Raw genomic sequence first — 237,930 nt, forward strand, 5'->3', positions numbered from 1 at the left:
ATAAAAGCAGTGGAAATCAATTATGAGGAGCAGTTGTATAGAGGAGTGTTGTAGAAGACTTTTTCAGTCTTGTAGGTTTTTCTGTGTCCCTGAAAGTTTTCCAGTGGTACTGTACCCTCTATAGCAAGTGGAAGTTGACTGGTTATGAGGTTTGGTTTTCCTGGGTGCCTTCTGCAGCCATTCTGCTGCCATACACCTTGAGGGGTCCATAGAGCCAGACTCCAAAACCCCTTTGCCTAAGGTGGGAATACAGTTGCTGTGGAAATACAGATTTCACAGAGTTATAAGACTGCTGTAGCACAACATTTAAGCAAACTCCTCCAAAGATTCCAGAAGACAGCTGCGTTTAAAGGAAATTCGACAGCGTGTGAAGGAAATCTGAAGACCTTCAAAAATGACCGGTCCAAACCGAACGTGGACTGGTGAGAGCGGGATCTCCTTGGCACTGTCAGTGCCCAAAAATGCAGGAAGGCATTTTTCTTCCAAGCTGCCCACCGTGGCAGCAATCTGGCAGGAAGGTGGAGGAGCCCCGGCGTTCACGTGAGTGAGGCTGGGGCGTTCTGCGAGCGCGGCTGCTCCCGCGGGATGCGGCGCAGCCCTTCCCCAGCGCAGCCCTTCCCTTCCCCAGCGCAGCCCTTCCCCAGCGCAGCCCTTTCCCGGCGCGGCCGCTCCTCCGAGCGCTCCGCTGCGGGCCAGCCACGCTGCAGCGGGAGAGAAGTTCGGAGCGCTCCTGCTGCCACCAACACTCCCGCTCCGGCTGTCCCCGCCTCGGCCAGGCTCTGCCAGCAGGGAACGTGGGCTCCTGCCTCCCTTTGTGCCGAGGGGAGCCGTGCGGAGCGATTGAAATGCAGGGCTGCGAAGCGCTGCTGTAGCGGGCTGGTTTGGGGATTTTTCCCCCCCTGCCACCTTTAATCCTTGAGCGGTGGGGGGGGCATGCTTGCTGTGGATTCTTTTTGTTTTATCTGAGAATGAGATGCTGGCTGAAAATTGAAGAAATGGCCCTAGAAGAATTGATGCAAAGATTAAATGCGGTTTCCCATTGCGCTGGTAGGAGGAGCTGCTGGTCTTAAATGTGTTGTGTGGATGCTGTTAGTGATTTTGTGGGATTTACAGAAAATCCTGGCAATCCGACTAGCTTTCTTTATGCATGCTCTCATTAATAGGAAAGAGAACATTAAGAGCTTTTGTCAGCAGGTTAAACTTTCATTGATATTAACGCTAATTAACATTTTTTAGTGCTTGGTTATTCCTGAAGCATGCTTTAGAACATCATTTTGAGTAGCTGATAGCCCAGTCATGTACTCTAAATGGGTCTTGATTCCATTTTTATTTGACTCGGCTGTACCTAAATTGGGGGAATTACAGATTTGTCTTGTGAAATGGGTCTTGATATGAAGCAGTGAAAAGCTGAGCTAACTGTTAGCCCTGCAAGTCAGTATTTTGGGTGGCTCTTAATTGCACTTCCATGAGAATGAAGAGTTGCATGAATTAATTGTGATAAATATAGTTTTACATTTGTATAGATTAAAAATTAGAGCAGATCTAAAATGGTTTTAGCACTAAAAAAATACTATGAAAATTTCTGAGATTGTTTTATTTGTTGGAAATGTAAATGCTTGTGTGTTCAAAACTAGAATGAAGAAGCAGTGCACGATGAGGTGATCTTTGAATAGATCTGGAAGTGTTATCCTGGCTATTGCTCATGCAGAGATGTGAACGTATTTCAGAATAAAAAGTTACCTGGAAAGACAAGAGAGGTGGTTTTTGCATCCTTTGAAACTGTTTGGTTTGCCCTTTATTCTTGGTTGACAGATTATAGAAGTGTTACATCTTCTTGTCATGTGAGGCAAAACCGTGATTTGAAAGTACAGAATATTATAACGGTTTATTCATTGCAGTATCAAAACTTGGAATTTATCTTCCCATTTTCCTAGTCTGCTTTTCCTAAGGGTGACTTTTTCATCTTTTTCAATTTTCATGTGGTGGAGGCAGATAATTAGCAAGATGGCTGATGCTGTAGGTTGATGAACACATAGATTAAAAGACAAATATGGAATGAACAGATCAGCTGTCTCTGTTTTCTTGGATAGGGAAAAAAGATATTTTACCTTCTTAACAACATTTTTTATGGGGGAAACAAGATTTGATCTGACAAGAACAATCATTAAATTACCAGTAAAGGTCACATACACATTTTTTCTCCTTCCTTGTTTTCCCTGTTGATTATCTTCCTATTTTCAAAACATGTCTTTATTAAATATCTGGATTTTTGTTTCATTTCCTGTTTTGCTTTTCTGAATGCTTAAGAAGAAAGCCAGTCTGATATTTGCTAGGGCATACTGTCAGTTGCAGTTTATTTTAGTAATTTGTACATTACTTTTTCCACTCCCATGAAAATGCTGATCTAGTTTTTTTGTGGCAAGATAAATTTTAAGAACGTGTGCTGGATTTAGTTGGGAATGTGGGAGCCTTTTCTTCCTGAGCTGAAGGAGAGGGAGGCTTCAGAGTGGGAGGTTTGCCTGTGACACTGCCTGTCTCTCAGCTGTGCAGCTGCAGGTACACTGTGACCTTCATGTAAGCCAGCAGCAGCTCCAAATGCTGTTTGCATACTTGCTGGCAGCTCTGACCATGTGCTGGTTTTTAGCTTGTTAAACTTGCATATTTAAAGGAAAAAAAAAAGAGAAAAGGCAGCCTTTGTAGGCAATTTCCTACTCATGTGATTTAGCTAGTCCCTCTCCTCCCCCTTCTGTCTCTCCCTCTCTGTTATAATCCTTGTGCAGGTATTCTCAGGCCACAGGCAGTGCTTTTATACATCCACTGGTTGTATTTATGGGTGACTGTTTTGGGTTTCCTTTTTCCTTCCCCCTCCCCTCCCTCCCTTGCTGCTTGTAGGTTGCTCAGACAGTTTTGCTGTTGCTGTCTCCCATTCTTGGGCTGTACACTGTCCTTGGGTCTAATTATCCTCTGTCTGCCTTCACAGCCCTTCTGTTGGTTCAGAAACCTTTTGTAAGCAAAGATTTCCTTAACAGCCCAAGATCACGTTCAGACTTTTTCAATAGCTCTGTGCTCAGGAGTAATTGAAATGCAGAGGTTCCCCTGGTTTCCCTCTGGTACAGCTGCCCACCTTCAGGCATTCAGGGATTTTCTCCTTTGTAGGATTCTAGGGAAAAAACCCAAAAACCTGTTCTTCTTCCTTAGCTAGTTGGTGTTTTTTTCCCCTCTGAATTATGCTGCAGGCAGGCTGAGATTTATCCCAGGTAGTTCTAAGCTTTTGAGTCAGAAGAGGAATTCTAAAACCCTTGTGTGCCAAACAAGAGAGAAGGGGCATGTTAAGAAGGAAAGTCCTTCCACCTTTTGAGATGTACTGGTTGTTCCTGTGACTAGGTTGGGGGCCAGGAAGCCTGGAGCAGCTCAGCTCCCAACCTGGCATCTCCCAATGCCTGAGGTTAGGAGTGCTAAATCTGGGTGTGTCTGTAATCTTTTACTGTTCTACCAGAACAGCCTTTGTGCCTCTGGCTGCTTTCCCCTGTGTCAGTCTGGCACTCACACAACCTTTCTGGGCTACTCATCCCTCACTGCCACACCAGCACTTGCCTGAGAGATCTGCTCCCTCTGCTCTGACCAAATTCTGCTTTACTCACATTCCCAGCCCCCATGGTAAGTTACTGACCTCTCCTTACTCTCAAAGCAATGTGTGATCCTCTCAGTGAGTTCCTCGAGTGCCTTCCTGAGCCACATTTCACAAATCTGGACAGCTTTCTCTGGCAAAGCTTTGATTGATTATTTCTTGTTTTCCTCACCTTCACCTTATTCTCCAACACCTTACATTATCTTCTTCTTCTGGACACACTTAGCTGGCAGAATCATGCTCCCTGGTTTAGTATTATCATCTGCTTCATATTCTAGATCTGACTCCTGCTCCACAGTTCAAAATCACCTTGTGCCCTACACTTTCCCAACAACTGTTAAGGGTGTTCCCATGGCATCTTCTTTTATATTTTCCCAGATTTGTTCCTCAGTCTTCCCAGCCACTTTTCTTCTATCAAAGGGCCACCTGGACTTACATGGCCAGACTAACTGCTTTTGCTGTTCTGGCATAATTTCTCATTGTTTGGATGTAGTTTTTATTTTTCTTCTTATTTTTCAGTTCTGTTGCTGTGTTAAATTTAACCCTCTTCCACAAATTTCTGTTTATGGGCAGGACTTCCCCTCCCCATGGAGCAGTAGCTCAGAGGTTGAAGCCTGAGATGATAAACAGTTCTGACCTGGGACCTCATGGATTGTCCATGTCACTGACTGCTGTGGGGATTCTGCTTAGGACTCCCTTTGCTCTGACTGACACACAGACAGTGTTAAGGCACCAGCTCTCAGTGTCAGCCACTACCCTACATTTGCATCATTTGGAAGCCTTGCAGTGACGTGTTTAATTCGTGCAAACTGGCAATACAAATCTGACATTCTCAGCCTTAAGCTTGTGGAAACCCCACTATAATGGTTTCTTTCCACCTTGGAAAAGTGCCACTATAGCAGCTACCATCTGTTTCCTCTCCTCAAACACAGTTTTAATGCTCTGCAGAAAGAAGAAACATCTGCAAAGCAAAGAAGGAAAACATGTGGTTCCTCAGTAAATCTGTGTGCAGTGCTGGTATTTTAAGTGCAGGTAGTGTCCCGTTGCCATTTCAGTCACTTTTCAGTAGCTCTGCATTTTCAGTCTTAGTCACAGTTTGGGCCCAAACTTTACATTACATTTCCCTGGCTTTCTGTTCTTGACAGGCAGGCTTTTGAAGCTTTGAAGGCTGGCTCACCTGTCTTGACAAATCAGGCACAGATGTGGGAGGAAGGGACTTACATACCATCTCCAAGTACCCAGAATCACTGGGGTGAGTTAGATTATTGCAAGGACAGGAACATTCTCAGGCATACTGAAGGGACATTTTAAATTCTGGGCAGCTGGAAGGATCTCTTCTGTGTGTCCTGTCCTCCCCATTCCTACGATCTTGTAAACTTGCCTGCTGTTTTTTACCCCCTAACTTCTGTCCTTAGTTTGCCTGATTTTCAACTTTGGGAACTCTTAAAAAGTCTTTCTCCGTGTGGCAGAGTGCTCTGTATGCTTCTGTTAATTTGGCAAGCAGGCAGGTCTGAGCATGAAGACATTGATTTACTACTTGGCAACTTTGTCAGCTTTCTATGTAGCTGGTAGAGTTGGAGAGATCCGTGTGAGAGCTCTGAAATCTGCAGGTTGTGGGCACGTCCACTGCACCCAGGTGGCCTTTAGTGGTAGTGGGGAATGCCTCTGTTGGTATTAACTTGCTTTCCCTTCCTGACATGAGGTTTAAAATTTCAAAAGTAAGCGTGAAAGCTGCAGTTGAACGGACACAAGCATTTAGGAGTGGATTGCTCTTATTTTCTGTGAGGATGGCACTGTCACAGATCCTGGGAGCGCCTGCATGGCATCCGTTCCTTAGCATATTCTAGCCTAAACCAAACTCCTTATTTTACTACTGAAACAGCTGAATCTAGTGAAACTAGTGGGAGTAAAGTTCAGAGATGGTAACAGAACCGTCCTTATTAAAAGGAGCTGGCTGCCTTTTTGGGAATCTGAAAAAAAAAAAAAATTGATCAATGTTAAGGTTGATTACTTTTTTTTTTTTTTTTGCAAGTTATTATTGCTTAAATATTGTGTCCAAAAGCACTTCATCGCAATTGGGTTTCTTTTTTTTTTTTTTTTTACATACAACTTACCCCCCCCTCCAAAAAAAACCCCAGCTATCACTGACTTCATATCCAAAAATAGGTATTAAACAGTAAATGATGGCATATTTAGAATGGCTTTTCAGGGGATTGTGGGGCACATGTTTGTCTGTGTCCTCTTCAGTTTATGGACTTTGGGTATATATACTTAAACCTTGCAGAGCTGGGAGAGCCCTGCTGGGATTTAAGTACTTAGTGATATGAAAGAAGAAAAAAGTCTTTTCCTTTGATGTGTTTTTATAACCATGGTGTGTCAGAATATTTTCTTGGCAGGAGTGCCTGGCACAGCTGCCTGCCATGCTTCCAACCACAGAGAGCCAAGCTGCAAGATTACCTTGTGCATATCAAATAACAGGGAAACCTCTGCAGAGAAGGAGCAGTGCAGAGCAGGGACAGAGTGTCTGCATGTAACGCAGGCTGAGGTGTCTTCTAGGTGTTTGCTCTCAGCTGATGTGCAGGCCAAAACCTGGGAGTAGGAGGCATTTGGGTTACTCACTTTTTCAATTAATGAAGATCAAGCCAGCTACCTGAGATTTTGTTGGTTTTGTGTCAGCTCCAGAAACTTCTTAAGGTTTTCAATATGTGAAACACTGCATTTCAGCTGGAAGATTGAGCCTGCTGTTTTACAGTGTCTGGCTTAGTTCCACTGTTTCTTTTGTCTTGTCCCATTAAATAGCAGCTCTCATTTCAGACAGAAGGAATAGCTTCTTGATGCTTTTATATGGATAAATCACTTGTAGGTCTCTTGAGTTAACCCTGCAATGCTGTGTTAGCTATTTTGACCTCTCTCCAGTTCCTTTTCCCCACAACTTCATAGCTCAAGCATGAGCCCCTTGGCTCACCACACATAGGAATGCAGCTTTCTGGGGATGCAAACTGTCTGGAAGCCCAGCCCATAACATTGCCTTTAACAGTGCCATGGGTGCAGCCTCCTCATGCCTTGTGGAGCAGTCAGCCTAAGCACACAGTCCTGGGTGCAGGTGGAGATGGAATCATCATCTTGGAGGTTGACTTCCTGCACAGAGTGGGCAGTTTTGGACAAGAGATCCCCTTACTTACAGCAGTCTCAGATGTTAGTTATATCCTTAGTCTGCTTCTGCTGTTTTTTGTGGCTTTTGAGTTTTTGTAATAATGCTTAAAATTTCTCGATGACTGACAGGAAGTGCTATTTGAGTTGTGGTGTTCCAGGGGCATGGATCTGGTTGTTTGGCTTCCCTGGAGCAGCAGAGAGTGGGACACAATGAAACCCTTGATGCAATGAAGAAATGTTAAACTTGGTCACACAAAGGTGTAACTGGCTGTGAGTTTCAGCAAGGGAGAAAGCTGAAATGGAGAAGCCTTGTGATTGACATCCCCAAATGTTTCTAGCTTCATGTGAGGGTTGATGGTGTTTGAGGTTGGTAGGAGCCAGTGTGATGGTCCCTTAGGCACCTAAATCTCTTTGAGGACACAAGGCAAGGCAGACTCCTACTGAATGTGGCACTCAGATTGTGGTGAGCTGATAAAGCACAGTACTGCTAGGTTTTGAAGACTTTGGTGTGCAGTGCTGGTTGGCAGCAGTCAGCCTTTTTGAAATTGATAATCTGGGCAAACAGGTATTTGGCCAGTTGAGAACTGCACTGCTGTGCAATAAGTAAGCTCCTGTTTTTCACCTGTGCTATTACTTCAGGGCTGTGCATGCTGTCACCCTTCCTGTGCTTGAGGCATTTGCTAAGTGACAGTTTTACTAAAAGTCTTTCTGCCTTCAGCATTTCATGTGGCAGGCAGAAAATTTGCACCGAGAAATGACTGTCCTAGTTCTTTTAAAGTCTCAATTCTTGTTGAGCCAGAAATGTATCTTCCTTTTCTTTCAATTCCTCCCTTTCATCCAATGGATTTAAAGGGAGGGTGGCTTTGCATATGAAACACCAAGATAATTTATATAAATAGCAATTGATGAGAACACACATAGCTGATTTTAAAATTACTCTTCAGGCTACAACCTTCATAGTTAAAAATATCAAATTATAAATTGCAGCCTTTTTTGTAAATACTCCTGTGTCTGGCTTCTGGGATGAACAAAGTCATTTCCCTTGGTCACTATTTTGTCCTGGGCTGCTGGTTTTCTCTCCCAAGTAAACTCTATGGTTAGGTTAGCTAATCATACTGAGCTGGTCATTTGAGGTTACCCCATGTCACATGCCTTGTGTTTGAACAAGAGCTTTGTAAAACCAGTCTTGTATCAGCTTTTGGCCCATAACCACATGAACCAGTGTGTTGTGTGACTGGTTTGTTTCCTCTTTCTGTGTTTACCTTGTGTGTGTCACTGCAGGAACGATGTCTACTGAAGCAACTGCTGTGGAAAGGCCCTGCCAAACTGAAATGTTCTTTATGGCTCTGTATCCTGCTCCTGTGGAATATTTGTAATTAAATTGGTTGTTCTCTATTTCCATTATCTTAACATTTGCAATTTTCAGATGTTCACTGCAGTGAAGAGAGTCATTTGGTAATTCATGTTGGGAGGTGAAAGCTGAGTGCGTTTTTCTGATTCCCTGTCTGCCTCTGAGAAGTGCCTGAGCTCTCTCAGGCAGGTGTCTTGGGTATAGGAGGGAGAACAAAATTTACCCATCTTGTATCCTCTTGTTGATACATACATGAATTCCTCTGTCCAAACACCAGGTAATTCTTCTGCTGGCTTTTGTTTTCAGTTTCCAGCTGAGTCTGGAACTTGGTTGTTATTACCAAACGGATTTGTAAAAGGAAACTTGATGATTTCTTGGCATTTCACTTTTTTGAGACACTTTACTCAGCCTTTCAGCATGTTTGTAATGGCAAAGTACATTTATATAAAATACTCTATTCTTGTTATAATACTTAAAAAACAAAATTAAAGGTCTCACCCAAAAATTCAGTGAAATAGAGTAGATAAGAAAGGGTGTTTGTGTTTGGGAAAGCAATTTTTCCAGCTTACTTTGAGGACTGTTGACAATGGGAGAAGGGGAAAGATGGGCTAAGGAAGCAAAACAGGTGTGTTTGGTCATGCAGCTTGGATGAGAACCAAAAGCTGCAGAAATGAAATGATATAAAAAGGTTTCTCTGGGTGTTTTGCTCATAGATGGGCATTTAGTAGGACATGAAGCTGGGGCTGCATAATGCTCTGTCTGAAAAATAATAACAACTTAATCTTCAGTAGTTAGGATGGCACATGACCTACATTCACAGAATCACAAGAGTGATGAAAATTCATCATTGTTACTTTATTCATGCTTGAGTACATGCTGGGCTCTAATTATGAGATAGCTTCAGTCTGCTCAGGACCCAGACATTTACTGTGTTTCTGGCACAGGTGGTTTTGTTGAGGACAGCCACAGTCAAAAATTCTGTTTCTGGGTTCTGTGCCACAGCTGCTAAGGCTGCAAGTGACCTGTGGGATGTACATTGGAGTTCTGATATTAAAGATTTGGAGGTAAAGAGAGGCAAAGAGCATCTGAGTGCATTGGAGGGATCAAAAGGAAGTCATCAAAGTTGTTGATAGTTTTCAAAATGCTGCCAACAGCTGACAGGAAAAAAAAAAAAAGGACCTTTCCACATCAGATAAATCACTTGTGAAGTAAAGGTAAGAAAAAAATACGAACCAACACATAACTTTTTCAGCTTTCTAATTCCATACTTTCATCATTTCCTTCTGCTGAGTCTCTTCAGTGCTTCTTATTCCCAGCTCATCCTTTACTTGCCTTTCAAGGATATTGCAATGTGCATCTGACTTCAGTGCCATCATTGTTTCAAAGTCAATTCCTTTGAAAATTGTATACCTGAATTTCTTTGAGACCACAAAGCCTGGAGCAGGAGAGGGATATTAATAGAAACTGCTTCTCTCTGTTGTTGTATGAAGACAGAAGATGAACTATTTCAGTGTGGCAGTGGGAGGTGTTTTTCAAAGTAATTGTTTACATTTTTGATCTAACAGGGAATTAAAAAGGTCTGGGTGGCACAGAGAGCTGCCATAATTTTGCAGAAGGAGAGGAAAGGTACGCATTAAATGCTACATTGCTAATTTTGCAAGGTGTGCTTAGCAATTATCCAAGTTAAAGTAGTACTAACAGTTCCCACTCAGCCTTCAGGAAATCAGGAGGAAACCTTGCAGCATCCTACCACATGCCTTTTAAAACATGCAAACAGGACAATTAGCCCGAGCTTTATTTGGTACTCTTTTAAACACCCTCGAACCTGAACAGTGGTCCAGGGTTGAATTCAGTAAAGACTCTGCATGACATTCATATGACACTGCAGGGAACTCTTATTGGAGATGGTGAGAAGAGGCAGGATTTCAATTTTATCCCCAAAGGAGGGTGAGAGTTTAGAGATCCAAGAGTAGTTTGAAGGGAAATGCAGGTATTTGAGACAGGCCTGATGTGTGACTGCCAAGGCAGGAAGGGGTGTGGGTGTTACCCTTTGGCACTTGGATTGCGGAGAAGCCCCTCCTGTTCCCCCCCATTCCCTCAGGAGTTCCTCTCCCATCCTTTCCCATCAAGTAGCTCCTGACTTTCTGCACGTGGCCATTCCCTGAGCTCCAGCGTGGCTGGTGGCTCTTTGGTGTGCATCCTGCCTGAGAAGGAAAGCAGGAGCAGGCAGACAGAGGAGCCTTCCCACTCACTCAGTATCACCACCTCCCTGGACCAGCAGACTCGCTGGTTTGACAGCCAGTCTGCGAGTTTCCCTGACATGTGAGACATGTGATGCGTGGCTGGTACAGAGAGCTAGACCTGTGTCCTTAAATAGCAACAAATGTAGTTTATAATATTCAGTATTAGAGATACTCATGGAACAAAAGGCAGCAAGATGTGCACATCCACTCTCCTCTCTTTCCTAACCCTTTTCTCTGCTGCCTGGCAGCAGATCAGCTGTGGGTTAGCCTTACAGGGGGGTATTTTTGCTCATTAGGCTCTCACAAGCCTTGCCACCTGTGCTGCTCTCCTGTGCAGGGAGCAGGGCCACGCTGGGTGCTGTGCTGGGGGCGTGCAGATCTTGTTTCTCTACAGACCCTGCCCTAAAAACTGCAAGGGCCACCCTGTCCATCAGGGCCCCTTCATCCCATTGACATCAGAGTGCTTCACAAGCAGCTGCTCTGGCTACAATTTACTGGAGTCAAAAAGTACTCCAGAAAAAGTTGTTAGTGTCTGGGTTGATTTTATGGCATCATTAATGCTGGAGACCTCAGACTTTGAAAATTGGTAATTGCAGAGGGAAGAACTTAGTTTCTAACTATTTATGCCTTTAGAAAGGAATTTTGAGTTCAAAGCCTGGTTTTAAAATGTATTGCTAATAACACATTAGGCAATGAATTAGTAAGTTATTAAGCTATGAATAAATGAAACTGTGTTTGTTTTAAAGGCTGGTCATTTGCTCTGCTCCATTTTTTGTACAGCCTGCCAAGCCCTTTGCTGGTGAGCTATACTGCTCTGGACAGATCCCTGCCTCGAGTAACTTGTTATCTGTATTTGACACAGCAGAAAAGGAAACATCAGACAAGCGTGGTGGAATTGATGAGGGAGGGAGGAACATTCCCAGCAGAAATAAGGTCAGGCATATCACTGCACAGTGCTGCCAGTGGGCTTCAAGCACTGTTTTGTTTGGGAGAAGAAGGAGTGAGTGCCCCATCTATCTCTTGGCAGGTCTGGTCCTCTGCTTGCAGGGTTGAGAGTCCGGTTGTGGCTCCTGCCCAGCTCAGTCACCTGGGTTTCCTCTCCTAGAGGTGGGGTGAGGTGGGATGGGAGGGAGCAGGGCGAGGCAGAGCTTGGCACTTGTGCATCTCCTCCCTGATAAAGCCAGGGCACGGCAGGGCTGGGAGCCCAGGGAAGCAGCAGCACCCGTCTCATGCGGGTGGCAGCCTGGGAGGGTCGGCCAGTGCCGACTCTGCGTACACTCGGATATCCGGGGCTGCTGCTGGGCTTGATCTTCACCTCAGCTGCTTCTGTCAGCAAACAACCAATGCTATGTTATGAACAGTTAAGACATGAAATAGCATTTTTGCTCTAATGTTTTAGTTTCTGTCTTTATCGCTTCCCCCCCCCCCATATTTTAAAAAATTGTTTGAAAAATTATGTAAAATATCCCATTTCGCCATACTTGATGCAGTGTTGTGAGTTTGTATGGTGTAAAGGCAACACTTGGTGAGCTTATTAGGTTCTGATAGCTGTTAGATGTCCAGTCAACAGAACTGCAGTTTCCACAAAAAAAAGTTTCTAATGTCAAGCTGCTATTAATAAACCATGTTGCTGTTACCTAATAAATGAGACCATTTAAAAAAACCCAAACAAACAAAAAACCCAACAGCAATGATTTTTAATAAAGTTTTTATTTTTTAAAGTTTTTCAAAACAGTGATCCCAAACCACTTTCTAAGCACATCTCCTTTTTTCTCTCCCTTGCCTTTGGCTTCCCATCGTTTCTCTTGTATTAGGTGAGAGATGGGTACCTTGCAGTGGTTTGAACCATTAAACTGGCGGTTGATTAAACAGAAATTTGCCTTTTTCTTTTTTTCTTTTTGAGGACAGAGAAGTGTGCTCACTGTCATGTCTGCAGCCTGCCCTGCTGCATCCTGACGTTGTTCGATTTGAGCTGATACCAGGGCAAGAGAGAGAATACATGGCCATGGCTCTGGAGGAACTGGGCTGGGGCATGACTGCTCCTTCGCTAGCAGTCTGCAGTCAATTCAGAGGAGAAATGGCAAAACTCCTGTGACTATCTCCTGTAATTTGTGTTTCTGGATAACTGAATCAAGTACAGTATCTCTTTAGAAGTTTACAGTCTTGGTTAACTTCAGATCTGAAATAGGTGTTGAATGTTATGGCTGTTGGTTTGCTGCCTGGCAGAGCAGAGAAGCTGCCTGTCTGTTCGTTACCATACTGCAGGTACTTGATTTCTGCAGAGATCTGCCCATTAAGCCCAGTTTCTTAACTGAGTCTTTTCACTTCTTGGTACATGCTTCTGTCAAGATTTAATTGAATTTTGGGCTCACCAGTTATTCTGGAGTTCACTAGGTGTAGTATCAAGCTCTAAGTCTTCCATGTTGTGTGAAATAGAAACATTTCGGTTCATTCTGTCTCCTGCCTGTAACAAATTTCAAGAAGTGATATCTGCACACAATTTGTTTTCACACAAGATTTTTTAAATTTTTTTGTTGTTGTTGTTGTTGTTGATTTTTTTTTTTTGAAAGGTAGAAATAGTTTTTTTGATACTGCTTATACAAACTCTTTTTTTTTTCACACCTCTTAAATACATGATGTGTTAAGTAATATTTGAAGATCAAAACTGTAGTTACAAATTACAGGGAAATTCAGATTCTAGTATGTGTAAACCAACACCAGAATTTCTTCAAGTGCCACATTTTTTTACTCACCTTATGAGTAAATAGGATAGAGGTGCAACCAGTGACAGACTTAGACTCTGTTTCCTTTGCATTTTCATCTTGCACTATGTCTAAAGAAACAATTGTCGTGGGATGGTGATCTGGGAAGGCACAAGGCTGAAAGCTGAGTGTGCACATTGAGTCTAAAAAGTGACATTTTGTTGTGACTTTCATTTTTCTTTTTTTCTGTGGTTCAGTTTATCAGTTTACAGATTTGCCTTAGCTGAGTCTAAAATCAGAGAAAAAGGTTTGCTTAAAGTGGAGACAAAATGTACATTATATTATTAACAACTTTCAAGTATGTGTAAGCAATGATAAGAGCTAGAAGTATTTTTATTAATGAGACACCTTTTTTGATTTTTTACAAGCCATCTGTTGAGAGCTTCAAATATTGTTAAGATTTGCCATTTGTCCAAGAAAAAAAAACATTGATTGTTATTTGCTAGTTTTCTAGCCTTGAAATGAAACATACTTTTAAGATGCTTGTCTTTTCATTTAGAAGTCTATATTCATAGCAAACTTATTTTTCAGTGCTAAATTATTAATCTTAAATGTTATCTGAGAGCATTTTGGTCATTTACTGGTTATTAAATTTTATTATAAATTTATAATATTTGCAAAGTTAATATGAGAGATATGTAATTTTATACTTTGTGTCTGCTATCAATTCTTGTGTTGCAGTTTGATGAGAATATATTCAAGCTCTTAAATTTCATTTTTCATTTGGAAAAGTGCCTTAAATCATGGAATTGAGGCATGAAGTTTATTCTGAAAAGGAAACAAGATGCATCTAGGTTTGTATGACTGCCCAGTTTTTGCTCCTTTGAGGCCTTGTGGTTTTTGCTCTGTCTGCTGTAAGATCATAAAAGAGCGGGTCTCTCACCCAAGGCATTGTGTTTTATACTTTATTAAAAATTGCACCCCATAAAGCATCAAAACTTCTCAAAATGTAATGATGTTATTTCTTATTATGATGCCTTGTTTGCGCATGTACACTCCTGTTTCTCCCCCTTTATCTTTGCCTGCATGCTAGGCAGCATTTCTGTGTCAATGCAATATGAACAGGATGATCCCAAGTCTTCCTCACTTGTTTTCTCTGAGACACTACCCCAAAGCAGCTACTCCAGTGAAGGATCAGTCCCCAGCACTGCACAGGAAGTACAGGGGCATTCTGGCAAAGCCAGAAGCAGTTTCCTTTGCATGGTAGAGGTGAGGTAGAGTCCTGAGAGGTGAACCCTCATCCTGGCCTCTGCTCCTGTTACTGCTGTCCTAGGCAGGTCCCTCCTCAGGTCTCCTGCCTGAGATCCATCTGCTGCACCCAGGGTCACACCACACCTCCCCTCCAGTGCCTGTATCTCCTCTGCTCTCACTCCTTTCAGTCCCCAGCTGTCCCTCCCCAGTACCAAATTCCTTTCCTTCCACAAGCCTCCTTGTAGTGTTTCCTTTCACTGGAAGTTGACTCTGTCCAGCCTCCTTTCCCATTTTGCTGCAGTCTCACTGACCAGCTTTACCCAGGCTGTGGGCTGGTGCCCACCCTGTGCCAGCAGCCCCCGTTCTCTGCAGGGGATCCTTCTGCCTCCCACACCTGGTGGTTTTTCTGCCAGGGAAGGGAGGCAGGGGCTTGCATCAGGGAAAGGAGTGAGCTCCAGACCAGACTGAGTGTTTCTGGGGAGCTGTGGCAAGCCCCAAGGCTGCAGATGCTTTAACCCCTTCACTTGCTGTCATTCCACCAGAGCTTATGTGCTGAACACCCTATGGATAGAAAACGACCTTCTGGCTGAGGTGGAGCTGCTTGTAGGTGCTCAAAGGGGTTCCTGCTGAACCTAAAGTCAGTGACATGGTAGAAGAGTGCAAATACAGTGTGGATAAGAGATGTGTCTGCTTGTTAGGACGTGGAGGAAGCAGATCCTAGATCTTTACCGCTGATGAGCGAAGATTGCATCGCCCAGTACCTAACAATAAATGCCTCTTTCGGAGGTCGTTTGTTGGAAGGGCCCCCTTCAGAAAAGAAAGGAGATCTTGTTCTGCCAATCCTTTAATGACTATGTCTCTGTGTGCATTCAGGAGAAGGGGGGGTTTGGATAGCCAGATGAATTTTAACAGAAGGTCTTTGTGTAAAATATATGTACATTAAGAAAGAAATATATTTAAAATCAGTTTTCAAGAAGAATATGAAGTTGGGGTGGGGAGGGGGAAGTGTAGTGGTATTTTGCTCTGCTTTGCAGTTTCTTTGTAGAAAATACTCAGAGCATGGTGCTTCAAAAATATTTCCATTTTCAAGACCTATTTCTGGTTTAAGTTTTATTTGAAGGAAGTTGTTCAGCTGCGTGTATAAGGCAGCAAATACATTTAGAAAGGTTGAATTATGAGGAATTCTGTTTGCTGTCCTTGTCTTCATCATGTGTAGAGGTTATTTGGTATAAAAATTCAGCAGTTTAATATTAATTCTTTATTTCTTGAGCACCAAAATAAGAAGACATAATCTTTTATTCAAGCAAACTGAATAGGATTGGTAATTGGAGACTTGAGGATTTAGGATTTTTTTGTTGTTTAATAGCACTGTCCACCCATTACAAATGAATTTTTAATTTATTCTCCCAGTCTGTGATAACCTAATCACCTGCCAACACTTCACAGTTCTGCACACTTGTGGTTTATTCAATTCCATCTTTCTAAAACATGGAACAGGGTTTTAATTGCCTTTTGTGAAGAATTTTGCCAGCAGGGCAATGGAGCCTCATTCCTTCATTTGCAGACAGAAACTGCTTAATCTGGTAGCTCTGAAGTTTTTACAAACTGTGGATCTACCTTAGATACATTTACTTTAGCCTTTTTTTATGTCTGAAAAAATTGACACAAGCTTGAAGATTACTTTTCTCTCCTTAGACAAAGGACTTTGTCTATCATGCCTATTGTTTTTGTACTTTCTAACAACTGTTAAATATATGATGCACCATTTATCTGCCTGCATGTGTGTACAACTTGTAAATAATTTAATGTTTTACTTTACCACTTGGCCTCTTCGCATAACTCTAAAATGAGGAAGATAAAATTCTGCTAAATTATTAATTCACTAGGAAATTGAAACAACCGACATAAATTAAGCACGGAAAATGGTTCCCTTTTCCTCTGTGGGAATTAAAGCAGTGAACACAACTGGATAACAGCAAGGGAGCTAAATGGACCAGATGATTATAGAATAATTTAGATTGGAAGGGCTTCTGTGGGTATCATCTTGTCCAACCACCAGCTCAAAGCTAATCTGCTTATTAGAGACATGCTTGGTTGAGTCTTGAATGCCTCCAACAGCGGAGATGATCCAGGATGAGAGGTTCAGGAGTCTCCTGTGTCCATGGGTACATAGACAGGGCACATCAGAATCTGTTGCCTGGCTGGCTGGTGGATTTTGGTGGTATTCTGCAGTGTTAGAAGTTTTCCTGCAGGTTAAAACCTTTGCAGCAAGGTGTAGAGGTGCTACAGTGCTACTGTGGCAGAGCAGAAAATTTTGCAGCTCGCTCTAAATGGATCAAGGCACAGTGACTCTATGATGGCTTCTAGGTCATGCAACTTAAAATAATTTGTTTGTGTCAATTTTCATAGTAGCCAGTTGTTTTTTAGTTATTTACTGTGGGGTTTTTTGTTTTGCCATATTCATAGAGTATATATTGTAGTAGTCATCACAGATTGTTTTAAATGTTTAAAGATAATGAAATGATTGTATATAGGGAAATTTCGATACTATTAGTATCCAGATATTATTGGTATCCAGAACAGCAGCAAAGTCCAGGCATGTAGCTGCAAAGCAGAGTAGAGTATAATTTTTGGTTTAATAAAGAGCCTTATAAAGTAAAGTTAAACCTATGTTCTGCAAAATTTTTGCACTCAGTAACAGCCCTTTTCTCTGATACTTCTTTGGTTTTGATCTGAATTTATTTTGATTCGAGAGCAGCTGGGGAGTTCTGAAATATTTGAGTGTTGTACATATTTAACATGAACTGCAGTATCTGTGCTTTTTTTGTTTTGTTTTCTTACCTGCTTCTCACTCCTGGGATATATCTGCACTCCTGGGATATATCTGGGAATCCCATACGTTCTTCTGAAGGAGAAAGATTGTTTGCATGATGCTTTCCAGATGCCCTACTTGTATTTAAGGATACAAAATAAAAAATATCCCAGGCAGACCTGTACATAACTAATAGAGGTACCTGAGGCTGGTGGCCTACACATCACAAATCTGAGCAAAGATTACTGCTATGACCATGTCCCTGATTTGTGTTGGATTGCACAAGGAGAGGACCAATTCCCTAGATGATCCTGTCCTTGGGTTTGGCATTCCACTACTGATTCTTGAACATCTTGCTCTACTAACTTTCGTCAGCCACCCAGATGAAATTCTGGATGTTGTTTGGGAAGCAAATCACTTTTTCTGTGGGGAAGATGGGATCTGGGCAGAGACTAAAATTCATTCAGTTTAAATGCACAGGGACAGTATATATGACATGGTGGATGGAGTAATTGTCACCTGGAAGAGATGTCAGCTTTCTGGAGCAGATCACCCTCCTTAAAGATCCCTACTGCTGCACCCCTGAAACCAAGTCCTCTGTATCAGTCTTTTAGTGGGAGCACTTGTGCCCCTTTTCCTCAATAGTTCCATCTTCAGTGTCATCATCATCTTTCTCAAAAAAGCTGGGATTGATTAATTCAGCTTGGTGATGAGGAGTGAAGCAATGGGATAATGTTTTTAGTGATCAGACCTTCCAGAAACACATCTGTAATGGACAGCAGAGCATGCCCGTGTTACATTTCTTGTGCATAAAAAAGGAACACATAAAAACTGCTGTCACAGTACTGTCTTTACTGACAGCATTTAGAATGTCTGGAAAAAATTAATCTGTGAATCCAAACATAACAAAGGAGATCAGAATTTGGGAGGGAGAAGGGGACTGTTAGCTGGGATTAACTTTTGGTTTTATGGCTCTACAGCTATGGGGACTCACACTGTGTGCCCTTTGCAGGCTTTAGTCACATCAGAGAATAGGCAGGCTAAGGTACAACCTATGATTTTTTGCTAATGTCTTGACTTTTTCTTTCTCAGTAGCTTACATACTAATAATATTATTTCCCCCAGTATTTCCGTGCTGTATGACTATGTCAAGAGGAGCCTTGATTTCATCACTGCCTGTTTCTACTTCGTATTTTTAATTTAAAAAATCTTTAGCGTCTTTCAACACATTTTGATGTGGAATAATTTGTTTGGCAATTGTAACTCTGATGATGTATTTACCCATTGTGCCTTTATTTGGGCTCTAAGTGTACAGCCATAAATAGTCATTATTTATGCATTAGTGCTATTTTATTTTATTTATGCAATAGTGCTATTTTATTAAGTCATGGGAACATCTCAGCTGAAGAACACAAGCACATTTTGCAGTTCTATATTAGGAAATATTAATTTAATAATACACCCAACCTGGAATCAATGGATACTTAAAATTTCAGCAGTTTTCCACATGCCCCTTTGTGTATCATCATATTTGACTTCTTTAACCAGGAGCCACATCACGTGTCTCTGCTTGTCCTACCTGGAACTTATCCATGCATAATTCACTGTTAGGCTGCACAAATGCAAATGTCCACACAAAGGAAGCAAGAAGTCACTGGGGGCAGGAATCCTCCTTTTGGCAGCAGTATGGAGTCAGGTCAAACAAAGTGCCTGTGTGATTGTGGCTGTATTCAGTGTTGGTGCTTGTTGGTAAGATGCTATAGATGGAATGATTTTCTCAGTCTTTTTAAAGGTTACAGTGATAGTAACTGCAGATCATACAGCATTTATTTTAGGTTTTCAGAAGGAAATTGTTGATTCTTATTTCTCAGATAACTTTTCACTACTCAATTGAAGCATGGACTTGTAGTCCTTTGCAGTTCCAGATGGCATAAAGACCTTTGGTCTATCTCTCACTGTGTTTAGATATATTTATGTCTTTAATTATGACTGTGTAATTAAAATATGTCTACTAAAACTGAGTAGCTGATAAACAGAATGAGGCAAACTAACTCTGAACAAACTAAAACTTTGACTGTCCAGGAAACTGTTGAACATCCCACCAGAAATCCCTTCATCCCAGTTCAATTAAGCATGCTTATCTGTACACAGGAAAAATCCTACTTTGCTAGAGACTGACATGAGCATCATGTCAGTCATGAGCATCATGAAAATCGGCAGTTAATGACTTTTCATTAATATTATGAAAATCTCGTTCCTTCTCCAAACACTTATGTGATTTATATCTATAACCACTTCAGAAGACTTGCAGTACACAATCTGCTCTGCTGCATCCTAACAGTAACCTGAGAAAAATTGTATGAAGTTCTTACAGCTTAGGGATTTTTGCAGCATTTTTGAAAGGTCCCTGAAAGGTATTACTTACATCTGCATACAAGCTTTGTTAAGTATTAATAACACTACTTCTTCTGTGCTGAGTGGATTACTGCCTTATACATTTGTAATTGGTGTAACAGTGCATGCAGAAGAATTTCAAAGCAGCCACTCAACTGAAAACTCTCTCATTTTATTAATAGCCCATTCATGAAGAGACTAAGAGAGGATTGTGAAAAGTGTAGAAGAATTGAAGTCTGATAAGAGAAGATGTGAGAACTGAGTGCTGGATCCCTTGGGTCCCAAGCACATGGCAATAGAGAAAATTTTCCAGAGGAAGGAAGTTTAGGGTAGGAGAGACTGAAGGCTGAAAGGAAAGGGTGCTCCTGGCCTGTGGAAGCAGTAGAAGACAACATCCTCTGTTTATGTAGGTGCTCTGTACACATTAGATCATTGAGAACACCTGAAGCTGTAGCCAGGGCCCACCCTGCTGGGAGTTGTCTGGGTGCATTGATCCAGCACTGGTCTCTACAATGTTTTGTATTTCATGGTTGTCTAAGGTATCATCTGCAGGAAATGACCTTCTCAAAATCATGGGGTTTGCATTTTCCTGGCCCTCGGCAAAATCAGCCCCTCTTGAACAGTTGAGAAATGTGTTCCCAGGTGCTCTGTCTCCTTCAGAGAAACTGAGGAAGCACAGGTTTCATTAGTGAGCTGTTTGCTGATCTCAAATGCTGCAGATCCAGTTGGGGAAAGCAGCAGTGTCTGTCTAGAGTGTAAATGCATTCAAACCCCTTCTCTGCCTGATTCTGCCAGAACTCAACCTGATGGGAAAGTACTGTGTACCTGCTGTACTTGTTAAAAGATACAGCTTTTGAACTAGAATTCTCTTTTGAGCATAATCAAAGTTCCTAAATGCCAGCCAGAGTTTTCCCATGTCAGATTTTGGTTCTGTCTTCCCCAGCTCATTCTGCACAGAGCTGTTTGCTGGAGGTCAGTCAGTGTTGTTGACTGCATGCATTATTAATTTCTATACATTCATATGTGTTTGCACAGGCATGTATATGCAAATATTAGATGTAGGTGATTTTTGAACACAGCTTTCACTAGCATAACTCAATATATAAAGTCAGCTACTTGTCCTGAGTCCCTGAGTTTGATTATTAGCTGGTACATGATGGGAACGACCACTGTGCCTCAGGGTGTATGTGCAAGGAATGACTGATAAACCTGAAACAATAGTATCTTTATTAGGACATAGTCAATAAAAGCTGTATTTGATAAACCATCTTAAGCCACTTCTTTTTGCTGCCAATTGTTTTATCTGATTATCATCAGCAGCTTCCTCCTAAAGTGACTCCACAGGGTGTAGGCACCAAAAGTCTCCCATCACTTTCTTTTCTCCTTGTCTTGCTGCCAAAATCCATTCTCTACAGGCACCCACCTGCCATGGTCTCCTGCCTCCCTTGCATTGGGCTCACAGAGCAGCAGCAGTGGGTGCTGAACTGCAGTTGGGTGAAAATAGGGGTCCACATCAAGCTTAGGACTGAAATAATTCAGATTGCTCTTCACATGCTTTTACTATTGCAGGAAATCCAGGACTCCTGAACAACTGACCAATATGATCAAGAAGAAGCCGTTTATAGTTTACATTATACATGTATTTATAGATTCTACAAACTGCTAAGAACGCACTTCTTGGTTGGTGCCTTTGTCTTGTTCACTCGTTTTCTGCTGCATTTCTCAGAGTAAGTGATTGGTTACAGTCCAGGTGTTTCACAGTCCTCTGTTATCTAGTTCTTGCAGTCTTGGTATTCAGTTTCTCAGCCTCTTCTTTCTTAATTTAGCACCATTTGTGTTCCAATAGCCTTGATGAATTCCTGAAGCTTTGATAACAAACTTAGAAGCAGGCTGGCTGGTGCACACTATGGCCTAACCCTTGCAAATACTTTGCAACATTTCACTTCCAACCAAAAATGTAGACCTCCTACCTCTGACAGACCTATTCAATTCACAACCTGTAATTGCCACCTTCCAGGTAATTTTACCTGGTAGAATTTAAGTAAATGAGTGAGCTGGAGGTGGCATTTGCATAATTAGCTCCAATATCACAATGGCATTTACCTATTGCTTTGCATTGGCACTGGGTACTAATCAGGCTTTCCCCATGTTCTGACCTCCTGGTCTTTGTCAGTGTATATGTAGTTTCCTTACTCTTTCCTAGAACATCTCTGAAGTTTTGAAGTTTTGCAGGCTATTTGCCTGCAAAAGTGAAAGGACTCAAAGGACAAAGTGGAAGTGCTGTCTTGTTAGATGTTAAACCCCACTTCATGTGACTGATCATAAAAAGACATTCTCCTCTGATTATTTTTCTGATCCACTGTGATTTCCAGAGTATTTTCTATTGCTAATGGTGAAGGAACTTGTTCTTTTGGTGATGGGTCACATTTATTGCTAACTCTCAGGAGATTCAGATATGCAATATAAGATTACCTAACTTAGAGGGACAGATTTTAGTCTTTAGGAGCTTTTTATTATCTTGACGTTTAAGTGTTAAGACCCAGAATATTGAAACACTAATCTTATATATTGCAATTTTTTGTTTGTTTGTTACTGAACATTTAAATTATGAAACATTCTGTATCAGGTTTAGGATTTATTTTAGTTTAATTTTTTTTGAGAGGTCTTTCCTGTAAAGAAAGACTGGCAGAAGTGGCTCAGCAGCATAATGTGCAAGTATAAATAGAATGCAAGCTGTCCATTTATCTCAGTCCTGATCTACTTATATTCATCTGATGCTTATTACAATCGTGGTTTGTCTCTGAGCAGATACATCCAGTTAGGATTAAGCTTGGACAACTAACCTAATTCACTCTCGTAACTCCCTCATGTAGCTCAATTCAGGGCTTCTGTCTAGATTTCTTGTGATACCAAATAATTCTTTAAACACCCAGCCCTTAATAAATCAACATCAAAATATTAAGAATATTTATTGCTGTCTATTTTTTTTGAGATACTGAATTTGATTGCAGTGGGCTTTAGGTTCACCCAGATATATCTTCCTTCATACCTATTTCTGAAATTTCTTCCCACTCCACCTTCTACTACTATGTACTGGTATTTTATTAAGTATATTTTCAGAGAACAGATTCTCTAGAATACTTGCTAGGTCCCCTTTATGCTAGAATGTTCTGCTAGAGTAGTCTGAAAGTGAAATATAAGCACACCTGTCCAGTTCTAAAAAGCGTAAAAATAATAAAGGCAAATGATTGTACCTAAACTTTATATTAATCTCAGCCACATTGAAAAAGAAAGATTCAGTCTTTTCTTGTATTTCAAGAATCTAGAATATCCATGACTATACCTATGAATAAATAAATTTATTTATTTATTTATTTATTTATTTATTGGATTTTCAGACAGGTTTTCTCAGTATTTTCACTCTAAAAGAACCCTGTGGGATTTGTGGATGTAAAAATATCAACCTTTGTGTCTTTAACATCTCAGCTACATTTTCTTTTTCATTTAAAATCAGCCTCTTGTTGACTGTTGTTTTAGCCTAGTGCCTGGCATGGATTGACAACTCGTTTTCAACTTTAAAAATTAACACAACCAACTTGCCATAATTCAACACTTATATAGGGTTATAAAAAAGCTCAGGACTAAGCATAATAATAATCAGTGCTAACTTGTTATGCTGTGTGGGTGTTCAACTCTATAAAACAACTTACATTTCAGATTAGAAATAACTTGTATATTATCTTTTATTGTGTGCAAAACAATCAGTTTGTACAAGAATGTAGCATGAGTCCAATTTATCTCTCTGTTTGTATGCCTGTTCTCAACAAAATAAATAAGTATGCAGGCCATAATTGATGACACATGATTTAAAGAGAAAAATATAAACAACATTTTCACTTTTCTTCCCTCTCATTTCATTTCCACTGTTACTGCAAGTGTGCTGGAAGATTCATATGGCAAGATTTAGCTTCTATGTGCCCTTATATTTGCTTTTAGAAACTGATCCAAGAGACAATAATTTCTGAGCTCTGCAGATGTGTACGGTAGACGCAGTTCCCCGTGTATTTTCAGTCTTTTATGTTCTTCCTGTGAGACCAGTTCTGCCTCCCTCTGGGTTGTTAATGAGGGTGTGAAGGCCCTTCTGATCCTGGAGTTTCTCCTGCCTGCCAAAACTCCAGGGAAAACAGTGGGTCAGTGGAAGACGCAGGGTGCACAGGTGGGCTTGTTTGCCCTGTGTGTGCAGTGAGATCTAGAAGTGCATGAGAGGTGCCGTGTTTCTTGTCTGTGAGATGTCCTCTTTTCCCTGAAAAACATGGTCTGCAATAGAAATAGCAACACCAGGGGCATTGGCTTATCAGGAGATATGAAGAAGTGTGGAGAAATGGAATAAATTTAGAAAAAACTCTAGAACAGTGATGATTCTGCTGCCAGAGCCTGCAGTCTGTACAGTTAGGAGGGATACATGCTCCTTAGTGTGAATCTTTTAGCATCACATCAAATGTGAGAATGTAAGGAAGGGCCTGTAAATAATTGTTAGGATTTGGAGGAAAATCACAGTAGGGCATTTGAGATGCCCTGTAAAGACAAGGCATCTGTATAAACAAAAATATCAAAAGGAGCAGTAGGAACATTTAGTGGTGAAGAAAGTGATGGCATCTTAATTTAATGATTCCCAAGAAAACTTGAAGTCACTGTTCTGAAATATTCCATGGGTCCCTGGGAAAGGAGGAATCAGACAGTGTACAGCTGTAGGTCAGTGTGGCTGCTTCTTTGTCAATGTGCAACACTCTGCCTGCAGTCAGAAACAGACCTGGAAATGAAGCATGAGAAAAATAAGCCCTATTTCATTGCCACAATTGTGTTGATTCCATCAGGCTGTCTGCAGTCATTTAAAGATAATTGCAGGGGTGTTACCCACTGAATGTTACTGTTTATTTGATGTGAAAGGAGAGATAGGTGCAGTCTTGTTGGTTGTGCCAACTAATACTCAAAGAATATTGCTGTCTATAAACTCTGGGGTAATTTGCTGATGCTGTACAGAGCAGAGATGTCCTTCAAATAGGAGCTTTTGTTACAGTAATGCCAGCAGCAAGGGAAAATATTCAGATTATTTTCCTGGAGATAGAAGCTGCTGCTGTTTGGAAAACAGTGCATTACACCATCTGTTTCCTTCTGATTGCGCACTACCACAGCCATTGTTGTGATTAATTTCTTTGCTTCTAGGCACAAATTTGAGTGCTTGAAAGAAGATTAAAAGCTTGTTTGCGGACAGGGATGTAGCTAATGGCTAGATTTCAGTAGGATTGTGTGTACTTACCAACTTTACAGTTTAAGTCATCAATCTTCTGCATGCATTTGATATGTGAAGAAAGAAAGGAGAACATCCTTTTTCCTTGTAATAATGCTCTGCGTGAATTGCTGGTGAGGTTTTCACAATGTGCCACTGGTGTGTGTCATCACATGCTCAAAACACCACTGGGACAAAGGGCCACATTTCATAGAATCATAGAATCATTTAGGTTGGAAAAGACCTTTAAGATCATCAAGTCCAACTGTTAACCCAACACTGGCAGGTCCTCAGCTAAACCATATCCCTAAGTGCCACATATATATCTTTTTAAATACCTCCAGAGATGGTGACTAAACTACTTCCCTGGGCAGCTTGATCCAGTGCCTGTCAAATGTTTTTGTGAAGAAATATTTTCTAGTGTTCAATCTAAACCTCCCTGGTGCAGCCTGAGGCCATTTTTTCTTATCCTATCTGCCTCATTTTCTGGTGAGGCTTGGCTGCTGAAAGAAGATGTGTAGTTCATCCTTATCCCACTTGATTAGTCAGAACAAGTCCTTAGGCCATGAGGCCAATGTGCCCCAAGAGCCCCAAACAAGTAGTTATCCTGCCAGGTGGGAGGGAAGCCCTGCTGGCTGAAAAATGGCCACAGACATCTCCTGGCTATGTTTGGTGCCTCCACTGGGAAACTCAGCAAGGAACACCTTGTGGTGCTGTCTCTGCAGATGTTGTTGTTACCCTTGATCTGGCCAGACCCACTGCTTTGTGCCCCCAGTGACATGCAGCACAAGAAAATGCAGATTTTTGCTCAATATGGATGCTGTGTCAGTTCCTCTTTTCTTTGAACCATGAGTATACAATACAGTGGCAGTGTGTATCATGGTGGTGTTCCACCACGAGGCTGTTCCCATCCTTCCTTCCTGTCCATTTCTGGGTACTTAAATGAGTTTGAAAAGTCTTTGATCCAGAACATGGAGCACCGCTGCAACATGCAGTGGTCCATCTGCTTGATACAATGAATTCTCAAAACAAGTGATATTTGCACGAAACTCATCTGTTCTTAATTTTTTTTTCAATGTTTTTCTTGGTTGTCACATTTCAAGATTGTCACATTTGTCCATGATTTCATGTCGAAAGTTAAACCTCTTCCCACTAGGATTGTAACAATTCTCCTCTGTTAACACAGTGTATGCAACTAATACTTTGTAATAAGGTATTGAATATTTACTTCAATGTGACTTAATTAAAGTTTGTCTGTTTGAATTTGCTTTCAGAGTAATAGATAATACGCCATATTTTAAAGCTCTTCTTCAGGGTGATGTGCATAAACATATAGTTGGTGTATATTTGGTACAAATTTGGGTAGTGGCAGATCTGTGGCCATACAGGACATAGTTAAACAGAATTGAGAGGAAAATTTTGAGTGCCAAGTAAAGCAGCATTATCAATTTCCTCTCTCCTGCACTGAAAGAGACAGGGGGAGCAGACAGTGTAGGGTTTCCTGATATGTTTTAAGAAAGCCTGGGATTCATTTCCCCTCCCTTCCTTCCTACTAGCTGTTTGTTAACTCCCAGGAAGACCCAGGTTTTTCTCATAAGACCTCTCTGCTCACATACTCTGGGAACGGGCTCTGCCTTCGAGGGGCTCAGTCCTCTGTGCAAATGCAGGGAGAGCAAGAGCAGTTGTATTGATGATGGGAGTTTGACTTTGGGCAAATGAGCTGAAGAGGAGTTTCTAACTGACAGCATTGAATCCACAACGGTATTTTCTTCTAATCTGCCATGAGCATAGCACTTGTCCCTGAAGGATACCAGGTGCTTGAGACATGGTAGGAAATGCAGCAAGTGTCAGTGTGAGGTTTCTGTCTTTGGCGTGCGGAGCAAGACTGTGAAGTTAAAGGAAAGACGTTCAACTTGCCTTTCTTCAGGAGAAACCTTGTGAGTTTCTTTGCAACAGCTGGACATCCCTCGCATTAAGGAAAAGGATGTGAAGAAGGAGGTGATTGTACCAACTGCTTGGGATGAGAACTGGTGCTGGATCTCCCTGTGTGGCTGGAGTGTGTTGACAACCTGGATGTTTTGTGGGTGCTTTCCTTCATGCTAAACAGCACAGGGCTGTTAGTTTGGATATAGTTTTTTTGGATGAAACACTAAAATAGAGACAGTTTTGCACCTTTTTTTATTTGCTTAAAATGTCACTTGCTAGTCTGACCTGCTTGTGTGAGGAGCTGTGATTTTTTTATTCATACTGATCGCACTGAAAGTAGATTGAAGCTGTGGCAAGATGTCCTGTCTGCTGGGTGCAGCATGCTAGGAACTGAGAGGGTGTTGCAGCTTCATGCAGAAGGCATCTTGGTATTCTCAGTGCATTAACTGCAACCAGTCTTTCTTTTTCCTCTCTAGTGGAACTGGGTATTGGTTCCTGAAGAAAAGTATATACAGTACCAATAACTGCACTGCATGCTCTTCCAGGACTTTAAATCTGAGACCTTTTTCATCATTTTTGATATCATCTGAATCTGACAAAGTAATTTCACACTCCATTGACATTTAAAAACAAAATCAGAGTGTTTTCCAGTGTGTTAGAAGAGAGTAATTCTAAAGAGGAGATCTTTTATTTCCTTTGCTGAATAGTTTGGTGAAGATACACCCATGTCTCAACGCCGCCTTTTAAGGGAAGGACATGAAAGTCCTTTTAGGATCCTACAAAGATTCTTCCAAATCCCTCATGGCAGAAGACACTCAAGAAACAACCCACATCAAATATGCTCTGGTGAGGTGAATGTATACGTGATCTTATAGTGTGATGTGTGTGTACACAGAATGTTGCAACTAAACTGGAGCAGTGAGTGAGTTGAATATGAGCAGTAAGCAGCCTAGGATTTGTGTTACTGGTGTCTTTCAACTGATGATTCTCACAGGAACAAGTGTTTGGATTTTTTTCCTGAAAGTGTACTCAAATAGGGATCCAGCAACTGTTACAGTTAAAAAATACAAATCTTTATCAATATTAGATACTACCCGTGATAGTAATTACTCTCTGTCACCAGTCCCTACTGGAGAAAAGCGTTATACCTTGTTTTTACTTGCGTTTCCAGGTGTATGACAGTATCTAACATAGATTTGAAAGCTTTGCATCAGCCCTCCTTTTATATTTTAGAAGAACATTGCTTGAGTATTCCTCTCCTGAAAAGTATACCTATTTATGCAGAAGGAAATATTTATAACAGTACTTAAAAAATCAAGAAGCTTCTGATCACATCTGTAATGTACTAAATTTAGGACTTTGCTACCAGTTCCTGAGTCTCAAAATCTGTTTCATACAGTGTGTGTTAGCGCGACTGATACTTACATAATCTTTGTGTTTAGTAAAGCTACATTTTATTTTTTTCTTTTTCTCTGAAATGAGTTAACCCTGACTGAATAAGATAAGCAGAAGTAGATTTTTCAGTAATAAATTAAAACTTTATTGTTTTCGTTTATGCACAGTGACCTATTATCTTTAAAAAAGAGAAAAGGAACTTTTTTGTTTATTTTTCAATTATTTTGGAAATCTACATTAACATAAACTAAGCTACCTTTGTTAACTTTAAAGGCTTTTCAGTACTCCTTTATTTGATGTCAACGTTTACTCTTAGGAAAAAAAATACAAAGAGAAGAATGCCTGTCTGGTGATTTTTATTTGCTTGCACCTTTACTTGTACTATGCTCATTGAGTCTTTTTTTATCTATTGTATTTGGAATTAAAATTATAAGGGTTTTAAAAATAAACTTTATTTTAATCACTTCTGAAATGTAAAGATTTCACCTTTTCTGACTTACCAGTTCTGAGCATTTTTGAGGCCAAGATTTGGTACATTTAGGAGTGCTTGCTAGTAAATTATTAAAATCTAGCAATTAATTCTATTCAGCTGAGACTAGACCAAGTTTTGATGTAAATTGCTGGTAATAACAGTAAAGAAAAATCAGGAAAAATTTAGTAGTATTTTAACCATATGGAATACCATCTTGTAAAGCAAAACAAAACAAGGTCTCCTCAAATTTCAGTCTTACTTTCATGTAGGATTCAACTATCACTGGGTAGCACTCACACTGAAGTTAAATCCATAGTGTAGCCATTTAAGCCGCTACTTTCACCAAATATTTTACGATATTTATGTTTTTGTGAGTTTCAGGCACCTGCTGGCCATTCATTAATGGATTGGAGCTAATCCAAAGGCAAAGCATTGACTATATAGAAGAAAAACACAGATTTAATATATTGACCACATTCTAACAGATAATATTCCTAATTTTTCCCTAATTTCCTTTAGAACAAGATCCTTCATATAAATCTTATAATGCTATGCAGTCATGTCTTACATCTTCCTTTCACTATTTAGAATAGTCAGAAAATAGTATGTTTCTGTAGGAAGCTGTCTGTTCTGTCTCCCACCCATCTTTATTATTATTCCAAAACTCTTTTTGATCATGTGGCAGCCTTTTCTGTTTGAAGTCTTGAAGTATGCAAAAATTCTGCTTCCTTTCCTTCCTGTTACCCATTTTATGTTGACAGTAGGAAAGCAATTACAAGCTTTTAATGTTACCCTTGTAAATCCAGTAAGAATTACTCCATTGTTTTGGTCAAAGGTGGTTTCTGGCCTTTTGGACTGATACGAGTTTTCCCGCCTTCCTGGTAGCAAACCTCAGCTTTCAGGGGCACTTGAAGACAAATGCTGCACAGAAGGTGGATCAAAGTTTTAGACTGTGGAAAGGTAGAGGTATTCCAGCCTGAGAACATTTCTGTCCTGTAGCTACGCTGGGTGAAATCACAGTTGTGGCAGAATGTATTTCCAAAGTAAATGTGCTTGTGATTCTATGAATCCCATGATGTATGCACCTCTCTTCTCCTTGTGACAAAGTTGAGCCTCTCTGTCCTGCTGTGCCAAGTCTCACAAGGCTTGGTTCTCTCTTCATTAGCATCTCTGGAAATTGCTGAGAGCATATGTGCTTTGCTGCCACTTCATCCTTTCCCTGCATGTTAAAATATTTAATACAGCATATAGAAACTCCTAACCGAACAATAAACGTCCTAGTTCATATATTGATTTTGCATTACCTTATTTACCTTAATAAGGGAAGCTGGGCTGGCTTCCAGAGTCATCATACTTCATCAAATCCATCTCTGGTTTATTTTCATTTTAACAAAGCAGACTTTATTTACTTACAGCCTGTTGACAGTTGGCTCTGTCCTGCTTGGCCTAATCTCCATTGTGCTGTTCTCTGCAGGTGTCTTTTACTGTGTTGCCTTTATCCACTTACCTGGTTGAGCCCAGGCTCTGGTGACACTTGCTCTTTGGAATGCAGGTGTTTGGGACCAGGTGCCATGTGGCCCCTCCTGGCCGGACAGGCAGGGCCCAGGCTGGTACAGTGAGTGCTGTGAGACAGCCTTGTGTTTTCTGAATCCATCCTGACTCTGTACCTTCTGTGTGCTTCTTCATCTCTGACCGCAAGCAGGTGGGACAGCACTTGTGGGTTTGGGGAGGGTTTCAGCCCTGGGAAGCTGTGCCTCTGAGCACTGCTCTGGGGACACCTGTCTCCCATCAGCAGGGGAGATTTTCCAAGGTGCTGTCACCCTTTGTGAGGGGTGTCCCAGCACAGTGCTCACAGACTGTGCTTTGAGATTCTCCTTCTTCTCGCCTTCTCTAAGCAAATGGGAACAGTAGGTCAGCTTCACCCAGAGCTGTAGAGCAGGTCTGGCAAGGGGAGATGCCAGAGACATCTGTCTTCAGTCTGTGCTGTGCGTGGTATGGATGGGGAGTATCTTTGGAGGCATCCTGGCGTCTGCATCTTTTCGCTCTGGATTCAGGTTGGTTTTCTGACAAAGATGCTAAAGCTCTAGGGTGGGGTTTTTTGTGTGTAGTTCTAGGAGTGTGATGAATGAGTGGCTGAGGAGACTGTGTGTGTCACAGGGTCCTTCCAATCCAAAGAAGTTCTGTGCAAAGGCACAGAGAGCAGCACTGTAATGTGGGTGTCTCATAGGTTTTTGTACTGGGTCAGACAGAGCTTGGTTAATCCATAACCTGAACAATCCACCACAAAGAGTGAAGAAGAGTCTAGAGGAAGAGCACCTCTGCATCATCTGTATCAGCCAAGGGGATGCAGATGTGGTACATCTTTTCCTGAAGCTGTATGAGTATTTCTGTGGGATATTGGGCATTCTTGTAAGGGGAGAGGGAGTTAGCTTACAGGCAGGCTAAGTAATGTGTGGATGCAGGAAATGTCAGACTGACCACACAAAAATAGCAGAAATATTTAAGTACCTGAAGGCTTCAGTGCAGCCAAAGCCTGCCTGGAGTCTGTGCAAACACTAACATTTCTGGTCAGTGTTAAAGTCTGCCCCAACTTCATTACTGTTAGTCCCCACCAGGTGTGTGAGGCTGTGTTTACTGTTTGCTGAGTCCATGCCTTTGTTTGCTGGCTGCATAAAGGTGTTTAGAAGCGATTCATTTGGGATTTTGAGTTTCTGTGCTTGGGACTTTGATCGACCTGTCCTGCTTGAAATACTCTTGCACTGTTTCAATCTGAAAGATGGAGAAGAGAGTTAGGTGTGAATCCATAGCAGAGGTGATAAACTGGACCTGTGAGTGAGCAATTCAATATGACTAGTTCCAGATAGCATAGTGATTATCTGCATGAAAAACAGTTTTGCTTTGCCTTGTTAAAGCCTAACATGAACAACAATGTGCTAAGGGCTTATGCTTATATATACTGTATCAGACACTGGGTGTATCAGCAGTCTGTAAATATTCGGGGTGTGGTGATGAGGGGAAAACACTATAATTAAAGAGATAATTACAAGAACAATGGCATTAGTGGGAGAAAATATATTTGTAAAGTCATCTTGTGCCACCTGTTGTATTTATGGAACAAAGTTCAGGTAATGCAAAAGCTCTTACCTTCTCAGGGCAGTGTGTTCTGAGCAGGGGAAGGGAAAAGTGGACCTCTTTCTTCTCTGATGATGGATCAGAGAGGAATTTCAGTAGCAGAAATGAAGAGCTATTATTTTTTCTCAGAATGGTGTTCATGGCTGGACTTTGTAGCACAGGGTAAGTTGGCTTAATTTATAACTCCTAAATCTTGTAAATGTAAACAGACCTGTGTAGTCTGTTAAGTCAGGGGTGTGTAAGGTGTGTGGCTTGGGGCTGTGCTCTTTAATAAAACATTTTAAGCATGTTTTATATGTGCCAAAAAACCCCATGTATTTCAAGAGTCTTAATATAAGCTTTGCTAGCTCATTGATCCTTCAAAATACATTGTTCATAGAAAATACATCATTGGAGAGTGGTATTTGGTGGTATTTGGGTTGTACTTAAAAACCTTTTTTCCAAAGGAAATAAAACATCGGGAATTTTAGGATTTAAATTTTCATATAAGGTTTTTACAGACTTTTTTTTTTTTCAGACAGCATTCCTCAAACTTCTTACCATTTGATAACTGTGATGTACATAATTGATTTATTTGGTTCAGGCAAGTTACTTGGTGAAAAGTGAGCACATCAGCAAAACCAGTCGTAGCTGACATCCTTGTGGAGACAGAAAAGGTCCCAGGCAGGCTTGTCCATCAAAAGTGAACTGTTTCTTCCCTGAAATTATTTTCAGAGCATCATCATACAATTTAATAGAGATGTGTTCAGTATATGTTTTCTGATAAAGAGGTTATTACTATTCAGATACCAATTCAGCAACACTGGCAAATGTTTTTCTTCGTTCACTTAAGTGTCTGTATTGACCTATCCTATAAATCTGAGGGACCTTAGCTTCCTTTTTTTTTGAACCCCTTTTTCGGCTTTTAAAAAAATATTAAAATCTTTATTTTTGTGTTAAATGTAAAAGTGAAGGAAATGCATGATTTGAGAAGTGTATTTTACAATACATGAAGATGCATGCTGTGATAGAAAGTAGAAATATCTAAAAAGCATGACATTATCAGCAAATTTGTGAGATTGGTCCGACTCAAGATTCCTGAAACTGCTTATCATGTCCTATTATTTATGTGAAAGAAGTGATTTGAATACAGTTAGAACATTCTGAATTGCCTTGCTGTAAAAGTTACTATTCCCAGATTTTTGGTGCCTTAATTCAGAGTAAAGAATATTATTTCTCCAGCTGTGTGCATAATAAGGAATGTGTTTTGGGCTACTGCTATACAGACCACCACTTTTAGGCTCCTGGATGAGGATTCTTCCAAGAAAACAAAGACTTTTAAGAGTCTCTCCAATGAGCAAGAGACACACACACAGAGAGCTGGGGGCAGTACAAGACTCTGCCTCTAGGCTGCTCTTCCATAGATCCACACTGAACTCCATGAGCCTGTTCCCTTGGACCTCTTCAGCCTCTCTTTTCCCTGTTTGCTAAGATTTAAGCTGTCTTTGAGTTTTCTTACAGGGAACAGAACTATTCTAAGGGGTCGTTGTTGTGTGATGTTAAGAGTTGCATATGTGAATGGATGGAAAAAGAGTGAAAAATAATTCCATTCCTCAGAAAATGAAATCTGACTGTGCCTTTGACTCTTGAAATGGGGGGGAAATGTCTTCCATTAGTGCTATTTGAAAAGCCCATTTAATTAGAGGGAGTAGCTATATATGACGTTATACCATAATAGGCAGTGAGCTAGTAGGAATTTATATTTTTCCTGCTTTCATGGCCACTGAAGAATATATATTAAAAAAAAATACAATAGTGGAAAAAAGAACTCACAGTTGCCCTGATCAACAATCTGAGGGACTTTGCTTCAATAATTTAGAGTTAAAATGGTTGGCTTTTCTTACACTTTTGCTTTCCCACATGGAGAATTGTCAACAAGTAGATATTTACTCTCTGGGCAGAACCAGTCCTGGAGCCAGGATGTAGCTTTATTTACTCCCTTTATCTTCTTCATTGTTCTTCCAAGAAGTTGCCAATCTGATGTGCTGTTGCAATCTGTTTAGTTCTGCTGAAGTCGTGCCTAGTAGGACGGTTTGCACTACTTCCTCTTACTGTGTATGCTCGCAGTGTTTAATGAAATCCCATATGATCTTCCAATTAACCTCCGAGGTTAGGTCTACCTGAAAAGGTCGAACACACACAGCCTCGTGCTGAAGCACCTAAGCCAAAAGGATCAAAGTTTACTGTAAGATTTCCAGCACTTCCTGACTAAAGCTAGCTCTTGTGTTTACTTACTTATTTTATCTTTGTTTGGAGCCATTACATCTTCTTCCAAAGCAGGAAGCGGAGATCAGTGCAACTTTATGTTTCATTTCTTGCTCAGTGATCTAAAAAACATCCCAAAAAATATTTTATTTTAATCAGCAGTTTATCCAACAACACATTTTGTTTCTTGTACTTGGACTCGATTATGGCATGAAACCTTCTGCAGTCTTGTTGGTTGGTGTGTTTTTTTCTGAAAATAATGGCCAAGGGCTGCTGACAGCTCTGGTTTTCACATCTCCTTACTTTTCATTAGAATCTGTCAGCACTCTTTGGTGTCATTGACTGTGAGTTTGTCAACTTGCTCACAATTCAGTGTGAGGGACTAGGCTGTTGAGTAAGTTCATTCTTTCCTTTTGGAGTGAGGCCAAAGAACTAAGCGAAGGACCATCAATAGGGACTGCTTCTTCTCCCTTCTTACCCCCAGGTGGAAAAAATATGCGATTTTTCCACCTACGCTGTTGACAGCATGCAGTGAATCTTGCCTCATCTAATTATTATCAGTCTTACCCTTCTTTGTAACTTGGAAGTTTCTAGTAAACTCTGGAGCTTTTTTAAATAGAGGTCACAAAAAAGCGAGTCCAGGGATCAAGTTAGATGAAGATCCCGAAGGGCTCAGTGAGAATGGCTTGTGGTTGTCTTTTAGTAAGGAGTTTTGTCCACTTAACAAACCACAGCAGTTGGTGGAGCAGTTGGGAGGGAGTGAAGCTGTAATCTCAGGTGTGAGCAGTTAGTCAAGAGTACACTTCTAAAAACTGAGTCCAGTACAATTCTCATGAAAATTCCTCTTAGAGTTGTCCTGGATTACAACAGCTCTTGTGATGTGTGAATTGCCTACAGTAATCTAAATGTGCACAGGGCTATATTCTGAGAACCATTAGGAGTTTCAGATGGACAAGCTTAACAAAAAGCTAACAAAAACATAGATGTTTAGTTTTGTTCTCTGAATGATTCCCTCTCTTGATTTATTTCTTGAAAAATCACTTTAGAATTATGTGACGTATAGTTCATATGTTTTTGCGGCAGAGAGCTAATGGAAGAACTCATTTGTCTGTTTCTTTTGGCTTTTGGGGAAGGTGCTACTTGCTTTTCAGGATTTTATTTGAAGGGAAAATGCAATATATATTGCCTTTGTTTTTGTCTTTCATGAGTTTCACAAGCAACTTGTTTCATTCAGTGAGTCTGTGGAGCAGAATACTCTCTAATTCCTAAGACATCATGATTAAAAAAAGAAACATTTTCTCTGCTTTAGCCAAAGACTTACATGATTCTTACCATCTTTGGTGGATTCCAAAGGTGTATATGAGAAAGTGGATAGGGATTAACACATGTTTTTAAAGAGAGATAGTATGTGAAATGAAGAATTCAAGATGTTGCCTCTATCCTTTTACATTAGAGAACCTTTACCTTTCTAATGCTGTTTGTTGTAGCTGCATTTTTGAAACAAACTCGAAACATGTTTTTCTGGAGAGAACACAGTTCATCTTCAAGGTTCCTTTCAAACTCTCCAGCTTCTACCATCCAAATCTCTAGTAGTGTCTCCAGACATTTTAACTGGATTGTGCTTTTGTGTCATCTACCATGATGGCTATCAAAGACTGTTTAAGGGCTCCAGGTGCAAGTAAAGGTGTGTTTTCTACTTTCAGTGTAAACTTTTGCCCTTTTGGTTGATAGCATTTGACCTTGGTTCTGTCTCTGATTTTTTTCTTCTCACTTCCAGCTATTGAAAATTATGTTCTTTGTCTGCAAGGTAAGTTCTAATAATAGTTTTTGCAGATGTTGTCCTTTGCCTTTAGAGAGTTATTTTAGGGCTCAATTCTTTGTGAAAAAAATTCAAGATTCCAAGATTTTTGGGGTGTTCTAAGCTGGTTAGCATGCTTCCAGGTATGAGTAATGTACACCTCCAATTTAGCAGAAAACCATCTCTACTGTTACATTCACTGAAAGCATTAAAGGAGGTTTGCTGGTATCAACCTTTGATGTTAAAGCCTAAAAACATAAAAACTGTCTTAGTGGCTCCCAATAAATCCTGTTTGTTTGCCTTTGCCAAAAGAAGGATTTGGGGCTTGGGCCCAGTCCTCATAATTTCTTTCTGTGTTCAGTTGCCTAAATACAGATCAGACTCTATTCAGAATTTGGGTGTGTTGGAAAAATCTGTAATGAACTTTCGGTTTCGAGGTGTCAGGAGGTTGTTTTGGGGATCATGTGCTTGGACTCAGTTGACAGCTTTCTCCCTGAAGGTGCCCAAGACACCATTTGGCTGTGTTTCATCCCTAAACAACTGGAATTTGTCTGTCCTCTTTTTCAAAGATACAAGTCTTACAGTCACAAGGGCTATGGATTGTTCACCCAGTGTTTTCCACTCTGGCACGCTTCCAGTGTAAAAAAGAGAAAAGGTATTCCCAAGCCCATCTTATCAGATGGGGTTTCAGCCATTTGCCCAGTTTCAGGTCACCTCAGTTTATCCCCTTCAGCATTACAAAATAACCCAGCATATTTTTTGGGAACAACGAGTCATAAGCAGAGTAATAACAACTGTTTTCCACATTAGTTTGCTTCCTTCTCTGGGTTACAAAACCCTATTATTATTATTATTGTTTACATTAAACAATGAGAATGCTCTGTCCCTGCACACAGCAGCCTCAAACCCTTGTGGTCCACAGGATTTTTGTGGATGCTCTATAGCACAGTCATGGTAGCGTGCTGCTGCCCTGAAGTCTCCTCTGCAAACAATGGGCTTGTTCAATCTTGAATAGTTCAAATTTTTTAAAACTATTTCCGCTATGTGACCATGTTTATTTTAGAAAAGAAAAAACAGAGATTGGTCTTGCAACCTGCAGCAGGCATTGGTGCTTCAGGGAGAGAGAGCATGTTTTAGAGCACAGTGACAACAGTGAAGCAAGGGAGAGGAGGCAGTGTGGTATAGAACAATAATATAAAACCGGAGAAAACGTGACAAAGTAGGCTTTGGGTTGCAGTGTGCCAAACTGTGGAGTACACCAGAAATATACTGATTAGCTGCCAATCTCTGCTGTTGCATGGGAGGCAATAACTTCAGTGGAAATGCTGCCACAGATGGGAACAGGCTTACATTAGATCTATTTCTCAGCATTTAGGCTTCAGGAGAAACTTTGTTTGCCGGTTTATAGCACGGCACTTGCTCTAAATCTCTCCCTGCAAGAGGGGTGTTTGCACAAGCTCTTTATTGGCCAACTGCTGGTGGCTGCACCTGTAAACCTTTAATGCCTGTGAATTCACCCCAGTGGGGCTGGCTGAACCTAAATACCTCTGAGCTGCCAGGAGGTGTCAGGCAGATGGAAATGCTTTTGAGCAAGCTCATAATAGAGCTGAGTTTTTTCCTTCCACTCAGGTGCAATGAGAGCTTCTTTTTGCTTGCCTGAAGAAGAAAACATGAAATAAGTTCAATGAAGTCAAGGCTTTTTGTTGTTGGTTTGTGGAGACTAAGATACTTAAATGCTGATACCTGTTTGTAGCTGAGCTTCTGTTTTCTTCACTAGTTAATAAAATAAGGTTATTAAAAATAAGATCTGCATTGGATTTTTGTGCCCTAAGGAATTTCCTGCAAGTAACAGCAGGGACTTGAATATGTGTTGTATGTAAGCTCTTTCATATTTGTTCATAGCACAGGAGAAGAAATTCCATTGAATAAAAAATCTTGAGAACTGATAGACATTTCCAGAGACTCAAGATGGGGGAAAAATGGAATATTTGAGGGCCCCTTATACCTTACTCCCCTAAATGCTCTGAAAAAGTGTCTACAAGATATTTCCCAAAGAAAATTTCAATTTCTTGCCCTGAAACTTCCCTCAAAAATATAGTTCAGCAAATAAATTCTTGTTGGGAAGTGGGTGTACTTTTAATACTCTTAATATTACTTTTCTGTTGTCTCTTAATATTACTGTTCTGTTGTTCTGTTTGTCTGAGGAGTACATTTGGTTCTTTGCTGATTATTTGAACTGGGTGGGTATGCATTTGTCATCCTTGGTATTGGCATTTTGTGTCCTGGGAAGGTGTCTGTGGGTGTTGAGCATTGGCTGAAGTGCTGCAGTGTGGGGCTGAAAACAGCAGCTGTTGCAGGACGTGCTGTGTTTGAGCATGGATAGATGGGGGCTTTTGGCAATGGACATAAAACCTGTCATGTTAAAAAGACACTGTCAAACACTTCAAAGATGGGCTGTAGGCCCATGAGATGAGACCTGAACTGAAGAGGCCTCATTTGCTGCCACTGTAGGGCAGGGAACTACAAAGAGTGCCCTCACCTTTGATCCACTTGCCTTGTGCTTTTTCACTTAGTGCAAATACAGGGGTAAGAGCTCAGGTCAAATTATGTTGAACTAATCAGGTACAGACTTGGTAAGGCAGGAGCTGGTGGAAAATAAATGCATTTTTTTGCAGAGTCAACAAGAGGAAGAGCAGAAAAAAGGCTGGGAGTTGTGTCTCTGTTGTATCTTATTCTTGTGAGATTCATGGGCATTAGTTCAGCTGCTCCATGTGTCAGAACAGGTGGAATTTGCTCTTTGGCCTTTGTTTCATCTTTCTTTACATCTTCATTCTCCTTATGGAAAGGAGAAGAAACACAAAACTGTTTCAAAAGCCCCTTGGGGTTGAGGCATTTTCCCAGAGCTGCAGATGCAGGGGACCCCAGAAGCATTGCTTTCTGTTAATTGTGACATCCTAATTGGTGGAGGCTGGGAGGTTGATGTGGTGGTCTGCCAAGTTTATATAAGTTTGCATAATTACATCTCTTGCATGGCTGGTGCATCTCTTTCGGCTGTCGCTCATCTCAGAATAGTGTGAAGGTTTTTAAGGTGTGCTGAACAATCCAGCCTGATGAGAGGCTGGTGCTCCTAAACCACCCTTGGCAGAGGTGGGGTTTTGTTGTCTCACACCACAAGCCAGCCTGGGCTGTTACACCTGGGCCAAAAGCAAATACACTAACAGGGCAGGTAGTTGGCTGTAATGTGGAAAATGAAGGTAATGCTGCTGTTAAAAAGCTTGTCCTCCACACTGCTTCCCTGAATGGGCCAGGAAGCATCCCAGGAGACTGGAGAAGAAGGAGAATGTTTCTTTAGGTTGATTAAAATCGCAGGGACTGGCTGCTTTTCAATCAGGTAAGGGCATAGGCTTCCTGTTTGGATCCTGGAGACTGGAAACAGGACATGGCTACAGCTGCTGTGCTGCAGTTGTTTATGGATGTTACAACAGCTCTTTGCAGGCTTAGGGTTTTTTTAACTTATTTTATAAAGTGGCTCATTAAAGAAATCACTGCCTTTTAAAATAATATGTTAATAGTTTCTTTAAAATCCTGCATCTACAAAATAAAAAGGCCAGGTGTTATTTATGCCATGTCTTTCCACAGAAAGCTCACTCCACAAAGCTCACTCCTGTGAGCTTTGCCTCTTTTCCACTGACTAAATTCAACCAAGAAAATTATGCTGCTAAGTACAAGGGATAAGGTATTTTGTTCTCTCATTGTAGTGAGACTTCCTTTCTTTAAAGGAAGTGAATTTCTGTTGAGAACCAAAAGCAATTCTCCTGGTTGCCTCTCCAGAAGAAGTCAGTCTGTTTTCTGCTTCTTTCCTTTTTGATCAGTGGAAAATAGCCTTTTGTTTTGCTGGTATTAAGTATCTTGTATTGAGGAAAATGGGATCTTGTTGAAGCCCAGGAAGGTGAAAGAATTGGCAATGGGAGAAATTGAGATACCATTTTGGAAATATTTAAGTGGGGGGAATGGTGACCTTTGAGGATTGCTCAGTGCATTTGCTTGCATTTTTTCACACTTTTCCCATGTGTGGGGACATTGTGGGTTGCACAGCCACAGACAGCTTGCTGCAGTGTGCACGCCTAGGCCACAAAAATTCCAAATCATGAGTCAAAATCAAAACCTCCTTGGTAAGTAAGAAGACAGTGGCATTTTTATCCTATCAGTTATGTAGATTTTACCATTTTCAAGTATAATCTCACAACAGTGTGGGTCAGATTTATGCAGTGTAAGAAGGACTTCAGGTTGATGGCCCATTCTGAAGAGTTTTGCTTATATTTGCCAATCTAAGATGACAAGTAATGATATGATCTTATAACCAGATTTTTTTCTATTCCATTTGAAGCTATGAGTAATCCTTCAGTACTGAAATATCATCATTAACTTGTCCAAACCCACCCCAATTGATTATTTTAGAGATGTGAAGGAATGAATGTTTTTTTAGCTCTTGATTTTGCCTCACATCAAAAACGGGTCTCTCTTCTTGGCTCTCTGTCCTGTTTGTTCTTTATGGATTTTTGGAAATGATGATTTCTGCAAATTTTCCTTTCCTTCCTTTGTAATAGTTTTGTAGCCTTTATCTGTGCTCATCAGTATTACAGGAGCATATGATATTTTCTTTGGAACCGGTTCTTCCACAACTTTTGACCTGAAAGTTTTTCTGCTTCCCAAGTGTCTTGTTCATCTGGGGAAAAAAAAAGATTCTGTGTACTTTAAGAGTCATAAAAAGGGTTTCCTATTGCTGACAAAGTTTTATTTTATACTTTGGCTGTAAATATATTTGTGATTGTGGCACAACACTTCATTGGTTGTAGTGGTCTCTGTTGGTTTTCCTTGCCTACTGAATTAATATTCTTACTAATATATGTGTTTCAGAATACATAATAAACCTGTTTTTCCTTTTCCTGTGCTGCTTTCATAATGTGTTTCTGTTGTTATTACTCACTGTTGAGTTCTCCTTTCTGATGCCACTAAGCTCCACATCCATTTTTTTCCTACTTCATTTGCTTCTTTTATCCCACTGGTGGTATAAAAATGGATCTCATCCTCTTGATATTTCCAAATTTCAGTCCTGCCTTCTATCCAAGCTCAGTAGTGATTTGGTCTCCACCTTTAATCAGTTTTCAGTTGTCATCAGACTGCAATCTCCCACCTCTGGATTTTGAACACCACTGCAGAAACCTTGAGCTCCAAGCCAGAGGTGCTCTTCTCCTGGATAGCAGCATCTCTGTTTTGTCACTGCTGCTCTGAGTACTGCTGCTCTTTGTGGAGTTAAAATGGTCACATCCATTTCTTTGTTGGCTTTGCAGCTGTGGACAGAGGGAGCTGTCACTAAATACTGCAGGATAAAGTGCTTACTACTAACTCCTGTGTGATTAAATTAATCCTGAAAAAAGTCCAGTTTTTGTGTGTCTTTGAAACAAGAAACCTTGGTAAACCCTGCAGCCCAGCCAAGGAGAGGCCTATGATTAGGAGAGCTTGTTTAGAAAGGACATGTAAATAAAAAAGTATAAACTGATTAAAATTCAGTTCACAGAACACCAGGAAGATGTAATTTTAAAATTAGAAATTGGAACAGATGTGTAATAACTGCATTCAGTGGCCAGGCTCTGTAATGGCTTTGGGGAAAGCCCTTAAGGGTAGTCATGAGGCCAGAGAAGTACCATCCTTGGTAAGGTGTTACCCTGCCTTAAAAATTACTGACATGTTCTTTTGCCTTTCGTTTTACTTCTTGGATACCTGGTGTGAAGGATGTGTAATCTTCAAAACTTTGAAGTTTATTTTTGCCTTACAGTGCAAAGTTTACTTTTAAGATGTAATTTCTCAGCAGCTTTCCTTGTGTTTTTTCCAGGCATTATCTTTTTGGAAAGATAGTACAGGGTTCAGCTTTTTGATTGAACAACATCCTTTTATTTTAAGGTGCTCCAGCAACTATTTTTATTTTCCAGCATGCTCATTTTAAATTGAAAGAATGTATTTCTTCATGGATGGAAGTGGTAATTGGATTTTTTATTGTTGTTTCCTGACCATGATTTTTGATTGGTTGTACTTGCTTAAATTTAAGTTTGGATATCATGCAGGGACCTTTTTTGATGGCTTAGCATCCAAGCTAAAAAATTGGCAAAGCAGTTTCAAAATTAGTTTTGTTGCTGAGTGAAGATTTAACAAGATGCTTAGTGGAATGGATTTATACAAACATAGATGTGTCTGTGTGTGTGTACGTGTATAATGGATGTATAAACTAATTTTAATCCTTGGAATCTTTTGATGTAAACCAGACAGAATTATAAATCTTGAGTACTTGATGACTTCAAAAAGAAGGAAACCTCTTTTGCATCCATTCTTTGAAAAAAACATCAAGAAGAATTAGAAGAAAATTAATGGAGCTTTTAAATAGTCTAGTATGCTAAATGAGAAGCCAGCAGATTATGCATCAAATTGCTCCATACTCCACACATTTATAAATTCTGCAGCTGCAGATGTGAGGTGTATTTTGCTAGGGTTTTTTTTGAGAGAGTGTACATTTGCATTATACTAAGGATGAGCCTATGAGGATAGCTCTTGTCATGCTGAATGCCACATTATTTTATTGGTGTGCTTTTTTGCTAAGTATAGAAGGAAAAATATGTTTAATAATTGTATTTTAATTTTGAATTTGACAGACCTTAATATCCTTTACCATGAACATTTTTTTTTTTGCCACCCTTATGCTGCACACTTGCACATGCTTTATCAAACAGCTGGAACATCTTGTATATTTAAGCCACAGTCGTAGCTTCCTTCTCTGGGTTTCATAAAACAGAGTCTTTAACCTCAACTGACTTTGCATCCATCCTTTAACAGCTTCTCCCACAGTGTTTTCCTCCATTCTGCAGGCTGGAGCCTGTCACTCACATCCATGCTGAGGTGGGAGGGAGAAATAACCTGAGTGCTGAGCTTGAGTGGAGTTGAAATTAATTTCTTTGCATTTATAAATACATACTCTCATGCCCACCAGGATTTTCTCAGGAGGGCTCTTGTTTCTTTGTGCTTTATTAGAGTTTAAATTTGCCCTAAAGTCTTCTTGCTAACATGCATGCCCACATAGCACAATTTTCCTCTCTGGTTCTATTTTAAGCTGGATCATGAAAGCCAGGGAAAGGTTTTATGCTTCAATGCCTTTGTTCTTTCTTTCTGCTCTTCTCTGAAATGCACGGCAAGGAATTCAGGTATTATAACCACAGAGCAAACATTTCTCCCGTGCACACAGTCCAGAATAGAGTGCTAACACAAAGAGCTATTTGGTTATTGGCTGGAACCCTCTTTTACCAGAAGAGTGTTTCCCCAGGTGCCCACCAGCCCAGCTTTCTGTGCAGAATGGAACTGCTAGGGAAGAAAAATCACCTTTGCCTGAACACCTTTTAACCCTGCATCTGAGACCAAGTTCCATAGAGACACTCTGTGGGCTTCTGTCCCTCCAGAGAGGGGGGGCAGGTTCCAAGGCTCCTCCACAGCAAACACTGAGCTCTCTGTATGTACTTTTCCTTCACATGTGTTGCTAAATCTCGAGACACTGGTCTCTAAAAGAGGGAGGTGAAGGTGTGCCTTGTTGGTCAAGATTGAAAGATAACAGGATTGGAACGTACAGTGCTTTATTTTGGTGCTCTTAGCCACAGACATTATTACATCTTGATCAATCTGGGGAAAAACTCCCTGGAGGTGTTCAGGGCCAGGTTGAATGGAACTCTGAACAGCCTGGTTGAAAAGTGTCCCATGGCACAGGATTAGAACTAGATGATCTTTTAGGTCCCTTCCAACCCAGGCCATTCCATGATTCTATATTAAATGTAACTGTGGTGTGTGGAGATTTAAGGCTAGGAAGGAGTAATCAAGGTGGGAGCCTGGAGGGTGACTTCTAATCCAAGAAATTAAATTGTTTTTCAACTAGTATTAGGTTTTCACCTGAATGACTGATTTCCCTGTTTTCTCTGCTGTGAAATCTGAAGGCAAAAGCCTGTTAAAATGTGGCCGTCCACGTTGGGTACGACGTGAAGGGACTCTGGAGCAGTCATTGTTGATTAATACAAGGATTTGTAGTTCCTCTCTGTCTTGACAATGAGAACAAGCGCAACCAACATGTTATACATGTCATTGTTTTTTCCTCTTTTACATTCATGGAGGATTTTTTGGTTTTGTATTTCTTTTTTCTTACGGAAGTAGCCAGCTTGCCAAAGTATCAGGTTCCTGGATCTTACTGTGTCAATCAAGATGGGAGTGATTCCTATCTGGAGAAGGGTGTAGCTCCTCTTTTGCGTGATTTTAATCTCTGAAGGAAGGCTGTAAAACTTCCTCTCCCTCTCTCTGAATGTTTGGAAAGTGTTCCCGTGCCTGCTTTATCATCATTTGTTATCAATCAGATAATGAGGGTTTTATTTCCTGCATGCTGTGCTGCAGGTGACACCAAGCCCATGCCACCACTGACAGAAGTATCTGGTCAGTCAAACATATTGCAGTGGACTCTCTGTCCACTGTTTGAGACCAGCTTGGTGCTGGTAAGTAAGAAGTTAATATCAGTGTGTGTACTTGGATCAGGTATCTGAGACTGTTCTTCCTGGAGCCAAGCTGTAGCGCAGCAGCCAGAAATAAAAATGCTGTGAATTGTGATCTTTGTCTGAGGAGTACAAGTCGTGAGAGTGATCTGGGAACACGCTCCACCCAGCGGGTTAGGTGGCTGTCCTGGGAAGGAGGGAGTCTGGGCTTAGAGCCGAGACATAGATCCTGTGTCTGACAGTGCAACAGATGCTGTTACCTGATCTGAGAGAGGTCACCTGCTCCATCTCAGCTTTCACATGTGAGAGTATTTACATGACTTGTGGGAGTGGTGGGACGACTCATTCACTAATTTTTAACTCTCTGTACAATCTAATGTGCTAATCACTCTGAAATACAGAATAGTTAAGTAAAATATTTCTAAGGAGCGTCACTTTTAAATCTACCTTTATTTAAAAACATCTGATATTGCTTAAAAATTCTTGTGTTTTGGCTTACTAGAAAACGTAACGACCCCAAAATGAAACAGCAGCATTGAAAATAAATTACCATGATTATATTCTTCAGGTCACATAATAAAGTCATTAATAGATATTAATATTTAATAGAACTGTTTGTATAGATGGTAGATTTGTTAGAATACATCTCACTGGTGTGGGATTATCAACAGTTCCTGCCCCATGGCAGATGAGTGGTGGGAACACAGATGTGGGGTGCTTCAGAAAATAACCTCTGGTGTGGTCTGTGAGTGACCTGGGTTTGTTTTGGTTTGCTTTTATGGGATTGGTTGGTGGCTGGGAGTGCCGATGCAGAAATGGATCTTTTTCCCATCTGCAAATGGGATTTTGTGAACAGATGTAACCATCAATTCAAGCTTTTTATCCTCGCTGTCCTCTTTCCTTGACCTCCCTTGTTGGGAGAGGACTCTTATAACACTGTGAAGAAAAACAATCCATTTGTTTTCATATGGCTGTTGCTGTCACTCGCACTCCTTGGCTCACTCTCACTATTAGTGAGTCTGAATAGCTGATAACTAATCTCAAGTGTATTAATTAACAGGTAGTCTGCCACTGGGCAGTTACTTTAAAGGATCAGGTAAAGCAAGTCCACTCATCATTCATGTCAGAAAGAATACTTCTGTTCTAGTTTATTTTGTCATTTGTTGCCTTATTTTCCATTGTCTTATAAGATTTCAGTGTATTTCCACTTGCAAAGTCACATTAGTAGAATGCCTTTTTGTCAGCTCCTGCTCCTTAGGGTAGGCTCTTTCATAGGGAACAGGTGTTTGATGGGTTTCCCACCAAGGAAAACACCCCAGGTTGGTGCCACCAAAGACATGTGCGTGAGAATTCCCTTACCAAAAGGAAAAGCTGACTGTATTTCTGGGGAGCTTTCTAGCCAAAGGTTCATTGGGAAAAGGGCAGTTAATTTCCCTGTGTGGTGTAGGAGTGAGTGGTAGAAAAAGATGATAATACTAGATTTAGTGTACCATCGTTTGTTAGAACTGGAGCTTTTAAAGGGAGGGTTTTTTCACAAGGCACACTTAGGATTAATTTTTTAATGCATTCTTACGCTGGTAATGTTTGAACCGTGCATGTGTTCATATTTGAAGCAAACAGCTTGCATCTAATGCGTGCCAGCGCTTTATGCAGGAAGACAAGAAGTGGTAGCCAGCAGCCAGCAAGCCCTTCTGAGGACCTCTGAGCCTGCTGACAGGCACACTTACTCTGCATGTAATTTGAAGAAAGGCATTGTGCCCCCAGTGGCTTGGCTTCGAGTGAAAGATGGAGTTTTGCGCTCTCATTTTGCACTGAGGATGAGCTCACAGATAAATAGGTCACTGTCCACGGAACTATTTTGCTCTAAATCAATTAGAAGCAACATGACCTTAAGCCTGATCTCCTTGCTCTACAAAGATATTGCTGAATTGTGGCTGCTTCTGAAGAAATGCACAGGTGTGTCTAGTATTTCAAATTTTCTTAGTTGCTTGATTGCAGGTCAGGCAGAAACTTTGGCAGATAACGTTATCCTACTGAGGAAAATAGGATGTATTTTAGTACAGAGCCAAAAGTTGTAGTCTGCTTGTGTGCATTCATGTATAAATATAATTTATTGGTGTGTGTGTTCTGTCCTTGTGTAAATTTGCAGTGTATAATTTTATTTGCAGATGTATCTCTCAGTACACCATATGTATCCACAAACTCTATTCCTGTATTTTACGTGGAAGGTACTTTGCTCAGGATTCATTCATGCCGTGATTATGGTGATCGGAACAGCTGCTAAAGCTTACAGGGAGAATTTGCTGTTGCAGAGAGCTGTCCTGCTGTTTCTGGTTTACAGTGTTTTAATTTTCAACTCACTGCATTTAGTGTGACTATCAGATACATAATTTCTCCTGATCCCTATTGGAGGCAGAGAAAAACTGGATCCTTTCACAGGATACAGTTTGGCATCCCCTAGTTGTTAGTATAGGCGGGTTGATCTAAAATGAATTTTTTCTTTAATTCCTTCAGTCAGAGCTTTCTATAGAAATGTTGTTTCTGTTAAGAGATAATGAAATAGTAGAGATATTATTTGCTGTTAATAGTGCAGCCACAGTCCATTGCGAAATGAAAGCATGTTTTGTGGAACAGGGACAAGCAAAAATTGCGTCCTTATTCTGGTGCCTGAGTCTACATTCCCAGTTCTGTTTTCTGCTTTTGGTATGCATGACTATTGCAGAGGAGACAGAACTCTGAGACCATGGACTGGTGTCTAACCTTCCAATGCTTTTGAAATGTCACATTTAAATAAAACAGGTATGTAAAGGGTGGCTCTTCTAACTAAAGGGTGCATCTTCTTACTAATCTTTAGTTAGTATTATTAATTATAAACACGTGAGTCTGAGTGCTCTGCTTCTCAAACAGTGCTTGGTGCTACCAGGGGTAATACTAAAAGGCATGCTGCTTGGGAGGAATGAATGAAAGGTTTAAGAAAGATGATGATAATCAGATGGAAAGGGTAGAGTAATCAGCCTGAGTAACTTTTGTTCTTTATGTGCATCCTCATCTGCATCCCTGAGAGGGGAGGGGTGGATTTAGGAAACCACTGATTACTGTGGGAGACAGTGAACCAGTAGAACCAGAGAGTGTTTTGTGTCAAATCGTGGTGGTGCCTGTGTAACCATGCCAGGACTGTGTAACCATGTGTAAATTGCCAAGTTTAAAATCGGGTATTTTCATTTGTATTTTATCACTGAGAAATAAGTGAGCAGGGCTTTTGTTAGCAACTGCCAAGGCTTGATTCTCATCTGTTGACTGCCACCACTTCTTGTGGGCATGTTCAGTGTGACAGACATGATTCCTTTCTGGAGAGCTGTTGGAACATTCTGCTCCAAGTGGGCAGAAGGGTTGTCCCGTTCCCTGGCACTGTTCTTTCCTCTACCTCCTGAGCTTTGTATGGAGTATTTTTTGTGCCTACAGTCAGCAGAAGGGAGAAAATGTAAGTGGAGAGGTCTCAGCAGGGCTGACTGTACTGCACTAAATGATTCTGTAGCTGCCTGTGGGAGATACTGAACTGTGTCCATGTCCTGCCTCTAACTACCTGAGGTAGTTCATATTTGCTGTGCTTTAGAGAGGCATGATGTATTTAGTCTTTTTTGTGGCATTAGACAGAAAGCCACAGTGCTTCAAGAGCTCTTCATTAACAACTCTGTCATCTGTGTGGTAAGGTGGGGCAGCCAGTTGGGTTATGAATTCAGCAACCTCTTCTTTAGAAGTAATCTGTAATCAGAGTCCCAAATACTGGGAAGTTTAAAAGTAAATGTTTTAGCTGAAAACTAGTACACAGCTCTAAACAAGACTCTTAGTGAACACTTAGTCCTTCTTTCTCTCTCACACTTATATATTCCCTTTCAAAACATTATTTTATAGATGTATGCTTACATGAAAAACTGTACTTATGTATACCATAAAATAATATATTGTCTCTTGGAAGTTATTCTCACTGTCCTCTGTGTTGAACAGTCAAGAAAGACCTTACTACCAGGCTCTGCAATGACTGGACACGGAGCACCAGTTTTAAATTGAAAGAGAGTAGGCTTGGATGGGGCATAGAGAAGAAAATTACTGTTACAATGAGGATGGTGAGACGCTGCAGCAGGTTGCCCAGAGAAGTCGTGGATGCCCCACCCTGGAAGTGTTCAAGGCCAGCTTGGATGGGGCCTTGAGCAGCCTGGTCCAGTAGGGGGTCTCCCTGCCTACAGCAGTGTGGTTGGAACCAGATGATCTTTGAAGATCTTTTCCAACCCATTCTGTGCAACCTCACAATTGTTAGCCCTGCTATAATTTACCTCCAGAATAGATGTGTACAATAAGCAATAAGATTTTACCACTTTGCTGCTTTATAAAAGTGTTTGGTTTTTGTTTTTTGAACAAACAAAAATTACTCAATGTTTAAAATCTTACCATGCTTCCAAAATAGCACAGAAAAATAGCATTCTGTGTAGTAGAATTCCAGATATTTATATTTATACAGCTGGTCCTCTGTGTGTTGACTTTTCAGTTAAAGCTTTGGGGCCTGCTTTGAGATACATATTTTTTCTGAAGAGGAGGAGTTGAAAGTGGGTGGTTTTGGTGGAGACAAACCTCCAGTTTAATTCTCTGAAACATGTCCACTTCAGCATATGTGTTTAAGCTGAGTGATTGAATCATTAGTTCTTAAGGCTCACTGAAGATGGGTGCTTTAGCCTGCATGTGGCTCTTCTGCTCAGAGTTGATCTTTCCATTTTCTCTGTTTGGAAGACTTCCACTTCTTTGCAGAGCTTTAGTATTCAGAAAGCAAAATTCCGGTAATAATTTTCTCAGAGCATTAAATCTTACTAAAATGCAGTTGGCAAAACCGAATGTCTTTGTTATTCCATAGAGGCTTGCTTGCTAAAGTACTGAGTGAGACACATCTGGGTCATTTCCCTTCTTATCATCGGAGTCCTGGCTAGGGGAACATTCTCTACTGCTCAGTCTTTATCTACTATTTCTCCATTAAAAAAAAAACTTTGCTTTTTGCAAAATCTGCTGCTTGTAGGTGACTAAGTACATTTAATACATTAGACACATTTTTATTCTGTACATTCAGCATGATTTCCAGTATTGGGAAGTTAACAATGCTGCAGTTCTGGCAATATTTAAGTGTGGTTCCTAGCAGTCTGAAACTATCCTGCAAGAAAGGAAAGGGTTTACCAACAGGCTTGGCTTCCTTCAGGACATCCTGGGAAGAAGAGAGTGATACTGTTGTTGCAATAGTAAGAGCATGCTGTACGCGTGAGGTTAATTATCCATTTGGGTAGTAGCTACACCTGACACTGATGCTGCTTTATGTCTAAGCCCATTTTGTGCTTAATACAATTCTAGGCTTTAATATGCCTGTGTGGCATGATTCTAGGTTCCCCTTACTTCTCGGTTTGGAAAGAGAGTAATTGTTATGACTTGAAATAGCACAAAGAATGTGTCTTTCTCCCCAAAACAGAATGGGCATGCACGCAGCAGAAGCATGGTAAAACAGATTAGATGCTGTAATGCTTTGAGATGTCTTGCAAAATTGCAAGACACACCCCTCTCCCCTTTTGTCTTACTTTGGATTTTCTTCAAGAACAAAGAAATACTAGAGTTTGGGTTTGATCCCTGGATTGACTTTCTAATTATTACACCATTTTCTTCTGGTTACAGATAGCTAGTGTTTGGTCTCTTTTGTAAGCCATATCCAGACTTAAAGGTGATCCCTGACAAGCTGTGGACTACAGTGTAGTGTGTCAAGTAGGTGTGACTGGTGAAGCAGAGGAGGAAGAAGCTGTAGTATTTAACACTCATAGTATCCTGTGAATCCATCTATTATACATGGTAGGGAGGATGTTGTATTTCTTCTCATGTTTGTGCTTTGAGGGGATGTTATTTTGGCAAAATAAGACAAATAACTTTGTTGCCTTTCACAAAAGGGGAGGTGGAAGAAAAAAGAGAATTAAAATACTTTGGCATGTATAATAAGCAGTCAAATCCAATAATACTAGGGTTTGAAAGAAACCAAAATTTTGGTTGGCTCCTTAAGTGGAATACCTGCTTTTGAGCAGGTATTTAAAAATTCGACTCAAGAATATGGGAACTGTTACACCTCCTGTCATTTTTGGCAAAGCCAACAACATTGCATTTGCTGCATACCTCAAAACTTCTTTTTTTAATGGCAGGATCAATGTTTAATCTCCCTACCTGAAATCAAACCATCATTCTCATAGTTTTCTAGGTAGTCTTGTGCCAAATCCCCAACTCTGTGATCCCAAAGAGGAAACAGGTGGATATTGTGATTGCAGAAATTACCTGAGTAAAGCAGTGGGTTCAGTAGGTTTCTGTACAAAGATGTTGGGTTTTATTTTTTGTTCTTTAACCAATGACAAGTTCCTGCCTCTCATATTAAAATTCTGGAGTTGTAACCTTTGGGGATTAGTTTGCGTGTCTTGAAGTAGTTGTGGTGCTTTTCAGATATGATCGATGAAGCAGAATTATCTAGTTTCATTTCAGTGAAATAATTTAAATATTACCAAAATTTAGGAAGTATGAGCAGTGCTGCAGAAATATAATTTCTGGATTTTGTGAAGAATCTGTCATGTTTTCTGATGCACTAGACATTTAAAACAAGGTCCAAACAATAAGTGCCTGTGTCTGCTGTGCCTGAGCTTATAATACAGGGAATATTGTTCCAAAGAGTTTAGATTTTCTTTGGCAGTACCACTTCCAAGTCTTGACTTAAATAGATCCTTACTTAACTATCGTAGCAGAGGGCCCCTAAATGGGGAATAATTAGCATTGACTCCATAATTGCAGAAGGCTGATCAATTTCTTTATTGTACTGTACTATACTATACCATATTATACTGTTAAGAAAAAACCCATTGCCCTTGCAGACAGTCTGATACAGCTTTGACCAGACTGGTCAATCACATCCAAACACCATCACCAGTGGCCAGTTGAGAAATCACCCTTTGGCAAACAAATCTCCATAACATGTTCCACATGTGCACAACAACAGGTGCAGCAAGTGAAGATAAGAATTGTTTCTCATTCTTTTCTCTGGGCTTTTTCACAGCTTCCCAGGAAAATCCTGGGAGAGCTATATCTCTCTCTGTTTAGAGGATATGTGATTACCCCACTTAACACTGGAGATGCATGGGATTCCACCCTAGCCTGTTGGAGCACTGGGTATATAGTAGTGTTGTTCTCTGCATATTGTGACAATAGGCCAGTCAGTCTTAGAAAATGCCCAGATTTTAGCAATGCTGTGGAAATGGAACTTGTATTCCATTAACATTGATTCTCTTAAAAGTAAAGTAGAAATAAAAGTAAAGGTATCTCAGCTTAAGGATCTGCTTTACAAACCAGGGCTTTTGAGAGGAAATAGTCTTTTCTAACTAGGAGAGGAAATGGGAGATAGAGCTTAGCTGTAGTCTGTAAAGCTCTTAAAAGTCAAATTCTTATGTAACTATGTAATTAAAAATGTCTATTGGACACTTAATGCCATATGAAGCTGTTTGGAGCACTAGTCTGTTTTATATTTCTTTGTGTCAGCTACTGGGATGCTGGTAGAAGCAAAGAACTTGCATTTCTGCTTGCTTAGGATGTTTTAGTTCACCAGAAACAAACAAGTTGCAAAAGCACTGTTTTGTCCTGGTGAAAATTCCCTTCCTGACTGTACTTTAACAGACAACTGTGTTTTGCATGAAAATTTCTGAATTTATTCGCTCACTTTTCCTGGTCCATCATTTTAACAATGGTGTAGTCAAATGAAATCAAAATGAACTTTTCCTGAAGGTATTTTGAAATGGTGAGATTTGAAATCTTAGTTAATGAACACTTGCAGAAATTCCTGTCATCAGCCCAGTGTGGCTGTAAATAGCATGAGGACCTGAGGAGCCTCATCTGCAGCTGTTGTGCCTGAGCATACCAAGCACTGAGCTTGCAGGCATTGTCACTAATCAGCAGTGATTTTTAAAATTCAGTTTTAAAGCTGGAAAGCTCACTTGGCATCTTGATCAGTTCATCAGTTTTAGGTGGCTTAGAGTAGAAGAGGGCTTCTGTGCATCAGTTCTGCTGCTCTGGTTCTTCCCTGCTTGGGGGGGCTTCACAAAGGAGCTGACTGTTACTAGTGGTGGTCGGGGGGGTGAAGATGAAGAGGGAGGAATGAGGAAATGAAAGATTTGCCTTGGGGCTGAGAGAGATGAAGGGACTGCTCTGAAAGTCATTATCTTGCATTTATAATTACCAGATGGGAGGGTGGTTTAATGAAGAGATTTTTCAAATGAAGACCCCCTTCATAAAAGGCATTCAACTCTTGGGGTGGATAAGCTGTTCCAGAGGAGAAGCAAAGCAAAACTGGTTAAGGAAAATACAATATTTCTTGAAATTGAGGCATGGATTTCACAGAGAAGCTGTAGATAAGTTTTCATAAAAATTTTGCAGACTCAGAAAGAAAGAGGAGGAAGAAAAATTATTTGTCATTTGATTTCAGCTGTGCTCCTGGGATCTGTGCTGAAAGGCATAACTGTGTCCGGATGTGTACAAATAGATCAGCTTTCAAGTCAGTAAAAAGTAATGGCCATCGAATTTCCTGCAGAACTACTCAAAGGGTGGTGTAATTCCAGCTGGCTTGCTGGGAATTTTATTAAACTGGTTACAGGAGGCTCACAAGTGCCTCACAAGTTGGGAGACTTCCTTGTGTGTAATGTGGGTACAATCAGTTCAGAGTCCACTCAAATGTTGTCTTCTGTGAAAATGGTTTTACTTCAGCATATCAGACAAACTACAAATGATGATGAGTTTTAGTTTGATCAGAAAAGAAAGAGGAGCTTTTTATCAATAAGGGAAGTTCTTGACTGCAGTGGCATTGATTGTTTTCTCAGATCCCAAGTTCTTCAGGGCTTGCTGGCACCAGGTAATCCAAGCACAAGTTATCTTTGTGCCCTCGTGCTTAAATCTGCCATCCTGTTTCATCTGAAATGCAGTCAGGTGCTTCTGATGGGATGGGGTCAAGTCTCTCCAAGCCATCATCCTTTATCATTGAGACAGGACTATCAAAGCAAGATTTAAATTGAATTAGAAGATGATACATCTGCAAGATTGTGGTTCATATTTTTAGTGAGCAAGACTTTTTGTAATAAGAACCATATATTTAACTGATTCCTTTATGATAGTAAGATGACACTTCTGCCCTCTCTGACACTCATAATTTGAATACTAGATAATGTGAGGTTTTTTTTTTAAGAACCTCCAGTTGTCAGCTTAAAAAAATAATCTTTGCACATTCTCAGCTTTTTTATGTGCTAGGGTTTTAAAACTAGTAATAAAAAAGCAGTACTGACTTTAAAGAACCTTATTTTACTATTTATTTTCACCTAAAATACCAGATGCACTATTGCACTATCATTCCCAGGGGCTTTCTTTTAAGCTTCTTAAGAGAGCTCCTCAGGAAAGACAGGATAGTCAAGCATGTTTTGATATGAGCAGCTTTTTTCAGGAATTAATTTTGGGTCCAGTAAAACAGACAGACACTTAGGTCTCTGCATTGAAAATACTGTGTAAAGCAGAAAAGGTAGAACAGGGCAAATAATGGGCTGTGTGAATCTTAATCTATTCAAGTACAAGTGAAATTTGATCCTATAAAAATTTCTTACAAAACAGTGAGCAGATTTTCAGTAATTCTGTATTTTTATGTGCACTTAATTAGCTTTGGAATGGAAATGATCCCTAAAGAATGTAGCAGGTGGCAGGTTCTCTATTTAAAGAATATTTCCAAGAAAATATTTCCCCAAAGGCCTTGAAAGTAAGGAGTGTGTGCTCTCACAGTCTTATTTAGCATGTGTGCCTTTTGTTGCCTTATCCTTTTAGAGAAACAGCATTTTGAAGTAATGATGGACGACCTTGAAGTGAAATCAGATTGAACCCCAAACAAACTATGATGAGCTCTCTTTTTCCAGAGGGATGCTAAAAGTCACAGAAACGCTCCAGAGCAATGAGTCTTTACAATTGCATCTCCTCTGAAGGAAAACATACTGAAGAGGGATTTCTGGCTAAATCTCTGGGTGGTAATACTGGGTTCAAGTGTATCCTGTCGAGCTGCTGGATGTGACCAGTTTGGCAATTCCAAGAGTTGCATTTCCTTGCACTTTTTTTGTGCTGCTATTTTTTATCTTGGTTGTTTCAAATTATTGAAAGTCAGCTCTGATCTTAGTGCATACTTGGCTTTTAGAAGTATGTCTTGAAACCAAATCAGCAAGAGCAAGATGAGATGGCTTTGGTGGAAGGGAGTGCAGCAGGAAGAGCAGTTTGATGTCTGTCAGTGGACACACCATGCTGCTCCTCCAGTTGCCAACAGACAGGCTCTCACCTTTGAGTTTAAACTGAGTTTAAAACCAGGGGCAGGAAGAGACTGTCTTTTCAGTGAAGCAGTATTTGACCAGTGTTGTGGGACTGATCTGTGCAGGTGGCAAAAGCTGCTGCTCCTGTCAGAGGGAACACTGGAGCAATCAAATCTAGTCTTGGGTATTCACCTGGCACAGTAGGATTCATCACAGGGCTGCATGGGGAAATAGTGATCTTTTTGTAATGATACATAAATAGTTTCTCTTCCTTGGGAATGTCCTGCCTCCAAGAGTGTAATGTGTCATGTATTTACTTACATATGCAAAATTCAGCTATTTTACTACATGCCATGCTATGCAGCAATTAAAATGATGTCTGCCTGTGACTTGAGCCAGAATGGCAGTTTATAGACTGATGATGTTATTTTCTGATCTCCCACCAAAAAAATTGCATTAATCCAAGAGTTTATATTCAGGTTAATGGGTCCACTTGCAGGTGTTGGTTTGCAAGAATCAGGGCTGTGTAGTTTTTTAAACACTGCTGCAGGAGGGCTCCTTGTATCATAAGGCACTGACACCAAAAATAAACTCTAAAATCCTTTTTCCTTTGGGGAAGTGGGGTATTCCTCTTCTGGAAATTACTTGGCCATCTGAGATTGGAGTTTTGAAACATCTGTGTTCAGTGTTCTGTTGAGAGCATTGAAATGGTGACATAACTGAAGGTCTGGGTGAAATATGACTTGACAATTAAAGTATCCACTTATGGATTTGACAGCATGGTATGCAGAGGTCTTCTGATCAGGCAGCTGTTTGCCGGATGCAGGAAAATAGCTCTGATCAGTGTGTGACCTTGAAAGTGGTCATGGGTCTTCCTCTGCCTAACGGGACCACAGAGAACAGAGAAGTTCTGTTTCACAGCATAAGTTCTTCCACAGTTACTGTGGAAGAAGTAACTGAAAGTGGCTTTTTTGCTATTCTCAAATAATTGCAGTTCTCAGAATTTTACAGATGTGAGAATTGCTCATAGAAGTGTCTGTCTGCTCACGATCTAGCATTTGAAAGGCCTCAGTGACAGCAAGTCCTTGAGGACCAGGGCTCTACTTGATCTTGCACTTCAGTGCTGGTGACACTTATCCTTACATCAGTTTTAGGTTTTTACTTACTTTTCCTGTGCATATTCAGAGCTCTGAGTGTCAAAACCTGTCTTAATGGCATTCAATTCACATGACATTCGTTCTTTCGATGTACATTAAAACCCAAAACTTCAATGTCAGTACAATGTCAGATTAAAAGAAATGTTCATAGCCAATTAAAGAAAAAGCTATGTTGTCTCTTCTGTACTATTCCATGAGGCTAATATGTGGAAGAATTATTTTTTAGGAATTGCAAAAGAGTAAAACTTCTTGTTTCCTTGTAAAAAATGAGATCTTAGTTTATGAATGAAGCAACTAGCAACTGTGTCATGCAATCTTTGTCACAATCTGCGAAACTTGGGCTTCTGCTTGACTTCTGGGAACATGCTGTGGGAAATGCCTCTGCTGAAACACTGGGACAGAAAACCATGGGTTGGGAAAGCAGAATGGTTGTCACAAAGCTGAAGTGGAAGGGCTGAGACAAAAAGCTTAACTACTGCTTTTCAGGGTGGAGGTAGAGTGTGTTTGTGTGCTTTCAAGGGGAGGATGTACTTTCAAGCCAATTCAACCCATCTTATTTAATGCTGGTTTTTTTGGAATATTTGAATCTAGATGACAGGCTAGAGAAATCATAAGTTTCTTGGTTTTGTTTGATTGAGAAGATTTTAATAAAAATTGAATTTAATACATAAAAATCCCGCTGTTTACCATCGTTCCTGAGGAATATTAGTTCTACAGTGTTTTGTTCAGTGGCAGCTCTCTACTGCTTCTAAATGTCAGTAAATGTAAATTCCTCTTTTATATGTGTGCTATTCAAAGAAAAGTTTGCCCTTGGCAAACACGTGAAAGACTCCAGAGATTTTCACGTATTTTTCAGAAGTTAGACAGTTTTCTGAGCTTTTGTGTTGTAGGGATGTGTTTTTTAATGTGTGCTGTGAAATTTTGCATTAAATGACTTTGCAATGCAATTTTTTTTCTCTTCACAGATGAAATCATGCATCAGGATATCATTCCCCTCTATGCTGCAGATATTCAGGACCAATTAAAGAAACAATTTGCTTATCTGTCAGGTAAGACTGTGTTGTTCCCTCTTATGCACGTTGCTTAGATGCACGGTTCAGCCTGCTGTCCTTTCACAGTCTCTGAGACTTTTACATGAGAAATCTAAGAGTAACTCAAAATTCAGGCTCCTAAGACTTGTTATTTAAAGATTTATTAAAAGATTCTTTTAAAAGTATAATAGAAATTTTAAAATTACAGGTAATTTTCCAGTTAACTGGAGGTTACAGCATGGATGCACTGGTGGTTGCTATGGTCTTGCAGCTCTCAGCTCGCAGCCCCGGGTGCCACAGGCTCTGCTGTCATGTTTGGTACTGAAGCCCAAGCTGGCACTTTGGTTATGACCAAAGAGGTGGAGAAACACTCTGCTACCCTGTTCCCCCACAGCATCAGTGCTGGCCTCAGACAAGTGCAGCATCGAGTTCTGGGCAGGATTTTTGACTTGGTATCACTGACTGCCTTCTGCAAAGGAACCTGCTTTTGGGTATAAGGCTGTCTCCAAAAGCAGCACTGCCACTTGCACACAGCACAGAGAGTCTCTGCCCCTGGGCCACCTGTGCCAGCTTGGTGATGTGGTCTGTGTGTGTGCCCTGCAGTGTTTGGTGATGGGGCTGTGTGTGTGCCATGCAGTGTTTGGTGATGTGTCTGTGTCTGTGCCCTGCAATGTTTGGTGATGGGCTCTGTGTGTGTGCCATGCAGTGTTTGGTGATGGGGCTGTGTGTGTGTGTCATGCAGTGTTTGGTGATGGGGCTGTGTGTGTGCCATGCAGTGTTTGGTGATGGGGCTGTGTGTGTGTCTGTGTGTGTGCCCTGCAGTGTTTGGTGATGGGGCTGTGTGTGTGCCCTGCAGTGTTTGGTGATGGGGCTGTGTGTGTGTCATGCAGTGTTTGGTGATGGGGCTGTGTGTGTGCCATGCAGTGTTTGGTGATGGGGCTGTGTGTGTGTCTGTGTGTGTGCCATGCAGTGTTTGGTGATGGGAGCTGTGTGTGTGTCTGTGTGTGTGCCATGCAGTGTTTGGTGATGGGAGCTGTGTGTGTGTCTGTGTGTGTGCCATGCAGTGTTTGGTGATGGGGCTGTGTGTGTGCCATGCAGTGTTTGGTGATGGATCTGTGTGTGTGCCATGCAGTGTTTGGTGGTGGGGCTGTGTGTGTGCCATGCAGTGTTTGGTGATGGGGCTGTGTGTGTGCCATGCAGTGTTGGCTGCTGAGCTTGGTCCAGCTCCATGGCTGATAATAGGCAAAGGGAGATGGTGCCTCTGCTGACTGATCAGGCTGTGTGCAAAAAGGTATCTGATAAGTTTCTGAGTTTGTTCTCCTGTCTTCTGCCTGTAAAAGCTCTCGCACATATGCAGCTGTGAACTTGCTGGAGTTATGGCCCTGTTGTGCCCTCCCTCCAACACACAAAAAGGGAGAGCATCAGTGGCTTTGCAGAGCTGCCCTGCATCCTTCAGCAGAAAGGAAATTTACTTCTCTGAGGTACAGCTGGACTCTATGACTGTTCCCTCTCCCTCTGAATCCCATCCTGCACTGGATCCAGAGACATGAGGGAATGAAACAATGTAATGCTTTACTTGGCAAGAGCTCACTGAATCCTATTATACTCATAATTAACTATTAATTATGATTTATTTCTGCTACACAAGCTAAACTGTGGGTCTGTAGTAGTGACTGTGTTTTTGTGGGGTGGTGGTAGCACTTGGAAAATAAGATATTTTTTATGAAGCTGGCTGTTCATGCCTCATTTGAGATTATAGTGTTTAAGCTACAATTCTTCTCTGGAAATTTATTTTTTTGACTTTCCAAGCTCATTCTTATCCATGGGCAGAAAATGTCTTATAGGGGTGTTATGCAAGAATCAGCCTATCTATGAAACTATAAGTAGGGTTTGTATTTTGCCCCTCTGAAGTGAGGGGGAAAACTGGTGACTGTGGTAGATGAGTTGTTGAGTTCACAAATTCACAAGTGTCTTAAGCACTCAATAAATCCACCTGGCAGTGGAGCTTAGTAAGAGCAGCCATTCCTCATTCTATTTTCTTCTATCTGTTCACACTCATGTCAATTAGAATTTTGTTTTATTTGCCTCAAGGAATAGGTCGCTGCATTACTGTGACTAGATTGTTGTATTTTATTATTCTTGGGAAACTTGTGTGCTAGGCATTTTCATTTCATTTCATTTCACTTTGGAATTCAGGGGTTTTTCTATCGTAATGTTCTCCTGCAGGATGTTGATGGTTAATTCTCTGTACTGTACCAAATAGTGGTTTTACAGGTTCTGTGAATGAAGGAACAGAACCAATGTTTTGATACTTGATTTATGTATTTGTTTGTTGTTAGAGTTGACCTTAAGAGGGGCTTTTGCTCTAAGGCCACTTAAGACATTCCCAGTGTGTGAATGAGACTTTTTTGCTTATTACTGTTGCCTTGAAAATAGAATCTTAAGTACATGGCATAAAACTCATTAAAATGAAAGTCCATAGATTACTAATGCCTTTGGTAAAATGGCATGTTTGCAGGTACTGCTGAATATCTTGGATCCATTTCTGATTTTAGTTGTTGGTTTTTTAACAGCAATTCAACGTGTACTTGAGAATTGCTTTATTTTCTCTAATAGGATGTATCTAGGTCTCATGGGACACTTGCTTGAATAGAGAATGAAATCCAGTCTGCTTCTGTCCTAGGGGCTGTATGCCTTCCTGAGCTGCTTTCTGTGTTTTGGTCTACATTGGGGTCATTTCTTACTTGTGTCCCTCATTGTGCTGCATTGTAATGGAAACACTGCAGGAACATCCAAATTAGACTTGAAATGAAACAAAATTAAGTGAAAGCTTCCACTAATGCTTTGGTTTGTCAGTAAAGATATCAAAGTGCAATGAAATCAAGGTGCTCTCAACTCCTGCAGACTGGCTCTTGCTCAGCAGTCGTGTTCAGCTTAAATCTAATGGCGTGGCAAGCTGTGGATGAGGCTTCTAACAGTCATTCACACACTAAGTTTATAAACCCTGAAGTTAATATTTTACCTCAGGCACAGTTGTTTACACTTTGCCTTGGAGTTTTTTCTTTCTGTGGAACAAGGTCCTTATCTGGGCTAAAATTGTTACTTTTGTTGTTGCTAGGCTATACCAAGTGTTGCGTCTACACGGTTCAGTGTTTCACCTCTTTTACCTTGGTTTTCTTTAGTTACTATTAGTGCAACCACTTTTTCTTCCACATTTAAAAGGGTCTTCTGCCTTTGTTTTTGCTTGCTTGTTTGTTTGTTTGGTTTTTTTTTATCCCATGAAGGACAGTGTAAGAGCCATTTAAAAGTATCTGAAAAATGTATTCCTTATGTATTCCTCAGTCTCCCATTTGTGTTTTATATTTTCTTTCAGAAGTGCTTTCTCTTCCCCTGATTACTGTGTGACTTTCATACCCACCCAGCCTTGTGTCTGTCTGCCACCAGTGTGCAGATGTGTTGAAATAAATGTAGATGGAGAAGAGCATACAGACACCTGTGTATGTTGATATGCATCTTAAAGACTCTTGGCCATGAATACTGAGCCAGTTATTTAACTCCCTTTCCTTTGAATGCCTATTTATACATTGAACAACTTCAAAGTGTTTCTATTAAAGGAAATACAAATATGAGTTCATGCTATCTGCATTTTTGTCTATCAATTCCTAGTTGTTTTTCCTGCCATTGAAAAATTTAACATTGGTACTAGTTTTCAAAATGCTTATACCTTTGATTTATAAATATACACATATATGCTCATACCTTTATCATTGTAAATAGTATCTGATTTTGTCTGAGTTTATTTTCTCAGATGTGCTCTTGCTCTCCCCTGTGGGAATCACCTGACCACTCCTCACTGGTCAGACTGTTCCCATTGAAGTAGCTCTGGCTGCTGAGTCTGTAAAATTACATTTGAGAATTTCTGAGAGGATCCTGTACCACACACATTGCTAAAAATATCAGCCTTACTTTTGTTGCTGATATAATATAGGCAGTATATGTCTATTATATGTCTATGTTGTGTATGGACAGTGGAAGAGGTATTGTTTAGCAGTCCTTGCCTTGCACAGGTGTAAGCTTAACTAATTTTTTTTATTTACTGTGCTAAACCTGCTGTCTGCAGAGATTTTACAACATCAAAGCAAAACTGTAGTAAAGAAATAGATAAAGAAAAAATGTGAATCCTTGGCTAAGAGATTCCCAGTTCAAATATGTTCAGATTCAAATTTATGTATTGCAATCCAATTTTGAAGCCAGTATATTTGCTGCTGATCAGCTCGAGCAAAGCTCAGCTTGTGAAGTTATGCAAGTAAAACTTCTCATTTCAAGGAAAGAACATTTTAATAAATTCCTCTTGAATCTGTTTTTCTTTGCAAAGGATATGTAGAGAAGCTTTTATCCAGGCCCTCATTGAAGTCAACATGTAATTTCAAATACTGAATTCTCCAGTTAAGTATATTGTGCAAGCAGAAGGGAGAAACTCCTTATCAGAAATGCACAAGCATAATAGTTGAACCACTACAATAGTAAAAAAAAATCTGAAGTAAGCCCTTCTCTCAGACATGTGAGGACTTCACTTTTGACAGGAATTTTTTGCAATTCTTAAGCAGCATCTTTTGAACTGAAGGTGTAGATCTGAGCCATCCAGCAAGGCTGATGCTCTTGGATCTGGTGTGTGCACATTGATCACTTTAGAGGTCATATTTTTTCTTATATCCAAATACTATTTCATTTGCATTATAGAATCAGGCCAGAAGACTCTTTGCTCTGTCATCTAATTATATCCAGCTACTTACTTCCTTTTTGTAGGGCTGGTCAGAGTACTTTTGAGAAGACCTTTTTATTTATGCAAACAGGAGCAGACTAGTAAGGAAACATTACAAAATAATCTCTTACTCATCCTTCCTGGAAGTAAGTCTAAGCAATTTCTTTGCTGCTGTCAAACTTTGCTGTCCATACAAAACCCCAGACAACTAGCATGTCTTCTACAGGGCTGTGGGGAATTAACCTTTTCTCTGTGTTTGTGTGTGCCTGTGCACTTGTGTGTGTGGTTTTTAGGAGATGGTCAATACAGAAGTTTTGTAATTTTCCATCTCAATGCTTTTTAAAATAGAAAAGAATACTAATTATGTCTCATTTGAGATTGTTTTTAGATACCGAGTTACTAATGTGCCTCTTGATTAGAAATTCTGAAAATGCTGTTCAATTTCCTTGGGTTAGCGCTCCTCTATCGCCCAACCTGCTTAATAAAAAAGAAAACAAATGCAGAAGACATAGCAAGTGTGATGGGAAAAGTTGTATGTCACAGAATATAAAGAATAAATGGTAAATCACTGGGACTTAAGGGAAAATTTACCAGTCTGATCTCACAATAGCACAGCTAGTTTCCCAAGGTTATTTTTTCTACTATTTTCATCCACAAGACCACAATGCTCTGGGTACACACAATTTTAGCAGTTGGTGATATTGCTGGTTTTTATTGTGTTCAAAAGCTAGGAACACGAAGTGTTATTTTCTAGGCACAGTTAAGTAATTTTGCTGCCTAACCTGTGGAGCTAGCACAATTCAATGTTCTTAAAATGTGTGTTTCTCCAAAACACAGGGTTGTCACTGTTGTAAAAAAGACCTTAGACCAACACTCGTAGATCTATTTAGAAGAGCTCCACCTAGCAGGGCCTTGCTAGAATTTTTATCCACTGAAAAATTTCCATTTTATGAAGGCAATTTGTTTTGTTTGACACTTAATCTGTTAAAGAATTTTCACATGATAGGCTGTCAAAGTCATGTATAAGTCAGGTAATACAAAAGTTTTTCCATTAGTGAGTGCTCACAGAAGTAGGGTGGAAGCAGATCTGCTTAATTTGAAGTGGTGTGGTGTTTTTATTTTATTTCATTGCTGAAATATGCTTCAGTCCTCTTTACTTCTATGGTGCTTGCATTTGTAGCCTGGAAAGTAACAATCCTCTCAGCTGCAGAATGTTTCTCACAGTTTCATGTTATAAGACAAACATCAAGGAATTCTTGGGCATTGTTTTAGGTAGGATGTCTGCAGACTGATTGCACTCACTTAAGGACTCATGTGTTCTCTTCTGCTCTTTGCAATAAACAAAAAACAAAAGCTGGCACTCAAGTGGCACTTGTTTAATATTTCATAGAGAAATTATGCCAAATGTATTTCATCATTTTCATAGAATCACAGAATGGATTGGGTTGGCAGGAATCATCTAGGCTGTTCCTACCCTGCCATGGGTAAAGGCATTTTTCCCTAGATCCATTCAATCTGACATTTTCGTAGTCAGAACAGTGCTCATAATTTTTAAACAAAATTAAGGGGATTTGTTATACTTTCAGAAATTTATGTTTAAAAAAACCAAGGCTAAGATTAGACTAAGAAAATGCTCATAATGCTCTCAGGTACTTGATTGTCTTAAAAACACATAAAACTATTAAATTCCAGTTGTGTAGTGCATCCCTGTGTAAGACTAGAAATAGCAGAGCAGGCCTGTGTGTGCCTCTGTGGACAGAACTTGTAGAGCACATCAGTTAAGGGTGTTCAACAGCTGCAACTGGAATTTCAGGGCTCTGAGCTAGAGAGGAATGTGATTGAGGTGATTTTCCAGAGGTTAGGACTGAGGTAGTTAGATGTAGTCACTGTACCAACTGACCTGAATTTATTAAAACATTGCTGTTGAATTACTAATTTTTGTATGGTGATTAAATTGCAGTAACTAATTTTAAGAACTACTCTGTATGTGTTGAATTACTTGCGTGAGTTGTAGCACTCAAATTCATCTGTGTCTTTTTTCGTAATCAGGTGTATATAATTCTGAGGTGCTGGAAGATTATTATATGAATTAATTTCAATAAGATGTCTGAATTTTTTGCCTTAAACCTGTGTTTCAAAAAGGATAGGAGAAGTGAAATTGCTCAGTACTTTTCATTTCAATGCTTTCCCTCTCGCTAAAACCAAAATCAACTACAATAAAAACCCTCTTAGCTTCCTAAACTTTTTCTCTCCTCCCCCTAAGTTCTGTGGCTTGATTTATTTCTGGGTGAAGAGAAGAAAATCACATTTTACACAGCTAGTTTTATGAACTGTGTAAAAAAGCAGCACCTCTGCTGCTTTTGCAGAGGTGAAGAAAAATGAGGAAGAAAAGAATGGTTCTGAATAAAGGTAAACAATCATTTCTTGCTGCATCAGGTTCATTAAGAAATAAAGGACACTTTAAAAAGTGAGTTCACTATTTCTAATATTTAATACAAACACACTTAATATGTAGAATTTTTACTTTATTTTCCATGCCATTTTGTAAGTTTCTCTGACAAATGCTCGTTTTAAAGCAGCAGCTGCTTTGGCTAGAGTGACCTGTCTTCCCTTGCTGGCCATGTATTTAATCACAGAATCACTAGGCTGGAAGAGACCTTCAAGATCATCAAATCCAACCCATAAAGTTGCAATATAGAGAGCAGCTTCTGTAAGTCAGTGATGTTAAAGCTGAAATTTACAGAATTTCTTATGTTTAGCATTTCAGGTCACTCTGCCCTAAACTCTTTTGAGTAGCAGAGTTCTGCTAAGGGAAAGCAGTTGAGGAGCCTTTGAAGGTGTATGTGTGCTCAAGTGGCCCAGCAGGGAAACAGCAAAGCAAAATCAGTGAAGAACTGATTCTAAGAGCTCAGGGCAGAGTCGTCTCCACCCAAGATAACCACAGATGACTGTACTAGAAACTGAAAATTAATAGGCAGTCAGCAGGCAGGATGGCTGTATTTGCCCTTGACAATCAGTGCTGGTCTGGGAACTTCCTGAAAATCTAGTCCAGACTTCTGCTTTTAGGACATGTCCTGCAAGTCTATTGTTGTTGTTCTTTTATTTCATATGTCCTATTTATAGAAATTAAGTAGAACAAAAAAAGTAACCAATGAAGATACCACAAATAATGTATGAAACTAAAAATAGTTTCTTTAGAGAGAGCAGAACACTTCATAAGCAACAGAAATAATCATTATCATGCTTTTAACAACAGAGGAAAATGCTTTAGTCGTGAGAGCTTGAACAAAACCCAGTAGAGTCAAAATTGGTTTTAACTTATATTTGTGTTGTGAATACTTGTAAAGTTAAAATTAGCTCCCTTGACTCAGTGTTGCCATGTTTGGATGTGTCATAAAGGTCATATTTGCAAACTTGTGATATTTGCATAATAGTTGCATTTTGTTGTTGTTTAAATACATCCAAAGCACGTTTTTTTTTTCATGTATTTTGATTTCAAGAGCTTCACAGTGACAGCACCGTGCCATCTGTAAGCTGGTAAATGGAAATCAGATTTGCCACAAATTAACATAAAGATACTATTTCAGCTCTTCTAATTACATGTGGTTTGGAGGGAAGTTGTGATTTCTTTTATCAAATGAATCTGAGGTCAAATATTTCTCTTCTTTTTCCTGTGAGGTTAGATGCAAAGGGACTGGAAGTGGGTAATAATCTTCAGAAGTCACTGTTGCTCTCAGAATTGGTGCTATTAATTCAGTTTAATGCTGGTTTCTGCACAGTTACTGGATTTCAAGCCTGGAAAAAAAAAAATCCTTGTTATTTTATAATAGCAATTTTTGTTGTTTTTCTTCTCCTGTTGAACTATGAATCAAAGATCTTCCCAGGAGTGTATTCCTGCCACCCCAGAACAGTTAACTTCATGCAGTTGCTAGGGCTCATCAAGCCTCTTGTCCTACCTGTCTTTATGAATATATACTTGCTAAAGACATGAAACACTAATAATGCCCTTAAAAAGAAATGATTACATTTTGCATATAAGAATTCGTGTGAAGTGCATGAAGAAGCATTGTGTCTGTGAATTGTACCCAGTGGTGCAAATGCCAGGAGAGATACATGCAATGGTATCCAGCTCATCAGCAGCTCTACTGCAGTGTAGGTGTTCAGCTCTGCTTCACCTTGTGTACATAATCTGGGAATGAGAAATCTCATTTCAAACACCTGCATCCGTTTCTTTTGTTGTTCTGCCCTTTCTGTTTCACCAACCTGGAAGCAAAGCAGGCACTGGGCAGGGTAGGGGTTGTTGCATGAATGAGTTCCAGCTGGTGAGAGGGTTGAGTTCAGTTCAAGATGGAGATTCACCTACTTAATTCTGAATTAACTTTTTTGTTTCTAAGTTGGTTGCTTTCTTTCTCCAAATTGCTTCTACTTAGATGCAGTTGATGCTTATCAGAAGATGTACTGCCATCTGGTGTCAGAACTGCTCACATTTTTCCAGAAAAAATCTCATGTGGTGAATGGGGTGTAACAAATTCCTTTCTATAAAACTTCCTAAGCAACGAAGAAGAGAAAGACTGTTCAGAATAAACTGTCCACACATGAGCCCTAAAAAAAAAAAAGAGGAAAAACAGAGAAAAGATGCAGTTATTTTATTAGTGGGAAATTTCAGTCTAGTTAAAGAGACTTGCATGTAAACACATTTGCTACTTCTTTTGTAGGTGGAAGAGGGGGAGATGGCTGCCCTGTTATCACCTTTCCAGACTATCCAGCTTTCAGTGAGATTCCTGAAAAAGAGTTTCAGAATGTTCTGACCTACCTGACAAGCATTCCAAGGTGAGAACCTGTCTAGAAGAAAATAACCTTTTATCTGCTAAGGGACTTTCCACATTTGATCCCTGACATGTGGCCTAAAAGTCAGGCTTGGTATTTAATTAAAGAAAAGGAAAATTTGGCTCATGGTGCAGTGTCAGTAAGTGTTGGTTAGTGACACCTGTCTAAGGTAGTTGTTAGACAAATTACGTGCTGCTATTTATATTTCATCAGAAAATTACTTCCTGGTATGTATGGATATAGGTCCCATGATGGACACTGTCCTCCTATGTCACTATGTCTTACAATGCAATATTCAGAGTTTTAGTTGAGCACATGTATAATTTTGGCAGAGCATGCTAATTCCTGGGTGTTGCTCAGGATATTACTCAAGGAGAGAACCCTCTGTGTCTACATACAGAGGTTTGTCCTCACCACTTGAGCTGGTCCCTGGCTTAGATGAATGTATCGTGTCTGCAGACTTCCAGAGCTTTGCTTGGTGGTGCAAAGCAGGCCCAAGGATTAATTCTGATTCTCTTAGAGGGCACAATAGTGTTACCAATGGGCTCTCCAATAAATACCATGATTTTTGTTGATTGTCTGTTAATGAATTAAATAGTGGGCTGAAAATCCTGATGGAGGTGAGTGAGGCAAGCAGCAGAATAAAGTATATACCCTAGACTTCAAGAGAGGAAATTTTGGACTTATCCAGGGAACTGGTAAGTGGGATTTAAAGGAAGGCAGCTCTGAAGAGTAAATCTATGGTGGAAGGCTGCCAAGTTTTGAAGGACAGCATTCTCCAAGTACAAGAAAGGCACATCCTGGAACGTGAATGGATGTAACAGGAGGCTGACCCCACTGTCTGAAAGTGAACTTGTGACTGAGCTGAGATACAAAGGCAGTGTACAGGAGGTGAAAGCAGGGACAGGCTGCAAAGGAAGAATGTAGATACATTGTCCACATATGTCGGGATGGCGTCAGAAGAGTCAAAGCACACCTGGAGCTGAGGGACAAGAAAAAAGGGACATCACGGACCGCTCGAAAAACTTGTGGTGCTTTAGCGGTACAGGAATAAGCAAGGAAAATGTGGATCTGTGCTCAATGGACTGGGCAAATTAGCAGCAGCCAATAAAGATGAGGCTGAAACACTTGAGTTCTTCACTGCAGTCTTCTCTGACGGTGTCTCCCAGGCCTCTGTGTACGGAAAGAGAGTTCAAGGAGGAAAATGACGAGCAATGGCTGAGGACAAAATCAAGCATCTCTTGAGAAACCTTGACCCAAATCTGGAGTTTGGGATAAGATGAGCTGCTCTGAGAGTGGTGAGGATGCTGACCAGTGTCATAGTAAGCTTGCTCTTTATAATCCTTTAAAGGTTTGGCGATTAGAAGTAACCTCACTTTTATCTGTGAGAAAGTTAAGGAATGAGTCCTCTTAAATCCCACTTTTGGGCACATAAAAGAAGGCGGTGATGGGGAGTAGCCAGCATGAATTAAACAACAGTAATAGTGCTTGACCAGCCTATTTCTGTCACGACAATACTGGATGCATCAATGAAGCAAAGCTGTGCATGTTTTTTGCCTCGCCCTAAGCAAGACTTCCAGCTCAGTCTCCCCCAGCACTCTTCTATTCACCCTCAGTTCTTACATTTTGGCAGGTGGGCTCCTGAGTGGGTAACAAAGTGCTTGGATTATCTGGCTCAAAGAGAGGTGTTTATTGGCTGATGTGTTATCTGGAGACAGATTTCCTCAGGGAACTGTATGTATCCATACTGTCTGATGTCCTTGGCAAGGATCTGAAGTAGGAGATGGAGTGCACCCTCATCAAGTTGTACTTGATGTAATCAGCCCCTCCTGATTGAACTTCTTAATCCCTAGTTTGTCAGGGAGTGAAACTCTGAAGCTCACAGCCAGCTTTTGCATTTTCTTTGTTTATCCTGGTGGTGGTTAAACTGCATGGTGCTAAGCATCCCTTGATCATATCTTGGGTACAGTTTCTGCAAATAATTATATTCTAAATTCACATCTGCTTCTGCTTTTGAAAGTCCTTGGTGGTGCACTTCATGGTGGCCCACTGAACTGCTGCAGAGTGGGGTTCATGTGAGAAATTCTGATCAGAACAACCAGCATCTGGTACAGTGGGGGAGCACTGAGTGCATCCCAGCACACCACTTTGATAGGAGCAGATTTTCTGAAGGTTTGTCTGTCAACAGTTTACCTGACAACAATTACTCTGGGAGTATTGAGCCAGAAGTGGTCACTCCTCAAGTCTGGCTGTTCTTCTGATTTTCTGGTTTCTTTAATTTGTAAGTATTTAGAAAGAGAGGACTGTTCTTTGTAAACAAAGGAGATAGCCCAGCTGTTTAGATGTTAAGAGGAAGGTATTCACTATTGTGAATATAACAGTTCTCTAGGTTTAAAGTGATAGCAGTTCAATTTCAAATCTTGTAAAAACAATGCTGTTGTTAAGATACTGATAAATTTGCCACCTTTTTGTGCCTGAGAATCGATAAAATCTCAAAGGGCTTATGATGTTCCTTATGATGTTTCTTCCAACACTAGCAGTGTTGGAAGCTTATAGTGTAAAACTGTGTTTGTGAGGCTTTGTACAGGGTTATAGGAATAAAAAACTACAGAAATGACACTAGCCAGATGCCAGCATACATCCCCTTGTGAAAGATGTTTTGCTATTGATATGTTACATATATTGATACATGTATAACCCTAAGGGGCAGTGCTGCAGTTTTTCTTGAATTGGGACGTTTCTAATGCTCTTAAAGGTGGTGTAAGATAGGATTTATCCTGCTGTCTTAGAGTTCAGATAACTGTTTTAGGTGCTTTGGAAGGGGCTTTTAAAGGAAGTGGAGGCAGTTAGTTTTTAGTTTGTCAGTTGGTTAAAGAGGTGTAAGGAGTACAGATTTCCAGAAAGGATGGAAAGGCAGCCCACAGCTCTTAAGCATGGACTGCTCTCCCAGGTTATTGTCACTTAGTTTATCAGAGAGGTAACTCTGTCTTTTGGCTGTTCTGACAGACTGAGGGCAAATGGACTTTTCTAAGAGCACAGACTGCAGAGCACAGACACATCTGGAGCCACCCCAGTTTCTCAGAAAACTACTTATTCTACTTGGCCCTGTGCAAGATCACAGCAAGAGGTTGGCAGCAGTAGCTCAAACATTGTCCAACTGCCCAGAGTCACATGTTAAGGGAAACTATATTTCATGGGCATGACAGTGAGGAGCTACTAAGAGCCTCATAAGAAGATCTTTCTGTCCTCTGCAGTAGAGTTCACCCAATAGTATATTTACTGGTAGAATAAATCTTAGCAGTGACTTCAGGTTTTCAAGATCTCTTTACAAGTGAAAGAAGGCTAGCTTGGGAGTTTGTTGAAAGAGGAGAAATTGAAACCTCTCAATCTACCTTTTTATTCCTTCTAATTTTATAGATAAAAATGAGCTTGTCACCACTTACTGTGTCCTTGTTCTGTATTATCTAAGCACTGGGTTTTGCAAGGTTTTTTTGTGTGAACTTTCTCTTGTCTTTTTCATGGTAAATTTTAATCATCAAACAGAAAATATCTCATGGGGTATGTTGCATTTAGGAATAGAACTATTAAAAGTTGCATGCTATCAGCTTAGATGATCATGGAGTGGAATAGTGTAAATAGTAGAGCTATTAGCATGTGCTTAGATGTGTAAATGCCTGATATGTGAGGATGTTAAGAAAGGACACAGTGGAAAGGGAATACCTCATCTCAGTTTGAAGATACTCAGTTAACCTTGGTGCAACTGTATAACATGAAGCAGAAAGCTGAACCATATTCTTCAGGTGGGTGTTGTTAATGTTGCAAGGTAAATTCGTGCTCTGTAGATGGCTGGATAAAATATGATGTCTAACAAGGTTTGTAGTAATCTCAAAATATTCAGTACAGATTGTTGACATAATGTGTGACGACAGTCATGTACCATGTGTCCTGAAAGATTGCTGCTTTGTGAGGAAAAACAATGGATTAAGCATGACTACAATAGAACAGCAGAAGATTGCAGCTAATGCTTTTATAACTTCTGTTTTGGTATTGAAATATATGTTGTAAGGTATCTGTGTAATGCTTCTGAAGCAAGTTTTTGCTTTCAGTAAATAATTTTTTATTAATATTATTGAAATATAAGATAAAGTTTTATTAAACATTTGAGAATTCTCATAGAAAGATACATAGGCTACCCAAATAGGAAAATCCATGGCAGTACATAAGGCAGTAGTTTCTAGGAAGAGTAGTTTAACTGAAATGCTGAATGGTACAAGCAGTTGGTACAAATAGTTAACCTGTAAATATTGATCCACATTAATTAATAGTTCTTATCAATGAACTTGTAAAATACAGTAATATTTCTAGATAAAATGTCTGTAAGGGGTGACAACTTTAAATTCAACTGTATTTCAGCTGAGGTCAGACATGTCTTGCATCCTTTTGAGATTTTATAATGTCTGTGTAGTTGGTCTGATTCTATTTCTGCAGAGAATGTCTCCTGTTACTTCGCTCTGTGAGTCCTTTGGGGATGACTGGTAAGAAAAAAAGGCCCTGCAGATCATGGTTGTCTTCTCTCTTAGCTGAGTAAAAGCCCAAACACCATTATTCTTACTACATAGTGGGAGAAGCAGCTGTGCAATGTTCCTTTTACATCCCACATGCACTGAGGCTGAAGGAAGAATATTGCATTTCAGGGCATTCAGTGTTCTGTGTTTTTACAGTTTTTTTCATTTTTCTATTGATTCTGGTAAATTGACTTCTAAGATTTGCAGTGTACTTTGAAGGCAGGTGTTACTCATAATTATTTTCTCTTCATTACAGCTGTTTCCAGAAATGCATTTTATTAGCTTAAGTGTGTATGCATTGTTGGAATATGAATTTACCAAACATGGGTAGTAGCATGAGAACTTGCTCCAAAAGAAATTAATAGATAATTGCAGTGGTTAAAAAAACTTAACTACACAGTATTCTTCAACATATGGTTTTGCTTCTGGTTAATTAGCAGTTTCTACTGCAATTAGAAAACAATATACTGTTTATGAGAACAAAAGAGTATCATTTTAATGCTTTTCTTTCCTGCTCATATAGACTCATCTTTGAACAAAGAAAGCAAGCTAAGATTCTGGTCATCACAAGAGATTGGAAAGCTACTATTTTAAAAGTGTAAAGCTGAGTCTTAAACACAAAATTCCTTTCAAGAGAAATAAGTAGTGTAGATTTGAAAATTCAGAATGGTTTTTGATGGCCTGTTTGAGTCCCATGCTGTTGATTAAGTATGATACGTGGGCCTTTTTTCCTTGTATTCTGACAGAGCCTTGTACAGCTCCTCTTTGTAATGCTGTCCTGTCCTACTGCATGATCTCGAGCATAACTCAGGTTAACTTGGCGTGTTTAGCAGTTTCCTGTTTTGAAAGGTGTCCATCAGTTTCCTGGCTGGGAGAGTGTTCCCTTCTTTGAGATTCCTGAGGGTTTACAAATGCTTGAACACCATGTAGCCTTCTAAAAAATCCTGTTGTTTTTGGTACTCTGTGGTGTAGGAAACTAGGGAGCCATCCTGTCCAAGTAATGGAACAGAACGAGATGACCTCCGACAGCATTGATGTCCGACAGTTCCAAAGCTCAGTACTTAGGGTTTGCTAAGGGTTTCCTTGTTTACTATACCAGCTTCCCATTGTTTGGGATAACACTGGAAAACTGAAAGAGAAATGTGTGTGCTGAGCCTTTCAGTGGGCTCAGATCTGTGTGGGCACAGCAAAGCATGGTGAGGTGGGGTTAGGCAGGGACCAGAAGGACGGGCAGCAGCGGGGCATGGGTGTTGCTGGAGCAAACCCCGGTGTCAGGGACACAGGGGAGCTCAGGGCTCACACAGCTTGGGCCTGGCCAGTCTCCTTGGCGTAGATCCACCACTGTGCTCTGAAAGCAGAGGCAGCAGTGTTGGGGTAGTGCTGTGCTTTGAGCCTGTAAGTCCATCAGGGTCCAGCAGACCTTGCAAAGAGCCGCTGTCAGAGGGTAACTGCCTGTGTTTGCTCATTTATCTGCAAACTGAATGGGCAGCCCACCACCAGCTAAGAGTTAAGCAGTTTTGTTTTATGGAGTGCCAGGGATGAACATCACCACGTAATGGGAAAGAAGTGCCAAAAATCAGCTGCCCTGACAGTTCATACTGACGTGCTGAGCAACAGCTTTGCAGCTTCAGAGTTTATTTCTGTCAGCTGTGCTTAATTTCCCTGCTCTCCTCTTTGTTGGATTACAATCCATGCTGAAGATATGGAACCTGTACCCTGCTGTTACCTTGGCAGGCCCTCAAATTTGTCAGTGAGAATATCCCAGGACTTCCAGCAAAATCTGTCACGCTGTGTGTACCCTTCCTTTCTCAGAGCACAGCTGCCAAACAGTTGTAAATACCATATGTTGCTGTAAGCAGACAGGGAATGTAATGTCTTAGGTTTGAAGTAAGAGTGTTCTATCTTAAATTTAAATGGAAGTCCAAAGCTTTTGGTCTACCCTCATAAAATTAAGGTCAAAGCTCAAATTGTTATTTAGAGTCTGAATTTTTACTGGGTTTAAAAATACTTACACTTGTTTCAATGTCCACCTTATAAGTGCCTTAAACTTGTTTTAGAGCCCAGCCCTGTACAGGTAAAGCCTTTCCAGTCTTTAAATCCCATTTACACCTTTAGGGTTTAGAGGCTTTGGGTAGTACGTATGACACGCACCATCCGGTGGTAAATTTAGTCTGCTAATAAGACAAAGTAAATTAAGCACTGTAAATTTTGAAAGTTAATTACTAAAATACTGGACTGTCACACAAGGGTTTTGATTAGCCCAGTATTAAATTCAGAGAATTTAACACCCTATTTAAGTGTAATGGCACAGTTCTAAGATAAATTGTGCAGCATTCACTGTAAGGTTGTTCCAATACTTTGTGCAGTAGCATTAGTGATTGTTGCAGTGTCCTGGAAATATGTGTAATTCCAATATTGCAGTTCTGATTAGGTGTAAAAATGTTTTATGGAGCTGAATTTAGTAGTTCTAAAATGAGGGCCACACAGGCTTTCTGTTGCTCAATTTACTTAAGCTTAAACTGACATAGAGTTTGCCTTTATTGACCTATTTATCCTTAATTGTCCCTCCAGGATAACATGACCTACTTCAGCCATCTGTAGTTAAGTCTAAATGAGTCCTCAAAGTTGTTGTCTTTCTTCAAACAGTCCTTCTAAAAGCAGCTCTACATGACCTGAAGAAATCACACTGTGTTTTCCATTTAGAAAATTACAACTCTTGCTTAAAAAATCTTATTTTACTTAATTTCACACACTAAAAGAGGATCTGTTAAGCAACAACTTGTTAAATTAATTTTTCCTTTACCTGCAAAAATGCATTAAGGTCTATCTGATTTTAGTTCCTTGGTGGGATAAAGCTTATGAAGTTCTGGGCAGGCAGAACTAGATGATCCTTAAGGTCCCTTTCAACCCAAGTCATTCTATGAATCATAAAAGGCTGATGGGTACCATGGAGAGGCAGTGAGTGCACGTGGTACGAGCAGATGTCCAGGCCCAGGCAGATGATGATGCCTGGACACTTTAGTTGTTATTTTTAACCCTGGCTACATTCCCTCAGCTTCCCCCCCCCAACAGCATAAGCTTTTTGGAGCAGAAAGAAGGTCAGCATATATACTAGAATATAGCCAGCATTACTGTCTTCCAGTCAGTCATGGTTAAGGAGGAATTGCTGAAAGTGGAAGAGGGGCTGATTTGAGGACCTAAAGGAGCTACAGGAGATAAAGAGCAGATATAGGGACCAATCAAGGAAGATACTGATGCCCATACCTCTGAATCTGAGTGGGGAGATAAAAGAAATGTGATTTGGATGTTATATAAATTGGCATAAATATTTTAAAATAAATAAGGTGTGTACCAGTGCTGTCCGTTTGGCTGAGGAACACCAGCAATGCTTGAGACAGAATTTCCTCACATAAATATGTTGGGATTTGTATCTCACAATTTCAGGACCTGGTTCTGTGCAGGATGAAGACTTCTGGTTGCTTTTGGGCCAAGGCTGGCGGGTAGCTCTCCTGTTGGTCAGTGAGTTAACATTTGCCTTGTTGCCAGGATGTCTCTGGTGGTGGCCCATCTTCCTTGCAAGTTCTTGGTCTGTGAGCTGGCATTGCATCGAGCTGTTGTTGTCACTTTCCTGTGAGCTGCTGTTGTCACAGTCTCTGGTGACTGAGGAATTTTCAGAACAAGCATAGGGCTGCACATAACCACTTGTGTCTGTCTGACCTACAGTCATTGTGAAGTTTGGAATTGTTAATAGCCCCTTAGACAAAGCTCTTTGAAGTTGCTCTCATTATTTTTTCTCCTGTTTATCTGGCTTTTATGATCTCCTGTCACTGACATAACATCATGTGTAATTATTCTTGCCTATGCTTATAAAGTGACAAAAGGCATGCATTTTCATGGTGTCACTCTGCCTGGCTGTATGATTCTGTTCATCTCCTGCTTCATGAGCAAATTTTAACCATGTGCCTATGATGGTCTTTATTTATGCCAACTCACAACCCAACATTCATCTAAATTCTTCTTTGCCCGCTTGCTGATAGATCCTGAAATGCAATTTTGGTTATCTGATGGTTCCCCAGTCCTGAGAAAATTGCAATACAGTGTGTTTTAGAAATGCTTGAGGCATGAACTAATAACAGCTGAGACTAAAAGTAAGCATAATAGGAAAGGAAAGAGAGAAGGTTTTCATCAGTGGTACCCTGGATAAGATTTAGGCAGAGTTAGCTGGAATGCGGAGAAACAAGAAAAAAAAAAAAGGTGCCTAGTTGAGGCAGGGAAATGCATCAAATTTCTTATCTGAGCCTTGTCTAATGATGAAGTTTTAACAGGTTCAGCTCCAACACAAAAGCTCAGATTTTCTTAATTTCCTGTGCAGAGAAATCTGTTTCTGTGAAGGGAAGGCAGTAACTATCAAAACGAGAATAAAGAGATGGTGTAAATGCTTTGGGATTTTTAATGTGCATTAAAAAATATATCTATTCACAGAATTTTAGTATAGAATTATTTAGATTGTAGAATAGTATGCATGTTGTTTTTTGGGGGGTGGAGGGAGGGGAAAATGTTTTCATTTTCAAAATCAACATAAGCATCAACAACAAATGGTGCCTTCTTGCTTGCAGGTTGTGCTGCTGCTATGGAGTGTCACAGCATCAGCTATGCTGGGTGAAATGCAGCTGTTAGTGCCAAGAGCTTAAAAGATAATAATTTTTACTGGGCATTCAGTGATTTTGGACAGACCACTAGAGGCTGCACTTGTATAACAGTACTTCTGACTGTTTTATTTTGAATTTTCTTCTGCTGGAAAGAGAACTCCTCTTTCTGTATTGCTTCATGAGCAGGTGGCCAGCCTTAGTTTGAGCTGGGTGGGTTTTGCCTTCCACAGTTACAGTTCATTGAGCTGACTATGACAGGAATCAGTAATCAAACAGAATAAATTTTTTTACATCTAGAGCCTTCTTTTGTGTTGAAGCACAGTACAGGCTGCTCACTGGTTAAACACAGTAAGCTCATTGGTTAACACATCTGGCAAGCTTTTTCTCTGTCTCCAGAGATGAAGGTATGGAGAGACAGGTGCAGTGCAGAGACTTCCACACCACCAGGCACCAGCTTTAAATTCAGCACCTCAGGGAGTTTGAGGTGGGCCTGTTCCTTGGGTCTGCTTTAGATGATTTTTCAATGAGACAGAAGAGATGGAGATGCCCTTCCAGCACTTCTGCACTAGCTGACTTCTTCAGTGTTTTCAGCAGAAGAGACAGAGGTTACAAAAACTGAAGCCAAAACTATCTTAATTCTGTCTGAAATTACAGAATTAATGTATGAAGTTGTTAATCATTGCATTCCTATTTTTGCCCCGTATGCAGTGCCATGTACCATAAATAGAGCACACCTGTATTTTCGTTTTTTTCTCATAAATATTGCTGGAATAAGAACTGATTGCTTATGGACTAGTTACACACCTCAGCTAAAAGTGATTCTTGTAGGAAACTGAACTGAGATGTCACAATGAGTATCACTACAAGATGTCAGTTTTGTCACTGTTTGAGTGGGAGCCAAAATGTCATGCCAGTTTGCTTTAGGGGCTCAGGAGGTCTGCTAGGTAGCCAAAGAGCTTCATCTGGGTGTTGATAAATGCTGTCTTTGTTAGGGACAATTCTGTCCTCAGATTTGTTGAGCATACTTGACCTCAGTTAGTCATACATCTACATCTGTGGCAGAACTTGGCACCAAACTATTTTCTGTCTAAGGGACTGAATGCCATGACAGCAACATGCAGTTGTATATGCAGCCATCTTTTGGAAATACATTTTCATTGTATTTATTTTCTTGACAGATGGTTTCTTTGCCGCTGATATCTTAATTAAAATGCAAGTCTCAAATTTTCTGTTGAAAAAATAGAAAATATATTTCTAAAGTTTGCTAATTTAGAGCAAGTGTAGTTAATGGGAAGGTTATACTGTCCAGCTTTCAGAACACTTCTAACCTCTCTTAGGTATGTAATTACTTTGTGATTACATATGATATAATTTCATGAGTATCAGAAGTGATAAATTACAAGTTCAGAATATAATTTGTAACATTATGTAACTTTATAAAATGTTACATTTGTAACACATTCTAAAGGATTATAGCTTCTTTTATTTGCCAGGCTCTTCTTCAGTTAAATGCTTTTAAATACTTTAAATAATTTTACTGCAGTTTTTTAGAAAACCCATTAAGTAAGATCTGGAATAGCAGCAGCCTTACAAAGCAGCATTCAGCTTAGGTACAGTGTTAAAACCTACAGGCTTGCTCTGCAATTGGTACAAGGAAGTTCAGTGTAAATGTCCTGTGTCTGGTTTATAGAGCTTTTTCAGTTCCTGCTATCTCTAAATTGTTTCAATCAGGAACCTTCTGCAGTGAGGCTGGGTACTTTGGGCTATAAAAGCCTTGAGACTATATCTGAGGCTTTCAAACTAGAGCTTTGAGGAATGTGATGTGTATCAACCTATTTTCATCATTTACTTGAGAAAGCACAAGTCTGCTTTCTTTTCCTTAGAGATGTTGGTTTAAAATGTTAAGTCCTTAAGTTTAGTTTTACTTTGGATTGTGAGAAAGAAGCTGTCATAAGATAAAAATATTTAAAGATCAAATTTTAAAATTATTAAGCAGCTTTTAAACATTTTAAAATTAGGGGTACATGCCAAATATGATATTTTTTGTGCCTTTTTTAAATACCCAGCAGGTATTTTTTAAATACCCAGCAGGATTTCTTTTGGAATGAAGTGGATGAATTGGCCAGTTCTGAAACAAAGCAAGCTTTGCAATAACGAGGAATCAAGAATTGTAAAAAAATGAAACTGTTTTAGATCTAATTATGGTTTAGTAGCTGGGTGCTATATTTTGGATAATGTTACAGCTGAATTTTCTTTTTTTTGTGTGTGTTCATAACCCATTAAATTCTTCTGCTCTAGGAAACACTGCATCCTCTAGGATGTAGCTAGTGATCAAAGTGAAGTAGTGTGGGTCACCCTACATAAGGGGCAGGAGGAGAGTAGATGTGCAGCAAGGCTGTGCCAGGTGAATTGTTACTGCCCTTTTCCTTACCATAGTCTTCACTATATCATTTGACTGTCTTCTAGACCTTATAAAGGCCATTAAGGAGGTGGCTCTTCTCTGCTTCCATTAATTGCTTTTCTGGTTTCATTTTTTAGTGTGTGAAACTGATGATTATGAAAGAATTCTCGTCTCCCCTTCAGCCCCCAAGAAATCATTCCTAGCAGCAACAGGAGAGATGGAGCAGTAGTCTTTGAGGTGGCTCAGGTTCAGTCAGTTTGAAGTGTCTTGTCTCTGCAGATGTAGAATGTGGAGTTTCTCTTGGGAAGCAGCAACCTTGCTCATTGAGTGTCTGATTTCCAATGGGCTGTTCCTAAGCTGTGACCAATGATGAGTGGGTGAGCCAATTCCAAGTCTTTCTTACATAGGTTTACAGTTGGATGCCAAAAAGATCAGGATTTGTGAGGTGCCCCAGACCTCACATCTTTTGAAGCAGTGTGTGTGTGTCACTGTGCTGAGGGTGAGGAAGCTTTAGGGTAGGGTGGTGCCAGGGTTCTGCTTATGATACAGATTGCTGCAGACATTGCCTTGGTGCTCTGTTCAATGCAGTAATTCTTTGTGAAATGTTGTTGAAGTCCTGCTATGGAAATAGCTGTCCAGCCCTTGAGAGCAAGAATTTCTAGTCCATTTGTATCCTGAGGTAGTTGAGGTCGGGAACAGTCCTGACTGTCATGTAGGCCAACTGTTTAATAATAAAGCTCTAAGACTGAATTTCAGTTTTAAATAAATGGACTTATATAGCCTAAAATGCTGTACAGAATTTCAAACGTGCAGAGGTTTGATACTTTCAGGTCTCTGGGATGAACCCAAAGATTTGCTTTGTTTCATTTGTAGCAGAGATCAATGTATACTAGCTGCTTTCATACAGCAGTGTAGAAGCAATAGGAAATTATTGGTGTAGCAGCTGTCACCACCCATACCTTGGAGAAATGCAAGGATCTTTCAGAGGATGTTTATGTAATTTCTTCCACATACCCCAGAGGGAAGTTTCTTTCCATAGTCCTATGTACTATAAGCTTTCCCACCCTTTCCCCCAAGTGCATGAGCTAATAAGCCTTGCAAACAAGACAAAGAGGAGATATCCCCATAATCTAAGCTGAGGAGTCACTAAGTGGAAAATTCAGTTCCTGCTCTGCATGGAAAACTGGCTGCTTGCTGGGCAGGTATTTCAACCTCACTGTCACCTCCTCCTAATGGTTTTACAGCGGCTCCCCAAGACAGGGGGAGGGCCCTGAGCAGAAAGCCTACCCTCTGCTGCATTTTCTCCTTCCTCTTCCTCCACTTTCTACCTGCTCCTCTTCCTCCACTTTCTACCTTTCTAACCTGCCCTTTGTGAGTTTGCTGGATACATTTCCTGCAGAAGCAGGGATGGTTCCCTGCCTTTCTAAAAATGCTCTGTTCTTTGTTCTGGTGAATAAACAGAAGAACAGTGCTTATCCCATGATGTTTTGGGTTTTTTGTTTTGATCTGGGTTGTTTTGTGGTTTGTTTTTTTTTTTTTGTGCATGTATTAGGAGAGAAACAAAGGAAGGAAATACTAAATTTGAATTAGAAGTTTATATAAATTATGTTTCAGAAAGTACACCGGATACAACTTAATACATTAAAGACAAAAAGGGTCATATGGGAAATGTTAAGAAGCCTGAATAGACAGGTGCCTCTGCTAAGGTTTTCTAATATTTCTCACTGTAAGGGTTGCTTTCTAGTCGTTTACAACTATGCCAAATTTTCTTTCCATTTGGGAGGTGCCACCTGGTTTTATGGTGTAAAGTTCAGCCAAAATAGCTGTGTGGTTCCTAAGATGCCAGGGAACAAATCCACCATGCTCTTCAAACATTGAGACAATTGTTTGAGAAGCTCAAGTGTCTACTTCCTTTGTTCAAGGACTCAGACTTGACACTCAGAAGAATGATGGCTCTTGTGTCAAGAAAGTACCTTGAGAAAAATCTGCCTAAACCCCAGGTCACAGATGCTAAGTAACTACTCCAGCCTGTTGCCAGAAGTGTCCTGCATCATGCTGGAGCTGAGCAGGAGCTTCTCTGTGGTCACAGGATGAGCTGCTCTAGAGCCAGGTCTGCCACCAGGGCTGAGAGCAGGAAGGCTGTGGCATGGGGTGTGAGTGCCACCTCTTGAGCAGCAGGCAGTGCAGACAAGCTGCTGGACTCCAGGGGCAGGAGCACAGCTGAGGAAAGTGTCCTCCCAAGGGAAGATACTGGGAGATGGAGTGGGACATAGCATACAGTTGGAGCATGAAGGGACTGTGATATTCAGGAAGGGGTGAGAATGGATGTCATTCATCCTGACAGTCTAAGTTAAAAAAGAAAAAAAAAAAGACTTTCTGAATTGCTCTTGGGATAAGGAGTGATGAATGGGAGAGACAAATATTGGTGGTGGACACAAGTTTATTGGAGAGTGATGCAGAGGCATGAGGAGATGTGAGCTAAGCTGATGAATACAGTGCAGCTGGACCAAGGCAGAGAAAAAAGCTTGAGCTTTTCATGAGCTGTGCCTGTCAGAGCATGCTTCTGCTGAGACAGTGAGCACAAAAAAAAATGCATTCCTCTCAAGCACATGGAGGGGTAAGGGAAAATCAATATCAGGATAAAATGTAATAAATATGGCTGAGAGAAAGAGGGACAGCTGGCACTCACAGTTAAATCAGGAGCCAAAGGAAAATTGCCTATGTGCTTGTTTCCAAAGCACTGTTCCCCTATGCCCTAGAAAGGAGGAGGGTATTGCAAGGTGTCCTGCATCCCCATGTGCAGGTGCGTGTCTGGCAGCAAGGAGAGGTCAGTGGAGCAAGGGTACATTGGCAAACAGACCTGTTTTCAATATTTATTTTTCTTGAAGGCATGACTTTGTTCTCTTTGTAATGTTCTCAGCTTTGTTGTACACAATGTCTTCGTTTGGTTTGTTGCTTCCTGCCTGTGACTTGCTGGAGCTGGATCCCAGACTCCAGAGCCAGGCCTTTGCAACAAGGCACTGTTGTCAAGATAACAAATACTTTTCCCACCCTGATTGATTTGGAACAGGGCATGCAATTTTTTTTTTCCCACTGCTCTATATTAATGGAGTGTTAACAGTTTGAAGTCAGATGCTCAAGACTTTGCCACCAGGTCTCTTCTGGGCAGCAGTGGGGAATCTTGGCTTTTTATGTCTGAGCTTGCTGATTCATGCAAGCACACAACATGTTTGATCCTTCTGTTTGATCCAGTGGAAAAAGAAGGTTGGCTGAAGACGTCTTTTGGGCTATCTTAGAGATGTGCTTTTCTTTGTTAATTCTTCCACTTAAGTAAGCCTTGTCTTTTTATTTTTCTAGGATATTGATATTAAGCTCTGCTTATTGTCAGGTGTTGAGGCAGGTGATTAACTCTGTGGAGCTGCCATGTAGATAATTTCTGGGATCCCAGCTAAGCCTGTGTTTTCATATGCTTCTAGAGAGAAATCCTACTGATGCTCTTTCAGAGGCTTTAATTTTATTCATATTGCACTGAAATATCAGTATTTTCTTGAAATATTATACAGATGTTGCATTTATGTACTCTGAGGTTATGCTTCCTCTGAGGGATTTCAGGGCTCCTGGGAACTTCTACTGAGCAGGGAAAATAGACTCTTTATGAGTCTTAATACACTCCAAAATCCACACTGACTCCTGTGGGGACAGCTGTAGCACCTTTTTTACTCCATTGATCCACATTAAGTCTGTGTATCCAAGGAGTTTGTTTTGCCATTTGATTATTGTGGCACATGGTTGCTATTATAATTTTATTTTGCTCAGTCACTAAAGGTTAAAATTGTGAGACCTTTAAATGGGGAAGAGGAAGAGGCTAAAATCAGTCTGAATCTCTCTCCTCCTCTTGCTCTTTAAATGAAGAAAAAGAAGAGAGGAAACTATAGTAAATCATGGAAATTTACTGTAGTGGGAAGCATATTGCTAATATAAAGCCCTGTTTGTCTGCAAGAGTTGTCAGGCTTACAAGGCAAGTGCTCAGATGTTGTTTATCAGTGTTGTCCTAACCCAGAGGCAAGAGTTAAGTAACATGCACTGAGTGTGGGCAGTGAGGATCACTTCTAACATTCTGCTGTGCTGAAAGGATTGCTTAGCTTCTGAAAGAAAGCAAGGGCTCCTTTGCATTTTAATGATTATTCATTTTTCCTATTGAAGAGTATGTCTGTAAATTTGAGAGACGCTGCATTTTGTAAATAAGAGGGAATAAACTGTAAGTCCTTTTTAAATCTGTAATTTTGAAGAGTAGCTTAAAATGACATATCTGGGTACTTGTGTTCTTCACCCTCCTAAACATCCTCTTATCATTATGCTACTGACATAATCTTATCAAGAAAAGCTAGTGTTTCCATGATTCAGCAGTCTTGAATAAAGAATCCTGACATTCTGTTGTGTTGATTTTTATTTCTTCTTTTCAGATATTACCATAACAAATTGACGCACAATATTTCTAAAGGTCACACAATGCCACAGCAGGCCTTGCAATAAATCACCAGATGTAAAAATAAGGCACACATACTGAAAAAGGAGCAAATGTATGAGAAAACAATTAATCTGAGCCTGTCTGCCTTGCATTTGCCTGCTGTTTCCATTTTGATTGCGATTGGCTGGCAAGGGCTGCTGCTGGCATTGCACAATTGGCTTAGATGGGGAATTACAAAACAGGAGCACATCCCTTGGTCAGGGCTCGGTAGCACATGCAGCTGAGCACAGGCAAAAGAGAAAGGTCACCCGTGCAGCAGGACTGGAGCAGAATCTCTCTCACAGATGTTTCCATTCCAGAGGAGTGCCTCTGAGCTCGTTGTTCTCCTCTGTGGTTTGAAGAGCTTAAATGCCGTAAGGTTCTTTTGTTTCAGAGAATGTGAAAATGCACCTAGGAAGAAGTTTACAGCCTGGAGGCATATGAGAATTTCAGATGCATGGAGCAGTATCATGGAATGATCAGAAGGGTCTGTGGTTTTAAGGAGTTTTAAGTATCAGTGAGGAGGAAGACAATTCAAACAGAAGGTTAAAAGCAGATGCGAAACGAAAACAACTTTATTTTGATCCTGAAATTATACTGACAACATCATGAGGAAGGGATTATATCAGCACCAAACAGTGGAGAATCAGTCAGTTTCATTTTCTTCTGAAACAATCCCTGTGCAATAAATGTAAATACTATCTTCTGTGAAAAAGAAGAATTCATTATTTGAATGCATTTTGAAACTCTGCGAAATGCTGTGGGACTGCTGCATCTTTGCAATGGTGTAGAGTGTGTCTTTATTTAAGATGTTTATATGAAGAAAATTCTGCACAAAAAGGTCAAGCTACTTTTTTTTTTCATTGTTTTTTGACTGCTTTTCTGTGTGAGGGAACCAGGAGTTACATTTGTATTTTTAACTAAACTTTCCTGTTTTCTTCTTTCCTCCTCCAAACTTAGTTTACGAGATGCTGGAATTGGATTTATTCTTGTCATAGATCGCAGACAGGACAAATGGACCTCTGTGAAAGCTTCCATACTGCGGATAGCAGTGAGTACTCTCTTTAATTACTCCCTAGAAAGATTTTTCTGTGTTGAATCTGCCTCTTACCAGTGGAAAAACATAATTTTTTTTCTCTTCAACAATGTGTCAGCTAATAGATGATGCAGAAGGTATCCAGTGGGCCTTTTGTATCCCATCATGTGTCTCTGATGTGCTTTTAATGCAGTCTGCAGCTCAGGACATCTTCCCAAGTATGCACCTGGAGAGAGTGAATGTGTGAGCATGCAGCTCTCCCAGGTGGGAGCTAATATTTGCATGGACAACCCATGGGTCCCACAGAGTTTTCGCTATTCTTTTACGAAGAAGTGAAGGTGAGGGCCCTGGTTGAGTTTTCCACTTGTGAAAGGAGTTCACATGGAAAAACTGTTCTTGTGATGTTTGATTTAAAGCAAGGATTACATGTAAGCAAGAAAATCTTATGTGCCTTCAATCAACAGTACATGCTCTTAACTTTCCCAGTCTCCCTCTCAAATAATATGGAAAAGAAGCTTATTAGAGGCTTTTTTTTGGCTTTTCTTTTTTCAAAAGTAGGGAAGGACAGATTCATGTTTATCATGTGCTTATACTACTGCTGGTTTACTTGGTTTTTAAAGTTTTTCGTTCATTGGTTGCCTTTTTTTCCTTCCTTTTTATCCTTGTTTGACTTGTTAGTCAATAGTCTTTCCAGTAAGGGCTGAAAAACAAAGCTGTATCTTTTAATTTTTAATGGCTGAAAAATTTTGACTCTGTAAGATAAAAGTCAAATCAAAACAGTAAATGTCATTTTAATGTAGCCTGATTATGGCCAAAGAATCTTTTGTTTATTCTAAGTTGAAGGTAGTACATTACTTTAAAGGTAGTATATTACTCCCACTATATGATGTTTTGTGAATGAATTTATAATGATATAATATTCCCACAATACAACTTTTTACACAATAATTATGGTGGAAATGTTAGTATGTTGAAAATACATTGAAGTACCAGCAAAAATTGCTTTTGCAGCTCATCTTGAAATTTTGAGATGCAGCATTGAGTAGATTCCAGTGGAGAAAACTGAGAGCAGCATAATTTACGATGATTGAAGAAAAACGCCTCTATCTGGAGATTTGGCATCTCTCAAAAGTCAGTGCTGTAGTTTCTGTTCAAGGACAGATAAGTGTTGCACAGATTATGGTCCTTTTATTTGCATAATTGGGGTTGTGAGGGTTAGGGAGCAACTGCAGACAAGCTGCTTATAGCTGTGAAGATAACATTTGTGGTAATGTTCCTGCAGTGTGTGTTACTTTGCTTTGAAGCGCAGTGAACAGAACTGAGCACCTACTCCCCATTCTAAGGGATCTGTCACTGTTGTGATGCTGTTGGTGCCTAAGGGATTTAGGGCAGTAAGTGCAGGAGCACTGCACAGTTGCAGTACTACTGCTGATGGGCTATTTTGCTTTTTTCAGCTTTTCTCATTCTTCTGTGAGCTTTTTCTGAAAGAAGAATCTTGCTTCTTAGCTGAAGTCTAATCTGTTAAAGGCAGGATTTTTTATATTTGCTTCTCTGTTGAACAGCAGCAGTGTTGGCTTTGAATTGTATTCATGTATATATATTTATAGCAGTCCTCCTGTTGGGCTTCAGCAATAGTCACATCAGCCCTGAACACTTGAAAATTTTGCGTTCCTATTTGGAAAGAAGATGTAGTGAAGAATTGTTTGCTCTTGACCATCATCTCTTTGCTATAGTATTTGATAGAAATGAAATCTAGTGCATTTCAGCTGTCTGTTGTTTAAAAAAAAAACCAAAGCCAAATATACAAGATATGTAATTGTGCCAAATTAGCAAGGTCCTATTGATGGACAAAGATTTCTTTTGAATGGCTCAAGGGTAACTGGAGACTTCCACTTGTTTGGTTTTTCTAACAGTCAGAATTGTCTTTTTGTGGTTTTGAAGCATCTGAGTTATTTGGGCTATCCAGACTGTACTCAATGTCTGAAAGCCTGATAGCTCTGGTAGTTTCAATCACAGAATCACAGAATGGTTTGGATTGGAAGGGACCTTAAAGATCATCTAGATCCAGCACCCCTGCCATGGACAGGGACACCTCAAAGCCCCATCCAAGCCTGGTCTTGAACACTTCCAGGGATAGGAAATTCCCACTTCTCTGAGTAACCTATTCCAGTGCCTTGCCACCCCCACAGTAAATAATTTCTTCCTACTGTCCCATCTAAACCTACCTCCTTTCAATTTGAAGCTGTTTCTTTTTCTTTTTTTTTTCTTTTTATTGATTGCTGAAGCTTATTGCTGTGTGTGAAGACAGGAGTGTCATGTTATTTGAGATCAGAGTTTTGGCTGTCGGTTTATTTGTTGTCATTTCTGCCATCTTACCTGTTTTTTCTCAAATCATCCTGAGGGAGTTGACCCTCTTGATTTGTGAAATCAGAAATGCCAGCATAGGGTGCTGTGGCTGGAGCACTGCCTGACAGGAATATCCTGGCTGGAGCATCTGCCCATCACTAATACCCTGGCAGCTGTAGGACATGTATTTGTGAGCACTGAGTAGCTGTTAAACAGAAATCCATATCAGCATGGATTTGTTATTATTATTTCATGTTATTTTCAAGACTCTTCGTAGACATTTGGTTTGTACTAGTGGGTATTGGAAGTATGTTTTGAAACAAAACTAACAAAATCTTTTGTTTCAGGCTGAAATTATTATGGAAAATGTATTATTAAACATTTCTAAGCTTCATTTTTCCTTCTTTGTTGTTAGGGGTACTTTATTTTTCCTGGGGCAGAAAATGAGCAATGATGAGCTGAATCTGTGTTTCATGCCGATACTTAAAGGTTGTTGTAGTCAAGACTCTGGAGGTGAGGTTAACCTATTTTTGCAGACATAGTGGAAGGCCAGGACTGCGCTGCTCGCCCAGGGTGGCTGCTGCTGCAGCACATGCAGTGCAGTGGGGCTGAGAGCAGAGCCAGGGGCCTGGGCTGAAATCTGGCACTTCTTTTCCTGGGATGTGACAGAGATTGTGGCAAGAACATGCCCAGGCATACAGACCTTGCTATTGTTTTATTCTACTTGATGAAGTTGCAATGGGCAGGCAGCCCAGGATGTTGTTGTTAGCAAGCACAAGAATGCAGGCTCTGTGGCTTAAGAGACACTGCAAACAAAATTATTCTTTTTATTTCTCACCTGATTAAGCTGAAGCAAACTTATCGGCCTAGGAAGAATCTCATCTACTGGGATAGTCAGGCTGAGAGGGGAAATTCTGGTAGAGATTCCAAGAGCCAAGTTTAATGTTAAGTGTGAAGTCTTGATAGCAAATTGTCGTGTTATTAGAGAGACAGTAGAATTTGAATGTTCTTACATGAAAAATACTGAACTTAGTAATTGCAAATTGTTCGCTTGTAATACATTATTGTTCGAGGATACAAAATTTTTTCAGCTTTTTGCCCTGTCACCTGCGTCGATTTTTCTAAATTTGTATTAGAATGTCCTGTTTTCAGTTAAACATAGTATTCTGAGTATAAAGAGACATGCCAGACCTTGCTGAACCTTTTAGCTCCTGGGGCTGGGCAATTGCGTAGTCTTGTGGATAAGTGTGCAAGGAGGAGCAGTCATGGTGGCTGGTAAAGCAGCTCTGTATTGTCCCAGCTGAAGTTGGGTGAATGACAAATGACAAATGGTGAATGACAAATTGATCCACTTGTCCTTTCCATCCAGTCAAAAATTACTCTTTATCCTTTTTTTATCTCTCCTAATGTTATCATACAAGCAATATTCAATCCACAGTTGCAGGAGTGAAGCTTCTTACTGATTGATGCATTCTAGGATTTCACACTGCTCTCTTCACAGTTCCAGTGTATTTTCTTTAAAAAATTAAGTCTATGTCATTACATTGTATTAGTCTCTTGTTGTCCTGTCATCATTGTCTTCCTCCATCTAGAGGGAAAAGCTGCAGTGTCAACTTATTCTTTTAGACAAACAAAAAACCACACTCAACGTCATTAAAAGTTTTACCATAGCCATTCATCAACCTCAGCCCAGGGGAAATCAACTTCTTGGTGCGTAGGGAATAAAGTATCTGTGGGCCACTGCTCTTGAGTAAGCAATTAGGATGGACATTGCTTGTTTTGTTGGTGAGGAATTTTTATCCAGTTACAAAACTTTGCAGCCCTTTCTAAATGTGACAAGAGATGGGTTTTATTCTGCCTTCTGGAGAAGAAGTTTGCTTTGTGATTTTCCACCCCTAATTAAGGATACACTGCATGCAGATTTCATGCCTTCTGCTTTGGACTGCTTGTCCAGAGCACTGCTTTTCTTAGCTTTTTATAAATCAAAATGCAGTCTTCACTGTAACAGTGGCTTAGCCCATTAATTTCTTTGAAGACCATGGCCAAGACCGCTGGCTGGGAGGAAGAACCCAGAAGCCAATGGACACAGCACACCAGAATGCTTGGGTTGGACTCGATGATTGTGGAGGTGTTTTCCAATTTTAAATGATTCTTTGATTTTGTAATACCAGCCTAAACCTTGCAGGAGTCAGGCAGTCCCATTTTTGTACCCTCTGGAATCTTATTGGTTTGATATCCAAGGTAAGAAATGCTGAATTGCAGTAATCCAGCTTTGAGTTCTTTGGCCTTCTTTGTAGGTATGTTGAGTTTCCTAGTGAGTTCTTGATGTAGAAAGGGTATTTTTTTAAGTGGTGCCCCATGAAAGGCACTGGTTTATATTTATATGGGATAGGTATTTCCCATTAGCCCAGTTTCTGGTTAGCTCTTTGCATCATGTCCTGAAAAGTAGTGACACTTCACACTTTGTATGGCTTAAGTTTGAAAACACTGCTCTTCTTTCAACCCCGGTGATGTTTCTCATTTTGCTTGGATTTAAGACTAGAACTTGGCAGTATGATGAAGCTGGAAACATATTTGTGTTAATTTTGTGGCTATTGTTATGAATGAGTACAGTAAATGATAAATGAGTAAGTTTATTTTGAGATCAGTATGGTTTTGTCTGATTGCTTTGGATGTTTTGAGACTACTTCACATGCAGGCACTTCTGCAGTTATCCTTGTGTACTTAGCCATTTTTCTTTATTTTATGTATGTGTTGAATATATGAAAACAGAAGTGAGTCACTTAGAAAGCAGGATCATAATGTCACAAGCATTAAACATACATCTAATACAAAACAGTTCTATGCTTTTAAAACTAGATTTCAAGCTGCTCTTTTTATTAACTGATTTAATTCAAGATTTTTTGTGGCAAGAATTATGTGTAAGGCACTTGTTCATTCTAGCCAGGAATAAACAGTCTTAAATAGGTAAACAAGTACTTACTAGGCCCTTTATATACAGAAGTATTTTGGAAATAAATGCTTTGTGGCTTATGGCATACTAGTAAGTGCAGAAAGGAAAACACCACCACAGAGTTTGGTAATGTGGGTATTTTGAAGCTGTTCCTAAAATGAAAATTAGGTTTTTTCTAAATTATTTGAGGCAGAACTACTAAAACCGAGTCAAGCATTAGCTCTTTGATGGCTCATGTATTATACACAATATTCCTGCAAGCTGGCTTAACTTCAGGGTCAGTACTGGTGGTACACGCAGCCTCTCTGCCTTTCTAAAAATGATAGTTAGGATTATATATAACTAACATGTGGTCCAGAGGAGGCCACAAAGGTGATCAGAGATCTGGAGCATCTCTCCTATGAGAACAGGCTGAGAGAACTGAGGTTGTTCAGAAGAGAAGGCTCTGGGCCAGACCTCACTGCAGCCTTTTGGTATTTAAAGGGGGCTTATAAAATAGAGGGAGAGTGACTTTGCACAGGCAGATAGGCAGGACAAGGGGAAGGTGTTTTAAACTGAATGAGGAGAGATATTACATGTTAGGAAGAAATTCTTTACTGTAAGGGTAGAGGGGCACTGGAGCAGGTTGTCCAGGAAGTTGTGGATGCCCCAGCCCTGGAAGTGTTCAAGGCAAGGTTGGATGAGAACCTGGTCTAGCGGAAGGTGTTCATGCCCTGGTGAGGGGGAGGTTAGAAATAGGTGATCTTTAAGATCCTTTCCAATCCAATCCATTCTGTGATTCTGTGGTAATTTGATTTTACATTTTGCTCAGAGTTCAAATGGGTTCAGTCTATACATTTTCCCCTTTCCAGAAACCTGGGGGATGCAGTGAAGGGCTCACCATCCCTGAGAAGCAGATGCTTCAAAGCAGGCAGGTTAACCTGCTCCTGAGAAATTATTAACTGGTTTTCTGGAGCATAAGAGCTCAGTGTATTGGAACACTTTGGTCCTGGGGCTGTGCTGTATACCAATTCCTGGTTTGGTCAGATTTAATTTAGAGCTGATAACAATGTGCACATCTACATCTTTTTCTCTTTGGAATTGGCACTGACCTGACTGGATAAGAAAGTGAAGGAGATGAGCAGACAGAAAACTAATCCCATGACTCTCATGAAGTATCAAACAAGTGCAAGTGAGATGAATGAATATATGGGCTGGGCTCTCCTAATTTTTGGAGAGAATATGAAAAACATGACCCCAAGTCTCTTGCATTGGCATTAAATCAGATAAATTCAATATTTGAGACAAGGTGTTGGGGGTACTGTTAATATTCATTAATCTAGTTGAAAGACAGTTGGGGGAAGAAAACAAACCCAGTTTTTCAACACAAAAACCCTTCAATAAATCTGAGTAAGGTCCACTGACTTCAGTGAAACAGTCCTTGAAGGCACTTTATTTGATAGCACTGCTAAACATAACATGAATATTTTTTGGTGCTTAATATTAAGCAAAGCATTATTGAGAAGTCATTGTTTGTTGTCTGGTTAGCATACAATGGCTTTAAACAAATATGCTGCTGGACTGGAACAGAGGATTTTTGTTTTGTTCCAATGTTCAGGGTGAAGTTGACTGGTCAATGAAGTTCACAGGCATCTGTGGAGTATCTCTTACATCATAGTATTGTCTCTGCAAGTCACCAGGGCTTAGCAAAAATATGTTAGGAAAAGTAGTAGTATTTTGGCAGTGCAGATACAACCTTTGATAAACTGTAATAGCTGGCACAAGTCCAACATTGTTTACTGTAGCACAATTTCCTTTTCTTGTTTCACAAAAATTAATGTGCAGATTTTACTCTTAGCCACAAGGGAAGGAGGAATCATTTTTTAAAACATGGAGGTTTTTGGAAGAAAAACCAAATGGAGACAGATTAGTGGAGACAGGTTTATACTGTAGACAAAGTCAAAGTAATGTAGAATTTGAGCTTTTGTTCAGAGAGAAGGGAAATTTCTGACAGCTTTTGAATGGGAATTCAAGTGATACCAAGACTGTATTGACCTCAACAGCATCATTTTGGGTTGACACATTGAGATAGAAAATAATTGCAGCACATATTCTTTGTTTTCATTGAATTGAACACCACACTTAATTTCATCATGCTAGAAAAATTTACTATTAGATTGTATTTGGGTACTGCTGTCTGCTTCAGTAATAGCTTAAATGTCATAAAATCACAGATTGGGTTGGGTGGGATTTTGAAAGACCATCTTTTGTGGGGAAAGGGAGCCTCAATGGTATTATCTAGCACCCTGTCCAGGGCATTTCCCAGTGCTCCAGGTAAGGCCAAAGGGATTGCAGATATTGGCTGCCACAGACAAGGGGTCAGGACATCATGTGGTGGGGTAGATGTCTCACAAGGAGGCACCTCATTTTATTTTCAAAATGTGTTACTTAAAAAATACCTCTTCTATCATTTTTGTTCTGAAATATTTGCATTGCCACTGAATAAACTTCGCATTTTGGAAGTTAAAGGTAAAAAGTAAGTGCTCAGTTGGACTGAGCACTGCTGTTACAGGCACAAAATGGATTGACATGTCTGTTGAATGAGAGAGGTAAATACAGCTGTCCTTCTGAAAGGCTCATCCAGGAGATTTAATTAAAATAAATTTTTGTCTGTTGTTTTAATGTCTCTCAAATAAATTTGTGGGTTTGCTTTGTATGGTAATTCAGAAAAAAATAGTAAGAAAAGCATAATCTTTACTTTTTCTTCTGAATACAGTCAGAAATTTTCTATGAAAAGTTTTTCCTCTGATAACTATGGGTTAGTAACTTCACAGGCTGCACTTTTGTAAATGAATGTTGTAGTGCAAGGCTGAGGAGCTAGTGAGGGCACTCAGAATTACCTGGTTTCTATTCCCAGCCATCAGACTCCTTTGGAACTGAACCACTGTACTTTCTAGAAAATATGGACATCACTGAAATGGAGGCAGATTGAGAAGCTGAAGCCTTTAAGGTTTCTTAGTCAAATGAAATCTTGGTTGTATACTGAATATCTGAGGAACCACAATGGATCTTGAAGCTTTCCAGAAAAGTGTTAAACTAATTTTCCCTTTAAAAATCTTCATTTCTAATGCTAAGTACCTCAAACCCTTGGAAACATCAAAATTATTATTAAACCACTCTTCAACCTTCCAGTTACTAACAGTTCCAGTAGGCTTGGAACAGAGCATAGCATAACAGCTCCTTCAGTCAGTGGGGCTTTTTTGGCTGGCTTTTATTTCTTCCCTCCAGTAAACCAGTTTGCTAGAAAATTGAAATAACTTCCAACAGTATAATGAAGAAAATTGCATACTTAATCATTATAATGATCATTTCTTTAGTGAATTTCACTGCCTCCCTACAGTGGAAATACTGAATAGAGAATGTTTCCAAGAGTGGCTAAATGCCAAATATGCGAATTTCTGCCACAGCAGAGGTTGATTTTCAATAATTTAATAATTTAAGGCTATTTTTTTTGTTTCTTCTCTCTCCTGTTTTCCCTCTACCTGTCGTAGAACTGAGAAAGATCCACCAGATTGCTAATTGGAAGTTGATGAGGAAAAACAGAACTGAGAATTTTTATGCTTGATTTTTATTTTTGTCAGCCAAATTAAAGCTTATTTTTAAGTTACTGCCTGAGACATTCATCCTCTGTAGCAAAAACTTGTATAGGCTACTGGCAAGGTAGTACATGCACAAATTAGAAATTTGTTGTTAGGTTTTCACACAAAGGTGGAGGTTTCTTTGGCACCTTCTATTAAAGAGAAGATGAAGTAACCATGAGAGTCTTGCTGTTAAAAAATACTGAGCCACTGCTGTTTGTTCCTTAGCCTCCTTGGGTAGGTTGTAATCTTAGCTGAAGAGCAGTACAAGCCTGCCTTGAAAAAAAATTTATTCCAAGAGAATAGATCCCTGTTCCCAAAGACAAGTAAATGTCGTTTGAATGAAGTTCTTTGTACTAGCCATGCAACAATATGATTGGTCACCCCATTATGGGAGGCCTTTGATACAGTTAGTTTGTGGTTTATCAGGGGCTTCTCCTTGTTCAGAACTATTTTCTGGAGCTGAGACACAGAAAATAACAGGCTAAACTTGCTTTGCAGGCATCTTTCCCAGGAAACCTGCAATTAGTCCTCGTTCTGCGCCCAACAGGATTCTTTCATCGAGCTCTCTCGGACATTGCCTTCAGATTCAACAAAGATGAGCTTAAAATGAAAGTACCTGTAAGTAATCCTCTGTTTTCACTTTACTACCAGGAATCTGTAAAAGTACTTAAGGTAGCCAAGGAGGACCAAAGAAGCCCCAACAAAAAGCCATGCTTAGAGGCGGTTCTAGCAATTTTAGCTCATTCATGATGGCTTTTTCTTGAAAGAGTATGTGAATTTTGAAACAGATGCATTTCCTATGGACAAACACTATGGTTTCTGTTACTTGAGCAAATGTACAATGGATGCCTGTTGTTATATCACCAGTAAACCCACAGTATGTACTTTTCTTTGCAAGTGTACAGCATTTATATTCTAAGTTAAAATTGTTATATGAGCTGATTATATAAAATTGTATATGAGCTGATTATATAAAAGTTACTGTTCTTATCAGATGTAAATTACAAGGGGGAAAGATGGTCTTTAAGAAAATTTTCTCCCATCTTTCATTTATTTTGGGGAACCAGTGCTTATATGACAAATCCATGCAGACACTCTTGTTCTGTCCTGCAGACTCAGGATAACAAGGAAAAATGAACAAGAAATTAATGTCGCTTTTAGAAAATAGTCAAGTATGGTTTATCGAGATTAAAAAAAATCTGGAAGTGTTATGCTTTTTTTTTTAAATATGCCTAAATATGTCCATATTCAGTCATTTACATTTACATCATCTCCACCTGAAAGAACTGTGAAGTTTGTGTTTCTGTACCCACAGGAAGCATTTCCATCTCTCACTTTTATATTAAAAAGTGCATCTTCTCTGTCGGTGTCTGAAGGATGGGGCTCAGAATCATTAACAAGGGGCTTGACACCACTGATCACGTTCACTTTTTTTCTGTCCTGCTGCAGATCATAATGCTGGGCTCAGTGTCAGAACTGCAGGGTTACATTGATAAGACACAATTAACAGAAGATCTTGGTGGCACCCTGGATTACTGCCACAACAGATGGCTGTCCTGCCGCACTGTAAGTCTTAGGCTTTGTTATAACTTTTCAGCTTAATGAACCCTTCTGTTTTATACCCTGTCATTTATAAAACAGCTTCCAAGTGATGCAAGTTGACTTGCTCAGTGTGAGAAGATGTTCCCAATGGTACTTAGTCATCTTAGAGAAATAATATGAGTAATAACTTGGGAGTGGTTTTCTGAACACTTGGAGTGAAGGAACTACAGTGTGTTATTGTGTTGAGGTTTATTGGTTTTGCTACAAGAAAGAAAAAGCTCAAATTGTAAAATAACTCCAGTTTATAAAAATATGAAGAAGATACACCTGATACAAGCTTAAGAAAAATATACAATTAAGGAATTAATGGTGACGGTATCTGTTGCTTGCAAAATTCTACTTAGGCCATTTTTCATTCTTGTAATTCATCTGTTTGGGTTTGTTTTGAGAGTTATATTTTGTGTGCTTGTGTTTGTTTGTACCTTTGTGTGTGATGAACACAAAACATCTTTAATGCTTTTTATTCCAAAAGGCTATAGAAGGTTTCGCCCAAAAGGTTAAGCAAACAGCTCAGATTCTTCAGTCCTTTGGGACTGAGCTGGCTGAAACAGAACTACCAAATGATGTGCAATCAACCAGCTCCCTTCTTGCAACACATACGGAAAAGAAGGACAAAATGAAGGTATGTAATTTTTGTAGAGATGCTGTCTTCTAGTTAAACTGTCTTTTAATTTATAGCTAGCAATATTAGTGGAGAATATGGACAATGCTAATAGACAGTAGTAATGTGAACCAATGATATATTTTTGAACTTGTTTTTTTTTTTATGTTAAAAATCCTTTTTGCATTCAAAAATGACATTTCTTGAAACTAAGTTTACATATGTACAAATGCATAATGGGTTGTGTGTGAAACAGTAATTTCTTTGTAAGTAGTGGTGTGTTTAATTTGTAGTTTTGTTTGCAACAGGAAATTTGATTGTATCTGCATGCATATTAAAATATATGGCCTTTTGAAGCATGAACAAATGTTCTTTCAAAAAGGATTAAATGAAAGCTCTTTGGTGGTTTCAGAACTGTGCATCTAACATTTTTGAGATATTTGTAGCCTAAGGCTACACTGGAAGGCTGTCTACCGTGAAAATTTAACTCAGTTACACTGGGGTCTTGAGATGGTAAACATGGAAGAAGCTGACATTTATCATTTACTGTCTGTTGTCAGCCACTGCTTTTAATAAAACTGTGCTTGCTCAAATTCTATTGAAATCCTTCTTTCGATTCAGTGCCTTGTGAATTCTGCTTAAAAAAACAACATGCCACTACAGGGGGTATTTGTTTTGTTTTGTAGGAGGATATCAGGGTAGCAGTAGAACAGGGAGATGATATCCTTGGAAGTATTACAAAACCAGTTACTGAGAATCCTGATTACAAACTGAATCAAGATCAGCTAGACAATCAGACAACAGTAGAAAGGTGAGAGGTGTGAAATACTAAATATGCTGCTTTTCTGCTTTTTTGATCCGCCCCCCCCCCCCAGCTTCTTTATTTATTTCCATATTTATGCTTTTCAATAAGCAAATGTTTCAATGTGAACATTATAAATAATTTCAGAAACAACTCCTCTGTTGTCAGATCTGTCCTGAACAAAGTAACTCCCTAATGTCCACTGTGGGGTCACCTGGCTGTAGGGAAATGGGGTTGGAATTCTGATACCACACAACACTGTTCTTCTTTTCATTTTTGTCACGTTTGGACTCTATACTTGAGTATCTTTTCTTTATTTTAAAGAATATCAGTGCTTTGTTTAGAGACTGAAGTGCAATCCAAGAAATTTTGCTGCTGTACAGAGGGCATGAGGGGAAGACCTATCCCTTATTTTCAGTAGATTTGTCCATTTCCCTCAGGTCCCTTTGAAGTGGGAGGGTTTTTTTTCTTTTAAACCTGTTAACTTATCACTGTTGTTAGTAGCTTTTAAAGGCTGCTAGGGAGTTCACCACTCTTGAAGTATCTATGCACCAATTTCCTATGTGCTTCCTCTATATAAGTAATAGGACATATAAGTAATAGGTATTGTTTTCCTTTGCTCCCTGCCTGCCACATACACACCCCCTCACATTACTGCCAGGTTTGAAGACATTATATCACTGTAGCACAGATGTAAATTTTCACAAAGCTATGAAAGCATAGCTCATTTCCCCAGGCAGTATTTTGCATTCTTTTTTTGTCTGTCATTCTGCGTTTCTGTTACACTCAGGCCAGCTTTCTTTCCAAATAACTGTCCATTCCAATCCACAAAGCTTGGCAGAAGTCACTTTTTTTGGTCACTGTTGCTATCAGCTATCCAAGGACGATCAGGGTGGGGGTTGCTCATTTATCCATAACATTCCTGTTCAATACAATATCTGACGGAAGTTGGAACAAACTCTGTGAGTGCGTGTGTCACTGCCTTTCCTCTTGTTGGTTTTAACTTGTACATTCAGAGTTCATTTCTGTAGTGTTAAAGACAAAAGTTCATTAAAATTCTCATGGATTGCCTTCCCTGGATGTAGTCTAAGTGCAGAAAAGTGCAAAGTCCATGGGATATCATACTGTCAAATACAATTGTAGAAGGTAAGTTAGGAAGTGAAAGTTTTAAGTCATTTGCCAGAATTATAATCAAAGAAGGTTTTCCTCATCACAGTACAGCTGTACACTTGTCTGTGATATTTAATTAATCACTCTGGAAGAGAAGGAGCAATGGCCTTCAGGTTTATAGTGAGCTTTGCTCCAAAGAATTAAATGTAAGGGCAGCTGCCTGGTCATAGCAGTTCAAATTTTTTACCTCAACTTTTCCTGTTAGCCTAAGGCTTGGGTTCCTCTGAGTCTTAACCCACACACATTTACATATCTTATTTATGTATGTTAGCCCCAGCTCCTCATGTCCCCAGGCCAAAGCTGAGAAGGTGCTTAAAATAAGCACTTGGCCATTTTCCAGAAATTAATGTTTGTGTTGAGTTTCAGTTTTTTACATCAGCGTTATTGTAGGAAATGATACTGTGCAATACAAAAAATGTCTCCTGTATCCAGTTTATTTGTCCTGAAAAATACTGCTTTCAGGAGGCTTTTTTTCATTTACTGTGGAGGATTGCATTGCTCCTTGAAGGTTGTAGAGTATTTTTTAATGTATTTTGTTTTGATTTTTAAAGGCTATTAGCTCAATTACATGAAACAGAAACTGCCTTTGATGAGTTTTGGATGAAGCATCAGCAAAAACTAGAGCAGTGTCTGCGCCTTCGGAATTTTGAACAGAATTTCAGAGAGGTGAGAACTTCCTGGTGGCAGTCAATATTTGGTAACATAGAAATGATTCAGAAAATGCTTCCTGCTCTTGATTTTATAGTTCTTGTATGTACTTGCAAGCTTTCTCCAACCTTTTTCTTGTACTTGCCCTTACTTGACACACTGCTATCTGTACTAGTTTGGATTCATGCCTATGGAGACATCACATTTTTTTTTTTCCCTACAGTCTTAGGAAGTTCTTTTCCATGCACCCAGCAGTGCATAAGCATTCAAAAACTCCTTTGAAACCTGTTCTGTACCACAGAAACATAAAATGCTGCTGCAACACTTTCATCTTGCCAATAGGTCCTTTTATGGAACCAAGTCTCAACTAAACATTCTGGCTGAAATTTTATGAAAACTGTCTCCAACATTGTGGGTGGGAAGTTGCAACCATAGTGTTAGAAGCTGGGTGGAGGCTGCACTACAATTTTCACAGCCAGTTTCTGATCTCATGTTGTTTAACTCATGTGCTTGATGGCACCTACAGACCCTTTATCCTGGTGGAGCTGATCCCGGAGCACAGCCCCTGCGTGTCCACAAGAGCAACACTCAGAAACACTCTTGCAAGCATTTGTCTGTCTCTAAAACAATTGCTGGAGTGGGGACCTCTTCCTCATGCTCTGCTGTTAACATTAATGTCACTTTGTGTCCTTGTCATCTGGTCAAAGCCAGATCATAAATGTTTCCTTAGCTTTCTTGCATCTTTTTCACTGCCTATTTTTTTTTTGTATTTGTTTTCCTTTTTAATTGGGGGGGAAGGTAGGCTGACAAAAAAGGTGCTTTTTCTCTGTGTCCCAGTAACCACCCAATGTGAGTCACCTGACTGCAAGTAGTGGCTCTCACCTATGTATGTGGTGGGTCTCTGGAAAGGTGGAGGTCTCTTCATTCATTCATAGCTGTGTCTCATTTCAGGTCAAAGCAGCTTTGGATATTGTGTCTGAGAGACTGTCTGCTTTCACAGATGTGGGAAACAGCCGTTCACATGTGGAGCATATTTTGAAAGATCTTGCCAACTTTAAAGAAAAATCAGATGTAAGAACTCTGCAAGTTTCCTTAATTTCTACTATGACAATGCACGTGCAGAGAGGAATGGGATTTGGTTGTTGAGTGTGTGTCAGCTTAAGCTGACAAGGCAGAATCAGTGTCTCAGGTAACATATAGAAGGAATCTGAAATAAAGTCTTTAACCATTGGAGCAGAGTAATTCTTGGACATCCCTCAATACAGAGCAGAGTGACCAGACACAAAGTGTGATTGCTTCATGTAAGAATTGCATGAAGTGTCTACATAGCCAATTTTTGCATTTACTGATCAAGGGGCCACTTCTATTGCTAGTAAAGCCATGTCTTTCAATAAATCTTAGAAATAAGAAAGCTGTGTATTGAATGTACAACAGAGATGGTCAACAGAAACATACACTGAACAATACACAAAGGGAACCTTTTTCTGATCTGTGCTTCACAATAAAACAAATTGCTCTCTAAGTGAGGTTGTTGCTCTTAAGGCTGAGATAGGGTTTTTTTAAAATTTGAGTTCAGATTGTTGCTGTACCCCAAATTGCATTCATACACACACAGACCCTGCTGAATAAGGCATAGAAAGACAACAGTGGTTCCTTCACAGGGAGGCCTGTGGATAAATTCACTGTTATTTCTGGTACATGAAGGTTCTTGGGCATCTGGAAAGACAGGAAATCACTTTGATTTATTAAGCAAGGCAGATATGAACTTAAGATATATTCTTTATCAATATGTGTATTTCACTGTGTAAAAATTGTATCATTGATCTCGATCCAAGGAAAGATGTACTTTAATCAGTGCTTATTTTCTTAGGAAACTGTAAGAAAAGCCAAAATGTTAGCTTCAGAGCGTGATGCTTTTATCCAAAGCAATCATTATGCTGTGGACTCCATTATTCCAAAATGCAGTGAACTTCATCATCTCTGTGATGCCTTCACTACTGAAATAGAACGGAGGAGAAAACTTCTGAACAAATCCCTGGAACTGCATGACTTACTAGAGAAGGTAAATGTATTATGCAACAGCTGTTTCCCAAAACCTCAGTGGAACAATTGTCATAATGGTAGGTAACATTATCTCAGTGGGCTGGAAGTTTTCTCTTTAAATAGCTGAATAGATGACAAGGTTGAGTGTTTCAGACTCTTAGTGTGTGATGCTGACAGTGGTGCATTCTGAGCCTGGTTTTCTCTGTTTCTAGTCTATGAAGTGGTGTGATGAAGGAATTTACCTGCTGGCTTCCCAGCCAGTAGATAAGTGTCAGTCTCAGGATGGTGCAGAATCAGCGTTACAGGAGATTGAGAAGTTCCTGGATACTGGTGCTGGCAATAAAATCAAGGAGTTGAATAAAATTTATGAAGAGTATGCTCACATCCTCAATGAAGACCTAAAGGTACCAGAAGACATTTATGTGTGTCTGTGTGTCCATTTGTTCATTCTAGAATTGCTCTCTTGTACTACCATTGATAAAGCTAAGTAATCAGTACTAGGAATTATACCTGTGAACTGGAAAGCCAATACATTTCTCTGCCTGAGTCTCATCATATCTTTGGATAAGCACCAAGGGCTTCAGAGACTTTTCATAACTCCTTTAATTTTTCAGACAGTAAAATTGCTTAAAAAAAATTCTCCTAAGTGAGTATTTGAAATACCTTTTTCTTATGTAGCAAAAATGTGCTTTTTTTTTTTTTTAAGAACTTGAGAATATATTCCTTTTCTTCATAGTTGATCTCTTCATGTAACAGAACCTTTAGACAGTGAAAAAAAATTTTTTTTTTAATTGAAATTTGAATCCCAGATTTCTCAATAGTAAACACACAAAATATTTTTGAAGTAATGTTCCAATTCTTAAGTGTACAAAATCACAGTAGATTACACCTGGTTAAGAGTGAAGAATTAGTGTAATATTTCTATATGTGGTATAAAAGTAATTGCAATTTCTAATCAGTATGCTGTAGATGCTGTAGATGTCTATGTAGCTTGTTGGTAGGTCTCTGACAGGATTTAAAAATTATAATAAATTATTTAAATTATGTTTTTAATACAAGTTGGTTTTTATTTCCATGGCAACTGTAGGACCATGTGCAAAAGGTTTTCCAGAAGCAAGAAAGTATGGAAGAAATGTTTCAAAAGCGACAAGTAAGTCTTAAGAAGCTGGCAGCTAAGCAGACACGTCCTGTTCAGCCAGTTGCTCCAAGACCTGAAGCATTTGTAAAATCTCCTTGTACCTCTCCAGGTAAGTTATCTGTATTAGCCTTTAGTTTTCTGTGCTATGCTGAGAAACTTAAAGAAACTTCCAGCCAGAATTTGTGGTTGCACAAACATCTGTGTCAGATCTGATCCAGTTCTAACTTCTGTTTGCTTCTGGTTTACATGTTTAGGTCTCCAAAGAGAAAACGTGTCCAACTCAGAAAGCAGTGCACTTCGGAGGGTAAACTACAGAAAAGGAAAGGTATTTTTGTCACTTTGCATTTTTCACACATGCACTACTTGAAAAAGTCATAGTATAACAGAATATTCAGGAACTCTCAGTAAGTATGAGGGAATTCTGCTGAGAAAGTGATGGCGTTGTCCCAGTTGAAGTAACGCTGGTGAAACAGTCACATGGTGTAAATAGGGGCTGCTTTGTTGCTGGGCTGGTTAGGAGGGAGGGTAAAGTAAATAATTGTCAGTATTAGGAAAAATGTTAGGGGCAGCAAAATATTAAGTCTATGAACAGGAAAGATTTTTTATTTGCTAGTAGTAATTGGCTACACTTAAAACTGTTGACAGTGAAGAAGTAGTTGTCATTGGCTCCAAGACAGCTTCACCTGACCTAGTGGATTGCCATTCCCAAGTGGGGATGGTCTTCCTGCCCTGCCTGCAGCAAGGGAAGTATCCTGACAGCAGCAGCAGAAACAAGTAGTTTCTCACTGGGTTAGAGAGCTGAATCAAATCAGCAGAGGTGCAGCAAAAGACAACACCAGGAGGAAGGCTGGGCCACATGACCAGGATGGACAGCATTTGGAGAGAAAAGGGGCAGTTCAAGGAGGGCTTGAAAGCAGAACCCCTCTCTTCTTTCAGCAAGCCATAGTTAGGTTTAGGCATTACAGTAAAAGTTTTAGGAGTGAATTTCTGTATTGGTTTAAGAAGTAAACAGAAAGTCAGCACAGTAACTTACTTTTAGCTTGGAAAACAAACTAAGGCTAGTGTTGCCTACAAGATTATGCTGGTGCTCTGATGTCTTCTTGAAAAGAGTTTTGAACCACCAGCTTTTCTTAACTAGCTTTTGATGGAGAACTTTCCACATCCAAATATTCTGTGCTTCAAGACCTTCAGGGTGCCTTGAATTTTTTTCACAGCCTTCTTGCAAACTGCCTTCATTTTTAGTGGAGTACAGTCTTTCCAGTGAAAAATGATGAGCACAAAGCTCTGTATTTTAAATGGTTTTTTGCTGTGATGCTGTGATTATTTTTTTCATTGTTTATTTGTCTCCTTCTTTAGAGTGAAATGACTGAACTCCATCAAAGCAGAGGAGGATCTACAATGGATGATGAAGAAAACCTAGCTGTGTTACGACAGTAAGTGTATTTTGATAAGCAAAAAGCATGGACTTTCTCTGATTTGGTTCCAACAAAGCCTGAGTTTGGCTAAGGACTTCTAAAACAAGTATATTTCTCTGCAATAACCCTCAGTGACTTTTGAAATGCTTTGGCTATGCTCTGTGTACAGAGGAAGACATTTCAGTCTGTCTGCAGCATTATTTAGCGTTTGGGTAGTACCAGAGTCTACCTTTGCTGCAGTGAGGTGATGCTATGGCAGGACAACTACATATTTTCATTTCAGAGATTACACAGTTTTGAGTAATAAACCCCCTGTAAATCTATTGAAGGTTTTGGTCTCCATGCTTTGAGTCTTTGTCTTTATATTGGACTCTTTTTAGTCCTCTGTTTTGATATGTGTTACCAAAAAACCACTTTTATAAAAACTGAACAGAATAAAATATGTTAAAGAAATTACTTAGTACCACCTGCAATGCATTAAGCAGACCTTGCATTTTTACTTGTAGCCTGGCTACTTACATGGTCTTTTTAGTGTCATAACCTTCTGTTACATCACACAAAATCACAAGGGAAGGAGTTTGGGGGGAAAGTATAATTTAATGTTTGATCATTATGTAAATTAAACTTACAGCATCATCAAGGCATTTAAAGGGTGTCCTAAATTTAAAATTACAGGTGTAGCTTTAAGTCTGTTTGATAATCCTATGCAGCTCCCCCTCCAGCTCCTGCAGTAGTTGCAAACAAAGTATAACCAGACTTTGTACATACAATGATAAAACACTCTACTGCTTCAATTCAGTTAGTACAGCCCTGAAACTGCTAGATTTTATGTTTTCCTGCTCAAACACATTTTCAAAAGTTTTGAAATGTTTTAAAAATATGCATATCTCAATAAGGATTATAAAGTAATGACAGGAATATCCATGGAACATCACATTTTCCATTACCTGGAAACAGTTCTTTTATTGTCTGAAGTAAAGAAGAAAAACAGCCAAAATTAATGTTGCCTCATTATTTTATATAAGTGAATAGGCTCGCCTTAATTATCATTCTTTGTCCACAGGCATGTAATGAATGAACTTATTGAGACTGAACGAGCATATGTGGAAGAACTTCTCTGTGTTCTTGAGGTAAAGACTGAGTTTCTCTCTGGATGCTAGTGAATCTCTTGCATTTCATGGATTCTCTTATGTTTTCCTTACAACCATAACGCCTCTGTTTGTTCTGTCAAGCAATGCGGTCATTACATGATTCCTTTCTCATCATACTTTCACAGAGGCAGCAATATGTGATTTTTTCCTAGAAATAGCTGTACAACTAGGATTCTGTATTAGAAAACGCAAACGGAGCAGAAAATAAGATGTGCCTTAGTATTTAGGTGGAATCATAGTGAGATTTGTAATGATGATTAATTCCTGCAAAAGCTCTTTCCAGAGTTGTGGGTCAGTTCCAGGAAGGTCATGTGTCGCACAGGAACGTGAATCTGCGTCAAGGGGCTCCTGTGTCAGAGGAGAAAACTTGTTTCTTACACCTTTCTTTGCATATCTTTAAGTGATCTTCCACATGTCTTGGGTACAACTGTGGGAACAGAATGCCTTGTAATAAAATGCCCATATGAAATCATCAAGGAAGCAAAGGTGCTCCCTTTGCTCCACACTTATGGAGGCATGATTACAGCATTGCTGAGTTGCTTGTAGGAATACACTGCAGTATTCTTTTATTCAAGTCTTCAGCTATGGATGTGTCATTTCCCTGTAATCCAGTTTGATTTCAGGGAATGATGAAGTTGCAGATAACTATGGCTGAATAATTTGATCAGGATGAATTAGAGTTGAGACAAGTGGATATTCTTGGTGTCCATATCAATGTTAAGCTCCTAAATAGGAACTGTCAAATGTTATGGACCAGGACTGCTAACTTCTGAGAACATACCTTCAAGTAAGAGTAGTGTATGAGGGTTTTGGATTCTGGTCATTGTTTTCCTAGTTTGTGCTGAGCTTCCCACAGCATTTACATCATGTGTTCAGTCCAAGTGCTGGAAGTGTTGATTACAGCAGGATGGTCACATCTGACATGTGATAATAAACTAAGGTCAATTTGGAGTGGGCCTTAAAGATCACTTTGTCCTGTGCTTTTGTGTGCAATGCATCTGTGCAGGTCTATTCATAAAATCATGATTTAAATAGTTTGAGGATTTTTGGTCCTTGCTGCTGCTACTGGAGCATTTTTCTATTCCCATGGTACTATTCTTGTTTCCCATAGAGTGCAGTGCAATTCCTGTCTCGGTTTTGTGCCACTGTGAGTGACATTCCAGTGCTCTATGCCAGGCGCACCTCTCTGTCCTCCTTGCAGTTTGGTAACCCTCTAGCTTGAACTTGGGTGATTGGGAGTGCCAGCAGTGATTCTGAGTCAGGTACTTGCTGAGGTATGGCTCAGTGGCAGGCTTCCAGCTTTTGAGGAATTATAGTTATTGGTCCATAGTTCTGGCTGTTCTCCCATTCCCTTTGTTTCTCCTGTTCTATAAATATTTCAATTTTTCATGTAAAATAACCTGGTATTCCTTTGTAGAGACAGTGTCTACTCTTATTATGTCCTGTTTGTTTGCCATGCATTTTCTGTCTGCCAAGGATTCCAACAGAATAAAAGCAAGATAGTTTCCCAAGATTGATTATTTGGAAACTGCTGTAGCTTATCCAAGATCAATAATTTTTCTTTCATTAATAACCATGATCATCCCACTTCAGTCTGTGAGTGATCTTTAGTGGGAGAAGAATACTGGTCTAGTCTATTTTTAGGTATTGAATTCTACCCTTTTTTCCACTTACTTGGATGGTTTTAGAGCAGCTTTCAAACGAAAGACTAAGCAAGGCCTTAAACATTTTTAAAGTAAGATTAAATAATCTAAGTAAGATTACATAATCTCTGTGGCTGTATTTAGTAGCTTTCCCTCTCTTTTCTGAAAACACAGCTACTTCATAGGTAGTAAAACATGAAGCTTTTTATAGTAAATTTTAAAAGTATATCAGCCTAAAGTGAAAGTAAATGACAAAAACTTTTTGTCAATGTATGTATTTCATATTTTTGTTCCTTCAAAATTCGCAAGTAATGAACTCTGTTAGGCTTCCTTTCACCTGAGCTAGTTCAAAACTCCTTCTTTTTGCTAGTGCTGCCTGTGCTGCTATGTTTGATATCATCTTGACTTAAAGTGGAAATAATTTTCTTTGTGGAGTTTTTCATCTAAAGAGCTCTTCATGGTGGCTGCAGTAGTTCTTTTCCTATTAAAAAATTTAGATCCATTTAATCTACTTGTTTTTTTAATTTTTAAGGCTGTACAAATTTCCTTAATTTATTTATTCCACTCTCTTTTTTTTCGGACTCTGCATTTTCCTGCTTGGGGGCAGGAGAAAAATGAGAAAGGAGCCAATTTTTAGCTATTTATGAGCTCCTGAGCTCCACCATCTTTGCCTGTACCACTGTGATTTTTGTTGTGGGCTTTGGGTTTTTTTTTTTTTTTGGGGGGGGGGGGTGTTTGTTTGTTTGTTTGTTTGTTTGTTTTGTGGTGTTTGAGGAAAAAATACCCAGACTTTAAAAGGGCTGATTCTGGGTTCTTTTAAAAAAATAACTCTGTCCTATCCAAATGCTTGAATTCTTCTGGGTTACCTGACTTTACCAGATAGTTCTTCTACTTTTTGTAGTTTGGACCACATGTCGAAAATGTTGAAAATCTTAATTGTAGCTGCACTTTTACTTATCTTTTCTTTTAATTATTTAGTTTGCTTGTTTGGTGTTGTTTATTATAATCAATGTGACTTAATGCAAGGATCACCTTGTGTTTAAAAAATATAAAAATTGAACAAAAACAACAAACCAAAAGAGAGAGAAGTCTAATCCAAATCTAAAGAAGATAGAATCATCTTCCTTCAATGCCTGTATGCTAAGAAATTTATTTATATTAAGAAATCTGCTTATAATGCAGGTGTTAGATAATTCCTGCCATTTTTTCTGGTTGACTAGTTGGGAGTGCTTTTTTTATTTAGGGTGTTTTAGTGTTTTGAGAGAAGGCAGATGAGTGACCTCAGGGCAAAGGAGAACAGTCCTGGACTAAAGCCACTTGTGTCCTTTTCTGTGCCAGATAAACACACAAGAGAATGTGTGCTTGTATGACAAGTGGAGGATGTGGGAATCTAAAGCTACTCCTTTTGGTACTACAGCAAATGGAAGATTTTTAGCTTAATGGTGTCTGTTACCTGCAGAAATAGCTACAGTCAGCTTTTTCCTTCATAGCAATGGCTAAGACAGGCATGAAGGTTTGTGTGTGTACTGGAATTGTGACTCTAAATTCAGATGTGTAAAGTCTTAGCAAAAAAAGTATGAGCTATAATTTGTAAGCAGTACAGGAATGTAGAGCCTTTACTCGGTGAAAATGATTGCAAACTTTGTTTCATCCTCACTTATCTAGAATTGCAGGATTTACTCAAGTGTCTTTCTAAAGACTCTGTGTGTCTGAGTGGGGTGATGGGAAAACAGAATTTGTATTCTTCTTTCATGATTAATACTGAGCTCTTTCTTGTCTGTCTGTCAGCCTGAAGACACACTGCCTTGTTAGAGAGAGAAGTACTGCAAGTAAAGGGAGATAATAATAGTGCCTCTCTCCTGTGTTGCAGGGTTATGCTGCAGAGATGGACAACCCCTTAATGGCTCATCTCATTCCACCAGAACTGCAAAATAAGAAAGATATCTTGTTTGGGAATATGGAAGAAATTTATCACTTTCACAACAGGTGAGGATTTGCATTAGGTTCCAAAAACAGCATTTGGATGAGATTCTTTACTTTGTATTTTAATCTGCCTTAGATTGCTAAAAGATCCTTACAGAGTTCTACTTGTCTGTATGGCATTGTGTTGCTTAGAAGAGGAAAAGCAAAATATCTACAGAAGATGAGCAAAGCTGTGTGAAACTGCATACATGCAGTACATAGGTAGAATTTTGCATCTTTCTGAAGCAAGATATTTGGATCTGGTTACAAGAAAATTAAAGCAGGTTTTATTTGAGTTTCTTTCTTTCTTTCATTATTTTCACTATGGAGAGTAGATTATGGTTCTAAACCACAAATTCTCAACTCTTACATCTTATTGAGGGCAATGAATTTTATATTTCTATAGATGTATCAAATAATATATAAAATTAATATATAAAACTGTATGTATTTGTATATATTAAAATATATCTTGAGTGACCTCCCTGAAGTCTGCATCCTTGCTGCTAGAGAGGTGTTTCTTCATGGGATAATATTTAAATTCATAGGAAAGGGAAATTGATTTTCAAGAGAAGTTAAGCATATTAAATAGTTGTTTCTTATTCAGGCAAAACTAGAATGAATGTTTTGTCACAGATTTTTTAATTTGTGTTTTGAGAGGGTTTCTTTTCAGTTTTGGGAAGGTGGCTTTTGGCTTGTTTGTTATGTGGTGTTTGGTAGTATTTGGAAGCAAAATCCAAACACTTTAAACTGTACCAATCCTGCTGCTGAATACATAAGGAAGGGAAATGAAATCCCCCTTCCTTCTCCAACCCTGTATTTGATTTCAGTTGCAGCAACAGTAAGCTGAAAGAAATTGCTCAGAATATTTGTTTTAATTTGCTATCCTGTTTAAAGTACATGATCCAGAAGAATTATGTTTGTTCTTGTAGCATTACAACTCTCTTTCCAAAAGTTAGAAAACTAATTGCAAGACTGTGAACATTATAACAACTTTCTTTATTGTGTGCTCTAAGAAAATTTTCTTTCTCATAGGATATTCCTGAGAGAACTAGAAACCTATGTGGAATACCCAGAGCTAGTGGGACGGTGCTTTCTGGACCAGGTGTGTGGCACTTCACTGGCACTTCATTCACAAACCTCTTCAGGGCTGGAACACCTGAGAGTCATTCTCATGTAGCAGTTACCACCACATCCCCTCTGTTTGTCCTGAGCATGTAATAGGTTGAGAATGTGGATGTTATTTGAGAGTTAGAGATATTTCCCCCTGTGCAACACAATTGATTTTGTTAGAAAAAACTACTATCTTGTTAAAAGAAACCGGCTTTTTTAAAGTGGCAGTCGGGAAAGCATGAAGAGGAGTCATGCACTGCATTGTTTCACATCACTATAAATGGTTGGTTTACTTGGTTAGATTTCTTTAGTGGATTGTTGTTTTGTTCTTTTCCTTTTTCTTTAAAGAGTACACCTCAACAGAGTAAGTCCAAGACATTTTTGTTCCTAAAATAGAAGGCTATGACAAAAATAAACTTTTTAAAGTATGTACTAAATAACGAGTCTCACCTGTAGTGTACTAAGGGCTAAATAAGAATGTGTGTATGGAAATCAGCCCATTGATGCTCTAAAGTGCCTGGGAGGAGCCATCCCTCTCCCTTCTGTTTACTGCCTACATTCATGGAGATGGTGTTTCCTAAAACTGAGGGATGGAGGTACTTCTGTGCCTGCTGATTTTTTGCCTGGTCTTTCCTTTATATCTGTGGTTACTGTGACATTTCCAACAGTCTTTATTTCCTTCTGCTTTCAGCAAGAGCTGAAGTCATGCTATTTAATTTTTGAAGTAATAAGGGGGAGCAAACTGCTTGGTTTACTTTAGTGGGACTCCCAGTGAAAATCCCATTTATGAAAAGAAAATAAAGGAAAAGGACAAAGTCTTTTAAAAAAATCTACACAGTGGGTCTCATGACTGGGCACACATAGAGATATTTTTCATATTGTAGTAGAAATATATTTGTAAATATAACATATGCTTCTTCATAAGGTGTTTAACATTCAACTGAAGCAAAAATTAATAGGAATGTTTTATTTTGAAAATTAATAGCCATTACAAAATCAGTGATTTTGCAATTCCTTGAGGCATCCTAAGCAAAAAACAATGATTCAATTTTTGGTGGTGGTGGATTCTTTTATAGCATTATTGAAAAGGAAAAAAATTGTTATGAACTTTGTCTATTAAAGTCACAAGAATTCATGAACTTTTTGCTTGTCTCCCCAATTCCAGATGGAAGACTTCCAGATTTATGAGAAATACTGTCAAAATAAACCTCGATCTGAAAGTTTGTGGAGGCAGTTTTCAGACTCTGTATTTTTCCAGGTATGCTTGCTTGAATCCCTGAAATAATGGTGCCTTTGGTTTTGTTGGGGTCTGGGGTTTTTTGTTTAGTTTATTTTTACTGAACCTTCTCAAGAGCAAATAGCACAAATACTGATTAGTGTCCTGATGAAATCCAACACTGATTACAGGAATGTCAAAGGAAACTTGACCACAAGCTCAGTTTGGACTCATACTTGCTGAAACCTGTTCAAAGAATAACCAAATACCAATTATTGCTAAAGGTAAGTGTTACTAAACTATAATGCTAAGCACATTTTGTGCTTTTTTTTTTTTTTTTGAATGCTGCTTCTCTCATCCTGCTGGAGAGAAATGTAAAAGTTAGTGAGCAGATGTGTAAATGGAAACACACAAATCCCTGTTCATCAGCTTTCAGGTCAGTTCTTTTTTCTTTCAGTCAAAAAACTTCTAATAACAAACATTACACAGAGACATCTTGTGTAACTACCTTTGCCCTTAGACTGCAGCTGAAAAGAAGGTGAAAAGTTGATGAGGGGAAAACAGAAGGTCCAAGAAAACTTTGAAACAAAGATGATAGAGTATCTGAAATACTTCAGTTATAGTCACCTCGCCCATATTGCAGGAACTTGCCTTGCTGGACTCTAGGAAATGCACTTGAGAGAGAGCACTGTATGGTGTTTGTATGAAGGATGCTGTTGTGATTCACTTAAATATGCTATACTGAGAGAGCAAAATAACAGCAATATACTACCATAAATTTATTTAAAGTGTTATACAACATTTTGCATGTTTGAAATAAATATTTCTCACAAAGACATGTTACAATTCTTGTATTTAACAGTAGCTTAAAAATTCACCTCAAACCAGATTTACTCCTGAGTTAAAACTGAGCTGTTAACAGCCTTTAAAGAATTAATTACTTTAGTCTTGTGTAAAAAGAGGAGAATTATAAAAGTTTTTTACTTAAAATAACCTAACTTCCTACAGTCCATGAGTAAATCCTTATTTTCATACTGTGAAGTCAGAGGAATTCCACACGAACTTGCTGCTGTGTTTATCTGTATCAAATTAGAAGATGCTGCTTCACCAATAATCCCTTTGGAGAAGGGATTCCTTTTTAGATGTGTAAACAATACCCAGTGCAGTAAGTTTAAATCTGTTACTAGCATGCCAGGCTAAAAGAGTTGCCATAGTTAAAAGAGTAAATTAAATTTGTGGTTTTTAATTTGTTCAGAATAGTAACAAAGGAAAAGATCCTGTACTTTTGTTAGAAGATTGTTGGTTTGGGTTAGTTTTTGATTTTTTTTGCAATTGTGATGAAAAAAATGTTTGCAAAGTTAATATTTTAAAGTTCTTACATACAGCTTACAAAACTTCTGGATGAACAAAATATATTTGGCTAATGAGCAGGAGAAATGAGAAGTAAATATTTAGGATCTATTGAGTTCCAGCCACTATTGAACTGCCTAGATTATATGGTATAAAGCTTCACTTTGCTAACATTAAATTCACTGAATCATAGAATAGTTTTGGTTGGAAGGGACCTTAAAGATCATCTCATTCCAACCCCCCCTGCCTAAAAATCAGTGTTAAAATGTGAACATTCCTAGTTGCTACTGTTTCAAAAGCTAAGTGTATTGTCATTCCCTTGCACTCAGGAAATGCTGAAGTACAGTAAGAATTGTGAAGGTGCTGAAGATCTTCAGGAAGCACTAACATCTATCCTGGGCATTCTTAAAGCAGTTAATGATTCTATGCACCAGATTGCCATTACAGGCTACGATGTGAGTAGCAATATTTTTGCTTACTTTTAACTTTATTTTCATTTCTTTTTTAGATATATGTACAGCATGCCCTATACTATGTACTAATAATGAGAAGAGTGTTTCACATAACATGCCTTTCAATTTAATTGTGTAATGAAAATAATAGGAAAAGGATCTCTTTATACTCTTTTGAAGTTTTCCTGCTATGACTAATATTTTCCTCTGCCTACCTAAGTTGTTTTTTTCTTTGATCTTTCTGTAAAACTACACCCAAAACTTTCAGTTCCCAAAAAAATAACAAAACCCAAAACAATACATAAGCAGATTAGGAGCAGAGGGGAAGGGGGGAAGAACCCAACAACCAAACATGTATTTTGCTTCCCCCTCTCTGTGCATAGTTCTCTGTGCCTCTGCTACTGGTACTCTTCACTGTAAAATCCTGCCTGAACAGTGCTGGCCAGTGAAAATTATATGGAGAAATTGAACACTGATTTCATTGCATTTCCAAATCCAACATAAACACTGAGATGAGAGATTATTGGGAACAACAAACAGACTGTTTGGAGTCTGTATTGTAATCTGATGTTATCTCTGTAGTTACAAATATCACTTTTTTTTTTTTTTTTTTTTTTTTTTTTTTTTTTTTTTTTTTTTTTTTTTTTGTTCCAGGGAAACCTGAATGAGCTGGGCAAGCTTTTAATGCAGGGATCCTTCAATGTCTGGACTGATCATAAAAAGGGTCACACAAAGGTGAAAGATTTGGCACGCTTCAAGCCAATGCAGCGACACCTCTTCCTCCATGAGAAAGCAGTGCTGTTCTGTAAGAAGCGAGAAGAAAATGGAGAGGGATATGAGAAAGCACCTTCTTATAGCTACAAACACTCCTTAAATGTAAGACACTGACCAGTCCTTATGGTCAAGGTACTGAGGGCTTAGCCTGTAGTAATATTCTAGTTCTATCTGCAAACCTGTGTTGCAGCATTGTTTTGGGAACTTCACTCCTTCAGACAAAGCTGACTGGTGCTGCAGGTCTGTGTTGTTTTGTGTTGCTGTCTGTCCAGCTGAATGGCAGTTGCATTAATCACAGAAAGCATAAGGGAGGGTAATGTAAAAATCATGAAGGGTTTGTTGGTCTGGATTTTAAAAGCGACATTTTACAAGTCAGTCTCAATCTAATGCACCTAAACCCTTCTTCCCTCCAAGGTAGCCAGACTGATACAAAGCACTGAATCTCTTGTCTCCAACACACAGATCACAAATTGTTAGCTATTCTTTCCCTTGTGCAAGAAGCCAGATGGGGTTTTCCTTTTCAGAAGTAAGATACCAAAGAATACCAGTAGCTTCCCTTTTCTGTTTTTAACATAATTGCAATGCAGTAGGTCAGCTTCTGTTCTCTTTGCTTCCAGATGGCTGCAGTTGGAATAACAGAAAATGTCAAAGGTGATGCAAAAAAATTTGAAATCTGGTATAATGCAAGGGAAGAAGTTTACATTGTACAGGTAAATAACATTGCCCTATATTAAAAAAAAAAAAAAAAAAAAAAAAGAAGAAGAAAAGGGGAGAAGGAGTCTAACCCCAAGAAGATCTGGAGGGTTTTTCCTTTCTGTTATGTCACTTATAGAGTGTGATGAGGAAATGCAGAGAACAAAGAGAAAACTAAATCACATTTCAAGGGTAGAGACTTCTGGGGGAAAAAATAATTACATCTTACAATGTCCACAGAGGAAATTGTATACACCATTACTGTAGCTGTCACTGGAGCAGGGGAGGGCTTGGGAGATGGGGTTTGGCTGCAGCACATGCACAGCCTCTGCCTCAGCCCGTTCCAGTGGCTACAACCAGTTTCTGGTCACAGAAGCACTGGAGAGGGAGCTTTGTCTGTCCCTCTTGAATGATTCCTCTGAGGCTATGCTTTGGCATGTACCTATTTGTGTAATAACTGCTCTGTGCTTGATGGCTGATTTGTATTTATTTTTGGGTAGGCACCGACCCCTGAAGTTAAAGCCACTTGGGTAAATGAAATAAGAAAAGTGCTAACAAGTCAACTGCAGGCATGCAGAGGTAAAATACTTTAGAAATTCTCTTTTTTATTTGTCAATCTTTTTTAATCTATTTTCTCTTTGATCCTCAGATCCTGCCCTGTAGATTTTCCTGGTGTAGGACACAAATCGATTTTAAAAGTTCTTTTTGTTTCCTCCATTACAGAAGCTAGTCAGCACAGAACACTAGAACAAACACAGAGCTTACCTCTACCACTCCCAGCATCATCTTGTGCAAGGTAAGTATGTTGTCACATCATCTTGTGAATATACTAATACATCTGACTTGCAGCTCTTCATTGCTCCTACCCCTTAATACTGGTCCTTGTGTTTTAAGGTTTTGGTTTAGTTCTCTTCCTACTATAAAGCTGTAAAGTCTGGAGTTTATACATCTCCAGAACTGTTAAACTGAGCAGCAGTGGCATGTGTTTTGCCAGTTGATAGAGAATGCCACAGAAATGTAATTTGCTGCACCAGCCAAAATCCTAGTGGTATTCTGTGTCTGCTTGTTGAGCAGCTGATTATATTCATTATGGTCCAGATAAGAGAGTTTTATGGGACAGCTTTTTTCTTCCTTCACTGTTCTTTTCCTTTACTTTTTCTTCCTTTTCCAACATCACGTTCCCTTTTTTTTTGTCTTTTTCACAGCAGTATCTTTTCTCTGTCTCTTGTTCTTTTAGTCCATTTTTTTTTAACTGAAGTAATGTGTAATTTCTCCAGTATCCCAATTTCTGGGTGAAATTTTTTCTTTTTTCCTCTATCCTTCACCATACCAACCTATATATTCTGTTCCCATCTGTTCTGCCCTTGCCTGACACCTCTCTTTAACTCTGCTACTCAGTCTAGTTTTTAATATGTGTGTGTGTATGTACCTATCCACAAGCCCATGTGCTCATGTCCCTATGGTGTGTGCTCAAACATGTATTGGTAGCTCTCTGCCTTGCATCTTTTATGGATCTACTTATTGCTCAGAGAGAATTTCCCAGATACACTGGATTTGTGGAGTGTCTTTATCCCATTCCCAGATAGAATTGTGATGGGAGTCCACTGCAAGGTCCCTCATTTGTTCCTGTATTAAGAGCTTCTGAGAGGCAGAGTTTATTCCTTTATCTTTCTTCTTTTATTCCTAGTGCATTCAGGAGGAGCCTGTTAGCTGCAAGTGAGTGGAAGTTGTCCTGAGCCATCTTTCCAGTGACTCCCACTGCCGTGGTACATGTGATTGCAGTTAGTCAGGAGAGGGGTTTCTCATTTGTATGTTCCCATGGTCTTTAAATGCACAGTCACCAATTACTTTTTCAGTCCTGGAAGCTACAGTCTGAGAAGGAATAAAAACTTGGTTTTCAGCCTATATATCTGTATGTAAAAGCCTGATTGCTTTCATTCTCTTCTAATAAACAGTCCTTCACGAAACCACATCAGAAATACCAAAAAAATGGAGGAGAAAAAAGCGGATCTCACAAGTGTAGAAGGTTGTGGCACTACAGGAGCACCAAAGTACCCTGAGAAAGGCAAAGGTGAGTTTGCCCATACCTGTTGTGGTCTTTAAATGCAAGGAGCATGCCTGCACTGCAGATGCACAGGCAGATCCACCAGCAGAGTAGCCACGGTAGTGCAGGGGAGGCAGCAGCACTCCTGAATGAGCAGGGCTTTGCTGTTTTCAGCCCTAGGGCAGCCAACCCACAAAGTGCTGCCCACACTGCACCAGCGTGCTGGTCCCATCTGCCCTTAGCTTGGGACTGATTTCTGCATTCCAGTGTGTGGTGTAGACAGGCCCAAAGCCATCTTGAAAGGATGGTGGCCAAAGGCAGGTGGGAACTCTTTGTTCCGAGGCCAAAGTCTGCAGTAGGTCTTCTCTTAAAGCTGCCCAGGTCTCAGGGCTCTCTTCCTCTGAAAAAATTTCTTGGCATTACTTGATGTAAGAGGGAGATTTTTTGTTCTGTTCTGTTTTTTCTCTTTAATTTTTTTCCCATCATGGAAATTATTTATTGAACCACTGGTAGTACAAGCCCTTGCACAGCAAGGACAACCAGACACTTGTGTTGTACCTGGACTTTCAGTTGTCCCTTCTCATTTTAACACACAGGTTCCCTGGCATAGCTGCAAATTACTTTTTGCCTTGATCTTTTCATGGCCTTCTCCCTTTTCTTTCTGTGTCTCTCTCTTCCTTTGTAGACAACACTAGCTCTACCTCAGAATGCTCTGTACTGTCAAAAAAGCGCTTTACGCTGCAGGGCTTTACTAACCTCAAAAGTCAGAAAGGTAACTTAAAAACAAGGCTAGACTGTTCTCTGTGTAAGGCTGTAATTGAAGCATCACCTTGTGTGTGTGTGTAGTGTGATAGGTTTTCAGTGTGCACACTAGCTTGTTCTTCCAAGGTCAAGCTAGGTTCCCTAGTCGGTGCCTCTGACAGGGAGATTTCAAGGGAAGCCAGCTCCAGAGTGGGAGGGGGAGATGCAGCTAGGAAGAGTGGGGCTGTGGAGATGCAAGAGAAGGAGTGTGATTTCCAGTGCCTCCAATCTCACTGTCAAGGCCAAGGGCAGAGTTTATAGTGCCCAATTTCTGTAGAAAAGCTAGAGGAAGGAAGCTGTCTTCTGACCAGACACCTGGCCTGCTCCTAGCTTCAGTGGATCTGCCCCAAATGCACTTGTACTTGGCAAAAAGGAATCAAGGTGATTCTGTGAAGGTTTTATGGAGGATTTTTTATTGGCATCCTTGCTAACAAAATTCTCAAAGCATCAATAACTACAGCAGAACGTGTCTGACAACGTTGTTTTGCTGGATAGAAAAATAAGTAAGAATTTCCCTCTTCTTCCAGATATGGTCTTTGCCTCTTTTTTCCTAAAACAGGCAAAAATTGTTTGAGACTTTTCTTGCTTCCTCCTGCCAAGTAATCACACTGGTACAGTCACTTCTTGCTTTGAAGAGCTGTCTTTGAACAGTCTGAATTGCATTAAGATGATGGCACTTGACCAACAGCATGGTATTTTTTCTCCCTCAGAATGCCTGTTTAAAACCCAATTACCTTTGAGTTCTTTCTGGAGAGACTCTAGGGTTGTTTATCTAATGGTATTGAGGTGAGCACTAATGTCCCATGCTTGCCTTGACAGAAACTCCATCTCCTTCTGCTAAAAGCCAGACATTGCCAATGATCCTTCTTACAGGACCAGGTATTGCTGTAGCACTAGATTTACATAAAAACGGTTGCTTGATTTGGTAATGTTTGTCTGAAATTGAAGTTAATTGTATTCGGTTGATGCTTAGTCAATTTAGGAAAGTTTACATGTATTTTCATCTGTAACTGTAAAATAAATTTGTCCATTTATCTTCAAATATCTACTTGTAGATAGTTAATTCCTTCTGCTACCATGCACCAGTGACAGCTAAAAATTTATTACAGAAATCCACTTGTTTTCCAGTGTAAACTCAAAGGTATTTAGCATGCAATCCAAACCTATTCTCTTTTTTCCAGTTCTTCAATATCTCTCTTTTGTGTTTTTTACCTATTCATCCTCCTGCAGCTTCTCCTACCAGTCCTGACAAAAAAGCCAAACGGCACGAAGTAGTGAGTGACCCAACTCCTTTTGGTTTAAGAGGTACAGTGATGCCACTTGTACTCCACGAGTCCCCACAGATCCCTCATGTATTATGTTACATCAGAGTGCTGAGAATACCTGTGTGATGCTGCTGTGTGCAGGACTATTGACATCTGCTATGTTTTTCCAAGCAGATCTATATATACTGGTTTTGATAGCACAACTGTTTGAAGTTTTACCTTGGTTTAAATAAAGTAGCATATGGATAACTAGTTTTTAGAAGACAGGGGGAAAGAAATCTGTTGCTGAAGAAAGAGCCAGAATCCATGTGTTTAATGGAATTATAGGGCTGACCAGCTTGGTTTTTCAAGTGTTAGAATCCTTCTGTCACTGGGGCCCTTGTGGAGAGGATTTACCTCCTAAAAAAAAAAATTCCAAAACTCAAATCACTGTCATGAGGAATTTCAGTTTTAGATCTGCATTTTTTACTGCAGACGTGGCCCTGTTGCATCTTTCTTTGGGTGATAGTTGGCAACTTTTACCACCCTGTGAACCCCAGATGAGTGAACTGAGCCCCTTGCAGCAATTTGCCTGCCATCCTCCCAGCTCACAGCTAAGCAGAGAATAGGAAAGTACTTCAATAAACAACCCATTTCTAACCAGCAGGGCTGATGGTGAAAGTTTGAGAACAAATCCCTAGGGCTAATGAACTAGAACAGTAGAGAGTACAAGGAGAGCAGTCCCTGTCCTCCCCACTCTTTCCACCACTATGTCCTTTAGAAAATATTAGTCTAAATGTGAAACTGCTTCAGTCCCTATCATCAGCCTCTCCCCTCCAGGTTTCTGAAGTCTTTGTCTTGTCTGTGGAAATGGTGCAAGCTCAGCTGCTGTGCTGGGGAAACTGCAACACCGTTCACCTTGCTGAGCAGCAGGCAATGTGTTCCTGGGCTAGACCCTGCAGAAACACCACAAGGGTGGATATGAGAGTTACAAGGTTATTCTTCTGCAGGTCACAGGCAAAACTCAGAGATCTCCAGGTGCCATGGAAATCCTGGGGGCCCAAAAATGTCTGAAAGAAAAGTGTGTTCTCTGGCCTTTACCCCAGGTGCTGGAATTTTCCAAGGAAGAGAGTCCTAATCATGCTGATTTACAGTAAAATTATTGTGTCCTTGGAGCAGGTTTATCTGATTTGATGTTCTGTCCCATCTAGACTAAGAAGCATCTTACTTTATGAAACCCCTAAACTGAGTAAATCAATTTAAAACATCTACTGACTCCTCCTTCTGTCTTGCACCTTCCAATCTCTTTTCTGGCACTTCATCTCTTCTCCTTCCTCTCAGATAGGGATAAGCAGGGAGCTGACCCAGGCATTTCGGGATGAAACTGCACCAGGTGATGGCCACAGACAGAGTTCATGGCCCCCATTCATTTCCTTTCACTGCTGTTTTGCTCTGATTTATGCTGAGCTCAAGGAATATGAACTACTGTCAGAATTACATGTCATAGGCTGATCATAGCTCTTTGAAAAACCTGTTAGATTATTTCTGAAGAGAAGCAGTTAATGAAATCTTGGTTTCCCTGGCATTGTTATATCTAAAATAATATCTGAATAACCTTGTCATTTCTCAGGACTGCCTACCCTTTCCTGCCTTCCCTGCCTTTATAGGGAGCTCTGATGTAGTCCCACCCTGGAGAACACACACACAGATGGAATGTACATGCATAATTTCAGTCCCATAGTTTGCTAATATGAATTCTACCACAGTGACCACCCTTCCCAGCAGGAGGTGGCTTTTATATACACTTGTTAGTTGTAGAGTGCCAGCTTGTATGAGAAGAACTACCCTTGGTGTGGCAGGATCAGGCCAGTCAGCTCTGAGCACGTCAGCACAATATAAGAAAAGAAAGATGCTGAGGAACAAGAGCTGTTACCTAAAATGTGCCCAAGCTGTTACCCAGTGAGTATGAGGTTACAGGCACTTAGAGTGATTTTACTTTCTTTTTCTTTTGTGCAACCCATTGCTACTGTTTCTAATGAGAGCTTGGAACAATTAGGAGAAACCAAGTTTTCTTTTATTGCATTGTTCCTAACTTAGAAATAACAGAAATGGTTTCGGCTGTGCCCAACAAGCCAACTACAAGATGTAAGATTCCAAGGAAATTTTCATGGAATACAGCAGAAATTTATTACTCAGTTTCTTCACAGAAAGAAGTTCATTCTTAACCCTCAACAGGGCCAAATGGGTCAGTACTTCCAATCTTGTGCTGGTCACTCAGCAGCATAGGAAAGGTAAAAGTCCCACTCTGTTTGGTGTGCTCTGGGTGTGATTCCTTTCTATGATTTCTTTGGCTTTATTCTGATGCTGCTCATGTTTTTTCCTAATGCACTGGCATGACCAGCTGTGTCTCAAATGTCTCAGCAGCAGTGCAATGCAAAAATGCTGGTGCTTTCTCAATTCAACGAATAGTAACATAAAATGGAAGGTTTGTTCTTCCTTTCATTCTTTTCATTGAGTTTCACTGTTGTTACAATTTGGCTTGAAAGAAAATCTTGCTTACAAATACTTGTCGCTTTTATTATGACTTTTTTTCATTATAAGCTCAACACACTTATTAGCAGCTGCTAAACTTGGTGTAAAACATCCCACTAATAAAACCTAATGTACCTAATTTGGAAGAGGATTTTGTGCACTCTGGATAGAGAAAAAGCAGTAAATGACAGGCAGAGGAATGTTGTTGTGGTGTTTGTATCTTGGTGTAACACCAAGATAGTTCAGAGCACTTTTTTTTGTGTCAGCTCAAACACTCTTAAATGTTGGGCTGCCTTGTCAGGTGGGGTACATAGTGCTTGTAACTTGTGTGGAATTTTTTGACAGTGTGAAGGAGACAATGCTTATCTATCCCTTATTCCAGCAAGCTGGTTAGGTCGCTTTGGGTGAACAAGCCCTGTTTGTTCAACCTTTTCCCAAAAAGTGTATGTTCCTGTCTTCTGCTTCCTCCCAAGAAAACAATATTATCTATCCCTCGTTTATCTTTGTATAACATATATTTATTATACAAATATTCTTATACATCTGCTTTTCAGTTGGAAATTTGCATTCTCTCCATTAATTTCCCTTGATATAAATCCAAAGGGCTAAATTCACTGCCAGTGCATTTCCCCAACTCCACTTACTCGAATGGAAACAGGCCAACTTTCTCCAGCAGTGAATTTCACCCAGCGACTGTAATGACCTCCCTGTGTCAGTTTTTCTCCTGTCCGTGTTGAGCTTTTCAGTGGGAAGAACATTTCTTCCAGTCAGTGGCTCGGTTAACTGTTGGCTGTTCTTCCCCAAGGCTGGGCAAAACCATCCCATTCCCTTGATGCATCCGAAGAAAATGACGGCTGGTCTAGCGCTGAGGAACCGCTGAATTCATCGGATGCGGAGGAGGAAGGAGCAGGAGGGGCAGGCGAGATCAAGCTGGTAACCAGAAATGCTCTCCTATGGAGCTGAGCAGGGGCTGCCAGCACTGTGTGTGGTGGGATACAGGAGTGCTTTTGAAGCTGCAGGAGGGAAAGTGTCTGCCTTGAAATGCTCAGCTGGGCAATATTCCCAGGGCAGTGGAGAAGAATTCCTTCTCTTAAACCAGCCTTGGTGTTTGTACCTTGGGGAGGTCCCTCCGTGCCTTTGCACGCCTGCAGCCCAGCGGGTGGTGGCTGCTTGTGCCACGATGCAGCAATCAAGCGATGACAGGTTCAGTGACCACGTCAGTAGACCTCTACACAGACACCATGGCGCGGATTTGCCAGGTTTTCTGTTTCTTTTGGTTTTATTTTCTGTAGCCATATGAATTAATTGTTCTAGTGGGAACATTTCACTGAGTGTTTTCCAGGATATGAAAATTAATGTATTGAATTTGCATGTAATCTATCAGCACAATTTTAATGCCCCAGTATGTATAGTTTCACCATCTTCAGCATGTAGGTGCATGGGAAAGAAGGGAAAAGTATTATAATTACATAACAAAAGCTGCAACATACCTTAAAGTACTCAACAGAAATAATGTGTTTTCTTTCCTCTTGTGTGCATTTAGACTCCTGGTAAATATACAGTTGTGACTGATTATGACAAAGGAGTTTCTGAAGAATTTACAGTGAAAAGTGGAGATCTGGTTCAACTGATTCGTGAAGGGGAGGATGGACTTTGGTACGCACATCTGTGTTTGGAAATTTTTATATGCAGAACGGTGTTTAGAAGGCAGATGTTTAGGGCAAAACTTCCAAAGGCATCAAATGAACAAGTCTGACTTCTAATTTTTTTGTATTGTTTTTTTAGGTTTGTAAAGAACCTGAGCAGTGGTAGAGAAGGTTGGATTCCAGCAAGCAATCTGCTGACGCTCATAGGCAACTCAAAATCAGCTCAATCTTTTAGCAGCTCTGGTAGGCTATGTATTTTAAGTGAGATGATTTTCTCTTTGAATATTCCTATTATCAAAGAAAGTAATGAAAAACAACCACTGTATAATATTTTTTGTGTTGTTTTTTTACTCCCTTTCTTTTTCCAGAATCAGGCACTGCCTCCAGCAATTTGAGCACATCATCAAGTTGCAGTGATAGCTGCAATGTCAGTAGCACCAGCTTCTCTGACATTAAGAGCTAATATGACATGTTCATCCCACCTCCCTGGAAGGTAAATCTGGAGATTGTCATTTGCTGCAGAGTTCTGGACATTGGACTTCACTGGAGAACCACCAGTACTGTGTTGCCAGTTCTAAGTATTTTCAGTGGTGACTTTTACAGGTTCTCCCAGAGGATCCCAATGAAAATGGAATGTGAAGTTGTAAATAAAAGTTAAATGATTTGAAATAGGATTTTGTAGAGGTTTCTGCTCTGGAGAGCTGTTAGCATCAAGTGCGTTTTCTCCTTGACACTCGATCAGGTTTCTGCAGAACTGTATCTTTATGTAACAGCCAGAATCTGAATGTGAGCAGACAAAATGTGTTCAATGCTAAATGCTCATTGTAAACAAATAACATAGCAATCACTGTACAGGATACGCGTGAGGAAAATAAATCCAAGTTTACAATTTCTTCTCCCCAAGAAACCCTTTCTCCAAGGACATACCTCGGTCAATGCAGTGAATGGGACTCCTGTGGCAACAAGGAAGGAGGTTTGGTCCACCCTTTCCTCTTGGATTTTCAGGATATTCTTCTGCTCCCTAGAGGCAGGGATGCAGACATGACCAATTCAGTGGCCACAAGAACATCAAGAGAAACTATTACTTTTTCCCTTCCAGCATTTTAGTGACATGTGCAATAGAATAGCCCTTTTATTTGTTTGGCCTCACAACCAAATTCTTTACCAAGATCACTGTTTACATAGCCTTGGCAATTTAGGAGTATATTTTTCCTTATGCAGGTGCACAATGAAACACAGATGTTCTTATTCACTAAATGATTTTTTAGTAAGCAGTAATTGCATGGTTGCTTTCAGCTCTCACAACATGCAGTTACAGGCAGAGGAAACTATTGTAACCTCACTATGGGTCAAGAGCCTTCCTTCAAACAAACCTATGAGGGCTGGAGAAATCCAACATAGTTTTAGTCCACAGTGTTTGTTCCAGATTATTTGAACCCCCAGCTACATAATTTTTCTATAAAAGTGGAGCACAGGAGAAAAAAAAAATGAGTCAGATTTATGCTACAGATGAGTATTTTAAAGTTTTTTAAAGGAAGGATGATGCTAAATTTGCCATTTTTCAGGGTATGATTCAAGCCAATGTTGTAAATTTTCACTTTGTCAGACATTCTTTGCACACCATCCTTACAAACAGTACAAAGCTAAGTGCATATATAGAATACCGTATTCATTCCTGTCCATCTCTCAAATATTTTTGCTTATATGAAAACAGGTTTTTAATTGATTCATGCACCATATTATTTAAAACTAACGGGGACATGAAGAGCATAGCTTTTCAGAAGCACTAAGCACAGCAGATTATGTCAATGGGAACTGCTGTTAATCATCAGACTCACTGATGGCTGAGCCCTGAATTCTATCTTTATGCCAGAATTTTATGTTTTAGAGGCTTCAGATTAGAAAACTTAAATGACAAACACTCCTAGGAATGATGCAGAAGCAACCCTACCCCAGAGCAATCAAAATGCAGCTGACCACGGTCAGCACAAATTGAAGCATGTATATACACACACATAAGTGTATGCACTTATATGTGCATGTACGTGCTAGTGTGTATATACCTGCCTGTGTAGATATGTACATGTGTGTAGATATGATGTATCAATGTAAAAGATGTATTTATAGTCTTCATGCTGCTGAATGTGTCACTTTACAATTCATAAATACTTAGTTTTCTTGCAGTACTGCAATATAAATGCTGATCAGGGTTTTACTTCAGGCATCTTTTTCAACATGGAAATCCTCTGATCTTTTTTTTTATTATTCCATATAATACTGTGCTGACCAGGAATATTTAGTCTGATATTTAACAATGGAATAGCAACATGAGAATCAGCTTATCTTCATCTATGTAAGTTATTTTGTAAATTATCTGTAACATAATTTACTTATATATTGCTGTCATTGCTTGGATGAGACTTGTTTCATTTCTCACTGCAGCCTCATTTGTGTTATTTCAATGGTTTTTTTTCCCACATCATTGCACTTTAATACAACCCATTTCACCATTTCCTTTTTTATTGCTGTTGTGAATTAGATGTTCAAAGTCAGAGGTCTCTACTGTAATTAATTTGAATAAATTTCAGCGCTTCTTGCTGAATGCCTTTATATAGACAGGCTCTGGGGTTTATTTTGTCTCACAGTCTTGAGAGGTTTTTATGGGTATCATATTAAAACAGAGAGAAGTTCTAGGATTTGGAACAGAAAACCAGGTCTGTGTATTCAAATCCTCAGCTTATTCTGGCACCATCTTAGAAAAACACCATTTCACCTTTGTGGTCATGTCTCACTTAGAATCATGTGCCTGGCACTAGGGAATTGAAGCCTGTCTGCAGGCTGAGGATAAAAAATGAAAGTCAGTGCCAGGTAATTGGAATGATTCCCTTTTTCCCACAAACCCTTTTCTGAAAGAAGGCACATCGCTGTTGGGTTTTCCCAAGGAATGCCATGTATCCATGGATCCTCTGGTACTAGCAGAACAAGTTGGAGGTCTGCATCTGGTCATGACTGGGTGAGAAACAAGACACCACATTCACCTTTGCTGCATGTGAAGAGGAACATGCTTGTACATTCAGTCATTGATGATGCCAGGTGAATTTCATACTGACTGGAGTGATTTGGGCTGAGCTGTTGGCCATGTGCATTACAGGATCCAGCTATGGTGTTTTACTGATATTTGATTGCTTTTTGTTCAGTCTTGATCTTGTCATCATAACAGCTCCCTCTGTAATAGGTAGTCCTACTTTTCTGAGCAAGGGGAGGTCCAGCCTTTTTGAGTAGATCCACACTATATTTGTTAGAGCAAAAGAATAAAAGAATTCCAGCCCAAATGTACCTTAGTAAAGAGTGAAACTAAAGGGTTTTCCATATTAAAAAACCTAATAATTGGTTTCTTAGATCACTGTCTCAAAGTTGGGGCACAAACTGTTTCACAGATACAGATGCAGTTTGCTAGTTGGAATACAAAACATTTTCTCCATCCTGCACAGATGTTGTCATCGAGCAAAACTGAGGAAGTTGTACCATAACTCATTTACATCACCTAACTCAAAATGACAGGAATTCCCATTCCCCTTCTCAGTGATATGTTAGATGTTACTATGAACTCCCCTATTTCCACACAAGTCCCCAGAATTAGCAGCCTCCCTAGAAGTGTGTGGCAAGAACCAGATCTGCCTGGTATGATGAAGCAACCCAGATTCAGGGGTATTCAGGTAAAAGTAATCAAATCCCTTAATTAAGGATGCAGGAATAGAAGAGAAATTCTGTTGTTTGTGTAAACTTGTGTTTAGAGATTGTATTACCAAAATAAGGCATTTAACTACTGAAGTGCCTTCTCTAAGACTTTTAAAGTAGTTAAATTCATTTGAAAGGAAGTGAATTTTTATTTATTCCCCATCCACTGGCAGGACAATGAGGTCCCCAGCTACATTTTACAAGGTTTTTAGCAGAATTGGTATCTTTCATTACCAACTGAGATATGTGGCATTAAACAGACAAACTTTGGAGCACACTGCCTTTATTAACTTTTTCTTCCTTTATTCACACAGTGTTTTCAGATATCCTTCTCAAGCAGTAAAAGAACAGAAAGAAATAACCCACATCAAAATTTTAAAAATACAATGTTAAACTTGTATGCAGAGCTTGTCACAAAAAAAAAAATCTTCCTGTCTTCTCTTTCCTCTTTGTGAGAAAAATTGGGGTACAGAACTCTGTTAGACAGGCTGGTAGTTTTCTCCAAGAATGTAGTTCTATTTTGAAGTCTAAATCTCAAATAATTTGCTTTAAAGTTTAGCAGCATAATACTCATATATTAATAGATCAGTATAACAGAAATTACTAACTTTCTCAAAGTCTTTGCTTTTTGTCAGTCTGATAAATGACTGGTGAAAAGTTGCTATTGTAAATTCAAAAATCTAATTAATCCTAAAGCTTTCTTACCTAGATACAGTTTTGGCAGCTTACTCAAATGATGTCTGATAGCCTCTTCAAAATGGAATTAATATTGATTTGGTTTTTAAAATTGTTTCCTGATGAGAAAACTCATGTTGAAATGACCAGTGACCTGTTGGATCACATCAAACTGCCCAGTTCCCAATAGCTTCCATACATATCTTCTCTTCAACCCAAACCAGGAAACTAAAACCAACAAAATTGTAAGAGTGCTTCTAAAAATGTCAGCAGAAAACAAAGCAAATATAAAGAAGGACATGTTCTGAGATATCATCGTATCTTCAAGCTCATGTTTCTGCTTTAGATTTTATTTTGTAGAGTAAACATTTTCATGTTTAATTTTTTTACTTTCTTACTTTTTAAAATAAAAAACATTGGCATGTCAAAAAATACCCTAAATCATATTTTTAAAAGAGCTGTTCCCAGACTGAGTCTAGTAGCACCCATGAGCAGCAGAGGTACATGTTTGCATTAATATATATTAATTTTTAATTGAACAGCTGTTCATTTTTTTGGAATTGCTCAGAAAACATAAGCCAAAACTGAAGACAGCACTGGCAAGGAGATTCATAGAGCAGAACTACAGGGGAAATCTTATTAACTAGAGCACGACTGCACAAGAAGGAAAACAAAGTAACACACAGGGATCTTCTGGGTAAGAAAAGCAAACTGTTTGCTCCTCTGGCTGGTGACATGGTTCAGCCCCAAACAGGACATGACCATGCAGCTGCTCACTCCCTCCCACCCACTGGGCTGGGGAGGAGAATCAGAATGTGGGTTGAGATAAGAACACTTTAATAACTGGAAAAAGTAAAATATAATAATACTAATGATAATAAACTGATGATACTACTACTAGTAGTATCATAGTATCTCTACTCTCTACTAGTAGGAGAGAGAAAGAAAAAAAAAACCAAAACAAAACAAAAAAGGGCAAGCAATGACTATGCAATTGCTCAGCAGCTGATGACCAGTGCCCAGCCCAGACCTGAGCAGCAATCATCCCCTTCCAGTTTATATACTGGGCATGACTTCTAAGAAAGGAATGTCCCTTTGGCTAGTTTGGGTCATTGCTCCTGGCCGTACTCCCTGCAGCTCCTCACTGGCAGAGCATGAAACTCAAAGCCCCTCACTTAGGGTAAGCACTACTGAGCAACATCAATGTGTTATCATTATTCTCGTACTGAATCCAAAATCCCAGCATTGCACTGAAGAAGAAAATTATGTCTGTCCCAGCTGAGACCAGAACAGTATCCAACCCTTATTCCACACCACTTGTCATGCCAGGTCCCACACTTCCAAATACCCCATCACCTGTTCCATCTTTTGCTGGATATACACACAGATACCATTCTAAGTCTATAGGCCATGCTTATGAAAGTCCACTGAATTCATTCAATCCATGACCCCAGTGCTCATCTTTCATAATAATTTTTCAGGGCAGGAAAGATGGCACATGGTGTTGGATTGTTGTATGTTGAAACCAGTTCTGAGTCCATCATCACTGTGCCACCACCAGATGCATGATGTGAAGAGGGGACCCTTCCTTTGAACGTCCAATGCAGCATGAGTAACCGGGGTGCCAGGAGGAGCTGTGCCTCTGTACCAATCACTTCCAAAGCCACTTCAGCACCTTCATAAGCTGCCAGTAGCTCTGCCTCAGTTACAGTATAGTGGGCTTTTGATCCTCTGGAGTCAGTGTGACTCCATAAGGATCAGTCTTGAGTCTCCCCTGGTACTTTCTGCCAGAGGCTCCAGGTAGGACTGTCTCCCCTGTCTGTGGTGTACAGCACATTCTCTACATCCTGCCTGTTCAGACTGGCTCAAGGGCTACAGCATGAATATCTCTTGCTTGACTTGTCCAGAGGCTTGTTGCTCAGGGCCCCATTTGAAATCGTTCTTCCGGGACACTTGAGAGAGATGACAATCAGACTGCACTTTGGAAAGTGCATTCTCCAGAAACATGCAGCCCCTAAGAAAAAAGCTTTTATTTCTTTCTTGTTAGTTGGTGTAGACATTGCTGTTTTATGATCACATCCATTGGGTTGTGGCAACACCCTTCTCACCATTGTGTTCCCTAAAGCTGTATCTGCTGTGCAGGTCCCTTGACCTTTACTTTGCTTTATGGCAAAACTGTTGTTCAAAACGACTTAGACTATTTTCTTCCTTTCTCAAAGGCTTCTGCGGTACTGCCCCACACAGTGATATCATCACGGTACTGCAGGTGTTCCAGAGCTTCACCCTGTTCCGCTGCCTCTGGATCCGTCCGTGGCAGATGGTGGGGCTGTGCTGCCACCCCCGGGGCAGTCAATTTCAGGTGTGCTGGACATCCTGACAAGTGAAAGCAACTGGAGTGTGGTAGCCCCAATGCTCCTTAGCAGAATTTGAGTAGCTTCAGAGCCTGTTGTTGGAATCTGAATCTGTTTCCTCCCTCGAGCAGCAGTGCCTGTCATGGGGATAGGGGCTGGTGTAAGTGTGAACAGTTCCCAGTAGATGGCTCCCGAAATACGAAGGGACAGCGATGCCGAGAACTCACCGAGCTAGTTTCGCAGCCAGCGGTTCTTATCAGATCAAAAGCCGATACGAGGAAGTACAAGAGAACCCAGGCCCCGAAGGCGACAGACACCAAAACAGCAACAAATGCTGCAAGTAAGGTATTACATAACACAGCCCTGAGAACAAGCACAACCACTCTGGTGGCAAATAAATCAGCACTGTGACCAGTGACTATTAAACCAATGCAATGAAGGCTTATAACAAACTTGCTTCAATACTCTCTGGTCAGATCAGTCATCATCTCAACTTTCCAAGCCCTACACTGAGCACCATGGTTTAAGCCCAGACACCAGCTACTAGGCAGCTGCTCAATGCCAACCTCCCCCATGAGATGAGGAGAATCAGGAAAAATGGGTTGAAATTAGAAGAGTGTAATAATTGAAGCAAAATAACTATTAATAATACTAATGTAATAATATTAGTAGTATAAAAAGCAGAGACATGGAAAGAGAAGAAAACAAAAAAACCCAAGAGAAACAAGTGATGTACAATACAATCGCTTACCACTCACTGCCCAATGCCCATCCTACTTCCAAGCAGTGATCACCCCCTCCCAGCTGACTCCCCCCCAGTTTATATACTACATATAAGTATATAAGCATGTATGTAAGCATGACATGCTATTGTATGGACTATCCCTTTGGCCAGTTTGGGTCACCTGTCCTGGCCGTGCTCTCTCATTGCTTTTTGTGCAGCTCAACACTGGCAGAGGATGAGACATTGAAAAGATCCTGAAAAGACACTGCTCTGCAGCAGCTGAAATATCAGTCTGTTATCCTGAATCCCAACCACAGCACTGTACGAGCTACTGAGAAGAAAATTACCTCTATGCTAGCTGAAACCAGGACATCTGAGGTCTAAGACTGCAAGGAAGGGAGAACTCTCCTTTAAAAACACAGCTCTTTAAGCCATGAACAGGCCCAGCTGAAGTTAGTAGGAAACACCTGTGTGATGAGATCTGTCAGTACAAAGTTCTTAAACAAAGAGTTGGAATGTAGTCCTGAAGTGCTGAATCCTCACTGACCCTTCTCAGGTTCATCCCAATGGAGTCTAATTGCATTAATTTTCTTGGAAGAAGGATGATCCCCATATGAACTGACCCTTGTTCCCAACACTTGGACTTCTTCCAGGGCTCTAAAAACAACTGTTTGGCTGTATTCCCAAGAAATAAAAGCAAAACCTCTGAGGTTTAAGGGACACGAGCAGAGGAAGGAAGGCAAAGGGATAATCCTGCATCAATCTCGTAAGGATGTACAGAATCTGCACACTGTGAAGAAGGTGGAGGTTGCAGAGGTGCTGTGATGCCACTGCAGAGTGGCAGCCACCCCCCCCTCCATCCCTGGTAGGGAGATGCCCACCCTGGGTAAGGAAATAAAGGCCAAGGGGGCATAGGTGCAGACTCAGCCTGGCCACAGGCAGAGAAGGCAGAACTTCATTCTCTGATCTGCATGACTCACACAGACAGGTGGGGCTAGATCATTCCCAAGAAGATGAGATAAAAAGAAATTTTCAAGCTTAGTTTTGGTCTTGCTGATCTGAAAATGCATTTGCTATTTCCAACTCCCTGCCACACACAAGTGAACAAGCAGTAAGGGCTATGTTGGCAGACTGAGAGGTATGGAGAGTGTTCCCAAAAAACAGCAGAGGGCTGCTGTAGTTTCTTTTGCCTTCCAGTAACTGTCTTCCTTCCTCTGCCTGGACAGGACATGCCCAGGGACTGGCTGCTGGGAATTAGCCAGGCTGTGATCCAGAGAAGTGCCTGGATACTGCCTCTTCAGAAAGTGATTCCAAAGCAGAATATCCAGCTGTGTGTACTGCCCCTAAACAACAGGACAGCATGGAAACAACAGCCAGGAGCCTGACTTTCCCAAGCAATCACAACTTCTGCAAGGAGTTATGCTGAGCATTGGCACAAAGTAAAAATCCAGCCGTTGATTTCCTTTGCTGTAGCATTCAGATGCAGGGCTGACCCTCCTTCCTTTCCATGCAGGAAGGGGAGAACAGCCTGGAAAACACTCCAGCCTTCAGCCAATGCTTCTCATAGACAAACATGCTCTTTACCTTGCTGCTATCTTAAGTAAATATTTCCCCAAGAATGTTGTCAGCTTTCCAGTCTGATGCCATTAATTGATTTCCATTAAATCAGGGGACTGCTTATGTTCCAGATAAAGCACTGTCTGCAGAGTGGCCCCTCAAGCCCTGGTAGCTCCTAGTGAAGCACAACATGGATCAGCTCAGTGCCACTTCCAGCTGGTACAACCTGTGCAGGCCACATGGGTCAGCCAGCAAAAGTGGAGAGAACCAGTGTAGGGTGTCTGTCTCTTGCTGGTTAATTAGTGTCCCCAAGCAAACCCAGGAAAAAGTGCAGAGTTTCAACTGGTGACAGAAAAATGGGAATAGATGCCAGCGGTACAATCATACTCCAAAGCACTGAAAAGTGCTATCTTGACTGATGATGCAAGATAATATCACATCACTGCATGTGGTGCTATGTGGCCAAGTTAATGCCTGTCCTATGGATTCGGGGTCGCAGCATTCATGTTTCTCATGGAAAAGGTGTGTTAAATGGAAAATGCAGGCCTGGGGTAGCAGCCTGTGTAGCCAGCATTGCTTTTGCAAGGGTCAGGAGAGCACATTTCAAAACCAAGCTCCCTGTTTCCGTGAAAAGGGCACATGGCAGGATTTGCATGTGCCCTTCTGCTCAGCTCACCAGGCTGTCATGGATCTTTTGCTGTTTCCATGACTTGCTGGCCCCTCCTCTGGCTCAAAGCATTTGAAGCTGAGCCCTTTGGCCAAACAGTCCTTGCTGAAATGTCAATACACTGCCAGAACACTGGCTCACAGGGTTCATCATGATTTCCAGGCAGTATGGGGCTTTGTTTCTCTGCTTTCTGCTACTGATCCCTCTTTCTCTGGATGCAGGTATGTTGTAGGATATAGCTGCAATGATGTTTATTGGCAATGGACCTCCTTCCTCTTTCCTGTTACTGAGGTGATTTCCGCTGCAAGTTTTGAGCACTGTTGTGTGTTTGCCGTGTCTCCTGCTGTGCCTGTGCATTATTCTAAAGCTCTAATTCACTCTCAGCAATGGCTCCATGCACTTGTTCTGCCAACTAAGGAAAAGCACCTCCAGACTTCTAAATTAATTTGTTATCTTGGTGCACAGACAGCAGGCAAACCACCAGCTGTCTACATGAAGAAAGGAACTGTTATTTCATGCAGAACTGGGGTTTTTTTCAAAGCAAAGCATCAAGAGCCTGTCACTCAGCTGATAAGTAATTAAAGTGGGTAGAATCCACCCTGTTTCAGTAGAAGGCAGAGAAGAAGTAGCTCTTCTGTTGCTCCATCTGTGTTCAAAAAACAGCTCCCATATTAATAAAGCAGATCCAGAGCTCTCAGATTCCCCATTAGCCATTGACTAGGTCTTGTTTGTTGCAGTGAGAAAGGTGGGAAAATAGGTAGCAAAGTCAGAAATTATCCAGTACAAGAAAGTGGATAATGCCAAATGGATGTCCCAAGCCATGTGCTCAGGCATGCTCCTCTGTCAGAGTCTGTGCTCATGCAATGATACATGTGCCACATATCTGCAGCATAAGGTTAATTAAAAGCCTTTAAAGAAAGCCGTATCAAATGCATACATCCTGACTGAAATCAAGGTCCAGCTGACATTCCTATAATGACCAAATGCTTACGAAGCACCTCAGGATAAATTCAGTGCACAATAATTTATTCTTCTAAGTAACTTTGAAATACAGGGGGAAATTACCACTATTCTACATGCAATTCGGCAAATATCCTGAATTAGAGACAAATGTTTATGGAGACACCTCACATCACTTCAGGCTGGAGTAAACCCTCTCAGCATCTATGACTGGTTGTATATTGGTAATGACACACATAAGTCTGTCTTTCAGCATCCCTCAGGGCCCTTTCAGCAGGTAGAAGATAACTCCCACTCTTTTTGAGAGAATAACCTGGGGAAAGGCAGGAGATATGCATCAGCTTCAGTCCCCAAATCTACCCACAAGCAGAGGTGAAACAGTTAAAGGGCTGAAATGTAAGCTGTCATGAAGCTCCAGAAGATCCCCTACAGACGTAAAGGAGAAAAAAATAATTAAAAATGTCAAGACTTTTTCTGTGCAGTACATGGAGCAAAATTGCACACCAGCACCTGGACTTCTTGTTCCTTATCCTGAATTACTGGGAGAGCAGAGTTGTGTGATGTGCTAATACCCTGAGTCTGAGGAGCAGGTCAGCATGGTGACCATGACATCGGTGTTTCCAGCGCACACTTCTGCCAGTTGCAAGCTGATGCAGTTGTAGGAAATGAGCTCTGCTGATGCCTGCAATCAAACTTATGTACCCAATATCTTCCCAAAGCATGGTAGAGACACACAAGAAGACCCCTTCCTGGCTGTAGTCTGTGGTGATGGCAGGAGCTAGGAGCCATTCACAGGCTCCACTAGGAAGTGCAGTCAGCATTGTCCAGCCTTCCTATGTACCTTAACATAACCTTTTCCACAGAAGAAAATTAAAGATAATATATTAAAGCAGTGGTTCATAAATTGTGGTCTACTAGTAGTGTGATAAATCCCTTCTTCAGGTCCAACAAGTGGAGGGTATGAAATAACATGTGAATATGGGTGAAGGCAGTGGTCCACATGTCACTGTGACTGACTGTATGAAGTACAGAAAAATCAGCTTTTACCATGCACACCAGTGCTAGATAAAGTGACACGAGCTTTCCAGTGCTTGATAAAGTGGCACAGGATCTCCAGCTGCTACAGCTGTAAGAAATTGCTGCACGGGCTAAGATGCATATGACACTGACATGCATACAACACACACACCCCACTGCTGTAACAGGCCATCTTCTCCTAAGCTCCGGGATCTCTAAAATTCCTGTGGTGTCACTTGACCTCGAGGCAGGCCAGAGAAAGGAAACTCTTTCCCATCTGCCCATTTCTTTTCTAAAGTGTCTCAGAAACAGCTTAGGAAGCAGAAAAGCTTTCAGGGGAAGTTGTCCCCCCATGCTCTCTGTCTGGCAAGCACAGCCGTATGACAAACAGAACGTGCCGCTGTTTTTCAGTCTTTCTAAAGCAGGAAGAGGCAAGCAACGTTTTGCAACGACAAAGAAGAGCCAACAGCTTCTTTGAAGAGCTAAAACTGGGGTCACTAGAGCGAGAATGCATAGAAGAAAAGTGTTCCTATGAGGAAGCAAGAGAGATTTACGGTGATATTGAAAGGACAGTAAGTAACACAAGGCTGGGTGAGCACTCATTGTCATAAGAACTCTCCCTACTCAAAGGCTGTGCTTTGACACTTTAAACCACCAGAGTCAAAAAAGCACTTTGTGTCCTGCTGTTTGCATTTTTCTTTTCTATTTACAGGGGTACACAGCAGCAGTGAATTGCAGGAGGGCACACTGCATGGGCAATCCCAAGCAGTAACCATTTAGAGGGTGGTGGGAAAATGGATGCTCTCTAAGACACCTCCCCAAACCCCCAGTAATGCCTGCCCTGACAATACTTGAAATTATTGTATTGTGCAACATCTTTTTCAGTCAATCCCTCCTCAGTTAAACAGAGTTTATTTATGTATGACCCATTTATGTGCATTAAACAAGGCCCTTCTCTATTAATATGTGAAAATAATGTACAATCTAGAAAATAGAATATTTTATGGATATTAACTGTCACAAACTATAAAGGCAGAAGTGGCATCGCTCTGACTGTCTGTAACCCATGCTGTGCAACAAGGGCTGTAAGACTCGACTCTGCTTTAATTAAATCTCATGTTTTTCTTCCAGGAAGAGTTCTGGCACATCTATTCTGGTACGATCATTCAGGATGTTCTACCAGCTGTGGAACACTCCCACTGCTGCAGCTCCTTGAGTGAGCTGGACTGACACTGAATGTTTTACAGACCCTAACCAGTGTGCCTCCAACCCCTGTCAGAACGGTGGGATTTGTGATGACCAGTTCCAGGATTATGTTTGCCGCTGTCCCATCGAATATGAGGGCAAAAGCTGTGAAAAAGGTGAGCTGTGGCAGAAGTTAACAAAATAAAAGTGCTGTTATTAATTCAAATGCAAGGCATTGAGATAAACAATAATAGTCATTATAATTCAGGATTTGGTCTTAATGATCCTTGCTGGTCCCTTCCAACTCGGGATATTCTATGATTCTGTGATTCTGCATCATTCTAGCTGTGACAGCTTCTGTTCATTGTGCTTCTGGTGTTGAGGGATGGATCTAACCAGACAGCGGTCAGGCACTGCAAGGCAGTGACACACTTACTGCCCTATAATGACTTTGTGAAAAAAAAAAAAAGAAAAATTGCATTTGCACACCATCTGAGAGAAAAGGAGGAATTATTTCCTACTCAAGTGCTGAAGTTATTTTAACTTAGAAGCTCCATGCAGTATGTGAGAACTACACTGCATATGCACAGTACACAGCCCAAAGGGAAGGATCCAGTGGTTTATGAAGTTAATACACACCTTTCCACTGATTTTAGAGGACACTGAACATCGAGTGTTACATCCTCAGAACGCACAGAGTCTGGACAAGGTCTAGGCACTCATCGAGTCTAGGCAGGCAGTCTCAACAGTCATCCCAGAGCATCCTCCTGCAAAATGGCAAAATGTCACAGAATTAAAAATTTTCAGTCCTATTTTACTATGGTTACCACACAATTACAATATCTCCATTCTTGAGACAGCTCAGGTACTGTATAAATGCTGATTAATTTAATTTTAGGTATATATTTCTTAACCAAAGCCTATCCTCCCCTAATCCCTGGAGATCCAGGCCTACTTAGCTTTTGATGGAAAGCACTTTTGATGAAGTTGCTCTGCAGAAATCACAAAAAATCTTTTTTCCTACCTTGCTTTCCTGACAGCATTCCAATTGCAAGTTATCAATGTTAAGCAAGTTATCAATGTTAAGCACAAAAAAAATCCAAGTCTTGAATCCTAAATGCCCTTTCTCTGACTTTAGCTGTGGCTGACAAACTGAAGTGCATTTTTGACAATGGTGGCTGTGAACAGTACTGCACTGACAAGCAGTCCAAAATACGGCTGTGCTTCTGTGATGATGATTACACTTTAGCGAGTGATGGTGTGTCCTGCATCCCTCAAGGTAAGACACTACCAACCTGATGCTAAGTCTAAGCCAGCTCTGGAAGAAAACTCCTCAATGTGTACATGTCAGGACATGCAATGCATAATGCTCAGATACCAGCTCCTCGCCTCTTCTCCATGAACAGAGTCCCAAATCATACATTTGGCTTCTGGTGCAAGTTAGCCACCCCAGAAAAGCAGTGGTCAGCGTGACCACCAAGCAGAGATCCTTTTGGACTTCTTCCTGGTCCCAGAGGTTCACTCCTCTGGAATGTGGGAAATTCAAGTTTGACCATCCCACCTGCTCAGAGCTGGGAGGGAGCTAAACCTGTCTCTTCCTTTGGGAGCACACTCACCATTAGTCAAGTAGAAAGGAACTGAGCAGTGGAGACAAGCTCCTCACCAAGTGATCTAAATAAAGCAGGGCAGCAGGGATTTGGGGTCAGGCTGAGGGGTATCTGGTGAGTGAAGGGGCTCTGGGCCTCACAAGTCCTTTTTTTTTTTGCATTAGCTTACACCCACAGTAGGAAAATACTTTGGGCACAGATTTGTTTTACTGTTGTCTCTCCAATGTGAAACTGTGACTAGATTTTACCACTATATTTATTTCAGCACAGGAGTCAAGCGAGGAAGAGGCCTATTAAAACCAAAGAAAAACAGCTAATCTCTTTTCTCTTTCTTTCTTTCTTTTCTTTCTTTCTTTTCTTTCTTTCTTTCTTTCTTTCTCTTTCTTTCTTTCTTTCTTTCTTTCTTTCTTTCTTTCTTTCTTTCTTTCTTTCTTTCTTTCTTTCTTTCTTTCTTTCTTTCTTTCTTTCTTTCTTTCTTTCTTTCTTTCTTTCTTTCTTTCTTTCTCTTCCTTTCTTTTTCTTTCTTTTTTTTTCCTAATTGCTAGGAATAATATACTTTTGGTATAGACACTATGGCTAGATATTTCTTTCATCTAGCAAGGTAAATTTCAACTGGGACTAGAGTAGTGCAAGTTAATCCTTTTGCCAATACATAAGCTGGCACCTGACTCTTTTGCAGATGCCTACTTGAATTACTTTATTAGAGGGAAAAGGAGACCCCTGGGGATAGGAACATAACAACATAATGGACAGAGCCACAGGGAGCAGCAAAGTAATTCTGAGGAGTGGTGCCCCCCTGCACACACCTCAATGGAACACTCATGCAGAGAGCTGGTAATGACAACCTAGCTCTAAACAGCAGCAATTTCATTAGAAAAAAATGTCTACTAATGTGCTTATCCCTTATTAACAGATTCTGAAATACCACGTGATGGGAAAGCTGCTTTTGTTAAAAGCTAAGAACAAACAATTCAAAATTCCTTATGGGCTTTTCAGTGCATCTTTCCCTGCAAGGAAGATGTATTTGTTGCTGCTTGCTTCTTGGGGACCAAAATAGCTGTAAAATTGACCATGTGTTGCAAGTAGAAAAAACTGTGTCACTGCCAGGCTGACAGTCCCCTCACTGTCCCTCTGTCATCTCCCACAATGGCCCAAATTTGTGTTGCCCAACACACAGCATTAGAGACTATGGGTGCTATGTGCTATGCCTGTTTAATCTTTCACCAGCTGCCACCAAAAAGCTAGTCCTGTTTCTCCATACCTTGCATGTACCTGTAAAACCTTGATGCTGTCTTCATGTCAGCTGAAGCACATCAGCTCCATGGAGATGTTGCATGCAGCTCAGCAGAGACCAGAGGACCCTGGCTCCCAAAGAGGTAGAAACAGAGCACTCCTCCTCACAGTGTTACCACAGAGTGAAGTGACTGCCAGACAGAAGGGATGGTGTGTTCAGCTCCAGCACAGACATGTGGCACACAGGCACCCCCAAGGGTAGACCTTCTCCTTTACAGGAAAACCCAGCTGGGTGAAGGATGTACTGAAAACACCAAGATTTTCCCTGCACTACAGCTTAACTGCAAATTCAGTCAGGATTTGATTCTCTTTATTGCCAGTCTTCACATGCTGGCTCAGGCAGAACAGAGATGTGCAATCTGGAAGAATCCAGCGGGCTCTGGACACAGCACAAGCAAACGAGGTAGTCTGGCAGAAAACAGTGGGACATCTTTGTCCCTTGGGACATCTTTGGCTCTGCCCAAACAAAGGATGGCAAGATGTACACCCCACGATTAAGCCTCTATCTCACCCTGCCATGGATGCTGTGCACTTAGTACAACTGACTTAAAGTCAGCAGAGACAAGGAAAATGTGTAGACTACAGAGCTTGTGAGGGTCACTTCTGCACTCCAGCCTGCAGCCTACCTCATTGTGTTGATGTGTATCTTAAGCAGGTTTATTGTCTGCTGAGACCTATAGTAGGTGACTCCGTGTCAGTGATGCTGTAAGGGTCTCAACTCTAATTGGAAGAGCATTTCTGGCTGTTTCCAAACAAAAAAAAGACTACTTCCCTGCTGAGCTGCTTTACATTATTTTTGAGAATTCATGCTCCTAGACTAGAAATCAGTTTTTCAGCTGACATAGCTTCACTGAAGATATTACGCATTTTGCTGTGAGTTCAGTACAATAAAATCCTTGTTGCTTTTTGTTGTTTTGGGTTTTGGTTTTTTGTTTTCTTTTTTCTCAGTGAAATACCCATGTGGAAAAATACCAGTGTTGGCAAAAAAAAATTCAACTGCACGTGGAAGAATAGTAGGTGGTTTCATCTGTCCTCCAGGTGAATGTCCATGGCAAGTGAGTTTTCAAAAATCTTTCATTGCCTTTATTTTTAAAATTTCCTTATGAAATCACTACACTAAATTCATTGCTTTAAATCTATGATGTTAAAAATTCATGTTGTTCACGTTAAAAATTCATGATGTTAAAAGTGCCATGTCTTGATAACAAAATTCCTTCTTCATCCATAGCCAGCATATCCACTGTTTCACTTAGGCACCTTAGCTTTGTTCAGGAGTACCTGGTTTCACAGGAGTAGAGTGACAGCACAGCTGTGTCTATCTCCTGACCCCTTAGTCCTTAACTTCACTGCCAACAAGAATTTTAGTTGCAGCTTCCAAGGATACGCTTTGGGCCATAATATGCAGGGTCCATACTACAAGAGAAAGAAAATGTCCACAAGAAGACTTCTCTTGCTGAATTCTCCATGCAGTCAGCGTGGTATTGTTGAACACAGTTGCATAAAGGGACAGAAAGAAGCAATATGAAACCCATCTCTACTGAGATCTGTGTCAAGCACATTTGATGAAGGACGTAAATTTGCTTTATGTTGGCAGGCCCTTATAACACAGGATCAGAAACAAAGGTGTGGTGGCACGCTGCTTTCCCCAGAGTGGGTGGTCACTGCAGCTCACTGTTTGGAGCATGTTCACCCTAAACAGCTTCGGGTGAGACTGGGTATGTATCTTCCCCTCCTTATCTTATCAAGGTGGTGGCAGCTTCCCAACCTGATAAAATCAGAGTAGAAGGCTTTGGCAGTACAAGGTAATTGTCCTTAGCGGTGTCAGACTAGAAACACCCCACATCCTCAAACTTCCAAGGATTCAAGGAGCTACCTGACATGATCTGCAATTAATAACTTTTCCAGGTGAACACAAAATAAACGTTGATGAGAAAACTGAGCAAGAAAGTAGAATTGCCAGGATGATCATTCACGAAGGATACAGGAATGGACAGGTCAATAATGATATTGCCCTCTTGAAACTGGAAACACCTGTGAATCTCACTGACTATGTGGTGCCAATATGTTTGCCCGAGAAAAGGTTTGCTGTGTATGAACTGTCCACCATCAAGTTCTCCACAGTTAGCGGATGGGGACGCCTGATAGATGGAGGTGCCTCCTCTTCTGTTCTGATGAGAGTTGATTTGCCACGTGTGAAGACACAAGAATGCGAAAAGGAGACTGATTTAAATATTACAGAGAATATGTTCTGTGCAGGAGACCTGTCTGGGGTTAAGGACTCCTGCAAGGGAGACAGTGGCGGTCCTCATGCTACCCAGTACAAGAAGACTTGGTTCCTGACTGGGATTGTCAGCTGGGGAAAGGGCTGTGCTGTTGAAGGCAGCTATGGGGTTTACACAAGGGTATCCAAATACATCGACTGGTTGAGGAAGAACATGGACTAATGACGGTGAGCTACAGCATTTCCAGGTGATGTTATTGCCCCCCAATCCCTCTGTACCATTCTCCCATTGAAGGATTCCTTCCTTATCTTAGATATTTGATACAGGCCATACCCACAACACTATTAAAAATTTGAAGTGAGCCTAAGGCCTACTTGAACACATAAAATAACTTCCCTCTCGGTGTTGTTTGTAAACTGGTGTATCTTGTCAAGCAGGCAGAGAGTGACCGTAACAAATCAGACACAATGTCCCTTCTGCTCTGCATCCATTTCTGCTAAAGGTCAGAGCTACACGCTGAGAGAAAGACTGTCAGCAACACATCATGCAGACCTTCCTCCAGCCACTCTCTCAACTTCTGGTAATCAGTGAAGTACAGACTTCCTGAGCCAGAAGTTGCATTAGATTGAACAGTCATGAATGAATGTGCTGCCCATAGTTGTGTGCAATCTCCTTTGAACACATTTATGCTTCTGGCTTTCATAACTTCCAATGCTATGGATCCTGTAATATAATGATGAAATAGCAGAAACAAAAATAGAAAAGGTGCTTCTTTTAGCTTATGTTAGAGCAGCTTCCTCCCACAGTTGCAGTGGCAACAGGGAGATTTGAAGGGGAGGAACTGCAGACATTCTCCAGGACAAGAAATCTGGGAAAAGGTTGATTCCATATTTACAGGTCTGCTATGAAAACTTGATTTAAATCTTCTTGCACCAAGCATTATTGCTGTAAGGCTATTAAGTGCAATATTTAACCCTATATTTATGAGTGGTAAAGAATACCACTGATTTAATCTTATCTTTGCCTTGGTATTATGCACGTCAATAGAAGGAGTGCAAATGAAAGGGAATGTTTATCATTTGTCCAGTATAACCTCAATTGTACTCTCTATCCTGAGATCTACAACCAGAACAGGATAATTGTCTACCCCCCTGCAAAACACTGACCAAAGACCATTCACTAAAGTCTTAAGAAATAAATGATAGAACCTGAAGCTCTCAGAAAACATATGCAGTTCAAAAATGTACTTTCTAACCTTAGCATGAAAACACTGAAAAGGTGAGGAAGATAAAACTGAACTAGGAGACTGGAAAAGAGTTTAATGATCTCATGCAGAATTTACACTAGATTGTTCAAGTAATGCAGAATATCAACTCAATCACAAAAGCTTATCAGCAGGTAGGACACAATTGATCATATTCCATCATTAGGGGAAAACACTGTCATTGTATGGTACATACCATGCAGTACTGAACATCCTATAACCTGTTTTACCAAGAGAGAAGGAAGTTTTACTGTTTATTTAGGTAGTGAACTGAACTAGGAAAGGCAGCAAATTTCAGAGACCTGAAAAACAAGAGATGTTACAGTATATATGCATACATGCACTAGAGGTTCTCCTTACTCCTAAAAAGAGTCCAGTGTCAAGGAGAAAGTAAGTAGTGACCAGCAAATAAAGCCTCATTTTCATTTAGATGAGTTGCTCAGCACTGTAAAACCATCCCTGATGACCCCTCAACGTAGAATAGTTTCTGTTTACCATGATCCACAAGATGATTTCTCCTCTATATAATTCCAGTGAAAATACTGATATTTGTGATCAAACCACCTTGCAGAAAAAGGATAAAACGCCAAAAGAAATCACTACTAATAACTGCCACACAAAATTACTTTTTCAAAACGAATCTGGGGTTTTGATTATTTTTTAAATATAACAGCCTGCTTAGGAAAGCCAAGAAGATGAAGGAGACCTGATGGCTGGCTCTGGAAGCACCGAGGACGTGGCCGCCGCAGCGCACTGTGAATCCCCCCATGAAAGGGGAGATAGACTGAGGCCAGTTTCAGGGCAGCGCCCGGCCGAGGTCCCTGCTCCGGAGCGCGGAGCCAACAGGTGACAGTGCTGGATGAGGATGGGGCGCACGGCCCGGAGCAGCCAAGGACGGCGAGCCCGGCTGTGCCCTGGCCGGGGCCACGCCAGCTTATTGAGGGGCGATTCACTTCCCCTCCTCCAAAATAAAAGGTGCAATTAAAACCAAACCAAAACAAACCCCTCGCTGCCTTGGGCTTTGAAAAAATAAAGAACCAAAAGAAGAGCAGCCTCATCCCCCCGACTGAGAAATCCCGCCGCGGCTGTCAGCCGGTCCCGACGCTTCCGCTATTTCTGGGCAGGGTGAAGCTACGCGGCTTCAGTCTCACCCCGCCCGAGGGGGTGAAGACTTCGGCTCCCGTCCGTCCCGTCCCTCCCGTCCCGTCCCTCCCGTCCCGTCCCTCCCGTCCCGTCCGTCCCGTCCGTGCCGGCGCGGCCCCGGAGCGGCCATGGCCGGGCGCCTCCTGCTGCTGCTGCTCTGCGCCGCGCTGCCCGCCGGGCTCGGCGCTCAGGGAGCCGGTAAGGCGGCTCCTTTTCCATGGTTTCGGGCGGGGGGAATCTCCCTTCCCAACAGTCCTGCGGGCAGGCGGGGGCCTGCCGGGCGAACGCCGTGAGCGGTGCTGCGGGCCGGGGGCGCGCACCGGGACTGTGCCAGGAGCCGCGGCGGCGGGGAAGGGGAGCGGGCACCCAGGGCTCGGCTTCCGCGGCAGGTTCGGTTTCCACACGGCTGAGGGCTTATCAGCACCTGTGCCGACCCCGCACAGCGCCGTACAGCGGGGAGCTGAGCTTCGGGGACAGGGAGCTGCTGCGGGCATCGCGGGGACGGTGCTGGAAGGTGGGATTGCCCGCCGCTCGCAGCGGGAGCACGGCTGCCCTCGCAGCCTGAGGCGCTCTCGTGTGTGAGGGGAAACGTGGCCAAGTCGTGGTTGGGTGCCCTTGGCCGTGGCGGAGCTGGGGCACAGCGGGGAGCAGGTCCCCCTGCCCTCTTGTGCCGCCAGAGTCAGCGCCTAAGTCCAAGGCAGCATCAGCAAATAACTTATCAGAAGCTGTTAACTCTTCCTTCAGTGAATCAGACTGCTTGGGGTTTAAAACAAGGTCTTTGGCATGTTTCTGGAATATACTGCTTCGGTTGACCAATGCCTGTTGCTCCTTGATGTCTCTAAAGAAGGAAGTATGATGGAGAGCTTGGGAAAAAGAAGGAGCAGCCTCAAAAAGAGGCTAGTTCAAGTTTGCAAAAACATCCGCTTATCCGGGTGGCCTGAAAGCAAAGGAATACAGGGGTGATAACCCCACCGGCTGTGTCCTGTCAATTTCCTGCCGCTGAAGAAAGGGATTTGAGGACAAATGAGATAGTGGGTGAATGAACTAACAGTTGCTGAGCTGCAAGTTAAAAGTACTTTCTGTAAGCCTTCCTTGAGAGGAGCCTTTTCAAAGTAAGTGGGGCTTCAAATTATGCGAGGGATGGCTTAATATAAATAACACAAACAGAACTTGCCTCCCTGAGGAGGAGTTCACCAATTTCAGTGAAAGCAGAATAAGTCTCCTCTGTGCTCACTTGGAGGATATTAGGTATATAATTACTTTTAGCAAGTTTATTTATCATGGAATTAAGCTGCATGAAGAATGCTCCCAAAGGAATGTGCAAGCCTCCCAGTGAGCATAAGTCATTGTCCTTGAAGTCACATCAGTAGCACACTCTTCCACACTCCAGGCTAAAAAATACTGGAAATATAGGAAATATTGGAAAGTATTTCCTCAGTGTAAATTCCAGATGCTAGAACTTGATTAAATACCAACTTCCAAACTCTTCACACTTTCATAGAACATATACTCTTTACAGGGTAATTAGCAATTTACTTAATCCCGGGAGGTCATTCTTCCCCTGCACTCAGCACTGCTGAGGCCACACCTTGAGTGCTGTGTCCAGTTCTGGCCCCTCAGTTTGGGAAGGACATTGAGACACTTGAATGCCTCCAGAGGAGGGTGACAGGGCTGGTGAGGGGCTTGGAACACAAACCCTGTGAGGAATGGCTGAGGGAGCTGGGGGTGTTTAGCCTGGAGAAAAGGAGACTCGGGGGTGACCCTATCACTCTGTACAACTGAAAGGTGGCTGTAGTCAGGTGGGGTTGGTCTCTTTCTCCAGGCAGCACTGACAGAATGAGAGGACACAGCCTTAAGCTGCACCAAGGGAAATACAGGTTGGATATTAGGAAAAAACTTCTTATGGAGAAAGTGATAAAGTACTGGAATTGTCTGTCCAGAAAGGTGGTGGAGTCACCATCCCTGGATGTGTTTTTAAAAAGACTGGGTGTGGCACTGGGTGCCATGGTTTACTTGAGGTGTTTAGGGCATGAGTTGGACTCAATGATCTTGAAGGTCTCTTCCAACCTAGTGATTATGTGATTCTGTGATTCTGTGATTCTGTGGTTCTGTGATCTCCCCAGCATTCAGGGAAGGTCATTCCATTCAAGACTGAGTCTTGAGCAGGACCAGCAGAAATAGAAGCGCTCATTGGCAACCTTTTCAAGATTAAAAAAGAGTAGGAGAGAATTTTGGGGTCCTACATTTTGTTCTGAGACTGCTGATTCTCAGATAGACTGCCCCGAGAGATCTTGGGATGTATCAGCCTGTGTGAGGACTAGCCTCACAGGTGATGTTGTGTACAGGTAGTGTGGTCTGTTTTGCCTTTGTTTCTACTTCACTCATTTGTCGTGACTCTTTTCCACCACTAAATGTTACTCACCTGTATAATTTTTCTCTGCTACCTAGTATTCATCAAAAAAGAAAATGCCAACAAGTTCTTGGAAAGAACAAAACGTGCTAACTCTTTCTTAGAGGAATTCAAGCAAGGGAATATTGAAAGAGAATGCGTTGAGGAGCGCTGCTCAAAAGAAGAAGCAAGAGAAGCTTTTGAAGACCAGGAGAAAACTGTAAGGATGAACTAATATGAGACATAGGTCTTTATATTTAATGTCTAAAAATTACTATTCATGTCCTTTGAGCTGGGCATCAAAACTCACAAGTTGTTCCCAGTCACTAAACACAAATAGTGATTGGCTGTGGGTGGAATTGCTAAGACAATAATCATCCCATAACAGTCTTAATGTGGCTCTTGCACGGCCAGTCCAGGTTAAATCCTCCATTCTTTTGCCTGTTCTGATCTGTTTAATTGCCACTGAAAGTTATTTGACATTCAATGGCTCTGCTGCTATCGATGTTGAAAATATGTTCACCTTATCTGGGTTACATCCCTGAGTGCCACGACTGTGGTCAAGGCAGTCCCTAAGTGCTGTGACTGTGGGAAGGCTGAGCAGGCAAATGCTGACATGGAACCTCATGAGGGAATTTACCTGAACTTATCTCAAGCAGCTTTTCTTGTAATTTTGTAGCTCTCTTTATCTGAATTGAGAGAATGTATACTGTTAACAGTTCATAAATGCTTTAATGTTGACTGGAATGAAGTTTGTGTGACTCTTGTGTCACCTGCCCTACCCCAATGGCTTGCTTAACTTTAGACAGAAATGTGATTTGTTCCCAAGCTGAAGGGAAAGTTAAGGAGATGGGGCAGCTGTGTGGACTGTAAGTAGAAACAGTGGTATTGCAAACACAGGCTGTAGCTATATGGCTGTTTAGAACTACCCTGAAACTGGAGCTAAGGCCAGATTCACTTCCCTTTAGCATTGTTTGATTGCCAGAATGTTCTTGGAGTGGCCCTGAGGTGTCCTGGGTGGGGAGTCCTGGGTGCATCACCAGTGTACTTCAGATCATAAATGTTGACTTACCTACAGCAGAACTGGCACAGCCTGTTCTGCCCGGTGACCGGATGTCACTGAAGGGGCTGTCTTGCACAGGCAGCATCCTGGAGTCCTCAGTGCAAATGGAAAGGAGAACACAAATCAGACAAAATATTTTTTAATGTCAGGATTTGTGAGGTCCTGATTGATGGGAGTATGGAGTGGGGATGAAGACTAAGAATTTGGCATTACAGGAATGTAAGTAAATTCATTTAAATGGTGGAAAGATAATTATGCAAGAAATCAAGTGGCTTATGCTGAATGGGTCACACTAAAAAAACTCTAAGGAAGTTCAGATATTACTGAAAAATGCATGAGACTTGTTTCTGTAGTGCTGGGCACCATATGGATCATATGGTTTTAAGTTATTAAATGGTAATAGTGGGCTGCTAGGCACTGTATGTATCTATAATGTATATATTTCCTTTAACAATTGTTAGCTGCAAGTATCCTGTGTATGAAAAGTCTAATATCTTTCTGAGGAATTTGGTAATTCTTACCTAACTCTATTTCTTTTTCTTCTCCATTTCCCACACTTACCTGTAGGAGGAATTCTGGAACATCTATGTAGGTAAGAAGCACTCTGTGTTTATTTAGAAGATTAATCTTCCTTATTGCAAGGTTTGAAAGGACGCACCTCTTAAGTAACCCCTTCCTGCTCCCTCTCTTTGCTTCCTCTCCTTGCTTCCTCTCTTTCCACTCTGGGACACCCTCACGTTTTGCTTCCTCTGAAAAAGGAATCTGATTTACTGCCTGCTGTTGCTTGAACCCACTTGCTTCATTTGAAGGCAAGGTTCAGCTGTCTCCAGTGGCTGGACTGACCTTTGTCCTCTCAAAAAAAAACAGTGGTCCTTTGTGCACAAAGGACAGTGAGGAGCAGAAACTGTGTGTGGGACTGCCAGATAGTTTTCCTTCAGAGGGGCAGCCCCAGATAGCAGAATTAAAGATGCAAAGAGTCACAGATGAGAGTGTCTCTTAAATGCCATAACCAACACAAAGTTTAATTACATTGCATAGTCATTTTCCAGCTTATTGTCACCTTCTGTGCAAAATTGTTGTTGATTCCTGTCTTAAAGAGCATTTTTTTTGGTTGTGTTTTTTACAGAACTGTTTGGCATTCAAGGAAAATATGCCAGTGGATCCAATATGCCAGTAGATACTACTTAACAGCTTTCTGGTTTTTAGCTAAATATGTGAGTTTTATTTATTAGGGTTCTAGTGTAAGCCCTGTGCAGGGACAGATTTTTAATGTATTAGTGTTTGATAACGTTCTCCAGAAAGTATATGTCCAGTTTGCACACTAGGAGGAGTGCATCAAAAATGTTGACCAAAGACAACTCAGCTTTGTCTTTTGGAACCTGCAGAAAAATGAAGACAGTTGCCGTGAAGAAGACCCAGACTTTCACAATCCTCTAAGCACAGGATGAGCTCTGCAACCTACAGACTAAAACTTCAAGCAAAGCCTGTGTCAGTGTTACAGTAAAGAGGATTGGAACATTTAAAACCATTTTCTTATGGGAATACAAGCAGCAGAATATCAGTGCCAATGCTCTTACCAGAAGTGTTAGTCTTCATACATTTTAAACCACAGTCCACAAATGCTTTATGAGTGTTCAGAAGTATTGAAAACCGCAGCTTTGTTCAGCCAAGTTACTAGAACAATTTGTTCTTGCTTCCTATTTTGGTAGGGGATTCTGCAATTTGTGCAATATTGACATAAAACTCATTACCTCAGCTGCACCTACAGTGTAGGGTAAGAACTAAATAAGTATGTTTTCTAATAATTAGGATGCTGCTTAGCTAAGACCACTACAGAATAGAGCGCTATGGTACTGCAGAGGAGGCAGAAGCCAGAGGTTATGATGTAGCCCTTCAGGCTGTCTTTTATTTTGTTTACTTTTTTTCTTGTCTTCCCTCTGTTATGCATGAACATCAGTTTCCAGAGCCTCCATGGCTGGAGCATTTGGAGAGCTCTTGGTTTCGGCCCCATACAGGTAGAAAATGGTTCTTGATGTGTGGGTGCAGTACACAAAGCCCAGCAGCTGTTCCCCATGACAGGCAAAGCTGCAGCAGATGAGGTTACAGTCCAGAAATACCATGCAGGGAGCATCCTTATGATGAGTAGCTTCCTGCAAGTTGTTTCTGCTATGGACATTGCTGTTTCAGCAGCTCCAAAGAAGGGCAGACCAAGTGGTAAAATAGGGGGATAAGAGCATGTTATCTAAAGCGGCAAATTATCAAGTATCACTTTTCTGGATAGCTTGCATATTGTATGAAACAGAAAAAAACAAAGTTCAATATCTTTAGGCAGTAATTGCAATGTGGAAATGTCCTGTCAGCTCTTATAGGCTTCACTGTATGTATATTCAGACCACAATCATAGCATCAGAAAATATTCTGAGTTGGAAGGACCCACAAAGATTATTGAGTCACTGATCATTCATAAATGAATGGCACATACAGGGATCAAATCTGCAACCCTGTCCATATTTGCATCATGCTTTAACCAGCCAAGCTAATTTCATTACCTTCCCACAAAAAAAAAAAAGGCAATTTCATTACCTTCCCACAAAAAAAAAAATGTGCACATCATAATACAGTGGCCGCCAGAAAGAGATTGCAAAACTGAGGATTTGTAGATGAATCATTGCAGGTTTGGAATGATTGTAGTTATACTGTTTGTTCCAGCTGGAATGTGGCAACTCACTGGACCTATATTTTAAAAGGAAGGATGAAAGATGGCTTAAGAAAACTAAGAGCCCTTCCGTGGTCACTGAAAATGCTTGCACACTTACAGTAATTTGGGGTCTGTTTGTTTTTGTAGATGGGAACCAGTGCAGTTCAAATCCTTGTCACTATGGTGGCCAGTGTAAAGATGGAATTGGTTCCTACACTTGCACGTGCTTGGATGGTTATCAAGGCAAGAACTGTGAATTTGGTAAGTTTCTGCTTTAGAGAACCATGGTGGCAAACTTCCCAGGGAGCTTTGTGAGGAAGCATGTTTTGCATGGAAATCCTTCCTGGGGCTCGCTTCTGTGGCACAGAGCTTCTCCTGTGACCTTGCCATGGGAGGGGGTATCATTAGCCCAGAAGTAAGAGCAGGAGTGTGAAACTGAGATTCAGTCACAGGGGCAAGGGGAGTAATGAGGAGTTGGAGATTTTAGGGCAGAAGGTAGGAATAGTGTGAGGATTTAAACAATTATGTTCTCTATTAGTGTTTTGTTCATTGTTCCCCTGACAATTTGTCTCTGCTTTCTGAGCTCACCATGCCATGGCCACTGGGCCCACTGGGACCTGGCAAGCACGTTTGGTGTGCTGGATGTGGCTGCTTTGTAAGGCACAAGCTGTGTTCAGCACTCACATGAGTTATTCCTAAAGGGTGCTTCAGGTGCTTGGCAAGTGGGGATACAGATCCTGTTTAAAGAGCGTGTTTTGTTTTGGAGAACTTCCAGATCTTCTGTGAAGTCAGTGTTTATGTCCAGTTTTTCTGCCACCATCTCTTTTACAGTCATCCCAAAGTTCTGCAGAATAAACAACGGGGATTGCGAGCAGTTCTGCAGCATCCGAAGAGGCGGGCGGAAGGATGTGGTGTGCTCCTGTGCAGAGGGGTATGTTCTAGCAGAGGATGGCAAACACTGTGTTGCAACAGGTACGAAGCCATGAGATAAACCAATAGCAGTGGTGGTGAGACTTGTTTCACTGATAAGGGATGTCTTGGATTGCAGTCGAGGAATGTCTTTTGAACCACCACTATCCTACATGACATAGACTCAAGTGTAAGGCCAACAGATTTCTATTTCCAAAGCATTCCATTTGAGAGGTGCTGTGGTGGAGTGGATCAAAACCTAGATGCTTTTGAACCCTTTGCAAGGTGCCTCTCAGCAAACTGTCACAGTACATTCCAATGCTGCCAAAAGAAAAGTAATTGCATTAATAACTCATTTTTTTAAATGCTTACACATCACATAAATTAGCAGCCTGCAAAACTTTTATTTTCAAAACTTTTCTTTAGAAACTGAAAATGTTGGGTAATTGTAATTAGTGTTACTTAAACATTTCAGCACTCTTATAAAAAGCCGCGTCAGAGGTTGTCAAACATATACTCATGATGTTGTTCTTATATAGTTTTAAAAAATAAAAATTGATCTTGTGTCCCATATAATTTCACTCTGTTACCTTGTAATTTACAAGAAGTTTTGTCATAGACTGGAGTTTCTCTCCATCTTTAATTTTAGCATTCTTCTCTTTACAGTAAAATACCCTTGCGGAAAAGTTGCTGTGGCAAGGAAAAAAAGGTCTGTTCTTTCACCCACTGACCACAGCAATGTAACAAGTGATCAAGAAGACCCTCCTGCAAACGAAACCAGCACAGAGGAGGATTTTGCAATTACCACAGAAAGCCCAACGCCTCCACCTGTCAATAGAACGAGCAGCAAGACTCCATATGTCGATACCAGGATCGTGGGTGGGGATGAGTGTCTTCCTGGCCAATGCCCATGGCAGGTGAGTGGAGGGGGCTTTGCCCTGCCCGTGGGCAGAGCGTGTGGATGAGGGGAGGGGAGCAGTGGCTCCTTCCAGCTGGGAGCCTTCTGAACATGACCCATATCGCGTGCCAGTGGCAGCCAGGGGCAGCCAGACTGTGTGACCCCGGGCACTTGGATGTGCTGTTCTGCAAAGTGCAGCTTCATGGGGTCAAAACAAAAGGCTGTGTGCCATTTCAGATGGAACTGCCTACCCTGTGCCTAGAGAGGACTTTGGGTCATGCTGTTCTCCCAGGCCATTTTTTCAGGTGACGTTTTGGTTCTGTCTGAGACCACCATTCATGCAACACACCCAAGTGCATTCCAGATAAAGCCAGTGTTTTGGTTCAGAAATACACCCTCAGGTCTCAGTTTCACCCTTGAGTTTGGTCCAGCCAAAATGATTTCCTGTATTTGGACATTATTTGGGAGGTAGCTCCAAGGGATGTGGTGACCTGGAATCTGCACTCTGCCTGCTCAGTCAGTCAATGCCTGAGGGACGTTACTCAGCACTGACAGCGAGGTGATGGGGAAGGCAAAGGTTTAACTTCACATAGAGACAATCAGGACTCTGTAGCAGTAGAAGTCAATCTGCAACCTCTGCATGTGGGAATGCAATACCAGGAGGGATGTGGAGGGCCACACACATGTTGCAGTAAGAAGCATCACTGTACTGTGCAGAGAAATCAGTTAGTGCTTTATAGCTCATCAACATGAAATTTTTCTTCCTCCTTCTGCCCTTACCCATTTTGTTTCACAGGCTGTTCTGTTAAATGAGAAAGAAGAAGAATTTTGTGGTGGAACTGTTCTGAATGAAAATTTTATACTTACTGCAGCTCATTGCATAAACCAAACCAAAGAAGTCATAGTTGTTGTTGGTGAGTGACTATTTCTTTTACCTCTCTGAGGTGAGAGTAGCTGTTGTGCTGAGCCTTCTGTGCCTTAAATCTCCCATGAGATGTTCTCAGGATTCATTATGGCTTGTTACCTTTATGCGCATTTTTATCATTTCTTGTGATTCTGACCATCCTTCTTTGTAACAACAGGTGCCTCTCTTTCTTCTCTGCCAGCTAGCCAGAAGGGATTGCAGTTCAATATTATAGAAATCTTGGTTATCAATGTGTTCAGCAGAGCAGTGCTTCTGCAGGAAGCTCATCATTCCTGGCACTTGAGAAGCATCCAGAGTTGTTCTTGCAGGAACCCTCAGGAAAGCTGTCACTCATTGAATAGAGCACATAAGAACAAACTCTGATTTACCATTGCTTCCCTTTGTGCCAGGACCCAGGATCAACACAGCTTCATCTTTGCTATGCTGTAGTCCAGACACTGTTCTCTTTTCTAAGCCAGGCTCAAGCTCCTGGAAGTGCTTCCACACAAAATTGCAGTAGTTTAGCTGAATCAGCTTATGCCCTGGTGTAAACTGGTACAAAAATCTCCACAGACCAAATCTCAGGACCAAAGCCAATCCACTTGCTGCTAAGAAATGTTGCCATACCTGTTTACAGTTTCCTTGTGTGGTCTAAGCTCCTGGGCAAAGTAGGCAGAATGAATATGGTACTCTCTTCCTCTGTCAAGGTTGTTCTGAAATTCTTACACTTTCTCCACATTGATGACCCTTTTAATGCTCTTGTGCAGGTGAAGTGGACAGAGAGAAGAAGGAGCAGTCTGAATCAATGCACACTGTGGACAAAATATTTGTTCATTCCAAATTTATTGCTGAGACTTATGATAATGACATCGCTTTACTAAAGCTGAAGGAACCGATCAGGTTTTCAGAGTACATCATCCCAGCGTGTCTCCCCAAAGTGGACTTTGCTAATGAAGTTCTGATGAACCAAAAATCAGGGAGGGTTAGTGGCTTTGGGCGGGAATTTGAAGGTGGGCGGACATCCAAAAAATTGAAGGTGCTTGAGGTCCCCTATGTTAATAGGAACACTTGCAAGCAATCCACTAATTTAGCCATAAGTGAGAACATGTTCTGTGCTGGTTATGACACAGAGCAAAAGGATGCTTGTGAAGGAGACAGTGGTGGTCCCCATGTGACCAGATATAAGGATACTTATTTTGTTACTGGAATTGTTAGCTGGGGTGAAGGATGTGCAAGGAAAGGCAAGTATGGTGTCTATACCAAACTGTCCCGGTTCCTGCGCTGGGTGAGAACAGTCATGAGTCAACAGTAGTGGTGCTGTGTCCCTTGATCCTCCTTGTTACCTGCCAAGGGGCATGATTGGAAATGGAAACTTTCTATTCCTGCTCATCTGCTAAGTTGGTTTTGAGATCTGATTCCTTAAAATTATGGTCTGCTTCCATTTGTATTATTCCTGACTTTAAAGCACACCTCTGAGGACTGTGGTGTCTTTGGAATTGGTTGAGTGAGAGAATTCCCCAAGTGAAAAGACTACTGAACAGGATCTTTGGCTTCTTTTAATTACTTGTCTATGGCCATTTTGGTTCCTATCTGTTGTCATGGGTGCTCCTACCAGAGGCTCCTAAACATGTTCTGAAGTGTCAGTAGCCATGATGAAAGCAGGAAGGACAGGGGTCATTTAATCCTCATATTGCAGCCATCTGGCTTAGCAAGGAGTTTGTCCATACTGGAGTTGTTTAGCTTCTGCCTTCAGATGTGTTCAGAATATTATGGGAGCAGGGGATCTTGAATGGCAAAAGCTGAGACCCAATTAATTAATCAATGTGTGATGCTAAATAACCACATGTTCCAAAAAATGGCCTGTTCCAATCATCACAGCTCATTTAAAAGGGGTTTTGCTTTATAAGGATTGTACTTCACTCTAGCGTTATTTGTACTCTCTGCTCATCAGAAAATATATATGTGCACATTCAGTGTTTTCTGTATCTTGTTCTGGATTGTGCATGGCTGAGGATTGGAAAACTCCTTGCATTTGTATTGTTCTATATGTTTCAGTTAGGTGCAATGTTTATATACACCAGCATTTGAAATAAAACATTCTTTCTTTTTTGTTCTCCGTTTGTTGGTTTTTTTCCTAACAAAGCCCCATTAGCCTCTATCCCCCTTACAATCCTGATGGCTTTTCCAAAGCTTCTCCAATCTCTTCTGTTCCCCTGTGCTCTGGAACACTGAACTTCCTTAGGCACCTGCTCCATCTCTCTTAGACTTTGAGCTGGTACTGGCTCATTTCACATAGCAGGTTCTGTGAGCCAAGCAGACTGACAAACTCAAAATAACACCCTGCAAACAGCAAGTATTGCTGCAGCCAGCACTAATTGTTGGCAGGAAAGTAAGTGGGCAGGTCAGTTATCCCAGCTTGATGGTCTTGACCTGTATAACTCCTCAATGAGCTTACTTCCATGTTTCCTCAGCAGAGTTCTTCTGTCCACTGGGTTCCTGTTCAAATCCTTTGTCCCATGGGTGCTGCGCCCTGTGCTCAATCAGGGTGAAAGATCCCTCTTCAAAGGAAAGCCTCAGGTCTGGATCCTGCCCAAATCTTGCTTACATACTCTTGCTAAGGGCTTTCTTCTACTTAAGCAGAGCTTGAGGACGGAAGCAAAACACAGACTGGGCTGTAAAGGGGTTGCGGTAGCTGAAGGCATCCCTTTATATCCATTGCTCTTTCTGTGCCCTGCTGAGAGGACATGAGTGAAACATCTGCTTGCCTCTGGACCTCCTATCAAAAGTCATAAGCGACCCTAGGGCATGCAGCCAAAGGAGGAATTAGAGCACATTCCTTTTTTAATGTTGACAAACGATTTGGGAGTGATTTCACATAGCAAAATTTGATCAGATTGCAAAATCCTGGAAAGAGACGCTGCACGCAGCTGCTGAGTAAACTGGTGGATTTTGAGATACCAGAATTCCTCCTGGCAAGCAGACATGAACGGCTTAGGGAAAAGCTGACATGTACCAAGGATGGTGGACAGGGCGGTTGTAAGCTACCCGCTAGTGCTCAGGTTTCTTCTGCTTTCAAGGAAAAGCCAGTCCTGAGAAGGGAAGAAAAGAAGGTGATAAGTCCTGTGACTAGATTAGCCCTGCAGTAGATATTCCCAGAGGGGCAGTGATGCTGGTTGTCTTCCAAAGTGGGAGATGTAAGGAGATGTCCGGTGTGCAGGGGGGTGATGGGGGCTGGCCTCAGGAGTAATGTGAACAAGCTCCCCTTTGTTATGGCATCCTAGAGTATGGGAGGAAAACACACTGCAGCAGGCTCAGTGTCCAACCATGCTAAAAATAAGAGAGGTCGATTTGATCCCCTGTTGGCTCAGTAGGTTGGGCTGGGTGACCCTGTAGGTCTCTCCAGCCCTGTTTTCTGTGTTTCCAGGTGAGCAGCACCAGCAGAGTGTCACTTTTAGGATCATGCCTTTGTGCGCTGCACTGTCATGGTAAGAACAAACTTCCTGTGTACTGCTCCCTGGCACAGGTGACTTCCTTGGCAGGATTATCTTCCACAGCCTGATTCCCAGAGCACAATGGCCTGTCAAGAGCTGTCCCCTTGGAGCTGTTTCAACAAAAGAAAACAGCACATAAAACTCGTAACCCTTTGTTTTAGGGTACAATATGGGATGTACCCAAAAGTGTGCATTCTATCAGCATCTTCATGAGCTGTTAAAACCACGTGGGCAGTGTTCCTTGTCTCCTTCATTACTCATCCTTGATAACTCCAGGGGATATCTTTTGTTAATGGGCCATTGAGTGTCACTGCATGATAAAATTACATCATCCCATTGTGTGATGCTCCACCCAGGGGGAGGAACCAAGCATTCCTGACTGCATGTAATCTGAGCCTTCTAACAGTCACAGTCAGCCTTATCCACTGAATTCCCAGAGGACAAGAGTTCCATAACCACCACTGGACCTTCAGAGGAAGAACAAACCCTTCTACAGGAACACTGCTTCAACAGAACCACATCTATCTCGTGGACTGCAGCCACCAGTTAATTGCACGGCTACCAACACTTGGACTAACAGGGTGTCAGGTTGTATACTGATTCTGTCAATGTTTCTGTACTATTGCATTTATTTTAATTTTCCTATTAAATTGTATTTCTGACTTGGGATCTCCCACTGGTTTGCTTTCAAACAATAACAACCACCCAACATTCATAATGGGATGGAAATTGATATGTCTGGGGAAGTGTGCTCTGTCCAAGTGTGCTTGTGATGGAGCTGGTGGGTAACAACTTTGCAATGTGCTCACTGAGACCTGCAAACTTGGTGCCCTGATCTACTCCTTGCTCCTGGGGTGCCTTGCTGCTTTGGCCCAGCATACAGGAGGCACAAAGCTCTGGTTCTGGTTGTCTGCCTTCCTTGGGACTGGGGCAAGAGCTACATCACCTCCTCTAGCTCCTGGCTGCCTGCAAAGTCCAGCTGCTTTGGAGAGGCTTTGTCAAAATTTCTAGAGGAAAGCCCCCTCGAGGTGCTCTGCCAGCTCCAGGCTATCAGTGTGGCATTGCTGCAGCACACTCACATTTTTTGTGTCTCAACGCCGTGCCGTGGTGCCCCTGAGTGCAGACTTTGTTCTCAGAGGTTTTGTTTTCTCATGAGTGGCTGCCCTTTGCACTGTGGTGTTTCTCATTCAGCAGCTGCCCCAGAGCCCCGCAGAGCGAGCGGCGGGTGATGCGCAGCCAGCTCGGAGGGTGGGCATGGCAGGTCATCGTGGGACAGTGTGGCTTCTTCCCGTTGTGCTCCTTGTCCTCCAGATGAGGCAGACAGGTAGAGTGTTTGCTTCACCTTGGCTTTGTACTGCTTTGCCTAAACCACACAGGCAGCTGTCAATATTTTTGCTTTGCGGGGCAAGGGACATGAGCGAACACCCAGTGGCTTTGCCCTCTCACCAACCTTGCTTCCCTTTGCCAGCTGCCCTGTAATGATATCCAGGGCTGAGGCACACATGGGGAATTCCCTTTTGGAGTGACAATTGTGTCAGTGTAAATGATGGGGTCACTATGTTGATATGTAGTGTTTTCAAATGCTCAGCACAATTAATGAGGAGTTTCTCATATTCTCAGGAGACATGATAATTAAATAACCTTTACTGTCCATTTGTAAGCTGCTGAGGAACAAAATGATGCCCACAACATTTAACTGTACAGAGGAGAACAAGAACCTTACCTCATATATCACTGTGATTTTCTAATTCTTTACAAAAACATCACAGCTGTACTTAATAAAATAAATTTTCCCACCTATCCTGACCTGCTCCAAATGGGGGCAGAGCAGGTGATAAAATTTAGCAATTTGAAATTTGTCTTCTCTAAAGCAATGAATTCTTGAGCAAGTGACACTTTTCTGGATATTGTGCTTCTTGTATGAAACAGTGCATCCCAGAGAACATATGTGAGGGGGTGACACATTTTTTGCAGCAGAGCACTAAATGGGAAAGACCATGTTAGAAAAGGAATGAGATGGATGGGAGAAAGAGCTGCTACATGAAATGTGTCTCCAAATGCAGAGTTACCTCCCTGACCTCAATGTCCTCATAAACTGAGTTTATAAGGTATGTGTGTCTGGGGCTCGGGAGTCAGGTCAGCCAGTTGCATCCAGGAAAGTAAGAAAGGCTGCACAACTCAAGATGCCAGCACAGATGTGGGCAGCATGAGGTGAGAGGTGATAACTACAAGCTCAAGCTGATACCTGGATGGATACAGTGAGAAAAGTTTGGTTCTCTAAGCAGTACAGAACAGAAGTTTGGCCTGCCCACGTGACTTTAGCAGGGTTTCGTAAAGTTTGCGGGTTTTATTAGCTTCTGTTTAATACGCCAGTATCTGTGTCTTTAAATGAACAGCTCTGCAGGCAAAAGACATGCAGAAGGCCTGAGATGACCTTTGAGGAAATAAAAGTTGATGGTTTTCAGCCATTAGTTGCAATATAGAAATGTCCTGTCTGGTTTTACAGGATTCACTGTAAGTTATGTAGACTCTGACCACTTTGTATTACTTAATATTCCTGTAAAAAAAGGGTTATGTGCACATCATAATACAGTGGCCACCAGAAAGAGATTGCAAAACTGAGGATTTGTAGATGAATCATTGCAGGTTTGGAATGATTGTAGTTATACTGTTTGTTCCAGCTGGAATGTGGCAACTCACAGGACCTATATTCTAAAAGGAAGGATGAAAGATGGCTTAAGAAAACTAAGAGCCCTTCCGTGGTCACTGAAAATGCTTGCACACTTACAGTAATTTGGGGTTTGTTTGTTTTTGTAGATGGGAACCAGTGCAGTTCAAATCCTTGTCACTATGGTGGCCAGTGTAAAGATGGAATTGGTTCCTACACTTGCACGTGCTTGGATGGTTATCAAGGCAAGAACTGTGAATTTGGTAAGTTTCTGCTTTAGAGAGCCGTGGTGGCAAACTTCCCAGGGAGCTTTGTGAGGAAGCACGTTTTGCATGGAAATCCTTCCTGGGGCTCGCTTCTGTGGCACAGAGCTGCCCCTGTGACCTTGCCATGGGAGGGGGTATCGTTAGCCCAGAAGTAAGAGCAGAAGTGTGAAACTGAGGTTCAGTCACAGGAGTGATGAGGAGTTGGAGATTTTAGGGCAGGAGGGAGGAATTATGTGAGGATTTACACAATTACATTCCCTGTTAGTGTTTTATTCATTGTTCCCCTGACAATTTGTCTCTGCTTTCTGAGCTCACCATGCCATGGCCACTGGGCCCACTGGGACCTGGCAAGCACGTTTGGTGTGCTGGATGTGGCTGCTTTGTAAGGCACAAGCTGTGTTCAGCACTCACATGAGTTATTCCTAAAGGGTGCCTCAGGTGCTTGGCAGGTGGGGGATCCTTTAAACAGATCCTGTTTAAAGAGCGTGTTTTGTTTTGGAGAACTTCCAGATCTTCTGTGAAGTCAGTGTTTATGTCCAGTTTTTCTGCCACCATCTCTTTTACAGTCATCCCAAAGTTCTGCAGAATAAACAACGGGGACTGCGAGCAGTTCTGCAGCATCCGAAGAGGCGGGCGGAAGGATGTGGTGTGCTCCTGTGCAGAGGGGTATGTTCTAGCAGAGGATGGCAAACACTGTGTTGCAACAGGTACGAAGCCATGAGATAAACCAATAGCAGTGGTGGTGAGATTTGTTTCACTGATAAGGGATGTCTTGGTTTACAGTCGAGGAATGTCTTTTGAACCTCCAGCATCCTACATGACATAGACCCAACAGTGAGACCAGGAGATTTATGTTTCCAAAGCCTTCCATTTGAGAGGTGCTGTGGTGGAGTGGATCAAAATGTATGTGATTTTGAACCCTTTGCAAGGTGCCTCTCAGTGAGGCATGTCAGATTAAATACTGCTGTTAACAAGATAATGAACCATAGAATTACAGACTCTCCTGTTCTGATAGGCATCTTCAATGATCATCAATATCCAACTCCTGGACTATTACTAGACAACCCCAAGAATAACTCCATGTTCCTGCAAGCATTGTCCATACATTTCTTGAACTCTGTCAGGTTTGGGGCCTTGACCACTTCCCTGGGGAACCTGTTCAAGTGCCCAACCACCCTCTGGGTGAAGAACCTTTTCCTCCTATCTGACCTAAACCTCCCCTGACATGGCTTCCTGCCATTCTCTCGGGTTTCTTCATGGAAGGGGCTGTCCAGCACTGGAATGCACTGCACAGGGAAGTGGTGGGGTCTCCATCCTGGAGATTTTCAAGAAACAACTGAATGTGGCACGTAAAGCTATAGTCCAATTAACAAGGTGGTGCTCTGACAAAGGTTGAATTTGATGATCTTGGAGGTCTTTTCCAACCTAAAGGATTCTGTGATTCCGTGTCCTGGTCACCACAGAGAAGAGATCAGTGCTTGCCCCTCCTCTTCCCCTCAGGAGAAAGTTGTAGAGGAAAATGAGGTTGCCCCTCAGTCTCCTCCAGGCTGAGCAGACCAAGTGACTTCAGCCACTCCTCATACAGCTTCCCCTCGAGCCCCTCCACCTTCATTGTTGCCCTCATTGGACACTCTCCAAGAGCTTTATATCTTTTTGATATCTATATGTCAAAGACTGTACACGGGATTCAAGGTGAAGCCATGCTGAGAAAAGTGATCACAGTAGGATCTTTGCCTAAACACTTACAGGCCATACAAAAGAGCAGCTTGCAAAAATTTATACTTAAATTGCAGTTAACCTTATCAACTTGCAACTGGAGAGATAGGGCTAATCATAATTATCCAATGTACATATGTACAATTTTATTGTATTACAAAATACCACAGGGGAGGGGTAAGTCAACCATTTAGATATCATGTCAGGTTTTATATATTTTATAGGTAATAACAAATTGCTGTCATTAGCCATATTATTCCTAAAATAAAGCGCTTCCCTCAGTCTCCAAATTAAGTACATTACATTAAGAGGAACTACATGAATATATTGATGTAAATAATTGAAGATGATGTATTAAATTTGTTAAAAACAAACTGAAGATGGTGTATTAAATTTTAAATACTTTCAAAACATGATTGTGAGATGGAAGCCGAAGGAGAGCCTCCATGATGAGAAAATAGCACTCATTTCTCAAACCATATGGTCTTTCTTCCTTGGTTCCATGTGCCAAGTCTTTCATATTGTCTGGAAAATGAGGAAGCAGCACTATATATTGGGATTTGGTATTTCCAAGGAGTTTCTTCTTGTGTTGGTGTTTCTCTCCATCTTTAATTTTAGCGTTCTTCTCTTTACAGTAAAATACCCTTGCGGAAAAGTTGCTGTGGGAAAGAAAAAAAGGTCTGTCCTTTCACCCACTGACCACAGCAATGTAATGAGTGATCAAGAAGACCCTCCTGCAAACGAAACCAGCACAGAGGAGGATTTTGCAATTACCACAGAAAGCCCAACGCCTCCACCTGACAACAGAACGAGCAGCAAGAATCCATATGTCGATACCAGGATCGTGGGTGGGGATGAGTGTCTTCCTGGCCAATGCCCATGGCAGGTGAGTGGAGGGGGCTTTGCCCTGCCCGTGGGCAGAGCGTGTGGCTGAGGGAAGGGGAGCAGTGGCTCCTTCCAGCTGGGAGCCTTCTGAACATGACCCGTATCGCGTGCCGGTGGCAGCCAGGGGCAGCCAGACTGTGTGACCCCGGGCACTTGGATGGGCTGTTCTGCAAAGTGCAGCTTCATGGGGTCAAAACAAAAGGCTGTGTGCCATTTCAGATGGAACTGCCTACCCTGTGCCCAGAGAGGACTTTGGGTCATGCTGTTCTCCCAGGCCATTTTTGCAGGTGACGTTTTGGTTCTGTCTGAGACCACCCACTCATGCAACACACCCAAGTGCATGCCAGATAAAGCCAGTGTTTTGGTTCAGAAATACACCCTCGGGTCTCAGTTTCACCCTTGAGTTTGGTCCAGCCAAAATGATTTGGACATTATTTGGGAGGTAGGTCCAAGGGATGTGGTGACCTGGAATCTGCACTCTGCCTGCTCAGTCAGTCAATGCCTGAGGGATGTTACTCAGCACTGACAGCGAGGTGATGGGGAAGGCAAAGGTTTAACTTCACATAGAGAAAATCAGGTCTCTGTAGCAATAGAAGTCAATCTGCAACCTCTGCATGTGGGAATGCAATACTAGGAGGGATGTGGAGGGCCACATACATGTTGCAGTAAGAAGCATCTCTGTAGTGTGCAGAGAAATTAGCACTTCATAGCTCGTTCATACTAACCTGCACTGCCTCCTTCTGCCCTTACCCATTTTGGTCACAGGCTGTTCTGTTAAATGAGGAAGAAGAAGAGTTTTGTGGTGGAACTGTTCTGAATGAAAATTTTATACTTACTGCAGCTCATTGTATAAACCAAACCAAAGAAATCAAAGTTGTTGTTGGTGAGTAGAGCACATAAGAACAAACTCTGATTTAGCATTGTTTCCATTTTGAGCCAGGACCCAGGATCAACACAGCTTCATCTTTGCTATGCTGTAGTCCAGACCCTGTTCTCTTTTCTAAGCCAGGCTCAAGCTCCTGGAAGTGCTTCCGCACAAAATTGCAGTAGTTTAGCTGAATCAGCTTATGCCTTTGTGTAAACTGGTACAAAAATCTCCACAGACCAAATCTCAGGACCAAAGCCAATCCACTTGCTGCTAAGAAATGTTGCCATACCTGTTTACAGTTTCCTTGTGTGGTCTAAGGTCCTGGGCAAAGTAGGCAGAATGAATATGGTACTCTCTTCCTCTGTCAAGGTTGTTCTGAAATTCTTACACTTTCTCCACATTGATGACCCTTTTAATGCTCTTGTGCAGGTGAAGTGGACAGAGAGAAGAAGGAGCAGTCTGAATCAATGCACACTGTGGACAAAATATTTTTTCACGCCAAGTTTGATGCTGAGACTTATGATAATGACATCGCCTTACTAAAGCTGAAGGAACCTATCAGGTTTTCAGAGTACATCATCCCAGCGTGTCTCCCCAAAGTGGACTTTGCTAATGAAGTTCTAATGAAGCAGAAATCTGGGAGGGTTAGTGGCTTTGGGCGGGAATATGATGGTGGACAGCTCCCAAAGAAACTGAAGGTTCTTGAACTCCCCTATGTTAATAGGAGCACTTGCGAGCAGTCCACTTCCTTTGTGGTAACTGAGAACATGTTCTGTGCTGGTTATGACACAGAGCAAAAGGATGCTTGTGAAGGAGACAGTGGTGGCCCCCATGTGACCAGATACAAGGATACTTATTTTGTTACTGGAATTGTTAGCTGGGGTGAAGGATGTGCAAGGAAAGGCAAGTATGGTGTCTATACCAAACTGTCCCGGTTCCTGCGCTGGGTGAGAACAGTCATGAGTCAACAGTAGTGGTGCTGTGTCCCTTGATCCTCCTTGTTACCTGCCAAGGTGCAGGATTGGAAATGGAAACTTTCTATTCCTGCTCATCTGCTAAGTTTGTTTTGAGATCTGATTCCTTAAAATTATGGTCTGCTTCCATTTGTATTATTCTTGGCTTTAAAGCACACCTCTGAGGACTGTGGGGTCTTTGGAATTGGTTGAGTGAGAGAATTCCCCAAGTGAAAAGAGTACTGAACAGGATCTTTGGCTTCTTTTAATTATTTATCAATGGCCATTTTGGTTCCGATCTGTTGTCATGGGTGCTCCTACCAGAGGCTCCTAAACCTGTTCTGAAGTGTCAGTAGCCATGATGAAAGCAGGAAGGACAGGGGTCATTTAATCCTCATATTGCAGCCATCTGGCTTAGCAAGGAGTTTGTCCATACTGGAGTTGTTTAGCTTCTGCCTTCAGATGTGTTCAGAGTATTATGGGAGCAGGGGATCTTGCATGTCTAAATAAAGAGGGGTTTTGCTTTATAAGGATTGCACTTCACTGAAGTTTAATTTGTACTCTCTGCTCATCAGTAAATATATATGTGCACATTCAGTGTTTTCTGTATCTTGTTTTGGATTGTGCATGGCTGCAGATTGGAAAACTCCTTGCATTTGTATTGTTCTATATGTTTTAGTTAGGTGCAATATTGATGAACACCAGCATTTGAAATAAAACGTTCTTTCTTTTTGTTCCCGTTTATTTTAATTTTAACAAGCCCAGCCCCAACAACTTCTATCATGTGATCTGCCCCCTAACAATCCTGATGGCTTTTCCAAAGCTTCTCCAATCTCTTCTGTTCCCCTGTGCTCTGGAACACTGAACTTCCTTAGGCACCTGCTCCATCTCTCTTAGGCTTTGAGCTGGTACTGGCTCATTTCACATAGCAGGTTCTGTGAGCCAAGCAGACTGACAAACTCAAAATAACACCCTGCAAACAGCAAGTATTGCTGCAGCCAGCACTAATTGTTGGCAGAAGAGTGATTTCACTTAGCAAAATTTGATCAGATTGCAAAATTCTGGAAAGGGGGACAGCACACTGCTGCTGTGTAAACTGGAGGATTTTGAGATACCAGAATTCCTCCCGGCAAGCACACACAGCTGGCTTAGGAAAAAGCTGGCATGTAGCAAGGATGGTGGACAGAGAGGCTCTAAGCTACCCTCTAGTGCTCAGGCTTCTTCTGCCTTCAAGCAAAAGCCAATCCTGAGATTAAAGAGACGAAAAGAAGGATGGTAAGTAAGTCCTGTGACTAGAGAAGTCCTGCAGTAGATATTCCCAGAGGGGCAGTGATGCTGGTTGTCTTCCAGAGTGGGAGATGTAAGGAGATGTCCGGTGTGCAGCATGATGGGGTTCCTGCCTCAGGAGCAAATGTGGACAAGCTGCCCTTTGTTATGGCATCCTGGAGTATGGGAGGAAAACACACTGCAGCAGGCTCAGTGTCCAACCATGCTAAAAATAAGAGAGGTCGATTTGATCCCCTGTTGGCTCAGTAAGTTGGGCTGGGTGACCCTGTAGGTCTCTCCAGCCCCTGTTTTCTGTGTTTCCAGGTGAGCAGCAGCTGTCAATTTAGGATCATTCCTTTGTGTCCTGCACTGTCATGGTAAGAACAAACTTCCTGTGTACTGCTCCCTGGCATAGGTGACTCACCTGGCAGGATTGTCTTCCACAGCCTGATTCCCAGAGCACAATGGCCTGTCAAGAGCTGTCCCCTCAGAGTGGTTTGAACAAAAGGAAACAGCACATAAAACCCATAATCCTCCAACTTTCCTAATAAGATGGCAATTGCTGAGTCTGGGGAAGCGTGCTCTGTCCAAGTGTGCTTGTGATGGAGCTGGTGGGTAACAACTTTGCAATGTGCTCACTGAGACTTGCAAACTTGGTGCCCTGATCTACTCCTTCGCTCCTGGGGTGCCTTGCTGCTTCAGCCCAGCATACAGGAGGCACAAAGCTCTGGTTCTGGTTATTCTGTAAGAGCCACATCACCTCCTCTAGCTCCTGGCTGCCTGCAAAGTCCAGCTGCTTTGGAGAGGCTTTGTCAAAATTTCTAGAGGAAAGCCCCCTCGAGGTGCTCTGCCAGCTCCAGGCTATCAGTGTGGCATTGCTGCAGCGCACTCACATTTTTTGTGTCTCAACACCATGCCGTGGTGACCCTGAGTGCAGACTTTGCCCTCAGAGGTTTTGTTTTCTCATGAGTGGCTGCCCTTTGCACTGTGGTGTTTCTCATTCAGCAGCTGCCCCAGAGCCCCGCAGAGCGAGCAGCGGGTGATGCGCAGCCAGCTCGGAGGGTGGGCATGGCAGGTCATCGTGGGACAGTGTGGCTTCTTCCCGTTGTGCTCCTTGTCCTCCAGATGAGGCAGACAGGTAGAGTGTTTGCTTCACCTTGGCTTTGTGCTGCTTTGCCTAAACCACACAGGCAGCTGTCAATATTTTTGCTTTGCGGGGCAAGGGACATGAGCGAACACCCAGTGGCTTTGCCCTCTCACCAACCTTGCTTCCCTTTGCCAGCTGCCCTGTAATGATATCCAGGGCTGAGGCACACATGGGGAATTCCCTTTTGGAGTGACAATTGTGTCAGTGTAAATGATGGGGTCACTATGTTGATATGTAGTGTTTTCAAATGCTCGGCACAATTAATGGGCTATTCTTCATGTTCTCAAGAAATATAATAATTAAATAATCTTTGCTAAATAATGATAAGCTACTGTGGGTCATAATGAACCCCACAATGCTTAATAGTGTAGAGGGGAATGAGATCCCTACCCCAGCACCCACTGTAGTTTTTTACATCTCCACAAAACCATCACATCTCCACTTGATAAATCATCCCACCTGCCCTTCCGGCTGGACCCTGAGATCTTCCCTACTGAGTAAGGTTATGAATCACATTGTGGACATGGTGTCTGCCTTATGTTTTAATTTTGCTGTTGTGTCTGACTGGAGACAACTAACAAACACCTGAGTCATTACCATTACAAGAGCTATGAGTTAGAGGTGGATTTTGACATCCCAGAGATGAGATGGGAGAGGTACTTAGTGGGACACAGGGTGCCCTGAGAGTCTTCAGAATGTTTCAAGGAAGATCTTCTATAAACATGTCAAAAGCAATTTTGAGTGCACTTATGTGCATTTAATGTTAAAATATAGACTAGAAGTTGCTGACAAAGCAAAGATGGAGGGTAACTTGGATAAAATTAACTGTGAAAGTGACAGAACTCATTAATGAAGTAAAGAAAAAGAACAAGAGGATAAAATTTATACATTTTTAAAAGAAAGGCTACTCCTAAAATCCCCACAAATCCCCAAAGTGTCTAAGGCATATGTCAAAACTGTCCCAAGGCCAGGAAAGTACAGGACAATTGACTAAAACGGTGAGATCTTTTGTGACCTGACCTTCAAAAACAAGTGTTAAAGTGCCTAGCTCTGTATAAAAGAATTGTAAACATCCTGACATAAAACCAGAAAAGCTGAGAAGTAAATACAGTAAGATAAATGTGATATGAAAATCAAGAGCTGATCTAAGCATTTGAATAATAGAAGAAAGAACACGAGTGTTTGTCTGTGCCCGATGGAGAGGAAAGTCTTTCTTCCTTAAGGTATCAAATAACTTGCACCCAACAAGGAGGAAAGAAACTGCTGAACTGCACTATTCAGGAAAAAATCACATCAAATCTCTCAAAGGGAAAAATCACATCACTTTTCCCCAAAGACAGGATGATTGGCTGTGTGGCTGCAAAAGGTGAAGTAAACCTCAGGTCTCTCCTTCAAGGGAGGCTTCTAACATAATTTTATCTGGCACTTTGATTGCAACAGAAAGAGAAACAGCTGTCAGTTTGGTGCCAATCTGGTCAAGAAGCTGTGCTACTTGATTGAAAGATTATATGGAGTGCAAATCTCCACACCTCTGAAGACCTCTGTCACTGGTATCTTCCACAGTAACATGCAAGACATGAGTGTTTTCTCACTGCTTTTTTACCTCATTCCTGACTGGAAGGACTACTGTAAGTTGAGATGAGCATTCAGACAGTCTTGGGAAACTAAAACACCGGTCCAACGTAAATAGAAGGCAATTATGTAAACACAAAACCAAAATTTAATCTTTGGTCCCACAGCATGCAACCACAGAGATTTGTAAAATATGTAATAAAAGAAAGACTTCTTTGTTTTCAAGAGGATGAACAGCTAGGACAAGAAGTAATGGGAATCCCACCACTCTAAGGGCTACTCAGATTAGATATTAGGAAACACTTTTTAGACATTACAATGCTAATTAAGGAGTGCATTAAGCTGTGTGGGTGAGCTGTGGAATCTCATTAGGAATCTGCAGGAGCAGGTTAGACTTTAGGATCAGTTGGCTTGCTCTTGCACTGTTAGAGCCAGGAAGAGCTCTCTCACTCTGCCTGTGATCTTGCAATACCAGGACCGAGCTGAGGTAACATGAGCCATATACAGATGGAAAAGGAATATTGCAAGGATATACCACGAGCTCAGTACCTCATTTATTACTGATGCTTCAGCTGTTGATATTTTTGGCCTCTTACCCACACCCATGTTCATCTTTGCCTTAGTACAATAGGTGTTCTGGCAAGTACAGATTGCTCCCTGAATTGCCCTCTGAGAGCTGTGAGTTACAGCTGGGAAACACAGAAGATGATGTAGAATAACAGTGCTCTACCTAATGTTGACAGCTTACCAATTTTTAAAAAATAATACAACTATTGTTATTATTAAGGCCTTTTGCAGGAATTGCACTGTATTTCCTAAAGTGGTGAGGTGTTTGACTAATGGTTGCAAGCCAGCTTTTATAAGCTGGTTGTGCTTTTATGAAGTCACCACGAACCTGTAACCTGCCTATACATTTGTCTCCTTTGCAGTCAAAGCAAGTGATGCAAGGTCAACTTGAGAACTCTGAGCAATTCTGAAAAACTGAAGATGGAGGAATCATAAGTCCCTGTGCTGCTGACTATGCCCTGGGCAATGACAAAATCTGTGTTTCTGTAAGTACAAAGTACATTTATAGTTCATTCTATGGGACTCATCACATCTGTACCACATTTAGGAAGTGCTGCTGTGTTGCAGTGCCACTGTAGCATAAAGAATAATGTTAATTGTTCAGGCCTTTCACATGACTTACTGGAGCTGTTGATAACAAATTTAGTAAGACCTTAGCCAGAGGACATAATTTAAGTAACATCAGATTATGCAGCTGTGAGGGATGTATGGCAGCAAAAATAGCTCAAGAAAGTATTCTGTGCAATTGGGTGTGTTCTCTCAGGGCACTGCAAAATCTGTGTCCCAGCAGGGGGGGAAACCATATCAGAAACTGGTGATTACAGGAGGGCTCAGATTCCTCTTCTCCCAAAGACTGAAACAGGCCTTTCATGCTATGGAGAATTTTGTTAGAAAGTAACAGGTTAGATTTTTGATTGATAAAAGTTGGTGTCTAGTTTCAAGGCCTCTGGGACATGCTGAACACCTACAGTTCCAAAGAGGTAGAAAGCCAACAAATTTTCCCTTTACAGTATACTGTTCACAAAGACTCATTATCATTTCAGTAGTAGTAACATCGTGTGACTGAGTTATATTTCACTTGTTTCTCCTCAAGTATCACCTGTTCCATCTGAAAGAAATACAATCTGCCTTTCTCTTTTCTTCTAACAGGTTTTCTGCAGTTTTCATGTGGCAATCTAAACAGATTAATTATTACTGACACTGAATTTAATTCCATCAGTTTTACCTTCATTCAAATTGAACATTAACAATTACTAGACTTAGTCTATTTTTCTGTCTGATATAATACCCTTTGTAATTTAATGCCAAATTACTATCATGAGCTTATGATTTCAAGCATAGAATACTTGACTCTTTTTTCCAATAAAAAATATTTATTAACAGCAGGTACATAACAATAATTATACCAATAATGGAAGATGTTTAACTTTCAAATACTTTGAAATGCTGAATCCACTTGCCTACTTGCTCAAAATGGGTAAGTTTAAAAAGAAATTAAAATTATTTTCATTTTTCAGACATTCCAATCTTTTTGAATGTGCAAAGTTTCTGTTAATATCTTGAAAAATCTAGCAGAGCCAAACCTGACAAGGATTCCTGCATATCTAAGTAGATTGTAAAATGCTGCTGTCAAGGAGTTTTCCTTCAAATGAATGTTAAGCAAGTTTTCTCTTGTTTTCATGAAGGGTTGATTCCCTGAAAGTGACCTGTTTCCCTGCAAACCATTTTCCTCCACTGTAGGTATCTATCTGTAACTCTAAAGGCTGCTTTTGACTGAAAAACCAGTGTTCCAGCAGATTGGAATAATTGTGGTGAAAACCAACTCAAGATGCAATGGAAACTAGCTGTACTTTCCTGACCATAAAACTGTTCCTTATACCAAGGGCTCTGTCAAACCAGCTCAGCTGAGTGGCACCTCAGTGACAGGAATTGCTTCCTACAGCAACTGCCTACTCTGCAGGGCTCCTTGCATGTCACCCAACAACCCACCCAAAATTCTGGTGTCAGAATTTTGGGTGGGTTATTCCACTCTCCTGAGTGCTGTGCTTCTCCATCCCTGAATGATCCTGTGTCTCCATTTCAGCATCAAGCAAGTGCAGAGAGGGGCAGCCAGGGCAGAAGTGGTTGCAGGTATGGCATTGTTGGTAAGTGCTCCTCATTGTGCCCTTTACTACAAAAACAAGAAACTGTCCCATGTTTTATTCTCCATATGTGAGAGAATTCCAGCAGAATTTTCCTTATCCTCTTGTTGTTCCTCACTACCTCACTTTATCTCTTGACTAACAGTGAAATACATGGCTGAAATTACAGAATAGACAGTTTCTTTAAGCTTGGCTTGACCTAGTGTATTTTGTATATGTTAGAAGCCAAATATAAACTAGGGAGGTATGTGGGCAGGTAAGGCCAAGCTGATGTAGTTAAATTGGTGTAATATTACAACTTTATGCAATTTCCTGTGTTGGCCAAACACTGTAGAATTCCAGATGCCTCATTCAGATATTAGCAATAACTGTTTCGACAGCATGTAGATATTATTCTGGGACTGTTCCATACTTGAAACCTCAAATATAATATTTACTATTGTTGTTTATTAAAAAGTAGTTTATCACAAATTCTAGGCACTGAAAAATGGTATTCTGAGTCATAAAATTTGTACTCAGCCTACCAGAGTAAAGCAAAAATTGTAGTTGCCTTAACTCCAATTGCCTGACCCTTTAATTCCCAAAGAGTCTTCACAAAAATTGAGGAAGACCAAATATATGAGTGAATTTGTAGATTTTTGTATGCAGAATGCTGAAGTTTTAAAAGACAATAAATATCTATTTTCTGTTTGTCTGACTATATTGCTCTATAAATGAGGCAAAATTCTTCTGTGTTGAGGCTTGTCTATCATGAGTGCCATGGCAGCACTGTAACGAAGCCAAAAAGGTTTTATCAAAGTTTCCATTGAAAGCATTATTCTGATTGAAAAGTTCTGATTTTCTACTTGCTTGACATTTTGGCAGCCTTCTAAAACCTGTCCAAAATGGGTATGATAGTAACATACCCATTATAGTTATGGTAAATAGTAGCAACTATTTTCATTATCTGACACAGGGATGGCAGACAAGGAAAGGTAAGAGCCAATGCACAGAGTGGAAAAAATGTAGGGCCATGCTGAATTGGACACAGAAACTTTCAGCAGCAACAGCAGCAGCACAGTTTTTCTCAAATTGGAGAGACCTGTTGTGTTTTCTGAGGATGTTGTTCCAGCATGCCTTCCAGAAGATTTTGCTAGATATGTTCTTGTGGAAGAGATTTTAGAGTGACTTCTGTGAGCCAGAGAGGTTTGATAAGAAGATCCATGTTTACCCCTGAAAGAATTTTCTACCAAGGCCATTGACATAAAAACCAAGAAAGAAAGAAGGATAAATAAGAGAAACCTGCTCCAATAAGCACTTTGTTTGTCTTTACCGACCAATGAGTAAAGTGTAAACTTATGAATCTTGTAAGAATGCATAAAAAGCAGGCATGCTATAATAAAACAGGGTTTGAAGCCTTCTGAAAATGGAGTCTTGCTTTGTATTGTGACAGTCTCAACTATGACATATTCTGATGAATTAATTGGAATTGTCAGTGGCTTGGAGAACATGTATACAGAAAAAAACCCTAGAAAATGCAAAACCCACTCACTTATCCAGAAGAGTCTAATTAACCGTGCATGTCACAGAGTGAAATGAGTTGTTACATGAAGTTCCTTGAATTGGAAAGGCTTGCTTGCTGTCACCAAAATCACTGCTGTTCTGATAGCTTCTCCTTTTCTTCCTGAGATACTTCCTTCACTAGCATTATTGATATAATGGTTTTGGCTATCATAAAGTGAATGCATTGCATACCCCAGAAATTACAATATTGTTATATGTTATTATTTACATGAAGTATCATTTAAATCATTCACAACTGAAAAAAATTTAAATCTGCAAGGGTAATTAATATTTCAAGACTAATAAAAGCCTAACTCTCTTATCATCTGAACCTGACATCCTCTGTCTGCCTTATTTCAATCCAGAGAAAAAATTATTTGTTTTGCAGCCAGTTCAGTGATATGTAAAAATTGTGAAGCAGATATTGAGATATTTGAGTCCCTACAGAAAAAGTACTCTATGTTGTACTTCAAAAGGTGTGTCAGTATGTATTTTGGGAGAGAGAAGAAAGATGCTACAAATGGGATTGTGGCATAAAATGTGCAATATTCCTTTCATTCCCTACCTTCACCACATCCAGTTTTCAAGTATGAAAGTCGCCATTTGGGGATGGTTTTTATAATGGAATTTGTTGATCAGTTTGAAAGGAATAGAACAGTCAGCTTTGTTCTGCAATTATCACTGTCTGTTTTCCCTATAAAAACTCAAAAAACCCACTCTGGAGTCTGCCCCATTTGTATTATTTCCCTGCCATTTTTCTTTGACACATCCTGAACTGCAGGCTGCTAAATCAACTCGATTCAGGAGTGACAGTGCATTGTAGGCCATGGTGTTCCAGCTGGGTAGAAGCTCAGCCCCTGCCTGATGGCTGCATGTGTCACTCCCTGACATCACTCTCCAAAGGATATTCCCCTGTTTGAATTCCCACAGGACCTCCTTTGAAACCTCTGGTTATAGCTCAGCCCTAAACCCTAGAGAGAGCCAGCCTGGTACATGGAACAGTGGGCCAGGCTCGGATGTGTCCCAGGGACTGCAGGGAGGCCACAACACAGGGCTGTCGCTTGCTGACCCATTCCCTCATTGCATCCATCTCTCCTCCCACCCAGCCCCTCCATGGCCACTGGTCCCAGTTCTGCAGCACTCCTGGTTTATTCACAATCAGTTGCAGAGGGCACAGACACCTCTGATGGGCTTTGATTGCTGTCTTTAGCTCCACGTGCATTCATGAGGAATCAGTCATCTGAGCTTCTCCTTCCCCACCTCCCAGTTTGCACTGCCAGGCACGAAACACCATCATCAACTTCCTCAGATATTCAGTACCAGATAAGAGCACATTCTGTCTGCAGGGACACTTACCACAGCTGCTTAATTGCACAGGGAACTGCAATCCTCACTCAAGACACACAGCCAGGCACACATCCTCCGAGCTCTGCCCCAGTGCTCTTTGGTTCTGCACAGACAGGATAGACTTTAACTCGAGTCATCCTGAAGATGCCCTTTGGAACTTGAATAAGCTTTTTTTGCCATCCTATTTCAATACAGATAGAGGTTTTTTCCTGTCATAAATGCAGAAGTCTGCCTCCAAAAGCAGTCCAGCAGTGTGACAGTTGCACAAGTCCACAGAATCCGTGTCTCCCACGGCTTGGAAGTCAGGTTGATGGCAAAAGCCAGTTCCACCACCCAGTTACAGATATCTGGGCTGTGGGTGGAAGATGTTGGGTGCAGTCTTTGCACTGGTGCTGCTGAGGTCGTGTTAGGACTTCCCTCCTGCTGAATCTGTTGCAGAAGGAGTGACTGGTTGGTCAAAGGAACCATTTCAATTGTAGCATCTGGACAGAGATGCAGGGCTGCTGCCCCATGTGGATGCAGCAGCCTGGTCAGAGAGAGAGAAAATGGGTTTCGTTTTTTCACAGTGGACTTGTGAGACTTTTAGGGAGTCATAGAAATCTGATAACCTGTAAGCTTAAACAACATGCAGGTGGTGTTTTTCTATTCCATTTTTCTGTTCTTTTCAAGGACTGTTTGTGAGAAAAATGTTTTTGTTAGCCAATCAAGTAGAATGTATTGAATCCATCTATAAAAGAGAGGATTTTTTGCATTAAATACTCTTCTCCTGCAAACCAGCCTTCGAGTGAATTTGTGTCATTTCTGGCTCAACGGTGACAGCCCCATGTCCTGGAGAGAGTCAGGCAGAAAGACAGAGGAACAGGAAACTTTATTAAAAAGTCTGAACTCCAGGTAAAGTCCAAGTGCTTTCTTATCTCTTCATAGTCCACTTCAGACTGCATCAGTGTTCCAGGAGTTTGCCTGAAACATCTGCTGTTTAGGTGCCTCTGAGAGCCATCCTTAATAATTTTTATCCTGAACTCCAGGTTAGAGCAGTAGGGAGATGTTACCAGACAAAACTGGAGGAAAAAAAGTCTTCATCCAAATGGCACAAATTCCAAAGTGATTTTGCTTTATTTTTCACATGGGATGAGGGGATATTCCTCATCTCAGAGCAAAATTCAGCATCTTACCAACCACTGTTATCCATCACTGAAATTGTAACTAAGAGCTGAAGTGCAGTGATGCTGTCTGTGCATGTGTTCTGTCATCTTCTGGTTCTTCCATAGACAAGTTTTTGGCTGAAATTTTGTTAGGGAAAAGAATTTTAATATATAAGTTGAGAGAAAAGGTAAAGAAACATGAAGGTGGAAGTAAAGAAATAATGTATTTTAATAAATTAAATATTAATAAAAATAGCTATTTTTAACAATATGTGCACAGAAAATGTCAGAGCTTGCACCTACAGAGATCACAGAATCATAGAAGGGTTTTGGGTAGAGGGGGCCTTCAAAGATGACCTCATACAACACTGCCTGCCATGGTTAGGGACACCTTCCTCTAGACCAGGTTTCTGAAAGCCCCATCCAGCCTGGCCTTGAATACTTCAGAGGATGGAGTAAATGTCAGAGGAGTTCCAAGGTGGCTTTTGTTTTCACTGCCAGGCCATCAGGACACTTGCACATCCTTGAGGGGAGGCTGACAGTCTTGTCATGAGTGCAGCAGCCAAAGGAGAAAACCAGAGCTCCCTGGAGTTACATTGCTTCCCCTGTTTGCTCCTCCAAGGTTTCCTGCAATCTGTAACCAAACCACAAAGAGAGGGCTGACGTTCTTTTGAAACAGCCGCAAATTCCTCCTCATTTAGAAATGCTGATGCATTTCAGATTTGGCAAGAAATTTTTTTTTTTCTGCAGGTGGTGAACAGACTTGGCTGATCTCAATCCAGGTGCTTAGCTGAAATCAGTACCCATTTTAACTGCACTAAGCAGCTCACCAGCTGAGGCATGCATTTCCAAAAAGGCATGTGATGGGTTACTCAGGACAGCTGCCCTTGGCACATCATGCTGCGCAAGGTTAATGGCCAGCACACAGCATGAGATGGGTGGCATTGACATGTCCCCATCCCTGCCCCATCCCTTCCCCATCCCTGCCCCATCCCTGCCTGGGCAGAAGGTCTCCAAATCCACTTCCCCTGGGTTGCTGCACTGGGCAAGGAACAACTTCCATGTTGCAGAAGCAGGACTAACTCCCTCAGCTGCTCCATCCTGAGGAACTGCCAGCTTGGTGTCTGACACTGCCTGCAGGTTTCATCCTGGAAGGAGCAACTCTTCAAGAGGAAGGCAAGCCCTAAGCAGGGCTGCAGGAAACAGGGGGCAGGGCTCCATAATGAAACATGTCACCATATGCTCACTGTGGTAATTAAAGGAAGGGAAAAAGAAATCCCAGTAACTCTTTATAAAGAAACACACGAGGAAAGGACTGCCCTTTTAAACCCCCTTTTTTATGAAGTTTTCCATAGTAATAGGAAAGTTAAAATGTAAACCTGTTGCATTGATGTCAATACAGAAAAAGCAAAGTCAGTGCCATGCATACTGAGTACACTGTGTCCCATTCCCAAGGACACAGCTGCTCAGTCAAGGGATATCTTTTGTAAAAAACATCCCACAGCAAGAGGAAAAATGACCAAGTAAACTAAGATGTTGTGAGAATACAGCTTCTGAAGCTCTGTGTTATTAACATTAAACTAATTTGAATGACAAACTTATACCTGCAAGAGTTCCTTAGTTGACATAGGTTTAGGTTTGTGAAATGTAAACAGTTTCTTAAAAAAAATATAAAATAAACAATCTGCGGATCCACATTTTTGTCCTGGGTTCTACAATGTCCTGTGCTGACATCAAGTGGTGACACATTTTTCATGCCAAAGGGAGCCAGACTGGCTGTGTTGTGTATGCATGGGATGATATTCATTGCCACAAGAAAGTAAAGGCAAGTGGTCCCAGGCCACTGGGGGGGCTACAGCAGCAGCCTCACTGGCAGGAGTCCCATGGGGATGGAGAGCCAGGGTGTGGAAAAGCAACACAGCCCCTGCAAAGCAAGGCAAGGGGGATGAGGTGAGCCTCCACAGCGACTCCTGGGCACAGGAGGTGCTGTCTGAGCCCCCAGCACCCACCAAATGTGACCACTGGCAACAGCTCTCCCTTTCCCAGCCAAGAAAGCTCTGGCTGGGAGAGGAACAGTGGGGCTTGGTGGCCTCAGGGGACTGAGGAGAGCATGGAGAGCTCATTTACTGAGGAAAGATGGACACACAGTTAACCAGAGGATGGGAGTGTCTTAATTAGTTCTGTAGAAATACCAAGGAGGGCAAAACAAATACCTAATGTCATGAACTGGCTGTGAATAAACTTAGGCTTGGTATTAGAAGAGATTTAACTCCAAGTGAACTTCTGGAACAACAGCCCTGCAGAAACTGCAGGAGAACGCTCCCACGATGGTGTTTTAAAGGGCAGGTTGATTATTTGCTGCAGGTATTGTGGCCTGTGATGTGAGCTGTAACATCAGGGTCGGTAGGGACTGGCCTTGGTGAGGGATGTGGTTTGTTTCCCTCATTGGCCTCAATACTCACTGAAGTTTGTTTTCAAAGGTGCAGTTGATGGGAAGTGCAGTTTTATTTACCCATGGATGTTCTGGTCAATCACACTTTGTTAAAAGAACTGCATACTCAAATAATAGCTGAGGATTTATGATGTGAAAACATAGAATGGTCTCAGTTCATAACTTCATAATTTCATAACATAACATGTAGTAAAATCCACTCTTCCTCTCACTGGTTGTTGCTCTGAGTGTAGAAATTGTTTTCTGCCCTTCCCAGGAGCCAGCCTGCTCTGGGAGCCCTGCAGCAGCACTGCCACTGCATGCCAGTGGTTTATCCTTCCTCTTGCCCAGGGCTGGGAAGCAGGGTCACCCTGTCCACAGGGTGCATATCTCAGCAGCCCAGGGAGTGTTTCTGTCCTCTCCAAACCCACACCTCCTTTCCCAGACTCCATCTGCCTGTGCATCTCTGAGTGACTGGAATCCTGATATCAGGAAAAGTTTTCCATGCTCTCCTTCATGGCTGGGCATTACAAACCAAAGAGTAAAAAAGAAAAATGCCATATCCATTCAGATGCATCCCTAGGGGGAGAAAATCACATTTGTGGGCTTGGTTGCTCCAAAAGCTGGTGGGATTTGCCCACTGCAGCTAAGCCTTGGTAAATGTTTTGTGGGGACAATGTACAGAAGGGCCACATCACGTAATGGGTCGCTGAGGTCATTGCCCAGCCTGTGCTTTGCTGTGGCACAAAGAAACGCTCGTGCTGCTCTTCTCCACCCACGCTGTGCTACTGCAAGTGAGTGCTGGGGCATGGCAGGAACATCCAAGTCTCAGAGCAGCTCTCAGTGGCACTGGCAAAGGGCCCACAGTCAGCCAGGGCACGGAGAGGAGGGCACTGAGAGTGGTGCTGCTGAGCTGGCCGTTGATTCCTTTGGTTTGCTTTGGGTTTGTTTTTTGGGCTTTTTTTCCTCATGTGTTGACATTGCAGCTGTGATTTGCCCTTCGAGGTTTTGTTTTCTCATGAGCAGCTGGACTTTAAACTTCAACATCTCTCCTGTAGCCATTTCCCACAGGAGCTGCAGGAATGCAGGCGGGCACCTTTAGGCTCAGAGGGTAACAATGGCAAGGTGCTCTTGGATAATATTCTTCCTTCTCTCTGCCCTTTTCCTTCAGGCAGAGCAGGCAGGTATGGCTTTTGTTTTGTTGCACCTTTGGTTCTGATTTGTGCTGCTGCTTTTCGAAAAACACCAGTCATTTTGTACCTTGTATAATGTTTACTTTGTAGCACAGAGTGAAATCAATGAAAACAGTCCGTTCTGTATTTTCTTAAAATTTCTGCTGTTTATTTCATGCAGCTAAGCAAAAACTGCTGTTAGCTAATGGGGCAATGCAGCTTTGAAGTACCATCATTTATGCCAGGGTAATACCCTAGAGTGTCCCAGATATTAAAGTGAATTTTGTTTTTTATTTCTAGTTGCTGCTGAAATAAAAATGAGAGAGTCCTATGGAAGAGGCAAATATGCATGCTTGTTATAGCTCAAAGAAATTTATGTTTCTGTATTAATCCTCCATGGTTTGTCAAAACTAAGGACGAGCCAGGCAAGGAAGAAAAAGATGGTACTCTCTCAAGAAAAGTCAAAATACCCTGCAGCAGAAGTTCACTGCCAGCTGCGCTGGATGTGGCAGAACCACTGCACGGCAGAAATATGTGCTGGGGGTCAGACAACATTTAAAATGCAGAACAGAATCATGAAGCTTTTCTTTTTTTAGTATCAAGTGCAAGACAGTTGCTTATTATATATCCTTTAAAAAGATAACTAAATCCTTTAAAAAGATAACTACAGATCTGTAACCGGTGTTGGAATAATTTTGCTATTGCTCTCACTTTTTCCAGTTCTATGATTATTGATTATTTCAACCAGCAGTGCTGGGTCCCCAAACACTGAATAAAAGAGAAAGAACCCTGAATATTCCCTGCCCCAACACATTTACTTTCCAAGCACAGAAGAACTGACAAACATGTGCTGACACACACTCACACGTTGCTTCATGTGGAAGGTGAGGCTCCAGGCTGGCACCAGCTGCCCAGCTGGCAGGCAGCTTTTGATGGAGGTGTCATTTGCAAAGAGGGGTTTTAAGATCTGTTAACCAGTTTCTCCTCCTCTTTACCCAAATCTGAAAGATTACAGTGTTTGCCACTTGAACAGTGGTATGGGATATAGCCCTCTTAACTATGAGCTTCATAACTTCATAACTTCATAACATAACATGTAGTAAAATCCACCGTTCCTCTCACTGGTTGTTGCTCTGAGTATAGAAATTGTTTTCTGCCCTTCCCAGGAGCCAGCCTGCTCTGGGAGCCCTGCAGCAGCACTGCCACTGCATGCCAGTGGTTTATCCTTCCTCTTGCCCAGGGCTGGGAAGCAGGGTCACCCTGTCCAGAGCAACAACCAGTGATAGGAAGAGTGGATTTTTACTGCATGTTATGAAGTTATGAAGCTCATAGTTAAGAGGGCTATATCCCATATCACTGTTTATGTGGAAGACACTGTAATCTTTCAGATTTGAGTAAAGAGGAGGAAAAACCAGTGTCTTCCACATAAACAGTGGTATGGGATATAGCCCTCTTAACTATGAGCATTGCTGAGGGTAGTTTTTATTTACTCCCCTTAAGAGAGAATTGATTGAGAACTCCATTATGTCATGGCTTCTCAACAAAAAAAAATTGCCATGAACTAAGACTGAAGAGCATCAGTTTGGATCCACCATCATAACTTAATACCACTAATATCCACTTCTACCAATGCATCTGAAACCCCTGTGCAGTCTCACAAAATAGCCTTTGCCTTTTATGACAATGTTTTCCCCCTTTCCCCCTTTCCCTGTGCCATCACACCCTGCTCTGTATGTCTCGAGCAGTAAAATAATTTGCCAGGAAGGATTTCAAATTCCCACTGCTCGGGAGCAAGTCAGGCATTCCCCAGAAGTAAAAGGTCCCAGCTCCTCAGCTGAATTTGGGCTAAGACAGTAGAGCTCTTTAAGTATGTAAGTTTAATATGGCTGAAACCCCAAATCAGCCAAAATTATTTATCTTAAAAAAGAAGGTCAAAGTATGTAAGAAAATTAATCTAAGTACTTATATTAGTGTTTTGTCATACAATGTTCCAGTATTTATATCAGCTCATGATGCAAACAGTGTTATCAAGAGACAGAGACGTGCCAGTTCCATACTTCTGGAGGAGGTCCTTCAAGGCAGCTTGGAAAGAGAATGCCTAGAAGAGAGATGTACACAGGAAGAAGCAAGAGAAGTATTTGAAAATGATGAAATTCTTGTAAGTATTTTGTTTCCCTGCATGCACAGTAAAGACTGCTGCCACGATCCTTTACTTGTGAAACATAAGACTGCTTCATTTGTTTGGGTTTCTTTCCATGTGAAATCTTTGCATTGGCCATCTCAGCAGGTAGCAAGCAGGTGTCTTCCTTGGTCAAAATGGAAATGAGGAGGTCAGCTCTGATATTGTTCAAGTCCTCTCCAGAAAATGATGTGTCATGCTTCTTGTACTAGTAAATCATGTGGCTGCTGTCCCATCCTGACCACACACAGAAATACAGCTTCAGCCCCCCTTAGGGACCAGGAGGGGCAAAGGGGTGCTGGTCAGCAGAAGAGCACCTGGAGGGCAGCACAAAGGAATTCCAGCCACTCCAGCCAGGAAACTGGGTTCATCAGGGCCCAACTCAAATGCCTTTATGCAAATGCATGGAGCATGGGGAATAAATGATAGGAGTTAGTTAGTTCCAGGGGCACTGGAAAAGGTTTTCCAGAGAAGCTGTGGATGCCCCATCCCTGGAAGTGTTCAAGGCCAGGCTGGATGGGCCTTTGAGCAGCCTGGTCTAGTGGAAGGGGTCCCTGCCCACACCAGGAGATTGGAACTAGACAGTTTCCCTTCCCACCCAAATAATTCTGTGATTTTATGATTGGGACAGAGGGAATCAATACACCAGCAAGTAGTGGGACCTACAGAGAGAGGCTCACTTGGAGAGTAGCTGCAAATTCCTTTGTACCAAGGGCTCTCCAGGCATATACAGATGGATGCTGTGCCCTTTAAAGGGAACCTGGATTGAGTTTTGTTTGCAGGGAAAGCTGAGGAAGCAGCTGCAGGGCTTGGGGGAAAGGAGGGGTGGGCAGCAGTGTGGCTTTGGGGAAAGCAGCTCCAGGGTCAGCTGCAGCACCCAGGGAGATGCAGGGCACAGGGTGGGGGTGACAGCAGTGGTTCCCACAGCTCTGCTCTCTGCTGACCACAATGCCTCCAGCAGCACCTGCCAGGGCCAGGTGGGATGGGACAGGATGGGACAGGATGGGACAGGATGGGGTCACTTCCCAGGCTGCTGCACACCAGAGAGACAATAGCCAGCCAGTTTTTTCAGGGAGCTGCATTGCTAAAGGATCCAGCTGCTCCTCTCTGGCCTGTGAAATGTTTATTTTCCTGTACAGCTTCTTAAGAAACAGTAAGGAAGCAGTAGGCAAAGCCCCTCCCTTCTCATGTGTATATTTGCTAGCAGCACATTATAGTTGTGCAACTCTGTAAACATTAAACCACTGTATGTATTCTCTCATAACATGTTTTTGGGTTTAGCAAAATATTTATGACATATTACATTACTTGGGAATTAAAATCTAATTTCCTTTTTGGTTTTTTTTCACCCAGCAAATGTTTTGGGATGTCTACTATGGTAAGCTGATTTCTCTCCTCTTGATTTCTCTCCTACATGGTACTGTCACATTATGATTCAGTCCAATACTGGTTTTCTAAGAGTTTATTCTATGAGAAACAATCAGTCTCTATTTGTCGTGTCTGTAGTAAAGCAGAAGGAAATTTCTTGATGTGAAATAATTTTTTAAAAGTAATATACAGGAAAAAAACATTTAAATCTGCAAAAACAATAAAAGTAGAAGATGAGTAAAAGTTATCATAGTAAATAAGCTACTTCTTTTCCTGAATCTGAAACAGCCTGGGACATAAGAAAGTGTGTTTTGCTGATACAATAGAGCAGCACAGTTCTACCAGGAAAATCTCCCCATTACAGAATTAGCACTTAAACCTGGGCAGGATAAATAGATATTAAAAGCTACTGAGCTGTCTACAAACTCTGCACAGTGGGATTGCATCATTGCCTGTCAGGTGCCAAGGTGAGAAACAAAACTGTAGAAGCTGAGTGCCTGATGTAACTGAATGCCACCTGAACAGGAAGCCTGTGGCACCAGCTCGTGGTGACTGTGCCCTATTTCCCTCCTTTTTTTCTGTATGCTTCATCCCAAGTTTTTCTCTTGTTTTTACCTTAGCTATTAGTAATTTCTAATCTTAGGTTTAAAGAGTGGAAAAGGAGGTGGCAAAACCAGCAGTCAGTAATAATTTTCTGCACAAGCCGCTAAATCATTGAGTCCTGGGAACTATTGCATAGCAGAATCCCATCAGTGCTATAAAGGTTATGAAGAATGATGCTAAATATTTGGCATTTTATTACTTTTGTGAGGGTGGGATTGATTTCTAATTTGAGTCATTGGATATTTGTACTAAGCATGTCATGCAGGCTTCCTCTCTAGCCTAGGATGAGAGAAGGGAAACCAGTTCAGAATGGTCCCTCCAAACAAACTTGGCCACAGTCAGGACACTTCACTGACCTCAGCCTCAGGGGTGCCTTTCTTGCTGTCATTAAAAGCCACATGTTCTGTCTTCTTCCTAGAGAACAGCAGTGTGTGTTTCCTTCTCTGTGATGTCTTCTCTGACCTTTTGGAGTGTTGCCTTTGAAAAGTGGCTTTTTCCTCCTCACTAAACAAACACATTTTTTCACCCTGTCTTCCAATAATCTCATTTTCTAGACCTCTAGTATCCGTGTTGCTTTCCCCTGAAAGTCCAGGGTGCAGTGGATAAATCTGCATTGTGAATACAAGAGGAAAGGCTGGCACCCACCTAACTGCTGAGTCACCCACCAGCTGTGTTCTGCACTGTTGTGTCCCTTCAAGTCAAAACTGATGTAGTGGCAGTTTGCTGGATGTCTGCTGTCAAGGCACTTTGCCTGAGGTCACACTTGTCCCTGACCCTCTTTTATCAACAGCATAAACTTCACTATTTACCAATCTCTCTTTAAACATCACTTTCCAAAAATTCTGTGCAAGCCTTATAGCAGTCTGCTCACTGGATGACAATGTCATTGGAGACATTTCTATTTTATCACGTTCACTGATTCCCCCTAGGTCCCTTATCCTATATTATGACTAGATGTAAATGGTTTAATTATTTTGATGTTGAAAAATGTATGTTGGTTTTTACTACCCTCCTTTTCATATTGCTGTGTGCTTACAGTTTAATCATAGCTTGCCAGCAACAGAAATCAGGCCAATTTCTCCATACTTTTTTGAATCTTCTCTTTCTTCCTTTAATAAAGCTAGGTGCTGGATTTATTTTCTTTCCAGCACAGATTTCAGAGGCTTGAATCTACCTAACTGCTTCAGGCTGCAGGGGTAACCCCTCCCTAGTGCAGCTCCTCAATTCTGCCTGCTCAGCTGTGCAGGTGAGATTCCCCCAGTTCACCCAAAAATGCTCTCTGGAGGCCTACATTGTGCTTGGTTATGCTGTGGCATCTGACTCAGATGGGTTGAAGGTGGTAACTCTTTCAGCCAGTATTTTAGTACATCTAACACTCAAAGACACAGTGCCCATAGCCTAAGCAGATGATGATTGGTGGTTTTTTCCCAGTAGCTGGCAGAGTTTTCACTTTTCCATCCCTGAAATCAGGTAGGGCAGCTTGCTGACTGAATTAACCTCTCTGACGAGGTGTTAATTTTTAGAAAGGTTGGACAGCATGTCCCAGGTTAGGCTCTCCTGGCTTGCTTACTGATAGCTTATGTCTATAATAAGTAGTTGTTACTTGGATCATGTTTTCAAACTGCTTAGGAGTCATTCCTGCGGGCAGCTTGAAGGGAAACTGGCAGCTCTGCCTGGTGCTTCACTCCCAGTGAGAACACCCTCTTGTTTCAATGCTCAGTTCAGCAGAAAGAGCAAGCTTGCTAGTGTCTGAGCTGCTGCATGATAATTGTGCAGATATATAAAAGTTATATTTCCTCCTGTTTTGATGTTGCTTGCTGTACACTTACTCTGTAATTTTGATGCCAGCTTTTTCTACCCAGTACATATCAATCTAACACGGGAGACCTAAAACACCAGTCTTATATCACATTTGTAAAAAAGCAGGAACCGTGACTCAGTCCTGTTCCCTGAATCAGAGCATGCATCCTCCAGAAGGGGGCTCTGCCTCCGGGCAGCTCCCAGCCTGTCTGACAGGGGCTGCAAGAGCACCTCTGGCAGCAGATTTGAGCTACAATTACCCCTGAGGAGCAGTTCAGTGGCACTTGGCCCATTTCCTTCCAAATGCTCTCACAACACTTCTCTGAACAGCTCATGAGCTGGGATGGGGGCTGTGTAATTTGGGATCTGCGCTGGTGGTGACTCCTCCCTCTCCATTTCTTCAGGTGGCAGGAGGTGCTCCTCAAGCCCCTGCCAGCACAACGGTGTGTGTGAGGACAGCATCCGTGGCTACACCTGCACCTGTGCTGAGGGCTACGAGGGAGAGAATTGTGCTTTTGGTAAGGCACTGCCCCTTCTGAGAAGCCCCACTTCATCTTGTCACCAGCTGTCCCCATGAAACCATACCCAGCTCTCCCATGGTGCCACTTCCCATGGTTTTGGGTAAAACACACAGTTCTGGCAGAGCAGGGACAATGTGTGCTGCCTGCCTGCAAAACATTATGGAATCCTGAGGTTCCATGGGCTGTCCCTGTGCCCTGAGCCTCCCTTCTCTGGGGCTGCAGCAAAAGAGCTGAAACCAAACCAACCTCATGGGTACACCCCAAAGCCAGCCCTGCCACTGCCACCTGTGCTGCCTGGCTGCTTGTCCTGCTGTGGTGCCAGCTGTGTGGCCTGAAGGAGCAAGGCTGCAGTGCCAGGGTGGCTCTCCTGGTGCCTCTGAGGCCACACACCCGCACAAGACATTCTCTCAGGACAGAAGGACTCCAGAAAACAAACTGTTTCTAGTGGAAGTGAAAAGCATAAAGAAAAACAGATGCGTTCTGGCACAGGAAAACCCTGGGCCAGATACTACATTTTGTGTCTGCCAGGTTCTACTTTCCAGCCCTGACATCAGGATTTCTGCTGGTTCAGAGGTCCCCTGGGGTGGGAGACGCCCTGGCCGCAGCAAGGCAGGGTCGTTCTGTGTATAAGGGGTGTGACTGTGACCAGCTTCTGGGGAGCACAGAAGGTGACACAGCTTGGACCAGTGCTGGGAACTAGATCATCTCAGAGCCTTAGGCAGCCACGTTATACAAGACTTTTTGCTACCTATGAGCTAGATCAAATAATAGTTGCTTTGTGCTAAGGATTTAAGTGTTTGCTTAGCTATGGAAAGTCGAGCATGTTTTGAAGTTCATACTCCCTTTCTTTTTTTATCTTTGGTAGCTGATGTGTGCAAAATCAAACAAGTGTGCAAAATGAGAGCTATGGGTTTTTGTCAAAACCAGAAACCTGAGCTGCCTTCTTCCTCAAGCAATACTTGTGCTCATAACGTGCAACAGTTCCCCTTGCTGCACATACTGGGTGTTTTGTGTAAAAACCCATGGCATCTTTTCCCAGAACTCAGAGGTGCAGTGTCTGCTGCAGGGAGGTGCAGGGGGAGCACAGTTTGCAATCAGTCTGTGAACACTGCAGGGACTCAGCTCTCTCCAAGTTCTGCTTAACAAGGGGGAAAAAATCCCAGTGGTAAATACTACCAGAGTCCCAACCCACATCCACACAAAGTGAATAAAAAATAAAACACAGAGGACTCAAGCAATGAAAGAATACTCCATGTTTTTTCTCTGCTTGTTCTGTTTAGCCAAAAATGAATGTCACCACCAAGCAAAGGTAGGATGTGACCACTTCTGCTATCCAGGAAGGGATTCCTACCGCTGTTCCTGTGCTGATGGCTACGAGCTTGGGAAGGATAAAAAACAGTGCATTGCATTAGGTAGGTGTGAGCATGGAGGTAAAGGGGGCACCTGCTCAAGGCTGGATGGGCAGGCCACCATCTAACAGACGTGATCAGCCTGCTTTGAGCCTAACTGGGTAGAAAAAAGAATCTAGGGACCATCACCCAAGATGCCAAGGTAATGGTAAAAGAAGGGCTATTTGATCAGAACGTCTGAGTCAGCAGAGAAGACTTGCACCACCCTACATATCACTTCCTGGACCAGGATTTCCACTCTGTTTGGTAAAGAGTAATTCTGCTGAACATATGTTTGCTTGGAAATGAAATTCAATTGATTCCTATCAGGTGACCAGTGGTCTAATAACTGAAGGGAAACATTTGCTGCCACATTAATTATCTTGAAACAGTAGTTCTTTTTAGTTCTTCAGTCTCATATTAGGTATCTCATTCAATTTCATCCCCTTAAAAGTAGGTCTACTAAAACCACAGAAGTATATTTAGACCTGTGTCTGTATTAGCACAAGTGGGGCAGCCAAACTGGAGTTCAGCTGCAGAGCCACACTTTTGGTGGTGACAGACTGATGTCCACACTCAGTGCACACTTCAGGTGGGCTTTACATCTAACTGGCCTAGTTCAGTCCTGTGGACTAAGCACCAGTCAGCTGTGAGAGCATGTCATGTGTGCACCTGGAAGGTGCCCTGTGGTTTAGCTTCACCTGAACAGGATTCAGTGTGTGTGACCCAAACCCAAACCAAGAGGAGGTGTGACAAATGCAGATAACTGGGTGATCCAATCAAAAAGCATGTGTGTTGTTTGAAGCAGATGAGAAAGGCATGCATGACCCCAGAGTGGCAGCTGTAACAAGGAAAACCCAGACTGGGGTACAGCTCTCAGGTATTTGACACAATTTGAATACAGGATACAAAGATGAAAAAGTAAGATGTGCTAATAGTTGGCTGGAGAGGAAGCCTCATTTCATTAGTGAAATTGAGCACAGTGAAACCTGGTCCTACAAGCCTAACACGGTGACCATGTTCAGCCCATTGCTAAATTATTATGACTACAATTATCAAACAAATTATTCCAATTTTCACCAGCTGAGACATTGTCATTCTCCTTTTCCTTTGCACAAAAGCAGAACCCCAAAGCCTAGGTGAAACAGCAGGGATTTGCAGGTATTAGCTGTCTTGAAATGATACAGCTGTCTTGAAATGATACAGCATGAAGTTTTGATTTTTTTTTTTTAAATAATTTGTTAGATGCATGTGCATGTGGAAGACTTCAAGACAGTGATAACCTTATAAGTGAAACCAGGAAGAAAAGTGATGAGCGATTTCCTTGGCAGGTATTCCTAGCAATTCATTAAACCCATCACCTTATCCTCATATGGATAGTGCTATCTATTAGTTTTTTGCATTTTCTTAGGTACTGCTGCTAAACCCAGAAGGGAAAGGCTTCTGTGGAGGAGTGTTGCTAAAAAGTAACTTCGTGTTGACCACAGCAGAGTGTGCCCTTCTGCACAGCCATTTTCAAATCAGGGTCGGTGGTGGTAGGTGATCCAACATTTTTTCTTGTTGCAGCACATTTCAGTATTGACAAGCTAAATTTTAAAAAAGTTTACTAAACTTCTTGCTGTATAAAAATATTGTTAAAGGAAACAAATCTCCTAATTTCATTTAAGCACCTCAGTCGAGTATCTAAGCTAGAACTACAGCTACCCCACATTCCCCTTTACAAGGCAAGCAGAGATAAGTGCCTCTTGAGCACAGTTCAGAACTCAGCACACAGACATCAGCTAAACATGGTGGATTTAGCGGTGACTTGTTTCATGCCAAAATCCACATTAGTGCTGGATATTCATCCTTACTGCTGAAATTATTCGTGCTCCTACCAGCATTAAAAAGCTGCCAGTGTATTATTGCTCATTTCCCTTTACTGCAGAGGAAGGGTGCCCTTAGCTCCTCTGCTGTACGTGTTTCTCAGCACGACCAGGCAGCTTGCACGCAGCTTTCAGGTCTCTGATAAACTATTCCTAAGAGCAGTCAAATGTCATTGCTCCACAGGGCCTAATGGAACAAGTGGAACTGGGAAGATAATGCAAATTAGGGAGAAGCACATCCACATCCGCTATGATGAAGACACTGGTGAGAACAACATTGCATTACTACAACTTCAAGAGCATGTTGAGTGTGACAGCTCCCACCTTCCTGTGTGCACCCCTGAGAGAGACTTTGCAGAACACGTTTTAATTCCAACACTGGCGGCTACAGTCAGTGGCTGGAGAATGGAGGGTGATGAACTTCGAGGTGAAGAGCTGCAGGTTTCATACCTGCCTGCTGAGGACTGCAAGCAAATACTCAACATCAGCCTCACAAACAGGCAGTTCTGTGGACACCTCCAGGAGGCTGTAGACAAACACCTGGTTGGAGGAAGCTTTTTGGTTACTGAGTACAAGGGCACGTGGTTTCTGACTGGTATCCTGGGATCCTGGCCGCTGGAAGGCACTGACTGGGAAACACTGCTTTTCACCAACACTGCAAGGTACATGGTATGGGTTAAACAAAAAATAAAGTAAGGCACAAACACAACCAACTCTCAAGCACCAAGCCCCTACCAATCATTGCAAGGAAACACACGGATGCAGCCAGTACCCCCATTTGACTCTACTACTATTTGCAGCAATGGAAGCTGCAACAATGACATGCATTTAACTCCAGTTTATACAGAAAAGCCTGTTTGTCTTTCCTTCTGCTGACACACAGTACTGTGAGTCATGATACAATAAACCTAGTTATTGAACTAAAAACTGATTTAATTTTAAATTTCCTAGAACTGTTCATCCTAAACCTCAAAACATGCTGAATATTTTTCTGTGATTTCAAATGTTGCTAGTACCCTGAGGATTGATTCAGCAAATTTATATTCTTATTTCAGGATCCATACAAGTAAAACTAAAAAGACATGGCGAATGTCAAGCTTTTAAATGTCTGTGTTGAGGTAGCACTTGACATTTTCATCACACTAAAAAGTGCTTCCCCTCATACACGGAATTTATGTTTTTCCTTATGAATGATGCCCATGTCAGTTAAAGGGTAAAATAAAACCCAACTGTCAAAGACAACAAAAAATAAATGTTTTATTTGTTTTAAAAATGGTTTTAAAACCCCCAAACTAAAATCTCATCAGTCTGGACAAAGTTATATTGTACCACCCCTAAACAAACAAACCAACCCCCAGGGTAGTAACACTTAAAATACTGGATCCAGTGGTAGTGTTTTCCGCAGAAGGAAAATAAAACAGAGTATGGATAATTTAGCTACATGAGATTTTGTTCATCATAACAAAAATTAAACAAAATATGACCAGAATTTTAAAAAATCCCAAAGCCATCTCTGGGCACCTACCACATATACTCAAACCCATAAGTATTACTGACACAGTAAAGCTTTTGGTGTCAAATACTTCTCTATTTTTCAGAAACAGTTTGAAGAGAGTATTTAATATCAACAAAATTATTGAGACTTAAAAAACATTGAAAACCATGTAGGAAAACATTACTTCCACTCTGAAGAATGGATTAACACAAGTAACAAAGGCTGATACTTCTCTCTGAAGGATAAACACAGAAATAGTAACATGAAGTACTTTATAAAAGCTTTTAAGTACTTGGGAAGGAATTTGGAATGCTTTGCTTTATTTCTTCATGAGATACTTTGAATGATCTAGAAAGCCTGTGGAAACTACCATTTAAAAGGCAACATTTCATTTCAATGCACTTTGTAACCCTGGCAGCCTTGGCCATTCTGGGAAAGGAGCCCCAAACCGTTCCTGGTATTTCAGTCCTGGACATGAACCAGGCCATTGACAGTGTTCTTGGGGTCACTGGGAGCAGTTCCACTGGGCAAGCTGAGTATCTGAAGAGTACTTGCATGGCTAAGATGTAATACTCAACAACACACTGTTGACAGCGGAGGAAATGGGTTCTGCTTGCTGACCACAAGCTTCTGATGCTGATGGGATATGTAGCCTTTAATGTGACCCTGGCAGGAGAAGAAAAAGGCAGTGTTAGTACCTAGAGCTGGTAACACAATCCCTACAACCAAGCAAACACCTACAAGCTAACCATAGCAGAGCTGTTTATGCCCACTCACCACTGCACTACTGTACTTCAATATCCATGAGGGTCCCGTTTGGGTAACTGGGACACCTTGGAGAGCCAGCACAAAGCTGGAGCCACCACCCTGTTTGTGCACTAAGGGTGCTGTCAGACTGACAGCCTCTTGCCAGAGCTCCCCGTGGGTCTGCTTGCACTGCCTCCAAGAGAAAGAGCTCTACAGAAGTGTTTCTAAATTCACTCTTGTTCACTTTAAAATGAGGATTTAAATCAATTAGTATTCCATACTTAATAAACTAAATGACATAGTACTTCCTTTTCATACATAGCGTTGTAACAGTGAAAGAAATCTCCCAGTTACCTAGATCACATCAAATAATGTTTCAGAAACAGAGTAGTGGTTAATTTTCTTGCTGACACTACAGTGATGCTTCACAACCTCTGATTTAATACAAATATTTAGATTTCAAGCTTTTGTCCATTCATAAGCAGTTGAGATTCACTTAGAGTAAAAGACAAAATGTGGAACAGAACCGAAGAAATCTAGGTCTATTTTTTTCCAATTTGAGAAGACCAAGGGTCTCCTACTTCAAATGCAGAACAAATTTTTCTGGTGCCACCTGAAAGGTTTCTATTTTTAAATCAATGTTTCTGCATATACAGAAATGTCACTATTGAATTTGTAATGTGAAAGTCAACTTCAATTTTAACTGATTTCTGCAAAAAAAGGGAGGAACTAGAGGAAGTCCTCAGGGCAAATGAAAACATTTCACTTTGAGCAGAAGCCTCAAAAAAAAACCCACAAGAAAACCTGGGATTACTGATGAGTTTTTTGTCATAAACTGTTATTCTCTATCTAATATTTTTCACTGTCAGAAGTGTGGAAGCACCAGACAACAAATGGTGAGCACTTACCAGATATATGAGGTTAGCTAAAATACACTGGACTTCATCAATATCAACATCATCTACTTGCATGAACTTCAGAGCAATCAGAAAAGCATCTAGAGATAGCTGATGAGTTTTGAGCAGTAAATATCTGAAAGAAACAACAGGAAAAATGTGTTATTGAGAAATAATCACTTTAAAATTCTGTTTCTTAGAAAAATGGTCTTTCTACAATAAATTCACCTTAATAGGAAGCCAGCTCTCTCAGAGAGAACTAAGGAGCATATGCAATGCTACCCCAGTCCCAGGTGAAACCCTATTAAATCTGGTTTTGCAAAAATGTAATTTTTGCTATGCTTACACTTTCTTGAAGAGATTTCTGTATGTGATGATTTTCAGCTTCTCAAGGATAAGAAAGATTCCACATCGAATAAAGAAGGTCTCATGCTTTGTTAGAGCATCATTCAGAAGGAGAAGATTTCCTTCACTGCAAGGATAAAGAAATGAAAAAGTGAGAAGGTCTGACACCAGTGAGAAAAGAAAGTATGACTTGGTAGGAAAATGCCTCCCCCCTGCCTTCCTCAACCACCCCAAAGAAATACTTTTTACTTAATACTTTTTGAACACAGAGCAGAAAAGCAAGCATCATACCTCACAGACTTTGTTACTTCAGCAAACTGCATAAGGTCATACTTTTTTAAGAGCTGAACTGTTGGCATATGGCCCTGAAAAATAAATGGTGTCCAAGTTTTCCAGGGTAAAGTTAAATACATTTAAAATAAAATCTAGTAAAGAAAAATCTAGCTAAAAAAATTTGTTAAGAGAAAAAAAGAATTTTTAACCACTTTTTTTTTTCCCTACAGAACACAAGTGAATAAAAGTATTTGCAAGACAACCCCCTCATCCCTCTCAAACACCTCGTAGCACAACTCACAATAACTACTGATTCATCATGATTTAGGGACAATTAATACTTAATGTTAGGGAGCAACTATCAAACTTGTAGAATTAAGATCCTGTGACACAAGGCCTTGGCAGATTCAAATTTTATGTCAAAGTTGTGTCATTTAATCTACAAACAGAAGAACTGCAGGAATCCCAAGCATTTCCAAAGGAATATGAGCAGTGCTTCAGCCTTGTCAAGTGTTATCACAGTCTGTAACAGATTTTTTTCTTCTCTATGCCTCCATGCAGAAATAAAAATGTCCTTCCAAAAACCAAACACCACCACCATGTCCCCCCCCCAAAAAAAGGGAGAGAAAGGTTAAATTTAAAGAAACAAAATTATTTTCTATTGTTAGATCAGGTAAGACTGAACCATCTACAGAATCAAAAAGAAACTTTTATCTTTTGTCCCCTGCACAGCAAAGATCAGAATGCATATTGACTTGGTCAGACTTTAAATTTAGTTACATCATGTTATGCTGTAGCTAACTCCTTTCCTGGATGAAGGATTAGCTGAGAGCAGAACTGAGCTGCAGGTTTACTGAGAGCTGTTAGGAACAAAAAAACCAACACACAAGCTATTTTAGTAGTTTGAAGTTAGTGTTAATGTTTGGGCTCTGATTTAAAATAGCAACTGTAAATACAATGACCTTTATCTAGTTTCTTTAATGCCTCTTGTACACTAAAACTGCTTTAGAAAAGCCACAGTAATTTCAGGCACTAACAGACCAACCAGTTAAAAGCACCCAGTCAGGACTGGGACAAAGTTTTTAGGAAGACTGTTAATAAGTTTTCCTTTATCAACCCTGGCACTGATTGATCTGAAAACAACCACTAAGAAAGTCAATAAATAAAACAAGGGAAACAGAAACCAATTACCATACCCACTATACTCCCCCTTTACCCACTTGACACACCAAAGGATTGGAAAGGGAGCACTGAAAGGAAAAAGCAGGGAAGTCATAAACAGATCAAGGGGAAGGTGGAAAATGGCAACTCAATAAAGGCAGGTGATAACATTCTACAAGGGTAACTTTGGGAACAGGGCCAGAACAGGAAACTAAAATCTCATTCCTGTCACCTCAGTCACAATGAATTAACACTCAGCATAATCCACTAATTCAGGGATACACAAATATTAGCACAGCACATGGGAAAGGACAGGAACAAAAAATATGTGCTTAATTATTTTAATAGAAATATGAAATGATCAAATAGTAACAAGACTTCACTGATTTTTCAGAACCAAAATGCTCTGCCTCATGACCCTTCTGACATGGCCTTGAATGGGAAAATGTATGAGGTACAAATAAAAAAGCCAAAGACAGGCTGTAGCTGTGGCAAACCCCTCTCAACAGTCCTCAGCCATCTGTTTGCACACCCTCCTTTCTTCCACCAGGTGAAATAGGCAGACAAACTTGTTCTAGCGAATCCACACCTTCCCTGGCTTTTGAGTGCAGTTGATCAGCAGAGAGGCACTCTGCTACAAGACAGAAGTCACACTGTTGAGTGCTTCTCCAAAGAATTCAAATATACCTTCATTAAAGCAGCAAGATCAGCTTGCACACTTAGGAGGAGTGGGAGAAAGGTAGGGGGAAAGGAGGGCCAGGTTGGTTTGGTTTGGGGGTAGAGTTTTTTTTTTGTTTGGCTGTGTTATTTCCCCTGCTATCTCCTTTCCCATGTTGCTGTACATGACAACTCAACACTTTTTGCCCTCACATAGCAAGGTGTGCATATGCTGGCTCTTACAGGGGTAAAATAGCATCTGAATTCCACTAAGGGAAAACCAAGAAAATACTGAGCATCAGTTTTACAGTCTGCATGTGTACCCCCTTCCCCTTATTCAGAAAAGTAGTATCTACTCACCAACAACATTTTTACTGGCAGCAGGTAGATCAAAATCATTCTTTTGTTCTTCTGGCTTGATCGGTGACAGTGCTCAAAGGCAAATGACAGATACTCCTCAGCTGCAAGCACGAGTAACACGAATCAACACAAAAATGGATTAAAGCTGTAACCCAAATTCTGTGCTCAATGTCCATCTCTCTTGAACACATAACATTTGAAATTGTATATGAAAGAATCATGTCACTCAAAATACATAAAGTTGGAGATTCATACAAAATACGAGAAAGGTAAGTTCTCCTTCAGAAAGTCAAAGAAAACTCATCAAGATCTTCATGTCAGACATTACAGTTACAAGTAATATTGGATTTTTCAGCTAATTTCAGTAATATTATTGTGCTCCTATTACAGAAGCAGAGAATCTAAGAAGTGCTGGTAATACAATCTATTTCCTAAATTGAGATTAGGTTCCTCAAGAGATGAAAGCTGAATGCAATGCCCCCATCTCCTGAGCTGCAGAAATGTGCCAGTGAGACCACACAGCATAACAACATGAAAATCTCTCAGCAGCTTCCACCGATAGAGAAAAAATGATAAGCCTGAAAGGCAGAACACAGTTTGGAGTAACAGAGCCAGCTCCAGAATAGATGTTGGTCAAGGGCTGAAGTTAGTGATGAAGCTGTACCTGTTAGCTCTAGAAACATTTCTGTTAGTGAAATCTATTAGAAATCTAGGAAATGCAGTTCGTACATCTTCCAAAATCAATGGATCGAGAAACTACAGTTTGCTACACTACAGTTTGCTGAAGATTTCCTACGTGGCACACAGCAACTTGGAGAGTTGAAGGCTCCTTTGCAAAACTTTTACAAACCTATTCTTTTGGATGCTCACGCATTTTATAATGCACACACATAATGCATTAAGACTGTAGGGAACTTCACTGGCACAAACATTTTAAAGCTGGGCAGGCACTACAATTAGAAGTGTCATGTAACCTCATCTCTGTTTCGAGTCAGCCTGTGGGTCTTGGACCTTTCAGCATGACTTTTCCTTTGATCAGTGCAATTCTGAGTCACACACACACAACTTCAGCAAGATTTCATGCCAAGGAGAAAGACTTTAAACGTGCCTTACTGGTACACAGTACCTTGCTTAAAGTCGCTGTCAAACATGGCCTTGCGTCCAACATAGTATTTGTATGTAACTCTCTGTGCCATACTATACTCATCCTTCAGATTTGAGCTGTCAATTGCTCTAATTAAGGGCTTACAGAGATGGAGCTTGTTGATCTGTTGAAAAAAGAAATAGCATTTTAATCAGCATGTAGATAGATGGTATCATATAAAAACAGGGGGGGTTTAACTTAGAATATGAAATACAAAACACATCTTACCAGACTTGAACCCTACCTTAAAATAAATTTTAAACAGCTGATTCACAAGAAACAACATGCCCCACTTTTTTGAGTCTTCAATGCCTGCTCGACTGTCATAAGGAAAAAGAAAAAACTTGCTAGTACTGAACATTGTAAGAAAATAATGACTTAGTCCTCACAGCAAATTCATTCCATAGATATTCACTCCATAGCATTTTTAGGGTAAACATAAGTGTTGCTCTGCTATATATTTTCTCAACATAATGAAAAGATGTCATGCAGAATATTATTCATCTGCATCAGGGTCCTCACTCCAGTCTGCAGATAACATACACAAGCACAGCAGTGGCTTATAATACCTGAGTTGAAAGAACGACCCCAAAAAGAGCATTTTTTCTACTTCAGAAGCGTTAAAATTGCTAACACTGGAAACCAGAGCCACCTCTTTTCCATTCTAATGGAGCAAACTTCACAACTAACAGGGCACAGAAGCATTCATCACCTTTCCTAAGAAACAGGGACATACATAATCAGTCCCTCCCAACAATACCTGTTAGGAATGCTAAACCTAAAGTGAGGACTCTCCCTGTGCAGTTAACAGTCAAGAGATTAAGACAATAAATGAAAAGAGACAAGCCTCGGAAGTGTTCATTCTAAATATGGTCTAAGTATGTAAAAATCTAAAGCAAAGTTCATTAAGTTCTTAATAATTTACTAGTGCAGTAGAGAGTCCTTCACTTACGTGTCACTGGCGCAGACTCGAAAGCAGCCCATCAGAAGCTCTGCTGCTTTTTCCAACATGTCACCCACTTTGCTTTTCCCTTTCTTCACAAGCTGTTGATCTGCCTAGCAAGAAACAATATGCAATTCTACATCATGGTTCACTGGGTTGCAAAGTTTAGTTTTTAAATTCAGCATTTTATGAAGTATTATAGCAAGAGATCTGTCATGGCTGCTGTCTCTCAAATCTAGAAGGCAATCAACTCCCAGAACAAAAGAAAACACTCAGAGAGGCTCCTGGACAGGCACCAGGCCCAATGTAGAGAAGGAAAATAGCACTGATCTCTATTACCTTTAGTATCACTCAGTTTAATGCAGCTCTCAGAAACCTGAATTCAGGTTTAACACCTGAATTGGAGCATTAACACTTCAACTCAAGTGTACAAAGACCAAGAGCCTGGAAAAAATTATGAAGTTTGAGTCTCAGAATTTATAATTCAGTTTCTCTCCACAGCCACAAAGACTAGATGCTATTTCTAAACCATATTCAACAGTTTCCAGTAGAGACACACACTGCTGGGACCTGAGACTTTCAGAAGAAAGATAAAACATATGTTACAGCGGCAAGAGGAAAAAAAAATAATTCAGTTGTCAATATATGGGAAAGATCCACACATTGACTAATGAGGAATTTCAACAGAAAAAAAAACTACATAGATATTTATTACATGCATATTTATTACATTCTAAAAAGTTTTATTATAGTGTTTGCATTCTCACTAGCTGAAACATAAATAAAAGAAATGGAAATGCATCCTGCTGCAGCAGTCTCCTCTGAAACCAGATCCTCTGAATACACTAAGGTTAGAAGATGGAGTTCAAACACCTCCAGCATGACTGATTCAACACTACCCTTTCTCATGCATCTAAGAGACATGGATTTCCCTCATTCAAACTGAGAATTGAGACTTGTTGCAGAGCGGTCACACACACAAAAAACACTCCCTCTGCAAGCATTCCACATGTGGTTTTGTGGGTAACTGGGCACAAGAGAGTGATGAGGGGATGAACACTGAAAATACTGGATACTGTCAAACCCTAACCTCACTTGAACTTAGCTTCAACTCTTCAGGTGAAGTGACTAGGAACAAAACCACAACTCTGCCACTTACCGTGGCCTACAAGTTCTCAAGAGATCCCTACACAAGCTACTTCAATTCACCAGCCTGAGAAAAATAATGTAAATTTGGGGATTATTAGCATGACAGCAGTTGTATGGGCTCACCAAGAGCTCCAAAGAGCATCAGAAGTGGTGCACTTCTGCTCCCCTTTTCCACATCTGGAAAAGGGGAGCAGAAAGTTGCCTCTTCAGATCTGGTGAATGGTTAGATCAGCTTGGTTATCTGTGATACCTCCAATTCCCACCAAATCCCAGGGATAACATGGAAATGGTGACTTACACCACATGCTACTCAATAAAGAAAATATTTATCCCTTCATAAGTTCTAAGCAACTGCTGGGAGTTGCATTCAGGTCCTCTGAACTCCTCTAGTTCTATCTACCACTAGGAGGTGACAGATTGAGCAACCTCACTTTTCAATAGGACTGGATAAATTTAGCATACCAACAAAATCCTAAACAATGAGTTAAAGAGAACTGAGCAAAATTAGACCGTGTAATAAACCCTGTAAAAATATTTCTATTGTGGAAATACCAAACAGATAAAAGTAATGAGGCTGTTAATCAGATCTACTTACATTATTAGCAAAAATTCGAAGGTCAAGGGCTACAGAATACATAATAGGTAAGGCCCTGGAAAAGAAAATCATAGTATACTGAGTAAGTGCAAATCAAGCAATAAGACATGAGAAACAAGAGATTTTTTTGTTGTTGTTGTTAGCTGGTCATACAATTAGAAAAGTATATATTAATCTTTAAGTGAGGAAGAATGCACTTCTTAAAAGGACAGTTCTTCAAGATCTCAGCATTTCAGAACATCCTACACTGCAAAAATTATTTTTAAAGTCTTTTTTACTGTGGCTGTAATAAAATTCCACTTCTCTTTGAACAAATCCTTCATGTATTTAGATATGGACCATTCTATGTAATTAAGCTCAGATGTTTAAATTCCACACTTTGGACATGAAAACTCAACCAGGCAACACAGCCAATTAGGCTTGATTTTAGCATCACTGAGAATAAATAAAACTATAGGTATAATTTTAGTTTGACTCCAATGGTATTATACTAGGAAAAGATGAAGCAATTTTCTAGTAGCTTTCTACCATGTACTCACCAATTTTCTTCTTTATGTGCCTGAAATGCTCGCAGGAAAGATGTACTGCATTTAGGAAAATTTAAAATGCCATGAAATGAAGAACACATTTGAGAAACAGCTGTTCAGTGGTACCATATATGACTTCAAGAAAGACTAGAAATCAAAACACCATCAAGAAGTTGAGGAGCTGAGTTGCAGCATGGAAGAACATGAGCACAGCCATGCACTCAACTTTGAGTGGCAGCAGCAGTAAGAAACACTGGCCAGAGATAAGACAGAAGCTTCTTTATCATAATCTTCCCCTCCAGCCATGTACAAACTGCAAGGTGTTATAATGACTTGAGACTCTCCTATACTCTGGGAGAAATTAATATTCTGTTTTAGAGCCAAGTAAAACATTCTTTCTGAACCCTACAGAAAGGTGGAAGAAGAATGTATCTGGACTTCCTTGCTTAGAAACCTAAACAACTGAAGTGTATTGGGAAGCAGACCACATTTTATGAGATTTTCAAAAGCCATAAAGAGAACTTATTTTACAAGAAGTTAATCTGAAAACAATATGCAAGATTTATGGAAAAGGATATTGGACAATAACTGTTTGACATTTGTATGCTTCTACGAAGTCATGGTTTGCAACAGCATAAGTACACCTGTCAAAGAAAAGGTGCATTAGGGCAACAGAAAATATACATAAATGAAATACTTATTTTTGTGTCCTACCAGGCATGAAGTTTTTCAGTTTATTTATGGCACAAAGGAATATGACTAGAAGCATTCCTAAAAAACTGGCACGAGGATTTTAATAGAGCACTAAGCTTGAAAATTGTAGAAAACAGATGCTAGAGATGAACAGTATTTGTTTTATATAAACTAATGTGTATTGAAACTGTCACCAGGATTAAATTTTAAAAATGCAAGATTGTTGAGAGAGACTAGATGCAGAAAATTATTTAGTAAAAGCCTTGCAGAATTATTTAGATACTAAGCTCTCTTAAGAGTACTTTCATGATTAAAATTCCCTTTTAAAAATATTTATTTCCCTCACTTATTTCACTCTAAATTCTTGTGCAGCTAGTATGCAGAGGGGAAACAGCAAGCACTGACACCAACACTGTGTCAATGGCCATACAGAGATGACAGCCAGGTACACAGAGCAAACTTAATGTGGAGAGGAGAAAGAAAGTCTTTATTTCCTGCAATTCTGACTTTATTTATAAGAGTAATAAACACCAAATTTTCAGGTGTAAGCCCTTTAAAACAGGTGAGTAAACTTAAGGATATCCTTCCCCATCCCTGCTGAACACCTCACAACTGACTTTACATTCCAGGCCCATCTTTACCTTAAGTGGGCTGCAAACATTTCATCATATGGTGATTCCAAAACTTGCTGACACTTCTCCTCTGGAGATGGAAGCTAAGTGTAGAATAAATCAATAAAACATTACAGGAACATCCAATGCACCAGAAACAGAACATCATATGCATATTTTGTCATGGCAGTTCTCACAGATTTGCTAGGGTTGGAAGCAGCCTCCAGTATGCATCTACCAGAACTTTAAATTACATTAACAATCATATCCAGTGTAATGAATTACTGGTTTGCATTCTGTCTCCAGAACCTGAACAGAGCCAGCCTTAAATAAAAGCATCCAAAACACACAAACACCAAGCCCTTACCACACACTGCTTTTTTGTCTATGGTGCTTTCCATGGTGCTATGCTAATAACTGATGCAGACCTGGTCCAAAAGGACATTGAAAACTGTATCTATCCAGAAAACAATTCAAAATAGCACACACAGAGCCAACCAGAAAACAAAAATTAAACATAGTATCCTTGTAAAAAGAAAAGGGAAGCAAACCTACATGGGGATCCTACCTCAGCCTGCGAAACAGATTTCTAAGGTTTCTCTCCCATGGAAAGGAACCCACACCTAGAGCTGGGAAAACTGAAAGTAAAAGAAAAGGTCAAAAAACACATCCTCACCTGTAGCCTTGGGTTTGCAACATGTGGATGTTTAAATGACACTAATTCTGCACAAAACGTACCATCTCTGGTCTCAATGGCTTCTTGTACCTACCAAAGTAAACAGTCACATTACAGAATAAAATCCAGCAACAGGCACATGACATATTTACACAACTACAAAAGCCAACATCTAGTTATCACTGTTTATACTTATTAATATCAAATCAAATGCAAGTATTCAAAGGCTTAAAACTGAACAAATAATTTTGTATTTCCAATATACCTGTTATTCAAAAAGGTCTCAGGGAGAAGGTAGAGAGAACACCATTGTGTTTTTTTCCTTATTTGTAGGATGCAAGCATACATATGTACATGGGTTTAGCCTTGTAAAATGGCAGTTGGAAGCCAGATTTGGTTAAGTTTTTTAAAATTCCAGCTGGACTTAGAGGCATCAAACACAAATGCAAAGATGCAATATTTGAGAAATGCTTTAAAACAAAGACAGGAAGATTTAACATGTAAATATAATTCCAAAGGCAATGTCTGATATTAGACTGATATTCTATCTGTACCAAATGCTTTTGAAACCTACTAAGACTCTAAATGTTATATTCTGTGGAAGAATGCTTTAATCCTGCTTTCTGCTAAAGATAACTCCTTGTAAAAAACAGTCTGCTTGGACAGGTTATTGTGACATCAAGGTGGAAATTTATTCAGTTATGGAAATAGTTTTAAGTATTGCTTCTTAAGAGTTTCCTTCCCATTGCTTGTGCTTTGTCATATTTTTGTGTCCCAATATGAAAAAAAAATCTTTCTGATGTATGGAAAGCTCATACCAAATGGGAAAAACACCATAGACTGAAATAGCAACAAAAAAGGAAAAATCAACTCTTTAAGCTCATTCAAAAATTTGTGATTAGCTTTTATTTCAGGAAAAAGAAGACGTAATTTTATGTTTGCAAGATAGTTTTTCATCTTGAACGTTCAATGGAGTGTCAACCGAGCAAAACGTGGACTTTTCAGAGCAGACTGCTGTCCTGGGAGACCTCAGCTGCTCCATTTTTAGAGACTAAAACCGAATTACTTTCTTTTTGGGCCTTAACTAACTCCTGATGAAGATGGTAACAGCGACGAGAACACGACGGTCCAGCAAGAACCACGCAGAGCGGAGGCACAAAAGCTTGTCACGGACAGCCCCGTCCGGCCGAAGCGCTGCGGCTGCGCTGCTGCCCGTCCATCCCGCACGGCAGGAGCTGTGTCCGCAATTCTGGGCATCTCCGAGCCCCGTGTCTCGGATCCTGAGCTGCACTTGCTCCTGGACACACACACAACCCTCCGTGCGGTTGTTCGACATAAATTACCTCAGAAACCTCCACACTTCTCAGGCATTCCAGGTGTACGTCCTCGGCACTCAGACGGTGTGTGCCTCACGCACACTGAAGAAATATGTTTCCCCACTCATCCTCCCTTGATTTATTTCTTAACCGAGGCACCGCATTTACAGCGAACAAAAACACACCCGCATACTCAAACAGGGCCCAAAGACTAATTCTAAAAAAATAATTTAAAAAATCATGCTTACTTGCTGCAAGTACTGATTAATGGTGATGTGCGCCATGAAAGGCGGAGGAGCCGAGGCGGGAGCCGCACACCGGCGCCGCCGCGCGAGCCCCGCAATCCCGGAACTGCCCGCGCGCTTCCGGATCACGGCGCGGCCGACGGCGCAGGACAGCCCCCCGCGCCCGCTGCCCCGCCCACCGCGGGTCCGGGGCGTGGCTTCACTCGGGCAGCCAATGGGAGTGAGCGGAGGGCGGGGCAGAGGGCGCGCGTCAGCGGTAAACCTCGTGCGCTGGGGGCACCGCGCGTTCAGGGGTGGCGGCGCGGTGTGAGTGTCGTGGCTGTCACCCTTGCTGCCCCTTGAACCCTCGGCTTGGCCAGTGGGCGGGCTGTGCCCTCCGCGTGGCGGGACACTCCGGTTGCTTCCCCGGGAGAGCTATGGCGGCTCGCGTCCCCTGTCTCCTCGCTAGTTCTGTTTCCCTTGGGGAGTGCTGGAGAGGGGTCGCGGTGAACTTAGGTGGAAAAAGTTGAATTGAGCATTAAACTCCCGAACAGGTTGATTCTTAAAGGCACTGCCGCCAGGGAGATGTGTGAGACAAGGACATGCTCCATGTTCGTGCTCACTGGGCTCGGCTGGGTTTGGCAGGTGCCGGTGAGCAGGGCGCGGGCGGCCTCTCGGGCTGGTGGCTTTAGTGGGCGGGAAGAGCGGCTGCTCCTTGGCTTTCGTTCCGGACACCCTTGGGGGTTCGGCGGGTACCAGCAAACAGAGCCAGGGCAAGCGGGGCACACCGAGGGGCTGCTGCCGCCGGCGGCAGCCTGCCCCGGCCCGGGAGCCATCTTGTGAGCGGGACTGGCGCTGCCCGAGCGCCGCGGGCCGCCCGGACTCGGGAACGGGCTCGAACCCGGACCCGCACCGAGCCAGCCGCCGGGGCGAGCGGAGACGGGCGGGCAGCTATCGGTGCCTCCCCCCGGCGGCACTTGGCAGCCGCCCGCGGGCAGGGGGGGAGGGCGGCTGGGTGGTGGCGGCGGCGGAGGAGGAGGAGGGGAGCGGAGGCGGGGACCAGCCGGCCCCGGCCCAGCCCAGCGCGTTGCCCCGGCCGGACACGGCGCCCGGGGCGGAGATGGCGGACGAGTCGCAGAAGAAGTCGCACTTGTCGGCCTTGGTGGGACACACGAACGGCCTCACCAAGCCCGCCTCGCTGACCCCCACTCGCTCTACGGGAGGAGGAGGCGGAGGCACGACCGCCTCCTCCAAGAAACTCGTGATCAAGAACTTCAGAGGTGGGTACGGGGCAGGCCGGGCCCTCTGTCCTGGCAGGTGCGCTCGGCCCGATCTTTGTTTACTGCGGCCCCGGCCGCTCCCCGCCCCTTGCCCGCGGCCGGGCCCCGCCGCTGTCACCCGCCCCGCCGCCGTATCGGCGAGGGGCGGCTGCCGCGGGGCTGATAACGCCGCCGGGCTGATAACGCCGCCGGCACCGTGCCCGTGTAAGGGCTCCCGGGGACACGCGTGGGGCTCCGTGCGCGGGGGCAGCGGCCGTAGGGAGCGGGCAGAAAGCCACCTTAGTGTCAGCGCTGATTAAAGCCAGGCCACGGTGGTTGCCTCGCTAAAAGTAACACGGGCGTCAAACACAGCAGCCGGGGGTGAAGCGCGTCGTGCAAAGGCTCGGGTGGAATTAGTGACCCCTCAGAGTGTGCCAGAGTTACGTGGCCAAGAGCACAGTGGCTTGGCAGAACTTGATGGAGCAGCAGGGAGAGACATTGCTGCAGGCTCCCCTTGGGTGGCCGTTTTCAAACTACCTGTGTCTTACTTCACAGAAAGACCCAAATTACCAGATAATTATACTCAGGACACCTGGCGGAAACTTCATGAAGCGGTGAGAGCAATACAGAGTAGCATTTCTATTAAATACAACCTTGAAGAGCTCTACCAGGTAAGCTACGTAAGGTTTTGGTTTCGTTTTTTGCAAGTAAACTGCTTTGGCACGCATTCAGCAGAATGTATTTTCATTTCTTAAAAGCTGATTGAATACTTTGCTACGTACTCTGTTTCTAGTCAGTTTTTGTTTATCGGTTCCTCGGAGAGCTACCAGGATCTGGACCCATGAAAAAGCAGTTTCTGTTGGAAGGCACAGAAAGCTATTCCTGGGCAGGGCTGAGGTCTAAGTCTTAGTATCTTCAATACTCTGCCCACTCAACATGCTGAAAGCAGGATGTTGCTCTAACAGGGTTATGAAGTTATATATTTTACGATTATTTCTGTACATGCTCTGGTCTCTTGTAAACAGTAATATTGAAGTATTTGATATTATTACATTATAATATTACAATGTTCTGTACCTTTTGGGGAATTAAAAAGGAATCTTGATTGAGCAGGCAATAAACTGTCACTTTATCCACATTTCAGATTACTGTTACATTTTCATAACAATCAAGATCTTAGTTTTACTGTTCAAGTGGTGAAAAAGCATTTCTGGAACACCTGGACTACTGGAGCAGGGGCTAGGGAGGGTAAAAGAGAGATGGACTCCTGAGCCATTTCTCTACTTTCTCCAATTATATGTGGTTTAGTTCTATGTTATTTCAGATGGATGTGCCTTGAGGTATTTAGCTGAAGTGGCAGCTTTTTAGAGTGATCATGCTATAAAAGATTACTGATGTGCTAAATTGTGCTACATAATATAAATTAGTTATGAGTTGTCTGTGGGTGCAGGTATTTGATCTGCAGATTGATGTCCTTGCCAGACCAGGACTGAAAACATTATTATGCCCTCCTAAAATTTTCTTAATGTTTAGTTGAAGTGCAAAGGGGAGACTGTGAGAGAGGAGAAGGCCAGTAGTCCGTACTGGGTCCCTGTTCAAGAACAGCAGGATGGATTTCAGAACTGACTATACTTACTTCTTTAGTTAGGGTATGTAGTATATGGGTCTAAAATGGCTGATTATGTAAATGTATATTGACTTAAAATAATTATTCCCTTTAAATTGAAATCTTGACTGTAATATATTTATCTATTAATACTTGCAGATTTGCGCAGTTTGAATGACATGATGCATTTTATTGTTTTAAATTCAGCATTTGAAAAACCCTGCTTTTTCATGTCTAACAGAAAAAACCCAAAAAACAAAAACCAGCCCACAGATGCTTTGAGTGTTACCTAACTTGTTTTCAGAGGCTCAGAAATGAGATTATAGTAATATGGCTGTGAAATCACTAGGGTACATGCTTGAGTTTTGGCAGAAGAGGAGAGATATTTCAGATAAACTTTGAAGGGAGAACTGTACTTCTTGCTTTTTCTCTTTGCCTGCTTATTTGTAAAAACTGTGCAAGGCTGGTTGAATAATCCTTAAGGCAGCAAATCAGGAAGATTTCTGCACAGTGGGTGGTGGTGCTCGGTGTGCCTGTGCAGGGACAGGTATTTACTGTCCTGCCAGAGGAATAAAAGATGAGGTTCAGCATCCATTGGAAACCTGATCTGTATTTACAGATCATTTTAACTGCCTGTTGGTGAGCATAGAGTCATCCACAGGGGAAGATATCTCTGGGTGCATCAGCTCTTACTATCAGGCTTTTGTGGTGGGTTTTTGGGTTGTTTTTTTTTTTGAGTTATCAGACATTATGGGAGGAAGTGAGAGGCCTGCTAGAGTTCAGTGCTCTCAGTGGGCTGGTGTACCAGCCTACAGTTGAACCTTCTGATTTATTTATTTTATTTGGCACAGTGGCTGAGAAGAAACTGAAGAACAATGATGAGGCTGAGTGGGAAGCCTGAAGTATACTCCTTTCCAGGCATTAGAGGCAGCATGGAATCAGGCATGAGGGTGCTTGGCAGAAATGTAGTCAGTGAGCAATGGGAGGGTGACAGCCAATTTTTTGTGACTCAAATAGAAATGATGTCTGGGATTGGTGGTAGATTGCACAGATTTTGATAGAAGTAGCTTATACTTGATGGGATAGAGAAAGTGGGGCAGTACAAAGAATTGCTGAATGAGGAGTGAGTGACTAAAAATAATGGAAAAAGAAAATTACCTTTGTACCAAGGTGCTAAATAACCAGAATTGGGGCAGCACTGCCCTTCTGGAGGACATAGAACAGGACAGTGTAGTAGCAAAGGAAAGACAGTAGAGCAATGAAGGAAAAAAGTATAAGAGTACTGACCAGACTTATAATTGGCTGGGTGGATAGGAGTGGCTATAACATTATCTGCAAGGTGATTGTCTGAATACTGTTTGTTGCAAGTTATTATTTTACTTACCTTAAAACCAGATGAAAAACATTATAGGCACTGTGTTATAATTTTATTTGTTTGCATGCTTTAATGTTGTATCAGAATTGTGGAGGCCATTTTTATGTGCATTTAAATAAAAATAGGTTAGGTAGGTTAGAATCCTCTGGAGCAGAGGAAAATATTCTTGGGTCAGTTTTAGTTGACCAGGTGACATAGTGCTTTAAATCCTTGGCAGTGTTCTGTGCAATATTGCCTCATAATATAACAGCAGCTGATATTAATAAGGGGACCACCAGAACATTTGGTTTTGGGCAGAATTGGTATCCTTAGTTAACTAAGGATAAATACTCAACTAAATCCTATGAGCTCCCAAGAAATAGGTTCAAGTCTTTATGTAATGGTAAATGTGGGCTTGGTTTTGGGGCTTTTGTTATTGTTTGGGGTTTTTCTTAATTATTTTTTCCTCTCAGTTTACGTACCGTAGCATGAGTGTGTGAATCGGCAGAAATATGTGGGAAGAAATAAGTGGAAAAAAGACAGGAAAGGAGCTATACTCATTTACCATTTAGGCAGACTGGCTGAAATGTCTAACTTAAAGTTAGACATTATAAAAAAATTAAAATACTTGGTATGGTTGTGTTCCTGCCCCAAAAAAGCACTTGTGTGCATCCTGAAGGATGCACAAAATGGACCTTCTAGAGGAGTTCTACTGCTGAGTAGTACTGAAGGAGGCAGAATTCTGGTGGTGTTTAACAGCACATCTGAAATATGACCCAAATTGTGATGGTGGATCTTGTTTGTGACACAAAATCTAGCAGAATAAGAGGGGACCAAAATCAGGAGGGACTCTTGAATTCTTAATTTTTCTGCATAGCTTTGTTTTGATGTTTTGGTTTTATGCACAGCTTGAACATATAATGCTGAAATTTTTTTCCTTTGTCAGCCTTAATTACACAGACACGAAAATTTAATTTTTTTTGTCTCATTCATAATCCTTTTTTGGTTTTTAGGCTGTTGAAAATCTCTGTTCCTACAAGGTCTCTGCTACACTGTATGAACAGCTGCGACAAGTCTGTGAAGAACATGTGAAAGCACAAATTCTTCAGTTTAGAGAATATCCTTTTGTCATGCACAGAAGTGGTTAGAATGGTTAGTTTAAATCATTATTTTTTAAAATAAGGCTTTGCAAAAAATGCACCTGAAATTGTCAATGTGTTAAAGAGATTCTTTGCTTACATGTTTTTAAATCAGTCATAGGCAACTTTTAGTCATCTGGGTGAATAATTTTTGTGTATTGATGTGTAGTGTCCTAGTAAGAATTTATCATTTGAATAGGGATACAAATTTTACACTAAATCTAGAAAATGTCATTAGCACTATGAGATTTCTCAGCAGGTATGAATTTCTGTGGCAGGTGAGTAGTGATGCTTATGGCAGCAGTAGCTTAAAAAAAAAATCACAGTGATTATCAACAACAGTAAAAAAAATTTCAAACATAGTGTACCTGTTTGACTAAAAATAACTACTGGTCAACAGTGATGTATCACAGAGGCATTTAACAAGCCTTCATGGATCTTGTGTACCTTGGGAGGCTCTTGGAAGAGAGCTCTAAGTTCAAGAGATCATTTGGCTGTCTTGGGGTGCATAGAAGGATGAAGTTTTATGGTAAATTTCCCCATAGTTTACTGAAGTTACATTGCTGGGCTTTCTTCTGGCTGAATGGGTCACAGAAGTACCCGTAGATCTTCTGTGGACACCTGGCTGTAGCCAGCCCTGTTTCCTGAATCCAGTCAAGCTTTATGTGCTGAGAAGGTGCTTTATATCATAGGTGTCTTTTGTGTAATAGCCACAGGCTTGCCCTGCTGGAGCAGCAGATAAATACTCTATGTCCACCTTGCTGCCCTCAAATTCCTGGAAAATGCCTTAGCCAGCAGATGATGGATGGAGAGTGCCTCCATCACATTGAACAGCACATTGAACATACTACAGCACTGTGGCTGCTGGCATTGTTTTCCAGCTCCCTGTGGATTTTTTAGCAGAAGATGATAGTATAAAGTTGAAAAAAACAAGGGGCCAGGGCCCAGAACGAGCCTCCTTTCCAGGTGAATGCTTTAAATGTGCTCTGAATTGTGACTCTCAGTTTCTGGGTTCACCTGCATTCCCCAGGTAGGTGCCTACACTCAGAATAATTTGGGGTTTTTAATGGTACATTAGCACCAACATGATTTCAGGCTGTGTGATTTTGGTTTTTGTTGATGGTTTGGTTTGTTGTTTTTCTGGGGGTTTTTTTGAGTCCCATTTATGACATCTGGCTTCTACATAGCACATTAGTACGGTAGTCTTTAACATACCTGGTCTTTGAGAACCAAATCTTGTAGTCTTCTTTAAAGCAGTGTGCAACCATCTTTTGCATTGCTGCTTTTTCAGACTTCAGATGATGTTATGAAGAAAACATTTTAAAACTAGTGTTTTCAAACTTTGCTTTCACCTTGTCCTCTTGATAGGGTGATGGTGGATTGGAGAGTTGAAAATTTAATATTTTACAGGTGTGCCTCTTTGTATCCCAAGGATATGAGATTAATCAGATTTGGCCAGAATGATTTGGAAATGATGATAATGTGTGGGAGAGGAAGGTAAAGCCTCATTTAGATTTACTCATGAGATACATGAAAATTGTATTATTTGTAAATAACAGTTAGATCTGTTATGTATTGAAGAAAACTCTGTAGATTGCTTAGGGTGACCTGGAGATGTATATGAAAAGACTGGTATTTGGATTTGTTGAGGATTATTTAGAACTGTAACTGCTTTTAAGAGATTAGGGTCACTCCTGTTGTGCTCAGTGTGAACTCATTAAATAAATAAAATAACCTCTCCATCCCTCTCACCTCAGTTGGCGACAAATGTGTGTTTGACGCTGGTGGGATTTCTTGTTTCAATCTATATTAAGGTTGCACAGTGCAGCCACTAGATGGTATTACTGAAGAGCTGGGAGTGTTATTCCTTGAAAACACAGGGAGGCCTTTTGGAGAGCTGCCAGCCACTGTGCTGGGCAGCTCTGCAATTAATGGTTTATCCCTGGCAGGCACAGTAGCATTGGAATATCCATGGAGCAGCTGTGCCTAATGGCTGGCAAAGATCATCTCCAGAATCTGGCCTCTAAAGATACTGGCAAACTAGTTTTCCTTAATGAGTGCTGTACAGATTCTCTGGATAGTCTTTTATTTTTAAAGAAGATAAATAAATGCTGGCAAGACCATTGCAGACAAATGGTAAGTTGAATGTTTGTTCAGAGTATATATCCTTGAGGTGTGAAATCTGGCTAAATTTAGTTTGTCATAGTTTTAGCTTGGAACTGCACTGCATTTCCTCCCCCAAGTTTTAGCAAGTTTTAGTTTTGCTTTTCACTTTCCCCTTTGCTGGCTGAGGGAACTTCTGTTGTTGAAATGTAGGTTCTGTTAACTCTGACTTTGATAGGTTCATTTAAGGATTGAACGTCACTCAAATATATTGACACCTTTATTTCTTTGGGTGGAAAGGAAAACTAACCAAGAAATGCTGAAGTTGTTTGCTGATCATAATTTTAAGTAATTTGGGGAATCTTGCTTTTAGATAGCTCCAAGAACTAGGTTAACTTGTGAAATTTTTTTTCAAAGCAGAGATTATTATCCTGACTATAGAGCTAAGAAACAGAAAGGATAAAGAACTGAAACTTGCTTTCTATCTACCTTTTTTGTCTTCTACCTCCACAGTGATTTATGTTACAGAAAAAGTCCTCTCTGAAACACACTCTCTGAAAGCTGTGCCTTAAGAAGGCATCATTATAATTCCAAACTAACATTTTACAATGAGTTTTTATTGCATTGTCACTTATTTAGCTTTGGCTGCTGATGCCCCATATGGTTGAATTTCTCTTTTCATTCCTTGAATCCACTGTTCTTTCCTTTCCTGTGAGGTTTGGGCAGAGGTATATGATTTTTATTTGAATTAAAAATGGAAGGTGTGAGGGAAACTATTTGAATTCAGCAGTCTGATGAAAACAGAGTTAAAGATACTGCCTTGAAAATGTAGTTAGCGTGAACCTGTGTTTTCATGAAAGGACTTTTGCTGTTAACACTTTGCTTTAATTACTTCTAAACATTCTTTTTTTTTTTTTTTTATTCCTTAAAGGAACAACCTGTAGCAAGTGGCTTTCTTGCCCATGTGCTGGGTTAGCACTTGTGCTATTAAAGAAAAAAAAAATCAGCTTTTCTGCTGTTTTGCTTTAATATGCTTGGCCAGTAGCTATATCAGCCTGAGAATTGCTTCAGAGGCAATGAAATCTTTTAGGAAAGGAGTAGGTGGACAGCTGGGAATAGAAATCTGTCTGGCCTGGGGGGAGTTACTGACATCCGGAGTTACACGACTGCTAAACTGGGAGTTGGGCAGCCTTCTTATGAGCAAAGTTAAAAATGGATTTTGAATGTAAAAGTCTAGTAAGCTACAAAACCACCTCCTCCTCCCACTTCTTTATTTAAAAAAAAAGGTAATATATTTTTATACTTTCTTTTGACTGTTGGATTTAATGTATCTCTGTTTTCCTTATGAATTTGGCAGCTAACTTTTACTATGAAAAGATCTGTTGCACAGCTTATTACTGTCTTAGTTTAAACCTTTGTCTTTTTTTTTTTTTATTTTAAAGCAAGAAGCATGGCAGCATGCTATTTCAGGGTGTTTACTGACTGTATTGGAGGTACTGTTTGAATAGCTTTGTATATTAGTGGTATAAAACTCCTAACAAGCTAATAAAACTATTTAGTTAATGGTTATGAATTTGAAAACTGTCTTGGATGTACTTGGGAATACCCCCAAGTAATAGTATTAACTTCAATAGATTTGCATACCTGTGGCTGTACAAGTCACCATAAAAGTTTAAAATACCTACATCAGTAAATGAGGTGTGTGTCTGTGATGTAGTTTTTCAGAAGTTGTTTCATAATTTAAAATACCACATGGAGGTGAAGAGAAAAATATTTCCTTTATATATTTCAGATCATGATCAGAAGTATTTTCTTATTTTTGGATCGTACATATGTGCTCCAGAATTCAGTGCTTCCTTCTATATGGTAGGTATCCATGTAAGTATTCCTATACTCTTTGGAGTGTTGATGTACTATTACATTGCCAAAAATTGAAAATAAATTTTTCACATTATATTTGATCTATATAATAGATCTCTAAAATTTTGTGTCAGTTTATGAAGATGCATGTGTTGGCATGTGTGTGTGCTATGTCCTCCTTCCCCAGGAATAATCACTGTCAAGGTGGGGGTAAAAGAGGAAGGTGTGTGAACATGGGCTTTAAAGTCAAAGCCAAAGCTTATGTGTAGCTGTTGTCAGAGCCTGGGTGAGGCTGAGTCTGTAGGAACCTCCCTTTGACTGCTGCTTCCCACCTTAGCACTGGCCCAGCATTTCTGTAGGTGTTCCTGGTTTTGACAAAATTCAATATTCAGCTTCTTGCTCTGTTTTCTTAACTAAGTCAGATACAGTGACAAGGTGCAGATTATCTTTCCAGCTCTGGTCACTTGATGATGCTTTTGTACTTTCAGCTTACCATGGTCACATCTTTGGGCATTCTGCTTTAAAGCATCCTCCCTGAGGGGCATTTTACAGCCCTGCCCAAGCAAGCAAACCCAGGCTTTGCCAAAAATTTGTGGTATTGTTACTAGTTTATCTGAAGTGCCCTCCCCACAAAAAAAAAGTAGATAAAGTCCTGAAGTAAGAGCATGTCTTTTCCCTGCCTGGCTGCTGTGCTCTTGGGAGTTTCTCAGGCTGTCTGAAGAGAGTGGCATCTTTCTCCTGCCTCTTCCTTGTCCAGTGGACATATTTTGTTCCCAGCTTCAGCAGTTTTCCTCCAACTCTTTGTGTGAGGCTTCTTTTTACCAAACATTGGTGATGAGGCCTGTTTATACTTTGTGGTTTTTTTCTCCCAATGGTAAAATTCCTTTTATTGAAATCCTGATGCATGTGAAAAAGTCGGAGGTAACAAGTTCTATCTAAGATTGCTCAGTTTTCAATATTTAACAATTAGCTGCTTCATGGCATAGAGGCATTATTCTTCATCTTAGAATGAAACAAGAACCCAGTAGAGGTAGTAAGATCCTAAAGATACAAAGAACTCATGCTTTGAACAAAACTTCTGAATTACATATAGAATGTCTGATCCAGGGAATTTTATATTAAGGTATATAATCAGGTTTGTTGGGTTTTTTTAATGAGCAGAGAAACTTAGTCTATTATGTGAAAGTTGGGCAGGCTGGTAACAGTTCTCCACTGAAGTGTATGCCTGTGGTAGCATGTGATCTGGTATTTTTAGGATAATTCTTGTTACAGTTTTGTTGGAGGATGGTGTCAAAAAGAGAACACACACCATTAATGTATACTTTTTCTGTATAATATATATACACTGTATATATTTTAAACATATGTATGATTTTTCAAAAGATTCAACAGTGTGACTAATTTTCAATATCTGCATAGGGATATGGGGCTAGAGTTATTTAGAAACCATATCATTAGTGACAAGCAAGTTCAAACCAAGACTATTGATGGAATTCTCCTGCTGATCGAGCGAGAACGAAGTGGGGAAGCTGTGGACAGGAGTTTGCTGCGGAGTTTGTTGAGCATGCTCTCAGATCTGCAGGTGAGTACAGCCAAATTCACTAGTAACAGCTTTGTTTAGAAACACAGTGTGGATTGCCTGAACTGTGTTTTGTACAAAAATTATCCTGTTCATCTGGTAAATGTGTGTTAAATCTAGCTATTACATTGGTATGATTGCTCCTTCTTTACCCCATGTGCAATGTTGTACTGTTTTTAAATGAGACCTCTTTGCCTGTTTTCCTTAGCAGGGGTGATGGCCTCAGATCTTAATAGATTTGCAGTATTTTGTCTGTCTTAATCACTCATTGTCTTATCCTAGTGCCAGTTAAATGTAGGAACAGAAAAATCCCTCTCTGTCACTGTAAAAAGGTGTCAGTTTTTGGTGTCCAGATCTTGGGTCTGTATCAGAAAAACATTACTCTGCTTGCAACATCTTAGAAATGCTGAGGATAGAATGGCATGCCATACTAAGGCCAAGGTTTTAATATCATGTCAAGCTGCAACTTACTGGAACTTTCCATGAGCAAAGATAGTAAGTAACCAAGGAGACTGACAAATGCTGTGCTTCTGGCTTCCACATAGGTTGTCTTCTAAAACCTGCTGAGGTTGCTCCATTTCAAAGTGGCAATACAGCATTACAAAACTGGCTGAAGGTTTCAAGAGGCAGACTAGATAAAAAAGCCTTTTCTGGTTAGGCAGCTTACCTGGTTTTCTGCCTTTCATGTTAATCCTCTTGACTTTAATCTGTAGCTTCCTCTCTCATCCCAGAAAAATTAGTCTGTTTGAGAGAGAAGCCATTGAAAAAAAAATTGTTTTTGAAAGTGATAGAATAGTTTGGGTTGGAAGGGAATCTTAAAGATCATCTAGCTCCCACCCCCCTGCATTGGGCAGAGAACCTTCAACTAGGAGTCCTTAAGAGACAAAAAGTGGTCAGAATGTAATGAGGTTTGCAGCTCTGTTACATGTTTTGGAAAAAATATTTTCTTCTATTCTTCCACCACACTCAAGGAATTTTCCCTTTTTCTTTTCACTGTCCCTCTGTTTACATATTAATCCCTAGTTCCTCAGACTGTTATAACTTTTTCTTGATGTAGTTGTTCTTTCTGGCTTACTTCCTTCCTATAGTGAACTGTTAGTCATTATGCAGAGATTTTTTTAATGTCTATGATTGTTATTGGTGCCCTTGTTGCAGACCTTATTTGTTCCCTGTAGAAAAAGTTCACCTTATTTGATAGAATTCATTTTTCCTGAGCCACTGAGAGAAACTTAGCAGACCTGGAGATGTGGCACTGAGCATATTAATATTTACTGATGACAGTTACCTGGTTTGTGCTAGTTGGAAGGGGTTTTTTGCTACAGAAATATGAGTGGGAGTTTAGATCTCAGGTGAATTGGATGTCATGGCTGTGCTGTGATGTTGGGTACTGGTGTTGGGCTGTGTACCTTAAACATAAGCCTGTTAATTTAGACTATTCAAGTACTGATGACTGAAACAAATTGTTGCTGCTCTGGGAGGTCAGTTCTGATCTCAAACTTTCTGAAACCAGTGGGCAAACAGAAAATTTGTTACTGTAATGTTACATTGACATTTCTCACAGCCGTGTGCGTCCTTAAAAATTTACTTACCCTCTTACACCTGAAAAACAAAATATGATACTATTCCTGTGAGCTTAATGTGAGTAACTACATTGATTTCTTGAGCCAGGTTTACAAGGAATCGTTTGAACAGAGGTTTCTGGAAGAGACAAATTGTTTATATGCTGCAGAAGGCCAAAGATTAATGCAGGAAAGAGAGGTAGGTGCATGTGGTAGATGATGGCTTTTATGTTAGTTTTATCAGTTCTGGGATTGCATAAGAACCTTGGTGGTGCCATGGTGTATTAATGTCCAGTAAAATCTACTGGCACGCAGGTATTCAAAACACAGTATGTTGATATGGACCATGGTATTGCATCAACAGGGAGAGCAGACCCCAGGTTGTATTGGAATTTGGTAGATACAGTTGTGTAGTAACACAGTGACATTTTTGTAGCTAAAGTCACATTATCAACTATAGTACCTTTACTATGAAGTAATATTGATTATTAAAAATACAGATTATGTAGTAAATAATGTTCTGGTGGAATAGTCCTTTTCAATTAATGTACTCTTTTAAAAATGTAGTTTAATTGTCATAGAACAAGATTAGCTGCCTTTCATACCTTTATAGTTGAACTGATCATTGTCTTTTCTTGTTAGGTCCCAGAATATCTTCACCATGTTAATAAACGCTTGGAAGAAGAAGGAGACAGAGTTATAACATATTTAGATCACAGCACACAGTGAGTACAAATTTTATAATTTTTGCTGTAAGTCAAGCATTCTTCATAAATCAGTATGATTATCTATGGTTGTAGAGACACTGAGATAATGTCTTCATTATCTTACAGATATTATCTTGTTCAGAGTGCTTGTGAAATAGCTTTGTTTTTCTAAGACTTTGGTTTTATCAAAAGTTACTTCCTTAAAATGAAAATATATTTTCAGTAAGAAAGAAGACATTTGTTCAGAAATATCAATTCTGTATAATGCAGTTTAAAAAAAATTGTATAAGAGCTCAAATTCCCATTATCAAAACAGCAGCTGATTTTAGCTGTTCTTGTAGTGATAACATCTTTAACCACAAATCTCTTGAGGGAAGGAAAGACTCATTAGAAAAAAAATGCGACCAAAAAAGCAAAACCACAAACAAACAAAAACCCAAACAAAATCTGAAAAAACCCAGACAGGCAGAGGACATGAGTATAATTTGTAAACAGTCCAAAGTGTGAGCTTAACAGTGCATGAGCTGTTGGCAATGCACTGTGTGAGGTAGCTTGTCCTTGTTTCATGTGGGCTTTAAGTAATAGTTTGTTTTGTTGGATTAACACATTAACACAGGAACTGACACTACTTAAATCCATATAGAATTTGTCCTTTATCAAGTGGTTGCTTTTTTTCTTTAGTTAAGAACATGTCATTAAATTATTGGGTTTTAGTCTTCTGGAGGATTTACTGGCATATCATTTGGTGTCCAGAAGGATAACTGAATAAAAGTTATCTTTTATTATTTTCTTCAGACATTTTATATAGATGTATAGATATATATGTATGTGTGTTGTATGTCATGGCACATATTTGAACTTGGATCTTCCTGTAAATGCTGATTGCAGGGTGACTAGCTTGTTCTGGTGAAATCACTCATATTGAAATATATGGAACTTTCTGTTTATAAAGTTACAACAAATATATGTATTTATTTACTGTTTAGGTTAAAAAATAGATTGATACCATTACATTTTCAATCTAGATAGACATCAAGTACTTGCATTGAATCTTGCCCTTAGTTCAAGGCTTAGAAACCTACTTTTAGAAGGGTTCATAATAATTTTATTCCCTTGCATTAGGAAACAGCAGTTGTTGAAATTAGAGCACTTGAGTGTTCCTGGGGTCATACTGTTTCTCTGTGTGTGCATGAAATCAGCAGAAAGGATGCTATTTAGTTGCAACTGACTTGATCTTGAGATGGAAATGATACTTCTAGGACAAAAGCATCATGTGAAACACCATGCCAAATACTTCAGACAACACCTGGAACAACATGTGTGTTGTTGCAGCCCACAGAGGGATTCTTTTCAGCCCAGCAGTACATGCTGCTCTGGACAGCTGACCAGATTAAGTGTGTCTCCTTGTCACTTAGTAGATGACCAAGGTACATGGCTGAGGTCATACAGAAGGTACCTTCTGGCTCCTTCCTTAGCCAAGATAAATACTCATTTTGTTTGCTTGCTAGGATGTAGTGCTTTGCCTCTTGGCCTCAAGCAGACAAATTGTCCCTTCTCTACTCAGAATAGATCTTCCAGAGCAAGGGATGGTATTTCATACAACCCTGATTCCTGCTGCTGGAAACAGCCAGCAGCTGCAGATAGCAGTAGTTGGAAAATGCAGGGGATGTGGAAAAGACCATAAAAATGGCCATGTCTTTGAAAAACAAGGGTCTGTTTAAACAGCATTTCATGTTCACTTATGAGCACTGTAGGGAACAAATAGAGGAAATGTATGTAATACCCTGGTTCTCTCCTGGAAGCTGCCTGTTTTCAGCTCAGTGTATTTTCTGAACCTGCTGGGGTTTGTGTCTTTGTATCTCAAATACTTGCAGTCTCTGATAGGGATTCACATCAGCTTTTCTGTCTGTGCCAGCCTTTGGCAAAGCACTCCACAGGTAAAGTGCCTCCTTTTAAGTCTGGTACCCAGTACCATTGCTGATGACCCCAGTTCATGCACTGAAAAGTGATCAGTCAGTTCCCTTCACCCCTCTCCTGCCTGTTAATGGTATCCCTAAGTCATCTCCTTGCCAGAAAGAAGAGTCTAGACATTGCAGTTGTCTCTCTTGTAGCTGCTGCTGCATGTTTTGATCATCCCTGCTTCCTTCTCTCACCCTTTCCAAATGAAGGACCTAAACTGGTGTGTTGTGTGGAAGGTCAAGCATGTCACTGATGGGCTCTTTCAGGAAAGAGTGTGTTAGCAAAGGTACCCTTTGATCAGAAGTGTATCCTCCTACAGGAAAGGCTGCCATCAGTCCAAGTTGAGCACCTCTCTTCCAGGAAATCCCAATTAAGGTTCTGAGAACCAATTTTATAGTACTTTAATCATAAAGAAATGGTTGGTCGTATGTTGTTCCATTGTAAGCAAGGTAGAAGTTTAAACATTGGAATTAATTAATGAAGTGTCTTAGCACTCAGTAATTTATTTTATCTTTTGGGTGATGAAAGATGTAAGGGAAAACTTCCCATTATTTTTCAGTCCTGTCTAAAATGCATGTATAAAGGTAAAAAGTAGGGCATATTTAAGGACAAATTTAAGTTTTTGCAAATTTGTGTCGTATCTCTTGATCAATTTATGCTTGTGTGCATATAACCCAATTAGCTGAAAATTTTACAATTAGCTGAATTGTTAACATAAGTAGTGTGTATTGTTTTGGTTTGAAGTTCAAACCCTTGGAGATTTTTGGGTTGTTTGCTTGTTTGTTTCCAGAACTCAATGACTTTTTTCCAGTTATGCTTTTGTATTGATTTTTGCAATGTAAGCTTCTCACTTCTGCTGTGTAAGGAATTTTATTTTATCAATTTATTTTTAAATTACATACACAGTTTATTGTTGTATTATATCATGTGATGGTTTTTGTCTTAATTTGTAACCTCTAAGTATAAAATTGTTGGGGTTTTTTGCATTATAGTGTAAGCACTCTGACAGAAGGCAACTCCTTTATACTGTAATGCTTCTAATATTTTTTCTTGTATAATTCAGGAAACCACTGATTGCTTGTGTGGAGAAGCAGCTTCTAGGAGAACACTTATCAGCTATTTTGCAAAAAGGTATTTTTTTTAATAATTGTCATCTTTGATTAGCAATGGAGTCTCATACTCTGCAATAGCTATAAATTCCATAGCTTTTGCTTTAGGAGGTATATTAGTTATGAGAGAAACTTCCACAGACACAAAGTGAATCCTGTGATTGTTACCCTCACTGTGACAAGCAAATGATGTATTTGGGAAGAAATGTCTAAAATCTAATTCCATATTTGTAAAGGCTGCTAAGCCTCTAAATCTCCTTTAACTTGCAGCAGTGGGCTTAGGAATTAAACCTTTGGAACTGCTTCTTTCCTAGAATTATATAAACTTCTAAATGAGAGCTGCAGTTACTGTTGTAGCTTCTTTTATGTGATAATCACAGCTCAAGTGCAATAATTTCACATATTCTGATCATTGTTTAGTTTAAGAATTGAGTTACTGGAACTGGCAGTGTTTGAGGCAATGAGCTTTCATATGCCTTTCTGTCCCTTACCTTTTGTCTGGCAATTTCAGATAAGAACTGCAGCCTTCTTAGGATGTCCTTACCAGTGTGTTCAAACTGCCATTTCTGCGTTCCTCTTAATCTCTGCTTTTTCACTGAATTTCTGGGTTTGTTCTGTATTCCCTGATCTTTGAATACTTTAAATGATCTTTTCCTTCTCTTGCAGTAGATGTATTTTCGGTTTTAGATTTTCTAGCAAATTGTCCTTACATCTGTATTTTCTTTTAAGTTGCAAAACAGATGTCCCTGGTAGTGTGGTATCTTCAGGCTCCCTCACATCCATGTTTTAACACTTTCATGTTATACATACCCTTTTCATGTCTTTTTTTTGTCCCTTTTAAAGATGATTTCTGCTTAGTTTTATCTCAGCTACCCTGGGAATAACTTGTTTCACTGTTTTCAATACATTTATAGAAATAAGCTTGGTCACTTCATCTTAGCTATTCTTAAACTTGTAAACAGAAGGTAAAAATAATTATATTTTGCTGGTATGTGTTAATTTTGCTTGCTCTTTAATTCAAGTATGATTAAGTAACTTTTCCAATGATATGCTTGTTTATCAAGTGGCTTCAGCAGGAAGTATGTGGTCTTGCTTTAAACTGAACTTCTTCTTGGTTTACAGTGTGTATGAGCTATCCATGTAAATATGGAGAGACTTGTACATTTTTCTAGCTCTCTGGTTACTGTGCTTCAGGACTCCAGTATTGTTGGATCAGGTTTTATATTCTATATCTCCACTGGAAAAAATAGTTTTAAAAGCTTCTATCATCACTTGACTTGCTTAGTTTTCTGTATTTGTTTGATCTAGGACACACTTTAATTTGCTTATCACATCTTAGTACTCTGTTTAAGTAGAAAAAGATGCTGCCTTTGTAGGTTTTCTTTGTTAGGTCAAGGAATGTGAAGTAGTCAGTTTGATACAGGAGGAAAAACCTTAAAAATGCAGGGTCTGTATAAGAAACATTTTTTTCCCTTACATTAGTATAACTGCTGTTGACTAGATATTTGGGGTGAGATCTTGTGGTGGAGGGGGGTTTTTGTGAGTAAATAGATTTTCCCAAGGCTATTGCAGTGCTTTCTGGAAGCTCTGTGAAACCTTTTATCAGACGACTTTGCTATATGTCTTTTTTGTTTGTCAAATGTGTGACTAAATATTTTTTTCAGTCACACAGCTCATGTTAGAGAAAGAGGGAAGGCTGTATTTTGTGATCTAGGTTATAAAAAGCAGATAAGTATTCTGGTGTCTTTAACTGAATAGGAGGTAATGGGATGGTCTTTTCTTAATTAAGAGAGCTGGGGTTATTCAGCATGGAAAAGAGAAGGCTCCCGGGGGACCTCACAGTGACCTTCCAGTACTTAAAGGGGGCTTATAAAAAAAGAGAGGGCAGAGAGGGATAGGTCAAGGGGGAGTGGTTCTCATCTCTTAGATGAGAGATCTAAGATGAGATATTAGGAGGAAATTCTCTGCTATGAGGCTGGTGAGTCACTGGAATGTTGCCTGGAGAAGCTGTGGATGCCCCATCCCTGGAAGCATTCAAGGCCAGGTTGGAAGGAGATGTGAGCAATCTGGTCTGGTGGAAGGTGTCCCTGCCAACAGCTGGGAATTGGAACAAGATGATCTTCCGATCCAAGCCTTTCTATGATGCTTTGATTTCCAAGATTTTAATTCCATGTTCAATGGAAAGAGCACTAAAACCCTGTATTTGGGACTGTGTAGTCTGTTGTTTTACATTTAAAGTATGTCTTTTCTTCTGATATCTCAGAAGTTCAGGAAATCTCAAAACAGCAGACAAAAGTTTACCTGGCATCGTTCTTGAACATTGCTTGCCTTTCTGAGCATGTAGTAAGTTACAATATACAGTGAAAGAATTTTTAAGCTGAAGAATATAGTAGAATATGGGATAATTTGGTAGTGATTTGCAAATCAATTTTTAATTTAAAAATTAGTATTAATGAAATAATTTGGTGAAGTAGGACAGTTGTACAGTGTCAGCTACACTGAGGGTGTGAATCGTCAACCTGTGTAAAATCAAGCTTTTTGTTTTTTAAAAAAATGTCATACATCTTTGATGCTATGCTCTGGTATTACTAAAGCCTCTGTAACTGACACCAAAGTACTTCTGATTACACTGGAACTACATTTGTCATACTCTCAAATGGAAAAAGGCCTATGAAGTTACTTACTTGTTACATTCTTGGGGCATCAGGTCTTCATTTGTTAACCCAAAGCTTAGTCTCATGAAGGGTGAATCAACAAAGCAAAAGTTGCTTGAAAGGAATTTGTAATCTTGTGCTGTTCCATTGGTGGGAGTGTAGATTGTTCCCAGCACATTCTTCATCTAAAAACGTGGCTAACCGTGCTCCACAGGAAAAATCTTGTGAAGTATTTATCATTACTTTAATTTTAGGGCAGTTTACTTAGCTTCCTGTTTTCTTTGGTGGTTCTTGATTAAACTATACCCTTGAAGTCAAGCTCTCTTCATAACCATTCTGCAAAAGGCTCACAAGCATCACCTTGTTGGGAAGGTATTTCAGTTGAAATACTAGTATATTCTCTAATAGGTATAATTCTCTAGTATTTTTCTAACTGTATTTATGTAACTGTATTCAAATTTCCTTTTTTTTCTCATTTAATTTTTTTAGGACTTGATAGCCTGCTTGATGAAAATAGAATATCAGATTTGACCCAGACATACCAGCTGTTCAGCCGGGTAAAAGGTGGGCAGCAGATCCTTTTGCAGCATTGGAGTGAATACATCAAGGTATTTCAAAGATCTATTACTAATGTAAACATTTATGCTGTTAGAAATTTCTTCTGTCAAAGCCAAGAATAATATGTAGGTGTATCACCAAACTTCTGTTTTAAGTAAATGTGGGGAGGGATGTTAATGCTTCTGCCTCAGCAGCAATCACATGATAAGAAACAGCAGCACCTACTTTGGTTTTAAATTTCTACTTGGAAATTGCTTTCCTTATAGGTTTGAACATTATACAGGATGTTTTTGGTTGCATTGCTTAAAATAGAACCACGTACACATGTATTTAGACTATTCTGGACTGTACTATGTGGTTTTTTTTTGCTGCAAATACTCAAGTGTTTACATACGTGCAAAACCTGTTGTCCTTCTGCAGCTTCGGCAGTGCTACTTGTAACTAGCCTACAACAATGCTGATGGGTTTCAAAGCTTTTGGGAAGAGAATGCTCCTATTGAAAATAATCCATCAGTCCTATTTAGATGTTTTGGGTTTGTTAGGCGTAATATCCATATAGTATGCTGCCCCAGAGAGCTTGCACTCTAGTGCTCTTGCAAGATAAAGGCAGGAAAGCGTCACAGAAGATTTTTCTCCCTAGAGTTGATAATTCCTGATATCAGGGCTCTCCCCTGAATTGCCCATGTGTTTATCAATCTTCAGGACTAAGTAGACAATATCAGTTAATTCCAGAGGTGCATTTTCTGCATACCTGTGTCTGGAGTTCAGCATGATCCACCAGTGCTGCAGCTCATGGGAGTGGAACATGGCTACCCTCTGCCCCCAGAACTGAGGAGGAGTTTATTCCTTAGGGTGTTGCCCAGTTGAATGGTGGTGCTGTGGCTGAGGAGGATCGTCTTCTTCTTTCTCCCAGACCACGCTCATCACTTAATCTTAGTGCTGCCTGCCACTACATAGGCTCTCCTGTTACCTGTTTTATTACAATACCTGGCAAGGTCAGCTTAATCCCAGGTTTAGTGAGCTAAGGAGACTCTCAGAAAAGTCCATGTGCTGGTCTAAGGAAAGTAGGAGTTCAAGATGGGTAGAAAATGAGGAAAGGAATCTCTCCTCTCACAACAGCTGTTAAATTGGATTATCATACCCTGTGTTTCACAGAGTCAGACCTCTTACAGCTTTAAGATGGTTGTGTACCTACTCAAAAACCTAGAAAACCTTTTCTGTAGTGTCAGTAAATCTCCTCCTTCCAAACATTGTGTGTGACAGTGACAAGATACTTCAAGAACTTCTAATGTTTATCTTGTCAGCCAATTTACTGTGGTAAGGGTCTGTGTTCCATTGTAGTCACCCTTTTGTGAATTCAGAGGTGCCATTTGGCTTTTTGCATCTAGGTTTGCTGTTTGAGAATGGGGGAAAAGCCTTGCAACTTATGAATGTACCTGGTAGAGACTGTGAGATGCCCAAGTGCTGTGTTAATGAAGGGGAAATTGTGACAGGTGGAAGATCTGATGGACTCGGTGACCATCAGAGGTCTCTTCCAGCCCACACTGCTCTGTGATTCTGTGATACATTCTAAGGACCTTGGGAGCCTTGTGTTCAGCTTTACTCTGGAATGGTACTTGAGCTAGATCTCCATGATTAGATAATGCCATGGAAATTCTGAGGTTGGAGAGGGACTTCCCCATCTCTTAGTGTTGTTGGCTAACATACTTCAGTTGGCAAAAATATACCCATTGATTACTGTTTTGCTTTTGCTTGTGCTGAGTCCTCTTTCTCACCTTGGAATACTGATCATTCAGTCCAGGGCACTGATCAGTGTTACTAAGCAAATGTTAATTGTCCAGTAGGTGAAAATCCTCCTTTACAGGATATTTTTGATATCCATTAGACAAGTGGTATTCTATCTCTGAGATAATAAATGTAGGAGCAGGAAGAGAAAGTCAGGTCTGTGGCTGCTTCTTGTGCATGGGAAAGTTTTGTTTCCCTGCAAGTCAGCTAGGATCATTTTGGTTTAGAGCCCTTAATGAAAAAGAAATCTTTGAGGGCTGAGCGGCAGTTAAAGTTCTGCTACCTGTTCAATCAGTTAAGCTCTCTATTTGGTTTAATAAAAATAGTGCAAAGTTTTTCTTTATACTTAACATTTCTGAGGCAGTTTCCATTTAATTTATTTTACATGAATCATAGTTCTGTATCTCACTGTGAACTTGCACATCATAGCCATGTCTACTGTATATTTTTTTTACTTTTGTCTTAAATGTAAATAATCTTTAAATCAAGCACTAATGTTTGAAATCCATCAATGTGTGTCTAGTTTTTATTTTGAATTTCAATGCATCTCATTTTTTAAAAACTTGAAGCCATAAGTAGTTCTGTAAATAAATTCATTTTTCTAATGATACTTTTTATAAGGGTAAATATGTCTGTTGGGGGAGATAGGTAGCACTCTAAAGTATTTTACTATCAAAAGTGTTTGTTTTACAGAACTTTGGGACAACAATAGTGGTTAATCCTGAAAAAGACAAGGATATGGTGCAAGAGCTACTAGATTTTAAGGATAAAGTGGACCATATCATAGAAGTGTGCTTTCAGAAAAATGAAAAATTTATAAACTTGATGAAGGAGTCCTTTGAAACATTTATCAACAAGAGACCAAATAAGCCTGCAGAATTGATAGGTACACAAATATTTTTCTGTGAAATATGTCAAAAATCTATAAGAAAGCATGATAATGCTGCTGAGTGTGCTAGTGCAATAGCGGTGCAGTCACATTCTGCTCTAGGAGACTGGTTTGGGGACATGAGGCATATGTTAACTGGGGTGACCCCAAGAGCTTGGGTGTGCTGCCAGGGGGGCTGCTGGAGCATGTGTCACCTCCTGTCCCTGCAGTCTGCTGCTTGCACGGGGCCTGGTGCTAACAACTGCTCGCTGCAGCACTGGGGCTGCCATGGGAGGAGCTGCTCAGGGGGAAGAGCAGCTGTGGCAAGTCAAGGGGAACTGGCTTTATTTGTGGTAGTAGAGTAGTTCTGTGTATGTTCTGGATCTCTCAGAAAGAAGTACAGCTTATCCTTCTGCCTTGAAGGCTGAAGTTCGGATAACAATTTTAAAGCCTTCAGATACAAGGAGTTTTAATAGAGGGAAAAAGCCCCACTACCTTGACAGGAAAACTTATGCTTATTAAGGGGAAAGATAATAACAAATACTTTAAAAATATTATTTAGTTTACCCCTGATCGGGCAAAAGCTATCCTGACAGTTTTGCCTGCTGAAAAACCTGGAGCTGTGGCATTTTACACCAGGAGAGGATCCTGCTCCTTGGTTGTTTGTTTTTCCACTGTACTTTGTTTTGCCTTTATTTGGCTGATTTTGTCTTCCTTCTAAAATCAGTTCTATGTAGGACAGATTGTACAACATAGTGATACAGGTTAAAGCCATAATATGGGCTGTTGTCATTTGTGGATCATGGTGTCCCGGCTCCCACAAAGGTTTTCTTCTTTCACAGAAGGTTGTATAAGGATACTAACGTGGCTTAATAAATACTTAGCTAAATTCAAGGCTTAACCTTATTTCTGGCATTCTGAAACTACTAACTGGAAAGCATTGCTTCTGTTAAAATTTTAATATGCTCCTACCAAGGAGTATGAGGGACATGGTAAAGATCTATAAAAATATAGTCCTCTTCATGTTGTTTGTTTCTGTTTCTCATAAAATACATTCATATACATTGTATGCTTCCAAAACATTGTCTTTCAACAAGTAATGTGCTTGTATGACACAAAATGTGGGAATTTCTAATGTATTAATTTTAATTATTATACTGTATTCATTTTTTGCCTTGGACTATTCTTTTTACAGTACTTTTCCATTATATATAGTAGGGCTCCAGTAATAATCCAGTAATACAGTAGGGCTCTGTCATTCCACTGAACACAGGGATGGGAAAAGGGAAAACAAAATGTAGTGCTTATCCTATGTTTTAACACATAGTACAACTTAACACATAGAGATATTTCAAGCAGGAGATGTTTAAGTTGGTTATTTTAGATCTGTTTTTAAGCTGTTACCTAATTTTATTTGTTTGTAGCAAAATATGTGGATTCCAAGTTAAGAGCTGGTAATAAAGAAGCAACAGATGAAGAGCTGGAAAGAATCCTTGACAAAATAATGATCATATTTAGATTCATTCATGGTAAGCAATAGCAGTTCACTGTAGATGCAATGAAAACTATTCCCTTTGCTATTAACAGGGCTGCTTTTCTCTGAATGCAAGAGATCTTTTTCAGCATGAATTTCTGCTCAGCTCGGTCTTTAATTCAGGTTGCCTTACTCTTGAAGGAGCACAGTCAGTATACGGGGGAGGACAAATAGTTCTGTGGAGATTGGGAAGGTACAGACCTTTCAGAGTCTTGTGAGCAGAGACCTGAGAGTTAGAGGTGCTGCTGGAAGTTTTTTAAGATAAATTAACCATGGCTGTAACCACAACTTCTCCTCTAATGACAGTACAGACATTCCTGTCCACTTATGTGTGTTGTAGGTATAAAGCATGAAAACCCAGCAACTTTTCTTGACTTCTCTTTTCTCGTCATAGTTGAGAAGGAACACAGAGGAGGGCTCAAAATGACAGGAAAAAGTGTTACTGCTGAGTTTCACTGCCTTTGAAATGCATTTCCCTCATGAATTAGCAAATGCCCCCATCTTAGCAAAAACCTTGAATGTGTTAGGAATTTTTTTTTTCCTAGATTGGATATCAGAAAAACCAGCGGTCTAATCCAATATAGATGTCACTGCTCTGAAGGAAGTGGAATGTGTGTCCTGGGCTGGAGTGGAATAGCAAGAATTATCTAATTCTGTATTCGTTGGTCTGAGATGTGTGGGGTTCTCTCATAGAAATCCCAAACAAGTATAGTATGATGGGAAAGCAGTCAAGTCATAAAGTAGTATCATTTGCATAATTGAATCATAATTGTAGCATCAGATGGAGATGGTGAATGAAAACAGTTTTACTGGCAGCTTGTCAACCTAAGAGAATGATTTTTCTTAATCTGAAACTTTCACCAACTCTTTTTCTCTTCATAGTTTTTGTAGTACTGAGCTAAAAGCATAGATTTTATTTTGAGCTGTCTAGTACATAAGAGCTCTTTCAAGAGCAGGTAATTAGTAGGTAGTTTCTGGGCATTGGCCTTTTTGATAATATCTTGATGCAGCTGGTTCACAAAACTTCATCAGGACAGGATGGGGAAGGAAGAAGACTATCACAAGAAGTCCAAATTGGAAGGTGTTCACAAGGAATTACGAGGGGCTACTGTAGGCAGCCCAAGTAGTGCCTTGAGTTACAGTAAATTTGTTCCTCTTAAAAGGGAAATACCTTGCACTGTCATATGGGAGAAGTTGAGGTTTAAGTGTGAAAGTTTGTGGGTATCTGTATGGCTCTTTCATTTCAAAAGGCTATTGGCAAACCGTGTGAGAAGACTTCTGATAAGTTTTCTTTCCCTTAGGCTTTTAAAATATGTTCTTTAATATATAGAAAACCTCCCCCCCCACTTTTTTTTTCTTTCTAAATCAGACCAGTGGAGGGAAAATGTTGTTCTGGACCCCAGAGTAATTTCATTTGTTTTGTAGCTGATCCAGTGGGAAATGCAAGGCAGCTCAAGTTCCTGGGGCAGAAAAAAAAGAATTAAGTAAACATTTTGCAAAATATGTTAAAAATGATTAAAATATAAAAAGAACTTGTCTACATATTTTTCTTCACTGCTACATAATGAATATTCTGCTAATCAGCTTTTCATGAGAAAGGCTTGTCACAAACCTGAAGGGCAGTGATGCAGATAGAATGTACCATTTCATTTTATTTTTTTGTTTCAATTTCTTTACAGGGAAAGATGTGTTTGAGGCATTTTATAAGAAAGACTTAGCCAAAAGACTGCTAGTTGGAAAAAGTGCTTCAGTAGATGCTGAGAAGTCCATGTTGTCAAAGCTTAAACATGGTAGGTGTCTTCAGATGTGTTAAATTTGTATTACTTTTTGGCATGCAAATTTGGAATCCCTATTTTCTCATGCTTTTAAGAAGTAATAAGCCAAATTTTAAGTAGTAGCTGTTCAGCTCTTAACTTAAATATTGAGGGAGGATGTAAGTGTGTGTGTGTGTATATAATATATATATATATTAGACCTTTCATTATGCTCAGCAAGAATTATAAGGCTGACTTCTTAGGTATGAGACTGGTTTATTTAATGTACCTACAGAGGAGCAAAATCCTGAAAAGGTACCTGTTTGTGGGTGCTCGGTAACCTGGTAAATGTGGCTCAGCTGTCTCAGGTTAAGTGTTTATCACTTGTTCTGTGCTTCTTTGTAATTGTGGGATCTTTGCCTTTTTTTTTTATTTTGTGTGTGTGACAGAATGTGGTGCTGCTTTTACCAGCAAACTGGAGGGCATGTTCAAGGACATGGAACTGTCCAAAGATGTCATGGTACAGTTCAAGCAGGTACATTAACTTTTGTTTGTGTACTAAATTTTTCACAGTCATGAGGAGGTATTTAATGGTGCTGTCCTTTGGATTAAGCTAAAATTAAACAGAACAGCTTTTGAGCTGGTCCTAGTAATAGTGTCTACTTACTGTTCTGTTTATACAACAGAATTTATTTATTGTATACAATAATTTTACAATTTTATTGTATTCTTTTTAAAGTAAATTAGTCTAAATACCACATAGTAATTTAGTTGACTGACATCCTTGGAAGTCTGTATCTCTTCATTTTGGTAAACTGGTACTGCTCTGATGAATTTTTTGTGAATGGCCCGCACCAGAGAAACTCCCTGAAGGTTGCTAAGTGCACAGAATCTATGAATATCTCAGCCCAAGAGTTTCCAGCTTGTTGGTGACCAATGAATGCTTGCAGGAAATACTGCACATGCTCACTCTGTTGTTGCATTTCTCTCTGGGTACTTGTTTTGGGACCTTACTGAAGTCAGGATGCTGGGTTAGAGACCCAACCCAGGACAACACCTGTAATAAAATACTGTAGTGACTCTTCTGTCCCAGATTTTGCAGTCTGGCTTGACTGATGCTCTACTCCAATTATATAAAAAAGTTTTGTCTAACAGATGTAGAAGTCCTAGGGGATGCTTTTGATTTTACAGTCCTTGCCATAGCTTCTTTTCTTTGTCTTTATCTGCATGTGATTAAAGCTTCTTAGCACCCTGTGTAGACAGAGGTCTAGAATATTTCAAGGCATGTTGATATTTTCTTTGTACTCCCAACTGCTTGCTGTGTTTTGAAGTTGGGGAAGTGGTCATTAGATAGTTACTCAAAATCCTGGTAGAGCGTGTCTAACCAAGGTTGTGGCCTGTAAGAATTGTTATATTAATCCCAAATTTCTAACTTAAGTATATACATTTTCTAATTTAGTATGCAGATAGTATACTTGAATAATTTTTGTCTCTTGCGTTTTAGTATATGCAGAACCAAAGTGATCCAGGAAATATAGACCTGACAGTAAATATATTAACTATGGGATATTGGCCAACTTATACACCCATGGAAGTCCACTTAAATTCAGAGGTTTGTGTTTAAATTCTTCTTCTAAATACACTTTACCAAATGAAATCATTATCACAGAGTGCATTAATGGCCTTCATTTCAAATTTTTTCTGCTAGGTATCTGAGGGGTTTATGTAATTTTAAGGATTCCAGAATTGCAAAAAATACAATGTAGTGGATAAAGTCCACATTTTTCAGATGATTATTTCACTCAGTGTGGGGTTTTTTTTTACCTGTATAATAATAATATCATTGCTTAGCATTGCAGTCAGTTACTTAAAAGTTTGCAATGGGTCAGCTCACCTTAATTTAGTCAATCTTTAACTACATTGGTTAGGCACTTTGAGCTAGTCAATAGTTGTGTTTTTGCAAGTTCCTTTTTTTTAAAGATCCTTCGTATGTTCCCTGCAACGGATCACACAAAACCAGCCCCTGCTTTTAAATAGTATTTGCTTGAAAAATGATTGTTTCCAAGTTGAGAGATTCTTGCAAAGCTCCTTTCAGTAGCAATTTAGGTTGAAATGTGTATTTGGAGTCCCTGTTTCCTACAATACCTTATTTGATCAGAGGTGTGAGAAGCACTTCAGAGGCCAGAGGTGGTAATGGGGTTTTCACTCGGTTTGACGATAAGGAAGCTTTTGTACTCTTGTTCCTGAAGTGTCTTTTCCTCCATGGCTGACTACTTTTGAAGGGTCCAACCTGAGCAACACATCATGAAAATAAAGGGGTAGAACCCCCTCAGTTGGAAGTAAGAGTGTGTAAAGTAGTGCCATTGGACTGGAGTTCCAACCCATCCACAAACTACAGGAAGATTATAAGAGCAGATGGTGCTAGCCAGTGTAAAGGTGTGAGATGGATGCTTTTTGTCCCATTACTTCTAGGTCATATTCAAAGTCAGGGACAAAACCAGTGTTTCTTTTGAAGTTTTAAAACCCTTTACAGGGAGTTTATTTTACTGTTTTTCAGAACAAGCAAATTAAAAACCCAAGGAAAATGTAGTTATTTTTTAATTGAGGCTTTCTTACATGCATAGTCGTACTTGAGAGCAAAATTTTGCTCTTTGGATTAAGTTTTTCCTACAAAAGAACCTATTATGAAACATGGTTGAGGAGAATAAAGAAATTACATGTGTGAAATCATTTGGTGTCACTGCAAGATAAAATGCTAGTGTTTCTTCTCTTTTCTTAACAGATGATAAAGCTTCAAGAGGTATTTAAAACCTTTTACCTGGGAAAACACAGTGGTCGAAAACTTCAGTGGCAGACCACTTTAGGACATGCTGTCCTAAAGGCAGAATTTAAGGAAGTAAGTTTGCTTGCATATTGCTTTGCCTGTTGGGTTAAAATTTAAGTCAATTATTTGGAATCTGCGCTTTTTATAAAGGTAGTAACATTTTTGTGGAGGAACAATCACAATTCAGTACTGTTATTTTGTACAGAAAGTAGGCTTTTTATTATTAAACTGAAAACTAACAAGACAACAATATGATACCTTTTGGTAATATTAATTTGATAGGAATTGTTGCTCATTCAACTAAATTAAGTTGTAATAAAGCAAGAAATTAAAACAAGAAAAAGAACACAGCATTTTTCTATCTGTAATTTGGAATTGTTTTGATTGTAGAAATCCTGGTGATGCTTTTGTTATGCTTGACATAAAGAGACTGAAGGGTGTTAGTCATGTGAAGGCTGTGGTTAAAATTTAAATGCTTGTTAAATATTTAACTGTTAAATAGCTGCACTGTTTGTTCATGTGGTTTTGTTTTGTCTCATGCAGTATCTTGCCTTGTAATAGTGCAGCTTCACTAAGCCACAGCAAAGACAAAAATTCTTGAATTCCTTGAATTCTTTTACTAACTCATTGTGAACATTAACTTGAGTTAATTATGGACAAATTCACTCTTGATGGTGGCAACACCAAAATGTCATATATTGTAATTAAAATTAAGGATTCACTTCACTAAATACCAGGCCACCCTAACAAGCTTCTGCTATGTATTGTATTGTTACTGTCAGAGGAGCAAAAATAAGAGATATTTTATAAATATCCTCTTTCCTCAATACTACATTCAGGCCTGTGTGCCCGGCATTCTAAAATGCATATCCATTCTTCTAGAAATAGAAAAATTAATGTATACTTTCTGTAACTGTCAAATGTAGGAGATACAATAGAAAATTCTCTGAATATTACTGTTATTTGTTGTTTCTCTTTTAGGGGAAGAAGGAGTTTCAAGTATCGCTCTTTCAGACATTAGTATTGCTTATGTTTAATGAAGGAGATGAATTCAGTTTTGAAGAAATTAAAATGGCTACTGGTGTAGGTAGGAAGAATACTTTCTGATTTTTAAGTTTATTCATCAAGTGATTGGCAATTATGATTTGGTATGTGAATCATATCTAATTTTTATAGAAATTTTTCACAATCATTGGGACAAACTTTATATGCCAAAAGCATACACACACCAGAAGAGATGAGGAGAACACACTGCATGTATTTCTTAGTGTATTTTCTTGGTGTGTAAAATTGACCCTTCATGAAATTATTAGTAAGAGCTGTGTGGCATGCAGTACTACTAACAACCTATTAGATTTACAAAATGTATCACTGCAATTCTTAAAATGTAGGTGATGCTAAAGACTGTTGTGTGTACAGATTATTTTTGTTCCCGTTGAGTTTCACATACTATGTTTTGAAAATGATCTGCTGTACAGTGCTCTTAGTTGGGGGTGACTTAAGAGAGTATTTTCAGTTGAGCTGTTCCGAGAGCTCACCTGCCTGTTGCCCATTCCTGTTGCTGGGGTGCCCCTTCACAGCAGGTCTGATTTGTTCAGAGCAGCACTGTGTGCTGGGTGTGTACTCTGTAGCTCTCTGCCTCTGCACTTGAACCTGAAGTGACAAAGAAAGCTCAGGAAAAGTACAGTTTTCTCTTTAACCATCTGCAGTATCTGTCTTGTGTTTTTATGTTCCTGGGTGGGTTTTCTTTCCTCAGATTCTTACATTCTCTTGAAATAGTTATAGCCAAAACACTGTCATCATTACTCTTTGCAATTTTTGCATCAATCAGCAGCTTATATCCAGTAGTCCTTCACATGCTGAAACTTAAGATCAACCTAATACAGCAGTATCTGAAAGAGTACTTGAGCCCTTCCAAGTACTAAAATATTGTAATATATTTACTGAAATACTGTAAAATGGGGATACCAAGAATCTTTGCAGTTCAGAATGATGCATTGCAGAAGGAAGTACAGCCTGGGTGCTCCTTGTCTCTGTGTCAGTGCTTCAAATTACTTAGTCATCTTCTCCCTTAATGGTAAGGGAGCTGAAGAAAATCCATGCCAGTGATAATAATAATAATCAGGATAGTCTGGAGAGGCTTATTAGGTTGGAGTACAATGTTTACAGAACAAACACACGTTCATGCAAGCCTGATCCAGGTCCTGCTTTCTCATCTTGGATTGCTGTCCCTTGGAGCTGGTATTCTGGCTGCCTGACAGCAACAGATAAAATCTGCTGCAAGGAAATCCATTCCATTATAGCACAAAATAAGGAATTCAATAGACTGTTTTTAAGGCAGGTGGCTGGAATTGATGGCTGGGAGCTGCCTCTGTCATTGCACTGAGCAACATGTCTGTATTTCTCTCCCCTTTGGAGAAGTATAGAAATTTAGGTGGTAAGGACAGCTCATGGTCCCTGGAGTTCCTGTGAGGCCAGGATGAATAGCATAGAGTCACAGAATGGCCTGGATTGGAAGGAATCATAAAGATAGCTAGTTCTAACCCCCTGCCCTGAGCAGGGACACCTTCCATTAAGCCAGGTTACTCAGAGCTCCATCCAGCCTGGTCTTGAATGCTTCCAGGGAAGGAGCATCCAGACAAACTGTTCTAGTGCCTTGCCACTCTGATGATAAAGAATTTCTTTCTAATACCTAATCTATTCTGTTTCAGTTTGAAGCTGTTCCCCCTTGTCATGTCAATGCATGGTCTTGTAAATTTAGAAGTTCCTCTCCATTTTTCCTGTAGAGATTAACTGGCCATGGTTGGAACCATCATCAGCCTCCTTAATGAGATCGTCCCTGGTACATTAGGACAGTGAGAACATGCATAAACTGTTACTCAGAGAAAGAATGGTCACCTTCTCTCTGATTGTGCTTCTTCAAGATGTGTTATCCAAATATATTCTGTGTTTTTACTTGCCTGTCAAGGGAGCCTGTAGGAGCTGTAGTTTTTACTTCTGTTTCAGAGATTGATAGGTAATTGTGAATTCCTTCCCTTTTGGCATACTGTAACCTGTGACTTCACTAGCAAAGTTCCAGAGTGTTTTAAAAGCAGCCTTGTGTTCGGGCAAAACCACAGCTCAACAACCTGCATTTACTGAGGCTGAAACACACGAAATGTGCCACATTTCATAAATGCCAGTTTAGCCCACATTGTTTAAAGGTTTTTTTTAAGATAGCATATAACAGTTGGAAGTTTAAAAGAAGGAAAAGGTTGCTCTTTGTAAAAGCTCAAGTATTTTAAAAATAGCAATAGTGTCAATCTGTTAATCTTTTACTCAGCTGTACTTAAGCACTAGATTGCAAAACCTTTCTTTCTGTTTTTAGGCTAAAACCCTGTTCAGGAGATCCAGCACATTCAGTGATAATTTTTTACTGTGAATAAAGTATTCTAGAGACTGCAAAGGCTGTTTCGATGCAAAATCTTAATACAAGACTTTGCAACATAATTAGAATGTTTAAGACTTCATTTTATCTTGTCTACATGCTTTCAACCTTAAATATGACTAGATAAAATTTTCCTCACACACTTGTCTACTACTTTCCCATTTTGGAGGAAGTTTGACTATAATAGCTGTCAGCTCTACCCTCCCACAAAACTTGGTTCTGTCAGTTTTGACTATTGTATTTTTATTCTATTATGTATTTTTTGCTGTGTGATAAAAACACTGATCAAATCTTGAAATAGGTGGCTTTGAGTTTCTTGTCATACACTGAGTTTTTATTTTCCAAAGTGCAGTTACTGCCACACATAACTAAAGCAATAAAACTAAGTTTGTCTTATGTGAAATCTTTTCTGAAACTATTTTGGAAGGAAAACTCACTGAGCCTAAATCTGTCTTTCTGATGTATATAATCCTGTGCATCCTCTCAGCATTTAACCTGTGGAAGATGAGACCGAGTTTGAAGGCTGTGAGCTACTTCTTAATTGGAACTTAGAAGGAAGTATTAACATAAAACCACTGGCTTTTCAATTTATTTCTAGATCAATCCCATGAAACTCTTGATGTTAATGTTTTGTTTTGCTTTCTCCCATATTTGAACTCCTTCACAGAGGACAGTGAATTAAGAAGAACCTTGCAGTCTTTAGCTTGTGGAAAAGCAAGAGTATTGATTAAAAATCCAAAGGGCAAGGATGTAGAAGATGGAGATAAATTCATCTTTAATGGTGATTTCAAGCATAAATTGTTTAGAATAAAGATCAACCAGATTCAAATGAAAGAAACAGTACGTACTTTTTGCATTCATTCAGTTTATGTATTAACTGTTTATCTACATAGCCCATATGGAAAGACGTAATCTCTTGTATTTTTTGCATATAAAGAAATATTTAAATTCAAATTATAATTAATTTTTAGAGTAGCCAAGATGACTCAGAGAGGCAATAGAGACTTTAAAATCACTGAAATTGAAAACAACTTAGGTTGCTTCCTGTGCTTGCAAATATGAATGGCTATATATTAAACTAAAAGGATCTTGTGGATGTTTCAGTCCATCTTGAAAGTTTCTGTGGTTTTGCTGTAGTGTTGGTACTATATTGAATTCGTGAATCAGATGTCACCATGTCACTTGTTTATTTAGCAGGCAGGAAGGCTATAAAAGTCAGGGTTGTCCCTAATTCTGCAGTGAAAACAAGCCTTTTTTGTTGTATCTGAATTCCCATTCTTGACACAAGGTGACATACTCTAATTAACAATTACTTGTTTCTTTTTTGCCTTTGCATATTAAATTCCCTGAAAGTCAAACTGGAGTTTGACACAAAACGCTGCTGTATTTGGGCTGTGAAAGTGTCGTGTTCTCTCAAAAATCTTAAGGGAGTTTCTAAGATTTACTTTTATTTATCAATTAATGTAAGATAAGACACATTTTTTTCCTTTACATTACCCTGAATTTTCTTTTATTTGCTTTAGCAGTACACTTCAGAAATCACTTGGCTCTTAGAATGCAGTAATGCATGCATCTGTCTCAAAGATAAATAAAAATGCATAAGCTTCATTTTATTGTGAAGGTTAACTATAGAGATAGAATTAATAAAAAGTAGCAACAGAGGGTAATTTGTGGTGTTGTATTGTTCTTTAGGTTGAGGAACAGGTCAGCACAACTGAAAGAGTATTTCAGGACAGGCAATATCAGATTGATGCTGCTATTGTACGAATAATGAAGATGAGGAAGACTCTTGGTCATAATCTTCTTGTTTCTGAATTGTATAACCAACTGAAATTTCCTGTAAAGGTAACTCATGTTTTTCTTCATCAAAAAATCCTAGATTTATCTAAATATATATATATATGTTTCTATTCAGCTTGTCTAGAAGAGCAAGAAATGTGAAATATCATAGAATTAAACCCAAAGATGAAGGTATTGCATGAACAGAAATAAGTCACAGTCATACTACATCACTTATATACTATGGTGCATTTCTATGTAGCTTTTAGCAGTATTTTTTTTAAATATGTTTGCCTTTGTATTACTAACTGTTATGCTAATCTGATCTTTTCTTGTAGCCTGGAGACTTGAAAAAGAGAATTGAATCTCTCATTGACAGAGACTATATGGAGAGAGACAAAGACAACCCCAATCAGTACCACTATGTTGCATAAAGAAGAAGAAATCGTTTTATTTAAAAAAATAAAAAACCCTAAAAAATAAAAACCAAAATCATCCACATATATCTTTAGGACACCAAATGCATATGCTGTTCCAGACTTCCTTTTAGCAGATTTCAGGTTGATGTATATTACTCAAGCAGCTGCATGCACTGCTGTGGAAAAGAAGCAAAATGACATGTTCATTGATCACCTTTGTCAAGACTTCTTACTAATTTTAAATGCCCTGTTTTGGCTTTTTTTCCCCCTTTAGTTCATCTTTTGTTCTCTTGGGTTCTTCAAAATTTAGTTTTACAGTTTTATTTAACAATGTCATTGAAGTTGGATGGAAAGGTAAAATCATCTGTGTGAGAAATACTTCTGTCATGGATGCAAGTCTGGTTTCTTCATTTAGGTGTTCCTAACTGCATCCACAAAGTCCCTAAATGCTGCATTCTTTAGCTACAGTTACAACTTGGGTAACTTTTTAAAAACCCTTCATTGATGAACATGTATGTACAAGCAGTGTTGTTGAAATACACTGAAGTTTTGCACCGTGAAAACCCTTAAACTTGTGTTAATTTTCTTTCAAGTTATTACAAACTTCAGTCTGGTTTGGATAAATCAGGTTTTGAAGTGAGATTCTTGAAGTGCCAAGAGGACAACTGCATTCATGTGTGTACTGAGCTGTTGGATTATTTAGCTAAAATAGGGATTGTTCTATTATTACTACTTCTGCTGGCTTGGGTGGCAAAGATTAGATCTGAGTCAACGAGGCCCTACCTCATTTTAGGGCAGCAGGTGTATTTCACTGTTTCTGTAATTGCCGTAACATTTAGTTCTGCCTTGCAAATAACATCCAGGGAATCTACTGTACAGCGTGCTCCACTTAAAGAAAACAAAACCTTTTTTTAAAAAAAATACTTTTATGGTCTCAATATTGGGAAAGCATAGCTTTTTGTCTTGAAAGACTAAGGACTTTGTGAGTACTTTGTTACATATTGTACATATGTAAGTTGATTTGAATTAAAGAGTGAAAGACACTGTAGATCTGTTAGAAAACTGTAACTATAAGGAAGACACCTTTTCTGGTAATACTTGCAAGACTGTTTATTTTCCTGATTTGTCTACTGGTATGTTTCATTCTGAAAAAGAGCTACCAAAGGAGTTTTGATCACTACATAAAGGAGAATTTACCTGAGCAATATTTTCTTGAGAGATACCTTACTAAGTTTATGTAATGTGGGGTTTGGGCATCAATTAAAAGGCCACTTCTTAAAGTAAACAGTGCTATGAGGTGACATTTTGTGGAACTACATATTAAAAGTCCTTATTCTGTCCTCTGGTGTTATTAATTGTATTGCGTTCTGAATTATTTTTGTTCCCTTTGTGTTTGGAAACTAAACATGTTTAGTTTATTGTATTTAAAGCATATTTAATATTATAATTTAATGTAGACTTATTTTAATATTTGAATCTTCAGTTAATGCAAATAAAATCTTTGATGCATATTAAGTATTAATTTCTTAGCCTTTGTGAGAATTTGGCACTTCAGTTTATTTTTGAGGTTGGTTTTCTAGTGTTATACCATTCACTTTGTAGTGCACTTTTTATGTATATGGAAACCAACCAGATCCATCTTACCAGACTTCTAAACCAAAAAGGAATATGTGCTGCACAGAGAGGTAATGGCCAGAGAGGCTTAAACCACACTGAAAGCTGGCAGTAGTGTGCAGTAACTGTTAGGAAGCAGTGAGAATGTCCTGCCTGCCCCTTCTGAACTCAGATGTTCTGGTTCAGTAGTTTTAAACAATAGCTTAAAGGAGTGGTGTTATCCTGAAGATGACTGAAATGGTTCTGCCTCAAGAAGCAATGTTAATTAAAACTGCTGAGATGTGCAGTTTTTCTTAATTGCCACAGACTAAGGGCTCTTTGGCCATGTTATTCTGGTCTAGCAATTAAAAATGAATTGTTCCACAGCAGTGGAAATTATGAAGGCTGTTTTCTATGCTGTATGCCCTTGGTACCCAATTGTATCATCCCCTGCAAATAACCTCAAGCAGCAGTACTCAGAGAGGTTCTCCTTGGTTCTGCTTTTCTGCTTGTGGGAGTGGAGGTTTCGTCCCTCATCCAGCTGCTCATCTCTACCCATCCCCTTACTCCCATGAAACCACAGAGAATGTCATGATCCCTGAAGACTTTTCCAGACTGATCTGCAAGTGGCTTCAGAGGTTCAAAAGCTTTGGGAGAGACTGACAGGCCAGGTAATTTTTCTCAGGTCCTCATTTTTAATTTGATTTCATCAAATTTTTCTTGCCAGGACATTTTATGTGCTAAACCAAACAGGTAAGCAGTTACTTTATGAGTCAGCATGGAAATAATTTCTCCATGGTGAAACAGCTGCATTTGATTGCTTTTCAGTAGCTGGTGATGGAATTTGGTTGAGTAGTCTGCCTCAGTCAGTTAGTTCTTTGCAGTCACATTGCCTGAGAGTACCTGTACCCACAGGGCTGAAGTTGGTAAACATTTTTTCCTGGAAGATCACCCACTGTTGAAGATGTTGGGCAGTAGCTAAGTGACAGGTCCTCTATAGAGCACCAGTGTTCAGGTATGTCAGGGAGACCTGGATATTGGCAATTCAGTGTCCTTAGAACAAATTGTATAGCAGCTTCTGTGAAATCACAAAAATAACAGCAGGAGCCTGGATACAGCTGAGGGCTCTAACTTATCCAAACATACATTATATGTGTTTAAAAAGCAATTTTCCTAAACGTGACATGCTGTTATCTGGCCCAACATTTCCTGAGGGAAAGTGAGTGTGAGAATGTAGACTGGGAGCTGACTTAAAGGCACTTCCCAAGCCTGGCAGTTCCAGTTCTCCTCAGCACTCCAGCCAAAAGCCTCATTTCTGCCCTCTCCTTGGGTGTTTTTTTCTTAGTTCTGTATTTTAGCTTTTCCTGGATTCCTTTATCTGAACCTGGGTTTATCTGAACCTGGGTTTAGCATTTAATGCCCTTGATCTGCTGCAGCTTTTCTCATCCTTTCTTTGTGCTATACATCTTTGAAAAAAAAAATTACACACCTTTCAGGTAACTTCAATGTCTCAATTTGCAGATCTACCTGTGCACTGTTACAGGCTGGGGGCTGAGTGCCTGGGAAGCTGCCCAGTGGGAAAGGACCTGGGGGTGCTGGTGACAGTGGCTGAACATGAGCCAGCAGTGCCCAGGTGGCCAAGAAGGCCAATGGCAGCCTGGCCTGTATCAGCAATGGTGTGGCCAGCAGGAGCAGGGCAGGGATTGTCCCCCTGCACTCAGCACCAATGAGGCCACACCTCAAATCCTGTGTTCAGTTCTGGGCTGCAAGAAAGACACTGAGGGGCTGGAGAATGTCCAGAGAAGGGCAGTGGAGCTGGGGAAAGGTCTGGAACACAACCCCTCTGAGGAGCACCTCAGGGAGCTGGAGTTGTTAAGGCTGGAAAAAAGAAGGCTAAAAAAAAAGGCTCCAGGAAGGGAGCCTTATTGCTCTCTTCAACTGCCTTAAAGGAGGCTGTAGCCAGGTGGGGGGGGGATTCTTCTCTTTTCCTAGGTAACAAGAGACAGGATGAGAGGAAAAGACCTCAAGCTGTGCCAGGGGAGGTTTAGACTGGATATTATGAAAGCTTTCTTTACTGAAAGGGTTATCAGTCACTGGATCAGGTGGTCTGGGGAAGTGATGAAGCCACTATCCCTGCAGGTATTTAAAAGGCCTGTAGATGTGGTGCTTAGGGACACAGTTTAGTGGTAAGCTAGGGAGTGCTGGGTTGCCAGTTGAACTCAGTGACGTTTGAGGTCTTTTCCAACCTAAATGGTCCCACTCTGTTTGTAGGTTTATTATCTTTGGCAGGGATGTTCAGGAGAGTGGACTCTGTACCATGAACTTGGTTAGCCATTCCTAGCAAGTCTCTTCCGAAAGGAAGTAACCGTGTGAAGTCAGGTAATACTCAGCAAAAGGCTATGGGAAAATAGTCATGTTTTGTGGAAATTCTTTCCTTGTATCTCCTAGCCTGTACTCTGTCTCCTTTGTTTGTACTCTGCCTTGACCTCACAGGACAGTTTTTACTGTAGTAATGACTAATTCTCCTGGGTGTTTCCCATGAGCAGCCCACTCTGCAACCACAGCTCTGAAGAACGGCCAGTGAGTGCATCACGGTTCCTATCTGGGCCTGTGAGCGTGCTGGATGGCCAGCAGCTCTGTCAGATGAAATGTGTAGTGGCTGGGTATGGACTATGTTTTTTTCTCTCAGTGACAGCCCAATCTGGGCCTCCAGGCTGTGTATATAGCAGCTTTTACAGAAGCTTTAACTTTGTTTGTTTATGTCTTACCCTGCTATCATGTTTGATTGATGTCAGCCAACAAGTTACCAAGCAGTGGGGCTGATGGCCAGCACGGTTGTGCAAGACTTGATGCATTTGTCTAACAAACACCCTGGTACTTGTACTGAAAGGAGGTGGAAATTGATATGGTGCTGTCTCTGTACCATTAATAAAGGCCCAGTGAGCTAATGATCCACATCATGGAAGGTCAACATCATTCTCTGCTGATAACCTTATGTTCTTTATTTACCAAATTTTACCACAGTATTGTTGCTTTATGCAACTTTTTTTTTTCCCCCTTTATAGGTGCTTACTGATTTTTCCACCAGGGAGTCAAAATACTGCACACCAAGTTTAAACCTGACCTTGGGCCTCCCTCCCCATTTATCTTGTGGCAGACTTTGTATTCCACAGACCTTCCTCCACTCCCAGTGCAGGTTCCAAAAACAGTGATCCAAAACAAGAACCCATATCCCACCTCCATTACCCTCAACCCCTCTGCAGATGAGTCTTTCAAACACTTGACCAGAGCCGCTCATTATGTCCTTTTTCAAAGTAACTTCTGCTTTTGGCAATACATGGAAAGAATAAAGATTGCTAGAAGTGTTGCAGGGAAAAACAAACTTTACTAAAATAATACATTACTGTGTCTAAAAATGCACAGGTAAAAATGCAGCATTAAAAAAGAAATATGTGTTTATAGCAATTGCATTGAAAAAGAAAGGCAGATCCCCATGCCATCCTAAGGAGCAACTACACTTGTCCACGACGTTTTGGGGAAACAGGAACTGTGAATTAACTGAGACAAAGAGCAAGGAAAGGTCAAGTTCACAGCAGCTGAACTTGACTTTAGAAGCTGGGAGTAGCTAAATTGCATTTCAAATGGGTTCAATGCAAAAAAGTATGAAGGCAGCTTGGGAGCAGACATCATTCTGCCTCAGAGGTGATGAATCTGGAGCAGCCTGCAGTGAGGAGAGGGAGTCCACAGCAGTCATTGTGAGAAAGCAGAGGCACACTGCTACTGACACACATTCCAATCGTACTAGAAACAGGATTGCAGGAGCAAGACACAGCTTCTGAGGCTTCAGATGAAGTAAGCATACCCCTAGCAGTGTGGATAAAAGAGAGCATTGGATTACA

At 40.7% G+C, this 237,930-nt stretch overlaps 7 protein-coding genes across 13 annotated transcripts; 6 read left to right on the forward strand and 1 right to left on the reverse strand.

Annotated features, from left to right (window-relative positions):
- Positions 1-953: 953 nt before the first annotated feature.
- On the forward strand, positions 954-123,238 carry MCF2L (MCF.2 cell line derived transforming sequence like). Of its 7 annotated transcripts, XM_084201240.1 has the most exons (32): positions 26,451-27,593; positions 56,857-56,940; positions 66,400-66,514; positions 83,594-83,684; positions 93,087-93,206; positions 94,038-94,154; positions 94,663-94,812; positions 95,478-95,602; positions 97,315-97,429; positions 98,363-98,482; positions 99,282-99,473; positions 99,667-99,858; positions 100,542-100,701; positions 100,847-100,917; positions 101,949-102,025; positions 103,071-103,137; positions 106,672-106,787; positions 107,799-107,868; positions 109,042-109,134; positions 109,284-109,376; positions 110,772-110,897; positions 111,549-111,770; positions 112,286-112,378; positions 112,862-112,940; positions 113,085-113,157; positions 114,317-114,432; positions 115,091-115,177; positions 116,437-116,511; positions 119,788-119,915; positions 120,526-120,638; positions 120,768-120,871; positions 120,997-123,238. In XM_084201240.1, the coding sequence occupies exons 1-32, from the start codon at positions 27,473-27,475 to the stop codon at positions 121,089-121,091; spliced, it is 3,600 nt and encodes a 1,199-aa protein (XP_084057366.1). In that variant the 5' UTR covers positions 26,451-27,472; the 3' UTR covers positions 121,092-123,238. The 7 variants fall into 7 exon arrangements, with proteins under 7 accessions (XP_084057361.1, XP_084057366.1, XP_084057360.1 ...); XM_084201235.1 differs by lacking the exons at positions 26,451-27,593; positions 115,091-115,177; positions 116,437-116,511 and adding an exon at positions 954-1,047; XM_084201234.1 differs by lacking the exons at positions 115,091-115,177; positions 116,437-116,511 and having other exon boundaries at positions 26,454-27,593.
- Positions 123,239-130,491: 7,253 nt separating this feature from the next.
- Positions 130,492-138,846, forward strand: F7 (coagulation factor VII; the record flags this gene model as incomplete). Its single annotated transcript, XM_084226192.1, has 8 exons — positions 130,492-130,561; positions 132,729-132,889; positions 133,449-133,473; positions 133,565-133,678; positions 134,641-134,781; positions 137,351-137,457; positions 137,997-138,117; positions 138,308-138,846. The coding sequence occupies 8 exons, from the start codon at positions 130,492-130,494 to the stop codon at positions 138,844-138,846; spliced, it is 1,278 nt and encodes a 425-aa protein (XP_084082318.1).
- A 2,172-nt stretch (positions 138,847-141,018) lies between these two features.
- F10 (coagulation factor X) lies at positions 141,019-152,003 on the forward strand. Its single transcript, XM_084225131.1, has 8 exons — positions 141,019-141,229; positions 143,480-143,640; positions 145,051-145,075; positions 147,329-147,442; positions 148,013-148,153; positions 148,757-149,007; positions 149,785-149,902; positions 150,660-152,003. The coding sequence occupies exons 1-8, from the start codon at positions 141,160-141,162 to the stop codon at positions 151,202-151,204; spliced, it is 1,425 nt and encodes a 474-aa protein (XP_084081257.1). The 5' UTR covers positions 141,019-141,159; the 3' UTR covers positions 151,205-152,003.
- Positions 152,004-154,637: 2,634 nt separating this feature from the next.
- LOC311165285 (coagulation factor X-like) lies at positions 154,638-160,977 on the forward strand (the record flags this gene model as incomplete). The annotated part of the gene is made up of 6 exons (XM_084225142.1): positions 154,638-154,707; positions 156,201-156,314; positions 156,884-157,024; positions 158,669-158,919; positions 159,684-159,801; positions 160,216-160,977. The coding sequence occupies 6 exons, from the start codon at positions 154,638-154,640 to the stop codon at positions 160,758-160,760; spliced, it is 1,239 nt and encodes a 412-aa protein (XP_084081268.1). The 3' UTR covers positions 160,761-160,977.
- Positions 160,978-174,996: 14,019 nt separating this feature from the next.
- PROZ (protein Z, vitamin K dependent plasma glycoprotein) lies at positions 174,997-185,486 on the forward strand (the record flags this gene model as incomplete). The annotated part of the gene is made up of 8 exons (XM_084225774.1): positions 174,997-175,078; positions 177,061-177,224; positions 178,599-178,623; positions 181,421-181,534; positions 182,818-182,949; positions 184,171-184,256; positions 184,337-184,460; positions 184,975-185,486. Exons 1-8 carry the CDS (start codon positions 175,012-175,014, stop codon positions 185,484-185,486), a joined length of 1,224 nt encoding a protein of 407 aa, XP_084081900.1. The 5' UTR covers positions 174,997-175,011.
- A 664-nt stretch (positions 185,487-186,150) lies between these two features.
- On the reverse strand, positions 186,151-198,713 carry PCID2 (PCI domain containing 2). Its single transcript, XM_084226166.1, has 14 exons — positions 198,627-198,713; positions 197,063-197,152; positions 196,417-196,490; positions 195,659-195,726; positions 195,095-195,134; positions 194,556-194,610; positions 192,821-192,924; positions 192,113-192,188; positions 191,851-191,992; positions 190,725-190,825; positions 188,565-188,638; positions 188,275-188,400; positions 187,941-188,064; positions 186,151-186,951 (listed from the first exon to the last, which is right to left on the reverse strand). Exons 1-14 carry the CDS (start codon positions 198,660-198,662, stop codon positions 186,859-186,861), a joined length of 1,203 nt encoding a protein of 400 aa, XP_084082292.1. The 5' UTR covers positions 198,663-198,713; the 3' UTR covers positions 186,151-186,858.
- A 981-nt stretch (positions 198,714-199,694) lies between these two features.
- Positions 199,695-233,778, forward strand: CUL4A (cullin 4A). The gene is made up of 20 exons (XM_084226222.1): positions 199,695-199,882; positions 200,417-200,532; positions 203,835-203,938; positions 206,027-206,096; positions 207,856-207,929; positions 209,343-209,505; positions 211,171-211,260; positions 211,704-211,786; positions 214,791-214,858; positions 217,980-218,098; positions 220,527-220,719; positions 222,126-222,230; positions 223,915-224,025; positions 224,439-224,524; positions 225,494-225,601; positions 226,772-226,885; positions 227,795-227,900; positions 230,908-231,080; positions 231,933-232,085; positions 232,358-233,778. The coding sequence occupies exons 1-20, from the start codon at positions 199,723-199,725 to the stop codon at positions 232,451-232,453; spliced, it is 2,292 nt and encodes a 763-aa protein (XP_084082348.1). The 5' UTR covers positions 199,695-199,722; the 3' UTR covers positions 232,454-233,778.
- Positions 233,779-237,930: the final 4,152 nt, after the last annotated feature.

This window comes from Fringilla coelebs, assembly GCF_963513975.1.
Source record: "Fringilla coelebs genome assembly, chromosome: 2".
NCBI lineage: Eukaryota > Metazoa > Chordata > Aves > Passeriformes > Fringillidae > Fringilla > Fringilla coelebs.

What these genes read in the sequence shown, in the direction of transcription:
- MCF2L (XM_084201240.1), top strand. Translation starts at nt 27,473, where the DNA reads ATGTCTCAACGCCGCCTTTTAAGGGAAGGACATGAAAGTCCTTTTAGG. An exon ending in ACAATTTGCTTATCTGTCAG is followed by an intron (nt 56,941 to 66,399) that starts GTAAGACTGTGT and finishes CTTCTTTTGTAG; the next exon opens with GTGGAAGAGGGGGAGATGGC. An exon ending in TCAACTGCAGGCATGCAGAG is followed by an intron (nt 112,941 to 113,084) that starts GTAAAATACTTT and finishes CCTCCATTACAG; the next exon opens with AAGCTAGTCAGCACAGAACA.
- F10 (XM_084225131.1), top strand. Translation starts at nt 141,160, where the DNA reads ATGGCCGGGCGCCTCCTGCTGCTGCTGCTCTGCGCCGCGCTGCCCGCC. An exon ending in AGGCAAGAACTGTGAATTTG is followed by an intron (nt 147,443 to 148,012) that starts GTAAGTTTCTGC and finishes TCTCTTTTACAG; the next exon opens with TCATCCCAAAGTTCTGCAGA. An exon ending in AGAAGTCATAGTTGTTGTTG is followed by an intron (nt 149,903 to 150,659) that starts GTGAGTGACTAT and finishes GCTCTTGTGCAG; the next exon opens with GTGAAGTGGACAGAGAGAAG.
- PCID2 (XM_084226166.1), bottom strand. Translation starts at nt 198,662, where the DNA reads ATGGCGCACATCACCATTAATCAGTACTTGCAGCAA. An exon ending in AGAAATCTCTTCAAGAAAGT is followed by an intron (nt 188,065 to 188,274) that starts GTAAGCATAGCA and finishes TGTTTCTTTCAG; the next exon opens with ATATTTACTGCTCAAAACTC. An exon ending in TAGCTAACCTCATATATCTG is followed by an intron (nt 186,952 to 187,940) that starts GTAAGTGCTCAC and finishes TTCTCCTGCCAG; the next exon opens with GGTCACATTAAAGGCTACAT.
- CUL4A (XM_084226222.1), top strand. Translation starts at nt 199,723, where the DNA reads ATGGCGGACGAGTCGCAGAAGAAGTCGCACTTGTCGGCCTTGGTGGGA. An exon ending in ATCAGCTATTTTGCAAAAAG is followed by an intron (nt 214,859 to 217,979) that starts GTATTTTTTTTA and finishes TAATTTTTTTAG; the next exon opens with GACTTGATAGCCTGCTTGAT. An exon ending in AGATTCAAATGAAAGAAACA is followed by an intron (nt 231,081 to 231,932) that starts GTACGTACTTTT and finishes ATTGTTCTTTAG; the next exon opens with GTTGAGGAACAGGTCAGCAC.